The sequence below is a fragment of the Oryctolagus cuniculus genome, chromosome 18 (assembly GCF_051225735.1).
Source record: "Oryctolagus cuniculus isolate XC-2025 breed Fujian yellow rabbit chromosome 18, ASM5122573v1, whole genome shotgun sequence".
NCBI lineage: Eukaryota > Metazoa > Chordata > Mammalia > Lagomorpha > Leporidae > Oryctolagus > Oryctolagus cuniculus.
The window spans coordinates 40,816,561-41,104,918 of NC_142884.1; the positions used below are offsets into that span (position 1 = coordinate 40,816,561).

General features: G+C 44.9%; 6 protein-coding genes, 1 non-coding gene and 2 pseudogenes across 22 annotated transcripts in view; 3 read left to right on the top strand and 6 right to left on the bottom strand.

The window, feature by feature from the left end:
* Positions 1–1,295, bottom strand: part of SHCBP1 (SHC binding and spindle associated 1) — a 38,903-nt gene extending 37,608 nt beyond the window's left edge. Inside the window, exon 1 of the mRNA XM_002721561.6 lies at positions 1,105–1,295. Coding sequence (XP_002721607.1) covers positions 1,105–1,207 — 103 coding nt within the window. The 5' untranslated portion in view covers positions 1,208–1,295. The remainder of the gene's footprint in view (positions 1–1,104) is intronic.
* Positions 1,296–48,767: 47,472 nt separating this feature from the next.
* LOC100351451 (histamine H3 receptor) lies at positions 48,768–52,635 on the top strand. Its single transcript, XM_089319776.1, is given in 3 exon segments — positions 48,768–49,280; positions 49,283–49,575; positions 51,328–52,635. Coding segments are annotated over 3 exon segments (1,404 nt in total). The 5' UTR covers positions 48,768–49,024; the 3' UTR covers positions 52,183–52,635.
* Positions 52,636–58,607: 5,972 nt separating this feature from the next.
* Positions 58,608–99,175, bottom strand: VPS35 (VPS35 retromer complex component). Of its 4 annotated transcripts, none has more exons than XM_089318839.1 (18): positions 99,110–99,175; positions 91,233–91,331; positions 89,092–89,188; positions 87,666–87,789; positions 85,547–85,729; positions 79,881–80,094; positions 78,443–78,526; positions 77,907–78,016; positions 76,402–76,498; positions 76,158–76,306; positions 71,119–71,326; positions 70,084–70,239; positions 66,950–67,072; positions 62,699–62,878; positions 61,598–61,837; positions 60,147–60,290; positions 59,357–59,575; positions 58,608–59,256 (listed from the first exon to the last, which is right to left on the bottom strand). In XM_089318839.1, exons 1-17 carry the CDS (start codon positions 99,110–99,112, stop codon positions 59,396–59,398), a joined length of 2,391 nt encoding a protein of 796 aa, XP_089174965.1. In that variant the 5' UTR covers positions 99,113–99,175; the 3' UTR covers positions 58,608–59,256; positions 59,357–59,395. The 4 variants fall into 4 exon arrangements, with proteins under 4 accessions (XP_089174965.1, XP_089174967.1, XP_008246603.1 ...); XM_089318841.1 differs by having other exon boundaries at positions 85,547–86,647; XM_008248381.5 differs by having other exon boundaries at positions 58,608–59,575.
* A 70-nt stretch (positions 99,176–99,245) lies between these two features.
* Positions 99,246–109,290, top strand: ORC6 (origin recognition complex subunit 6). 2 transcript variants are annotated; one of them, XM_089318842.1, is made up of 8 exons: positions 99,634–99,755; positions 100,910–101,039; positions 101,739–101,811; positions 102,542–102,705; positions 102,921–103,010; positions 104,142–104,254; positions 105,314–105,382; positions 108,825–109,290. In XM_089318842.1, exons 4-8 carry the CDS (start codon positions 102,578–102,580, stop codon positions 108,950–108,952), a joined length of 528 nt encoding a protein of 175 aa, XP_089174968.1. In that variant the 5' UTR covers positions 99,634–99,755; positions 100,910–101,039; positions 101,739–101,811; positions 102,542–102,577; the 3' UTR covers positions 108,953–109,290. The 2 variants fall into 2 exon arrangements, with proteins under 2 accessions (XP_002721606.1, XP_089174968.1); XM_002721560.6 differs by lacking the exon at positions 101,739–101,811 and having other exon boundaries at positions 99,246–99,755.
* Positions 109,291–116,712: 7,422 nt separating this feature from the next.
* MYLK3 (myosin light chain kinase 3) lies at positions 116,713–185,860 on the bottom strand. Of its 9 annotated transcripts, none has more exons than XM_089318844.1 (14): positions 173,724–173,926; positions 172,341–172,404; positions 151,074–151,164; positions 149,405–149,840; positions 144,603–145,063; positions 143,692–143,797; positions 143,009–143,102; positions 142,412–142,521; positions 140,274–140,415; positions 126,122–126,192; positions 123,319–123,447; positions 121,507–121,659; positions 118,930–119,062; positions 116,713–118,019 (listed from the first exon to the last, which is right to left on the bottom strand). In XM_089318844.1, exons 4-14 carry the CDS (start codon positions 149,773–149,775, stop codon positions 117,960–117,962), a joined length of 1,830 nt encoding a protein of 609 aa, XP_089174970.1. In that variant the 5' UTR covers positions 149,776–149,840; positions 151,074–151,164; positions 172,341–172,404; positions 173,724–173,926; the 3' UTR covers positions 116,713–117,959. The 9 variants fall into 9 exon arrangements, with proteins under 9 accessions (XP_089174970.1, XP_089174969.1, XP_008246601.1 ...); XM_089318843.1 differs by having other exon boundaries at positions 173,720–173,870; XM_008248379.5 differs by lacking the exons at positions 172,341–172,404; positions 173,724–173,926 and adding an exon at positions 185,738–185,860.
* LOC127487653 (U6 spliceosomal RNA) lies at positions 142,067–142,173 on the bottom strand. The gene has a single exon (XR_007914702.1). It is a non-coding gene; the product is annotated as a U6 spliceosomal RNA (small nuclear RNA).
* A 3,224-nt stretch (positions 185,861–189,084) lies between the features above and the next one.
* LOC100350447 (zinc finger C2HC domain-containing protein 1A pseudogene) lies at positions 189,085–191,281 on the top strand (annotated as a pseudogene).
* Positions 191,282–199,863: 8,582 nt separating this feature from the next.
* HDIP1 (HDAC and MIER1 interacting protein 1) lies at positions 199,864–237,601 on the bottom strand. Of its 4 annotated transcripts, none has more exons than XM_002721569.6 (4): positions 237,176–237,601; positions 227,306–227,402; positions 209,215–209,397; positions 199,864–200,863 (listed from the first exon to the last, which is right to left on the bottom strand). In XM_002721569.6, exons 1-4 carry the CDS (start codon positions 237,239–237,241, stop codon positions 200,745–200,747), a joined length of 465 nt encoding a protein of 154 aa, XP_002721615.1. In that variant the 5' UTR covers positions 237,242–237,601; the 3' UTR covers positions 199,864–200,744. The 4 variants fall into 4 exon arrangements, with proteins under 4 accessions (XP_002721615.1, XP_051689864.1, XP_051689863.1 ...); XM_051833903.3 differs by having other exon boundaries at positions 200,759–202,136; positions 237,176–237,389; XM_089318845.1 differs by having other exon boundaries at positions 200,759–202,174; positions 237,176–237,389.
* A 38,814-nt stretch (positions 237,602–276,415) lies between these two features.
* LOC103345109 (PACRG-like protein pseudogene) lies at positions 276,416–276,916 on the bottom strand (annotated as a pseudogene).
* Positions 276,917–288,358: the final 11,442 nt, after the last annotated feature.

Below are 288,358 nucleotides of genomic sequence, written 5' to 3' on the forward strand. Positions count from 1 at the left end.
ATAAATCATTTAAAAAAAAAAGAAATTATACTTTATTTCGGCATTCTTTCCAGCTAATTTTTTGTTTTTCCAATTTATTGAGGTATAACTGACAAATAACTTACAATGAAGCTGTACGATGTGAATCTTTGAAACACATATACGTTAAGAAATGATTACCACAATAAAGCTAATCAACACTTCTGTGAGCTCACATAGTCATCGTGTGTGCATGCAGGGCATCAGGAACCACAGTCACTACACTGTAGGTCTCCAGATCCTATAGGTCCCCACTCCGTCTTCTTGGACCAATATCTCCCTTCCTCCAGCCCTTGGCAGCCACTGTTCTGTTCCTCTGAGCTTGGGTTTTCTGCACTCACAAATAAATGACATCATGCAGTATTTGTCTTTCCTTACAGCAGCTTCGAGAATGAGTCGTCACACGGCATTTCCTTCATCTTCACCTCCCAGTGAAGCCGCTGGCTCCGTTTTTCTAACAGGAAAACTAAAGCTGAGCAAGTCTGGCCAGTTCGCAAGGTGGGTTAGTAGTGGAATTAAGTCACACTCCACCAGGTCTCTATCCATACAAGACACATTGGAAACGTTCAAGGAAAAACTTGAACCAGCTTACAAATGTCAGAAAATGTATTCGTGGCATCTCCAAGAACGTAGAACGGAGACACAGGTCCCGTTTCTGGACTCTGTTAGCCCCCTAGCGTTGGGCAGGTCACCTGCCCTCAGAACTCAGGGGCGCTATCCCCAGCTTTCCTCTTTCCGAAAAGCAGTGGCTCCGACCCCCAAGATGCGAATGACCCAAACGTGCCCACTCTACCGACAAACGCGCGCGGAGCTCCCCGAAGCCCACCGCGGTAAGGAATTCCCGGCCCACTCCAGCTGCCTGCTGTCTCGGGGAAGCGGAGGCCAGAGAGGTCGGGCCGAGGGGAAGCTGTCCCCAGGAACCTCGAGTCCTTGACGCGCGGAGTGGGGGTCCCGCCCTGGCCGCCCGCGTCCGGAAGGCCTGAGACCCAGGCGCCCTCCCCGGTGTCCACTCGGAGGCCCCGGGCCGCCGCAGGAACTGCCCGCCACTAGGAGGCGGCTCCTCGAGCTAGGCCGGCGGATGCTCACCTTTCTCCATGGACGCCGGCTCCTCCTCGGCCACCCAGTCGGTGAACTCCTGCGCCATGGCCTCAGACCCCAGAAAGCCACCCGTCAGCAAACCCTCAGCCATTTCAAATTTCCGCGGGAGGCAGCCCCAGACCCGCGACGTGATGACGCAGGCGCTTCTGATTGGATAGCCGGCCGAGGTTCTTGGACCAATTAAAGAAAGGTTGCGCTCCCCGCCGCCCCACCTCCGTTCCTCCGGAGCCGGGTCTCCTCCGGCCTCCGCCCTCCCCGCCGGCAGCGCCTCAACGCCATCTAGTGGCGGATCGGGCGGCTGTTCCCAGCCGGGTTCTCGGTCTTGGGCTTACTGGACGAATCTGGATAGCGACAAAATTTGGGATGATTTCCGAAAAACTAATGAGCCATTCCTAGCTGGAAATGAGGTACAGAAAGAATCAAAAAGCATAATATTTAGACTCGTTTCTGCCATTATCAGTGGCATTACTTTGGACAAGCCACCTCTCGGAACTCACCACAAAGAATCATTCGGTCCCCACTCCCTCTGGCTCTCTCTCGCGCTCGCTCTCTCTCTCTCGCTTTCTCGCTCTGTCCCCCTCGCGCTCTTCCTCCATCGATACAGATACACAATAAGGTATTTTCAAAGGCCGTAAAGTTAGATATGTAAATCTATTTTTATTAATTAAACGCAACTGTACCTCCAGGAACAGCAACATTCAGTTAGTACCTGACTGTATGTTTTCCCTGTAAAGTCTTATTTAATCTTCAAAGACTTATTTAATCCTATGAGACAGGAAGTATTATACCCATTTTGCAGAAGGGGAAATGGAGTCACCGAGGTAAGTTGTCCTGTCCAGCCCAGTAGAGTCAGGATTTGAAGCCAGACTCCAGAAGCCACACTTGAATGCTTCTGCCAAGCTGAGTCAGCCCGAAGCAGCACAGGCTGCGGGGACACCTGTGTAGGCTATTTCAGGGACCCCGTTTCTACTGACTGCCTTGGGGGTAAACCCTGGCCTAATGTCTCTCAGATTCCTCGCTGCTGAAACCCAACACAGCCCAGAGAGGCGACGGTGGAAGATGGCACCTAATTCACCCAGCTTCCCTAGGAAACAAGATTTCTCTGGCTCCTGTGTGCAGAGTCTGACCTTACACTTGTTCATTCACTGAACAAATGTTTATTGAGCACCACAAGGTGGAAACACACACACACACACACAAAAAAAAAAACAATAAAGCCAAGGCTAACAACAGGTCTTGAGCACCGTTAGCTTTCTCTTAACCCTCGCCTTCAACTCTCCCACCCAAAATCTGTGTTTCTCCTCACCTGTTTTCCTCCCTACTGGGGACAGCTCCGCTGTCTGCTCATTCAACTATCAAATATTTTATCAGCCATCAAGATGATACCCAAAACAGTGCTTCTAGAAAAGTCCTGAAAAGGAACGGGAGGAAACCAGGTCAGAGACAAAATATGGGTGCAGTTGCAAACTCTAGGAAGGACAAATTATTTATTTAACTGGATACATTTGCTGGATCACTCCTCCAAATGGCTACAAAGGCTGGAGATGGGCAGATCTGAAGCCAGGAGCCAGGAGCTTCATCCGGGTCTCCCACATGGGTGCAGGCACCCAAGTACATGGGCCATCTTCTACTGCTTTCTCAGGCCATTAACAGAGAGCTGGATCAAAGAGAAGCAGCGGGGACATGAACCAGCGCCCATGTGAGATGCCAGTGCCACAGGCAGAGGCTTAGCCTCCTACACCACAGTGCCTGCCCCGCAGTCCTTCGCCTTTCCAAATTTATGTCAACATTAATTCATTACTTGCTCAGATTACAGATATGTGTCACTTAATGTCAGGAAACACCCTAAGAACTGCATTGCTAGCTGATTTCATCACTACACAAATATCAGTCAGTGTGCTTATATTGTGGGCAAGGAGCCTCCCACCACCACCCCCAAGCCCCATCACTCCCCTCCCTGCTGGGCTTATTCAAGACACGTCCCTCCAAGTGTGAAATATTCAAGGTGGGAGCATAAAGCTGTATGGGAAAGCAGAATTTGTCCAAAGACAAAAGGATAGTGCACAATCAAGAGGTAAGTGATGGTGAGCTCAAGAGAAAAAAGAGAATGGACAAAAAGCCAAAACACACACACACACACACACACACACCTCTCTGCAAGGTTTGGGTCATCTGTTTATACTACAGGGAAGCACAGGGGGTGGTGCTTGGAGTGAGGCTTAATTGAAGATTCAGGGTGAAGTTCAGGGCTGAGAACCGCCCGTTTCCATGACCATTTTTGGAAATACCGTGTCAGGGAGTCAAATGCATCTAGGATCAAGATTTTCCTAGGAAAGCTGACTGAGTGAAGTGCAGGTTTCCACTGTCACCTCCGGCATCAGGTGTCCCTCCCCTATGGTTATTTTATTGTAATTATGTTATAATGACTTCAGGTCATCCCAACCATCTATGGTATTTCCAGCTGCTGCTGTTTCTCCATTTGCACCACTGTGGAACCTGTGGTTTCTGCTATGGGACAAGGCAGGGAGCAGGGGCTTGGTGGTGCAGGTTTGGGTAGCACACTGGATGGTGCAGTCTGGGCTGTCACACAGGCCGGGCCAGGCTGTCAGGAGGATCTAACAGATAGGCTGTGGCTGCTCTCCTGCTGCAGACGGTGCTGCCCCAGGGGTGGGTGGGGTGGGATGGTCCAGCTGCAGGTCAGTTGGGCTGTCAGACCTCAGCTCCTCTTGCTAACACTTACCTACCTGCCCATATGACTTACACAAACTAAGATGGCTGTGAGGTTAGCAGGTGACATAATCTTATGGGGCCATCTTTGCATGTACAGTCCATCATTGACCAAAATGCTGTGCAGGGGCAGGCATTTAGGCTAGCAGTTAAGATAGTGCATCCAGTGTTGCAGTGTAGGGGTTAAGCCACTGCTTGCGACAACAGTAGCCCATGTGAGTATCGATTACAGTCCCTGTTGCTCGTCTTCTGACCTAGCTCCCTGCTAGGAAGGCAGTGGAAGATGACCCAAGGGCTTGGGCCCTGCCACCCACATCAGACACCTGGAAGAAGCTCCTGGCTTGGGCCCCTGCACCCATGTGGGAGACCTGAAGAATCTCCGGTTCCTGGCTTTGGCCTGGCCTAACCCTGGAGTTGCAGCCGTTTGGAGATTATTTTTATTTATTTATTTATTTATTTATTTTTGACAGGCAGAGTGGACAGTGAGAGAGAGAGACAGAGAGAAAGGTCTTCCTTTGCCGTTGGTTCACCCTCCAATGGCCGCCGCTGCAGCCGGCGCACCGCGCTGATCCGATGGCAGGAGCCAGGATCCAGGTGCTTTTCCTGGTCTCCCATGGGGTGCAGGGCCCAAGCACCTGGGCCATCCTCCACTGCACTCCCTGGCCATAGCAGAGAGCTGGCCTGGAAGAGGGGCAACCGGGACAGAATCCGGTGCCCCAACCGGGACTAGAACCCGGTGTGCCGGCGCCGCAAGGTGGAGGATTAGCCTATTGAGCCACGGCGCCGGCTCGTTTGGAGATTAAACCAGCAGATGGAAGATCAATCTCTCTCTCTCTCTCTCTCTCTCCTTCCCTCTATCTTTCTCTCTCTCTAATTTTGCCTTTCAACTAAATAGATAAATTTTAACTGAAAAAAAAAAAAAAAGACACTGCATCCTGCATTGGAGTGCCTGGATTTAATCCAAGCTCTGATTCCTGACTCCAGCTTTCTGCTAATGCAGACCCTGGGAGGCAGTGATGATGACTCAAGTAACTGGGTCCCTGCCACGCATGTGGGAGACCTGGATTGAGTTCCTGGTTCCCAGCTTTGATACCCTGCCATTGCAGACATTTGGGAAGTGAACCAGCTGTTGGTAGTGCGTGCTCTCTCTCTCTCCCTCTGCCTCTTTGCCTCTCAAACAAATAAATTTTTAAAATTTAATAAAAAGCAACTGACCAGGGCCGGTGCTGTGGTGTAGTAGGCTAAGCCCCCGCCTGCGGCCCCAACATCCCATATGGGTGCCAGTTCATGTCCTGGCTGCTCCTCTTCCAGTCCAGGTCTCTGTTATGGCCTGGGAAAGCAGCATAAGATGGCTCAAGTGCTAAGGCCCCTGCACTCACATAAGAGGCCCAGAAGAAGCTCCTGGCTCCTGGCTTTGGATCAACTCAGGTCCAGCCATTGTGGCCATTTGGGGAGTGAATCAGTGGATGGAAGACCTTCCTCTCTGTCTCTCCCTCCCTCTGTCGGTAACTCTACCTCTCAAATAAATAAATGAATAAATAAAATATTTAAAAAGAAAAAAAGTAACTGACCTTTCTCCTGAGGTTATTTCCATTTTCGTATTCTTTATGGAAAGTCTGACCTGGGGTTCTTGCCTGTGATTCACACTCACCATGCTGCAAAGCCAATCCTGAGGGCAGCCCATCTTCCAGCTCACATTCTGCCCACCGCTGGCCTAGCCAACCACCATCTCCCACCAGGGCGGCTGAGACCTCACTGGGTGTCCTCCTTCCAAGATGCCAGCACCACCCTGGCCCTGCTTCTGGAATTAGTCTCTCCCCTCGTGCTGCTCCTATACAGGGGTCTCACACTTCCCTGCCCAGGTGGGCCAGGCAGGACACATAGTGAGGAGAAGTGGGCACCAGGCCTGGTCCAGTGGAAAGTGGTGAGCATGGCCGCCCACTGAGAAATCTCCCTTATAAAATGTTGGCAACTAGTTTTTTGTTTTTTGGTTTTTTTTTTTTTTTTTTAAGATTAATTTATTTGAAACAGAGAACAGAGGCAGAGAGAGAGAGAGAGAGAGAGAGAGGGGTCTTTCATCTGCATGCTCACTCCCCAAATGACTGCAACGGCTGGAGCTGGGCCAGTCCAAAGCCAGGAGCCAGGAGCTTCTTCCAGGTCTCCCACGTGGGTGCAAGGGTCCAAGGACTCGGACCATCTTCCACTGCTTTCCCAGGCTTCCAGTCAAGCATCCAGGGGCCTGGGCTTTGCCAGCTGCTGCCACCCAGTGACTTCCCAGAGCCACTGGCTCATCGCTGGCATTGTCACCTGGGTCAAGGTCAGTGAAAGTTGTCTGCATTTGAGGTTTTCTGCCCCCACTTCAGAACACCAGCTTCCCCAAGTACAGGAACTCCCCCTAGGAGGGGCTCTGAGTTTCTGGGGGATGCGGACCCACTGTAAGTCATTCCTGAGAGCAGCTGTGAACCAAAACAGGTGTTCCACGTGCCGAGCAGCAGAGGGAGGCCCCCCAGCCTGAGGTGGGGTCCCTGCGGGCAGAGGCCTGTCTCTCCATCTGCAGTCACACGGCGCACCAGGTGACCCAGAGTGCACCTGAGCGTCTTCCGTGGGAAAGAAAGCTCAGCCACAGGGTCTGCGGCTGCAGGGGAGAAGACAGACAGGTCCCTGCCCTGGGACGTGAAGTCTGGGGCTCCGTTCACAAAAACAACAGAGCCAGGCCAGGCTCCGTGTTTGACTTGTGTTTGCCACTAGAGGGCAGCTCGCACTTCCCAGAGAAAACAAATCGACACTTGGCAAAAGACTGAGAGGCCCTCTGCAGATTAGAAAGGAACGCATTTAGCCCTGGCCTGCGGGGCGCACAGTCCTCAGGGAACACGTTACACAAGGGAACACCCTGTGGATGGACAATGAGAACCTGGCACGGTCGCTGCCCAGGGGCCTGCGAAAGACCTCAGCGGGCTAAAACCTTCAGGACAGAGACAGCCACTGGCAAGAACCACTGGAGATTCAGGAAGAAGCGGGGTTGGAATCCTGGCCAGAGGGTGGGAGTGTCCAGGAAGAGGGGAACCCCAGCTCCAGAGGCCCCAAGGCAGGAAGGGAGGGTGGTGTGTCCCTGAAACACGGACAAGTCCTTGAGACCTCAGCGTGGAGTACGAGGGGACAAGTGGCCCGAGATGAGGTTCTGAGGCCTCATAATCAGTTCAGGTTTTAATGTGCACACCATGGGAACCTTGATGGGCTTCGAGGAAGAAAAGAGGGGGCTGGGCTGATGCTCATGGAAGAGCACGCTCAGTGCTGCACGGAGAACCATTACAGAAGGGCTTTAGCACTTGGGCACCACGTAGAGTATGTAAAACTAACAGGAACACCCCGTGTTTTCTCAGTGCTCTCTGGTCTACAAAGGAAATTTCTTACGACGCCCTGCCCTCCCCCTGCCCCTTTCCCAACTTTACTATGATGTTTTCTCATTTTATCCAACTCACTGAGTCCTCACGAAGTGCCCGAAGTCAGAGGATCATCAGTCAGTAGCGGAGTCTGGATTCCAACTAACCTCAACCCGACTTCCAGTCCAGGGCATTTTAAATTTTACTGTGGCAATATGGTTAAGCCCACGTGTGTGTGTGTGTGTGTGCATGCACACACACACACACGAGTACTTCAAAAAGATCGTGTGAAAATGGAATGAAAAGATAAATTTATCTTGGTGCCAACAAATTTTGAAATCCACATGTAGTTTTTTTCTAATATGCATTTTCAAAAGAAAACTCCTATTTGTCAGCACACATCATGTAAATTGTCATGTAAAATTGTCCCCATATCCTAGTCTTTGAAATTCTTCAGAAGGAGACCAGGCATTTTTCTGGGGAATAAACCAGAGGATGGAAGACTTTTCTCTCTGTCTCTCCCTCTGTTTGTAACTCTACCTAAAAATTAAATAAATAAAATATTTTTTTAAAAAAGGAAAAATTCAAACCGTCAATTATCAAATGGACAAAATACATAAACACGCATCTCACAGGTGGCAAATAAACCCATGAAAAAATATTGATCATCATTAAGCACTGGAGAAAGAATGAGACACCACCACACACCCAACAGAATGGCTAAAATTTCTTAAAATGAGGGCCGGTGTTGTGGTGCAGAAGGTTAAGCCACCACCTATAATGCCAGCATCTTATATGACCACCAGTTTGAGTCCCAGGTGCTCCACTTCCAATTCACCTCTCTGCTAATCTGCCCACAAAGGCCATGGATGATGGCCCAAGTGCTGGGACTCCTGGCACTCTTGTGGGAAACCTGGACAGAGTTCCTGGCTCCTGATTTAGCCAGGCCCAGCCTCAGCTGTCACTGCCATTTGGGGAGTAAACCAGTGGATGGAACGTCAATCTTTCTCTCTCCCTGACTCTGTCTCTCTCTCTCTCTCTCCCTGACTCTCTCTCTCTCTCTCTCTCTGATTTTTCAAATAAATAAATCTTTTTAAAAAATATTTAAGTGAAAACACCAAAATGCCAGTGAGGATACAGAGGAATTCAGATCACTTAGACTTTTGGTGGGACTATAAAATGATATGGCTACTCTGGAAATCAGTTGGGCACTTTCTTGAAAAAAGTGAAACACACAGGGGCTGGCATTGTGGCATATCAGGTTAAGCCTCTTCCTGCAGCACCTGCAATTCTATATGGGCACCAGTTCTAGTCCCAGCTGCTCCTCTTCCAGTCCAGCTCTCTGCTTTGGCCTGGGAAAGCAGCAGAAGATGGCCTAAGTGCTTGGGCCCCTGCGCCTTCACGGGAGACCCAGAAGAAGCTCCTGGCTCCTAGCTCCTAGCTCCTGGCTCCTGGCTCATGGCTTTGGATCGGCCCAGCTCCAGCCATTGTGCCATCTGGGGAGTGAACCAGTAGATAAAAGACCTTTCTCTCCCTCTGTCTGTAACTCTACTTCTCAAATAAATAAAATAAAATCTTAAACACACACACACACACACACACACACAACTACCATATGACCTCCAGCCTCAGTCCTGGGCTTTTATCCCTGAGAGGTGAAAATTATGTCCATGTGATCACCATTCATAAATGTTTTTGGGCACTTTTTTCATAACAGCCCAAAGCTGGAAAGAATCCAGATGACCTTCAACAAGTGAATGGTTAAATTAGCTTTGAGGGGCTGGTGCTGTGGCACAGTGGGTTAAAGCCCTGGCCTGCAGCACCAGCATCCCATATGGGCACCAGTTCGAGTCCTGGCTGCTCCACTTCTGATCCAGCTCCATGCTAATGCTCCTGGGAAAGCAGTGGAAGATGACCAAGTGCTTGGGCCCTTGCACCAAGGCCCTTGGACCTAGAAGAAGCTCCTGGCTCCTGGCTTCAGATCGCCTCAGCTCCAGCCATTGCAACCATTTGGGAAATGAACCTGTGGATAGAAGACCTCTCTCTCTCTCTCTCTCTCTCCCCCCACCTCCCTCCCTCCCCCTCCCCCTCCCCCTCCCTCTCCTTCTCTCTGTAACTGTCTTTCAAATAAATAAAATAAATCTTAGAAAAAAAATCTGGATACCCCCATACTGTGGGACAGAGTTCTCCAGAGCAGTATCTTCCAACTCAAATCTACTCTGTGAAGATGTTAACCATAACTACAAAATACTGTGCTTTCACAGCAATACCTAGGTTAGTGTTTAATTGAATAACTGAGTACTAAAGCCTAACCATGTTGACACTTAACACTAACCATCCCACCTACCACACTCAGCAATTCAAAGGTGCAAAGAACTGATCTACTATGTGTAACATCTGGGGTGACTCTCCAGAGAATCTTGTTAGCTTGGAAAAAAGTGAATCCCAAAAGACCTTGGGCCCCTTCACCCATGTTGGAGACCTGGAGGAAGCTCCTGGCTTCAGATCAGCCCAGCTCCAGGCATTGCAGCCATTTGGGGAATGAACCAACAGAGAGAAGACCTCTCTCTCTCTCTTTCTCTCTCTCTCTCCTCTCTCTCTCTTTCTCTCTGCCTATGCCTCTCTATAACTCTTCCTTTCAAATAAATAAAAAAAAATCTTTAAAAAAATCTCAACAGGAGGGATCCTTGTGATATTGGAACTGACCAGTGTCTGAACAGTGGTGTTGGATATGAAAATGAAATTGTGGAGGACTTAATATACACATGAACAATGAGCACAAATGGGATTAGAGAAATCTAACTTGGGTAGTCAATATCACAGGATGACATATACCAAATTATACTATATATGAAATATATAGTAGTATATATTAGTGTATACTATACTATATATATACCATGTTATATATGGGTACTATATATAAAGTATAATATATATATACCTATCCAATCTCACAATTCCAAAAACATACAGACTGTTATTCTCAGTACTAGCCCAGCACCCAATTTCCTGCTATGTATTTCAAGATCAGTAGGTCTAAATCTGAGTTTGTCAATCTCCCAAACTTGACCTTCAACCAGGATTCTCCACTAGAATAACTAACATGACTATCTATCTGGTTTCTAAAGAAAGAAACAGAAATGTTACCTGTCTCCATCCAATCCATCAGCAAGTCATGTCAATCCATCCTCCAAAGCATACGCCAAATTCTTGACTCTCACTGCTTCTCCACAACCATCACCCTAATCCAAGCTACAAGCATCTTTTGAGTGGGCAATTGCAATCACTTCCTGACGGTCTCTCTCCTTTAACTCTCCCTTTGCCCACAATCCAATCTTCCTAAAGAATCACCTTCCATGAGTTGTACTGCGCTTAGGTTACAACCCTAGAACCCATCGTTTGGCCCAGTCTGAGTCCCACTGTCCCAGACCCCTGTGGACCTCTTGCTTACCAACCATGCTCTGTCCCTCCAATGTGCTAAGCTCCTGCTCCTTGGAATCCTCATCCACATGCTGTTCCATCTGCCTGCTATGCCCTTCCCACCAAATGTTTCTGAGAAGTCTTTCCTTGCTCACGGCAGAATAGGCATCTCTGCCTCCCCAGTCTAAAGCAAGGGTGTGCCGTTGTGCTGTCATAGCCCCTGCGTTTTTCCTAAGTAGCACATCTTAGAATTAGTGCTTCTCTCAGATATTCCTGCCTCCCTTTAAACTGTGAGTTCCATCATGTCTGCTTTCTTATTCTATGTCCCAGTGCCTCACACAGCATCTGACACACACTGAGTGCTCACAGAATGTTTGTAGAAGTCATCAGTAAAACGATCAGGATGCAGGTATTCATGCCACCAGCACCAGACCCTCAGCCACGCCTTCATAGCAATTTCCTGTCCCCCCTTGCACCTCTCGTGTTCTCTGATTTCCAAGGCTTTCAATGACCACTGCCTCATCAGTGCCTGGAACCTGGCTGGAATCTAATGCGTATTTACTGAGCGGATGAAAGATTGTGACAGTTATGACAGTTATGACATTGCCAGGGCAGGTAACAGCATCTTGGCCCTGCTGCCCAATGGCTCTGCCCTTGAGTTCCCATTTGTATTCCTGGGCACTCTGCTGAGAGCCTGGGGGCTGGAGGTTGGTGACAGGGGCAGGAACCATAGTCTCCTCCAAGCTGGAAGTAGGACAGGCACAGCTTCCTCTCAATCAGAGACTGAGTTCATGGGTACCATTAGTCCAGTCCACCTCCCTGTAATACGGTCTCTGTTCTTAGTCATTAGGTCATTACCTCCACCCTGACCCATTAATTCCAACAGGCCCGTTACCAGGGCATCCAGAATCTTCATGTCCAGGGAAGGGTTGGGGTGGAAGTGGGCCAGAGAAAGGGAGAGGGGTCCTGGATATTTCTCTGATTTTCCATAAGTTTTGTCTGATTGCAAGAAAATAACACTCACACCTCAGACAGGTCACTTTCACAAGGTCATGGGCCTCAGTTTCCAAGTGAAAAATGAAGAGTTTGAACTAAATGAGGGTCTCTCAAAATCAGCTCCAAACATCCCAACAAGAAATCCCAGGAGTAATTGAGGGCTATGGGGCGCTGTACCCCCATTCCTCCTTCACCCAGAGCAAATCTACTGTTATCTGCCTTTAATTTTGTCTTTAATTTCCTTAGAAACATAGACAGGCCTCTCTATTGTCAAGTACGCAGTCAATACCTCTCCTAATTTCAGTTTCCTTCCCCTACCGCCAGAGTAACCTCTTGGTTAGAAAGGGTTTTTTCCTTATGCACTATCAGTGCATATTCACATACACTATATATAGCATCGATGCCTGTGTGTAGGCTAGATCCTTGAAAGCAGACAGTACTCATGTGTGTGAGTTCTTTTAGCTTTTTAAGTAAGTACAGTTTTGACAACCTACTCATCAGCTCTCTATTTCAGCATATATCTTGGAGATTGCCCATCTTAGTGTCTACAATTCTAGCTCAGCCTTTTATATCTGTTAAAAATGTCTTTCTCAGGCTGGTACTGTAGCGTAGCAGGTAAAGCCACTGTCTGCAGTGCCGGCATCCTGTATGAGTGCCGGTTCAAGTCCTGGCTGCTCCATTTCCGATCCAGCTCTCTGCTGTAGAAGATGGCCCAAGTGCTTGGACCCTGCACCTGTGTGGAAGACCTGAAAGAAGCTCTGGGCTCCTGGTTTCCACCTGGCCCAGCTCCAGCCGTTGAGGCAATTTGGGGAGTGAACCGGCAGATAGAAATCCGTAAGTCTCTCTCTCCCTCTCTCTCTCTCTCTGTAACTCTGCCTTTCAAAGAAAAACATAAATCTTAAAAAAAAAAAGTCCTTCTCTATCTCTCTGTCTTGCTCTCTCTCCCCACCTCCACCATCCCTTTCAAAAAATAGATAACATCTTTAAAAATAGCAGAGAATAGGCATTTGCAGTGCAGCAGGTTAAACCACTGCTTGTGTGGAAGATGGCCTAAACACTTGGGCTCCTGCACTTGCGTGGGAGACCATGTGGAATCTCCTGGCTCCTAGCTTCAACCTGGCCCAGCTTCAGCCACTGTGGCCACTTGAGGAGTAAATCAGCAGTTGGAAGACCTTTCTGTCTCTCCCTCTCACTATCTGTAACTCTATCTCTCAAATAAATAAAATATTTTTAAAAGATTTATTTTATTTATTTGAAAGTCAGAGTTACAGAGAGAGGAGAGACAGAGAGAAAAGCCCACTGGTTTACTTCCCAGATGGCCACAATGGCTGGAGCTGCGCCGATCTGAAGCCAGAAGCCAGGAGCTTCTTCTGGGTCTCCCACATGGTGCAGGGGCCCAAGGACCTGGGCCACCTTCTACTGCTATCCCAGGCCATAGCAGAGAGCTGGATCAGAAGAGGAGCAGCTGGGACTAGAACTGGCGCCCATATGGGATACCACTGCTTCAGGCCGGGGTGTTAGCCTGCTGCGCCACAGCGCCCGCTCCTAAATAAAATATTTTTTAAAAAACACACACACACTGCTTGTAAGGCCTGAATCCCATAGTAGAAGGCCTGGTTTGAGTCCCAGCCATGCTGCTTCTAATCCAGATCTTTGCTAACATGCTTGGGAAGCAGCAAACAATGGTTCAAGTACCTGAGTCCATGTGTATGGAGTTCCTGGCTTCTGGCTTCTGGCTTCAGCCTGGCCCAGTCCAGCTATTGTGACCATTTGGGGAAGGAACCAGCAGACAGACCTCTTTTCTGATGTCTCTCCTCTCTGTGTCACTCTGCATTTCCAATAAATAAGTAAAATCCTTTTAAAAAGTGTCTTTATTGAGGTACAACACACCATAAAGTACACTAATCTTTCTTTTTTTGCTATTTGCCTTTCATTATTTTTAACGGTCACTTTTACAAGTGACTTTATTGCCAATGCTCTGAAATAAATCAATAAAACATTTCCCACTTCCCTGTAGTTGCTAGCTTTTCCTTCATGGGTTTCCAAACCAGAAAACCACAGCAATCACATGTGAAGATTTAATAGATAATAAAAGGAATCACTCATTCAAGGTGAATGTCATTGTTACATGCTGACTCAGACTCAGAATTTCATCTGACTTTTGAGTGTGTATCTCAAAAACACCAACAAAAAAAAGAAAAAGAAAAGAAAAGAAAAGAAAAGAAAAGAAATCCAAGCAGAGAGTGTTTCGGTCATCCTCAGAGGGTGAGGTGTCCCCCTCCGCAGTGCAGTGTCCATTTGCTTCCTGCCAGCGCTGCACAGTTCTTCCTGTGGAGACCTGAGCTCTCTGGCCTCGTATTTCCCCTCTGGATTGGCAGCTGTCTTGATGATTTGCCCCTTAATCTGGCCCCAGATCGAATTTCATGGATAAAAAGATAAGAGGAGGCATCAAAGAGAAAAATCATTCACTGATTGGACAAAGTGGTGGCCAAAATAGCAACATTTTCCTAAATCTGCAAACAAGATCCACAGTTCAAGGCTGCAGGATCCGGGACAGCCCAGTGAGAAGAGGATGAGAGAGACTTACGCTCTTTGTATATCTCACCCAGGTTGCTGAGATTCTGGAAACATCCACAGAGTCAACCTCTTTGCTATCGAGTGGTAAGCAACAAGAACAAAAAGCATCTTGGAGGTATGTGGTGGTACCTGCACAAGAAAACAACAGAACAGGGCTCTAGAGAGACAGGACCCAGGGAAGCTCTGGGTTTTAAGGGTGCAGTCTCTTTGATCATTCCTTCAGGGTGATATCATTCTCCATCCTTGGTTCACAAGATCAAGATTCAGACTCCTAGTGGATTTCAACCAGCCAAGGTCAGATGTCACACAGCTGGGAGCAAGCCAGCACTTTGATAGCCCCCCTGGCTCCCATGGATAGACAGAGTTTGCAAAACATTCCTTGTGACTAATAATTTAAATTCGTTCTTTCAGGAGCCTCCATTTGCATAGCTTCGAAGTTAGGCAGAGTTGTGTATTCACGGCAATACTAAAACAGTTACAGAAAAGAGAGAAATAAAGGCTGTGTTGTTATCATCAGTAGGGAAAATGTGTGCTGGAAAGCAAAAAAAAAAAAAAAAAAAAAAAAAAAAAAAAAAAAAGACAACCAGTGCTCATGCTCATTCTGTTAATCAACTGTTTGACAAATATTAACTGACATCAGTGCCCAGTAAGCATTGAGTAGAGGAAGAAAAAGGAGGTGTTGGGGAGAGAAAGGAGAAGGGGGTGGTGCTATGGCATAGTAGGTTAGGCCTCGGCTTGCAGTGCCTGCATCCCATATGGTTACCAGTTCGAGTCCCAGCTGCTCCACTTCCAATCCAGCTCCCTGCTGATGGCCTGGGAAGGCAGTGGAGGATGATCCAGGTGCTTGGGCCCCTGCATCCACCTGGGGGACCTGGAGAAGCTCCTGGCTCCTGGCTTTGTAACAGCCCAGCTCCAGACATTGCGGCATTTTGGGGAGTGAAGCAGCAAATGGAAGTCCTCTCTCCGTGTCTCCCTCTCTCTGTCTGTAACTCTGCCTCTCAAATAAATAAATAAATCTAAAGAAGAAGGAGGAGGAAGAGGAGAGGAAGAGGGAGAAGAAGGAAAAGGAGGAGGAGGGAGAGCCACGGAAGGCCTGGTGGACCGGGCGGGAGGGGCTGTGTGGGAGTGCAGGCTTCTCCATGCTGTCTTCTGCCTCAATGATCCTATGTCAGCTGGAAACAGTCCCAGTGGTGAGCCTGGCCTCTGCCCCAGCACGTGTGGAAGATCTCTCTGCTACTGGACATTCCCTTGGGTTTTCTCTGATCTTAAGAAAATAACATTGCCATAAAATAGTCTCATATTACCCATGCACACAACGTCAGACCTGTGATGTAGGACTGCCCTTTTTCCAGGTTCCACTTGTTTTGCTCCAAACATACAAACCTCTTCTTGTGTTTCCCCGTTCTTGTCCTGAAAGTTTCCCCATATCATACCCTAACAGTGGCTCTGATCATACTTCTTTAAGCCTCTGCTTTCTTAGGACATGGCGGAGCATGCACACAGGGAACCCACAGCAAAGAACTTCATGTTGTGCAAGCCAAGCATGTGGTAAGCAAGGGAGATCTAACTGGCAGGATCGAAGAAACCAGAGCAACACCAGAACTTGGGTTAATAAGAGCCCTTTTGGAAGCAAGAGGTCCCACAGACACTGAAATCTGGAATTAAAATTAAAATTAAAATCTGGCCTGATTTCAAGCCTCTCCAATCAAGATCTGCCTTGCCTCAGCAAGCATTTGGTGCGATGGTTAAGATGTCCAGTTGGGGCGCTCTCTTCTCATGTTCAAGTGTCTGGTTCCGGCCCTGCAGTGCTCCCAACTCCAGCTTGCTGTTAATGCACACCCTGGGATGCACAGCAGGTGATGGTTCAAGTACTTGGGTTCACACACATGAGAGATCCGGTACGGCACTTGGGGAGTGAACCAGTAGATCTAAAATTTCTCTCTCTACCTTTCAAATAAATAAACAAAACTGTGAATAAAGATTTGCTTTGCCTGGCATTTCTGCATACCAGCTTTTTCCTACTTAATCATAAGGTTTCCCCCCAGCCAGTCAAGGAGGCAGATTTAAGGCCCATTCCTCTGCCTTCTTATCCACAAGGAATAGTAACCAAGCCTCTGTCTCCCAGGGGCCTGGCCTCCCAGAGCATCTACATGCTGGGCAGACTCCCTAGGACATCTGCACAGAACAGACTTAAAACAAAAAACATGAAACTATAGAAAAGCAGAATGGAGAATACTTTAAAACTCAGAATATTCCTCCTGTCTTTCTTGTTTGAAATATATTTGAAAAACAACCTAAGGGGGCCGGCACTGTGGCTCACTTGGTTAATCCTCCGCTTACGGCGCCAGCATCCCATATGGGCACCAGTTCTAGTCCCAGTTGCTCCTCTTCCAGTCCAGCTTTCTGCTGTGGCCTGGGAGGGCAGTGGAGGATGGCCCAAGTGCTTGGGCGCCTGCACCCGCATGGGAAACCAGAAGGAGGTACCTGGTTCCTGGCTTCAAATCGACGTAGCTCCAGCCATAGCAGCCATTTGGGGGGTGAACCAACGGAAGGAAGACCTTTATCTCTGTCTCTCTCACTTTCTATCTGTAAAAAACAAAAAACAAACAAACAAACAAACAAAAAACCTAGGGACTGGTGCTGCGGGGTAGCAGGTTAAGCTGCCATCTTCAATGCCCACATCCCATATGAGCACTGATTCAAGTCCCAGGTTTCTCCACTTCTGATCCAGCTCCCTGATAATGCACCTGGGAAAGCAGCAGAGGATGGCCCCAGTGCTTGGGCCCCTGCACACACATAGGAAACCTAGAAGAAGCTCTGGGCTCTTGGTTTCGACCTTACTCAGCTCTAGCCATTGTGGCCATTTGAGAAGTGAACTGGTGGATGAAGATCTGTCTCCACTCTATAATTCTGCCTTTCAAATAAATAAATAAATCTTTTTAAAAAAAATTAACATAGCTTAAATTATGCAACATACAGGTTTTATGGCCTGTTTTTCTTACTTACAATAAACACTTTTCCTATGTCAAGAAAATTCTTCAAAAACATAATTTTGTACACTATTTCATCTTATAACCACATTAAAACTCATTAATGGTTAAGAGTTGGGGGTTGCCAAACTCAGAAGAATTTGGGTTCAACTCTTGGGTCAGCCAGTTAGCTATTGATTCTAGGCAAGTATCATCAATGGGTCTCGGATTCCCCAACCACATGGAGATAATATTGTCCCCACTCTCCTGGGCTGTAAGGAGGATTAAATGAGAAGATAACTTAAAGTGCTTGGCAGAGGGCATGCCCAAAATTAGCATCCCTAAATTTTCACTGGTGTTACCTAATTTTTTTTTCTTTCACATTTTTTCAAATGTAAATGGCAATCTGCTGCCTGCAAAGCCAGCTTTCCATATGGGCATTGGTTCAAGTCCTGGCTGTTCCACTTCCCATCCAGCTCCCTGCTGATGCACCTGGGAAAACCAGAGGAAGATGGCCTAAGTCCTTGAACTCCTGCACACACGTGGGAGACTTGGATGAAACTCCTGGCTTCATGCTGTCTCAGCCCCGGCCATTGCGGCCATCTGGGGAATGAACCAGTGGATGGAAGATCTCTCTATATTTCCCTCTCTCTCTCTCTCTGTAACTCTGTCTTGCAAATAAATAGAAATAAATCTGTAAAATAAAAGAAAATCCCCCCAAGATTTTCCTTTGATTAGAATTCCCAGGTATATAAAATGGATGCAACTGGAAATTATACTTAGTAAAATAAGCCAGTCCCAAAGAGACAGATACCATATGTTTTCCCTAATGTGGTAACTAACAGAATATCTAAAATGTACTATATAGGAGTGAAATTGACATTTTGAGTTCAATGATTGTTTATAGCCCTTGTCTCTACTGTCATATTTTTTGTTGAACTCTTTATTAGTGTAGGGTTAATCTTATCAGTGTAGGGGCCAGTGCTGTGGTGTAGTGGGTAAAGTTGCTGTCTGAAGTGCCGGCATCCCATATGGGCGCCGGTTCAAGTCCCGGCTGCTCCACTTCTCATCCAGCTCTGCTATGGCCTGGGAAAGCAGTGGAAGATGGCCCAAGGCCTTGGACCCCTGCACCTGTATGGGAGACCTGGAAGAAGCTCTTGGTTCCTGGCTTCAGGTTGGCACAGCTCCAGTCGTTGGGGCCAATTGAGGAGTGAACCAGCAAGTGGAAGACCTCTCTCTTTCTCTGCCTCTCCTGCTCTGTGTAACTCTGATTTTCAAGTAAATAAATAAATATTTAAAAAATATCTATGAGTGTAAACTGAAAATAGATCTTTGTAAAAATTAAGAGTGGGAATAGGAGAGTGAGGAGGAAGAAGGGTGGGAGCATGGTTGGGAGGGAGGGTAGGGTGGGAAGTATCACTATGTTCCTAAATCTGTATGTGAAATTTGTGTACCTTTAACAAAATCTAAAATAATTAATTAATTAAAATAAAAAACAAAGAATTCCCAGATATAAACTTTTTCAAGGTTCTCAGTAGACTCCTTTATCCAGAAGACTCAATTATTAGCAATAAGGTCTCTCCCCACCCCCCACCCGCCATCCTCTTACCATGGTATTTAAGATCTTTCATGGTGCCCTCTCCCCGGCCCCAAGATGGCCCACTCACCCACAATCCCAGAATCACAAAGCAAGAGCCCCAAAGGTACGGACACCCACCGTGTTTCTTCTGCATCTGGAGGCCTCTCAATCAGCCACATTAGATTCGTGCATTTTACCCTGTTATCTGCACGCCCTCATTTATTCGCCCACATAGAGCAATGTCAGGAACACGCATTGCCATTCTGGGCTATCATTTTAATTTCGTCTTAAAAAAAAAAGTGTGCCTGGCCCCATTAGTGTCTTTTTCAGAGAGGCCACTTTGTTTCTATGGCAACTAAGGGGTCTACTGTAATCAAATATTGAGCCCCATTAAACTGCAACCTTCACAGCCCGCCATGCCGTGTTTGCTCTGACTCCTGTTCTGTATTGTGCTGCTTTTCCTTTTATCCTGTCTCAGGCAGTCACCATTCATTTCCCCGTGAGGGGCAGAGGCTGCTCATAATGCCACTCTGGAGGGCTGAAGAATAACCGTTAAAAAAAATTATGTCCACCTCAAATGCCAAAATCAAAATGCAGGTGCCCAATTGCCCTTTTAAAAGAGCAAGCACCTCTGAGAATATTTCCCTCGATGACATTCTCATGTCATAATTGCCTCTGGTCTGACTCCAAGTTGGACTAGATCTTTCTAAGCCAATCATAACACTGTAATAACCAGCTACCGGGTAATACTATGTGCCAAGCACTGTGCTAAGTCGTTTTTGTTATTATCCATCGTCATTTAATTTTTTAATTAAATAATACACTACAAGGATCTAAGTATTTTTAAATTTTTATTTATTTATTTGAGAAGCAGAAAGACAGAAAAACAGAGACACAGAGAGCTCCCATCCCTGATTCACTCCCCCAAATCCCTAATAGCCAGGTCTGGGTCAAGCCAAAACTAGGAGCCAGGAACTCAATCCAGGTCTGCCACGTGGGTGTTAGGAACCCTACTACTTGGCCATCACTGTTATAGAACACTCCCAAAAATGGTGGGAGGAATTACTATGGAACCCTCATAACTGGGACCGGGGGCCGACGCTGTGGCATAGCAGGTAGAGCTGCCGCCTTCGGTGCTGGCATCCCATGTGGGCACCGGTTTGAGTCCCGGTTGCTCCGCTGCTGATCCAGCTCTCTGCTATGGCCTAGGAAAGGAGTAGAAGATGGCCCCTGCACCCACATGAGAGACCTGGCTCCTGGCTTCAGATTGGCACAGCTCTGGCCATTGCAGCCAGGGGAGTGAACCAGCGGATGGAAGACTCTCTCTCTCTCTCTCTCTTTCTCTCTCTCTCTCTTCCTCTCCTTCTCTCTGTGTGTAACTCTGACTTTGAAATAAATAAATAGGAGTTGGCTCCATGGCGCAGTAGGTTAATCCTCCACCTGCAGCGCCAGCATCCTATATGGCCACCAGTTCTAGACCCAGCTGCCCCTCTTCCAATCCAGCTCTCTACTATGGCCTGGGAAAGCAGTAGAAGATGGCCCACGTCCTTGGGCCTCTGCACCCGTGTGGGAGACCCAGAAGAAGCTCCTGGCTCCTGGCTCCTGGCTTCTGATCAGCACCGTTGCAGCCATTTGGGGAATGAACCAACGGAAGGAAGACCTCTCTTTCTGTCTCTCCCTCTCACTGTCTGTAACTCTACCTGTCAAATGAATAAATAAAATCTAAAAATAAATAAATAAATCTTTAAAGAAAAAAAAAGCTAGGCCCACCTGCCCAATCTGCAGCAAGCCTGTTAGTGACACCAGGGTAACTTGCAATGCACAGAGCGAAGAGTCAGGCAGCTATTGCACAATTCGCAGGCTCCCTGACAGGTCAGAGACCATGGATCTTGCAGTTTAAAGCAGGGGTTGAGTGGAACCTGACCAGCTCATGCATGGGCCTCTGATTGGTCCACAGCATGTGTGACCTTCCTTGGATTGGTTGGTGATGGGGGTCAACATGTTTCCATTGAAATGGCAAAGGTGGGCTCTGGTCTGTCTGGGCCTCTGGACATAGAGGGTATGACTCTGATCAGGGCCTCTGAGTCCCCAAAAAGTTCTCAAAGCAGAGGCTTCTCTGAGACTGCTGGCTCTGAGGGTATCTGGGTATTTGTTTTCAGGGTTTTGACTCTGGCCTTTCCTTTGTGTCACTCTGCATTTATTGAGTTATTCATTACTTATTCTTTATTTATTTGAAAGGTAAAGTTACAGAGAGGCAGAGAGAGAGAGGTGGCGGGGTGGGGGCCGGAAGAGAGGTCTTCCATCCACTGGTTCACTCCCCTAGATGGCTGCATGGCCAGAGCTGCACCAATCTGAAGCCAGGAGCCAGGAACTTCTTCCAGGTCTCCCATGACAATTTGGGCCATCTTCTACTGCCTTCCCAGGCCATAGCAGAGAGCTGGATAGGATCAGAAATGGAGCAGCCGAGACTCGAACCCATGCCCACCTGGGATGCTGGTACTGCAATTGGCAACTTTACCCACTATGCCACAGTGCCAGCTCCTTCATGTCATTTTATATTCTTCCACAGATAGCTTATGCATATACAAATACATGTGGGAATAGCCCAAATCTTGCTGCTTTCGTATCTCTTGGAAATCATTCTATCGTATTTCATTCTTTCTGGGTCAGATATTATTTCACTATCTTGAAGTGCCACAGTTTGTTTAAACATGTCTGTACTACTGAACGCTGTGGGTTGTTTTTAATCTTTGGAATGATCTTGTGCAATTTTCATTTCATACGTGTACACATATGAATGCAAGATAAGCCTTAGAAGTGAAATTGCTGGGCAAAGCGTAAGTTCATGTTAAATTTAAATAGCTATTGCAGAATTGTTCCCTGAGACGTCTTACCAATGCTCCTTCTCAGCAAAGACAAATGACAGTGCCCATCTGCTTATACCTTCATGTATGAGCATGAGAGAGGGGTTGCCTTGCTGAGATGAGGATTGTGCCATGGAGAGGGAGAGAAGCCCCCAGTGAGACCTGGGAAGACCCCTTGGGACCTGCAAACCTTCAGTAGACTCTTTTAAACTTATAAACTGCCTCATGGCAGTGGGTTTATCCTGAAAGTGGATGAGAAGCTTCCTCTTGTTTCTAGATGATGTTAGGTGAAGTAGGGGCAGATTGTGGGAAGGAAGCGTGGGTGTGGGAGCGGCAGTCAGACAGAAACGGGAGAGAGGCTTTGGGCTCTGAGGATGGCCATTTGTGGTTCTAGTCAACTTCAGCCGCTTTCCAGGGACCAGAGGGCTACTGAGGACACCATACAGGTACAGAGCTGATGCTCTCCGGAAGACGCCTTCAGGAGGGAACTGACAGAAGTCCTCCTCTCTCCTCTTCCTAGTGATAGTCTCTCTAAAAAGACAGCTCAGCCTTCTTCCTGTGCAAACAGTTGGTCACTGTCTTCGGAAAGTCTTTGTGCCAAACATGATATCACTTCTTTATTTTTTTAAAAAAAGATTTATTTAATTATTTGAAAGTCAGAGTTAGAAAGGGAGAGACAAGAGATCGTCCATCCACTGGTTCACTCCCCTGATGGCCACCAAAGGCCAGGAGCTGGCCAGGCCAGAGCCAGGAGCTTTATCTGAGTCTCCCACATGAGTGCAGGGGCCCAAACTCTAAAGCCATCTTCTGCTGCTTTTCCCAGGCCATTAGCAGAGAGCTGGATCAGAACTGGAACAGCCGGGACTTGAACTGGCGACCATATTGGATGCCAGCACTACAGGCAGCGGCTTTACCCTCTACTCCACAGAACATGCCCCATGATATCACCTCTTATTCCTAACAACTGCCCTTGCCTGAGCTCTCATGCCGTGCTACCTGCTTTGTTTTTCACTGTCACTAACATTTATTGAGTATTTATCATGGCCAGCACTACCTGGAGAGTTTCACACAGGTGATATCTTTATCACAAACCTGTTAAGTAGGCACTATTCTTCTCTCCATTTTACAGATGAAAAAACTGAGGCAGAGAACTTAAGTCATGTGCCACCATCTTCCTCACATACTGAATAAAGCAATAGTAAGGGTCAGTACTGTGGCATAGTCGGTAAAACTGCAACACCAGCATCCCATATGGACGTGGTTTCGAGTCCTGGCTGTTCCTGTTCCAATCCAGCTCTCTGCTAATGCACCTGGAAAAGCAGTTGTCGCTCCCCCTCTTCGTGGAGGAACGACACAGGACCCTGCGCTGTTCTTTCGTCTGCTCGGCCCTCCCCGGGTTTGCTGCTGGTTCTTCCCGGGTTGGCTGGTTCCCCCTAGCCACTTTCCCCACTTCCGCGGGGGAGCAGCACACCGCCGGCCGGCTCTCTCGGGGGCTGCACAGGTGTTCCTTCAGATAGATGTTCCTCTTAGATGTTCCTGGTGCATGTTGTCTCTCTCCTCCTTTATAGTCCTCTTCCACCAATCCCAACTCTGCTACCCACGCACCGAGTACGCTGCTCTCCTCCAATCAGGAGTAGGTCCTACAGTTTATTGGTTGAACTGGAGGCAGCTGTGTAGAAGCTGTTTCTCCCTTCTCAGCGCCATATTGTGGGAGAGCAGATGCATAGAATAAGTCTTAATTCCAGTAACTTAGTCTAGTCCGAGTTGCTCCCCACAGCAGTGGAGGATGGCCCAAGTTCTTGGGCCCCAGCACCCACTTGGGAGACCCTGAAGAAGCTCCTGGCTTCAGATTGTCCCAGCCCTGACTGTTGTGGCCATTTGGGGAGTAAACCAAAGAATGGAAGATCTCTCACTCGCTCATTCTTTCTGTAACTGTCTTTCAAATAAATCTTTTTTAATTTTTTAAAATATTAAATCTAGTGGCTGGCGCCATGGCTCACTAGGCTAATACTCTGCCTGCGGCGCCAGCACACTGGGTTCTAGTCCCGGTTGGGGCGCCGGATTCTGTCCCAGTTGCTCCTCTTCCAGTCCAGCTCTCTGCTGTGGCCTGGGAAGGCAGTGGAGGATGGCCCAAGTGCTTGGGCCCTGCACCCCATGGGAGACCAGGAGGAAGCACCTGGCTCCTGGCTTTGGATCAGCACAGCACACCGGCCACAGCAGCCATTTGGGGGGTGAACCAACAGAAGGAAGGCCTTTCTGTCTCGCTCTCTCACTGTCTAACTCTGCCTGTCAAAAAATATTAAATCTAGCACTTACAGTCTTTGAAAAGATCTCTAGAGTTACAGACAGTGAGAGGAAGAGACAGAAAGAAAGGTCTTCCTTCCATTGGTTCATTCCCCAGATGGCCACAATGGCTGGAGCTGCACCGATCCGAAGCCAGGAGCCAGGAGCTTCCTCCCAGTCTCCCATGCCGTGCAGGGGCCCAAGTACTTGGGCCATCTTCTACTGCTTCCCCAGGGCACAGCAGAGAGCTGGATTGGAAGAGAGGCAGCCAGGACTAGAACCGGCACTCCTATGGGATGCCGGTGCCATAGGTGGCTCCATGGCGCCAGCCCCAATAAATCTTTAAAAAAAAAAAACAAAACACAATAATAACTGAAATCTTAAAGTATTTTAGGATTTGTGAAAACTGATGGACAGGAAGGGCAGGAGTGGTAAGAGGGAAGGAGCTGATGATTTTTAAACACTTGCAACATGTCAAACTTTGCAATACACTCTGTACGGATCCTAGAACAAAAGATCAAACAAAATCTATTAAGTAAATGTGCAACAAAATGAGCATACTTAATACTAATGAACTATGCATTTTTAAATGGCTAGAATAGTCAATGTTGTGTTAAATTTATCTTACCACAAAAACCATCCCATCTGGTACTGTAATACTCTGCAAGCATTAGTTCATTTAAACCCTCTAGAGGTCTTATGAGGCAGACATCACTGATAACCCAGGTTAACAAATAAAGAAATTTAGAGTTAGGGCTGGTGTCTTGGCTGAGCTGGTAATGCCACTGCCTGAGACGCTGGCATCCCATATGGTGCCAGTTCGTGTCCCAGTACACCACCTGCTTTGCACAGGTTCTCACACTCCCAGCCAACCTCCAGTACAGTGGCTCCACTATCTTGCTACTGTTTAGAACCACCTCCGGTGACTTAAAAACTCCCATCGTCATTCTTCAAACCAGTTACCAGAGTGTCTGGAGAGGAGAGCCAGGAGTTGGTCTGTTTTTAATACTCAAAGTGACTCATTGTGCATCCATGTGACACGTCATCCTTCTTTACAGATGAAGAAACAAAAGTTCTGTATGACTAAGGGCCCACATTTAGAAGTTCCGGGGCTGACACACAACTCCCCTCCCTAAGGACTTCAAGACACACATGTTGGCCACCAAGTAGAATGGCCTCAAACCACGCAAAATCCTTGATTTGCATTTCAGAGACAAGACTGAGGCAAATGAGGAGTCTTGTTTTGGCCCCACAGCTGGACTGCAGCAAACCCAGCGGGTCACCTGTAGGTGAGGAGGCAGTCGCTTGGGCATTAGAGGAGCAAGGCCCCGGAGAGAATCCAAGCCAAACTAAACTTCTCTCACCTCTCCTCCTGCCTCTTCTTGCGACCTTGGTACCTGCCTCCTGTCCCACCTCTGTCCTCTCCGGTGGGACAAAATCAACATGAGGTGAGAAAGATGTTGTTGCAGGAGAAGCCCCTGGCTAGGCTTGGTCCAGGTTCTCACCTCCACATGAGACTGAATTCATGGAGAAGCAAGATTTCTTTAAAGACAAAGGGAAGTGTACCCGCAGAGGGAGTGTGGACAACCTGGAGAGAAAGTGGGTGAGAGAGTGTTGCTCTTAACAAAGTTTGGGATCGTCATTTTATTTATAGGATAGAGATGGTGTCTGGTGCAGGGCCTCATTAAATATTCAAAGGAGGCGGAGTTCGGGACAGAGCTCGAATATCACCCATTCCCTTGCCCCTTTTTGGGGAAATCTCAGAAGTGTCACAGCAGCAGGTGCAGGTCAGGAGAGGGGTTCAGGAGCACAATGGCAGTGTGTGTGCCAGTCACGGTCATTTCATTCTCATTGCGGGCACCCAGCCAGCACAACCCTGGCAAATGTGTCTGCATGGAAGGGAATGGGGTTCAGGACTGTGCCCACAGGTGCTGGCCGTCCTCCATTCCTCTTTGATCAGTACCCGCTCCCCTACATCAAAGTCATTTCACCAGAGTCAGTGTAGGCCAGAGAAGACGGATGAGACAGAAAAAGCCAGCAGCAGCCAGCGGGCCCTGGGAAGACTGTGCCTCTGCTCTAACCCCTCTTGTCCGCCAACTGCTTCTTCACCCAAGTCATGCCCCTGAAAGATCAGGACACAAAAGTATTCCTCTCGGCCGGCGCCGCGGCTTACTAGGCTAATCCTCCGCCTTGCGGTGCCGGCACACCGGGTTCTAGTCACGGTCAGGGTGCCAGATTCTGTCCCAGTTGCCCCTCTTCCAGGCCAGCTCTCTGCTGTGGCCAGGGAGTGCAGTGGAGGATGGCCCAAGTCCTTGGGCCCTGCACCCCATGGGAGACCAGGAAAAGCACCTGGCTCCTGCCTTCAGATCAGCGCGGTGCGCCGGCGGCAGCGCGCTGCCCACGGTGGCCATTGGAGGGTGAACCAACGGCAAAGGAAGACCTTTCTCTCTGTCTCTCTCTCTCTCACTGTCCACTCTGCCTGTCAAAACAAAACAAACAAAAAATTCCTCTCCACCTGTTTGCCTGCATCGCGCCAAGCAGCGCCTCTTTGTATCACTAAGCAGTTTCACCTGCAATTTCAAGTCCCTGCCTGGAAATAACTGACTCAGAGACACACACTAAAGAAAGGGAAACAGAAGCAGCTGCGTCTGTGCCTGGATCTGGGAGAACAGGTCAGCAGCTGCCCCATGACCAAAGGCGCAGGCACCTCCAGAGGACAAACTGTAGAATCCCAGGAGAACTCTGAGAGCATCTTGCCATTTTGTCTATGATGTTGTAGCAGTCATGGTTCTCCAGAGAAACAGCACCAAGAAGAGATTGAGGGAGGGAGTAGGGAGGAAGGAAAAGAGAGACTTAATACAAGAAATCGCTCACGTGAGTGCGGAGGCTAAGCAGTCCCCAGATCTGTGGTCAGCAAGCAGGGGCCCCCAAGAGAGCTAACGATGAAGTTCCAGCACGGGTCAGAAGGCCTGCGAAGCAGGAGAGCCAGTCTGAGTCCAAATGCAGGAGAAGGCCAATGCACCTGCCCAGAGGAAGCCAGATGCTGTGACTGTCCCCCCACCCAGCCTTGCTGTTAGCGTCAGATGGAGTGAGGCCCTTCCACACTGGGAGGCCAGTCAGAATTCTTACACAGCAACCCAGAAAAGCCCTCCCAGACACATCCAGAAATAGTGTTTAATTAACTATCTGGGCATCTCACGGCCTAGTCAAGTTCATACATAAAACAGGAAGACACATTCGTAACCTCACTGCAGTATTCCTGGCTTACAGCCATCCAGCCTCAGCGTGCTCCCAGGGAAACCCATCCCATCCCTGGAAATTGCTGCCTATCAGAATTTGCACCCTTACGATGAGTGGAAATTTTCTCTAATCTCTCCTCATTGGTCCTGTTCGTTCAGCTTTCTTCATAGTTAACACATACGTATTTTTCTCAGAATCTCCAGCACCACAGAAACTTGTTCTAGAGAATAGCGTCTCATCTTAATCACATAAATATTTTTAAAATAAATAAATAAAGGAGCTGGCACTGTGGCATAGCAGGTAAAGCTGACACCTGCAGTGCTGGCATCCTATATGGACACCAGCTGAGTCCCGGCTGTTCTATTTCCGATCCAGCTCTGCTCTGGCCTGGGAAAGCAGTAGAAGATGGTCCAAGTCCTTGGGCCCCTGCACCCATGTGGGAGACCTAGAAGAAGCTCCTGGCTCCTGGCTTTGGATCAGTGTAGCTCCTGCCGTTGCGGCCAACTGGGGAGTGAACCAGTGGATGGAAGACCTCTCTCTCTCTCCACCTCTCCTTTTCTCTCTGTGTAACTCTGACTTTCAAATAAATAAATAAATATTTTTTAAAAAACAGTTTCAATTAGCTCGCACACCTGAACCATTCAGGAGCACAGCTGCATCCAGGGCTCACGTGATGTCACCAGCACCTCATCTACCTCCTTCTCTCCTTTCTCTCAGCTCAGCTTTCTTCCCATGTCAGCTTTTGAATCCTCTTCATGGATGGTCCCAGAAAGCACTCCCAGTATAACAACAAAAGGAACAAGAATTGCTCTTTTCCAATAATTTCCACAATATTCCAGATTGACTCTTGTAGCATTAACAAATTACAAGGTTATTCTTGATTGATGCTATTACCATCCCAGAACACAGGCTCATCAGGAGTGGGAGAAAAGTGGTTTTCAAAGGATGCCTCTCAGGGGGCAGCATTTGCTGCACCAAGTCCTGGTTTGGGGCACTCACATCCCATATTGGAGAGTCTGGGTCAAGTTCTGGCCCCTCAGCTTCCTGCTAAAATGCATCCGGGGAGGCAGCAGATGATACCTCAAGTACTTGATGATGGCCGCCTGTGTGGAAAATTCGATGGAGTTCCAGTCCCGACTGGATGACCTGGCAAAACCCTAACTGTTGCTGGCACTCGGGAAGTAAAGCAGTAGATAGAAGACATTTCTCTCTCTCTCTCTCTCTCTCTCTCTCTCTCTCTCTCTCTCTCTCCCCCTCACTTTGCCTTTCAAATAAAACTTTTAAAAAGCTATGCAGGACATACAAAAATCAACAAACGACAAATGTGGCAAGGATGTGGGGAAAAGGTACCCTAATCCACTGCTGGTGGGAATGTAAATTGGTGCAGCCACTATGGAAGACAGGATGGAGATACCTCAGAAATCTCAGTATAGACCTACCATATGACCCAGCCATCCCATTCTTGGGCATTTACCCAAACATAAAGAAATCAGCATATGAGAGAGTGAGCTGTACCTTCGTGTTTATTGCAGATCAATTCACAAAAGCTAAGATATGGAATCAATCCAGATGTCCATCAACCAAAGACTGGATGAAAAAAAATATGGTGTATATACACAACGGAATACTACACAACAGTAAAAAAAAATGAAATTTTGTCATTTGCAACAAAATGGATGCAACTGGAAATCATTATACTTAGTAAAATAAGCCAGTCCCCAAAAGACAAATACCGTATGTTCTCTCTGATCTGTGGTCCCAATAGAGACTTAAAAGGTAATATAATAGGAGTGAAATTGACACTTTGAGATGCAAGGATTTTGAACAGCCTTTTTCTTGACTGTTGAGGAACAGTGTTTTTTTTCTTTATACTATTTGTTAAACTCTTTACTTAGTGTAGGATTAATCTTATGAGTGTAATATTAACTGATCTTTGTATAAATAAGAATAGGAATAGGATAGGGAGGAGGAAGGCAGGTGGAAGGGAGGGTGGAGTGGGGAGAATCACTATATTCCTAAAAAATATATGAAATGCATGCAGTTTGTATTCTTTAAAAAAAAAAAAAAAGGAGACACAGGGTCAGTTTTTAGGCACGGTACATTGGAACACAAAGGTGGCAGAGGCCATAAGATCTAGCAACAGTTAGGCAGGGAGAGCCTGTGCAGCAACCCAGAGAGCAAGCAAGCGGCTGCAAATCACCTTCCCAGGGAATAGGTCAGCCCAGCCCCCATGTATAGTCCCAAAATCAAGGAGAAGAGATGAAACACAATGTGGCTTTACTCATTGATAGCAATTCTTCCTCTTCCACTCATTTCACTAAAAGTCTCACCAAGATCCCCAGTGAGTTCATCTTGCTGAATCCACCAGCACTTGACCTCTTGGCCTTTCCCAGGTGCTTAAAGCCCTCCCTTGATGACTCCTGTTGCACCTTGAGCTCTGAATTTCTCTCCGCCAACCTGGACTTTTGTGCTCAGTCACCTGGAGGATCTCCTCTCCTCTACTGGACCATTAAATGATGGTGTTCCTCAAGGCTCAGCCCTAAAGCCTTTATAAAAAAAATCAGATTTATGAAGACATAATTCACATACCACAAAATTCACCTATTTAATGTGTACAATTCAAAGATCTTTTATATATTACATTAATCTTTAAAATTATGATAAAATACATATAGCAAAATTTTCCATTTGAATCATTTTAAGCATATGATTCAGTGGCATTCATTTTATTATACAACCATTACCACTATCTACTCATATTTATAAAACATTTTCATCACCCAAGTGGAAACTCTGTAGCCATTAAACAATAATTTCCAATTTTTCCACCCCAACCCCTAGTAAACTCCATTCTACTTTCTGTCTCTATGAAATTGCTATTCTTGATTTCTCATTTAACTGGCATTATACAATATTTGTCCTTTCATGCATGCATTATTTCACTTAGTTGAATGCTGCAAGGGTCATCCTGTTATAACATGTATCTGAACTTCATTGCTGTTTATGTCTGAATGATATCCCATTGTACATATATTCCACTTTTAATTCAATCCATCCATCTTTTGATGACCTTTTGACTATTGTAAATAATGCTATAATGGACATGGGTACACAGTTATTTTCTTGTATATTGGCATACAAGTCTTTACTTTATTTTTTTTTTTATCTTTTATTTAATGAATATAAATTTCCAAAGTACGACTCATGGGTTACAATGGCTTCCCCCCCCATACCGTCCCTCCCACCAACAACCCTCCCCTTTCCCACTCCCTCTCCCCTTCCATTCACATCAAGATTCATTTTCGATTATCTTAATATTCAGAAGATCAGCTTAGTATACCTTAAGTAAGTATTTCAACAGTTTGCTCCCACACAGAAACATAAAGTGAAAAATAATAGATGATTTTTTTAAAATGATGATGAAATCAGATCAGACCTATTGTCATGTTTAATCCCAGTGAGAGTCAAGTTGGGAATTGAAAATTTCTTTCTTTTTTTCTTTTTTTTTTTTTTTTTTTTTTTTACAGAAGATCAGTTTAGTGTACATTAAGTAAAGATTTCAGTCGTTTGCACCCCCATAGAAACACAAAGTGAAATATACTGTTTGAGTACTCGTTATAGCATTAAGCCTCAGTGTACAGCACGTTAAGGACCGAGATCCTACATGAGGAGTAAGTGCACAGTGACTCCTGTTGTTGACTTTACCAATTGACACTCCTGTTTATGGCATCAGTAATCTCCCTATGCACCAGTTATGAGTTTCCAAGGCTATGGAAGCCCCTTGAGTTCTCCGACTCTTATCTTGTTTAGACACGGTCATAGTCAAAGTGGAGGTTCTCTCCTCCCTTCAGAGAAAGGCACCTCCCTCTTTGAAGACCTGTTCTTTCCACTGGGATCTCACTCACAGAGATCTTTTTGCCAGAGTGTCTTGGCTTTCCATGCCTGAAATACTCTCATGGGCTTTTCAGCCAGATCCGAGTGCCTTTAGGGCTGATTCTGAGGCCAGAGTGCTATTTAGGACATCCGCCATTCTATGAGTCTGCTGAGTATCTCACTTCCCATGTTGGATCACTCTCCCCTTTATTTATTCTATCGGTTGGTGTTAGCAGATACTAGACTTGTTTATGTGCTCCCTTTGACTCTTAGTCCTTTCATTATGATCAATTGTGAACTGAAATTGATCACTTGGAGTAGTGAGATGGCATTGGCACATGCCACCTTGATGGGATTGAATTGGAATCCCCTGGTATGTTTCCAACTCTACCAATTGGGGCAAGTCAGCCCGAGCATGTCCCAAATTATACATCTCTTCCCTCTCTTATTCCCACTCTTATGTTTAACAGGGGTCACATTTCGGTTAATTTTCAACACTTAAGAATAACTGTGTGATAATTACAGAATTAAACCAGTCATATTAAGTAGAACAGACAAAAAAAATACTATGAGGGATAATGTATTAAGTTGTCCATTAGCAGTCAGAGCTATGCTTATCAAGTCACCATTTCTCATAGTGTCCATTTCACTTCAGGAGGTTTCCTTTTTGGTGTTGAGTCAGTTGTCACCGATCAGGGAGAACATATGGTATTTGTCCCTTTGGGACTGGCTTACTTCACTCAGCATGATGTGTTCCAGATTCCTCCATTTTGTTGCAAATGACTGGATTTCGTTGTTTCTTACTGCGGTATAGTACTCTGAAGAATACATATCCCATAATTTCTTTATCCAGTCTACCGTTGATGGGCATTTAGGTTGGTTCCAGGTCTTGGCTATTGTGAATTGTGCTGCAATAAACATTAGGGTGCAGACCGCTTTTTTGTTTATCAATTTAAACTCCTTTGGGTAAATTCCAAGGAGTGGGATGGCTGGGTCGAATGGTAGGGTTATATTCAGGTTTCTGAGGAATCTCCAGACTGATTTCCATAGTGGCTTGACCAGTTTGCATTCCCACCAACAGTGGGTTAGTGTCCCTTTTTCCCCACATCCTCGCCAGCATCTGTTGTTGGTAGATTTCTGTATGTGAGCCATTCTAACCGGGGTGAGGTGAAACCTCATTGTGCTTTTGATTTGCATTTCCCTGATTGCTAGTGACCTTGAACATTTTTTCATGTGCCTGTTGGCCACAAGTCTTTACTTTAAATTCATTTGAATGACTACCTAGGAGTAGAATTGCTGGACAATATGTTAATCCTATGTTTAGCTTTTGGAGGAACTGCTGAATCATTGTCCACCGTGGTTGCACCATTTTACATTTCCACCAGCAATTCACAAGAGTTCCAATTTCACATCCTTGCCAACAGTTATTTTCCGTGTTTTTATTATAGACATTCTAGTAACTCTGAGAAGGAATCATTGGGGTTTGACTTGCATCTCCCCAGTGACAAATGTTGAGCCTCTTTTCATGGGCTTATCAGCCATTTGTGTGTCTTCTTCGGAGAAGTCTATTCAAGTACTTTGTCCATTTTTAAATTAGATTGTCTGTGTTTCTGATTTTGAGTCCCAGGAGTTCTTTATAGATTCTGAATATTTAACTCTTGACAAATATATTATTTTCCAACAGTTTCCCCCATACCGTAGATTGTCTCTTCACTTTGTTGATAATGTCCTGTGATGCAAAAGGTTTTTATTTCGATGAAGTCTAATTTATATTTTTTTTCTTTTGTTGCTCATGTGTTTTATGTCCTATCTAAGAATCCATTGCCAAATTCAAGGTCATGTTGATACTAAAATGTCATTTCTTCTAATTTTTTCTCACTTTCCAATAAATCTCTTTAAAGCTCATGGATTAATAAATGACATTAAAATGTTTATCTCCACTCAAGACCTCCCTTCATTGTGGTTTCACAGAAGTAGGTCCAGTTACTCCCCTGTGTCTCCACTTGACAGTCTCAATGGCACCTCAAACTCAACATGTCCAAGGTCAGACTCCTGAGCTCCTAAAGCAAAATAAAACAAAACAAAACAAACAAAAACCCTATCTTCTAATAAAAGTGTCTCAATAAATGGCATCTATGTTCTTCCATGCAAGTATATAGTGTAGAGTCTAAGAGTTACTCTTTTCATTTCTTCCAGAAGCCAAATTTCCAGTACACCTTCAAGTGTTGCCAGTTCTCCTCTACTCATTGTCATTACCACCATCCTGGTCCAAGCTACTGTGTTCTCTCACCTGAACCATTGCAATGGTTTCCTAACTATTCTTCCTGTGTCAACTCCATAGCCACCCCAAATCCATTTGTCACAACACAAAGAGAATTAGCTTCTCAAGATGCAAGTGTCATATTATTACCTCTTCACTTAAAATTCTTCAAAGGCTTTCCCATGCTTCTTGGAGACAGGCTCCTCTGCCTGTATTTCTCTCCTTATGCCCTCTTTGCACTTCAGCTACAGTGACTGTTCTCAAGTTCCTCAAACACCACCAACTTTCACCCACATCAGGCCATTGAACACACTCTTCTCTGAGCCTGGAGTACCGTGTAAATCCGAGAAACAACTTCCAGAATGGTAGCTCAATGGAATGAAATGATGGGACTTGAAAAGTTGAAGACAGGGCCAAGGGAAACAGCACCTAGGAAGTAGCAATAAAGAGAATCACAGCTGAAAGGCAAGAGGCAGGAGCAGTTGCTGGAAACTGTGAGATAAACAGCGGCATAAAGGTCTCTCAACAAAAACAGGATCCCCAAGAAGCAGGTGCCAAGATAAGATTTAAAGTGTGAAGATCTGGGGCCGGTGCTGTGGTGTAGCGGGTAAAACCTCTGCCTGCAGTGCTGGCATCCCATATGGATGCCAGTTCGAGTCCCAGCTGCTCCTCTTCTGATCCAGCTCTCTGCTATGGCCTGGGAAAGCAGTAGAAGATGATCCCAGTCCTTGGGCCCTTTTGCACGCATGTGGGAGACCCTGAGGAAGCTCCTAGCTCCTGGCTTCAGATCAGCGCAGCTCCTGCTGTTGCAGCCAATTGGGGAGTGAACCAGCGAATGGAAGACCTCTCTCTCTTACTTTGCCTCTCCTTCTCTCTCTGTGTAACTCTGTGTAACCCTGACTTTCAAATACATAAATAAATCTTTAAAAAAAAAAAAAAACACTGTGATGACTTAATAGGGATAGAGCCATCAGCAAGCCACTATTTCCAAGTCCTGGCTTCTGTGGAACCAGGAACCCCTGTAACCAATCTTAGAGACAGTTTTCTTCCATGGTGACTTTGCAAGGGAAGGACCCAGTAGGGAGCTGTGAGGTGCAGAAATGCAATTACAGAGAGCTGCCTTCTGCTACCTGCCTTTCTCTTGTAAATCCTAACCTCCCGGCCGGCGCCACAGCTCACTAGGCTAATCCTCCACCTTGCGGCGCCGGCACACCGGGTTCTAGTCCTGGTTGGGGTGCCAGATTCTGTCCCAGTTGCCCCTCTTCCAGGCCAGCTCTCTGCTGTGGCCAGGGAAGTGCAGTGGAGGATGGCCCAAGTCCTTGGGCCCTGCACCCATGGGAGACCAGGATAAGTACCTGGCTCCTGCCATCGGATCAGCGTGGTGTGCCAGCCACAGTGCGCCGGCTGCGGCGGCCATTGGAGGGTGAACCAACGGCAAAGGAAGACCTTTCCCTCTGTCTCACTGTCCACTCTGCCTGTCAAAAAAAAATAATAATAATCCTAACCTCCCTTCCGAAGCACAGGCAAGCAAGGGGAAGGACCTCTGTTATCCGCTGGCCCCCAGCAGCCTGGAACCTGTCACCGGCCCTGCAGAGACTCTTCTGCAGCCTCCCTTACCTAGAAATGCTGACCTGTGCCTGGGGGAGGTCTGGAGGGCAACAGATGCACCCATCACAAACTTGGATGCCTTTGCCCAAGGAAATCTGTTTATTTTCAATGGGGAGGCCAGGTCCAGAGAACATGAGATTCAGCCTGCCCGTGTCCCGTGGGACAGTGAGGAGCCTGGAGCCGCATTCACTCTTCTCTTCTCCATAGTCTCAGGAGCATCCCCGCTGTTATTGCCACATACTCAAAGGTGCCCGAGCCCCAACACCTCTGGCTCTCTTCCCATCTACTCTCACAGCAGAGCCAAAACATGGCCTATCATGTCCCCTTGCGCTTAAAGCCTTTCCATGTGTTCTCATTTCTCTCAGAATCAGGTTCAGTAGCTGCTCCACGGTCAGCAAACCTTGCATGGCTGGGTTTGCCATTCACATAACCCCCTAACAGCACCCCCACTTAGATATCCCTAATGTACCTTGAGTTCTTTCTGTACAATTTGAACTTGAGCATCCCTGAAGACCTGTCCTCCTCCAGAGCGCCCCATCTTGTCAATGACACCATCTTCCACACAGCTGCAAAACCCAGAACCAAGGAGTCACTCTGATGCTTCCCCGTCTCACACTGTCTGTAACCAAGCTAGCACCAGACGCTGTGAGGCTTCCCCTCTGTATAGCTCTCTTTCTTTGAAGTTTCCTTATTTGTTCCTGGCTATCTGAAAGGCCGAGAGAGAGAAGCCTGGAAGTCCATCCAGGTTTCCCACGTGGGTGGCAGGAGCTCAAGCATTTGCGCCATCATCTGCTGCCTCCAGATGCATAAACAGGAAGCTGGGTTGCAAGCAGAGTAGCCAGGACTCAAATTCACACTCGGATATTGGATGTGGGCATCCCCTGTGCTACTTAACCCACTGCAGCACAATGCTCACCCCACTCCACGTATATTTCAAACCCACCCAATTTCCTCCATCTCTGCCCCCCAGCTAGGACAGAGATTGTGTGAACTTCCCGCCCAGAACCACATGTCCTGTCTGGCTCAGCTCCATACTTCCTCCCACTGCAGCCACATTCTGGGTGTGTCCCTCTCTGATGAAAACCTCCCACACTGGTCTCAGGTCCTGTGCAGGCTGGCTTTTGCCTCCTGCAGCCCATCACAATGGCTCTCTCACTCACACTTTCCAGGCACTCAAACATCACACTGTCTGCCTGCTGAAGACTGTATGAGTCCCCCCAAACCCCAAATTCATGTGTTGAAGCCTTAATCCCCAGTGTGGTGTCATTTAGTGGTGGGGGTCTTTGGAAGGTAATTAGAGTTGGTTGGAGAGTGGAACCTCGTGATGGGATTAGTGTCCTTGTAAGGAGATGAAGGGAACAGAGCCCTCTGCCCACCCCAATCCCACCCCCACCATGTAGGGAAACCAGGAAAGCTTTCACCAGAACCTTACCCTAATCTTGGGCTCCTCAGCCAAGAGAACAATGAGAAATAAGTGCTTGTTTTTAAGCCATACAGTTTGTGACATTCTTGTTATAACAGCTGGAGCTGACTAAGTCACCCCTATCTCGGGGACTGGGCTTGCAGTTCCCTTCCTCTACCCCCTCTCTCAGCCCCAGGTAAATGCCTACTTAGTCTGTAGGTCTCTGCTGAAGGAAACTTCGATGGGGTAGATCCCCAGGTGTCTGCATTCCAAGTACAGACTATGGCCTTGTTTTGATTTTGATGTAGAGGAGCAGCTCTCAAGTGTTTTCAGGCCTGCTGGCACCAGCCAACCTCCCCATTGCCAACGCCTACCTGCAGTAGGCTCCTGGCAGGCCCTGCTCTGCCCATTGGCCTTGCAGATAAGGGCAGGGCATATGGCTGTGAGTCAGCCAGGGGAGGAGACACAGGGACTGTGCTCCCTGCTGGCCCCCACACTGCAGAGCCAAGCTCTGGGGACAGGCACTTGGGATCTCAGCAAACATATTATGCAGATGCTCTTCAGAGATGACATTGTCCACCTACCTCATCATGGTCCAGATGGTAACTGGGCCCCAGAAAGGAGAAAGACCTCATCCAAGGGCATTTCATGATTAAGTGGCAGAGTCCAGATACAAAGCAGATCTCTTCACTCCTTCCTTCCTGCTCTTCCCACACCAACAGGAGAGGTGACAATGAGAAGTAGAACCCTAGCGTCAAAGGCTTCACAAGAGGCAAACACAACCAAGGAAGTGAAGCAGAAAAACATGACACTGGTTCTTGAGCCCAGCTGAGAGAGCCCTGAAGACTATCAGAAATAACCATGTGAGTCCATGTGGGGGATGTGACTATAGGAGGTCCTGCCTCATGCTGGTAGGAACCAGAACTGTTGAAGATTTAAGGTTATTACCATAAATAGGACCTCACCCTGTCCACAGTCAGGCAGGGTCTGGGAAAACCCAGTTTCCATTTGAATAACATAGCAAGCTGTAGATAGGACCCTCTGTGTCCAAATGGAAAATTTATTTTAGGATACATTTGACTATTTCAAGTTGGCAGAAATCACCCAACTAAGAAGTGACAGAAGACGTCCAGAGGAAGGCTCAGTAAAGTCACTGATGTCCAAGTGTCTGCATACTTTCCACCCTGCTGTCCTCAGCACAATGATGTTGCTCTCGTGACTGCGAGATGACCAAGGTAGCCTCCCCTCAAAAAAACCACATCATCACACAGCCTTGTTCACGAGCAGGAAGGGGGAAGAGAGCTTCCTCTCCCTCACATCATAATCTTAGATCAAATCTTTACCAGGAACTCCCATTCCCCACCCATGAGACTTTTGCTCAAGTGCCATGGCCTGTTCAGGTTATGTACCCATGTTCAAGACTCAAAACTATACTGCTTACCCAGAATGTAGTCTCTGGAAGTTTCCACCAGTGTAAGTAGAAATGAACTTGACTCATGAGAGCTCTTTGGGTGGTCAACTGATTCTGTACCACTGGGCTAAGACAAGAACAATCCTACCTCCACATCATGCCATAATACAGAAAATTGCTAGAAAGGACAAACACCTCCCCAAAGATCGATGGCTCTAAGACAGCTCGACCTTGTGGGTTGACTCACTCCATGAGCGAACGGAGATCTGTCCAAGATTTTTTTCCCTCTCTGGCCCTCCTGCTGACCTTAGGACTGTACAGGTCAAGTTCATTAAAGGCCCTTCTGTCACAGACTGCACAAAAAGATGATTAAGCAGCTTTATGAAAAGAATCAAGCCACCAGTCATCAATTTCTCCTTCTGGGGATGACAGGCCAAAGCACATTTTCCAAGACAGAAAAAGCAAATGGAAAAAATCTTCAGCTTAAAACACAGCATCCAGGAGGCAGAATGATGACAGTGACCTGGATGTTCCAGGCCCATATCCAGCAGCAATTGGCTTTGTAACCTTAAGCAGCAACTCTCATCTCTATGAGCCTCTGTTTCTTCATTTAGAAAGTGAATTTCATAATCTTTACTCTCATTTAACTGAGAGTAAAGCTCAGCTACATGGAAAAGTATTAGAAAGAAAAAGGCATTGATCAATATAGACCCATATTGAACACCTGTTATGTACTAGGTCTCATGGCCAGAAACAATACAGTGTGGATGTCCTTGTTCTCATGGGGTTTCCCTTGCAGCTGGAGGAGACCACAATTAAACAAATGAACCAGTAGGGACAATATATTCAGGTCCTTATAAAATGTGTCAGTCTGTTTGATCTGCTACAATAAAAGTACCATAAACTGGGTGGCTTATAAACAACAAAAACTTCTTTCTCTCACAGTTCTGGGGACTTGGAAGTCCCAGAACAAGGCACCAGCAGATTCTGTGTCTGTTCAGAGCTCAGTTCCTTGTTCAGATAGTCTTTCCACTGTAACCTCATGACAAGGTTACACAGCAGAGAAAGGCAAGCTCTAGTCTCTTCAGCTCCTTATAAAGCAAAAATCCCATTTGTGGGGACCCCATGACCTAAGTCCCACCTCCTGATACCATCACATTGAGGGTTAGGATTTCAACATATGAATTTTAAGGGGATACTGCATTCAGTTTATAGCATGAAGACTGTTAAGAAATAAACTCAATGGTATACTAGAAAATGGGTGGTGGGGAAAGTTAGACCTTTAGTGTTGGAGGTAACACTGGAAGGATTCAAAAGAAGATAGGGGGGCTGGCGCCGCGGCTCACTAGGCTAATCCTCTGCCTAGCGGCGCCGGCACACCGGGTTCTAGTCCCGGTTGGGGTGCCGGATTCTGTCCCGGTTGCCCCTCTTCCAGGCCAGCTCTCTGCTGTGGCCAGGGAGTGCAGTGGAGGATGGCCCAGGTGCTTGGGCCCTGCACTCCATGGGAGACCAGGAAAAGCACCTGGCTCCTGGCTCCTGCCATCGGATCAGCGCGGTGCGCCGGCCGCAGCACGCCGGCCGCGGCGGCCATTGGAGGGTGAACCAACGGCAAAAGGAAGACCTTTCTCTCTGTCTCTCTCTCTCGCTGTCCACTCTGCCTGTCAAAAAAAAAAAAAAAAAAAAAAAAAAGATAGGGGAAGAAGAACACAGGCTCCAGGCAGTAGGGCAACGATAGAGTATGTGCAAAAGCCCTGAGACAGGAAGTGGTGAGGAGCACCAAGATTGCTGTGATTGGAGCACTGGAGTAGAAAGAGGAGCAGTCCCAAGTGGCAGGTCCAGGCTCTCTAGGCTGTGTTACACACTTTTGGTGGCAACCAGTCAGTAGGATCAGGGAGTGTTTTTTAGTTTCTTTATATCTGTCACACTTTCTGTTATTTATAATGATCGTATGTCTCTTTTTTTATTTTTTTATTTTATTTTTTGACAGGCAGAGTGGACAGTGAGAGAGAGAGAGAAAGAGAGAAAGGTCATCCTTTGCCATTGGTTCACCCTCCAATGGCCGCCACGGCTGGCGTGCTGCGGTCGGCGCACCGCGCTGATCCGATGGCAGGAGCCAGGTACTTATCCTGGTCTCCCATGGGGTGCAGGGCCCAAGTACTTGGGCCATCCTTCACTGCACTCCCTGGCCACAGCAGAGAGCTGGCCTGGAAGAGGGGCAACCGGGACAGAATCCGGCACCCTGACCGGGACTAGAACCTGGGGTGCCGGCGCCGCAAGGTGGAGGATTAGCCTAGTGAGCCGTGGCGCCAGCCGATCGTATGTCTCTTATAGTCATAAAAGAAGTTTAAAATCTGAAACCAAATTTCCACAGAACCCTAGAGGAGCAGAGAAGCCATGCAGAGAGGGACTTGTTCGGGAAGAATCCTGCTGTTCCTCCAGCCCCAGCCCGACCTGGGACTCTCCAGGCACCTTCTTCCCGCTCTGAACTCCCCCTTCTGCCCTCTTTCCTGTCCTCTTCCCCTCCACATTTCCTTCTTTCCCTTCCTTCCCTTTATTTTTTCTTTGATTTCCTTCCTTCCTCCCTTCCTCCTTGGCGCTCTCTCTCCCTCTCTCTCTCTCTCCCCCCCCCTCTCCCTCTCTCTCTCTCTCTCTCCCTCCCTCTCTCTCTCTCTCCCTGCTTTTCTTCCTTCCTTCAACAGTAGGATTTCCCTTCCTACCAAATGGAAAGTCCAAAAGTTCTGTCTTTACAAATAAGTACTCACGAACACTGGCAATTTGAGCCAGTGGCTAGATGGGGTGCACCCAATTCAGTTCCACACATATTTACTAAGTACGTCTCCTACTCACCTCCTCAAATAAGAGGAGTGCTCAATGTTTTCATTTAGAAAGAAAGGGAATTGAAGAGAAAAGAGGTTGAAGAGAAAAGGAATTGGCTAAAATCACATGTGAGGAACAAGGTGAAGGTTAGACTGGCAGCTCTTTTCTTCCCAATTCTGGGTCTAAGTATGGGTCTCAAACTCCCACAGCCAAGGCCATGGCAAGTAACAAGAGTGAGTGAAATTCTAATGCAAGTCAGCAGTGAGTGGGTGGTGAAGTCTAAGAATCCTTCCCTCACTTTAGCTCAGTCATAGCCCATCTCCCAGGTAAGAGTCAGAACAGAAAATCAATGTGCAAGAATGGAGAGAAGCAGAACTCGGTGATTTTGCTGGAGCCCCTGGGTCCAGCACTGCCTGAATCTAGAATCTCCATGGATATTTATGGATTTTTTTTTTTTTTTTGGACAGGCAGAGTTAGACAGTGAGAGAGAGAGAGACAGAGAGAAAGGTCTTCCTTCCGTTGGTTCACCCTCCAAATGGCTGTTATGGTCGGCGCACTGCAGCAGGCACACTGCACTGATCCGGAGCCAGGAGCCGGGTGCTTCCTCCTGGTCTCCCATGCAGGTGCAGGGCCCAAGCACTTGGGCCATCCTCCACTGCCTTCCCAGGCCACAGCAGAGAGCTGGCCTGGAAGAGGAGCAACCGGGACAGAATCCAGTGCCCCAACCGGCACTAGAACCTGGGGTGCCGGCGCCGCAGGCGGAGGATTAGCCTAGTGAGCTGCGGTGCCGGCCTATGGATTTTCAATTATGCAAATGAGTAAATTCCTTTTTTGTTTTAGCTAAGACAGGTTAGGTATCTGCCACTTTGAATTAAAAAGGCCTTGGTTAATATCTACAGATAACAGGGGCTGGCGCTGTGGCGCAGCGGGTTAAAGCCCTGGCCTGAAGTGCCAGCATCCCATATGGGTGCTGGCTCTAGTCCTGGCTGCCCTTCTTCTGATCCAGCTCTCTGCTATGGCCTGGGAAAGCAGTAGAAGATGGCCCAAGTCCTTGGGCCCCTGCACCCATGTGGGAGACCCAGAAGAAGCTCCTGGCTCCTGACTTCGGATCAGCTCAGCTCCGGCCATTGTGGCCATCTGGGGAGTGAACCACCAGATGGAAGACCTCTCTCTCTGTCTCTACCTCTCTCTGTAACTCTGTCTTTCAAATAAATAAAATAAATCTTTTTTAAAAATCTACAGATAGGCATTTTTGTCATTTAGCCAACTTTCACCCTTACAAATTTATCTGGGTCCAGAATGTCCCTGTAATATGAATTCTATTATAACCCTGGTTTTATGGATAAACCAAACAAACTTGCGCCCCCCACAGGGTCGAACAGCTGGGTCTCCAAGGTCTGGATTGCAGACCAGGACTTCTACCTCCGACCTCAGGGCTTCCTCACGTTTCTTTGATGAGAGCTTCTATTCCAATACCTTCTAGCCACGCAGTGACTTGCTCCCCAAGTAAGATCTTCTAACAAAATCTTGTTAGGTAGTATGTGGGTCAATCCTATTTTCTGAAACATATCTCTTTTCCATGATATGTGGCACACTGGACAAAGACGCACCTACTTAAGAAGTAATATCAATGGGGAAGACTGGATGGATGTTTTTTTAAAGCAGAGACCATTTTCTATTTATTTTTACTGTAATGGGTTTCTGCCAACAAATGTGTAGAGAATGAGACAGTTGACATAGAACAGCACATAAACGAGAAAGCCTTCCAGCACAGTGGCAGAAAGAAATGGCAAAACCGTTGGAGCGACAATCATCTGTTATAAACACACATAGCATGGCCTTTCCCAAAGTGTGTGATATGACCCATTAATCTCTTGACACACGAGGGCATGATGGGAAGATGGTACTATTGTCAAATGACTATGGGGCAGCTGCACACACTACCTCTCCAGGGGGGTCTATTGACAAATCTTGCAATAAAGAAATCTGCTTACCTTGAGGCTGTCCACATTTATTTTACCAGGGACATCTATTATCTGGTTTCAAACAAAAAATAATCAACTCTGACTAACTCCAGAAAAAAAGAAATTTATTGGTAGACAATAGGATAATTTGTGGATTTATAAGGTTTTTGTTTTTATATGAATTCACCTTGGCAAGTTTTCCAAGTCAGTAGCATAACATGCATGTATTCACCTCATTCTCCCACATTGCTCCATGATGTTTCATTGTATGGATAAGTACCAGTTATCCACTCCTATGAAATAAACCATCCCAAAATTTAATGGCTTAAAAGGGGCACCTGCACAGTTTTTCTGGTCCAAGCCAGCTTGATCTGTGGTTGAGCTTTCTCACACATCTGTGGTCAGCTGGAAGGTCAGTTGGTGGCTCAGTGGTCTGAGATGGCCTCATCCATGTTCTGGAGGTTGGCAGGTGATCAGCCCACATCCCTCGGTTCATCACATGGCCTCTCATCCGCCAGAGGATGGTCTCAGATCCATGCGTACGGGACTACCAGAGTTCCAGGTACAGCAGGAAATTGGGCCCCACTATGCAAGGGCTTCTCAAGCCTCTGCTTGGATCATATATCATCTGTCCCAATAGCCAAAGGAATTGACATAGGCAAACCAGGTTGAAGGAGTGGAGAGACTCTCACTTTTGTGAGGATGATTGCAACGTCCTCTTGCAAGGGAAGATGCAGGCAGGAGCAGGGTAGGACTCAATTTGCAAATTTACAATCTACTGTGGGATGGATCACATTTTATTCACTCACTGACTCCTTGATAGAACTTAAAGTTGCTTCCAGCTCCTCATCATGATGAGAATTGTTGCAACAAACAATTATTCGTATACTTCTTTAGACATATATGTGATTACTTTTGATAGAGTCTAAAAAGTGAAATTCTTTGGTCAAGAAATATGAGCTTTCTTCATGTTCATAGATATTGGTTTATACTGGCACCCATAAGAGAGAGTTCATGTCTCATATCTTTGTCAATCATGGCTATTAACTATCATTTAAAATTGTTTCAATCATCATGAGATATACAACCTATCCTTTTGCTTTAGTTTCATTTACATTTCATTTGATGTCTAGTTACAGGGACATCTTTTGTATGTTTACAAGTCATATGTAGAGCTGTGAATAACTTGTTCATATTGTTTGACAATATCTGTTGGGTTGCTTGTCTCATTGATTTATGAAATGATCCACCTATTCTAGTTATTAATTCTTCATACATATCTTCTGACACATGTCATTTGTCTTTTAACTCTGTTGATAGCGTCTACAAGTTTGTAGAAATTTTTAGTTGCTATATAAGTCAGATTCATCAATTTCTTTCCTCTACAGTTTCTAAGTTAGGTAAGGTCTTCCCCACCTCATGATTTTTTTTCTTAAGATATTTTTACGGTTTTGTTTTCTTTGTACCTTGAAGTTTTTTTTTTTTTAATTCATTGGAAATATTTTTCTCCCTTGAATAAGATAGCAGTTAACATACTTTTTTCTAAATTTAAGTACTGGGGCCAGGTTGTTGAGCAGCAGGTTAAAGCCCCAGCCTTCAATGCTGGCTTCCCATATGGGTGCCGGTTCAAGTCTCGGCTGCTCCATTTCCAATCCAGCTCCCTGCTAATGCACCTAAGAAAGCAGTGGAGGATGGTCAAGTCCTTGGGCCCCTGCACACACGTGGGATACCCAGAAGAAGCCCCTGGTTCCTGGCTTCAGATTGGCTCAGCTCTGGCCATTGTGGCCATTAGGGAGTGAACCAGTGGATGGAAGACCTCTCTCTCTGTCTCTGCCTTTCTCTGTTTTGTAAATAAATAATAATAAATCTTTTTTTAAAAAAGGTGTTAAAATTTCAGCTGCCTCTGAAATTTCTTTTAAAGATAAATGCTCTTTGATCTAGAAAAGTCATCTGATAACTCGTTTGAACTAGGAACGTCAGCGGAAACCTGGCAAATAGAAAGAGATGCCAGACCGATAGTCACAAGGAAAGGGAAGACATCTTTCGCTCTGAGAGAAGGGAGCAGAGAGAAGAGAGCCAAGAAAATAGAGTGCGCCTGGGCACCATGCAGGATGAAGCACTCCACAGAAATGCCCCAGCGGAGGGTGACCGGAAGGCACTTTTAGCGCAGGAATGCCCAAGGTTCCATTCAGAGCAGCTAAGCTTCCACTTCTGAGATGTAAGTCCTTTCTGGGTCTTCTCCCCAGATCTTGTGGGCTGGGGTTTTGCAGGAATCAAGGAAGGAACTGGGTTTCCGCATGAGTTGCTGTGCCCCATAAGAGAAACAGGACACATGGAGTAGTGAGGCAACCCACAGGGGAAGCAGAGTTTCAAGCTGGAGATTGAGCCTTGGGAAAAGCCCTCCATGAATTTGCTGGAATCCTGAGGAGGTCTAAAGTGCACCACATTCAAGAAATGTTATCTCCAGCTCGAGGCCTGGAGACCCTGTTAACACACGGGCTCTGAGACCTATTGTTGAGTGTCTACTTCACCATGCTCTGTGCCACATGTACCCTCTGCCCAGTAAGCTTCACAAAAATGCTGCCAGCTCCTATTATCACCAGTTGACAGCTAATTGAATGAGACTCAGAGGTTCTGGAATTTGCTCAGGATCACCCAAGTGAGCGGTCTTACTCCTCTCTCAAGAAAGGACACAGAAGAGGGAGCTGGGCATGAACAGAGTTCTGTGGGAGCCTAGGAGAGAGGCAGAATGTCACTCCGCCCTGTTCTGATCCTGTATGCAAGAGCCCCCCACAGCCTGGCAAAGAAGTTATGTCAGCTCTTTTTGCATGGTAAAGCAAGAAGCCCAGACCCAAACACAACAATAGCAATAATAAAGACCATTTTACTTCCAATTATTTTTTTTCTTTTTCTTTTCTCTCTGTGTGTGTGTGTGTGTGGCAAATTTGGCTTCTTAGTTATGCCTCTCTTAGACAAATTTAAAGTATCTATGTTCCGGTAGGGGGAAGCTGCTCAGAGGTACTGAGCAGGAGGAGAGAATGTGGCAAGGATTTCAAGTGTCCTGATGAAGATCATCTTCCAAATGGGTAGCCACAATCACTACAGCTCCCATTCACAGAACACTTGACCACCTGCCATGCAATGTGCTAGACACCTTCTGCACAGGCATTGAATCCTTTCCACAACCACATGGCATAGGAACTACTATTAGTGTCCCCATTTACCTATGAGGAAAGAGGCCCAGAGAAGGGAAGTCTTAGCCAGGGTTCTGTCTCTCACCTGCTAAGGGATGGGAAAATGTACTAGTCTGTTCCAACTACTTACAGCAAAATACCACAGACTGGGTGGCTTCAACCACAGATGTTTATTTTCTCATAGTTCAAGAGGCTGCCAGTCCAAGATCAGGGCACCATCAGGCTTAGTTTCTGGTACGGTTTCTTCTTCCTGGTTTATAGGCAGCTGATTTAATCGCTGTGTTCACAAGGCCTTTTTCCTGTGTGCCTGTGGCAGATGGAGAGCTGGTCACTCTTATTAAATTAGGTCCACACTCTTTTTTTCTTTTTTGAGATTTATTTATTTAAGTGTTAATCTGAAACAGCTCTACCTTCCATCCACTGGTTCACTCCCCAAAGGGCCACAACAGCTGGGGCTGGGCCAGGCTGAAGCCAGGAAGCCAGGAGCTCCATCCAGGTGTCCCACAGCAGTGGCAGGAACGCAAGTACTTCAGGCATCATTCGCTGCTCCCAGGTACATCAGCAGGAAACTGGATTAGCAGGAAGCAAAATAGCTGGGACTTGAACCAGCACCTTGGTATGGGATGTGGGCAGCCAAAGCTGCAGTTTAACTCACTGCACCATTGCACACTTGCTCCTGGCTGCACTGTTTGACCTCACCTCACATTAACGGTCCTATCTCCAGATACAGTCATATTGGGGGTTAAGACTTTAACATATGATCTGAGGTGAGCACACCTGAGTTCGGGGAGAACAGGTTCCTCCATGGGGAGGGAGCTGTTGTGCCTGCAAGACTCTGTTCTTTCTTCCAACACAGACAACAGTCACAAAACACTCTGTGTCCCCCACCTGACCTGCCACCACCTTTTCTGGGAAGCACACCCCAGCCTGGTGGGTCAGCCCACGTGGGACCTTCAGCCCATCTCACTAAGGCCCAGTAGCTCCAGCAAGTGTCCTTCCACCAACTCCCAAGTAGGGGGTGTGGTGATTGCTTGCTAATTAGCAGCAATTAGCAGAGGCACCAAAGGAAAGGGGTCGGTGGAATGAAGAGGCAATTAGCGACAAGAAAGGAGATAAGTGATGGTTAATTCTTCCTTCTCAATCACCATAGTTGTTTCTAGCCCTGAAAGCATCATTGTCACCAGGAAAGGGACCATCAGCTCCCGACAGGCCGGGTCAGTCAGTGCGTTGGCAGCCGGAGAGGAGCTCTGATCTTGCAGCCAGAAGATCCCAGTTTGGGCTGTGTTCTGCCTGCACTTCCTGCCGGTCCCTGGGTGAGTCTCTTCCCCTTCTGGCCTGTCTCCCCACACATAAAATAGAGGTCCCATCTGGGGTATTGTTTCTCAAATGTAGGTTGAGAGCCAGCTGACGATCATGAAATAAATGCCGAGGGTCAAGACCAGCATTCAAAACTGATAGCAAGGCATAGAATAGAATCAACAGCATCAGAATGCCTGCGAAAGGCAACTTCTTTGTCTTTTCGTTATATTTTTTCTTCACTAAAATGGGTACATGCATTCCCACAGGGGTGAGTGTGTGTGTGTGTGTGTGTGTGTGTGTGTGTGTACTGGGTTACAAAGTATTTCCTGCTGTGAGTTGTTCAAAAGGATTGAAAGTCACTGCACTAAATAATCCTCAAGGACCTGTTCCTGCCCTGTGGTCCAAGAATTTGTCTCCATGACATCAGATCGCTGGAACAAAGTGGTCTACCAGAGCCAAATAATAGGGTAGACAAAGCAGCCTGGGTCATTTCCATACATGCCCCGCCCCCTCGCCCCTACCCCGCGCCCAGGGAGGACAAAACCGGCAGATTCTGCCCCAACACTGAAGGCAAGAACATTAAGGCACCGCCTTCCATCCTGGCTACCGCCTCCCACCAGGGACCCTTAGTCCCTCTGGGGGAAAGGGTACATTCCACCCCACCTCCCACGCGGGACACCTGCACTGGGAGCCAGTCCCCACAGAGAAGGGCTCTATGCTGCAGAAGCAAAGGGGCCAGGGTAGGAGGGAGGGATCAGCCCACACCCTCACTACCCACTGGGAATGCGTTTCAAGTGGTGCCGTTTTCTGGGAAGGCTAGCCGGCAGGCACCACGTTAGGAAATAGTAAACTATTCCCTTGGTCCCAGCAATTCTGCTTCCGTTAAGTTCTCCTGGGGGAAATCATGGGACAAATTTCTGGAGACACAGAAGCAAAACCAAACAAAACTTAGAGGCAAGCTGCCAGCAGAGAAGGGACAGAGTGCTCATCTTCCCGGTCCCCCAGAGGTGGGGGTGGGGTGGGGTGGGGGTGTCCCGATTTGTTATTTCTTGGGGGAAAAACAGGTTATACGTTAGTCCAACAGAACCCCATTTTTGTTTTTAAAAATCTATGCTTTTTTTTTTTTTTGGTCCGTCTAATTCTGCAGGGGAGAGGGGGGCATAGGGAGAAAAAGGCGGGGGTGGGGTGGAGAGGGGTAGGTGGGATGGGGGATGGTCAGCGGCTGGAAGGACTTACACCAAAATGTGTTCCAAGAAGGTATTTTTGGGAGGAACTTTTTTTTTTTTTTTTTTTTTTTTGACAGGCAGAGTGGACAGTGAGAGAGAGAGACAGAGAGAAAGGTCTTCCTTTTGCCGTTGGTTCACCCACCAATGGCCGCCGCGGCCGGCGCGCTGCGGCCGGCGCACCGCGCTGATCCGATGGCAGGAGCCAGGAGCCAGGTGCTTTTTCCTGGTCTCCCATGGGGTGCAGGGCCCAAGCACCTGGGCCATCCTCCACTGCACTGCACTCCCTGGCCACAGCAGAGGGCTGGCCTGGAAGAGGGGCAACCGGGACAGAATCCGGCTCCCCGACCGGGACTAGAACCCGGTGTGCCGGCGCCGCTAGGCGGAGGATTAGCCTAGTGAGCCGCGGCGCCGGCCGGGAGGAACTATTTTTAAGACATTTCACTGCTATTTTACGGCCTGCTGTATTGTTTGCTTCCTTTTTTACAAGTGCAGGTATTACATTTATGATCGAAGTAAAACTCCTTTCGGAAAATATCAACTTGCTCGCGAGCGTCCCGGACGGCTGTGGGTAGCTGCAGAGACCTCCCCCACCCCGCCTGGTCCCCGGGAGCGCGCAGGGGGTGGCCCGCGCCCCGGCCCCCACGCCCCACGCCCCACGCCCGCCGCCGCTCCGGCTCCCGCGCTGCCCGCCGCTCTCTCCCTGCGCATTGCCCTCGCGCCCCGCAGGTGCCGGCGCCCGCTCCCCTGCGCCCTTCCCTTCCCAGACGCGGCGTCCCCTCGCCAGCCCTGCCGCGTCCCGGGAGCCCTCGCTGCGGTATGGAGCCCAACGCGTCGGGCAACGCGTGCGCCCCGGGGCTGGTGCCGGAGCCCGGGCGGGCGCTGCACCCCGGGCCGCACGCCGCCCACTTCTCGGCGCCCGCTGCCGCGCTGCTGGCGGCGCTCATGGCTCTGCTGGCGCTGGCCACGGTGCTGGGCAACGCGCTAGTCGTGGTGGCCTTCGCCGTGGACCGCAGCCTGCGCTCCCGCGGCAACTTCTTCTTCCTCAACTTGGCGGTCGCCGACCTGCTGGTGGGTGCGTGCGGCCTGGGGCGGGGGGCGCCAGGGCAGCGCTGGGGCGGGGAGCCCAGCGCTCGCTCGGAGGCCTCGGTCGGGAGCTGGGGCGCGACGGGACGCGCGGCCACCGCCCCCTTCTGTCCACAGGCGGTTTCTGCATCCCACTATACATCCCCTACGTCCTGACCGGGACATGGAAGTTCGGGAAGGGGCTGTGTAAAGTGTGGCTGGTGACGGATTACCTGATGTGCACCGCCTCGGTCTTCAACATCGTCCTCATCAGCTACGACAGGTTCCTCTCCGTCACCAGGGCGGTAAGAAGGGCTGAGGCTCCACTCGGACCAGCGGGTGGTCGGGGTCGACGGAGCCAGCAGTGGTTTCAGGACCCTATGGGGAAGGAAAAAGGGAGAGGCCAACACTAGGTCACAAGCAAGATCTACGTCACAAATATTAAATACACGTGAAACACTGAAAAGTCACATTGTGCTTGTAATGTGCTTTTTTTCGGGAGATACGCATATGCGTGGTGGTACATGGGCCTTGTGGCCATGAACGTGTCCCCTGGTCTCCGCCAGTCCGTGTGCACCTGCTGACCATGGGCTCCGCGGTCAAGAATCCACGGCTGCCTCCCCCAGCACAGTTGCTCCTCTGGAGGGGCTGCCTCTGCGTCAGGGCAGACGGGGTGGGGGATGGGGTGGGGGAGGGCTGTGTGAGCAGTCACTCAGCTCTGACCTGGGTTCCACCTTGAGTGACCTTGGGCACATGCTGGCACCTCGAGTCAGTCCCCCCATGGGGAAAGTGAGAGGTTAAAAGCCCTTTTGAGTCCAGTCTCTCGTGATGGGAAATTCATTTGGTCTTTGCCTCCCTGTAAGATAAGTAGAAACTAAAGTTTCTTTATGCCCATGCTACAGATGGGGATGATAAGGCTCAAAGAAATTAATCTATAGACAGATGTGAGCCTTAAATAAAAGAGGAGAACAGAGACCTCTCCTCTGGGCTTAAAAAAAAAAAGCCTTCTATCTCTGTGTCAGTAATCCATGCTCACTCTAGAGAAAGCAGAAAGTAGCAACAAGCTTTGAATTTCTTAACAGCCACAAGACCTTGATAGCCCGAGAAACACCATTTGCAGAGCCACTGCCAAGTACATTCTGTGGCACCCACACATTTGCTTCATAGCTGCAGTTCTCAACTCATTTGGAATTTAATTGGCTTGAATTGTGACCGAGGTGTCGGCATTTCTAGAAGAATGCCTTTCAGGTGATTGTAAGGTGGAGCCGAGAACGAGAATCTCTGACTTTGATCATTGCTGAAGCGTGGCTCTTCCTTGTCTCCCTTCCTGTACTGCTTCTTACATTTCCACCGTGAGAAATCACCTCCTAAATGAATGTTGTGTAAGTGGCAGTTTCCAACTTTCCAGGAGCTCGGAGAACCCACTGCTTGGGTCCCCTCTCCTGAGACCCCAGTTTGGTGGATGGGTTTTCTTTGCTCTGAATTAGAGGCTTTGTGTGCACTGCAGTCATGGACAACAAAATCATCTAATGACCCTAAATGTTCTGCATTGAGCATGTGGAGGGCCAGAAGTTCTGCTTCAATGGAAAAAAAAATACACCCGTCCCCCCAGTGTTGCTCAAATTAATAAGTAGTATTCAGCCTCAAGCCGGCGCCGTGGCTCTCTAGGCTAATCCTCCGCCTGAGGCGCCAGCACCCCGGTTCTAGTCCCGGTTGGGGTACCGGATTCTGTCCCGGTTGCTCCTCTTTCAGTCCAGCTCTCTGCTGTGGCCTGGGAGTGCAGTGGAGGTGGGCCCTGCACCTGCATGGGAGACCAGGAGGAAGCACCTGGCTCCTGGCTTTGGATCAGCACAGCGTGCCAGCGTAACAACCATTTGGGGGGTGAACTAATGTAAGGAAGACCTTTCTGTCTGTCTGTCTCTCATTGTCTAACTCTGCCTGTCAAAAAATTAATAATCACAATATTGAGCCTCATTGTTGGCACCTTGCTGTACCAGCCTGGGCGGGGAAAGCTGCCTCAGCCTCCGTTTTTACTGGCCCCTGCTCTTTCCCTCTAGGTGACTTACAGGGCCCAGAAAGACATGACCAGGAGTGCCATCTCCAAGATGGCGCTGGTGTGGGTGGCAGCATTCCTCCTGTACGGGCCTGCCATCATCGGCTGGGAGTACATGGCCAAAAGCAGCATCCTGCCCCAGGGGGAGTGCTACGCTGAGTTCTTCTACAACTGGTACTTCCTCATGACGACTTCCGTCATTGAGTTCTTCACCCCCTTCATCAGCATCACTTACTTCAACTTGAGCATCTATACCAACATTCGGAAGCGCACTTCCCTGAGGAAGGCCAACACTGGCCCCAGCCATGACAGCTTGGAGATGGACTTCCAGAGGAGGCAAAACAAACACTTCATATTTTTCAAGTCAGCTGAGAGGACAAGCCAGAAGAGAAAAGACCAGGACATCCCCCTTACACACAAGGGGTCTTCCTTGGGTGTTTGCAGGACTCAAGATTTACCCCCTCTCCAGGTGGACCATGGAATGAGAGCAACCCAGTGGTGGCAGAACCACTACAGGGCAGACAAGGTCTGCAATGCCCCAGGGCAGCTGGACCTCCGCAGCACTAGGGCCAGCCGCCTGCAGCTCTCCCGGGACAAGCGAGTGGCTAAGTCGCTGGCCATCATCGTGTGTGTGTTCGGCCTGTGCTGGGCTCCCTACACTTTGCTGATGATCATCCGAGCTGCCTGCCATGGGACATGCATCCAGCACTCTCTCTATGAAACATCCTTCTGGCTCCTCTGGTTGAACTCAGCTATCAACCCTGTCCTGTATCCACTGTGCCATGTGAGTTTCAGAAAAGCATTCATCAAACTGCTGTGCCCTGGGAAGGCCAAGATCCACCCTCATATGTACGTGTGACAGATATGCTTCCTGGGCCAGATCATCTAAACTTCTTGTTCTCCGAAAGTCAGTAAAGGCTTCCCTAAATCACTCCCACTCACTTCATCTTGTCTTTGCCCCAAGGAGACATGGCGCCCATAGCAAAAGCAAGTGAAGGCATGGGCATCTGGCACTGTGGTTAGGAAAAACTTGGGACACCCACATCTTGTATTACAGTGCCTGGGACTGAGTCCTGCCTCTGCATCTGATCCAGCCTCCTGTTAGTGTGCATGCTAGGAGGCAGCAGATGATGGTTTAAGTACTTAAGTCCCTGTCCACCCATATGGGAGAGTTCGGTTGAGATCCAGGCTCCTGGCTTTGGCCTGGCCCAGCCCCAACTGTCGAGGGCATTTGCAGAATGAACCAGTGAATAGATCTCTGTTTGTCTGCCTTTCAAATAAATAAAAAGTATTTTTTAATAAAAAGAATAAATGAAACAAGTTCTTGGAAGTACTGCATGTTTAAAAAGTCTGGAATTGATGTGTAGGCTTAGTTATTCTAAGAATGGTGGCTGATAATGGCACAGCGCACAGTGAGTTAAAGACCTAGCCTGCAGTGCTGGCATCCGATATGGGCGCCCGTTAGAGTCCCTCCCAGCTGCTTCACTTCCTATCCAGCTCCCTGCTAATGTGCCTGGGAAAGCAGTGGAGGAAGGCCCAAGTGCAAGGCTCCTGCACCCACATGGGAGACTCAGAGGAAGCTCCTGCCTTCTGGGTTCGGTTGCGGCCATTTGGGGAGTGAACCAGCAGATGGGAAACCTCTCATGGCCAGCACCGCGGCTCAATAGGCTAATCCTCTGCCTGTGGCGCCGGCACACCAGGTTCTAGTCCCAGTCAGAGCGCTGGATTCTGTCCCGGTTGCCCCTCTTCCAGGCCAGCTCTCTGCTGTGGCCCGGGAAGGCAGTGGAGGATGGCCCAGGTGCTTGGGCCCTGCACCCCATGGGAGACCAGGAGAAGCACCTGGCTCCTGGCTTCGGATCAGTAGCGGTGCGCCGGCCGCAGCAGCCATTGGAGGGTGAACCAACGGCAAAAGGAAGACCTTTCTCTCTGTCTCTCTCTCTCACTGTCCACTCTGCCTGTCAAATAAATAAATAAAATAAAAAGAAAAAAGAAAACCTCTCTGTGTGTACCTCTCTGTAACTCCATCTTTCAAAATAAATAAATAAATAATTAAAAAAAAAAAATGGTGGCTGGAAGCACAGGGGTTATCTGGGCTTGTTTGAAATCTCGGGCCCAAGCAGGACCTGCTGAACATCAGCATCTGCACCTAACAAAGATCCCCAGGTGATCTGTATGTTTAATGAAGTTTGAGAAGCATGGATCCGGGAGATGTGTAGGAGATACAAATGGTTGAGAAAAACAGTTGTATAGTACTTCATCTCCTGTGCAGATACCTTATTTAAGGCTTAAAATCACTGCTACTCAGGTTTGTATTAAATTTGTGAAATCTGCACACACTACCCTATTTGTCAGTTTTGCTCCTTGATAAGGCTCACCAGTTGAAACTGACTGAACTCTTTTTTGGTAGTATGTGGTAGTACCCTAACACTTTTGTGGATATGAACATAATGAAGGACAGTAAGGCTTAAAAAAAGAAATGATACAATCTGGTTTTACAAAATATATCAGATTTTATGTTTACAAAAACATAGCAAATACACACCTTTTTTTTCTTTTAATTTGAAAGAGAGGAGAGGCAGAGAGAGAGAGAGCGAGCAAGAGAAAGAGAGGTCTTCCATCCGATGGTTCACTCTCCAATGGGTCGCAACAGCTGGAGCTGCGCGAATCCGAAGCCAGGAGCCAGGAGCTTCTTCCAGGTCTCCCATGCGGGTGCAGGAGCCTAAGGATTTGGGCCATCTTCTACTGCTTTCCCAGGCCATAGCAGAGAGCTGGATTGGAAATGGTGCAACCGGGTCTTGAACCAGCACCCATATGGGATGCTGGCACTTCAGGCCAGGGTGTTAACCCACTGCACCACAGTGCCGGCCCCATAGCAAATGTGCACCTTTTAAATGCAAGAAATTCTGCCTAATGGTCATGGAGACTCCAAAGGTGTCCTTGTATTTGCATTTAGCTCTCTCTGCTGAGTGCAAATAGACTTTATTAAGTCGCAGCCTAAAATTTTACTTAGCCGTAGGGATGTGGATAGGCAGGTCACCAGTAGATGAGAAGCCGAGGACTGCCAGCAGTACCTGCTGACGCGAGCACAAGCTCCATCCCCTGTTGTGTTCACCAGCTGGAAGTATCCAACCTGACTGGGTCTGGCACACCCGTTCCCCATCGTACACTTGAGCCTCAGTTCCCACCATGCAGGAGATGCCATGTCACTTTCTAGTGATAACCACGTGTATGCTTCAGCCCTGTGTGGAGATACCATGACATGTCAGAGATCCCAAAAAACACACACAAAAGCAGGCAGTACTCGAACCCCACCCAAACTCCTCCTTCTTTGAATATTCAAATTTTGGACCTGCCCTGGGCACCACCCCCAACCTTTGACAACTCCAACTTTGGTGGGGGCATCAGCCCTTCCTTCCTCATGAGGAGGTTGCCACACACTCACGTATGAGTGTGTAGTATTCCTTTCAACAAATTTTGCTTTCCTGTACACCTTGGGTTCTTCTCTTGCAGAGACAAGGACTTGGATCAAGCCCAGCCAGGACTGAGTACCCCTCAACAGCAGCGAGGATTTCTTACCAAAGCTAAACACTACCATGAGTGGTAAAATACGCAGTCCAGCTCCAGATTTTGGAAGCACAGCAGTTTTATTGATATACTGCGAGGTGACCAAGAGACAGGAACAGCAATACGAAATCTATCCTAGCCCACTGAATTAACACAAGGCAGGAAACTTTTGTCTTTCATCAAATCTACACTGTAGGTAACTCAAGTGTACAGCAAATGTGTAGGTCCTGGCAGCTGAATCGGCATCTGCTGTGCATCCTTAAGGCATCCCTACAGGACCAACTGTAGCAAACAGAAAGGCCTCCTTCCCCAGATTTTCCACCCAACACCTCTCATTTACATTCCGTTGTTTGGGCTCCCCGTCATCAGACAGTTCTATTCAGAAGTGCTTTCAACTCCATTCTACTTGAACTTTATTACTTTGGGTTCTCAGAATGAGAGTGAAAATGTAATGGAAGACCCCACTGCAATCTAAACTTTGTGTTTAAATCCCCTCTCAGTGCCTATGATGGTGTATTCATTCCTGCTGATCTGTCATATTTCTCAGTGGCTCTGAGTTGCTCATAAGTTTTACAATTGCTCATCATCCTCCTTGAAAGTACTCAGTGATTGAGGCCGGTGCTGTGGCGTAGCAGGTAAAGCTGCTGCCTGCAGTGCCAGCATCCCATATGTGTGCCAGTTCGAGTCTGGGCTGCTCCACTTCCAGTCCAGCTCTCTGCTATGGGCTGGGAAAGCAGTACAAGATGGCTCAAGTCCTTGGGACCCTGCACCGGCACGGGAGACCCAGAAGCTCCTGGCTCCTGGATTCGGATCAGCACAGCTCCTGCTGTTGTGGCCATCTGGGGAGTGAACCATCAGATGGAAGACCTCTCTCTCCCTGCCTCTCTCTGTTAACTCTTGCCTTTCAAATAAATAATCTTTTTTAAAAAAAGTACTCAGTGATGCTAATCAAGTCAAAACACACACACACACACTTTCAGCTGCATGCTATCAGCTTCCTACCTGGCCAGGGCCCTTAATGGTCAGGGCAATGCTGTAGTTCATTAACCTGACCACTGCCAATCTCAGGTCAGGAGCATGAATTTCTAGATGAACAATCAACGATTCTGGTTCCTGAGTTGGAGACAGGGAGGGCAGCAAAGTCCTAACACAGGAGGTATTTCTTGCAACTCATAACACCTTCCCAGATGTGTCCCCTGGTGACTATGCCCAAGTCTTGGGAATTCAGTGCCACTCAGCACCACCAAGTCTGCTCTGCTTCAGTGCTGCTATCCATCTGTGGAAGGATTTTTCCCTCCAGCTTTTAAGTACAGATAGTTTTTTATAATATAAAATAAAAAGTACTAAAACAAAACAAAACAAAAAAACTGGGGTAGCAGATATACAAAATACACAACAGAAATCACCAAATTGTTACAAAAGCTTTCACGTGTTTGGTCAGTTACTATTTACCTCATTCCAGGGATAGGTGTTACAGTGCAATGCCTTAAGCCCTCACAACACTGGCTGTCAGGGTGCCTGTTTGAGTCCTGGCTTCTCTGGTTCTGATCCAGCTTCCTGCTAATGCGCCTGGAAAAGCAGCACAAGATGGCCCAGGTACCTGTCTCCTGCCACCCATGAAGGAGATCTGGATGGAGTTCCTGGCTCCTGGCTTTACCTCAGCCCAGACCTGGCTGTTGTGGCCATTTAGGGAATCGACCAGACAGTGGAAGATCTCTGTCTATCCCTGTTACTCTTTCAAAGAAATAAATCTGCACATGATATTTTTAAAAAATATTCACCTCATTCCAGACAATTAAAGAGTTTAACTTATTGGGTTGTTGGTTCCTGGCTCACTGAGTAGCCTGACTGGCTGGAAGAATGGGACTGCAGGTTAAGTGGAAGCTCAGCTCAGTGTCATTAGGTATGAGGAGGAGGCAAGGAAGCTACCATACCCAAGAAACAAACTGCCAAAACAGGTGTAACTGACAATGGAAGTAGAGGCCAAGGCCAGGTTGAGTCCTGGGGACCTGCCAGTTCCCAGCCTGTCGGTTATTTGTTCTGAGTACAGGAATTCACAGAATCCTAAGACTCCACGATGCCCCAGGCCCCCCGTCATTCTTCAGTGCTCTCCTGGGTATGCCCTTATCCCCGTTTGTAACCCCAGATGCCTTCCCGCCAAACTAAAATTCTTTTTTTTTTTTTTTTTTTGACAGGCAGAGTGGACAGTGAGAGAGAGAGACAGAGAGAGAAAGGTCTTCCTTTGCCGTTGGTTCACCCTCCAATGGCCGCCGCTGCAGCCGGCGCACCGCGCTGATCCTGGCAGGAGCCAGGAGCCAGGTGCTTTTCCTGGTCTCCCATGGGGTGCAGGGCCCAAGCACCTGGGCCATCCTCCACTGCACTCCCTGGCCATAGCAGAGAGCTGGCCTGGAAGAGGGGCAACCGGGACAGAATCCGGCGCCCCAACCGGGACTAGAACCCGGTGTGCCGGCGCCGCAAGGTGGAGGATTAGCCTATTGAGCCACGGCGCCGGCCCAAATTACAAACCAGACTAAAATTCTTAAAGCTAAGGACCATTATCTTGCTTACCTGCATATGCTTAATTATATTTGACATATAGGAGGCACTCAGTTTGTTGTTCAATTTAAAAAAAATCCTAAGCAGTAGCTCTAAAAAATATTAATCTGATCTCTACTTCAATCCCAAAAATGAGCTACTTTACATCCTACACAGAAATATTTTAGCCCTGACTGGCCCTCTCCTACTGAGCTCAGACTCAAGTATTTTCAAATCATGTCTATTATTTTTCCAGCTAAACTTCACAGAACATGGAAATAAAATGGCATGTGAACCTCTTAATTTATAATCTTATTTATGCAGGGTAAATTACTGCCTGCCAAGGACAGGAAACATTTGCAGGACTAGGAAGTTAACACAGACTTAGTATATGTGCCAGATTTTGATGGCAGTCATTTTGGAAACATGTTCTTTTTAACCTAGCAGTGCTAAAACAACGTGAGACAGATGGTGAGGGGTTAAGTAATGTGGTCATTTGAAAATCTCTGTAAATTCTTTGCTACTTCTCCCCTCAAATTCCCCTTACCTTTGAGTATGGGACAAACTTAAGTGGCTCCATTCTAATAAAAAAGAATTAAGGCAAAAATGACAGGGTGTAACTTTCAAGGTTATGTAAAAAAAAAGGCACTATGGTTTCCTCCTTGCCATCCATCTCCTCTGACCCTCACTCTGAGGAAGCCACTGCCAAGCTGTGCCCTATGGATGGGATCACAGGAAGAACTGAGGCCTCTGGCTGTCAGCCAAGTTAGCAAGAGCTTGGAAGTCAATCAACCCTTCAGGTGACAACAGCCCTGGCCAAAACTGTGATTGCTACCTTATGAGTCATCTTGACCCATAACTACCATCTATGCTATTTCCAAATTTCTGATCTACAGAACTGTGAGATAAACATTTGTTGTTTTAAGATACTAAGTTTGGAGGTAATTTTTTGCATAGTGGGTAATTCAGTCAGTGAGCCTTTCAGAGTGGATGAGATTCATCAGGGCTTAGGAACAGCAGGGAACAAATGACTTAATAAGGCAGATGGTGCCTTATTTAATAAATGATTAAAACCAGAGTTGAATAAGCAAGCTTTGTGAACATATAAGGAAGTCTATGAAACTTCCTAGGATTTCTACTAGCTTCTTTATAAAGCAAGGTGGTATGAAAAAGAAAAGTCCAGAATTGTTAATAGCAACTTTTATTGTTCACTGGTGCAAAAAAAAAAAACAAACAAACATGATAACCGTGATGCATTTCCCATCAAATTTACAATGAAGGTTAAACATAAATCATATAGATCACAAATTTTCTATTTTGTACTACTTAGAATCAAATTATTTTGATAAATATGTCCAGAGGACAACATAGGTTCTGAATGAATGACTGAGTCCATTAAAATACGCAAAATATAGCTTCTGATTTTGACCATGGTGCTTTAAAATTTTCAAACATGCATTAATATATTCTAATTTTAGGGAAAATAGTTCACATGGCCTTATCTTGCAAGTAGGGAAAAGCCGAAGCTGAATTTCACATACAATTTTCCTTTCCTCTAAATTAATCTCAGATTGGACTACAGAACAAAGAGACAGACACCTCTGGGTTAGTACTCCCCAGCAATGAAGAAAATATACACAGTCAGCAATGAAACAGAACAAAACGCAAGGAAAGGGAGCTTCATCAGGAGCTGCGCTATGTGTTGTTGCTGTTTAATGGGTCACACAGATTTTAAATAGCAGATCAGTCATGCTATGTGGGGCGGTCAGACAAACCTGAACACTTACAAAGCCAGTCACTTTATTAAGGTCCTGAAGGTGAGTGTCCGGAGGTGCTGGGTAAAACACATCACAGGTTAGAAACGGGAGACCTACCTCAGCATTTCTGGAAGGCACAATCTATGGAAGGGAAACCTAGTATAATCAGATCCTTACTGGATGTACATGGGAAGGAGTATGATGAACTGTTTCGTTTTAAAGGATGAGCCCTTCATAAATTGGCCCCTCAGATTCTGGTGATTCCCGCCTCAAGCGCAAATGCTCCAGTGTGTTATGAAAATGTTTGTTAATCTGCTCTGTTTCTTCACTGGACTCAAGATTTGGGAGGTCTTCTCGAATCTTTTGGATAAGCTGGTTCAAAACCTGAATTGTTACCTAGAAAAGAATACATATAACTATGATCAAGCATGTACAAACAAAAAGGATGATTTAATACAACTGTTTTGAGAAGGTATATTACTCTCATCAATTACCTTAGTAATTATGAAAACATGACCCTCGTCTGAACACAACTATTGGCTATTCCTCAATCAATAAATATCTTAACATACAGAGTAACAAGATCCAGCAAAAGAATAAAAGCAAAATTTCACTTAATCAACAAATTTTGACAATACATACTGCTAAAAGAATAATGCATTTAGGAAGTATCTGAAACCAGTACAAGATGACAGATCAGCCTATTTGGCATTTGTAAATTTTTCTGCATTTTTTCAAAATGGACAAGGATTATTTCTATAATTGGAAACAAAAGAGATGAGAATTTTCTTCACATATTAGTTCTTCCACTAGAGTGATGTAGAAGAAAAGGATGAAAGAAACCAGTAGGTGGACTCTGCCACCTCTGGCCCTCATAACCGAACAGAATACACTTTTGTATGTGTCAAGTCTCCTAAGAGCAGCAAGGGGAAACTTTAGTCCTAACAACACTTAAAAGTTCACTTACCGCATCATTTTCTTTTTCATAAAAATAGATATATCTGTTTAGAATTTCTATAAAAAGCTGCACTTGAAGAGAGGGGTCCATGCACTGATTCGCTATTTTTAGAGCTTTTTTTAGGCACTCCATTACCCTCTTGCCTCCATGAAGCTAAAAATGAAAGGGCAGGAAGTTATCAAAAACATTAATGAAACAAACGTCCTATTTTCACAACACTACAGTGCTCTTTCTTGTTTTAACCAAATTTAAATCCTCTTCATTATTCAAGTATACTGCTTTATTTTAAAATTAAAAACAGGGGCCAGAGTTGTGGTACAGCAAGTTAAGCTGCCACCTGTTACTCTGTCTTCCCATATGAGCGCCAGTTCAAATTCCAGGGCTACATTTCCAATCCAGCTCCCTGCTAATGCGCCTCAGAGAGCAACAGCAGATGACCCAAGTGCTTGGGCCCCTGCTACCCACTTGGGAGACCCACATGGAATTCCACACTCCTGGTTTCAGCCTAGCCCACCCCAGCTGTAGAAGCCATCTGGGGAGTAAACCAGCAGATGGAAGATCAAACTCTCTCTAACTCTGCCTTTCAAATAAATAAAAATCTTTAGAAATATTAATGAATTAAAACAGGTTGTGATATAAAATATATGCTCAATATCCTCAAAACAGAAGCTTTACCACAGGATGAGATTGTCTATATGTTACTGTCGACTTCCTTCCTTTTTTCTTTTCTTAAAGTATTTATTATTTATTTGACAGGTAGAGTGGACAGTGAGAGAGAGAGACAGAGAGAAAGGTCTTCCTTTTTGCCATTGGTTCACCCTCTAGTGGCCGCCGCGGCTGGCGCACCGATCCAAAGGCAGGAGCCAGGTGCTTCTCCTGGTCTCCCATGGGGTGCAGGGCCCAAGCACTTGGGCCATCCTCCACTGCACTCCCGGGCCACAGCAGAGAGCTGGCCTGGAAGAGGGGCAACTGGGACAGAATCTGGAGCCCCGACCAGGACTAGAACCTGGTGTGCCGGCGCCGCTAGGCGGAGGATTAGCCTATTGAGCCGCGGTGCCGTATTATTTATTTTATTTGAAAAGCAAAATTACAGAGAGAGAGAGACAGAGAGTGAGCTTACATCCACTGGTTCACTCCCCAGATGGCTATAACAACCAGGGCTGGACTAGCCCAAAGCCAAGAATTAGTAGCTTCATCCAGGTCTCTCATGTGGGTGGTGTGAGCCCAAGCACTCAGGCCTTCTGCTGCTGCTTTCCCAGGTGTGTTAGCAGGGACTCAAGCCAGCATCTGTATGGGATGTCAATGGTACAGGCAGTGGCTTAATCTGCTATGCCACAACGCTGGCTCCTCTACTTCCTTTCACAAAACAATGTCGTTTTCTTTATGAAATTTCCAAGTACTCCAGAGCACAAGCCCACAGCAACAATCCTACCTCCCAAAACATGGTCAGGGTGACCTACCTCCTCCCCATTTTTGTCTGTGTTTCTACCAGACCAGAAGAGATGTGCACAGGTGCTCACAGCTCGGCCTTGATCAGGTTTCTTGAGAAGTTTGGATGCAGAAAGTGCACACTGAGTCCTCAAGGGCTCATGATTCTCTTCACTGAAGCACTTCATCCTCTCAAAAGTACCAATGATCAAGGTGATGGCAGCCAGCTGAGCTTTGGAATCACTGATTTCATCTTCATACAGAGAAAATGCCTGGTGGACACAAAACAGCAAGAACTTTTAGGGACCAATCATCCACTCCAGCATTTTCCTAAGTTCTTCCCACGAAAACCCCATCCAATGGCACTTTAAAAAAAAAAAAAAAAAAAGATTTATTTATTTATTTGAAAGGCAGAGTTACAGATATAGAGAAGGAGAGACGGAGAGATCTTCGATCCACTGGTTCACTTCCCAAATGGTTGCAACAGCCAGGATTGAACCAGGCTGAAGCCAGGAGCCAGGAGCTTCCTCTGGGTCTCCCAGGTGGACGCAGGGGCCCAAGCACTTGGATCATTCTCCACTGCCCTCCCAGGCACACTAGGAGGAAACTGGATCAGAAGTAGAGCAGCCAGGATGGGAACCAGCACCTATATGGGATGCCAGCACTGCAGGCTGGGGCTTTTAACTTGCTGAGCCACAGCGCCAGCCCCATGCAGGCATGTTCTAAAGGCTCCTTCATATCAGAACATATCCTTCATATCGTCTCCTGGAGACGACAGGACACAGCTCTGATGGGAAAGAGGTTGACAAATTACAATAAAGAACACTGCTCCACCTTTGTTTAACAAAGAGTTTCCAAAATGAATTGAGATAAAGGAACTTTCTCTCCATGAAGCAATTTTACTATGACTCCCATGGAAATCTTAGATCTCATCATACCCAGGAACTGATCAATTTTGCTGCTCCGTACTAATCAATATGAATATATTAGGAGGTTCCAAGATAGTGGGAAAGCAGAAAGTAGTTAATTCAGTGAAGAGTAATTCCATGTGCATTACCGCCATAACTACAAACAAGTGACTGAAGTCAGCAAAACTGATTACTAGACAACCAGAAAGGAGAACAGGTCATCACCTGGGACATAAATTCATATGCTACTGTCTCATGATTTTCAAAACCAATTTCTCCAGCAGCAAGTGCTCCTTGAAGAAAAAGTCTCAAGGGTAATTCTGCCAGCTCTGCTTTTATCAAAGCACTGATAGTCTGGTGAGCAAATGAAAAAATCTTCTGGCATTTCTTTTCCCATTTGTCATCCTGAAATGAGAAAATATTTTAGATTACCTTAAGTTCACAATATCCATTTCATTTAAAGTTTTCATAGAAAAAACAGTAAAAGTAGTAAATCCAGCCCACAGTCCTGTCATTTTCCTTCCTTCTCACCTACAAATCACACAAATCAAGCAGGACATCTTCTCAAAACATCCATTTGAGGTTATCACCTTTGTAATGTTTATATATATTTGTTTTTTCTTATTAAGAAAAGCAATGCATTCCCAAATTGGAGAAAGCAGGCAAATACACAACAGAACTTTCAAAGTTAAAATCATCTCTAATCTACTACCTAGTGGTAATCACTATTAACATTCTAATGGTGGGGCTAGTGCCAGTTATAAATTCTTAAAAGTTGATTATTAGATCTTAAAAAGATCTTTAAGGGGGCAGTGCTGTGGTGTAGCAGGTTAAGCTGCCACTTGCAGTGCTGGCATACCATACGGGCACCAGTTTGAGTCCTAGCTGCTCCAATTCCAATCCAGCTCCCTGCTTATGTGCCTGGGAAAGCAGTGGAAGATGACCCATGTGCTTGGGTCTCTGCCACCCATGTGGAACACCCAGAAAAAGCTCCTGGCTCTTGGCTTTGGCCTGGCCCAGTCTCAGCTGTTGCGGCCCTCTGGGGAGTGAACCAGTGGATGGACGATTTCTCTCTCCCTCTCTCTCTTGCTCTAACTTTGCTTTCAAATAAATAAAATCTTCAAAAAACAAAAACAAAACAAAAAAGATCTTTAATTACATATTGCCATTTTTTAGAAAACTAGTAATCCACATTCTACCACTGTTGAATGAGGGTGAATTCTCATTATACCATTTCCATTGTTTCCATATTGTGGTCATTGTGAATAATGCTGCAGATACAGAATATAGATAACTCTTTGAGCTCTAATTTCATTTAAATCCAGAAGGAGGATTGCTGGAACATATGGTGATACTATTTTTGATTTTTTGAGGAATCCTCATGCTCTTTTCCACATAGGTTACTTCAATTTACAATCTCAACAACAGTGTTCACAGGGTTTTTCCACATCCTTGTCATTTCTTATGTTTTTCACAGTAGTCATCCTAACACGTATGAGGTGATTTTTCCCTGTAGTTTTTTTTTTTTAATATTTTATTTATTTGACAAGTAGAGTTACAGACAGTGAGAGGGACAGACAGAAAAAGATCTTCTGGTTCACCCCCAAAATGGCTGCAACAGCTGAAGCTGAGCTGATCTGAAGCCACGAGCCAAGAGTTTCCACCAGATCTCCCATGTGGGTGCTTTCCCAGGCCATAGCAGAGAGCTGGATAGGAAGAGGAGCAGCCGAGACCAGAACTGGTGCCCATATGGGATGCCAGCACCACAGGTGGAGGATTAACTACTGTGCCACGACGCTAGCCCCTCTCCTTGTAGTTTTGATCTGCATCTCTCTGATGATTAGTGAAGTTGGACACCTATTCATACATCTGTTGGCCCTTTCTATGTCTTCTTTTGAAAAATGTCTACTTAGATCCTTTGCCCACTTTTCAGTCAGGTTATTTGTTTTCTTATTATTCGAGTCCCTCAGATATTTTGGATATCAACCCCTTTTCGGATATATAGTTTGGGAATATTTTCTCCCATTCTGTGGTTGTTTCTTTAGTCTGTTGATTCCTCTGCTGTGCAGAGGATTTTTTTTTAAAATCATTTATTTTTGAAAGTCAGAGTTAAAGAGAAAGAGGGAAAGACAAAGACAGAGATCTTTATTTATTTTTTGACAGGCAGAGTTAGACAGTGAGAGAGAGAGACAGAGAGAAAGGTCTTCCTTCCATTGGTTCACCCCCAAAATGGCTGCTACAGCTGGCGTGCTGCGCCGATCCGAAGCCAGGAGCCAGGTGCTTCCTCCTGGTCTCCCATGCGGGTGCATGGCCCAAGAAGCTGGGCCATCCTCCACTGCCTTCCCGGGCCACAGCAGAGAGCTGAACTGGAAGAGGAGCAACTGAAACAGAATCCAGTGCCCCGACCAGGACTAGAACCCGGGGTGCCAGCGCTGCAGGCGGAGGATTAGCCTATTGAGCCGCGGCTCCAGTCCAAGACAGAGATCTTCAATCTGCTAGTTGATGCCCCAGATAGCTGCAAAGGCTAGGACTGGGCCAGTCAGAAGCCAGGGGCCACAAACTTCATTTGGGTCTCCTATATTCATCTGCTTCTTTTCCCAAGCCATAAGCAGGGAGCTGGATCAAAAGTGGAGCAGCTGGGACACGAATCTGAGCCCATCCGCATGGGATGGTGGTCTCACAGGTGGTGGCTTTACCAGCTATGCTACAATGCCAGCCCCTATGCTTTTTAATTTAATGTGGTTCCACTTACTTATTTTTTATTTTATTGCCTGTGCTTTTAGTATCACATCCAAAAAAATCATGGCCAAGACCAGTGTCAGAGTTTTCCCCTCTGTCTTCTTCTAAGAGTTTTATGGCTTCAAGTCTTACATTTAAGTCTTTGATTCATTTCAAGTTAATTTTTACCTAATGTAAGAAGAGTCCAACTCTAGATTCCTCTGCATGTGGATATCTGGTGAGGACTACCCTTTCCCTATTGTGTATTCTTATTGTGCTTATCAAAGATAAGTGGTCTAGTGTTATATGATTTTCTTTCTATTTTTTAAGATTTATTTGTTTATTTGAAAGGCAGACTCACAGAGAGAGAGGCAGAGGCAGAGAGAGATCTCCCATTCCCATTTACCCGTTCACTCCCCCAATAGGTTGCAATGGCCAGGACATAGCCAGGCCAAAGCCAGAAGCCAGGAACTCCATCTGGGTCTCCCATGTGGGTGCAGGGGCCCAAATACTTGGGCCATCTTCTGCTGGTTTCCCAGGTGTATTAGCAGGGAGCTGGATAGGAAGTGAAGCAGCCAAGATTCCAACTGGTATCAATATGGGATACCAGTACTGCAGGCGGTAGCTTTACCTGCTACACCACAATACCAGCCCCAGGATTTTATTTCTAAACTTAGTACTGTTCCATTGGTCTATGTGTCTGTTTTTATGCCAGTACTATATTGTTTAATTATTATACTTTGTAACATAAACTAATTGCTATTTTTTAAAAAATATTTTTGTGTGTATTGTTTTTAATGTTTATTTTGTATGTGGATATCCTGAAAAGCAGAAAGGGAGAGAGACAGAGAGAGATCTTCCATTCACTGGTTCACTTCTCAAATGGCTGCAATAGCCAGGGCTGGGCCAGGCTGAAGTCTGGAGCCTGAAACTCCACCCAGGTCTCCCATGTGGGTGGCAGGAGTTCAAGTTCACTGTCTCCCAAGATGCATTAGCATAAACTAGATTGGAAGCAGAGTAGCTGCGACTTGAACTGTCAATCCAATGTGGCATATCAGCATCCCAAGAGGCAGCCTAACCTGCTGTGCCACCATGCCCATCCCTAGTTGCTATTTTCAACTGTTAGATCCACAAATACCTATTCATAAAATGACGCTGGCCTAATAAAAATTGGCCCAAAGTTTTTATAACATGCTGGTAGATCTACTGAATAGTTACTCCTCCCCTTCCTATTAAGTTTACTGGGGCTTATTCCTTAACATAAACTTGTCTGTCCTAACTCCAGGTAAGAGATTAAGGTTATTTTCTTCAAAACTACACTACTGAAGACTTAAGCCATGATTCTGTTTGAGGAAGAAATAAATCCACAGAGCCTATGACATCATTCAATTAAATGTTTTAGAAAAAAGTGATCATGCAATGTTGAGCCCTTCCGTTAAGCAAATGCTAATTTCATTTAGCATAAATTTAAATGGGATGCCGGGGCCGCAGGCGAAGGATTAACCAAGTGAGCCATGGCGCCGGCCCCTTAATCTTTTATTTCTAAGTGTGATCCCTCAAATGGTATCTATAAGCATCAGGAAGACTTAACATCGGGTAAGTAAGAAATGAAGGGTTAACTGAAGAGTTAACTGAAAATGGAATTTTATTACATTGTTTTCTATTTTTATATGTTTGAATGCAAAACTAATACACACACACACACACGCAGTGAGGAACGAGGGAAAAAAGCAGTGACATACTGAAAAGTAAACTCACCACTTTAGAATTCTCTTTGTATCGAAAAGCCAGCTGGTAAGCTGCAAACACCAAAGGTGGCAGTGTGAAGCGAATCCGCTGATTTCCGCCAGCTCCAAAATGTTTTCGTGCTGTGTTTAAAATCTGACAAAAACAAATAAGTAAATACATCTTTTATTATACATGATTGATCATTAATTAAAAGGGGCTCTAATCATCATCATTGCCACCACTGTATAAATAAAAACATAGACTAACCCAGGCTTACCACTAGACATTTAGATATTTCCTGTCTTCCGAGTTACCAAAATCACCCTATCAATAGATACTAAACCCATTTCACAAATGAGAAGACCGAGGTTCAGAGGCTGTGTAAACCGTTCAAGGTAGCTAGTCAAGAGCAGAGATCTACTTAAACAGATTTTCATATACCAATGTACAAAGTATAGTAAGAGGACTACATTTAAAAGTAGATTCTAATATTTATTACCTGTGGTACTCTGGGCAAATGATCTCTTGGCTACAAGTTCCATTAGAGAAATAAGGTGGGATGCTTTTCCTCGGGGTTGTTGGGAAATCAAATGACATTAAGTGTTACTAATACCTAGCACAAGGCACATACTCAGGAAACATTGGCTACTATTATATTATTATGATATAAAAATAACTACTTGGGGGCCAGCATTGTGGTATAGCAGGTTAAGCCTCTGCCTGCAAAGCCAGCATCCCAAGTGGGCACCAGTTTGAGACCTGGCTGCTCCACTTCTGATCAGGCTCCCTGCTAATGCACCTGAGAAAGCAGTGGAAGACTGCCCAAGTGCTTGGGGCCCCTGCACCCATGTGGGAGACCTGGAAGAAGACATCCTAGTTTTGACCTGGCCCAGCCTCAGCTGTTGCAGCCATCTGGGGAATGTACCAGCGGATGGAAAATCTCTTTGTGCAACTCTACCTTTCAAAGAATTGAAAATTAATACTAAAAAAAAAAAAGTGGAGCCAGGACTAGAACACAGGCACTCTGAGATATAGGTGTTCCATCTTAAAAAAAAAGCTATATACGGCCAGTGCCGCAGCTCACTAGGCTAATCCTCCACCTGCGGCGCCAGCACCCCAGGTTTTAGTCCCGGTTGGGGGGCTGGATTCTGTCCTGGTTGCTCCTCTTCCAGTCCAGTTCTCTGCTGTGGCCCAGGAAGGCCCTGGAGGATGGCCCAAGTGCTTGGGCCCTGCACCCGCATGGGAGTCCAGGAGGAGGCACCTGGCTCCTGGCTTCGGATCAGCGCAGCACGCCGGCCACAGCGCACCGGCCGTAGCGGCCACTTGGGGGGTGAACCAATGGAAGGAAGACCTTTCTCTCTCTCTCTCTCTCTCTCTCACTGTCTAACTCTGCCTGTCAAGAAAAAATAAATTCAGAAAAATATTAGGACTACTTAAATCAACAGAAATGTCAATCCACTTTAAAAGAGCCACTGTGAAATAAATATTCAATTGTTTCAGAAAAAAACTGTAAGAAAACCAAAGAATTCAAGAAATACTATCTGGAGCCGGCGCCGTGGCTCAATAGGCTAATCCTCCACCTTGCGGCGCCGGCACACCGGGTTCTAGTCCCGGTCGGGGCGCCGGATTCTGTCCCGGTTGCCCCTCTTCCAGGCCAGCTCTCTGCTATGGCCAGGGAGTGCAGTGGAGGATGGCCCAGGTGCTTGGGCCCTGCACCCCATGGGAGACCAGGAAAAAGCACCTGGCTCCTGGCTCCTGCCATCGGATCAGCGCGCTGCGCCGGCTGCAGCGGCGGCCATTGGAGGGTGAACCAACGGCAAGGGAAGACCTGTCTCTCTCTCTCACTGTCCACTCTGCCTATCAAAAAATAAAAAAAAAAAAAAAGAAATACTATCTGGTAAGCTACATGTGGTTGCAAAGCAAATGAACATACACATACACACACACACAATCTCACAGAATGGGGAATCAAAATACTGGAACAGTCATTGTGAGGACACAATACTGACATACAACGTTTGTCACTAGGCCAAGTCAAAGACTACTATCTCACTACCAGCCGAAATCAGCCTCTTACTTCAGACTGATCCTGAAGGAATACAAAAGTGTCAACTATCACAAAGATTGTCAACACATGGCAACATTCAGGACTCATCCTCAAAATGATTTCCATTACATTAGCCAACAGCTTATGTAACCAACAAATGAACTACTTTGTCCAAACAATAATTAAGGAATCAACTGTGCTTTCCCATAATTAAAACTATCTAGTATCAGTTGCAATATATTCCATTCATTTCACAAAGATATACTGAGGACCAACTTTGAAGACAGACTTCATCTGATTGTTCTTAACCAGGAAAAAAGGGTTAAAAGGGAAATTGAATCTTAGTCTTTTACACATTTTCAATGTAACAAGCAAATATAATTTATATTTGCAAACCATAAAAAATAAATAAAACTGAAAATAAAGATGTTTCTTATACTTTAAAGTTTATTTTGATAAGCAACTGAACACTTCTAAAGTAAATACACAGTTGAAAAAGCAAATGAACACAGCATAGTTATGGGACACCCAAGTAAAGGAAGACAGGTTTTGCTGCAGTTCTCAAGAAGTTTTCAAAAGAACCTAGAAACTTGTACCCCAGAGGCTCTAGTGTTTATATGCAAATTAAAAGCCCATGGATGCTATATATCTTCCATTCGGTTGCAGTTCTTTCAAAACCTTCTGGGGCCGGCGCCATGCTGCAGTAGGTTAATCCTCCGCCTGCGGCGCCAGTATCCCATATGGGTGCCAGTTCTAGTCCCAGCTGTTCCTCTTCCAATCCAGCTCTCTGCTATGACCTGGGAAAGCAGTAGAAGATGGCCCAGGTCCTTGGGCCCCTGTACCTGAATGGGAACCAGGAAGAAGCACCTGGTTCCTGGCTTCAGATCGGCACAGCTCCAGGCGTTGAGGCCATTTGGGGAGTGAACCAATGGAAGGTAGACATTTCTCTCTGTCTCTCCCTTCACTGTCTGTAACTCTACCTCTCAAATAAATAAATAAAAAATTTTAAAGAAAAAACCTTCTAAGACCATAAGCTTCATTAAACCATTTTAAGCCTTCTAAACTATGTGACTTCAGAAGGAGGTTATAAAGGGTTATACTAGGTATTAAGTCATACCAAGTACTGCTGATCAGGGTCCTCGGATCGCAGTAAATGAATGAATCGGCCCACAAGGCTCTGCTCATCAGCAAAGTCTTCTGGATCAGGGTCTTCTACAGGTTGATCTGGCTGATCTTGAATCAACGTGGATACTAAATTCATTATGGAATCCACCTATAACACGAGAGGCATAAGAACCCTCCTGAGGTCACACTGTCAACATATGAAGCCACCATCAAAAATATTTCCAAACTAATAATAAAGCAATTCCTTCTTTTGTAAAAAAGTTGATATATGCATGTCAATACACACATATGAGTACTTCAAAAGTCTGTGGGAAAACAGTTAAAAGTTGATTTTTAAATAAATAAACAAAAGTAAAATCTTTTTTTAAAAGTTTATTTTGATGCAAAAAATTTTTGAAAACCATGCACTGTGGCATAGTAGGTTAAGTATCCACCTACAGCACTGGCATTCCATATGGGCGCCAGTTGGAGTCCGGCTACTCTACCTCCGATCAAGCTCCCTGCTGATGGCCTGGGAAAGCAGTAGAAGATGGCCCAAGTGCTTGGGCCCCTGCACCCACGTGGGAGACCCAGAAGAAGCTTCTGGCTCTCAGCTCCCGGCTCCTGGTTCCTGGCTTCAGATCAGCCCAGCTCCAGCCATTGTGGCCATTTGGGGAATGAACCAGCAGATGGAAGACACCTCTCTCTGTCTCTCTGTCTGTAACTCTGCCTCTCAAGTAAATAAATAAATAAATCTTATAAAAAAAAGAAATACATGCACATTTTTTTCAAAATACAAATTTCCACAAAATTCTGAAGAATCATCATATATGGACAAAAAGTCTGTACACAGATGCACCCAATGTTAATTATCAGTGATTATTCCCATTCCCTAATTTTCTAATTCATATAATGAATAAACCACTTGGAATTTTTCTTTAATATTAAGTTATCCTCCCCTCCCATTTCATGTGTCTATGTCTCAAGGTTTCTAAAATGATAACTACATTATCTGTTTCCCTAAAATAGCGTGTTATTATTCACTTACCTGGTCTTGAGATACAATTTCTGTATTATAATCCAGAACATTACTAAGCACATAACAACTCATGCTCTTTCTGGATTCATAGTCAAAGTACTCAAAAAGTGGGTGAAAATGTTTCAATTTCAATACAGTTAAAATATTATTATAAGTATCAACAGGTATCTTCAGAAGTCTGGTGAGCTCCTTTGAAACTGCACTACTGGTAGCAATACTACAAAAAGAAAAACAGAAGCACTTTAGTGAAAAAAAATGGACTTTCTATATATACAAATATATACAAATAGCACTTGTTTTATAAAAATTGAAAAAATTTCATCTATACCTTAAAGGTATAGATGTTTTATAAAAATTGAAAATTTTCATCTATACATTAAAGGTGAGTCAAGTAAATCACACTACCCCAAAATACTCCAATGATCTCTTTCTAAAAGGATAAAAATGTCTATCTAAGCACAAATATTTACTCATCTATTACTGTTCTGTTGATACAAAATAAGATACAATAGTCTCCAACTCAAGAACAAATTGTACTGGAGTTAAGATGACTGTCTAATGGGGGTTGGAAATATCTGACACTCCCAAGGCAACTGCAGGCAGCCCTTGAAATTCAATAAATCTACAGCAGGCTAATTTTTAAGCTGATAATTTTGTATGGCCCATGAATTATGTTATAAATATCTAAATGCCCCTTGGCAGAACAAAGATTCTCCAGCCCTGGTTTAGAATTTTATATATTTTTAAAAATTATTTATTTGAAAGGCAGGTAACAGGGAGAGAAGACAGGGTAAACAGAGAGGGATCTTCCACCCACTGGTTCATTCTCTCAAATGCCTGCAGTAGCCAGGGCTAGGCCAGGCCAAAGCCAGAAGCCTGGAACTCCATCCAGGTCTCCCAAATGGGGGTCAGGGACCCAAATACTGAGGCTTTTACTGCTGCCGCCCAGGATGCATATCGGCATGGTGGGAACTCTATCAGAAGCAGAGCCAGGACTCAAACCCAGGCATTCCGATATAGAATGCAAGCATCCCAAGCACCATTTTAACCACTGCACTAAATGCTGACCTCAATTTTACATCTCTAAGGAAAATATCTTAAGGAGTAGCTTGGTTTCTAGGACAGTCAACAAGTATTATATATTCACAATAAAAAATAGGTAGGAAAAAGAGCCATACAAAACCAGTAATTCAATAGAATAAATATATAAACTATCTCTTCTGCATCAAATGTTGATGACTGGGGCTGCAGCATAGTAGGTTAAGTCTCCGCCTGCAGCACCGGAATCCTACGTGCGCAACAGTTTGAGTCCTGGCTGCTCCAGTTCTGATCCAACTCCCTGCTAATGCACCTGGGAAAGCAGAAGGTGGCTCAAAGTGCTTGGCCCCTGTGCCCATGTGGGAGACCCAGAAGAAGCTCCTGGCTCCTCACTTCAGACTGGCCCCACTCCAGCCATTGTGGCCATTTGGAGAGTGAACCAGTAGATGGAAGACTCTCTCTCTCTGTCTCTGTCTCTCTCTCTCTTTCCTCTCCCTCTCTATAACTCTACCTCTCAAATAAATAAATTAAATCTTCAAAAAAAAAAAAAAGGGGCCGGCGCCGCGGCTCACTAGGCTAATCCTCCGCCTAGCGGCGCCGGCACCCCGGGTTCTAGTCCCGGTCAGGGCGCCGGATTCTGTCCCGGTTGCCCCTCTTCCAGGCCAGCCCTCTGCTGTGGCCAGGGAGTGCAGTGGAGGATGGCCCAGGTGCTTGGGCCCTGCACCCCATGGGAGACCAGGAAAAGCACCTGGCTCCTGGCTCCTGCCATTGGATCAGCGTGGTGCGCCGGCCGCGGCGGCCATTGGAGGGTGAACCAACGGCAAAGGAAGACCTTTCTCTCTCTGTCTCTCTCTCTCACTGTCCACTCTGCCTGTCAAAAAAAAAAAAAAAAAAAACAAAAAAACAACACATACCAAAAATGGATATATTTAAAAAATGTTGATGATTAAGGAAAAGCAGGTTGAATTTAAGAGATTAGCTTATGTAGGAACACTCTATGGAGACAAGCATATCTGGACTTTTACAAGACTTTTAGAGGTTGGGATTGATTTCTAACTATTTCATCTACTTTTACTTTAAAACTCACTTGGGGGAAGTTAAAAAGACACAATTTAATTCCCTCTCAGATTTATTATTCAAGATTTGGACTGTTTCTCCGTTCACAAAAATATGAGAAAGAGCAAAAGAAAAGAGGGTAATAAAAATAAGTAAAAGTAGTTTTCAGAGCAGGTGTTGTTTTACAGCAGCTGCAGCCCTCACTTGGGATGCTCACATCCATATCAGCATGCTGCCTGGAGTCCTTGCTGCTCTGCTTCTTTTCTTTTTTTTTAAAAGATTTTATTTATTTATTTGAAAGGTAGAGTTACAGACAGTGAGGGGGAGAGACAGAGAGAAAGGTCTTCCTTCCGTTGGTTCACTCCCCAGATGGCTGCAACAGCCGGAGCTGTGCCAATCCAAAGCCAGGAGCCCGGAGCTTCTTCTCGATCTCCCATGCCGGTGCAGGGGCCCCAAGCACTGGGGCATCTTCTACTGCTTTCCCAGGCGCATTAGCAGAGAGCTGGATTGGAAGAGAGGCAGCCGGCACTAGAACCAGCACCCATATGAGAGCCAGCACTGCAGGTGAAGGATTAACCTACTGTACCACAGTGCCAGCCCCTGCTCTGCTTTTTTTTTTTTTTTTTTTTTTTTTGACAGGCAGAGTGGACAGTGAGAGAGAGAAAAGTCTTCCTTTGCCGTTGGTTCACCCTCCAATGGCCGCCGCGGCCAGCGCACCACGCTGATCCGAAGGCAGGAGCCAGGTGCTTCTCCTGGTCTCCCATGGGGTGCAGGGCCCAAGCACTTGGGCCATCCTCCACTGCACTCCCAGGCCATAGCAGAGAGCTGGCCTGGAAGAGGGGCAACTGGGACAGAATCCAGCGCCCGGACCGGGACTAGAACCTGGTGTGCCGGCACCGCTAGGCAGAGGATTAGCCTGTTGAGCCGCAGCACCGGCCTTTGCTCTGCTTCTAATCCAGCTTCCTGCTATACCTGGGAAGGTAGTAGATGAAGGCTCAAGAACTTAGGCCCGAGCCACCAATATAGAAGACCCAGATGGAATTCTGTACTCCGGGCTTCAGTATGGCCTAGCCTTGGCTACTGTATCCACTGGTAGGTAAACCAGCAGATAGAAGATATTTCTCTTTCTCTCTCTCCGCCCCCTCTCTCACTGTCACTCTGCTTTTAAAATAAATACATCATTTTTTAAAAAGGAAAGAAATGAGGGGCTGGGGCTGTGGTGCAGAGGGTTAACGCCCTGGCCTGAAGCGCCGGCATCCCATATGGGCGCTGGTTCGAGACCTGGCTGCTCCACTTCCAATCCAGCTCTCTGCTATGGCATGGGAAAGCAGTGGAAGATGGCCCAGGACCTTGGGCCCCTGCACCCACGTGGGAGACCCGGAGGAAGCTCCTGGCTTCGGATCGGCACAGCTCTGGCCGTTGCAGTCATCTGGGGAGTGAAGCATCGGATGGAAGACCTCTCTCTCTCCACCTCTCTCTATCTCTCCTCTCTCTGTGTTAACTCTGACTTGCAAATAAATAAATAAATCTTTAAAAGAAGGAAAAATAGGGGTCGGCGCCGCAGCTCACTAGGCTAATCCTCCGCCTGCGGCACTGGCACCCCAGTTTCTAGTCCTGGTTGGGGCGCCGGATTCTGTCCCAGTTGTTCCTCTTCCAGTCCAGTTCTCTGCTGTGGCCTGGGAAGGCAGTGGAGGATGGCCCAAGTGCTTGGGCCCTGCACCTGCATGGGAGACCAGGAGGAAGCACCTGGCTCCTGGCTTTGGATCGGCGCAGTGCACCGGCCGTGGAGGCTATTTGGGGGGTGAACCAACGGGAAAAAAAGGAAGACCTTTCTCTCTGTCTCTCTCTGTCTAACTCTGCCTGTCAAAAAAATAAAAAAAAAGGAAATAAATGAAAGATTTCCTGATATAGCTGAACTACTGGAAGGTATATGGAAAGGAGAAATATTTTACATTAGGTGAAATTTTGAATAACAGAGAGAAAACAGGAGTGCCTGGCTTGACCCAAGATCAGAAGCAGCAGATTAGGACAGCAAGGGAATTGCTAGGAAGAATGTCCACAGTGACCACTAGAGGATGCCAGAGGTTTACTAAGACAGGATGGTTGAAAAAGATTTAAATAGCGAACAGAATATAGTAATTATTATACTTTCTTTGATGGCATCAAGATCCAAGCTCAAAACAGAAAACTATCTTTAAACTAATTTAATTTCAACACCTTACATATGCATATGCCACTGATTTTTCACAATTTACTCATCTTTAGAAAATCACTTTTTAAAAATATTATTTATCTATCTATTTATTTATTTATTTATGAGAGTTACAGAGAGAAGGAGACACAGAGACAGAGGAGAGAGAGATCTTTCACCCATTGATTCTCTTCCCCAGATATCTCCCAGTAGCCAAGGCTGGACTAGGCTGGAGCTGGGATCTTTTATCTGGGTCTCTCACAGGGGTGGCAGGGATCAAGCACTTGGCCATCATTTGCTGCTGTTCCGAGGTCATTAGTAGGGAGCTAGATCAGAAGTGGAGCAACCAGGACACCAAATGGCACTCATATGGGATGCCAGGGTTGCAGGCAGAGGCTTTACCTAATATGCCACAAGGCTGGCCCCCAGGAAACCAGTTCTTATGGAATTATGACTTGACATAGTTTACTTATCAGTTTAAAAATGAGATCATTCATATATAGAACAGGCTCTAGGAGACACTGGTCCCTAAAGGCTATCTCTGGTCCATGAGTGCCAGTATTTCATTACTGTACACAATCACATAATTGGTTGCTACCTGCCCTGATTAGCATCACGCACGAAAATCTTAACAAATGCTTAAAACAAGACAAATACTAACATTTTAAAAAGCAGTTGAGGAAAAAAAAAGTAATTGAGAAGGAAATTTGGGACCAAAAAAAGTGCTTTATGATGGTTTTTACAAAATGAGACTTTGACTTACTGTTCAAGGTTCAGCTTATTGAATATTTCCACTGTTGTCTCTAAAACTTTATCAACATAGTCCACACGATCAGGGTAACATTTCATGGCAAGATTAATGAGAGAGACTTGTAAAGATACAACATCCTCTGATGGCATGTCTTGTCTAGACTGGAATATTTAGAAAACCATATAATTTATTTCAAAACTATCTACAGCAGAGTTGTTTCAAAGTTTTGAGAACTCAGAAGAAAAGCTAAACAAACCTGTATCACTGTAGCCACCTGCTGTGAAAATATGTCAAAAAGTTTAATATCTGCTGGGATTCCAGGTCCATCTTCACGGTGGGCAAATAAAGCTAATCTAAAAAAGAAAATTTTTATTTTTAAAATAATACAGGGATTTGGGTAGTGGGATCACGAATGACATTTTCTTCTTTATTACTTTTCTGAATTTTCCAAATGTACTTCTCCTAGAACATTAACAAAGGTTGTTAAAAGAGGATACTAAATGTAGCTGATTATTCCCTCAACTTATTTTTATAACAACAGCTTTGCCAATGATATCTTATTTCACTGGCTTTCTTACTTTATACCATACTAAACAGATATCAACAGGCTGATTTCCTCAAACTCTTTGAAGCCTCATTAAGAGATATAGATAGAAATACACTAAAGTGACATATTCAATGGCCTTGATTTAAATGAATAATCTATAAAAGATAAAAAGTACACAGACTATTTAAAAATACTATAGTTTTACTACTATAAAATTTGAAACACAACTAACTCCAAAAGTAATAATGCTTAATTACCACTATTCTAGTGTTAATAAACTATTTTTAAGTAGTATCTTAAGCTATTCAAAATAATGTCTACTCCATTGTTTTTATCTATCACAGTCAACTACATACACATTTTGTTACACACAGAAGACTCACAACTGTCAGAGATAGCTAAGCAACATCACATTCAACACAGGAAAATCCACTTACAAGTACTAACTTCCTTTAAGATTGGGCCACTAAGCCTGCAATTCTGGCTCCCTAAAATTAAATTCATATTTTGGAAAATTCAGTCTCTAAACTAATAACTTAATATACTAGTTTAAAAACATAAACTAAAGGTATTTTCGGAAATAAATCTTTGCTTGGGTTTCTGGCTTCATGCTGACAATGATACATATGCTCTTTAGTAGGACACACATTACATACAACCATGCAGCATGGTTGCCAGGCACTTATTACAGCTATTATCAAAGGCCAAGTTTTATAATTTTAACTAATCAAGACCAGTGGCTTAAAAAAAATAAAAACTTAAATGTGATACACTAAACTCATTAGAAAATTTAAAGTTCTATAAGAAAATGTGGTAACAGTGATTAATTTTAGTTAACCTTAATTCTTAAACTATATGTTATGTCTACCTAGTAAAGATCCAAAATGAGTCTTCATCCCCACTGAAAGATAATTTGCATCATGGTACAAAAACAAAGTTTATTCTTCAGTGATCTTTGGATTTGTAAGACTAAATGATGGGTATATACAATGTCTGCACATGTCAATGAATTAAAATAGATTAAAAAGTGCTCATTATCTCTACATTTCCTGCACAATTAAATACTCTTACTCACATAGCTGAATTATTTATAGTATAATTACATTAAAATCACTGATATAATAAAGATGTAACAGCAACAAATAATTCACAAAATGTGTTAAATTCATTACTTCTAAGACAGAACATTTGTCTCCAGAGTAGAAAGGTCTTACCTGTCAATTAAAGCAATGATTATGTTTTTCACATTTACATTTTGGTGTAACTCAGCACAGGCCCGGAGAAAAGGATTCAAAGTCTGGAGGTGGAATTCATCAGGAAAAACCTGAAAATCAAAAACACATGACTAACACAAGTAAAAATTAAAAATACTTCACAAAACAGTCTGAACTCACATATGACATTTAAAATTTTATCTGTGGAAAACTTCATTTAAATTTTATTCAATTAAACTCAAGTATGTTATTTTTGAACCTCTCTAAACAGTTGCCCAGATAGAAATATTCCACTAGTTAAACTAAAGTACTCCTACAATTAAGCTAAATCTACTGAGACCTAGAAAACTTGGCGATTACTCTTCCTTACATTTTGGGGAAAAACCACATTAATACAAAAAGAAAAAAAGTTATTTGTTGGAGTAAGGAGAATTCTTTAATCAGAAAAGTTTATTTATTTTCTTTTTTGTCAGGACTTTTTTAAAAATAATGACAGCTATCATGCGCCACACTAAAAAATAAATGTTCCCACCTACCTGAATAATACATTCCATGAGATATTCTTGAGCCAGAGCATCCCTACAATTTACAACTTGTTCCAATATGCCAGTCAAAACAATCTAAAAAAGCAGAGAGAGGGAGGTTAACAAAAAACAATAGAATTTCAAAATCCTAAACTGCTCCTCTAACAATACATTTGAACTACTAACTCAAAAATCATATTTTAGATTTTTCTCACCCATAATTTATTTCTAAATTTTACAATTTTACAAATATTTTAAATACAAAATCCTAGCTTCCTATTTAGTAAAAGTCATATAGAAAAAAGCCCATTTTATCAACTTTTTTTCTTTATGGTTTGTGCTTTTTTGTCTGTACTAAGAAATTTTAATCTAATTCAAGATCATAAAGATTTCTCTATTTTCTCCCAATAGTTTTAGGTTTTAGATTTTAAAATGGATCTCTGATCCATTTTTAAGAGATTTTTTTTACATAGCATAAAGAATGGGTCAAGGTTGAGCTTTTATATTTTTATTCCAAAGCCATGTTTAAAGGTCCCCTTTGGGGTGCTGTGTTGTGGCACAGTGGGTTAAGCTGCTGCCTGTGAAGCCAGCATCCTATATGAGCACCAGTTTGAGTCCTAGCTGCTCTGCTTCTGATCAAGCTCCTTGCTAATGCACCTGGAAAAGAAGTGGAAGGTGGCCCAAGTGCTTGGGCCCCTGCACCATGCAGAAGACCCAGACGGAATTCATGGCTCCTAGCTTCAGTCTGGCCCAGGTCCAGCCATTACAACCATTTGGGGAATGAACCAGCAGATGGAAGATTTCTCAGTCTCTCCCTCACCCTCTAGAACTCTGCCTTTCAAATAAATAAACCTTACAAAAAAAAAAAGTTGCCTTTGCATCTTTATCAAAAATAACTGGTCATATATATGTGGGTCTACTATGGATTATCTAACCTAACAATCAGCAGATCTAGCTCTCTGGCTGTTTTTGCAAATCAAGTTTTAATGGAACACAGCCATGCCTATCCATTTCCATATTATCTATGGCTGCTTTTGTACTGTATCTACCAAGTTTATCAGTTGTAAACAATATGGCTTGCAAAGCCAAAAATATTTACTATAAAGTTCTTCAGTTGAGTCCCACTTTGTCCTTCTTTTGCAAAACTGCTGAGGCTAGTTAGGTTCTTTGTTTCTTCATATACAATTTAAAAAATCAGCCTGTTGATTTCTACCCAAAAAAATGCGGCTGGAAATTTGAATGAGATGATACTAAATCCATAGATAAGTTTAAGGAATACTGTTATCTAGGCAATACTGAGTCTTCTGATACACAAACATGGTATACCTTTTAGTTAATTTAGCCATTTCAAAATGTTTTTCAACGTAAGTTTACTTAGCAAAAGTATTCTTATTTTAAAAATCAGACTTCTTAAAACACAAAAAAAGATGACAAATAAAAAAATATACACCTGTTTATAACGTTCCACATTTACACCTTCCAACTGACTGAGGCGCACCAAATTTGTTCCCACTAAAATTCTCAGTTCTTGTCTTTCTCGTTCTCTTTTTTCTCTATCTCGGCTATGACCCTGATGTTGCATTCGCACCCAGAGCTTGTTCATTTCTGCAAAGTTGAGTAGTACAAAGTCCATAGAATCACCGATATCTCCGGTTGTTTCCTCACTGCAAAGAAATAGTTGAAAAAATCTTTATATGGTATTTAAATTACAGAAACAACTTACTACTATCTCTTCTCCTTTTTTCTATTTCCTTCTTATCTCTTATACACCAACAGTTTATAAAAACCACAAGTTGCTTGGCTTTTTGTTAAATTTCAGGGGAAACAGACCCTTTGCGGGGAAAGTACCAGGAAAAGGACACAGGTCAAGTTTTAAGGGACAAAATTATCTTCCCCAACTCCCCATCCTAGGCCAGGTGGACTTGCTCTTATGGCAATTTCTTTTTAAAAGGAACTGATACACTGACATCAAAACCAGGCAAGGAGGCACGCATTTACACTCACTTCTTATATCAGAGAGTCTAAGGTCAAGTCCTGGCTCTGCTTCCAATTCCAGCTTCCTGCTAATGTATACCCTGGGAGGTGGCAGGCGATGGTTCAAATAGCTGTGTCTGTGTCACCCATATGAGAAACCTGAACTGTTCCGAGCTCCAGGCTTCTGATTGCCCTATCCCAGGCTGTTGCAGGCATTTGGGGAGTGAACCAGCAGATGGGGGCTCTGTCTCTCAAACAAAAAAAAAAAAAAAAAAGACAACAAGAAAAGCTAAAGGCCAATATCCTTGATGAACACAGATCTGCAAAATTCTCAAAATTCGCAAACCAAATCCAACAGCACATTAAAAAGATTATTCAGGGCTGACGTTGTGGTATAGCACATAAAGCCACCACCTGCAGTGCTGACATATGAGTGCCAGTTCAAGTCCTGGCTGCTCCACTTCCGCTCCAGCTCTCTGCTGTGGCCTGGGAAGCAGTAGAAGACGGCCCAAGTCATAGACCCCTGCACCCACGTGGGAGACCTGGAAGAAGCTCCTGGCTTCGGATTGGCTCAGCTCCGGCCGTTGAGGCCATTTGGGGAGTGAACCAGCAAATGGAAGACCTTTCCCTTTCTCCCTCTCTCCCTCCCTCCCTCCCTTTCTCTCTCTCTCTCCCTTTCCATTTCTCCCTCTCTCTCTTTCCCTCTCTCTCTCTGCCTCTGCCTCTCTGTAACTCTGACTTTATTTATTTATTTATTTATTTATCTATTTTTTGAAAGGCAGAGTGGACAGTGAGAGAGAGAGACAGAGAAAAACGTCTTCCTTTTTGCCGTTGGTTCACCCTCCAATGGCCGCCATGGCCGGCGCGCTGCACTGATCTGATGGCAGGAGCCAGGTGCTTATCCTGGTCTCCCATGGGGTGCAGGGCCCAAGGACTTGGGCCATCCTCCACTGCACTCCCAGGCCATAGCAGAGAGCTGACCTGGAAGAGGGGCAACCGGGACAGAATCCGGCGCCCCAACCGGGACTAGAACCCGGTGTGCCAGCACCACTAGGTGGAAGATTAGCCTGTTGAGCCACGGCGCCAGCCATGTAACTCTTTCAAGTAAATAAATAAATCTTAAAAAAAAAAAAAAAAAAAAAAAAAAAAAAAACCTCTTAAAAAGCAGACAGTATCAATCTTTAAAAAAATAAATAAAAATAAAAAGATTATTCACCATGGATCAAGTAGGATGCCAGGAATTCAAGGATGGTGGTTCAACATACACAAATCAATAAACCTAATATACCACATTAACTGGAGAAAACTATGTGATCATTTCAACAGATGCAAAAATAGCATTTGATAAAATTCAACATTCTTCATGATAAAAGTTTTGAACAAATTAGATATAGAAGGAATACACCTCAGCATAATAAAGGCTATAAACATACATAACAAGCCAACAGTTAACATCATATTGAATGGGCAAAGTCAAAGTCTTTCTAAGATCTGGAACAAGACAAAAACACCGAATTTTATTCACCATAGAACTGGAAGTCTTAGCCAGAGTGATTTCTGGCAAGGAAAAGAAACAAAAGACAATCACATTGGAAAGGAGGAAGTCAAACTGTCACCATTTGCATGATATGTTCTTACATAAACCTCAAAGACTCCACCAAAAAACGACTAGAAAAACTAAGTTCAGCAAAGCGAGAGGATACAAAGTCAACATATAAAAATCATTAGCATTGTAATACACCAATAACAAATTATCAGAAAAAGAAATCAAGAAAGCAATCCTGTTTCCAATAGGTACAGATAAAGTAAAATATCTAGGGATAAATTTAATCAAAGAGGTAAAGTCTATAATGAAAACTCTAAACCACTAATGAAAGAAATAGAAAAGAGGTCAGTATGTTGCCAAGCAGGTCAAGCAACATCAGCATCCCCTTTCAGAGTGCCAGTTGTGATTCCAGCTACCCTACTTCCAGTACAGTTCACTGGTAAAGTGGAAGGGCAACTGATGATGGCTCAAGTACTTGGGTTCCTTTCACCTACTTGGGAGCCCCAAATGAAGTGATTGGCCCCTGGCTTCCGCCTGGCCCGACCCTAGCTGTTGTAGCCTTTTGGGGAGTGAATCAGCAGATAGAAGAACTCTATCTCTCCCTCTCTTTGTTGCTCTGCCTTTTAAATAAATTAATCAATATTTTAAAAAAGAAAAAAGCTGAAGAAGATATAAATAAATGGAAAAACACTCATTGTGGAAAACAGTATGGTGATTACTCAAAAAATTACCATATGATCCAGCAAGCCCACTATTGGATATATACCCAAAGGAAATTAAATCACCCTGCCAAGGAGACATCTACACTCTCACATTTACTGTTTGTTTATTTACAACAGCCAAGAAATGGAAGCCTAACTGTCTATCAACTGGTGAATGAAAAAAGAAAATGTGGTACATATACATGATGAAATACTATTCAAACATTAAAAAGGAAAAAATCCTGTTATTTGTAGTATAGAACTGGAGATCATTATGTTAAGGGAAATAAGGTAGAGAAAGACAAGTACCACATGATCTCACTCCTGTGTGGAATTTTAAAAAGATCAATCCCATCAAAGTTGAGTAGTATTCTGGTAATCAGAGGCTTGGGAGAGAAAGGGAGAGGATGGGGTGAGGAAAGGTTGACTAATGGGTACTAAATTATAGAGAAAGAAGTTCTAGTGTTATATGGCACAGTAGGGTAACTATATATAATTTAAGTTAAATTCTTCAATCCAGGGACCTGTCACAATTTCACTAAGTTGTATGAAGACCACTGACAGCTAAGCAACTGCCACTGCTAGGGATAAAAAGTATGGTGGGGGCTGGTGCTGAGGTGTAGGTTAAACTTCTACCTATGATGCTGGCATCTTATATGGGCACTGCTTTGAGTCCCAGCTACTCCATTTCCAATCCACTCCCTGCTAATGGCCTGGGAAAGCAGTAGAAGATGGCCCAAGTGCTTGAGCCCCTGCACCCTCATGGGAGACCTGGAAGAAGCTCCTGGCTCCTGGCTTCAGACTGGCCCAGCTCCAGCCATTGTAGCCATTTGGGGAGTGAAACAGCAAATGGAAGACCTCTCTGTCTCTCCCCCTCTCTTTATGTAACTTTGCCTCTCAAATAAATAAATCTTTAAAAAATAAATAAATAAAAGTATGGTGACTTGGATGCTAGAATATTGCTTAAACAAAAGATAGGGGACTCTTGGAACGGCTATTTTTTTTTTTTTTTAGTCAATATCTAACTTGTGTACACATAATTAAAACCACATATTCGGGGCTGGCGCCATGGTATAGCAGGTAAAGCTGTCACCTGCAGTGCCAGCACCCTATATGGGTGCCAGTTCAAATCCCAGATGCTCCTCTTCAAATCCAGCTCTCTGCTATGGCCTGGAAAAGCAGTAGAAGATGGCCCAAGTCCTTGGGCCCCTGTACCCGCTTGGGAGACCCAGAGGAAGCTCTTGGCTTCAGATTGGCACAGTTCCAGCCATTGTGGCCAAATGGGGAGTGAACCAGCTGATGGGAGACCTCTCTCTCTTTCTCTCTATACCTCTGCCTCTCTGTAACTCTGCCTTTCAAAGAAATAAATAAATCTTAAAAAAAAAAAACCTGCACATTCTAGACTGACCAGCAGCCCATAAACTACAAAAACCAGCTGGTTCATGGAAAATGTTAAACATTACTTATACTATATTATTTGATCCTAAGTATAATTTTTAAATTTAACCAATTTTAAAAGCCATACTTTGGGCCCGGCACTGTGACGCAGCAGGTTAACGTCCTGGCCTGAAGCGCCAACATCCCATACAAGCGCCAGTTCTAGTCCCGGCTGCTCCTCTTCCAATCTAGCTCTCTGCTATGGCCTGGGATAACAGTAGAAGATGGCCCAAGTCATGGGCCCCTGCACCCACGTGGGAGACCTGGAAGAAGCTCCTGGTTCCTGGTTTCGGATCGGCACAGCTCCGGCCATTGCGACCATCTGGGGAGTAAACCAGCGGATGAAGACCTCTCTCTCTCTGTGTCTACCTCTTTCTGTAATTCTTTCAAATAAATTTTAAAAAAAATCTTAAAAAAGCCATACTTTAAAAGACTATTTAACATATTGGGAAAACACTTTCATTATATTAAGTGAAAAAAGTAGGTTCATGGGGCTAGCGCTGTGGCATAGTGGGTAAAGCTGCCGCCTGCAGTGCCAGTATCCCATATGGGAACTGGTTTGAGTCCCAGCTGCTCCACTTCCGATCCAGCTCTCTGCTATGGGCTGGGAAAGCAGTACAAGATGGCCCAAGTTCTTGGGTCCCTGCACCCACATGGGAAACCCAAAAGAAGTTCCTAGCTCCTGGCTTCAGATCAGCCCAGCTCTGGCCATTGAGACCATTTGGGGAATGAACAAGAGGATGGGAAGATCTCTCTCTGCCTCTGCCCCTCTCTCTAACTTTGCCTTCAAATAAATATATAAATCTTAAAAAAAAAAAAAAAAAGGAAAAGAAAAAAGTAGGTTCTAATAATCCAAAGACATAATTTGCTTTGAATCATACCATATATACTGATGAGTTCTTTATCACAAAGGAAATCTAAATACAAATGCCACCAACAGTTAACTGACAGTGGAGAAATTATTGATATTAGGCTGGTGCCACGGCTCATTAGGCTAATCCTCCGCCTGCGTCACCGGCACCCCAGGTTCTAGTCCCAGTCGGGGCGCTGGATTCTGTCCCGGTTGCTCCTCTTCCAGTCCAGTTCTCTGCTGTGGCCTGGGAAGGCAGTGGAGGATGGCCCAAGTGCTTGGGCCCTGCACTCGCATGGGAGACCAGGAGGAAGTACCTGGCTCCTGGCTTCAGATCAGCGCAGCGCACCAGCCGTAGCAGCCATTTGAGGGGTGAACCAAAGGAAGGAAGACCTTTCTCTCTGTCCCTCTCTCTCACTGTCTAACTCTGCCTCACTGTCTATAACTCTCTCTCTGTCTCTCTCTCTCACTGTCTAACTCTGCCTGGCAAAAAAATAAAAAATAAAAAAATAAATTATTGATATTTATTTTCTTATTTCTGTACTCTAATGTATTTTTTATATATTCTATAACAAAAAACACCACTAAATTAGGAAAAAGATACTTACTCTGTTGGCTCTCCTTCGTCAGGTAAGATGTTTCTAGTACATTGAAGAAGATAATTTCGAAGAAATAAACCCCTTAAGGGATGTTGCACACCACGGCACATTTCTACCAAATCTTTTAAAATGTCTTTCCTGGATTGAGGAAATGACTTGACATATACAACTCCAACTGTGATCAACAGATAACTGGAAGAATTATGAAAAAAATATTTGATTAGAAACAAAACATTCATGGGCTGAAATTGTAGTGTCATCGGTTAAACTACTCTCTGGCTGCTCCACCTCCAATCCAGCTCCCTGCTAATGTACCTGGAAGGCAGCGGAGGATGGTCCAAGGGCTTGGGCCCCTGATACCCACATGGGAGACCAGGAAGAAGCTCCTGGCTTGGCCTACCGCAGCCCTACCCCTTGTAGCCATCTAGGGAATGAACCAGTGGATGGAGGATCTCTATCTCTACCTCTCTAACTCCACCTTTCAAATAAATAAAATACACCTTTGAAAAAAAAGAAATAAAGTGTTCAAATCAAGAATTTGATTAGGTTAAAACACATGAATATAAAATAAACAAGACAGGAACTGTGTTGTTTTATTCTGCATGATTAAACATTTTATTTAAAATACAACCACTGACTCCTAAAAATAAATATACAGTAGTCTCCTCTTACTCCTGGGGAGATGCATTCCAAGATTCCCACTGGTTGCCTGATACCATGGATAGTATTTATTTCCCATACATACATAACCATAATAAAGTATAAAGTTTAATTTAAAAATTATGAATGGAAGCCAGAGCCACGACTCAATAGGCTAATCCTCTGCCTGCGGAGCCAGCACAGCGGGTTCTAGTCCTGGTTGCGGCGCCGGATTCTGTCCCGCTTGCCCCTCTTCCAGGCCAGCTCTCTACTATGGCCCAGGAGTGCAGTGGAGGATGGCCCAAGTCCTTGGACCCTGCACCCCATGGGAGACCAGGAGAAGCACCTGGCTCCTGGTTTCAGATCAGCGCGATGCGCCAGCCACAGCATGCCAGATGCAGCGGCCATTGGAGGGTGAACCAACAGCAAAAGGAAGACCTTTCTCTCTCTCTCTCTCACTGTCCACTCTGCCTGTCAAAAAAATAAAAAAATAAAAAATAAAAATAAATAAATAAAAATTATGAATGGTAAGAATTTAGCAACTAATAAGACAATTATAACATACTATCATAATTGTGATGATATGAAATGCACAATGCCTACAAGATGAGATGAAATTAGGTAAACAACATAGGCATTATGAGGTAGTGTTATAGTACGTAAGGGTTACTTGAATACAAGCATTGCAATGATATAACAGTTGACCTGATAACCAAGACACTACTAAAGACTAATTGGCAGGCAGGTAGCATATATAGCATGGATCACTGGACAAAGGCATGATTCATGTCCTAAACGAAATTTCATCATGCTACTCAGGATAGCACACAATTGAAAACCTATGAATTATTCCTAGAATTTTCCATTTAATATTATCAGACTGCAGATGACTACCAGTAACTGAAACCACAGAAAGAGAAAAACTGGAAGGAAGAGAAGGAGAATGACTACCATATGGATCATCTTTAAGCATATTAGAAACAGAATAGTAGTCAAGATGTTAAAATAGCATGTTCTTTTTTTTTATTTCCAAAATTTCTCAAACATCTATAAAAGTAAATTTGGGGGCTGGGTTGGTTCCCATCTATAACAATGGCATCCCATATCAGAGTGCTGGTTCAAGTCCTTGATACACTTCAGATCCAGCTTCCTGTTAATGTGCCTGGGAAGGCAGAAAAGGATGGCTGCCATACATGTAGAAGATGTAGTTTGAGTTCCTGGCTCTTGGCCCTGGCCTGGCCCAGCTTCAGCAGCATTTAAGGGCAGAACTAGAAGATGGAGGATCTCTCTCTCTGATTCTCTGTCTTTCAAATAAATAAATCTTTTTTAAAAAGTAAAAAATAAATTTACTCTAAAATCTTAAATAGCAGAATATCTACCAAAATGTAAGAAATTAAATAACACTGGCTTTAAAAAATGTTGCTAATTATATAAAGACAAACAGGAAATAAAAAAAAAAAAAAAAGTCCTCGGATTCTTCATTACTTACAGCCTTGGGATAATGTTTCCAGCATACTGTACAAGTTCATAGAGATCTGCCACTTTTCTTCCTTTGGCAAACTCATCTGTAAGGTAGACCTCTAAGTAGTGCAGTTCATCAGAAATAGCCATATCTTTCAATTACGATTAAGGACAAAAACAAAAAAAAAGCCAATCTAAGTACAATTAATTTGTTGGAGTCACTAAACCTAACAGGTATCTATCGTAAATTTTTGTCTTTAAGACAGAGGGCAGACAGAATTTCAGTTGGGCTTTCTCTACTTTAAAAACATACTGTGGTACAGCAGGTTAAGCCACCAACTAGGACACTTTGGATCCAGCTTCCTGCTAATGTGTCTAGGGAAGGCAATGGATGACGGTCCAAGTACTTGGGCTCCTGCCACCAACATAAGAGACCCAGATGGAATTCCTGGCTCATGGCTTCAGCCTGGCCCACATATGGCTGCTGTGGGCACTGAAGAGTGAATTAGTAGATGGAAAAATCCCTCTTTTTGTCACTCTGCCTTTTTTTTTTTTTTTTAAAGATTTATTTATTTATTTGAAGGCAGAGTTACAGAGAGGCAGAGGCAGAAAGAAAGAGAGGTCTTCCTTCTGCTGATCCACTTCCCAATTGGCTGCACCCACCTGAGCTTCAACAATCTGAAGCCGGGAGCTAGGAGCTTCTTCCGGTTCTTCCATGCGGGTGCAGAGGCCCAAGGACTTGGACCATCTCCCACTGCTTCCTGCCATACTATGCTAATGGGTTTTAGAATGGCAAATGATTTAATTCCTTTCCATTTCAAAGTCCCACATGGTAAAATCAAAGCATTAAAAAAACAACCGCCAAACAGCCTCATATCCTTCATGAAGAATTTGAAAACAGATATGACAACTGCCCACTTAAAGAAGTTTAAGCACAGAAAAAGGGAATCCTTAAAGTTTTTCTTTTTCTCATTTAGCACATTTGCATGGAGTACCATTTAATTAAGACAATGAATAATGGAACTCCAGAAAAATATAATAAAAAACAAAAATAGCCTTATCAAGAAATGAGTATAAACTAGGGTAAACATTTGGTGCAGCAGTTAAGACGCCACTTGGGATGTTCACACTCTATGTCAGAGTGCCTGGTCTGAGCCCTGGCTCTTCTGCTTCCTATGCAGCTTCCTGCTAACGTGCACCTTGGAAGACAGCAGATAACGGCTCTAGTACTTGGGTCACTGCCACCACTGTGGGAGACCTGGACTGAGTTCCAGGATCCTGGTTTCAGCCTGGCCCAACCTCAGCTGTTGGAAGCATCTGGGGAATGAACCAGCACACGGAAGATCTCTCTTTGTGTCCATATCTCTGACCTTCAAATAAAATGAAAATAAGTAAAAAATTAAAAGAAAAAGAAGTATAATCCAAATGTTTATTCTTCAACATTCAAAAGATACAAAGTTCATAGTAGCTCTTTGGTGATAACATAGAAGTCCGCAGTTCACCGAGCATATTAGAAGCATGTTTCAGAGCATCCATGAGCTTGTTTTTATCCTGTAAAAATACCAAGAGAATTGATGAGAATGCGTACTTCAAATAAACATTTATCTTGGCTACATAAACCATTTACATCAAAGATTACTTACATAGTTTTCAAAGTACACAGCATTTAAATTGCTTTAATCACATAAAAATCAACCTTAAATAATTTCACCTTCTCTCTACCAAATGAAAAAGATGCACAATTTCTCACCAGGCCTGCAAAGCTTGGTAGGACCTTCATATCCAGAGCTGCAAATTGCCTGGTTAATTCTCATCTTTTCAATATCTAGAGATTAGAAAACTCTATCTGTTAATTCACATTCTACCTGCAATCAAGAGGGCTGGCACACTCATTCTTCCAAAACAGCTACTATCGTAACAAAGGCTCTGTCACAGGTTAAAGACTCTTTGGCACTATCAGGAGTGACTACCCACATAAGCTGGCTTTCCTTCAGTATCCTTCAAATCTTCACAAAACCCAGTATGTCCCACTCTACTCATAAATGAAGACAATTACTTGAGATACAGAAAACTCTACCCATACATAGAAAAAGAAACAAGCAAAAGCATACCCATTTTCTCCATTCCAAGATTATTTTTCTTTCCAAATTTATTTGCAAGGAAACCAATACAGTAAAATACAAACTAAACTCTAGAAATACAATACTAAACTCTAGAAACTAAAGTACTTTACAAAGGTAAAATATCATCATCATTGTGGCCAGCGTAATGGCACAGCAGGTTAAGCTGCCATTTGTGATGCCAGAATCCCATATGCGCACCAGTTCAACTCCCGGATGCTCTACTTTCAAACCAGTTCCCTGCTATGCACCTGGGAAAACAGCAGAAGATAACCTGAGTTATCTTGGGTCCCTGCCACCCATGTGGGAGACCGGATGAAGCACTAGGCTCCTAGCTTCAACCTGGCTCAGCCCTGGTAATTGCAGCCATTTGGGGAGCAAACCAGCGATGACCAATCTTTCTCTCAGTCTCTCCCACTAACTGTATCTTTCAAATTTTTAAATTTTTTTTTTAAATTTTTTGACAGGCAGAGTGGACAGTGAGAGAGAGAGAGACAGAGAGAAAGGTCTTCCTTTTGCTGTTGGTTCACCCTCCAATGGCCGCCATGGCCGGCGCGCTGCAGCCAGCGCACCGCGCTGATCCCATGGCAGGAGCCAGGTACTTATCCTGGTCTCCCATGGGGTGCAGGGCCCAAGCACTTGGGCCATCCTCCACTGCACTCCCTGGCCACAGCAGAGAGCTGGCCTGGAAGAGGGGCAAGCAGGACAGAATCCGGCGCCCTGACAGGGACTAAAACCTGGTGTGCCGGCACTGCAAAGCGGAGGATTAGCCTAGTGAGCCACGGCGCCGACCTAACTCTAACTTTCAAATGAATAATAAAAATAAACAAATTTTTAAAAAATCATCATCATAGCAATTTATTGATTATGGTACCAACCTATTGGGTTCAATTCCTTAAATTTTAATCCAGAGGATCTAAGTATAGTATAGCATCCACACAGATTCTCTTCTACCCTCTCTTGTAAAATACAAAAATACACAAAAGTTTAATTTTTCAATTGGCTTCTTGAATAAATATTATCTATTCAGGATGGAAATGACAGTTTTCAAAATTTTCAGGAAAAAAGTTGAATAGTTCAAAATGAATGAAAACACCTAAATTCATTCATTCAACAAATGATTATTGAGTACCTATGTCAAACACTCCACAGATTTGAGGTATGGAACCAAAGAGACTAGTAACTCAAGCCAACAGTGTTGTTATTTTTTAAAAGGCAGGGTCTCTTGTTCTCATGAGCTTACTTCCAAGTAGGGGCCAATCGTAAAACTTAAGTGTATATGTGAGTAAACATGCTCTCTGTTGAAATTACTTGACACAGTACATCAGAGAACTGGAACAGAAGACAGGTGCTGATGGACACTGAAGATTAGATTTACCAGAAGCAGGAATGCCCATAACTTTAGAAAACACTGCAGATAAGCTTCTTTAGGAACCTGAAGACTTCGACCGTGCCTCCCACATTTTCATTCTTACCAGGCATCTCTTCATTTGGAATGACTGGACTTTCACAGCCTGTATGGCTTCATCCAAGAGCTTTTCCTGCTCATCCTGAGGTGACTGCTGTGTTGTAGGCTGAAAAAAAAATTACTCCCATTAATGTTTCAGAAGCACATTCTTTTAGCAAATCAGTTATTTCTATAGTTCCAACCATACTCCCTCTCCAAGACGTTCCACAAAGGCTCATTCCAGCTCCACATTTGTCAGTTTGTGACAGCTACTAAAGTTAACAGCATAAGACTGTTGAAGCAGAACAGTAATGTAGTCGAAGAGCTGCTTCTTTCTCAAAAACTGATTCAACATTCCTATAGTAGTTTGGACTTTTGAGGTGCTAGCAATTTGTTAATTCTTAGTTTAAGGAAGAGTTTACGAGAACACTGACCCCACCCCGAGACAATATACAACAAGGAACTAAACAGCTTGGAAATAAAATACAATGGGTCGTCAAAGAGTCCACAGAAAATGTATATTACTAGGGGTGCCATTGTTGCAGAGGGGGTTAAGCTGCTACTTGCAATACCAGCATTCCATACCAGAGTGAGCAAGTTACAGCTGCCCTGCTTCCAGTCCAGCTCCCTGCAAAAGTACCTAGGAAAGTGGTGGAGGATGGCCCAAGTGCTTGAGTCCCTGACACCCACATTGAAGACCTCATGAAGTTCTGGGCTCCTGGCTTTGGCATGCCCTGGTCCTGCCCTTGCAGCCATCTGGAGAGTGAACCAGCAGTTGAAAAACCAATCTCTCTCTCTCTCTCTTTCTCCCTCCCTCCCCCCAACCCCACCACTCAGCATCTCAAAATAAACTTTTTGAATTATGCAGAATTCAAAATTTTTCTGCACCAAAATTAACTCATATTAACCTGTCATGTCTCAACAATTTGAGGCCCTAAGAATAATATATCAGTTTGAAATAAGACATCAGAGAAACATGAGAGAGGGAGAAACAGAAAGAGATTTTCTACTCAGTGGTTCACTCCTCAAATGGTTGCTCCATCTAGGACCGAGCCAGGCTGATGCCAGGAGCCTGAACTCCACCCAGGTCTCCCATGTAGGTGGCAGGGGTCCAAGTATGTGGGCCACCTTCCACTGCTTTCCCAGGTACATTAGCAGGGAGCAGGACTGCAAGTGGAGCAACTGAGACGCAAAGTGGTATTCATATGTAATGCTGGTGTCACAGGTGGCAGTTTAACCTGCTATGCCACAATGTCAGCCCCGATTTTTATCTTTTAATTTCATTTTTCTGCAAACCTTTTGAAGCCCTTTATGGCTGAAATTATTATTAATGACTAGTAGAAAATGATAAGGAGTACTCACATCACACAGCTCATTTCAAATACACAAATCTATTCTCTTTATCATCAGCAAAAATCCATTTGCAAAAGGAATTAGACCTCCCTGTCAGAAGTTAACCACTCCTTTATGCTGCATAAACAGTATCTAAGCCTCTACCATAGACTACATCATACTATAATTATAAATTTTGGTCATTTTTTATATCCTTGACCTGAAACATAATGGATACTCCATGAATGTTCAATACACAAATGAATAAATTTATTTTGCAATGTTTTTACATTATATGTTTAATTTCAATTTAGCCAAAGAATCAACAGAAAAATATATAAACAAACTGTGATATATATATATATATATAACAGAGTATTATTTAGCCATGAAATACTGACATGATATACAAATGAACCTAGATAACATTTTATATAAAAGAAGTCACACATAAAAAGGTCTCAAATTGTATGATAACACTTAAATGAAACATCTCTAATGAATAAATCATTCATAGAAACAGAGTAGACTGGTGGTTACCAGCAGCATGAGTGAGGGAGTAACTTGATGGGTATAGGCTTCCTTTTGAGGTGATGAAAATATTTTGGAACTAAACAGAAGAGGTGGTAATTGTACAATACTGCAAACATACTAAATGTTACTGATTGTTCACTTTCAAATAGATAACTTACGTAATACCTGTTTCACCTTTAAAAAAAAAAATTCCTAAAGATAGAATGTGTCCTATACAATGAGTTCCAAAGGCAGAGAGCAAAGGCTTACACAAACATGAAGGTAAAATTCAATCTGTTCCATTATCCAAGACAATCAAAACAAAAAAACTTCATTTTTGAGATTAACAATGAAACATAAGCTTCACAAAACATACTTCTAAACTAGAATAGTTTATTAAAACTGAAAACTCTCTTGACTTAATTTGGGGAAAAAATGAATTCAATAATAAGCAATGATGCCACACATCTCCGTTTATTTTTTTTCCTATGACAAACTGAGTTCCCATGCAACCACTGTTCCTCAGAAGTAAAAATAAATCTTAGAAAAAGATGCCTTTTAAACTTCACTTAAAGGAAACAATTTCTACAGAAACTCTACTAGCATAAAAAGCTGGTTTCATGGGTAAGGAAGCATTTAAGAATATTAACTTAATGAAATTTACAACTCTTCATGGTCTAGTCCCTTTAACTATAGTGAAACCAAGCTATCATTTGGATTTTAGTTTGGCTTCTAACCTCTTGATGTAATAGAGTTAACAGTAATTATAATCTGTGGATTTCACTAAGTTTAAAAGTTCAACTTAGCAATAAGTAATGATACATCAAAATATTTTTATATTTTTCTTACTGTAGTAAAAGTCATGAAATCTACATTTTAACCATCTTCAAGTGTACAGTTCAGTAGCAGTAAGTGCATTCACATTGTTGGACAGTTATCACCACCATCCACAAGCTCCTGGTGCCAGATCAGCCCAGCTCTGGCCTTTGTCGCCATTTGGGGAGTGAACCAGCAGATGGAAGACTTTTCTCACTGACTCTCCCTCTCTTTAACTCTGCCTCTCAAATAATTAACTCTATAAAACAAAAACAGAAACAAAAAAGACTAACTGCCACCTAGGCCAATCTACTTTCTTTCTCTGCTTTTGACTCTTCTAGTTACCTGATACAAATCAAATCACACAATATTTTTTCTTTTGTCTGGTTATTTCATTTAGCATACTGTCTTAAACACAGGCTATAAATGAAATAAAGCTATCATAAGGAAATGTACTTTTACATATTACTTAGACATATAGTTATACTACAAATGGCTATTTGTGTTTGTTTATTTGAGAGAGAGAGAGAGTATGCTCCCATCTGCCAATTTACTCCCCTAAATGGCCACAATAGCCCCTGACTGGGTGAGGCCAAAGCCAGGAGCTAGGAATACAATCCAGGTCTCCCACGCAGGTGGCAAGGACCCAATTATTTGAGCCATTACAGCTGCCTCCCTGGATCTGCAGGGAGCTAGAATCAAGAGCCAGAGGGGCTGGTGCTGTGGCACAGGTTAATCCTCCACCTGCGTGCCAGCATCCCATATGAACACTGGTTCTGGTACCAGCTGCTGCACTTCCAATCCAGCTCTCTGCTACAGCCTGGGAAAGCAGTGGAAGATGGCCCAGGCACTCGGGCCCCTGCACCCACATGGGAGACCTGGAAGAAGCTCCTTGCTCCTGGCTTCGGATAGGCTTAGCTCTGGCCATTGTGACCATTTCGGGAGTGAACCAGCAGAAGAAAGATCTTTCTCTCTCTCTCTCTGCCTCTGCCTCCCTGTAACTCTGCCTTTCAAATAAATAAATAAATCTTTAAAAAAAAAAAAGAGCCAGAGGACAGTATCAAATCCAGGCACTCAGATATGGGATGTGAGCATGTCCTAACTACTAGGCCAAATGCCCATCTCCAAATGTCTCTTCTAAGGGCTACTCTTGAGCCCCTTGCTGAGAAGTCTTGCATGTAGTAAGATCAACTATAGCATAATTTTCCATCACTAAATATAAGCCAGATAACCAACGTCTTCACACATGTGACACAGGTCTTCAATCTGCAAATGACTCTTTATCAGGTAAGAGAAAAATGTAAATATTAGAGAATCAAGATCAAAATAACATTTGAGCCGGCGCCGCGGCTCACTAGGCTAATCCTCCACCTAGCGGCGCCGGCACGCCGGGTTCTAGTCCCGGTCGGGGCGCCGGATTCTATCCCGGTTGCCCCTCTTCCAGGCCAGCTCTCTGCTGTGGCCAGGGAGTGCAGAGGAGGATGGCCCAAGTGCTTGGGCCCTGCACCCCATGGGAGACCAGGAAAAGCACCTGGCTCCTGGCTCCTGCCATCGGATCAGCGCGGTGCGCCGGCCGCAGCGCGCCAGCTGTGGCGGCCATTGGAGGGTGAACCAACGGCAAAGGAAGACCTTTCTCTCTGTCTCTCTCTCTCACTGTCCACTCTGCCTGTCAAAAAAAAAAAAAAAAAAAAAAAATTTAAAAAAAAAAAAAACCATTTGTAATTTGCCCATTTTAGCTTGAGACCAGAAACAGCTCTTTTAAGTCTACACAGATACAAGGTACAGAGAAAAACAAAGACCATCATGAACTGATCACTGATAAAACCATTCTCCATTCAAACCACATGCTTTCTCCTCACCTTTTATAAAATAGGTATAATAAGAGTACTTGCATCAGGGCCGGTGCCGTGGCTCACTAGGCTAATCCTCTGCCTGCGGCACCAGCACCCCGGTTCTAGTCCCGGTTGGGGCACTGGATTCTGTCCTGGTTGCTCCTCTTCCAGTCCAGCTCTCAGCTGTGGCCTGGGAAGGCAGTGGAGGATGGCCCAAGTGCTTGGGCCCTGCACCCGCATAGGAGACCAGGAGGAAGCACCTGGCTCCTGGCTTAGGGGGTGAACCAATGGAAGGAAGACCTTTCTCTCTGTCTCTCTCTGTCTAACTCTGCCTGTCAAAAAAAAAAAAAAAAAAAAAGTACTTGCATCACTGCTATGATAAATGAAATGACACAGGTAAGTAGTAATCAAAAAGTGTTTGAATTGTTACTATAACCCTTTTTAGATACAAGCAATTGTCTACAGCCTTTTTTTTTTTTTTTTTTAAGATTTATTATTTGAAAGGCAGAGTTACAGAGAGGGAGAGACAGAGGCATCTGCTGGTTCACTCTTCAAACAGCCGCAATGCCCAGAGCATTGCCAATCTGAAGCCAGGAGCTTCTTCCAGGTCTCCCAGGCCAGTGCAGGGCCGAAGGATTTGGGCCATCTTCCACTGCTTTCCCAGGCCATAGGAGAGAGCTGGATCAGAAGTGGAGCAGCCGGGACATGACCTGGCACCCATATGGGATGCCAACACCACAGGTGACAGCTTTACCTGCTACACCACAGCACTGGCCCCTGTCTACAGCCATCTTAGCAGCCTATTTCTTGGTCAATTTCCCTGCTCATATGCTATAGATGTAATCTGACAATACAACACAAATCAATCATACAGGGGCTGGCACTGTGGTGCAGTAGGTTAATCCTCCGCCTGCGGTGCCGGCATCCTATATGGGTGCCGGTTCTAGTCCCAGCTGCCCCTCTTCCAATCCAGCTCTCTGCTGTGGCCTGGGAAAGCAGTAGAGGATGGCTCAAGTGCTTGAGCCCCTGCACCCATGTGGGAGACTGGGAGGAAGCACCTGGCTCCTGGCTTCAGATTGGCACAGTTGCAGCCATCTGGGGAGTGAACCAAGGGAAGGAAGACCTTTCTCTGTGTCTCTCACTCACTGTCTGTAACTCCACCTCTCAAATAAATAAATAAAATCTTAAAAAGAAAAAAAGTTGTTATTCTTAATACCTCTACACAAAGGCATATAAAAATCAATCATATAATGTAAACTAATCTCACAAAGACAATTATTATGTTAAGGAAACGATGATTTGGCACAAATTAACAACCGAAACAGGGGGAATTAAAGAGATGCAGTGGGAACTTCAATACCAGACTGGAACTAATTTACCAATACTTCTCCCGAGGAGTCCTGTGGTAGGGCACACCATGCACATTCACTCCTATGGCTTCATTAATGGAAATACTCTTTCTTCTCCACGGGAGCCTCAGTTCCCAAATTACTTCCTATGGTCTTTACCAAGCTCCCTAAGCAAAACTCTTTCTCTCTCCCTCCAAGACCCCAAAGCACCAAGTTGACAGTGCAAGTAAAGCAATCTTCACATCATGTGACCGTAAGTTCCACAGGCATGTCTTCCCAAGTGAACTGTGAAGTTTGACCACATTTGCAATCAGTGCCTAGCACAATCTATAACACACGGATATTTGATGGACTGAACTGGATCCTAGAATTTTAGGAATGGAAAGGGCCAAAGAGGCCAACACTTGTTTTCAGACGTAAAAATGAGATTCAAACAAGACTGAGTGACTGCCGTTTGTGACAGGTCTGATACCCAGTTTACCTTTCCCAATAAAATTTATGAGGACAATACTGTGTCTGGCTTACTGCTCCAAACTGGTTTACCTATTTCAGAACTGGGGTGTGTAACAGAATTTCAATTAAGTGCTTTTCATTACAAAACCCTATAAAAGCAGAGAAACATACAAATCCTAAAGTTAAGTTTTTTAGTTAACTTATTTGAAAGGTAGAGATACAAAGAGACAGAGAGGTCTTCATCTGCTGGTTCACTCCCCAAATGGCCACAACAGCCAGAGGTGGACCAATCCGAAGCCATGAGACTGGAGCTTCTTCTGGGTTTCCTACACAGGTGTAGAGGCCCAAGGACTTGAGCCATCTTCTCCTGCTTTCCCAGGCCATAGCAAAGAGCTGGATCAGAAGTAGAACAGCCAGGACTTGAACTGGTGCCCATACGGGATGCCACACTACAGATGGCAGCCTTACTCACTACACCACAGAACTGGCACTAAAGTTAAATTTTTATACTAGTCTTATATCAATTCCCAATTGTAAAAATTCTTGAGAAATAAGTAAAATCACTTTGTATGGCAACCTAAAGAACTATACATCAAACATTTAGTTGCTTTCTGGAATTAACAACCTGTTTCCAGGCTTACGGAAGCCTGTCTGCAAAGTGAATAATGAGATAATTAAAACTGACATACAGTACACCATCATCCAAAACCATTATTTACCCAGTGCAGATTATGTCAAATGCTCATAAAAAGCAAGTGACAACTTGCCTTTGTGGCGACTAGACACAAGCATTCACATTTTTAGGAAGTTCAAGTTTATTGGCCAACAGCCACACCACGATGTGCTGCCATTAAGAAGAGGTTTTCAAGTGACTATTCCAGCAAGTGAAATTCTTGGATTCCATCAATGGGGAAAACAAGAGCGCCAGGATGCCCAATGAACAAACGCTAAAGGAAACAAGCATTCTCCTTTCCGACTGTCAGGATTAGTGGAAGACTGCATGAATCCTTCCCGGAAAATCACGAAAGCAGGTCCCTGGAATCCGCGGACAAACTCGGCAGCCTACGGGGTCTAAGCGCCCAAGAAAGGCCGGCACACTGCGGCCCCTCCGGGACGAATTTCTTGCACAGGAAAAGGCGAGTGGCCAATGGAGCACAACTAACTGAGCACAAAGGTGGAAACGCAACATCTGGGCGGGTCCCGGCGCCACCCCCAAGCCTCAGGCCCTCCGCATGCCCCCGACCCGGCCGGACGCTCGGACCTGGGACTCTGGCTTCCCTCCTGACAGGGAGGTGGCCGGTTCCACTGAGAGGCGGCCTCAGGCCTTTTAAGGACCCTCCAAAGCCTACGGGTCGATACAGCCTCTCGGTTCTCTCTCTGTCTCAGATAAACGGCCGCAGCCAGGAGCCGCCGCCCACCCCTGCCCGGATCCGCCTGCTCGCGGCCTTCCGCGGCCTGTCCCCTATCCCGCAGGCCAAGTCGAGCTGGTCTTAGCCCCGATCCGGCCGCAGGGACTCCCCTCCCCACCCTCGGGGCTCCAGGGTAACGAGAGCCAACAAGGGCTGCAAGAGAAGGCTAGGCCGGGGATCTGCCAACCCTTCAGCACTCACCATGGCGACTCCCCCGAGCCTGCTGCAAGCAGCACCTACCCCGCGCGGAACCTCCCGCGGTCAGGTGACGCTGCGGCCCCTTGAAGCCCCGCCCTCTCTAGCCCCGCCTTCCAGCCGGGGAGACAGCTCCTCCATTGGACCGCTTCTAGGAACCCAAGTCTCGCGTGTTTATTGTCCCATGCCACTTAACGCTGGACTGACAGGCTTGGGCTCCAGCCGGTCTGTTCACACGATGTGACAATAGGCCGTGTGTTTCAAGGCAGGGGCGATCTCTCCAGGGCACATACGAGACAGAAGGAGGGAAAGGCACTGTTAAACGAGTTTCTCAAGAAGGAAGGAATTTAAGGAGGGGGAGCCGCCCTCCGCGTTGGCTACATCCGCCTTTTCGAGAGCACTTGTGGTGCGCAAGCGCAGGATAAAGAACAGGATTGGGTTCTCAGCCGGAGGCAACCTCTCATTCCAACCAATCAGAGTGCGCAAGGGGCTGGGCCTGGTTGCCACTGGCCGACGCCACGTCTGCGCGCGGGTTTCGTCGTGCGGCTGGCGTTCGCGCGAGTGCTTCGTCTTTTAGAGTCAGTGCCATGGGATCCGGGCTCCTCGAACGCCTAGCCCCGCGGCTGGGCCTCTCCGATCCCGACCTGCTGAGGTGAGTCTGGCTGCGCACACCCGGGCGGGGCCCCAGCCTCGCGGCCCTGGGCTCTCAGGCGAGGCGCGCCCCCTCCTGCCTGACAGGCAGTGCGGGAGAGACGGGGTGCGCCGGGGCTCGGCGGGATTTAGGCTCAGCTTCAGGGAAAACTTCCTAGCCGTAGGTTTCTGTAAGCTGACAAGAAAGGGCGTGTGAAGACGAGGTCTGGGGGATGCTCGGCAGTAGGAAAAGGAGCGAGTCGGGGAACGTCCATCGGTCCGCAGCCCCCTGTTGAGGGCGCGTTGACAGCGATGAACCAGGCGGACCCTGTGGGAGTCCCCGCCTGCAGTGGCAGAAACTGCGGAGGGCACTCATTAAACCAGAGGTGGGCAGCAGTGCGGCCTGGCGGCTGCCTTCAACAAGATTTCAAAACGGCCTCGAAGGTGGAGCCGGCAGCTATGGGAAGACGTGGCCGGACCGGCCCGGAGAGAGACGGCGGTCTGCGAAAGCCTTGTTACGGGAAAGATCTCTGCGGGATCCAGGGTTCGAAATGAAGCCCTTGTAGCTAAAGCGTGGGTGCCTCAGCAGGCAGCCAGGTCTGGGGAGGGAAGGAAAAGACCACCTCTTAAAAAAATGCGAAGCCAGACCTGCCCTCGGTCGGCGCGTGGAACAGCCATTCCCAGCGGTTCCTAGACCACCACCACTGGCAGCGTCTTGGCACTTGTTAGAAATACGAGTTCTTGGGCCCCACCCCAGGCCTGCTGATCAGAAACGGGATGGGAGCCGGCCGGCCACTTTCACACGCCCCCGAGGTGTTTGCTGGATGCCTAAAGTTTGAGAACCGCTGATTTGAAGGAAGGGGAAAAGCAAGAGCCCTGGTCTAACCTGCCTGCCTCTGTGATTGTTCATGCTCGTCCTAGCAGTGCAAGGACAGAAGGGTTGCTTTATGGGGGACTTGATCGCACTTTTGCCAGAAACCTCTTGAGCTCAGTGATGCCTGGGATCTGGGTGCTGGTTCTGTGTCCGAGAGCTTCCTCTCCCGAGAGATGTCTCTTCATTCCCATCCCTGGATAAACGTGCACGGTAGTTGGGCTCAGGATGAAGTCCAGCAGGCTGTAGTTACTGGGCAAACTTCGGGAAAAGAGTGTTGGTGAACACATCGCCTTTGTAACTAGGAAAGCAGAGGAGTACTTACGACTGTCCCAGTTGAAGTGTGTTGGCCTCTCTGCCCATACCACCGAAACCAGCAATGCCGTCATGTGCCTGGACCTCGCAGCTTCCTGTATGAAGTACCCCTTGGACAGGGTAAGCAGATCCTTTGGAATATCTTGTACTCCAGTGCAACACTGAACTTGAACATTTTACATTTTGATTATTAGTTGGACTAGACCCTGGTCAAAACTTTCATGCTTTGTTGTTGTTTGGGTTTTGTTTTGATTTTTTGGTGGGGAAGGAGGACAGGGAGAGATCGTCCATCTGTTCATTTACTCACCCTGGCTATTATTAGAATCATTTTGTTGAGTTGGAAAAATTTTTGTTTTTGGCATTATTCTCTTTATAATCTCTCTCTCTTTATAATCTAACCACCTCTTTCTTTTTACTAGAGGTCATCTTTCACACTTCTCTAGCTCATTCTCCTTAAGCGCGCATTTTATAACCCATGTATGTTTCCTTCCCTGTCACAGAGAACAGGCTTAGTCAGGAAGAATTGTATGTTGGGACCAAATGTCAAGCTGTTTCCTCACCATTTAATTGAGGATAAAAATATCCATTTCACAGGATTATTATGAGGATTAAGCAATATGCTGTATATAACATACCTAATAGTACCTGTGTCACAGTGGATACACTTACCTAAAAACCAAGCTTTATTGGCCTCCCATTCCCTTACCATCAGATTCTGCAGCCTCTCTTGAACCCAGACCTAAAGCTACAGTATTTACTAACAGACCACGTACTCCAGTGACTCATGGCTTTGTAAATACAACACCTTTCTTATCATAGAATGCTCTTCCAGCAAGTGCCTGTGTGTCTTATGTGACCCTACCTTGCAGTGACATCCTCTGTGAAGCTGTCCGTAAGTCACTGGTTTCCCATGGGTGTTGATCTGTTTCTTGGTTCCTTGCTCTCTCCCTTTCCCCTTCTATACACGGCCCTCCTCACTCTCACTGCTTGCCTCCTTCCTTTTCCAAATAAATTGCACTTTGGCACCTTTGTTGAAAACATAATTAACCATCTATGAGTCTCCCATGTTTTTTTTTAATTCACAACTTGACTAAGTTAATACTAGGTGATAATTTAAATTTGTCTCCTCAAAAGCAATACTTAATTCTACTTGACGTGTTTGTGATTCTGACTAAATGAAGCTAAATGAAGTCATTTAAGGTAAAGGGACTTGCCATAGAATTAATTTTGAAGAGGTTTTTTTTTTTTTTAGGATTTATTTTTTATTTATCCGAAAGGCAGAGTTACAGAGAGTAGAGGAGAGAGAGATCAGCCATCCACTGGTTTACTCCCAAAATGGCCAGGCCTAAGCCAGGAGCCTAGAGCTTCTTCAGGTTCTATAGTGGGTGTGGGAGCCCAAGGACTTAGGCCACCTTCTGCTGCCTTCCCAGGCACATTAGCAGGGAGCTGGATTAGAAGTGGAGCAGCCAGGTCTTGAACTAGAGCCCATATGGGATACCAGCGTCACACTCAGAGGCTTAACACCAGCCCCAATTTTGAAGAGTTGATACCACTTATTAAATAAGTATTTAAGGATACTAATATATGAAAGCTATGATTTATGTGTATGTTTCTTTTCAAAGGCTTATCTAATTAAACTTTCTGGTTTGAACAAGAAGATGTATCAGAGCTGTCTTAAATCTTTTGAGTGTTTACTGGGCTTGAATTCAAATATTGGAATCAGAGACCTAGCAGTACAGTTTAGCTGTACAGAAGCAGTGAACATGGCTTCAAAGATACTGCAAAGGTATGAAAAATAAAGAGCCTTAATTGAAAATTTATACTGATAAAGCAAAATTGTCTACTGTTCTATTCTGGTTAATTTTCTGTCTTAAATAATAAGCTAGAATGACAGCACATATCTCATGTGTTGTAAAAGTTTGTAAGTTTTGATTTGCATTTTCAGTTCTTTCTGTGGTTATATTTTCTGACAAATAATTCTGTAAAACGCCTGTCACTTAGGTATGAATCCAGTCTTCCTCAGACACAGCAAGTAGATCTTGATTTGTCCAGGCCGCTTTTCACCACTGCTGCAGTACTCTCAGCGTGCAAGTAAGTGTTCCTTTAACATTCAGGAAAGTGGGTTTTTTTAATTCTCAAAGAATACTTTAATTTAATTGATTTTCAACTCAGAGCACGTTTTCCCCTATAAATAACATTAAGAATAGTGGCCAAGTGACCACATTCTCAGTTTATCCCGTAATGTAGCTGACAACTTGGAAATAGTATTGCCACAGATCACTTTGCCAACTGCTAGCTATATACATAAACTGAGTATTCAGAGTCTTTTATAAGTGTTGAAGTCTGTCATTAAAACAGTGGTAATATGTGATTTTTTGCAAATACTACAGATGTTCTGACAAGTAATTTATAAAACATTGCAATATTCTTTACCTAAATCTTAAGGTTGTATGTTATCTATATGGAAACTGATATCTGAAGTTGTCTTTTTTATCTTCCCAGAAAACATAGAAACCAAAATTCAGTTGGCCTTTAAAGAATGGGTTTCTCACTACCCAGCCATTAATTTTGGTATGCTTAGCTCTGTTACCTACATACTTAAGAGTGATTCATTAATATTTGTAGAAAATGTCCCTTTAATTCAACAAAGGTATGTGTACATAGGGAGAGAAGAAGGCTATTTTAGAAACCAGTGAGAACGGTCAAGTAACCCCTTTTGAAATCATTACACTGAACATAAAAGGTCTACACAGATCTGTTATCCTGAATAAGAAGTTTGCTTTGTGTTTTTTATTAGTGCTTCCTGGGAAGCATTATTAGGAGGGTTTGGGAGGTGGTCCCTCCCACTCCCAGGCTGAAAGTATTTCGGCACCATGGATTAAGATGCTGTGATTGTTGTTCAGCAAATTAGAAACATCTGAGATTTATTAAAAAGCATTCAAAAAGGCATGAAGGACTACAACAAATGTTTTTTCTGTGCTCCGTTATAAAACAGATCCCACATGCATTTTAACTCTCTTGATCCAATAAGTGATGAAATAAAGAGCTTACAAAAGCATATTTGTATGCTATACCTGATGACATGCTTGGAATAAAGGAAGCACTAGATAGTTGGGAGCCCTTAACAAAGTGTGGATAAGAAAGGAAATAGGTTGATCATCTGTTTGACCAGACAGGAAAACTATTTTGGTCTTGAGAAAACCAATTTATAATCTTTTGTAGGATTCTAAAACTGAAAGTGGATAAAAACAAAATGGTAGCTGCATCTGGTGTAAAAAAAGCCATATTTGACCGACTGTGTAAACAATTAGAGAAGATTGGACAACAGATTGACAGTGAGTATTATATAATTTAAAAATGTGTCATTTGAGAATGTAAACGCCAGGGCCAGCGTTGTGACATAGTAGGTTAAGCTTCTGCCTGCCATGCCAGCATCCACAATGGGCACTGGTTTCCCAGCTGCTCCTCTTCTGATCCAGCTCTCTGCTATGGCCTGGGAAAGCAGTGGAAGATGGCCCAAGTGCTTAGGTCCCTGTATCCATGTGAGAGACCCGGAAGAAACTCCTAGCTCCTGGTTTCAGATTGGCCAATCTCCAGCTGTTGTAGCCATTTGGCAAGTGAACCAGTGGATAGAAGAACTCTCTCTCTCTCTCTCTCTCTGTAACTCTGCCTCTCAAATAAATAAATAGATCTTTTAAATACAAAGAAAATGTAAAAGCCAAGTTGTTTGTTTTAAGATTTATTTATTTATTTGAAAGGCAGAATTAGAGACAGGCAGAGAGAGAAATTTTATGGGGCTGGGCCAGGCCGAAGCCAGGAGCATCATCTGGGTGTCTCATGGTGGGTGCAGGGTCCCAACTTGGGCCATCTTCTGCTGCTGCTTTCTCAGGCACATTAGCAAGGAACTAGATTGGAAGTGGAGCATCAGGATTTGAACCAGCACCCATATGGGATTCCAGTGCCACAGGTGGCAGCTGTACCTGCTATACCACAGTATCAGTCCCAGTGTGCATACATGCATTAGTTGCTTTCTGAATTCTGTATAAATTTAATGGAAGCCAGTTTTTTAGTAAGAAAATTTACTTTTCTTTTTTTTCAAATAAAGTAACCTGGTAATTTTTTTTAACTTATGAATCCATTCCTGGAAAATAGATTCTGTTTTTAACATACTGTAATGTAGCTGCCGGCCTCCATATACAGAGGCCAGAATAGTGGTGATTCTCAAGTCTGGCAAGAGAAGCCCAAGTAAAGAAGAGGACAAGATATTTGCCTTCTCTTTATCCTAGCTATTGGTCAGTCAAGGTTTCTAATTTTTATGTGTGATCTAAAATATGCCCAATTATTAAAATTGAGAATAGGAGACAAATTAACCTTGATAACACCTTTTCTTGTAGGAGAACCTGGAGATTTAGCTGCTCCACCACAGAAAAAACAGAAAGCAGTGGATGAATTGCCAGCAAAGAGTAAGTCTTAGTAACGCTACTGATAGCTGAAATTAGTGCGGTGGGATTAGTGCCGTGAACACCTCTGTACCACTTGAGCAGCTTGCCTGACAAGAATCGTTTTTTTGCTGCTGTTGTTTTTTTAATTTGAGAGGCAGAGACAGACAGATGGAGAGAGGGAGCTCCCAAATGCCTGCAATGACCAGGCTAGGCAGAGGCTTCATGGCTGAAGTCAGAACCAGGGACTCAGCCTAGTCTCCCATGCGGGTAGCAGGAATCCAGCCATTTGAACCATCTCTGCTGCCTCCCTGAGTCTGCGTTAGCAAAAAAGCTGGAATTGGGAGCCAGAACCATGAATCAAACCCAGATATTCAGTATGAAAAGTAAGTGTCTTAACTTGCATCTTAATCATTAGGCTAAACACCAGTCCTGAGAGTCAAGTTTTAAATAAATCATGATTATTGATCATTTGATAAGACCATTTTTCTAAGTAGTTCTGAGTGGTCATGACAGAAGTATTATGTTATTAAGAATATGTCTGAAGACAAACTACTTGGGTTCAAATCTTTAACACTGTGAAAAGAACTTCAAACACATTTGATACTTTAGTTTATAAGAGCGATGAATGATTTGTGGATTAGGTAGCACTTAGACCTGAAAGAGGATCAGAGAGCTCCCTCCATCCAGCAACATGAGCAGCTATCTCTTACAGACCAAACTTGAGCTTTTGTAGACTAAATAGGAAGCAGGACAGAAATCACCTGATTAACTATGGCGAGGCATATGCTTTATTTGGGCATGGTCTGATGGGAGGTCCTTAGTTACAGGGTTTTGGCTGTTTATGATTTGCAGAGGTGCATTTTTTTGTTGTTTTTATTTTCCATCATAGCTACTGTTAGGAAAAGAGTTGCAGATTGGTGCCTCCTCACATGGGGCACCATAAATGTTAGGAAAAGAGGCTCAGAATAGAGAGGAGGCAGTGTACGAATTTACAGCCAGACTGAATTATTCAGAGAAAATAAATTTGTAGAGGTGGGTGACTAACTGCCCGCTTACACATGATGGAACACATGGACCCCCAGGGGCCCAGCCTTTTTATATTTTAGGAGGGCTAGGGATGGGGGTGGGGTAGGGAGCAGCAGGCAGAGGGGAATTCCTGGAACTGGTCTTTCAAGTGTTGGAGCAACTGGTTTTTCAGGTGGCCCCTGGGGGTGGGGTATGAAGGCAATAGGGTATGAGACCCAATTGAGATTCAAGGGCAAGGAATACATTCCAATGTTTATCTCTTTTGGGCAATGAGGGAGAATGGCTGAGGCTTATGTCTTTGTTCCATCAGCGACAAATAATGTTTCCTTGTTAGTTCCAGTTTGCTCATGTGAAGAGCTGCAGCTACAGAGACCCTCAGATTAATGGTCTCCTATTTATCACTACCTGTTAGCTTGTGATTTTTTTAAAAAGCTAGCCTCATTTTCCTAATCTATAAAATATGATTTTTTAAAAAGATTTATTTATTTATTTACTTGAAAGTCAGAGTTACACAGAGCAAGAAGGAGAGGCAGAGGCAGATCTTCCATCTGCTGGTTCACTTCCTGGTTATCCAATCCAAAGCCAGGAGCCAGGAGCTTCTTCCAGGTCTCCCACACAGATGCAGGGGCCCAAGGGCTTGAGCCATCTTCTACTGCTTTCCCAGGCCATAGCAGAGAGCTGATTGTAAGTGGAGCAGCCAGGACTCGAACCAGCGCCCATATGGGAGGCCAGCACTGCAGGTGGCAGCTTTCACCGCTAAGCCACAGCACCAGCCCCAAAATAAGATTAGTGTTAGCACCCACCTCATAGTATTGTAGTGATGGTTAAAGTGCTTAGTTCTGTGCCTATCAAGATCAAAATAAGTGCTTGATAAATGTTAACTAGTATTAGATGTCTTAGAATTCTTAGTCCCTATTATATTAATTAGTTAAATACTTCAGGCAAGTTTACTTTTTTATTTCATTTGTAAACATAAAAATTTTAAGATTACTTTTTTTTAGAAAACTTATTTAATAAATATAGATTTCAAAAGTACAAATTTTGGGTTATAGCGGCTTTTCCCCCCATAACCACCCTCCCACCCGCAACTATTCCATCTCCTACTCCCTCTCCCATCCCATTCCTCATTAAAATTCATTTTTAATTAGCTTTATATACAGAAGATCAACTTAGTATATACCAAGTAAAGATTTCAACAGATTGCACCCACCCAGACACACAAAGGATAAAGTACTGTTTGAATACTACTAGTTTTACTGTTAATTCAGATAGTACAACACATTAAGGACAGAGATCCTACATGGGGAGTTAAGTGCACAGTGACTCCCGTTGTTGATTTAACAATTGACATTCTTATTTATGACGTCAGTAATCACCCAAGGCTCTTGTCATTAGCTGCCAAGGCTATGGCTCTTGAGTTCACAAACTCTTATTTAGACAAGGCCATAATCAAAGTAGAAGTTCTCTCCTCCCTTCACAGAAAGATACATCCTTCTTTGATGGCCCTTTATTTCCACTGGGATCTCACAGAGATCTTTCATTTAGTTATTGTTTTTTGTTTGTTTGTTTGTTTGTTTGTTTTGCCACAGTGTCTTGGCTTTCCATGCCTGAGAAACTCTCATGGGCTTTTTAGCCAGATCCAAATGCCTTAAGGGCTAATTCTGAGGCCAGAGTGCTGTTTAGGGTATTTGCCATTCTATGAGTCTGCTGTGTATCCTGCTTCCCATGTTGGGTCATTCTCTCCTTTTTAATTCTGTCGGTTATTATTGGCAGACACTGTTCTTATTTATGAGATCCCTTTGACACTTAATCCTGTCTTTATGATCAATTATGAACTTACACTGATCACTTTAGTAAGATGGCATTGGTACATGCCAACTTAATGGGATTTGGAGTCCCATGGCACATTTTTAGCTCTACCATTAGGGGTAAGTGAGCATGTGCCAAATTGTACATCTCCCTTTCTTATTCCTACTCTTATTTTTAACAGGGATCAATTTTCAGTTAACTTTAAGCACCTAAGAATAATTGTGTTTTAATTAAATGATATTTAATTAAAATGGTATTAAGTAGAAAAAGAAAATACTAAAAAGAATAAAATAGTAAACTGTTCCTTGACCGTCAGGACAAGGGCTGATCAAGTCATTGTTCCTCAAAGTGTCAATTTCACTTCTACAAGTTTCCTTTTAGGTGCTCAGTTAGTTGTCACAGATCAGGGAGAACATAGGATATCTGTCCCTTTGGGACTGGCTTATTTCACTCAGCATGATGTTTTCCAGATTCCTCCATTTTGTTGCAAATGACCGGATTTCATTTTTTTTACCACTGTGTAGTATTCTATAGAGTACATATTGCCATAATTTCTTTATCCAGTCTTCTGTTGCTGGGCATTTAGGTTGATTCCATGTTAAGATTACTTTTGATAATTTTCTTTCAGAAACAGAGAAGATAGTAGAGACCTCACACAAACCACAGAAAGATGAAGACTTGACACAGGATTATGAAGAATGGAAAAGGAAGATTTTGGAAAATGCTGCCATTGCTCAAAAGGCTATAGCAGAGTGATTCAGTTTCCAAAGACTATTGCCTTAAAAGCAAAGAAGCTAACACAAGGGCTGATGTGTGGGCAGTATGTTGACCCTTAACATCGTAATGGGTCAACCACAGTGCCTCACTTGACCTGGGCTTCCCACAGGTCTGTGCCCTACTACAAAATTAGATTGGAGCCACTTTGCTTTTTTGTTTTGTTTTAAGCAAAAGGCAGTGTCCTTCCCTATCTGCAGTGTGAAATATGTGCTGAATGGAATCTTACAGATTTAAGTCTTTATGTAGGCTTTTTGGTTTGACTAAATCGATGTGTTGTTGTACAGACTAAGTTAATAAATGTCATTTTTTATATGCAAGTTGCACTTGTCAGTTTGGAGGAATCTTTGATGGGCTGAAGTCTGTCCACTCTAGTAGGGAAAAACCCACATTCATGTACACTAAGCTCATTACTCACCAGAGCACAAATTTGTGTCAGACTCTGGGCTTAAAACTGTGGTCACCCACTTACCACCTGTGAAACTTTGAGCAAATTAGTCACCTTCTTTATGCCTCTTCTGTAAAATAAATAGGAACAAAAATTATACTACCTTAGATAATTTGGAGAAGTATCTGAAGTAATACATGCAAAGCATTCAGCATAGTACTGCTGTAAGTATTCTATAAATATTAGAATACAGAGTTACACATGGAGGTCTTGCATAAAGAATTACCCATTAGCACCATATTATGAGTCCAGCAATAAACCAGTTTTTCTTTTGATAGCCTCATACTGAAAAATGTAATCTTAGTAAATAGTACTTACTTTAAAACTGGAAGACAGCAATAAGTTGTTAGGGGCATCGTGCCAGACATGATTTTTAACTAAAATTAAGATCATGGCAATCTGTTCTGTGGCATAGTAGGTTAAGCATCCACCTGCAGCACTGGCATCCCGTATGAGTGCCAATTTCAGTCCTGGCTGCTCTACTTCCTATTCAACTCCCTGCTGATGGCCTGGGAAAGCAGCAGAAGATGGCCCAAGTGCTTGGGCCCCTGCACCCACATGGGAGACCCAGAAGTGATTGCATCCAGATTTTTTCATCTGTTCAAAATGGCATCAGCAATAACAGTGGTTACTTTGAATCTTCTGCAAGTAAGGCATAATTCTATACCTACTGCTTAGTCCTGGAGTGACTGAAAGTGATTCTTTCGGCCCTTCTAGAAATCTAGAAGACCATGCTAAGGAAATAGGATCCCAACATATGCAATACCTGGCAAGTCCTGTGGTATTGAAAAACAAACATGAGCTTTGGAACCATACACACTTGGTTTGAAATTCAGGCTGACATTTCTCCTCAGACAATCTCAGAACTTCCTTTAGCCTCAGTTTACTCATTTATATCTGACTTGTGGGGATTAAAGGTTATATTTGAAGTGCATGACAAGACATTCACTAAATAGCAGTTTTGGCTACCACTTTGATCTAGAATGGGTAAATGACTCATTTATTTTAAGAAGTAGGTCAGGGCCGGTACTGTGGTGTAATAGGTAAAGCCACCACCTGTGATAGTGGCATCCCAAATGGGCTCTGGTTCAAGTTCCAGCTGCTCCACTTGCCATCCAGCTCTCTGCTATAGCCTGGGAAAGCAGTAGAAGATGGCCCAAGTGCTTGGGCCCCTGCTTCTGGCTCCTGACTTCAGATTGGCCCAGCTCTGGCCATTGTGGCCAACTGGGGAGTGAACCAGTAGATGGAAGACCTCTCTCTCTGCCTCTCCTCCTCTTTCTGTGTAACTCTGACTTTCAAATAAATAAATTTTTTTTTAAAAAAAAAGGTCATTTGTTTATATTTGGTGCCAAGATTTTGATTAGTTTTGAGTCAGATCAATATACTCTTCACAATGTAAAATTAAGCACGCTCACTGTCTTAAAGTATTTTTATTTATTATGTATTTGAAAGGCAGAGAGTGAGTGAGAAACAGGTCTTCCATTTGCTGATTCACTCCCTAAATTCTCGCAAGCGCTGGAGCTGGGCTCAGCTAAAAACAGAACTAAGAAATTAACATAGGTCTCTCACATAGGAAGCAGGGACCCAACTACTTGAGCCATGACCTGCTGCCTCCCAGAGTGCTCATTAGCAGAAAGCTGGACTCAGAACCGGGAGCAGAGCCAGGACTTAAACCCAGGTACTATTATGGGATGTGGGTGTCCCAAGTGGCATCTTAACCACTTGGGCCAAATATCTGTCTCTCCACTTTTTCTGATTTAATAAAATACATACAAGACTTACCACCTTAATTTTTTTCACTTTCCTTTTTATTTGTTTTAATTTTTTTAAAGGAAGACAGACTTTCCATCTTCTGGTTTACTCCCCAAACGCCTGTAACAGCAGGGGCTGAGATCAGTTGAAGCCAGGAGCTCCTCAATCGATCTTTTCCACATAGGTGGCAGAGACCCAAGCACCTAAACCATCAACCTGCTGGTGCACATTAACTGAAAGCTAAGTAGTAAATTGAACCCAGGCACTCTGACACAGACCACTGTGCCAAACACCACCCACTTAAAATTTCTTGTGTGTGCTGTAGCAAATAATGACATTGTGTTGCAGCCAACCTCCAGAATATTACCCATTGAACAATTCCCCATTCCTCTCTTTTCCTAAACACTGGCAACTACCATTCTTTCTGTCTCTGACTTTGGCTAGATATTCCATATAATGGAATCATACAGTATTTCTTTGAGACTGGCTTACTTAATGTCTTTAAAAGTTCATCCATGTTGGGGCTAGCACTGGGGCTTAAAAGGGTTAAGCCGCTGCCTGTGATGCTGGCATCCTATATGGATGCTGTTTCAAGTCCTGGCTATTCCACTTCCAATCCAGCTTCCAGCTAGTGGGCCTGGGAAAGCAGTGGAAGATGGCCCAAGTTCTTGGGCCCCTGCACCTTTGTGGGAGACCCAGATGAAGCTCCCAGCTCCTGGCTAGCAGCCATTTGGGGAGTTAGTGAATGGAAGATCTCCTCTTTTCATGACTGAATAATATTGTTTTATATATATAGTCCCACATTTTGTTTATCCATCCATCCATCCATCCATCCATCAATTGCACACATGGATTGATTACTCCTTTTAGTTGTTTTGAGTACTGTTGCTATGAACTTGGATATACAATATCTGAGACACTGCTTTCAATTTAGGAGTAGGGGGAAAACCCAGAATTGAAATGATGGATCATACAATAATTCTGTTTTTAAACAGATGCCATACCAGCCATAGTGGCTGTACTATGTTACATTCCCAGCAACAGATTATAAGTGTTCCAATTTCTCCACATGCTTGCCAACATTTATTTTCTGGGTTTTTATTTTTTTAACAGCCATATTAATTGGATATGAGGTGGTGGTGTGGTTAGGACATTTCTCTAATTTTTAGTTATGTTGACCATCTTTTCAGGTATTTGCATATTTACTTTGGGAAATATCAATTCAGCCCATTTTTTAATTGGGTTGTTTGGGTTTTGTTGTCAAGTTGTAGTTTTCTATATATTCTAGAGATTAATCCTTATCAGATCTGTGATTAGCAAATTTTTCTGCCTTAAGTTGTTTTTTCCCTCTTGATATGTCCTTTGATGCACAGGAGTTTTTAATTTTGATGTCCAGTTCATCTGTTTTTACTGTTATTGTCTGCTTTTGCTATAATATTCACTAAATCATCACCAAACCAAAGTCATGAAGCTTTCCCCCTACATTTTCTAGGAATTTTATATTTTTAACTCTTACAATTAGTTCTTTGTTTCATTTTTAGTTTATTAAGCATATCCATTTTTATACTATTTTGATGGAATTCCAAGAAATCTGAAGTTTCTGAGTCTTCTATATGGACTGAGAAAAACACAAATATTGTTTGTGACTTTTTCCTTATGACTTTAAAACAACTAATGGTAATTATGTTAATTATTTGAAATGTAGTAGATCTATGCTTATTTCTTAAATTTGTGGAGGAATTGCCTGCCTTAAAGTGGTATTGTCCAAATGCCTTCCTAGGACACGAATTCTTTCTACAACTTTAGCACATTCACACTGCCAGTGATGGAAACTTAGTACTTCGTGAGTCTGTCTCTGTAAAAACACTTTGGAAATAGTTTTTAACAGCTCCTCATGGATTATTCAACTGATTTTAAAAATTGTTTTATGAAAGTTTTCAAATATAGTTTTCCAAGGAAAACTTGGGAAAGCTATGGGGAAATGGAATGAAAAGTTTATTTTTGGTGCAAAAAATTTTTGAACTACATGCATAATTTTTTCTTAATATGCATTTCCCTGAGCTTTTTGAAAACTTCAAACTGTATTGCACTAAAAAAAAATCCTGTATTTATTTAATTTTTTTTTGACAGGCAGAGTGGACAGTAAGAGAGAGAGCCAGAGAGAAAGGTCCTCCTTTTGCCGTTGGTTCACCCTCCAATGGCCGCCGCAGCCAGCGTGCTGCGGCTGGTGCACTGCACTGATCCAAAGGCAGGAGCCAGGTGCTTCTCCTGGTCTCCCATGGGGTACAGGGCCCAAGCACTTGGGCCATCCTCCTCTGCACTCCTAGGCCACAGCAGAGAGCTGGCCTGGAAGAGGGGCAACCGGGACAGAATCCGGCGCCCCAACCGGGACTAGAACCCAGGGTGCCCATGCCGCAGGCAGAGGGTTAGCCTAGTGAGCCGCGGCGCCGGCCACCTGTATTTATTTTCAATAAAGAAGGTCTTCCAAAAGGAAAGAAAGTGTATTACAACAAAATAAACTCACATTTAAATCCCATTTTCTATGAACTTTTCCAAGTACCCTCATATTTGAAGCCATACCAATCAAACAGACCCTACAATTAGTAAGATTTTTCCTCACATGCTTAACTAACTATACCTCCCATTTTCCCTGAAATCATTTAACCAAATTACCATATCACACCTCATAAAATTAATAATAATTCATTCTATCATCAGATGTGAAATTGATAATTAAAATATCCATATGTCTCCAGAATGGAGAATTTATATCACTTATCCCCTTCTAAACATGTTGGACTTTAATTGCCATTGTTATTAAGTGAATGAAGCACTCATTTCACTTCTCTATGTTGGAAGCTGGTTTTTCAGGGTCTGTCTGGGCTAGTTCATTCTTTTCAAACTATCTTGGATAACTTGAGTTCAGACACCTTTCCCTGAGATCCAGACACCTAAGAGCTATAACCAGTATGTTATGGACCTGCCACAAAAGTTTTACCACAACCTTGACATCATGGTCTTTTTGGATGTCCACTGAAGGAAATTCTCAGGATTCAGCAGCCTCTCATTCCCTCTACCCAGAACTGTTAACAAAAGGCCGTAAGACTTATGGCCGGCGCCGCGGCTCACTAGGCTAATCCTCCGCCTAGCTGCGCCGGCACACCGGGTTCTAGTCCCGGTTGGGGTGCCGGATTCTGTCCCGGTTGCCCCTCTTCCAGGCCAGCCCTCTGCTGTGGCCCAGGAGTGCAGTGGAGGATGGCCCAGGTGCTTGGGCCCTGCACCCCATGGGAGACCAGGAAAAGCACCTGGCTCCTGGCTCCTGCCATCGGATCAGCGCGGTGCGCCGGCCACATCGCGCTGGCCGCGGCGGCCATTGGAGGGTGAACCAACGGCAAAGGAAGACCTTTCTCTCTGTCTCTCTCTCTCACTGTCCACTCTGCCTGTCAAAAATAAAAATAAAAAAATAAAAATAAAAAAATAAAATAAAAAAAAAAAAAGACTTAACTCAGCCCTACTACCAAAATCCCTTCCCCAGTACCAGAAGATTCATGTCAACAGCCTGACAGACACAAATCCAGATGCCAGGAGGAGGAAGAAAGGAGTAAGGACATTGAAAGATGGGGTGGTGCTGTGGCATACTGGGTAAAATAGCACCGGCATCCCACATAGGTGCCAGTTTCAGTCCCAGGTGTTCTGCTTCCAATCCAGCTCCCTGCTAATGCACCTGGGAAAGTAGTGGAAAATTACCCAAGTTCTTGGGCCCCTGAACCCATGTGAGAGACCCAGAAGCTCCTAGTTCCTGGCTCCTGGCTTCAGCCTGGCCCAGCCCTATCTGTTGCTGCCATTTGGGGAGTGAACCAGGGGATGGAAGCACACTTTCTCCCTTTCTGTAACTCTTTCAAATAAATAAACAAACCTAAAAAAAAAAAAAAAAAAAAAAAAAAAAACACACACACAGACACCTCTTAATGAACAGTATTCTCAAGAAAGAATGAAAAAGACATTGGTCGTTGAGATCAGAGTGAATCAAGAAATTTCTATTCTTGCTGGTAATTTTATATATTAGAGAAAGCTACTCTATGCTTAGATAGACCTGGTATTTGATAACCTATGATATGAGTTCTGTGAAACCTTTCTCTTCCTGACTTGATACCAATAATTTATATGGAATCTATATATAATGTTTGAATGTATTTGAATGACTTCCAGTATACTTCAGTTCTTTTCGATTTGACCCAGTGAAGAAGCACCAAGAAATTTCAAGTATTCCCATGTGTTTTAGAAGCCTGAAGTCAATGAGATGAAACCTTGCACCAAGAACTGAGCTGCGGCCAGTGCCGTGGCTCACTAGGCTAATCCTCTGCCTGCGGCATGGGCACCCTGGGTTCTAGTCCCGGTCAGGGCGCCGGATTCTGTCCCGGTCGCTCCTCTTCCAGTCCAGCTCTCTGCTGTGGCCCGGGAAGGCAGTGGAGGATGGCCCAAGTGATTGGGCCCTGCACCTGCATGGGAGACCAGGAGGAAGCACCTGGCTCCCGGCTTTGGATCAGCGCAGCATGCCAGCCGTAGCAGCCATTTTGGCGGGTGAACCAACAGAAGGAAGACCTTTCTCTCTCTCTCTCTCTCTCTCTCTCTCTCTCACTGTCTAACTCTGCCTGTCAACAAACAAACAAAGCTGAGCTGCAAAGCAACTGTAGGAAAGGAATGTAAAGAAAGCAGGCTATTTGACTAAAGCATACTAACTAGGGCAGATGATTAGATTTTTCCGGCTTTCAAATGTTTGAATTGCAAAAAAGGGAACTGTGGTGTGATGTTTCAACTTTCAGTAGCAAATAAATGTGTATATAGAAGAACTTATTAAAACTGACCTATCTGAGTTGGTTTTTTAAAAGAGAATGGAGGGACTGGCATTGTGGCACAGTAGGTTAGGCTGCCGCCTGAGACACTGGCATCCCATACAAACACAGGTTAGAGTCCCGGCTGCTCCACTCTCCATCCAGCTCTCTGCTAATGCACCTGTGAAGCAGCAGCAGATGGCCCAAGTGCTTGGGCCCCTGCACCCACATGGGAGACCCAGATGGAATTTCTGGCTCCTGGCTTCAACCTGTCCCAGCCCTGGCTATTGCGGCCATTTGGGGAGTGAACTAGCAGATACAAGATTCTCTCTCTCTCTGTCTCTCTCTCTCTCTTTCTCTCTCTCTCTCCGCCTTTCAAAAAATAAACTTAAAAAACAGAGCAAATGGAAACCTAACTCGGGTTTAGAGGTGTGGCCTGTGGGAGGGATGAGGATTAGACAAGGTCCTCAAGGTACAGCACCATGATTGACACTGCTAGCTTTGTAGGAAGACACCAGGGGGTCTCACATGACACCCGCTGTCTCTTGCCACTGCCCCTTGCCCCTTGCCTTTGTGCTGCTTGGGACTCTGCTGATGAGATAGCCATCACCAGGTGCAGCCCCTCAATCCTGGACTAGGACCAGGAGCCAAAATGGACTTCTTTATAATTTACCCAGTCTGTATATCCTGTTATTAACAACAGAAAACTGTTTCTAAAATATCTTTTTATTGTTTGCTCAAATCAGGGTCAAAACAAAGTCCACACTTGACACTGAGTTGCTAATTTTTAATTATAAAAGCAGTACATGCTCATTTAAAAAAGAAACAAAATATTCAAATGGTTCAGAAAGTTATGAAGTGAAAAGTGGTTTTCTTTCTCTCCCAGTCACCCACTTTTTATACCCCACTGTTCTTCTGCATATCCTAGAATTTTTAATGTACATGGAAGCATATGTTTCTGCACAGATGGGATGATACCACATATATGTTCTATCATTTTGATAATGAAAAAATGCCCTTCAAAATCTGGATCTATCTTTAACCACTGCAAGGTATTCTACTACATGGATGTAACAAAATTAATTTAACTAAGCCCAAGCTGACAGGCACATGTTGATTATTTCTGCTGGGCCATTAGCAATAGTGCTATAGGAAACATCATTTTGCATAAATCTCTATATTTGTCCAAGTACTGAGGGGTACATTTCCAGAAATGGAATTGCTGGATAAAAGTGTGGACATGACTTTTATTTGGGCCCACACCCAACAACATGCAAGACCGGAAGCTCGTGACCAAGAAGGCGGGGTGGGAGGGGGCAGTCATCATGGTGAAGAATTGGTTGGAGGCAGCAGGTGCACATAGAGTTTAAAATTTTCCTTTAATTCTAATTGCTCACATTTAAAGTGGATATATTTTGAAATGTGAAACAATATTAAAGGATGCACATTGATGCTGATTCTCAAAAGGGAGCCTAAGTTAAACAAGTTCAAGGATCACTGTCCTAAATCCACAATGGTTGACACTAGGGCAGGGTAATACAAGCAAATGTCAGTTCACACCTAAGCAAATCGAAATTCTAGGACTTCCTTGTGCTGGAAGAGATAATACTGAATAGCGTGCCCCTGCAGAAAAGCCTGCTAAGTTCTTTAATCACAGTAAGTTTATAATTTAAACTCCACTTTCCTACCTATCTAAAGCATGCCTACTTATCACCAAAAATAGGTGTACTTGGAAAGTAAACACAGCATTTCAAACTTAGGGCTCTTACAAGGGAGAACCAAAGCCCTCAGCGTGCATTCCTTACAGCCACTTTCTATCTGCAACGAAGGCCACAGTCATAATCTGTTTTACAAAATAAGTGGAATCAATATTTAAGCCCGATTATGTAAAGTCATCTCTTCACTTCACCACTGCCCTCGATAATTTCTAGGCCTGTTGGAGCATCTGAGTTGAAGATTAGGGACACGTTGGAAATTTCCTTAGCCTGTTGGCAGCAGTCACCACGTAGAAATGTTTCTTGAGATAAAAGAGAAAAAAATAAAGAAAAAGTGTACTGTTAGACCAGTTGCTTTAGGAAGAAACAATGAAAGGTTTTAAGCAAGTCTGCCACTTGATTTCATTTAAAACGAATCACCCAAAGGGGCAAACAAATTTCCAGACCAATTACAGTACAACAGTAGCATTTCTGGGGCAGTGGGAGGTAAACAGGAAGTGAGAAGATGCTATCACGCCCCTTTTATGTGAAAAACACAGCATCCTACAACAGTGTTTCTCAGACTGTGATTCATAGCCACCAGTTGGTCATGAAATGAAATTTGTGGGTTGTGAACAGGACTTTACTTAGTAAGACTAAATGTCATAAAATGGAAAATACCAGAGTGTGTCACAGACTGTTGGAGGAAATGTGTATACAGAGCTATTGTGAACATGTATGTGGATCCTGTGTACTGCCTCCCTAGGTAAACAATTTCATTTTAGTTTTCAGCGAGAGTCTGAGCACCACGAAAATGCTTCTAAGATAGGCTTTATGTCCAAGGTACCAAAGAGTTCTGTTGTAAACAAAATCGTGAACTTGGAGACCTTAGCAAGGCTTTCCAGCCCCCATTTCTGAAATGTGGGGTGATCCAGCCCCAGGCGACAACAGGAACTTGAACAGCACTGCCATGGAGAACATATGCTCAACTCCACTCCACCACTTCAAGTGACAAATACAAGAGACTACAAACCAAACATCACTCTAAGCCAGTGATTTTTGGTCTGTGGCATTTTTAAATCGAGCTAAACGGTTTTTGGCAAGAGAGAGATTTTTCCCGCTAAATAATCTTCCTATTGAGAACCAAAATGTAAGTAAAAACTTAGCTACAGTTCTTTCTTTCAAAGGCATATTAAGACAAGCATTGCCTGTACAAAAAGAAAAGCAAAATACCTTCCATTTTCTCTGGGCCGTGTACTTCTGCAGCAGTAGTTGGGATTTGAGACGAACTTTGAATTTGGAAGCTTTGGCAGGCAAATGATTGAGCCACTCATGTTTCAGGCACTGTGTGGCACTCATTCTGCAGCTGTGAAATCAAACAGTAGTTGAGGCTTTTAGTGGGGTTTGCCCTTTTCCAGTTGTCCAAAAATCTGTTCAATTGGGTAGGGAGCCTGAGTCTATGGAGATTAATGACTTAGGCAGATTCGTGCTGTGCACCAGAAAGGAAACTCCTTGTATCAAAAGTTCCCCTTCCTTAAAAGTGCCAGAAAGTTGTCAGTGAAGTGTTCCCTGATGTCTAGAGAAGGAATGTCTCCCACTTCCCAGACAGGGCTGGGAGAGGGAGGCAGGCCATAGGACGGCCAGCCTGAATCTGCTCTTAAGAACAGAAGACTTGGGGCCTGCGCTGTGGCATAGAAGGTTAAGCCTCCACCTGCAGTGCCGGCATCCCATATGGATGTTCCAGTCCCAGCTGCTTCACTTCCAAGCCAGCTCCCTGATAATGTGCCTGGGAAAGCAGTAGAAGATGGCCCAAGCCACAGGGCCCCTGCCACCCATGTGGGAGACCCAGAAGAAGCTCCTGGCTCCTGGCTTCAGCCTGGCCCACTCCCAGCTGTTGAGGCCATTTTGAGAGTGAATTAGAGACATTGGTGATGGCTCAGTACTTGGGTCCCTGCCACCTACATGGAAAACTGAGTTCTGGGCTCCTGGCTTCAGCTTGGCCCTGCCCTGGCTGTTGTAGACATCTGGGGAAGTGACCTAGTGAATGGAAGCTCTCTCTGTCTCTGTCTCTCTGCCTTTCAAATAATTAAAAATAAATAAGTAAGGCCAGCGCTGCGGCTCACTAGGCTAATCCTCTGCCTGCGGCATGGGCACCCTGGGTTCTAGTCCTGGTCAGGGCGCCGGATTCTGTCCCGGTCGCTCCTCTTCCAGTCCAGCTCTCTGCTGTGGCCCAGGAAGGCAGTGGAGGATGGCCCAAGTGCTTGGGCCCTGCACACGCATGGGAGACCAGGAGGAAGCACCTGGCTCCCAGCTTTGGATCAGCGCAGCATGCTGGCCATAGCGGCCATTTGGGGGGGGGGGGGGAGAACCAACAGAAGGAAGACCTTTCTCTCTGTCTTCTCACTGTCTAACTCTGCCTGTCAAAAAATAAATAAATAAATAAGTAAAAATACTTAAGTGTTAAGCCACTTCCTGTGTTGTCATGATCCCATACGAGCACTAGTTGAAATTTCAGCTGCTCCCTTCTAATCCAGCTCCCTGCTGATGTACCTGGGAAAGCAATGGATGATGGCCCAAGTGTTTGGGCTCCTGTCACCCATGTGGGAGACCCAGAGAGAATTCCAGGCTCCTGGCTTTGGCTTAGCCTAGCTCTGGCCTTGCAGCCATTTGTGGACTGAACCAGCGGATGAAAGACCTTTCTCTCTCTCTGTCTCTCTCCCACCCCTGCCCTGTCACTCTGCCTTTCAAATAAATAAAATAAATCTTTAACAAAAAAAAAAATTTAAAAAGAAGATGAGACTTGAAAGAAGCTCATTTCTCCTTCTAGACCACGATGTCAAATGATTCACCCAGATTAGAAACGTGTTTCCTCTCACACAACCTTTCACAAATCAGAAACAAAACTGTGAATGTCAGGGACCTATGATCGGTGTTAGAGCCCGGATTCTTCCACCTTACTCCTGGGTTAGTAATGCCTTCGGTTATTTTCCATCTACTCTAGTGTCTGAAATACGCAGCCTTCATCACCAAGAGATGAGATAGTCAGACTTTCACTGTAGAGATGCTGTATAAGTGCTTTTCAGGAGGGCACACACCCTGAAATTAGAGGTATGGCCGCAGTTTCTGCTCAGGCAGAAAACAGGCTGAGGATGGCACCTCCCTGCACACACAAAGGAATGTGGCAGTGGGAGCAGCAGGGGCTAATGGACATGAATTGGTACCAGGGGTATTTTCAGGAATTTGTAAATTTGCAGGAGCATCTAAATGGGCCTGTCTCTGAAGATTTACCACACAGCTCTAATCCCTATGTTAGACCACCAGACCGAATTCCCTTTCCCAAATCCTGAAGTTGTTGTATATAACCTTGCCTATGTGCCTGCTGGTTTGTAGACTTGCTGGTACCCTCTAAATAAAAGTGGGAGCGCATAGCTATCCAGTGGTGCGCTCTTAGAATGGACGCTCCCGTGTCCTGTCTCCCCATTTGAAAAATCCCTTTATTTCACTATAGAGAATGACAGCACCTCATCTAAATTTTTCTTCAACATGAGCCTCTTATAAGTGATAACTTGGAAATAGGAATCATTCGTAAATACACTCCTTTAGAAGTTCTACCTACATTTTACAATCCTAGCAATTTATCTGGAAATTAATTTCCTTTGTCCCTTTGTCTACTCCCTTTAGTGTTCCAAAGAAGTAGCACACTACTTCCCTTCATAGGAACAAAGGACTGTTGGCCTCAGCAGTCCTGCCCAGCACCCAGCCCAGGGGTCGCCATCAGAATGGAGCATGAGTGACAAGTTGTAAAGAGACCTCTTCTCTTTGACCAGCAGCCGGGAAACAAAGTCCTTGGCCTCCTCCGACAGCCCTTCAAAGGTCTCAGCGTCGAAATCCCAGCTGCAGTTCACAATGAAATTCATGGTCTCTGCATCTGTTTCCCCTAGAAACGGGGACAAGCCACTGAGTCTACAGGAGAGAGAAAAGACTGTCAGTATTTTGGAGCTACGTTTGCCAACAGGCATCAAGACAAAGAAGAAAAAACTTACAAGGTCCAAGCAGGCCTAACCAGAACCAAGAGAGTTCGGAAGAAAAGCAACCCCCTCACTTCTGCACAGAGTATAGAACAATGTGTTTGGGCTTGCACCGCGGCTCACTTGGCTAATCCTCCGCCTGTGGCGCCGGCACACGGGGTTCTAGCCCCGGTCGGGGCGCCGGATTCTGTCCCGGTTGCTCCTCTTCCAGTCCAGCTCTCTGCTGTGGCCCGGGAAGGCAGTGGAGGATGGCCCAAGTGCTTGGGCCCTGCACCCTCATGGGAGACCAGGAGGAAGCACCTGGCTCCTGGCTTCAGATCTCAGATCAGTGCAGCACGCTGGCCGTAGCAGCCATTTGCGGGGTGAACCAACAGAAGGAAGACCTTTCTCTCTGTCTCTCTTTCTCACTGTCTAACTCTGCCTGTCCAAAAAAAAAAAAAAAAAAGCAATGTGTTCATTAAGGGGAGGCAGTGGAAGGATTAAAAAATTGAAGGCAGGAAGGGTATTCAGAATAAGCCTCCATTCGAACTCACAATTGAGATGAGGGCCCAACTGAATACCCAGCTATCAAGTACATCTTGATTTAATTTAAAAATAGTTTTCCATGTGTCGGAGACAGCCAGGCTCATTTAGATAATACCCAGGCCTCTGGCCAAAGGAAAATTGGCTTGATTTGCCTCCTACTACAGTGAGGGCAGAGAGGCAGGACAACCTCCGCGGCTGTCCCCCGGGGCCCTAAACCTCCCCAGCTGGTGCAGCACACATACACAGTGTGAGGACAGGGAGCAGCAGTTACACAAGAATAAGAAGACCAGAGGCAAAACCTGACTTTGCCGGGCCTCTGAGCAAACAGCCGAGGAGCCTGCCACACTTGGGGAGAGAAGGAAACAGGACGCGCAGGCTGAGAAGTGGCAAGGTGAGAGGACCCAGCAAGCCCCATCCTGCCCCCCCCCGCCCCGCCCCTCTCTAAACCCCTTCAGGGCACTCCAGCCCCACCCACCCCCACCCTGTGCCAAAGGCCTTTAACCTCAGTTGTTTGCCAACCCAGAAATAACAGGAAATTAATTCCATTCCCTCCACACCCCCAGGGTCAGCCTACAAGCAATAACTAACAGGAACTGATCATCAATACCCGAATTCCCTCCTCCACAGCTGGAATAACTCGGAGGGGCTGACGGATTCCGGAGTCCTCCAGCAGAAATAAAGCAGGTTGCCCACCGTTGGGTCTGATTCCTGGGTCAGTAACACCTTTGGCTATTTTCAGTTATTACTTTATATCCGAGGATCAAACAACTCAGAGGCCCAGCCGATGACTTGACAGAGCTGCTGATCTCCAAGAAATGAGGCATCGAGGCCTTCTGTTCTGAGGACTAACACCTCCATATCTAAACATGTTTTCTACATTGACTTATCACTGATGACTTGGAATTAGGATCAACTTGTAAATATGGCCCCTGGCTTAATAACACACCCCTAACTGGCTGCCTTTCTTTCCCCATCTCACCACCCTACACGCCTATTGGTGTTTCCTGGGAAGGAAGTAAAACAGCTGGCTGCCCTGATTCACTCTGAAGCCAGAACCCTACACACTCACAGCATGTAGGTGATGACGCCCACGCTCCACATGTCCGTGGGGAAGGAGACAAACTCGTAGTTGACAACTTCCGGGGCCAGGAATTCCGGAGTACCGAAGTTCACCTTCAGCTTTTCCCGAGGCTTGTACCTGGGGGAGCGGGGAGAGAGGACCATGGGAGTGAGGCTGGACAAGTTCCCGGTGGGAGGAGACATTCTCCGGGCTCTTCCAGTCACTTATGTTGCCTGGACCTCACCCTGGGGAATGGTCACACCCCAGGCCCCAAATGCTCTAAGTCATGGGTAGAATCAGAAAAAAGTCCTCATTCTCCAGCCCTTTCCAATCTGAAGAGATGTGAAGATATCTCGCTCAGCATGCAGCTACACGCGCACCCAACTGGAGTGAGTGCACCCAATTGGTTGGAGCAGTGATGGTAAGAATGAGAAAAAAGAGTTAAAGATGTCCATCACCACTAATCATTAGGGAAACACAGACAAAAACCACAGCATAAGATCACTTCACACCCCAAGGATGGCTACTGTATTTTAAAAGAAATAAACAAAAAAATGAAAATATTAAGTATAGACTGGTTGTGGAAAAATCAGCACCTTATGCACTACTGGTGGGAAAGTAAAATAGGGCAGCCACTGTGGTTAATCACTGTAAATAGTATGGTGGTTCCACAAAAAAATCAGAAATAGAATTATCATAGGGTCCATTAATTCTAAGTCTGGGTATATACTCAAGAGAATTGAAAGCAGAATCACCAAAAGATATTTGCACATCCACGTTCATAGCATTATCCACAATAGCTAAAAGGAGGAAGTTACTCAAGTGCTCACTGACAGGTGAATGAATAAGCAAAATATGGCATATACATGGAATGGAATATCACTTAGCCCAAAAAGGAATGAAATTCTGACACATGCCACACATGAGTGAACCTCAAGGATGTTATGCTAAGTGAATTAAGTCAGGCACAAGAAATGCTGCATATTTCTGCTGATCCGGGGTACTTGGAGAACCCACTTTTACAGAAACAGAAAGAGGAAAGGTGCTTGCCAGGAACTGGGAGCAGAAGGAAAATGAGAAGTTATTATTTAATTGCTATCAAAGCTCGGTTTTACAGATGAAAAAGTTCTGGAGATGGATTGCACAACAATGCAAATAGCCTTAACACTACTGAATTGTACAGTTAAAAATTAAGATGGTAATTTTTTTCTTCTTCAACTAATCAATTCATTTATTTATTTTAATTAAAAAACATAATTATGGCATACAACATGTTGTTCCGATATATGTGTGTCATCATATACTTATTATTTTGTGGTGAGAACACTTAAAAATTTATCCTCTTACCAACTTTCAAGTATACGACATTGTTGTTAATCTTGTTGTTACCTCACTGTACAATGGATCTCTTGAACTTATTCTTCTTGTCTAACTGAAATTGTTTTATCCTTTGGCCAACAACTCCCCAGGGCCACAGTGGTCGGGCCCACACTCCACATGTCCTTGAGGAAGGAAACAAACTCGTAGTTGACAATCTGCTAACCACCATGAACTCTCTATCTCTGTGTGTTCATCTCTCTTAGATTCCACTTATAAGTGCAATCATGCAACATTTGTTTTTCTCTGCCTGACTCATTAGAAAAGCTCTGCTCATGAAGCTTAACAAGAGACCGCCACTGGTTTCAGATGCAGGCTGCGAGGCAGGTGCGAGGAGCCAGCAGAGGCCGAGCTCAGGAAAGCAGCCCTGCCTCCACAGGACTGAGGCTCTGCCTTCTGCTGCTTGCAGGTGGAGCAAAACTTACTTGAGAAAAACAGTCATGGAGTACACACACACACACACACACACACACACCCCTAAAACCTTCGGGAAGAGTTGAAAATTCAGCCATGATGTGAAGGACCTACCCAGAACATAATGTGATCCCCAGAGAACTGTCATTCTCGGAGGAAACAGAATTGTAGAGGAAGCCTGGAGGCTGGGCGTACGCACACTGCCACATGTGTGAACTGAAGGCCTGGAGGTTGGGCAGCAGCCCTCCCAATGCCAAGGACTGTGATTAGCCGCTGCTAAGAGCCCACATCACCAGCTGTGAGCCCTGCAGAGGTGACTCTGATGGGGCAGCACCATACGGTGAAACCATACAGTCCCAGGATTCTAGCACTTTGATGGACTTGAAGATATCTTTTAAATTATATACATCTTAGGAACTGAATGTTGAGAACCTAACCACCCTCATAGGATGGTTTCACACTACCCATGTATTAACCCATTCAACTCATTACTGCCTCTGTGTCAATAGGTAATGTCACTATGTCCTCGTTTTACCCCGATCTAACCCAGTCCTGAGTGACTCCAGAACCACTCACCCATGGAACCACCTGATACTGTTACAAAGGTGCTTTCATATTTGACCCAGTCATTTCCTGGAGGGCAGGGCTGGGAATGGAGGGAGGCACTGCACAGCCCAGCACAGCCTGGTGCCAGGCAGCCTGGGGAATCAACAGAATTGCAGCATCGCATCCAGCAGCCCCTTTAAACCACCACTCCCCTCTCCGCTCAGATAGGTGGTCTGGAGCACAGCTAATCCCACAGCATGGCAGGGAGAAGCAGAGCCCCCAGCACAAAGCCACCCCCAGCAACGGTAACAGCAAGGCTCATCTGCAAGTTCAAGGCCACCAGCCTCTACCTGCAAGAGCTTCCCTGCATGCTCTCAAAACTCAAGCATTGCTTGGGCAGGGATAACCACAGCCAACGCAGCCACAAAGAGTCCCCAGAGAATTTTGTCCAAGCATCAAAATAAAACTCCCTTACCTTCTGGCCAGGCCAAAGTCAATGATCTTAATTTGATGTCCTGTCTGATTGACACACAGTATGTTCTCTGGCTGGGAAAGAAAGAGAATTCTGCTCAGTGCAAGTAACATCTACTTAGGTCTGCAGGTCCCACACTTACTCGACTTACAATCCTCAGTTTCCCAGCCTCCGAAGCAGATCAATGGCTCACATAAGCCCTACAGGATCCAGAGAAAAATGACGTGGGCTGGTGAGACATTAAGGATCAGTGTGGACTGTGGGGAACTAGATGACTCCTGGCCTGTGTCAAAGGGCAGCCCCCACTCAGCTCCAGCTACCAGCACCTTGCAGGAGTGCAGGCACAACTGCCAGCTTCTTAGGCCTCACAAGAAGCCAGAGACCCAGGTTTTTATGTGGAAACCCCGTGCTTTTAAGCGTTGACAGCTACATAAAATTCAAACACGCATTCATCATGTGTGGGACCCAAGCAGAACACCACGGCGATGCTGATCAGTCCCACAACTATTGGCTGGGGTTGGCGTTCCCAGCCCTGGCTGCACACTGGAATCACTGGTGCCCAGGCCACGACCCTGACCAGTGACATCAGAATCCCAGGCATCACTGTGCCGGTCAAGGGCAGCAGAGCTGCTAAACGCCCACCTGCCTTCTTGTGGTGACAGCTGGGAGCCGTGGGAGGGGATGGTGGCCTTGACACACTTTCTTGAGTGTGTCAAGTTTGGATCAGTTCTGAAGCCCCTGAGACTGCTTAGTGTGATGTTTGCTGCTTGTGTATGACAAATCTGGGAGAAGGGATGCATTGTGGTGCTGAATGAAGGTGGAGGCCTTTGTCCAAAGTAGCTGGAGACCTAGAACTCAGTGCCCAAGGCCAGGGGTCCATACCTGGTTCTTTAGCCCTGGATGAATCCCATCCCATTCCTGAAACCTCAGTGTCTCTATCTGTAAAATGGGACTAATAACCTCTTCCTGCCTGCCTCCCTAGAAGGCTGTGAGGATCAAGCGACCTAACACACATGAAACACTCTCCAGGGTCCCCAGCAAGTGCCAGGTACTGTTCCCACCAGGTTTTATTGTTACTTATGTTCCAGTGGGGTTGCACAGTCCCTCAGGTAGGAGGTGGTGTTCAAAGTCTCTGTGGCAGGGTGGCTGTTCGGTGCAGTGAATAATACACTGTTTGGGATGCCCACATCCCATATTGGCGTTTCTGGGCTAGAGCCCTGGCTCTGCTTCCAATTCCAGCTTTCCGCTGATGCAGACCCTGGGAGGCAGCAGGTGATAGCTCAAGTAGTTAGGTCCCTGCCACCCATAAGGGAAACCAGGACTGAGTTCCTTGCAGCCAAGCACTTGTGGAGTGAACCAGCACGTGGAAGCCCTCTCTGTCTCTGCCTCTCTCAAATTAAAAAAAAAAAAAAATCTCTGTGCTTCTAGAATAATCTCGTCCAATAGAAATATTTGAGCCATATATATAATTTAAAATTTCCTAGTAGCCACATTTTTAAAAAGTAAAAACAAACAAGTGAACTTAATTTCTGTAACATTATTTAAGTATAAATAATGATTATACCATAAAAGTCATCATCTTAAGGTATTCAGTTCAGTGATTTTTAGTCAATATCTGGATTTGGTCATTGTTCACCACCATCATTTAAGAAGATTTTCATTCCCTCACAAAAAGAACACAGCCACACCCATCATTAGTCATTCCTCCCTCACCCCTGAGCCCTGACAATTGTTAATGCATTTTCCTATTCTGGGCATTTCATATGAGTGTAACCACACGAGATGTGGTCTTTTGTGACTGGTTTCTTTAATTTAGCATAATTTTCTCAAGGTTCATCCATATTGTAATATGTACAACACTTCATTCCTTTTCACACCTAAATAATATTCCATGCCATGTTTTCTTATCTATTCTCCAGTCAATGAACGCCCAGGTTGTCTCCACTTTTTGCTATTATGAATAAAGCTGCTAAGAGCCTCTGTGTATGAGTTTTTGTGTCCACTTCTGTTTCGATTCTTTTAAGTGTATACCTAAAAGAGAAATTGCTGGGTCATATGATAATTCTATATTTAGAATTGTAGGAACTACCAAACTGTTTTGTTTGTTTTTTTTATAAATACTTCCCTTTTTTTTTTCTTAACTGATTGATTTGAAAGGCAGTGCAACAGAGAGAGAGAAATCTTCCATCTGAGGTTCAATCTCTAAATGGCTGCAACAGTCAGGTCTGGGCCAGGCCAAAGCCAGGTTCCATTCTCTTCTCCCACATGGGTGGCAGAGGCTCAAGTACATGGGCATCTTCCATGGCCTTCCCAGACACATTAGCAGGGAGCTGGATCTACTCTGACATGGTATACCAGCATCTCAAGCAGTGGCTTAACCCACTGGGTGACAACACCAGTCCCCTAACTATTGTGGTTTTTTTTTGTTTTTTTGTTTTTAGATATTTATTTACTTGAAAGTCAGAGTTATACAGAGAGAGAAGGAGAGGCAGAGAGAGAGAGAGGTCCTTCATCTGCTGGTTCTCTCCCCAGTTGGCCGAAACAGCTGGAGCTGCGCCAATCCAGGAGCCAGGAGCTTCCTCCAGGTCTCCCATGTGGGTGCAGGGGCCCAAGGACTTGGGCCATCTTCTACTGCCATCCCAGGCCATAGCACAGAGCTGGATCTGAAGTGGAGCAGCCGGGACTCAAACTGGCGCCCATGTGGGACGCCGGCACTGAAGGCACCGGTTGTACTCATCACGCCACAGTGCCAGCCCCTTAACTAGATCACTAGTAATGGCCTTATCTTCCACCCTCTTCTCCCGGTGGCACTGCCCCCTCCTCAGCAGCCTCCTGCCTGCCATCACCACTAGCCCAAACACCATGCCTATGCCTACAATCAAGTTGCAAAGTTTTTTTTTTTTTTTGTTTTTTTGTTTTTTTTTTTTTTTAACAGGCAGAGTTAGACAGTGAGAGAGAGAGACAGAGAGAAAGGTCTTCCTTTTTCCGTTGATTCACTCCCTGAGTGGCCGCTACAGCCGATGTGTTGCGGCTGTCGCGCTGCACGGATCGGAGCCAGGAGCCAGGTGCTTCCTCCTGGTCTCCCATGCAGGTGCAGGGCCCAAGCACTTGGGCCATCCTCCACTGCCTTCCTGGGCCACAGCAGAGAGCTGGACTAGAAGAGGAGCAACCAGGACAGAATCCGGTGCCCCTACCAGCACTAGAATCCGGGGTGCCGGTGCCGCAGGCGGAGGATTAGCCTAGTGAGCCGCCGCACCAGCCAGTTGCAGAGTTCTGATGGAGAGGTATTTGAAGTTGAAGTGGAAATTGCCAATCTGTGACTATCAAGACCATGCTGGAAGATTTGGAACAGATGATGAAGGAGATGATGACCCAGTTTTTGTACTAAATGTTCCTGCAGGAATATTAAAAAAAAGGGAGGGGGGTTCATCCCAGGATGTACCGACCACAAGGGTGGCCCTCCTCCTCCTCCTGAACATGATGAGAGCAAAGGAAAGCGAACAGATGCTCCCCCTGCTTGCCACCGAGCATTCCTGAAATTGACCCAGGAACGCTTCTTGACTTTTTCTGGCTGCAAACTACTTAGACAGCAAAGCTCTGCTTGAGCATTGCCAGGATGACTCCTGGGGAGAGTCGCAGGAGCTTCAATATAAAAATGGCTTTACTGAAAAAGAGGAAGCCCAGGCGCCGCGGCTCACTAGGCTAATCCTCCGCCTTGCAGCACCGGCACACCAGGTTCTAGTCCCGGTTGGGGCGCCGGATTCTGTCCCGGTTGCCCCTCTTCCAGGCCAGCTCTCTGCTGTGGCCAGGGAGTGCAGTGGAGGATGGCCCAAGTGCTTGGGCCCTGCACCCCATGGGAGACCAGGAGAAGTACCTGGCTCCTGCCATCGGATCAGCGCGGTGCGCCGGCCGTGGCGGCCATTGGAGGGTGAACCAACGGCAAAGGAAGACCTTTCTCTCTGTCTCTCTCTCTGTCACTGTCCACTTTGCCTGTAAAAAAAAAAAAAAAAAAAAAAAAAAAAAAAAAAAAAAAAGAGGAAGCCCAGGTAGGAAGAGAGCACCAGTGGTGTGAAGAGAGAAATGTCGTGCCTGACGCTGTAACACCGTAAGGATTGTTCCGCAATGCTGGTTGCACTGCTCTGTTTATAATTGTTAACGTTAAGCAAACAGTGGACAGACGCAGCAGCAAATCAATTGCTTAGTGAGTTATTGTCCTCGCTGCACGTGTAGCTTGAGTACAGATTCCAGACTTATGGCTGAGTTTCTTCTACTGTGATCGAAAGTTCCTGTTTTCTTTGCGCTGAATAAAACTGAACTGTGGGTTCTCAATAGAAAATGGCATTTCGGGCTTTCCCTCTTTTGTAAAGCAATTTCTGTTTGGCTTATTGTCTGGTTTACTTGAGTGGTCTTTTAAAAGTTCATATTTTTGTAAATAAAACAGCTTTCAAAAAGTTTTCTTAAGTAGAATTAAGAAAATATTCTTTATTCACAAGTTGGAAACTGGAAAGAGGCCACTGAGTGGGGTATAGAGCTGTCTTCCAGTGCTTGCTCAGCCACTACCACTGGTATTGCTTAGACTGTACCTAGCGGCGCTCCCTTAATTAAACCTCAGGACTTGCCTTATTTTCAATCCTCTTAGCTCTGCTTAGAAGACTCAGTTACTACCTGGTTTGTGTGTTTTTTTTTTTTTTTTTTTTTTTTTTTTTTTGTCCCCAGGGGGAGTAATATAACTAGACAGTTGTTAGCTTTTCCATTAAAAAAGATACCTAAAAGAAAGTTAAAGTGGTAGGGGGCTGGCATTGTGTAATGGGTTAAGCCGCCATCTGCAGTGCTGGCATCCCATATGGGTGCTGGTTTGAATTCCAGCTGCTACACTTCCAATCCAGCTCCCTACTAAAGCACCTATGAAAGCAGTGGAAGATGACCCAAGTTCTTGGGTCCTTGTACCCAACTTTGGAAGCCTGGATAAAGCTCTTGGCTCCTGGCTTTGGTCTGGCCCAGCCCCAGCCATTGTGGCCATTTGGGGAGTGAACCAGTGGATGGAAGATCTCTCTTTGTAAGTAAGTAAATCTATCTTTGAAAATAAATAAATAAATAGGGCCGGCGCCGCGGCTCAATAGGCTAATTCTCCACCTAGCGGTGCTGGCACACCAGGTTCTAGTCCCAGTCCGGGCGCCAGATTCTGTCCCAGTTGCCCCTCTTCCAGTCCAGCTCTCTGCTGTGGCCCGGGAAGGCAGTGGAGGATGGCCCAAGTACTTGGGCCCTGCACCCCATGGGAGACCAGAAGAAGCACCTGGCTCCTGGCTCCTGCCTTCAGATCAGCGCAGTGCGCCGGCCGCAGCGCACCAGCCGTGGCGGCCATTGGAGGGTGAACCAACGGCAAAGGAAGACCTTTCTCTCTGTCTCTCTCTCTCACTATCCACTCTGCCTGTCAAAAAATAAATAAAAATAAAAAAAAAGAAAGAAAGAAAATAAATAAATAAAATGGATAGCCAACAATTCTTTTCTATATATCTTTATTTCTCATTTAGACAGTCTAGTGAATTTGAAATGGTATCTTATTGTCTTGGTTTACATCTTCCTAATGATGTTGAGAATCTTTACATGTGCTTACTGGCCATTATACAACCTCATTGATTACATGTGTATACAATCCTTTGATGGTTTTTTAATTATCTGTCTTTCTATTGCTGAGTTATAAGGGTTCTCTATATATCCTAGAAACAAATCTCTTATCAGATGTATGATTTGGAAATCTTTTCTCCCAGTCTGTGAGCTGCCATTGCACTTTCTTGGTGGTATTCTCTGAAGCACAATGGTTTTTAATTTTGATAAGGTATAATTTATCTAATTTTCTTTTCATGGTTATGCTTTTGGTGTCATATCTAAGTAACTATTGCCTAATACAATGTCACAAAGGTTAATTTCTATGTGTTCTAAGAAGTTGATAGTTTTAGTTTTTATGTTTAGGTCTGCAATCCATTTTGAATTAATTATTGTATGTAATGTGAAGTAAGGGTCCAACTTCATCCTCTGGATATCTAGCAATGTCCCAGCAGCATTTTTTTAAAAACTATTTTTCCCATTGACTTGTCATTGAACAATCAATCATAAATGTAAGGGTTTATTTCAGGACTCTCAATTGTATTCCAGTGGATTATATGTCTGTCCTTGCACCAATGACTCTGTTTTGATTTTGGTAGCTTTGCAGAAAGCTCTGAAATCAGGAAATATGAGTCCACCAACGGTTTTCTTAAGACTGTTTTTGTGACTCTGGGTTCTTCAATTCCCATCCGAATTTTTTATAAAGATTTATTTATTTTATTTGAAAAGCAGAGTTACAGAGAAGGAGAGATCTATCTGCTGGTTCACTCCCTAAATGACCACAACGGCCAGAGCTGGGCCAGGCTGAAGCCAGGAACCAGGAGCTTCTTACAGGTCTCCCACGTGGGTTTTCCCTACTTGCCCAGGAACATTAGCAGGAACCTGGATGGGAAGTGGAACAGCCAGGACTCGAACCAGTGCCAGCACTGCAGACAGCAGCTTAACCCACAGTGCTGGCCCCCCAATCTGAATTTTAAGATCAACTCATTAATATCTGAAAACAAGCCAACTGTGATTTTGACGAAAACGATGTTGAATTTTTAGACCAATAGTGGAAATACTGTCACCCTAATAATATTAACTCTTCTAATCCATGACTATGGAGTCCCTTTGCACTATTTAGGTCTTTTTAATTTTTCTTCAAAATTGAGATGTAGTTGTCAGAGTATAATTCTTGCACTTAGTTTGTTAAACTTATTCCTAAATATTTTATCTTTTTGATACTTTTGCAAGTGAAAATTGTTTTCTTCATTTGATTTATGGATTGTTTACTGCTAGTGTATAAAAACACAGTTGATTTGTGTATATCTGTCCTTCAACCTTGCTGAATTTATTAATTCTGATAGTTTCCGCTTCTGAGCTTTTCTATGCACAAGATCCTGTCATCTGTGGCTGGAGATATTTTACTTCTTCCTTCCATTTATGAATGCCTTTTATCTCTTTTCCTGCCTAATTGTTTTGGTCAGAACTGCCAGTAAAATGTTTAATAGAAATGACAACAGCAGACTTCATTGTCTTTTTGCTGATCTTATAAGGGAAAGCATTCAGTCTTCTACCATTAGGTATAGCATCAGCAGGATTGGTGCTGTGGCGCAGCGGGTTAACGCCCCCGCCTGCAGCACTGGCATTCCATTCATGTCCCTGCTACTCCTCTTCCCATTCAGCTCTCTGCTATGGCCTGGGAAAGTGCTTGGGCTCCTGCACTGGCATGGGAGACCCAGAAGAAGCTCCTGGCTCCTGGCCTCAGATAAGCCCAGCTCCAGCTATTGTGGCCATTTGGGGAGTGAACCAGCAGATGGAAGACCTCTCTCTCTCTGTCTCTACCTCTCTCTGTGACTCTTTCAAATAAATAAATAAATAAATCTTGGGGTCAGCACTGTGGTGCAGCTGGTTAACGTCCTGGCCTGAAGCGCCAGCGTCCCATATGGGCACCAGTTCTAGTCCTGCCTGCTCCACTTCAATCCAGCTCTCTGTTATGGCCTGGGAAAACAGTAGAAGATGGCCCAAGTCCTTGGGCCCCTGCACCAGTGTGGGAGATCCAGAAGAAGCTCCTGGCTCCTGGCTTAGGATAGGCGCAGCTCCGGCCATTGTGGCCATCTGGGGAGTAAACCATCGGACAGAAGACCTCTCTTTCTCTCTCTGCCTCTCCTCTCTCTAACTCTGACTTTCAAATAAATAAATAAATCTTAAAAAATAGATAACTAAAAAATAAATCTTTAAAAAAAAAGTATAGCATTAGCAGGGCCAGCTTGTGGCACAGTGGAATAAGCCACTGCCTACAACTCTGGCACCCCATAGAGCACTGGTTAGAGCCCTGTCTGTTCTACTTCCAACCCAGATCTCTGCTAATGCACCAGACAAAGCAGTAGATGACGGCCAAAGAACTTGGACCCTGCCACCCATGTGGGAGACCCAATGGAGTTCCAGGCTCCTCATTTCTGCTTGGCTCAGCCCCAGTGGGGAGTGAGCCAGTGGATGAAAGATTTCTCTCTCCAGAGTCTCTGTAATTCTACCTTTCAAATAACTAAATAAATACTTTTAAAAGTATAATGTTAGCTGTGGATTTTCCCTGGATAACCTTTATGAAGTAAAGAAAGTTCTCTTTTATTCCCAAATAATGTATTGTTTTCATCATGGAAAATTGTTGGAACCAGGCAAACATTTTTTCTGAATTTACTGAAATTATCATATGATTTTGTCCTTTACTCTATTAAGAGGGCATTATTACAGTGATTGATTTTCATAAGTTAAGCCAACCTTGCATTATTGGGATAAATCCCACTTTTCCATGAGTATAATCATTTTTATATGTTATTATATATTCTGGTTGCTAGCATCTTAGTGAGCATTTTTACATTTATATTTATAAAGGATATTGGTCTATCAGGCCTGTAATTTTCTTTCCTTGTGATATTTTTATAAATGTAAAATTGATATCAGGGATCTGGTGTTGTAGCACAGCAGGTTAAGCCACCTGAGACCCCAGCATCTCATACGTACCCTGGATCAAGTACCAGCCGCTCCACTTTGAATCTAGCTTCCTGCTAATGTGCCTGGAAAAGCAACAGAAGATGGTGCAAGTGGTTGGGCCCCTGAAGCCAGGTGGGAGTCCCGGATGAAGTTCCTGGCTGCTGGCTTCAGCCTGGCCTCCTTTCTCCAGCTGTTGTAATACAGCCATTTGGGGAAGTGAACCAGCAGACAGAAGAGATGCCCTGTCTCCCTCTCTCATTCTTTACCTCTTTCAAATCAAATAAATAAATCTTTAAAAAAAAAAAAAAGGTATCAGGATAAAACTGGCCTCATAAAATGAGTAAGGAAGTGTTCCCTCATCTTGAGTTTTTTGGAAGAGTTTGTGAAAGACTGGTATTAATTCTTCAAACATTTGGCAGAATTCACTGTTGTAGTCATATGGCCTTTGGCTTTTTTTTTTTTTTTTGTGGTTCATTTTATTTATTTATTTATTTTTAAGATTTATTTATTTTATTTGAAAGGCAGAGTTACAGAGATCTTCCATCCATGTTTCACTCACCAAAGGTCCAGCTGGGGCTGGTCCAGACTAAAGCCAGGAACCTAAAACTCCAGAATATCTCTCACCTGGGTGGCAGGGTCCAAGCACCTGGGCCATCTTCCACTGTTTTCCCAGGTACGTTAGCAGGGAGCTGAATTGGAAGTGTGTGGTGGAATGAGAAGGCCATGTCAAGGTGGCCACTGGCAAGTGAGCGTCAGTTACTCAGGAATGGCTTTGAAACCCACCTGGCAACAGAGCCTGCCTGGTAACAGGCTGTGATTGGATGGCTTTGGAAACTGCCTGGCAACAGGCTGTGATTGGATGGATTTGAAACTGCCTGGTAACAGGCTGTGATTGGATGACTTTGGAAACTGCCTGGCAACAGGCTGGGATTGGTTGGGGCATAGACGGCCCCTTGACCAGATTGGCTGGTCTTGGCTATATAAGATGTGGTACCAACTGAAATAAACGAGTCTGCGGGCTGCTCGCCTCAGGCCCGCTTTCACCTGACTCCCGGAGTCTGTGTGGTGACTCCACGCCTCTTGCCCCCACCACGGTCCTCCTCTCAGAAACAAATCCACTGCAACATTGTTGAGAAATCAAATGCAACAGAAGTGGAGCAGCTGGGACTCAAACCAGAGCTCATATGGAATGATGGCATTACAGGCAACAGCTTAACCTGGTGCACCACAATGCCACCATTTTGGGTAGTTTTTGATGAATTTAGTCTTTTGGAGCTGGCGCTGTGGCATAATAAACTAAACGTCTGCCTGTGGGGCCAGCATCCCATATGGTTTGTGTCCTGGCTGCTCCTCTTCCAATTCAGCTCTCTGCTTATTGCCTGGGAAAGCAGAAGATGGCCCAAACTCTTGGGCTCCTGCACCCACTTGGGAGACATGGAATAAGCTGCAGGCTCCTGGCTTTGGATTGGCGCAGCTCGTGCTGTTGCAGCCATTTGGAGAATGAACCAGCAGATGGAAGATGTCTCTCTCTGTCTCTTTCTCTCTCTGTAACTCTTTCTTTCAAATAAATAAATAAATCTTAAAAAAAAAAAAAAGGTTTCTTGGGGCTGGCAATGTGGTACAGTAGGTTAATCCTCCACCTGTGATGCCAGCATCCCATATGGGTGTGAGTTCTAGTCCCGGCTGCTCCTCTTCCAATCCAGCTCTCTGCTATGGCCTGGGAAAGAGTAGATGGCCTAAGTCCTTGGGCCCCTGACCCCACGTGGGAGACCTGGAAGAAGTTCCTGGCTCTTGGCTTCAGATAGCCATTTGGGGAGTGAACCAGAGGAAGACCTTTCTCTCTGTCTTTCCCTTTCATTGTCTGTAACTCTAACTCTCAAATAATTTTTTTTAAGTTTTTTTTTTTTTTTTTTTTTTTTTTACAGGCAGAGTGGACAGTGAGAGAGAGAGACAGAGAGAGAAAGGTCTTCCTTTGCCGCTGGTTCACCCTCCAATGGCCGCCGCTGCAACCGGCGCACCGCGCTGATCCTGGCAGGAGCCAGGAGCCAGGTGCTTTTCCTGGTCTCCCATGGGGTGCAGGGCCCAAGCACCTGGGCCATCCTCCACTGCACTCCCTGGCCATAGCAGAGAGCTGGACTGGAAGAGGGGCAACCGGGACAGAATCCGGCGCCCCAACCGGGACTAGAACCCGGTGTGCCGGCGCCGCAAGGTGGAGGATTAGCCTATTGAGCCACGGCGCCGGCTTTTTTTAAGTTTTAAAAAATAATTTAATCTCTTTACTTGTTGTAAGTCTATTCAGATTTTCTATTTCTTCTTGAGTCAATTTCAATAGTTTGTGCCTTCCTAAGAATTTGTCCATTTTATCGAGGTTATCAGCATACAATTTTTCATAGTATACTTTTTAATTTTATTTTAAGATTTATTTATTTATTTGAAAATCAGAGTTACAGACAGAAAGAGTGAGACAGACACAGAAAAAGAGAAAGATCTTCCATCTGCTGGATCGCTCCCCAGATGGCTGCAACAGCCAAGGCTGTGCCGAGCCAAAGCCACGAGCTTCATCTGGTCTCCCAGTGGCTGACAGGGTCCCAAACACTTGGGCCATCTTCACTGCCTTTCCTCAGGCCATTAGTAGTGAGCTGGATCAGAAGTGGAGCAGCTGGGACATGGACTAGAGCCCATACGGGATGCTGGCATTGCAGGCAGTAGCTTTACCTATGACACAATGCTGGTCCCACAATGCTTTTTTATTTCTGTATTCCTGATCATAGTCACTTAAGTCTTCTCTCTTTCTTTCACAGACCTAAATATTTCAAAATTTATTGATTTTTTTTCAAATAATCAACTTTCAGTTTCATTATTTTTTCCCTTTTTTAATGTTATTTTGTTTTTTAATTTTTTGTTAATTTTTAAAATTTATTTATTTGACAGATAGAGCTAGACAGTGAGAGAGAGACAGAGAGAAAGGTCTTCCTTCCGTTGGTTCACCCCTCAAATGGTCGCTATGGCTGGAGCCACGCTGATCCAAAGCCAGGTGCCAGGTGCTTCTGGTCTCCCATGCGGGTGCAGGGGCCCAAGCACTTGGGCCTTCCTCCACTGCCTTCCTGGGCCACAGCAGAGAACTGGACTGGAAGAGGAGCAACTAGGACTAGAACCTCGTGCCTATATGGGATGCCAGCGCCGCAGGTGGAGGATTAATCAAGTGAGCCACAGCGCCGGCCCCAATGTTATTTTGTTATGCTCTAGTTTTCTTATTTCCTTCATTTTTACTTGCTTTGAATGGAAGATTAGATTATTGATTTTAGGGGCTGGTGGTGTAGCATAGCAAGTGCTGGTTGGTGTCGCTCCCCCTCTTCGTGGAGGAACGACACAGGACCCTGCGCTGTTCTTTCTGTCTGCTCGGCCCTCCCCGGGTTTGCTGCTGGTTCTTCCCGGGTTGGCTACTATCCCTTCCACCTCCGTGGAAGGGCAGTTCCCCCTGGCCACATTCCCCACTTCCGCAGGGGAGCGGCACACCACCGGCCGGCTTTCTTGGGGGCTGCACAGGTGTTCCTTCAGATAGATGTTCCCCATAGATGTTCCCCATAGATGTTCCTGGTGCATGCCGTCTCTCTCCTCCTTTATAGTCCTCCTCCGCCAATCCCAACTCGGCTGCCCACACGCCGAGTACGCTGCTCTCCAATCTGGAGCAAGTCCTACAATTTATTGGTTGAACTGGAGGCAGCTGTGCGGAAGCTGTTTACTTCTCTCCCAGCGCCATATTGTGGGAGAGCAGATGCATAGAATAAGTCTTAATTCCAGTAACTTAGTCCAGTCCGGATTGCTCCCCACAGTTGGTGTCCCAGTATGCCACTTCTGACACAGCTCCCTGCTAAAGGCTTGGGAAAAGCAGTGGAAGATGGCCCGGGTGCTTAGGCCCCTGCCACCCATTTGAGAGACCTGGATGAAGCTCATGGCGTCTGGCTTCAGCCTGGCCCGGCACTGGCCCTTGTGGACATTTCAGGGAGTGACCAGCAGATCACTAAATCAGTGTCAATTTTAAATTAATTAAAATTAATGAGGTATCCCAAGTGGCAATGTACCCACTGTGCTACAACACCCACCCCTCTTTATATGTATTTTAATCCACACAACTTCCTTAGAAGATAGGGATTGTGATTTCCCACTTGCAATTGCTAAGTTCAAGGAACTCACCCAGGGCTCACAACCAGGGCTGAATCAACACGAGGCCTGCTGGGAAATGGGCCTCAGCAATGAGAGCCGCTCTGCTGTGGAGTCACAGGAATTTTCTCAAAGGTTGGTCCTTGACCCAGAATCACAGAGTGGGTTCCTGAGCTTTCCCTAATTCCCCACCTCAGAGAAAACTGGTCTGGAATTAGCTGCAGTGAGTGGGGGGAACCCGAAGCTCACCCCCACCATGTTTCTGAGCATCCCAGTCGTACAGTCTGATGTGAATCAGGGAAGGTCAGAAGGAGCGATGTGCACCCCATGGATGCAGCCACTGAAATTCATCCCCTTCCTCAAATGAGTGGTAGAGAAGCACCTGTTGGCTCGATGGGATGGAAAACCACAGAAGTAGCCACTAGATATCACGTGCTTACTACCAGCCAGGAACTGTCCCAGACTCCACAGCCGTGACCCTGCTAGGACATTCCTAGGAGTCAAAAGAAGATGTAAAATTGGATAATCGAGGGATTATCGCACAGCCCTTAGAGAGAATGAGGAAAGACTCCACAGTATGTTGTTAACCAGAAAAGGCAAGCTTTGAAACCAGATGCATCTCATGACCCCTTTGGGTGTTTGTGTGCCATGCTCATTGCTCGTAGAAAAACACTTCTCAGAGGGCCAGCGCTTTGTCATAACAGGTAAAGCCACCACCTGCACTGCTGGCATCCCATATGGGCACCAGTTCAAATTCTGGCTACTCCACTTCCGATCCGGCTCTCTGCTATGGCCTGGGATAGCAGCAGAAGATGGCCCAAGTCCTTGGGCCCCTGCACCCATGAGGGACACCCAGAGGATGCTCCTTGCTCCTGGCTGCGGATGGGTGCAGCTCCAGCCGTTGTAGCCAACTGGGGAGTGAACCAGGGGATGGAAGACCTCTCTCTCTGTCTCCCTCTGCCTTTCCTTCTCTTTCTGTGTAACTCTGACTTTCAAATAAATAAATCTTAAAAAAAAAAAAAAAAGAAAAAACACTTCTCAGCATGGAGACTTCACAGGGAAGAACCCTGTGTATTTTTACACTACTATATGGTCTCTACATATTTGTTGCCACTAACTTATGTTTCTTCTTCAACTTTTAAAAAAGTATTCTTAAGAATATTTTTAAAGAAAAAACGGTCATTGTAACATTTAATGTCCAAATCACACTTAAAGAGGTACAATTATCCCCAAGTCACAGGTGGGAAAACTGAGGCTCCGAGGAGCAGCACCACTGGACTGCCCTAGATTCCAGAACTAGGAAATGGCAGAGAGCCAAGAATGGATGCCAGGATTGCCTGCTCACAGCTCTGGCTGACAAGCACACAGCAGACTCAGGGGCTGGGAGGCCCAGCTGCCACGAGCCCAGGGCGGAGCCTACCTTGAGGTCCAGGTGCAGGATGTAGTGCTGGTGGAGGTAATGCACCCCCTCACAGATCTGCTTGGTGAATAAGACCACGTCCAGCTCCGTCAGGTGGTACTTCTCATCCGTGATCCGGTCGAAGAGTTCACCTCCGTCCACACTGTCAGGACAGAAGGAGAGGCAGGCTCTCAGTACTTCTCCACGATTATTGCCCAGGGTCCAACAACCTAGCCCAGCTAAGCACTAGGTTATACCCTGTGCGGGACAGGGCCACTGCCACTGCCACATGCGGTTGTACAAGACCTTCGCTCTGGCCCGTTCCCAGCAAAATCCCAGGGTATGGGTTGTAAGAAGAAAATAATGGGACTGGCGTTGTGGTACAACAGGCATAGTGCTGACTGCTACGCCAGCATCCCATTTCTGAGTGCTCCTCTGCTTCCCATCCAGCTCCCTGTTAATGCACCTGGGAAAGCAGTGGAAGATGGCCCAAGTGTGTGGGCCCTGCCACACACAAGGGAGACCCAGAGTTCCTACCTCCTGGCTTCAGGCCTGGTCCAGTGCCAGTCGTTATGGCCATTTGGAGAGTAAACCAATGGATGGAAGATTCTCTCTCTCTCTCCCTGTGTGTGTGTGGGGGGGGGGGGTGAATAAATAAATCAAAAAAGGGAAGTAATGGCCAAAGGGAAGAAAGGATGATCTTGCATATTGATAACCAAGGTTCACTCTGAGTAATCTAGAATCATCTGCCTGCAGGGACCAGCTAGTACCCACGTGGCAATGAACCCAAGTAAGCAAATCAGACTATATATGAGAAAAATGGCTCCTGAAAACACATAGTTCTTGGCCTGTCTTCTGTTTTCCCACTTTCCTCCATCCCAGCAGAAGAAAACCAGCAACACAAACACAGAAATAAGTCAGCCCTTGGCCTCAGTGCAAGGAGTAGCTGGGAGGGGTGGGGCGCATGGCAGATGGGAGACCCGCATCCCCGTCTAGCAGGGCCGCCACTGTGAGCTCCAGAGTTTCCAGCTGCTTGCAGCTCCAGCACTACTAGATCTTCTGCATCTTCCACATAATCTGATTATAGGTTTTTGTTTGTTTGTTTGTTTGTTTGACAGGCAGAGTGGACAGTGAGAGAGACAGAGAGAAAGGTCTTCCTTTGCCGTTGGTTCACCCTCCAATGTCCACCGCGGCCGGCGCACCGCGCTGATCCGATGGCAGAAGCCAGGTACTTATCCTGGTCTCCCATGGGGTGCAGGGCCCAAGCACCTGGGCCATCCTCCACTGCACTCCCGGGCCACAGCAGAGAGCTGGACTGGAAGAGGAGCAACCAGGACAGAATCCAGCGCCCCGACCGGGACTAGAACCCGGTGTGCCGGCACCACAGGAGGAGGATTAGCCCAGTGAGGCGCGGCGCCAGCTGATTATAGATTTTAAAATGAAATTTTCTCCTTTCCAATTTTGTTTAAAGATTTATTTATGCATTTGAAAGAGTTACACAGAGACAGAAGGAGAGGCAGAGAGAGACAGAGGTCTTCCATCCAATGGTTCACTCCCCAATTGGCCACAATGGCCAGAGCTGCTCTGATCTGAAGCCAGGAGCCAGGAGCTTCCTCTGGGTCTCCCACAAGGGTGCAGGGGCCCAAGGACTTGGGCCACCTTCCACTTCTTTTCTGAGGCCATTACCAGGGAGCAGGATCAGAAGTGGGGCACCTGGGACACGAACAGCCACCTATATGGGATGCTGGCATTTCAGGCATCAGCTTTACCCACTATGCCACAATACCAAACCCCCATTGATTTTTTTTTTTTTCAAAAATATGGAATGCTTCACAAATTTGCCTGTCATCTTTGTGCAGGGGTCATTCTGATCTTCTCTGTATTGTTCCAGTTTGAATACATGTGTATGGGAAGCAAGCACTCCAATTGTTAACAACTAACTCAAAATTACCAAAAATTGTGTAGGCCAAGCCAATAAATACCATGCATATCAAGTCATGTTCACTGGCCACTGACTTGTGCCAAAATGACTTTGTCCCGTGTTCCATAGGCAAGCCAGAGAAGAGGGGATGACAAGGCGCTGGATGTCCCAGCGGAGGCAATGGAATGGGGAGCTGTGCTGCAGCCTTGCACCCAGGCCCGACCTCCAAGACACTCACTACTCCATGACCAGTGTGCAGCTGTGCTTGCTCTCGAAGGCATCGTAGAGCTGGATCAGGTTCACGTGGCTGAGCTGGTTCATGATGTTAACCTCATTCTTCACATCCTCCTGGTAGAACCAAAGACAGGGGTAGCCAAGCAAATGGGCCAGCTGTGCCTCCCAAGACAGACAGACAGACAGACACAGACACACACACACACATACACACGCACACTTCCATCATCCTTCAATTTCCTGCCCTCGCACCAAGCCTCTGTGACTCACCACCCAAACCAGGCTCTTACAACATAACAGACTTTTGTCCAACCCACCAATTTCACAGATAGGAACCCTGAGGCCCAAGAAGGAGGGGGCCTTGTTGGTCAGGATCCCGCAGGCATCTCGGCAGAGCCATGCCTGAACACCCGCACTTGGACTAAGGAGTGTAAGGTGACTTGCTGACAGGAGCATGAGAGTCACAGGAAAGAGGCAGGAGAGGCAGTGGCCCTGCTCCTGGTGGAGGGGCCTGGGGCTCGGAGGTGGGTGAAGGTGAAGGCCCTGGAGGAGTCCTGACCCTGGCCAGAGGCACCTGGTTGGCCCCCAGCAAATGTCTCACCCGGTCCTTGGCACTCTTCACTTTGATGATCTTGGCTGCCAGTGAAAGACCCGTGGACTTCTCTGTGCACCTGTGGACCTGGCCAAATCGGCCCCTGTGGAGACACAGAGGTGACACGGGGTGACAAGAGGCTTACCCCAGACACAGTGAGCCATGGGTCACCCTGGGCTTCCTGCTCCTACTCTGTCCTCCACACACACCCTGTGAACCATCCTACACCCCAAGAATATACAAGTTGTCACCCCACACCAAGGGCTCTCCTGATACCCAGAAGATCTCTCTTCACCCATTTCATGGGTCTCTGTTATACTCTAAGGGAAAACCTCCTCACCCCAAACCACATATGTTATCCTGCACCCGATGTGGGCTATCCCTTGCCCCTATATCACATGGGTTATCCTGCACCCAGGGGATATCCCCTGCTCACATCATCCCATACAAGCTGTCTTGCACCCTAGAGAATGTCAGCTCTCCTGTCTCCACACCCTGCGCCTCCCCTCACCCAGGACACAGGGGTTCTCCTGTCCTTTGGGGCTATGCCTTTCCCCCTCATGCTGTGCAGGACCTCCCTCTCCTACTCCTAGCTCAATCAGCCAGTTCCTAGAGCTGCCCAGCAGTGTGCCAGCTCAGTTCTACCCCCACTGCACCTGTTCCCACTCTTAACAAAGCAGAGGGCCACCTACCCGCCCAACACTTCATGCTGGCGCACTGTGTAACCCGCTGAGATCGACGTCTCCTTGACGCTCACCACCCGGTGTTCAAAAGGGGCAGGCGGGGCTGGACTGTCATCTGTTTGGGAGACAACACAGAACCTGTGAGCCAGGAGTCCCACTTGGTCCACCGATTGACAAGCCCTCAGCCCTTTGTACAGCCCTGGTATTTGAAAGCCCATTCTCAAGAATAGTCTCACTGAGGGCAGGTGCTATACATAGCACAGCATGTCAGGCCCCTGCTTGGAACACCTGCATCCCACATGGGAACGTTGGGGATGGAGTCCTGCCTCCACCTCGGGTCCAACTTCCTGCTGAGGCACACGCTTAGAGGCCAGTCCAAATACCAGCAGCCAGAGCTGGAACAGGTCAGAGCCAAGAGCCCAGAGCTCAATCTGGGTCTCCCACGTGGGTAGCAGGAAGCAGGTGCTTGAGCCATCACCTCTGCCTCCCAGGGTGCACACTGGTAGGAAGGTGGAACAGAAGCGGAGCCAGGACTTGACCCAGGCCCTAGATAGGGCCTTTTCAAGCCCTGTCTTAACTATAGCATCTTAACTGCTGTGCCAAACGCCCACCCCACATCTTCCTGGCCTCCGTCTAAAGCAATGCCAATGATGAAACTACAAGGCAAGCGGGTGGCATGGGCAACTCTAGCCACATAGGTCCCCACCTCCCCTCCCACCACAGCCACTGCAAGTTCTATGTTTCTGCACCTGGGTCTCCTGGACCTGGAGGCTGTTTGCAAGCCGTGGACTCCTCCAGATCCATGTTCTCCGCCAGATCCAAATTATTTGCCCCTAGAAGCTGAGAAAGGCCCCCCAGGAGCAGGGCCTCCAAACTCTGACCTCAGAGCCCACACGAAACCAGACAACAGCGTCACTTACCCAGAATCACGCCGCCAGCCTCAGCACCGGGGGGCGTCCTCCCTTCTGCTTCGCCTTTCCCAGAGGCCCCGGCTGTGCAGTCCATCCTGGGGTCAGGGTGTCCTGCTCCTGGGCCTTTGTCCTGCAGCAGGCCCGGGTCCCCAGCAGCGTTGTCTCCTGTGTCCCTGCTGGCTGAGTGTGGCGCCATGGCCGCCTCGGCCCCAGGCCCTTGCTCCTCCTCTGCTTTTGCAGCCTCGTTGCTGCTCCTCTCCTGCAGTGAGGGAAGCTCTCTGGCTCCTCTGAGGGTCTGTTCTCCTGACTGAGTCCCAGGGTCTTGGGGGCAGCACCTGGGCCCGAGTGGGTCCTGCTCACCTGCAGGGGCAGCCGCTGCAGCCTCTGCAGGGGGTGTGGATCTGGGGCTGCCCCCTCGGGTCACAAGCAGTTCCCCAGGAGTATCCATCTCTTGCACGTGGATGGAGATCCTGGGGCAGACAGAAATATGGCCCTGAGGTTAAAGACAACCACCCTGGAGTCAGATCAAATAACTACTGCTGTCGCTTACTGACAGTGGCCTCTTGGCTTCAGTTTTCTCATCTGTAAAATGGGGGCCTTAGGGCTGTTATAACAGTAGTTTCAACTTGTGGTTGAAACCAGTAAACTCCAATCCCCTGCCTCTGGCATTCCTGAGCACTTCTGCCCAGACAGGACCCGGAGGCACAAGACTGGTTTCCATGATAGATGGTGTCCCTGGGCTTGAGACAACCAAGGGAAGACAAGGGTGATGGCTTGATGTCTCCTGAGGCCCTTGAAAACCTGCTTCTGTCCCAGGAGGATTGTGGCCTGCAGGTGGGAGAACTGGGTTCTTCTCACCCTGCTCTGGGCCTCAGTTTCCCTTCCAGCTAAATGAAGATGAGAAATTATGCCAAACATCGCGCTGGAAGCCCCAGTCAGATGTAGCTGATTAGAATCAGGCAATTAGTGTCAGCACTGTGATGTAGGCGCTTAAGCTGCCCCTTGCAAGGCCTGCATCCTGTTTAAGAGTGGAGGTACAAGTCCCAGCTCCTCTGCTTCAGATCCAGCTCCCTGCTAAAGCATCTAGAAAGACAGCAGATGATGGCCCAAGTACTGGGAGACCCAGATGGGGTTCCTGACTCCCGGCTGTTGCAGCCATCTGGGGAGTGAACCATTAGACGGAATCTCTGTCAAATAAATAAACAAATCTTTAAAAACAAATCAGGCAATAGCTCCTAAAAGATTGGACTCTGTTTCCCTCGAGGACAACAGAGCTGCAGCCCCAGTGGCTGCAGAGCAGCCCCCCGCTCCCCTCAGCCCCAACCCACCCTGGCAAAGCCCAAACCCACTTCATTCATTTTCACTACACAAACACTGCAGCACTGGGTTTGTGACCCTAGCTGGGGGCCAGGAAAGGCCCTCTGAGCCCTGATGCTCCAAAGGAGGGAGCCTGATCGGACAGCCACCTCCCGCCCGGGCTCAGATCCCCGCTCAGAGTCACCCCTGACTCTGACTGCCCCTCAGTGGGATTTCTTTTTGCAGAATCACAGTCCCCCTGCCATGGGCTCTAGGTGGGTTGGCGGGTGGGGAGGGACAGTGTCTGGCATGGCCCAGTCTTGAGCAGGAAGCCAGGTGGCCTCAATGTAGGTCTTAGCTCTGCCTGTGGAGTGTTGGATACTTCGGACAAGCCCAGCCTCCATTTCCTCCTCTTCAACAGGAATGGTTACCCTTTACAGGTGCGCTCAGAGGGTCAAATGAGAGGGGAAAGCACAAATGCAGGGTTCAGAAAGTGGGGCCTTGGAGCAGGCGTGTGGCACAGCAGGTTAATCTGCTGTCTGCATCCCATGTGTGCATCGGCTCAGGTCCCAGCTGCTCCACTTCCAATCCAGAAAGCAGAGGAAAATGGCCCAGGTACTTGGGCCCCTGCCACCCATGTGGGAGACCCAGTTGAAGCTCTTGGTTCCTGGCTTTGGCCTGGCCCAGCTCTGGCTATTGGCAGCCATTTGGGGAGTGAACCAGCAGATGGAAGATTCCCTCTCTCTCTTTTGCTCTCTCTCTCTTTTTCTCTCCCTCCCTCCTTCCCTCTCTCTCTCTATATAAAACTTTGATTTTGAAATAAATAAGTTAATCTTTTTATTAAAAATGTAGAGCCTAAAATAGTGCAGTCACCATGGGAAACCACAGAGAGCCTTCAAAAGTTCACAGTAGAAAAGAGAACTGGAAGTAGAGCTACCGTATGTCCCGGCAATTCCACTTCTTGGCGTACATCCAAAAGAATCAAAAGCAGGAGCTCCAGAGATATTCGTACACCCGTATTGGTAGTGGCCTTATTCACAGTAGCCAAATGTAGAAGCTACTCAAATGCCCACTGATGGACAAGTAGATAAACAAAATGTAGCAATACGCACAATGGATTATTATTCAGCCTTACAAGGGGAATCCTGACACTGGCTACAGCACAGCTGGACCCTGTGAACATCATATTAAGCGAAGCATAAAAGGACAAATTCTGTATGACCCCATTTCTTTTTTTTTTTTTTTTTTTTTTTTTTTTTTTTGACAGGCAGAGTTAGATAGTGAAAGAGAGAGAAACAGAGAGAAAGGTCTTCCTTTTTCCATTGGTTCATCCCCCAAGCAGCTGCTACGGCCGGTGTGATCCGAAGCTTCCTCCTGGTCTCCCATGCAGGTGCAGGGCCCAAGGACCTGGGCCATCCTCCACTTCCCTCCTGGGCCACAGCAGAGAGCTGGACTGGAAGAGGAGCAACCGGGACAGAATCCGGCGCCCCAACTGGGACTAGAACCCGGGGTGCTGGCGCTGCAGGCAGAGGATTAGCCTAGTTAGCCGTGGCGCCGGCCTGTATGACCCCATTTCTTTGCACTACCTGCAGTAGAAGGGTGAGTACCTCTGGGGAGAGTAGGAAGCTGTTTAATGCGTACAGAGTCTCAGTCTGCAAGATGGGCAAGTCCGAGAGCTCTCGAGCTTGCAACACTGCGAACACACTTGCTACTGAACCTCACACTGGCTAAGGTGGCGACCGTATGTTATGTCCTTTTTGTCACAATACAAAGAAGAGAAATAGAGGGCTTTCTCCAGCAGTTGAATCATCAGTGCCTGCCCTGATGCATCTGAAAGACTTGGCAGCCTGTCCACAGCCACACATGGGGTGTGCGGCACTGGGCAGGAGGCAGAGTCCTTTCAACACTCTGCCCCTTCAGACCAAGTATGGGTCAGGGATGACAGTGTAGGATGGGAAGTGTTGCATTCAACCCAAGCCAAGCCAGACCTAGCTCGGGCCTCATCCCCGAACCAGGAACACAGGGGACTGTGGCAAGCAAGTCACTGGAGGAGTAGCCAGGGGGTCAGCAGAGGCCAGTGGTCACTGCTCATTTTCAGGTGGGCACAGGAGGACCCCCCATGCCGATGCCATGCAGTTCCACGCCACTCTAAGCTTTTGTACACACTACACAGCATGCCCACAGCAGGCATTGCTAATCAATTACTGCATTCTGTGCCACTAAGTCCAGAGAATGGTCTCAGGATCCTCCACACTGTCAATCAGAGCAGTGTAGGAGACAGTGGACTTCAAACATCCATTCACGAGGTGAAGAAGAGCAGGTGGTGATGTCTCCATTTCCTCAGCCCCACTGCAGGCCCCATGTGCCCAAAAGTCAGCTCCAGGCTGAAGCTGAGACGGAGATCCTATCTTCCCACTCAGGATCTTCCTGGGACCCCTAACAAGTTCATGGAGAGTTCACCCCCAGCTCCAGATTCCACATTTAGAGCCTTGGCCCCACTCCAGGGGCGCCTGCCAGGAATTCCTCTCTCCAGCCTGTCAGGGCTCCAGGGAGGCTCTCATTTCCTTCCAGAACAAAGGCAGACAAAAGATCTAGGCTTCTCTGCCAATCACCACAGCAAACACAGACATCAGATCCCCTCCCAGAGCCAGGCCACAGGGTCTTGGTTATAGGTCAGGGCAGCCCAGGGCAGACACAGGCCCCTCAAGAGAAACACAGTGCCCTTCAGCAGGCCACTGGGTAATCTGCACCGTCCCCAGGGATGTGCTGCCCACAGGCCTCAGGGGACAGCGGCTCTTCATTCTCCTACCCAGCGTCTGCTGAGCACAGCTCTGAGGCTGCACCCGCTGGGCCAGGGTAGCTCACACAGTTCCACCTCCAGATCCTCCAGCATCACCCTCCCCAGAGGCTCTGGGTTGACTCAGCTGGCACCTATCTCCCACCTCTGAGGGTCCCATCTTTCCCTACCACATTATTGAAGGTTTCATCAAATTCCAGCCTAAGGGGCAGGGTGGTACAGCGGTTAAGGGCACAGAGTCTGGATCCAGGAACCTGGATTCGGATCCCAGTTCTGAATCCCCAGCTGTGTGGTGGCCCCAGGCACTTTGAGCCTGAGCTTCCTCGTCAATAGGATGAGGATGACAATCGCGCTCACGTGAAATGAGACGAGGCCTGTGAAATGCTCGGCTAATGCTGGGCCATCGGGAAGCGCTCTGAGCTCCATCTTTTAGCCATTGTTACTGAGCTAAGAGCTGGTGACACTCAGCGCTGCTCCCCACTGTAGTCACACACTCTGGACCCACGGACTCAGAATCTCTGGGCATTGGGTTTTATAATCCCTCAAGTAGTTCTGTCGGACAGCAGACAGTCAGTGCTCTTTGCTCCCACATGCAGAGTCTAAGCCTTCTCTCTTCCCCTCTGGCTAGCCTAGCACAGTACACTCAACCCCAACAGCTGGCCCATTAGTCATGCTCCAGCAGAGGGGCTGCACTGGACTCCTTCCATCGCCCCCTTACCTTGGAGATGTTTCTCCACCACTGGGAGCTGTCCTGACCACAGCTGGGAGCCCTGGGAGCCCTGAGGGCTGGGGCCTGGACCCTGAAGTCAGCTTCATGGGCTCCTCTGAGGGCTGTGGCCCAGGTTTGCTGGGCGATGTTCCTCGCCCAGCACTTGGAGCAGCCTCCTGGCTGGCAGGAACTTCACTGATCCTGTCGGGTGCCACAGCCAGTTCCGGGTCAGTCCTGGGGTTCTCGCTGGATGTCGTGGGAGCTTTGGCTTCTGTGTCTGTGGGCAGCTGCAGGTGATCAGGGGGCACCTGGCCTGAGCCAGGAACTCCATCTCCCTGCCCTGGTGAGGCCCCCGCCTGTGTGAGGAAGCCAGCTCCCATCCCTGAGGCGCTGACGGGGTGCAATCTCTCCACTGTCCCCTCTGGCAGCTCAGCCTTCTGGCTCTCTACAGGAAAATAAGCAGGATAAAAAGGCACTCCTATTTGCAGGAGTTTATCACAAAGACCCTGCAAAGCATAGGCACAAGGTCACTCAGTGTACCATGGTTATAATCGCGGAAGACTGGAAAAAACCCACAGGACCACCAGGAGAGAGTGTGTTGATCCACTGCGTAGATGCGTTGCACAGCCATAGCGAATGGTAAAATGGAGAAGTGAGTATCTCCACACGCAGCTGTGGAGTGACATCAAGGGGAGCCGTGCATGTTACTGCTATGGTTTGGATGTGGTTTGTCTCTCCGGGATCCATGTGCTGGGAGCTTGGTCCCAGGCTGGTAGCACTGGGAGACGGTGTGAACCTTGAAGATGAGGGGCTTAGTGGGAGGTCCTTAGGTCTGCTGGGGGGATGCCCTTGAAGGGTTTCAGTTCTTTCTTTGTAACCCCTTGGTAATTCTCAGGAGGGGGTTGTTACAAAAGCCTGAGCCTGGCCCCACCCAGTCTCTCCCTTGCTTCCTGTCTGGCAGTGTGATCACTTAATCCCCACCCACCATGCAATACAGCCAAGAGGGCCCCACCAGAGCTGCTCCATGCAGACCCTGGAATCTCCAAAACTGTGAGCTAAGTAAACCTCTTTTCTGCATAAGGTTAGGCTATTTCAGGTAGCTCATTATGGTAATGCAGAACAGACTAGTACAGTATCCTGCTTATCTAAGAAGGGAGAAATTGTGGGAATCTAGACTTACAAACACTTATCATGTAGTCTTGATATAGTAGACCTCAAAGGAAAAATAAGACAGAATGTTTTAAATGGTTACATATGGGTGGAGGAAACAGGGTACTAGGAACAAGTACAGAAGTTAGACTTCTCTTAATATATACATTATTTTAAAACTTGACTTTGGATCCATGTAAATATTATGTAAAAGTATAAAAGAAAACTAAACTTTAAGAGAGCAATCCATAAACATTTAAAGGAAAATGAAATAAATCAGCCTAGGAATCAAGTTGGTGGCATAGCCCACACAGAAAGGAGCTATTCCAAGTGATTCAAAACACAGCATCTGACTACATGTCTCTTGCAGGATATACATAAAAGGCAAAAAGAAGTGCAAAGAAAAATACCCAGCAGCAGTGGCTTCTGCAGTTTTTCAGGGATTATATTGTGAGTGGCATGGCTGGTGTGTTTGCTGTGAAACACTTGTGTTGGCAAAATCAGAGATGGCAAATGGGGCCTCACTCACCTTCCCAGGGGCCCCTGATGTCGGCTTGTACACCTCTGGTGCTTAACGCATGCTTGGGTTTTGCTCCCTTCTCTTCAACTCGCTCTTTGCTCTAAAATAACAACCATAAAAACTGTTGTCATTATCACCAATTTCATCCTCAGGCCGCAGACTTTGTTGAGCTCCTGTGCTCTGGTGATTTTGCTCAGTCTCATGGTGATATCAGAAGGCGGATATTGCCATTGTCATATTAGAGATAAGGACATGGAAGCCTTCCAAAGGTCATAAAACTTATTTTTTTAATGATTTATTTATGTATGTATTTGAAAGGAAGAGTGACAGAGAGAGAGAGAGAGAGAGAGAGAGAGATTTTCCAACCACTGGCTTACTCCCCAAGTGGCCATGGTTTTGGGCCAAACCAAAAAGCCACTAACCAGGAACTCCATCCTGGTCTCCCAAATGGGTGGCAGGGACCCAAACATTTGCACCATCTTCTGCCGCTTTCCCAGGTGCATTAGCAGGGAGCTAGATTGGAAGCAGAGCAGCCGGGATGCTGGGGTGTTGAGAGCAGCAGCTTAACTGGCTGAACCGCAATGATGGCCAAGGTGATAAAACTTAACAGAGGAAGAGACTAGTTTAAAACCCAGAACGCTATCCTTTCTAATGCTTTACTATTTTGCTGATGATGAACAGACCCAGCCCCTGACAGGGGACTCTAAACAAACTGGACCCCAAAGGCTTAGACCAAGGACAGAAACCAAACTTACTCTTAAAATGTCAACTCAGGTCAGTTGTTCATGGCTACCAGAGTGTTGGTTCAGGTTGGATTCCAAAGTCAAATAAATCCATACTTTGGGGAAAGTGCCACAGCCAGTTAGTAATGTCTGCCCAGGGCTGCGTGCGTGGGTCTCACGGTAGCCAGAAGTGTGGGATCTTGAGCCAGCCTTGCTGAGTTTGAGTCTCACCTTCACCCCTTGGCACCAATCTTTTTTTATTTCATTTTATTGTTTTTTAAAAATTTTTTAAGGAATACAAATTTCATAAGTACAACTTTAAGAATGTAGTTATCTTCTGGCCCTCCCACCCCTCTTCCTCCTCCCTCTCCCCTTGCCAGTCCTATTCTCCATTAAGATTCATTTTCAATTAACTTTGTACACAGAAAACCAACACTATACTAAGTAAAGATTTCAACAATTTACACACACAAACTCTCATAATTCAACTCATTGAGGACAGAAGTCCTGCATGGGGAGTTAGTGCACAGTGACTCCTGTTGTTAATTTAACAATTAACACTCTTACGTATGACGTCAGTGACAACCAGAGGCTCTTGACATGAGCTGCCTAAGCTACAGAAGCCTTTTGAGTCCACAAACTCAAAATCCTTAAAAATCTCTGCATCTCACTTGCCTCACCTGTAAAATAGGGATAATAATATTGTATGCCTTGCAGAGTTAGTGGGAGGATTGGGAGAGTTAATTTGTGGGATGTTCTGAGAAGTGTGCACAGTACATAGCACGTGCTCAATAGTTCTGGTGATTTTTGTCTCGCCTAAGATGGCATCAAATAAGCCCAGTGTGTAGGGATGCTTGGGGCCTGACCCAGAGCAGCTTCTCCTTAACCCTGAATGGGTCTGCTGCTGCTGGGTGGCAGCCCGCACACTTCCACTCCTGAAACAGCCAGCAGCAGATGGCTGGCATGCCCGGATCCATCCAGCAGCGAGCTCCCACACAGCTATTCTACAGGGCCTGACCTCCTGCTGGATCCCCTGGATGCTTCTGGGGGTTCTGAACCCAAGACAACTCCTGGCCAAGTCACAACGGCAGCTCAGGTCACAGCCCAGCGCCTGGGCTGACCCCCAGGCACACCCACTCATCCACTAAAGGCCTCTCTTCTGCCTGGGCCACAGCAGCCCTTAGCTGGGAGCCAAGAGGCCAAAAACAGTTCAGGATACATTTTGTTTGGTTTGTACAGCATTTTTAAATGTTTAATTTGTTTCAACATGTGAAATGTAGGGGACTTTTACATCAAAATTCTAGGATGCCTTTGGGGGTGACAGAAAGGTTCTCTTTTTATTGTTGAACTGTACATTTAAAATGTGCATTGATTGTGTGCAGTATATTGTATATAAATACCACAATAATCACAATTATACTTTAGAAAAATTGACTAGAAAAAAAATTATAGGTTTCCAGATTCTCTTGAAAAAAACAATCTGAAGATCTAGCAATTCTAGGTCCAAATGGCAAAAAATTGGCTGGGGCAGTCCCCTCCAGCTGGAGCCTCGCCTCTCCAGAACATTCCCTGACCCCACAGCGGAGGGTTGATGCCACCGTTTCTCCTCCTCTGCGCCCACTTCTCTCAGTCCCACTACCTGCTCACCCCTCTGGGATTCCAGGGCATCAAATTTCGCCCTCTTAATGGTAAGGACACAGCAGAGGGAGAACACACAGCCCAGCGCCTGGCTGCGGCGGGCACTTAATTAAAAAATGCCAACTGCTCTTACGAGTGCACCCGCGTCATCAATGTGGCTCACACCCCTGCTCTGCAGATAGCTCTCCCTTATCCTCCCTGCGGCTCCGTCCTGCCACCTCCAGAGCTGGGGGAACTGGAGGCATTATCGCAGCCCTCCTCCTGTTTCACCCCACCGGTAGGAAGGGACTTGGACAGGCTGTCCTTTGGCAGACCTTGAGGAGCGCAAGCTGTTCTCTCTTCTCCCTCTGTTTTTTGTATAGGCAGGCACGCAGCCACACACACGCACACACATGCATCCCACACGCAGAGGGGTTCTGTCTTCAGGGCTCGACCTTCTAGCCTCTGCCTTGCCAAAGCATCCAGAAAAGTAATGGAGACCCCAAGACCCATTCCAGAAGCCTGACGCAACCTAACAGCTTGACCGTGATTCACCCCGGGCTAAGCCTAAATGTGTCTTACGTGGCAGAGCACCTGGCTCCTCATAGTAATCCAGTTCACACTCACCAGCAGATGACCTACCACTGAGCACCTGAGAAGACCCAAGGGGGACCCTCAGGACATTGTGACAGAGTCTGGAGATAGAGCGGCCAGTGTTGGGATTTCACTCAGTCCCACAGACGATTACTATGCTTCTACCCTCTCCGGGAACACCAGAAAGGGCTCCAGAAAATCTGCTTAACTTGCAATTCGGCACTGATAGTGTGTTAAAGAGCCGTGGCTGTGCCTCAGCTCGTGGTCCACTCTCTGAGCACCTCTTGCGCGACCAGCCCTGGCCTTGTACCCCGGCAGGAAGCAGGGGCTTTGTGTCATGGCCTACAGGCAGCTGACAGGCTGATCCGGAGACTGGGGCCGTGCCTGTAGATGACTACTGATACGTGTGTTACCACAAGGGCCAGACAGAGATGGATCAAGTGCCCGTGGCACAGTTCCAACAAGAAATAGCACGAGAACTCAGAGGAGATAAAGTTCATGACTTTCCCCACCCCATCCAGAAATGCCTTAAATACACATTTGAAACACGTGTGACAGCCACTTTCATTAATATATGAAGAGTCCTCACAAACCAACATAAAAAAAGGCAAAAATAAACATAAAAGGAGAAACAGGACACGAGCAGGCAGGTCATACAAATACGTTAACCCTTTGAACAATACTCAATCTTCTAGTAAAATGAAATGGAAATTAAAACCACAAGATCCATCATTCTATCTACTTTTGGTTGTGTTTAAAATTTTCATGGTAAAGTTTTAAAACGTTTTATAAATTTAAAAGAAAGCTTAGCTTTATGAGATATAACCCATTGCCTCATTTGGTTCTGACTCAAATAAACAAACAGTAAACATCTGAAAAAGTTTAACATAATCCAGGAAATCTCAACACTGACCTTGGTAATATGAAGACTTTATTGTTCCTTTTTTAGATACAATGGTTTGGGGATTATATTTTTAAAACAAGTCCTTATGCTTTAGATATACATGCTGAACACTTATGGAAGAAAGGAGCCAGTGTCTTATATTTGTGAGTTGGGGGGTGGATGGGATGATTTTGGCCTTCTGTTGATGAGTGAAGATGGGAAGTAGGCTCACGGGGTTCATTACACAGTGGACCATTCAGAACCAGGGGTTCTGCACCCAAGGATTCAACCAACCTCACATGGAAAATGTTCAGAAGAAAAGTGCATCTGTTCTAACATGCACAGACTTTTTTTCCCAGGTAATAGTATAACAACTATTTACACAGCATTTGCCCTGAACTAGCTATTGTAAACAAACTAGGGATGACTTAAAGTATACGGGAGGATGAGCAGATATGTAAGGGACTTGAGTGTGGATTTTGGTATCTGCAGGGATTCTGGAACCAATCCCCCGTGGATACCAAGGGACACCTGCATTCATCTCTGGTTTTATAAATGTTCAAGATTTTTCATTCCAAAAGGTTGAAAAAAAAAACTTGCACAATAAGATTTCATTTTTTATTCAGCAAACAGAAGAAGAATCAAAGCACTGGAAAACATGCTTTGTTCATGAAAGCATCAAGCATCCCCATTCTCTACTGGCAGGACACTGGTCAAAATAACTTCACTAAAAGCTGATGTGGCTTTATCTACACAAACCTATCCTCTGATTTAGCATTTCCACTGCTAGAAGTATGTCATACAGATAAACTCACGCAGGGCCAATGTGGCCCAGCAGTTTAAGCCGCCGCCTGCAACACTGGCATCCCATATGAGCACCGGTTTGAGTCCTGGCTGCTTTATTTTCTGACCCAGCTCCCTGCTAACGCACCTGGGAAAGCAGCAGAAATGGACCAGTGTTGTAGCATAGATGGTAAAGCCACCACCTGCAATGCCAGCCATCTGATCCAGAAAGATCCCTGTTAATGGCCTGGGAAAACAGCGGAAGGGTCCCTGCACCCACGTGGGAGACCCAGAAGTTCCTGGCTCTGGCTTCGGGCTGGCCCAGACTTGGCCATTGTGGCTATCTGGGGAGTGAACCGAATGGAAGATCTCTCTGTCTCTCCCTCTCTATCTGTAACTCTGACTTTCAAAACAATGAATAACTCTTTAAAAAGAAAAACCTCACTCATGCTCAGACATATGAGTGGCCTTTACAAAATTTATGGAAAATATGTATTTTGAAAAAACTATACATGGAATTTTAAAAAAATTGTTTGCACCAAAATAAACATCTTTTAGTTCTATTTTTCCATGAAGTTTTTGAAGTTCCTTTGGGTATCTGTGGATATTCAGTACATCACTGTTTATAACAGATAAACAATTAGAAATGATGTAAACAGGGATGCAGGACTTGTTAACAAACACATCCCCTGCCCCTAAAATGGAGTACTCTGCAACTTTAAGAAATAAGAACAAGGAGGAGCTGTTCCTGTGGCATAGCGGGTAAAGCCACCGCCTGCAGTGCCGGCATCCCGTATGGGAGCCAGTTCGAGTCCTGGCTGCTCCACTTCCGATCCAGCTCTCTGCTATGGCTTGGGAAAGCAGAAGACAGCCCAAGCCCCTGGGCCCCTGCACCCCCATGGAAGGCCCAGAAGATGCTCCTGGCTCCTGGCTTCGGATCGGCCCCGCTCCGGCCATTGTGGCCATTTGGGGAGGGAACCAGCGGATGGAAGATCCTTCTATTTCTCTGTCTCTGCCTTTCTGTAACTCTTTCTTTCAAGTAAATAACTAAATCTTAAAAAAAAAAAAAAAGCAAGGACGCATTCTAGGTACAAGAAAGAAATGCTCCAAATCCATTGTTAAAAAAAAATCAAGGCAAGAGCAATGTGAAGAATAGATGAGCAGAAACAGAACAGAAGCAAGAGAGCGGTGTGCAGCCCCATGTGCTCACCGAAGGCTTCCGAGGAAACAGTGCCTCTGAGTGCTTGGGCTGGAACAGAGGAGCTGTTCTGGGGACTGGGGTGGAACAGGAGGGGGCTGCCTGCCCTTTATACGATGTGAATGCTTTTTATCATGTGCATATTCAAGTTTCCCCTTGATGCTGTTGATTAGATTGATGTGATTAGAATGATGGGGCTGATCACCTTGATCTCCTTTTTAAAAACTGAGATTGGTTTTCAGGGACAAGAGCAAAGGGGTCACCTCTCAGCTTGCAGGCCAGACTCAGGGAAGGTGCAGAGCAGACAGCAGGGATCTGGGATGGAGGCACAGGGCTGAGAGGGGGAAGGAGGGGGAGATGTGGCCTGGCTGAGGGGGAAGGAAGGAGCGCTACCAGCCACTGAGGCTGACAGAGTGAAGCCCAGACCCCTTCACACCCCAAGTCATCTCCTGCCAGAAGCAGGCACATAACCGCAGGGGTCTGAAACAGCAGTTCCAGGCCGTCTGAGTGTTGCTAAGTGGCTGATCCTTGGCTGTTCCCAAACAGGGTGTTCTTTCTACACACTTCACCCCGCCCCCCACCCCAGTCCTCCCCGGGAAGCCAAGCTTCCATTAGCCAGCAGATTTGATTATGCAACTTTGGGGAACAGCCGCTCCCAGAAATGCCACCCTCCACCCCCAGGCTCCGGCTCCTGCCTGTTGTCCCCTGTGTCTCACTGTCAACACATCTCCCCAGGGGCAGCTGCACACACCACCCACTCCAGGACAAAGCACAAAGCTGGGGACAGGAAGGGGGCTGGGTTTCTGAGCAGTGGCTCTGCCAGGCACACCGACCACTCCCCAGCTTCCAACCCCAGGCGGTGTAAAGGAGCCAACAGGAGCCCGGAGGGGAAGAGAAGTCCCAGAATGGCAAAGAAGCCCAAGACCCCTCCCCTAACTGCCAGTCTGTCCCCTACCTCTAAGATGCCCGGGGCTGCCATGGCCCCACAGTCCTGGCCAGGGCACTGCGTCTTCCTTTCCCTGGGGAGAGTGACAGTCAGCGGCCCGTTTGGAAACCCCTGTAAGTCCCATCTCTCCTTTTCCCCAAAGATGGGTCACACAGGAGACACAGGAGGGAAATACACCCCTGCTGCTCTAAGACCCCTGTCTGGCAGTCTCCCTACCGGGCCCTTGGCCCCCCTTCCAGCCAGGGTGGGGAAGCAGGAACCAACCTCCTCGGAGTCAGCCAAGCCACCGTTCCTCCAAGGCACGCTCCCTTGCATGATGAAATCCACCACTTTCGAGTTCTGGAACGTGGCCCCCACCAAAGCGATGGCCCTGTCCACAGCCACCACCATCCTGAAGAGGGCTTCAAGCCTGGCGCCGTGCTGGGTGGCCTCCTGCTGCACGGCCCTCACCACCTCCAGGACCTCAGGCCACCCAGCCTGAGTGTCAGCCGGAAGGGCACTGTCGGCCCCCACTGGGCCCAGCAGCCGGGAGGCCTCCAGCCTGTGCAGCCCTTGCTCCAGGTGGCCCATGCCTTGGCATACGCACTGCAGTTTCTCTGTGACGTCTTCTTGGAAATGCAAGAGTTTGTCCACCTTCTCATTCAACATGTTAAGCTTTCTGTCCATGGTGGTTAAGCAGGCCTTGCCCAACACCGGCAGTTCCCGGGGCCCCAGACTCTCCTGGGAGGCCCCTGACATCCTAATGCAGGCTTGACCAGGGCAAGGGCAAGGAAATGGAGGAGCCCCGGGCTTCTGGTTTTCACACAGGCCGTAGTGTCTGGAAGCTCATTGTCCTAGGTAGCTCGCGGCCTGGCCCCACAGCACCAACGCACACGGACCTCTGGGCTTGTGTGGGGAGCCCAGGAGACCGGGTTCTCCCTGTGTCTTTGCTGTGCTTATCTCCCACTCTGCCACAGCCATGAGTGACAGCCGAGTTTGGCCCAGGCCCTTCTCCCTAGGGCCCCTCTGACATCATGGCAGCATTTGACATTCCTCCCTGAGAGGCTGCTGATGGGCAAATATTTTAAGAATCTGCTCAGGGAGGGCAGGGGCTCATGGAGCTAGAACAAGGGTCACTTAGGTAACAAATGTGTCAGCTGAACATCACCAGGGGCCTTAGGGACCCCAGGGCAGAGTAAGACCTTTGAAGACCCAAAGCACTGAGCAGATGGGGTCTCACCTGCCCCAGACATCTCAGATCGCCAGTAAAAAGCAAGACCAAAATAGAAAGAAAGGTGACACCATTCGACCAAGTTCTGACTTGAGCCATAATGAAAATGCTGATGTTTCTGCGAATTACAAATTTCAGGGCCCCTGCTTTGCTGATGCCCAACACACACATTTTTTTTTTTAAGATTTATTTTATTTATTTGAAAGACAAAGTTACAGGGGTGGGGGGTAGTCAGAGAGAGACAGAGAAAGAGAGGGAGAAGTCTTCCATCCGTAGGTTCACTCCCCAAATGGCCACAATGGACAGGGCTAGGCCAGGCAAAAGCCAGGAGCCAGGAGCTTCTTCCAGGTCTCCCATGTGGGTCAGGGACCCAAGCACTTGGACCATCTTCTACTGCTTTCCCAGGTATATTAGCAAGGAGCTGGATCAGAAGTAGAGCAGCCAGGACTCGAACCGGTACCCATATGGGATGCCAGCATCGCAGGCGGCAGCTTTACCCACTACCCAACAAAGTCGGCCCCCAAAACACACACTTGTATAGTGAATTTTCAGGTCCCCTCACCACCTGGACCCTTAGTCAGTAGTCGTTTTCACCCAAAAACAGAACTGAGGGATGCTGGCCCAGGTACTGGCTGAGCTCATCTGAGGGCTACGTTCCTTGCAGGGCCCTCTGGGGGATGTTTCCCTGAGACTCCCAGCCACCCTGATAATGACTACTTAGGCACCCAGCACCCAGTTTGTAAACTGAAAGACTTGGTAGGGCCCTAAAGAGTCACAGGGCCTGTGTTTGGCATGGTTTCCAAATACTCCCCAATAGCCAGGGCTGGGCCCGGACAAAGCCAGGAGCCAGTCTCCCACATAGGTGGTAGAGGCCCCAGAATCTGATTTATCATCTGCCTCTTCCCAGGTGCATTAGTAGGGACCTGGATTGGAAGCAGAGCCGCCAAGACTGAACCAGCACTCCAGTAAGGGATATGGATGTCCCAAGCAGCAGCTCAACTCACTGTGCCAGAAAGTGTGCTTAATAATTAGTGTTTTTTTTTTTTAAGATTTGTTTATGTATTTGAAAGTCAGTTTTTACAGGGAGAAAAGGAGATACACACACACACACACACACAAAGAGAGAGAAAAAGAGAGATCTTCCGTTTGCTGGTTCATCCCCCAGATGCCACAATGGCCGGGGCTTGGCCTGGCCAAAGCCAGGAGCCAAGAACCTCATCCAGGTCTCCCATGTAGGTGGCAGAGGCCCAAACACTTGGGCCATCTTCCACTGCTTTTCCCAGGCCATTAGCAGGAAGCTGGATCTGAAGTGGAGCAGCTGAGAAACAAACCAGCACCCACATGGGATGATGGTATCCCAGGCGACAGCTCAACCTGCTGCATCACAACATCGGCTCCAATAATTAGCTTTTGAGTGGCAGGAAGATCACCTTTGAATCGTTTTTTGTTTCCCAGGCTCCAAGACCACTGAGTTTGTGAGCACATGAGTTCCCCGAGGGCTGACCCGTGGCTTCTCACCAACACTGCCTGATGCACAGGGCACAGCATGGGACACTCTTTGGGGAGACGGTGCCTTCCCAGAGCATAGGGGAGGCATTCCACGCCCTAAACCAAGAGGAGGAAGGCCAGAGAAGAGCGGTTGCTTGCCTCAGTGGAACAGCAAACCCAGTAAATAACACTGCATGGTTTCTGGGTAAGGACAAAGCAGCTGATCCCTCCCAGAAAAGCACAGGCTGACCTGTTCGCATTGAGTCCCCAGGCTCTTCCCTGCTCTTCCGCTGACCACAGGGTCCTGGGTCTCATGCAGTGAGAGAGAGAGAGCACCAGCCACATTTACAAATGGTATTACGACTGACTCCAGTTGAAAGGTTGACCTCCCATATTTATCTCCTTCCCCCTTAGAGATTTTATCAAAGTGAAAGGGAATGAAGAAAATAAACACAAGCCCTTGACAACCAAGCGTGGGAGAGGAGCCGCTGGAGAGTGAGAGTTAGCAGTGGGTTCTGGAAGATGGGAAGCTGTGGAGGGAGTTGGAGAAGCACGTAGGAGAAAACCCCAGCCTAACCGTGCACAAAGGCAAATATGCAAATAAGAGGAAAGCTAGCTGCTGCCCTGCGAGACCCCAGGCAGAATAAACAGTGGCAGAAACGCAAGACCAGGGAGTCTGTTCCCTAACAGTGGCTCTCCTCCTTCTCCACACCCCCACACAGAAGGGTACGGCCAGGAGAGCCCCACCGCCAGAGGTCAGAGGCTGTTTCTGGGGAAACTCAGGGGTCCACATGTCCTGGCTTTAGGGGTCTCGTGGGGGCTCTCCACGTGATCCACCTCAACAAAGCCAAGCAATTAACAAGCCTCATGCAGCCACCATTTGTCGTACCTTGTTCTGAAATACGCACAGGTGAGAAACAGGATCACCAGGTATTCAAAGAAAGTCCTCAAGATGAAAACAAGTAAACATAAACATAACCATAGAGGAGACAGGAAAATGGAACAGAAGAAAGTTCCATTTGTAGCCACGGAAAAGTATGAAAGGCTATTCTGTTCATTAAAAAAGAGGGGCCAGGGTGTAGCCTAGTGGTTAACATGCCACTTGGGACGCCCACATCCCATATCGGAGGGCCTGGGTTGAACCCCAGCTCCATTTCTGTCCCAATTCCAGCTACCTGTTGATTCACATACTGGGAGGCAGCAGGTGATGGCTTAAGTACTTGGGTCCTTGCCACCCATGTGGAAGACCAGGATTAACTTCCCAGTTCCCAGCTTCAGCCTGGCCCAGCCACAGCTGTTGCAGTCATCTGAGGAGTGGATCAGCAGATGGGAGATCTCTCTCTCTCTCTCTCTCTCTCTCTCTCTCTCTCTGCCTTTCAAATACATAAAAATACATTGACTTTTCATTTTTTTTTAAAAAGAGGATGTTGTTGAAAAAAGAACCTCTGTTGAGTAAAACACAGGTCCTGGAAATTAAAACTTTTAAAACCCAATACATGCTAAAGTTAAGATAGTATCCCAGAGAACAGAAGCAAAAGATGAAGGGGTGGACACTGTAGCACAGAAGATTAAGCTGCCACTTGGGAAACCTGTATTCTCTATGAGAGTGCTTGGTTCAAGTCCCAGCTACTCCACACTTCCAATCCAGCTTCCTTCTGATGCCCACCTGGGAGGCAACAGGTAGGTGATGCCCCAAATATCTGGGTCCCTGCCACTATGTGGGAGACCCAGGTGGAGTTCCTGACTCCTGCCTTTGGCCTGGCCCAGCCACAGCTGTTAAGTGATTGGGAGAGTGAATCAGTGAATGGAAGCTCCATCTCTCTGGTCTCCCTCTCTCCCTCTCTCTCTGTCACTCTCTTAAATAAATTAATTAATTTTTTTTTTTTTAAATTTAACATGAAGAGATAGAGATAAGGAGAGAAGATGTTAGGGGTCGGCGCTGTGGTGTAGTGGGTTAAGCCACTGCTTGCAGTGCTGACATCCATGTGGGTGCCAGTTTAAGTCCTGGCTGCTCCACTTCTGACCCAGCTCCCTGCCAATGCACCTGGAAAAGCAGCAAAGGTGGCCCAAGGGCTTGGGACACTGCACCCACATGGGAGATCCAGAAGAAGCTCCTGGCTCTTGGCTTCAGCCTAGCCCAGCCCTGGCCATTGTAGACATTTGAGGAGTGAACTAGCGGATGGAAGACCTCTCTCTAACTCTGCCTTTCAAATGAATAAATAAAATAAAATAAAAAAAACCCTGTTAGACAATGAATCTAGCTGATCTCTTATCTAACTGGGAGAGAAATGAGAGAAAGAATGAAGGAATTTATCAAAGAAACACTATAGTAATTATGCAAATTTAGATTGACATAAAAAGATTACAAAAGTTCCCCAAATTAAAAAAAAAAAAAAGATTGGGTCCATTGCTGTGGTTCAGTGGGTTAACACCCTGGCCTGAAGCACTGGCATCGCATATGGTCACTGGTTCCAGACCCAGCTGTTCCACTTCCTTTTTTTTTAATTTTAATTTTAATTTTAATTTTATTTTTTGGACAGGCAGAGTGGACAGTGAGAGACAGAAAGAAAGGTCTTCCTTTTCCGTTGGTTCACCCCCCAGTGGCCGCTGTGGCCGGCGCGCTGCAGCTGGCACACCACGCTGATCCGAAGCCAGGAGCCAGGTACTTATCCTGGTCTCCCATGGGGTGCAGGGCCCAAGCACTTGGGCCATCCTCCACTGTACTCCCGGGCCACAGCAGAGAGGTGGACTGGAAGAGGAGCAACCGGGACAGAATCTGGCACCCCGACCGGAACTAGAACCCTGGATGCCGGCGTCGTGGGTGGAGGATTAGCTTATTGAGCCGTGGTGCCGGCACTTTAAAAAGTTTTTTATAAATTTATTTTTAGCCGGCGCCACGGCTCAATAGGTTAATCATCCGCCTGCGGCGCCGGCACACGGGGTTCTAGTCCTGATCGGGTCGCCGGATTCTGTCCCGGTTGCCCCTCTTCCAGGCCAGCTCTCTGCTGTGGCCCGGGAGTGCAGTGGAGGATGGCCCAAGTGCTTGGGCCCTGCACCCCATGGGAGACCGGGAGAAGCACCTGGCTCCTGCCTTTGGATCAGCACAGTGCACTGGCCACAGCGTGCCGGCTGCGGTGGCCATTGGAGGGTGAACCAGCGGCAAAGGAAGACCTTTCTCTCTGTCTCTCTCACTGTCCACTCTGCCTGTCAAAAAATAAAAAAATTTAAAAAAAAAGAAAAAAAATGTATTTTATTTACTTGACAGGCAAACTGACAAAGAGAGAGGGAGAGACAGAGAGAGGTCTTCCATCTGCTAGTTCACTCCCCACATGGCCACAACAGCCAGATCTGTGCCAAGTTGAAGCCAGAAGCCTAGAACTCCAGCCAGGTCTCCCATGTGGGTAGCAGGGGCCTAAGGTGACTTGGGTCACCTTCTACTACCTTCCCAGGTGCGTTAGCAGTCAGTTGGATGGGAAGCAGAGGTGATGGGGTGCAAACTAGCACTCTGATATGCAATGTCACAAGCAGCGGCTTAATCTTCTGCACCACATTATGCATCCCTGAGCACTGTTTCTAAGGAAGCTTCATTGAGGGTATATTCCAGCAAAAATGAAGGAATAAACAAATCAAACAACACAAAGAGTTCCAAGAGGCAAAAGCTTCAACCTAGGCCCCAACTTGAAGCAGGAGAATGGAGAGTCCACAGCAGGATGGACTCCAAGGGGAGAGAATGAGTATGCAAAATAATGTAAGTTCATGAAGACGTGTAGTAAATGAGAGCATGAAGCCTGGAGCCAGGCTGTCTGGATTAACCCCTTCCTCCAACAGGTTTCAGCCAGAATGGTGGCCCAGTGTTACGTAACCTCCACGAGTCTGCCCTTGCTGATCTGAAACATGAGAATAACACAACATACATTTCATGGAACTGTCTGGAGTTCGCGGGAATGCTTGTCAGGCACCTAGAACTGCACTTGACACACGGGTGTGCTCCAATGTTGGTTTAGCATGATGATGGCAGAGAGGGTGCAAGGAGAACAAAAGGAATTAAGAGACCCCCTAGGAAATCTGAGTTCTAAGCAAGGTTACTGAAAGCACCCGTGGTTTCTGCAAACCTTCCTAGCTCAGGGAACGTGGTCTTCAAAATGTGACATGCACAGACCCTGTTCGAAAACGGCAAGACTGAGGCCCTTGTTCTTGTTCTTTTCTTCTTCTTCTTCTTCTTTTTTTTTTTTAAAGACTTATCTATTTATTTGAAAGGCAGAGTTAGAGAGGCAGAGAAGTCTTCCATCTGTGCCAATCTGAAGCCAGGGGCCAGGAGCTTCCTCCGGGTCTCCCACATGAGTGCAGGGGCCCAAGGACCTGGGCCATCTTCCACCACCCCCACAAGCCACAGCAGAGAGCTAGATAGGAAATGGAGCATCCAGGACTCGAACCAGCGCCCACACGGGATACCAGCACCACAGGCAGCAGCTCTACCTGCTGCGCCACAGTGCCAGCCCCAAGGCCCTTTTTCTAAAACTTATAAATCCTGCAGAAGAAAAGGGTTGGGACGATAACACTGGTTTTAGAATCTGGAAAATGCTTTAAGTCCCAGCCAGTGGTGACAAGTTATTGGAATGACCTCTGAACATAGAAACACTAGCATTGAGCAGGCGTAGGCAGTACACTTAGGAGATGTGGCTGCGGCCTGGAGAATGCACCTGCCCAGTTCCTGTGAACCACACTGAACCACACCAAGCTATCACTGGAGATGGGGACGAGCGAATTTGTTACTGTGGTTCCTCTTCACACCTTATTTTAAAGAAAAATAATTGAAACATTTTTCTGGCTGCCTTTTTTTTTTAAAGAAAACTTTTATTTAATAAATATAAATTTTGAAAGTATAAATTTTGGATTATAGGGGCTTTTCCCCCCATAACCACCCTCCCACCTGCAAACCATCCCATCTCCTACTCCCTCTCCCATCCCATTCTTCCTTAAGATTCATTTTTAATTATCTTTATATACATAAGATCAACTTAGTATATACCAAGTAGATTTCAACAGATTGCACCCACACAGACACACAAAGGATAAAGTACTGTTTGAATACTAGTTTCACCATTAATTCGCATAGTATAACACATTAAGGACAGAGGCCCTACATGGGGAGTAAGAGCACAGTGACTCCTGTTGTTGATTTAACAACTGACACTCTTATTTATGATGGCAGTAATCACCCGAGGCTCTTGTCATGAGCTGCCAAGGCTATGGAAGCCTCTTGAGTTCACAAACTCCACTCTTATTTAGACAAGGCCATAATCAAAGTGAAAGTTCTCTCCTCCCTTCAGAGAAAGGTACCTCCTTTTTTGATGGTCCCTTCTTTCCACTGGGATCTCACTCACAGAGATCTTTCATTTAGGTCATTTTTTTTTTGTCTGGCTGCCTTTTTTAAAAAAAAACTGTATTTACTTGGGCTGGCACTGTGACATAGCAAGTAAAGTCACTGCCTGTAGTGCCAGCATCCCATATGGGCTCTGGTTTGAGTCCTGGTTGCTCCACTTCTGATCCAGCTCTCTGCTATGGCCTGGGAAAGCAGTGGAAGATGGCCTAAGTGCTTGGGTCCCTGCACCCATGTGGAAGATCTGGGAGAAGCTTCTAGCTGCTGGCTTTGGCCATTGTGGCCATCTGGGGAGTGAACCAGTGGATGGAAGACCCTCTCTCTCTGCCTCTGCCTCTCTGTAACTCTGCCTTTCAAATAAATAAATATTTTTAAAAATTGCATTTACTTATTTGAGAAGCAGAGAAACAGAGAATACTCCCACCTGCTGGTTCACTCCCCAAATGCCTACAGTAGCCAACACCACACTAAGCTGAAACCAGGAGCTAGGAATTCAACCCAGTTCTCTCACATGGGTTGCAGGAACTCAAGTACTTGAGACTTTACCACTGCCCCCTAGGGTGTACAATAGCAGGAAGACAGAATCAGGAGCAGAGCTGGGACTCAAACCAGGCATTCCATATGGGATGCAGGCATCCTAGGTGGTGTCTTAGCTGCTGTGCCAATACCTGTCCCTAAAACGACTTCATTTCAACAATCAGTGATGTAGATTCATAATGTAAGTTCAGATTTTTTAAGTGGTGCATGTAATACTTTTGCCAGTATTGGGAGTTCAGTATGTTTTAAACAGAGTAATTTAGCCTTTGGGTGCCAATAAAATGGATTTTCTCAAAGTCCATTGCAGACAATGGGCAGGTCTGGTAACACTGACACAGAGAATTAACCATATTATTAGGAGTGAGGAGACTAATGTTGAAATTAAGTTTCAAATAAATATTTTTTATAGAAGAAAACTTGGGTTTTTATAAGAAAAAATGAGGGGCAGGCATCATGGCACTGCTGGCTAAGCTGCCAGCTGGGTCGCCCACATCTCATCCTGGAGTGCCGATTTGAATCCTGGCTGCCCCACTTCCAATTCAGCTTCCTGCTAATGCGCCTGGAACAGCAGTGGAGGATGGCTCAAGTGCTTGGGTCCCTGCCACCTACATGGAAACCAGGGTGCATTTCCTGGTCCAGTCTTGGCTGTTGCAGGCATCTGGGGAGTGAACAAGCAGATAGAAGATCCCTATCTGTCTCTCCCTCTGTCTCGGTCACCATGTCTTTTAAATAAATACATAAAATTCTAAAACAATGAATGAGACTAAAATATAATCGTCGATTTTGCAAAGAATAATATTTACAGTCACAATAATATAAGTACTTTATCAAGTAAAACCAGTAGTATACCTATCGTGGAGACATGAAGGGGAAGTCAGGAGTAGGAGAGCTCAGCCTTCCTGAGAGGTCACGTGCAAAACTGACAATGCAGAAACACCGAGGCAAGGATCAGAAGAAACAGCTAAGAGACCTCAGTGTGTTCTGCTCTGGGGCCCAGGACGGGCAGCCAGTTATGCAGAAGTCAAGGGGACACACGGTCCCCTTTGTTGATGGTGTATTTATAACAACAGCGCATGTGGCTGGGAAGGGTCACTAACAAAATCAAAGAGCAGGAGAACTTTCCGCAGGAAGGGAGCCAGGTGTTGAAAGGAGAAGCGCCCCTTTCTCCTTGATGCAAGGCACTCCCCCGACAGCTGTGTACCTGGAACGCCTGTCTCCTCTCGGGGCTCAGCTTTAGTGGCCTGCACAGGAAGCTCTTCTAAAGCCACAGGTCTGAGCATTCGCCCCAGAAAAACCCTCACTCAGCACAGCACCCGCAGGCCACCCCACCTTGCTCCTGCTGTCCACGTGGTCCGCCCAGGGAGAGGGCGGTGTGCTCACTCACCAGCTAGCTGTGCACTGGGGGAGGAGCCAGCAGCGGGGACAACCCTGGAACCCTCCATCAGCACCCCCCACCCCATCCCAGGCACCTGGTCCCAGCCAGGCCTCCCTGCACACACCGGTCGCTGGTGTGAGCCCAGACCGCACAAACACGTGCTCCCTCAAGAAAGGAAGACGGAGAGGAAAAGGAACCTCAGAGAAAAGAGCGGATGGCTTCGGGTGTCGGCTGCCCCTGCACCACTGCCCCCCAGGCCGCCGTCCCCACAGTGCGCCCATCAGCCAGCACTTTCTGCCCGCGGAGATTCTTGGTCCAAGAGGCCCCGGGTCTGGGGAACAGTTGTCACCGGGCTCGCTCAGTCCCACGGCCCTCCCAAGTGTTCCTCAGGCTCCCACGGCAAAGCCTTCAGCCTCTGAGCTGCCCTTACCGCGAGTATCTGCAGGTAACCCGATGCCCGCTGCTGGCCTCTGGCGCTGGGACTGCGCAGTGCGGGAGCGGGGCACAGAGTCCCCATCCTGCGGCCGCCGGGCTGTGCCAACTCCGGGTTTGTCCGGGCAGATGGATGCCGCCCAGCCGCCTGGAGCCCTGGGAGTGAGGTGCACCGCGGCCGGCAGGCAGGGATGGCTTCTCTGGGAGACGCGGGCTGGAGCGGGAGCGATAAGCCTGGCATTTCCGCTTATCTCTGACCCTGCCCCAGGCCCCACAGGCGTCCAGAGGCTCCCTCGGTTATCTGCTCGCTGCACTCTATCTGCCTCCCCGGGGCCTACTTCCTGCATCACTTAGCAGAGTGTCCACTTGTGAAGGGAGCACCCGGCGGTCCAAAAAGGGAGGAAGGCGGCCGGGAGTCTCAGCGTGGAGTGGAGTGGACGGGATTTTAAACCCAGAAGCCTGCTGCAGGGGCCCAGGGGTGCAGACGGGACTCCGGCAGCAGCTGACTGGGCGGGCGGCCCCGCTCCCCCTCAATGGCTACTCACCTCCAGGCTGGCAGGGTCTGTCCAAATGAAACTACTTGAGAAGTAACTGAGGCACAGGGTTCCCCAAGACCGGGGCCCACTGCAGGGAGGGAGGCAGCCATGACTCACGGCTTCGCGACGTGAGGTGCCAGGGAGGGTGCCGAGGTGAAATCTTCCAGAGTGGCCACTGACGTCATACGTAAGAGTGTTAATTGTTAAATTAACAACAGGAGTCACTGTGCACTAACTCCCCATGCAGGACCTCTGCCCTCAGTTGAGTTGTGTTATGAGAGTTAACTGTAAAATTTATTCCCAGTTTGTGTGTGTGTGTGTGCAAATTGTTGACATCTTTACTTAGCACAGAGTGGGTCTTCTGTGTGTAAAGTTAACTGAAAATGAAAATGGAGAATGGGACTGGGAATGGGAATGGGAGAGGGAGGACGGGTGGGAGTGTGGGTGGGAGGGCGGGTATGGTGGGAAGAATCACAGTATATTCCTAAAGTTCTACTTAGGAAATTTGCATTCTTTAAATAAAAGGTTTCTTGGGGGAAAAAAACAACCTTCCCAGAGTGCCGGGGAGGCCACACACACACATACACACACACACTGCCACAGACAGAGGATTACCTAGCCTAGCTCACAGGAATCAGCGAAGGGGCTGCTGGCTTTTGGTATTAGCTCCCGTTTCTGGGCCTGACCATGGGCAGACCGTATGCTGAGCACTTCAGCTTCTGTCCCTGTGTTTAAACCCCCCGCAGCCTATGAGGTAGACATCTGCTGATCGTCCCCACTTTACAGAGGGAAACCATCTACCGAACGTCATGGTTGCACGCAGTCAGAAAGCAATGGAGGCAGAGTTCCAACCTCATGCACATTCACTGCTCTGCTACCTTCAGAGACTGAAGGGCTCATTCCCTGATTCTATAGATGGAGGCCCAGAGAGGGCAAGACATTTTCCAAGGGTCACACAGCAAGTCAATGGCTAAGACAGAAGAACGAGATGGTAAAACCGATGCCCTGAGAGATCATGAACTCCTGACCTGCTCCGTGGGTTGGGAGGTGTGTGTGTGTGTGTGTGTGTGTGTGTGTTGAGGGGGGTGAGACTGGCCTGCGTGAGGAGACAAGGAGAAAGCCAAGAGGCAGGGACTCCCAGATACCACTGTTGGCTGCTTGTGCGTTCATAGTAAACTGTCTACAACCTGTCTCATCCTGGCCCCAGAAAGGCAATACAACAGCCACAGTCCTGCCAGGGTGAATCCAGGAACCGTGCTTGGGAATAAAACCAGGATCCAGTTGGCTTCTCTGGGGCAGCACAGCGGGGCATGACGCTGTATGGAAACCTCGCCTAGAGCCGGGGTGGGGGAGGGATCCCCAGGGGGTGCCCTGCCAGCTCCCGGGATCTACAACTTCCGTATTCAGCACTCCTGCCCCTAGCTGAAATCTGGTTCATCTCTGCCTTCCCCATGTGCCTGGTCAAATCGTTCCCTGTGGTAGCCAGCCTGGAACGACTCAGCCCGAAAATACTGGAGAACAGAAATGCACCCTCAAGGGCCAAATCCAGACCAGCAGCCAATCATTCACTCATTTACTGAGCATCAACTAAAGCTCGATTAGGGAATAAAGGCACTGATATTTAGTAAACACTTTTCTGTGCCAGATACTGTACAACATCTTCCCCAAAATTAACCTTATTTGCCTCTCACAGCAATTTGAGGAGGAAGGGACTGTTATCCCCCATTTTACAGCCAAGTAAACTGAGGCTTAGAGTGATGAAGGCACTTTCCAAAGTCAGCATGAAAACCTAGACTTAAACAGCCAGCCAGACTCCAGAGTGTGCTTACCATGGTGAGCTGTCTAACAAAAACTGCTTTCTGTCCGGAATCTGAATTTCTCTGGGTGGCCTGCACTTGCCACGTGCCAGTCCAGAAAACCCAATTACATTTGTAAGTCACAACCAGGCCAACCAGGTTCACGCCCACCCACGGCCTCTCGCCTGCCCTCTCTGGGAAGATGTTTCCGTCACAAGGCACTTTGGCCGGTGCCCATCCAAGGAGGATCCAGTAGCATCCCCGTGCGGCTCCTGGAAACAGGCTCACTGTGAGTTCTCTGTGGATCTGGGCCTACAGCCCCAGGCTACAGCCTGTGCTTACTATAGACCAGAGGGTTTCTGGAAGTCGTCCCTCCACCAGCACACACGGCTTCCAGCCCTGGCCCCACTTGCCCTGCCGATGGGAATTAGAGAAGGGACTGCAGGCTTTGAGGTTAGCTCGCTTTTCTCAATCAGACCACGGACAGACCCTGCGCTGAGCACTCCAGCTGTCACATCTTGTTTACTCTCCTGGGCTAGGGAGCTCAGAGCTCTGCCTTGGGAACTCCCGAAAGTCTGGATGGGAGTGAGGGTCACACCCAGGAACAGAGACAGTGGGAGAGTCACTGAAGCTGGGGACAAAGGACATGGGTGGGATGGGGCAGAATCCCCACGTCTGAAGGAAAGGATTTTATCTTTATCTGCTCAAACCCTCCCCCCTGCCTACCACCACCCTAAGGAAAGCCGGTGCCAGGACTGTTGGGTAGCCGGGGAGGAACTTGAAGGTCTCCAGGAGACGACTTGGCTGCTCTGGGTAGCAAAGGCCCAAGAGCAGGGAAGGAGAAAGGGAAGCAACAGACACTGAGGAGGGTCTGGGGTTTGTGAAGTGACAGACCCTCAGGTAGGCCCCTGATGTGAGAGAGGGGTGAAGACAGAAGGAGGTTTGGGCAATGTCTGTGATTACTGGGGACAAGCAGGAGTGGCGTAGTGGCTTGGCTGGGCTTCTGTGGCTCCAAGTCTCTGCTGAAACTCAGCCATATGGTCCCCCTAAGTCTGGACACAAGAGGGAGGGAAAGAAATTGGGGGGGGGGCTTGAGCTGAGATTTGGAGGATAAGTGAGACTTAGGGAGGCCAAGGAAGGGCAGCCTTGGTGAGGACCCAGAGTGGACAAAACCCCAGGAGAGTCTGAGTGGGCCAAGTGTCTCAGGTCAGGGGGTGTCGAAACCCAGCTGACCCAGTAGTGGGGACCGGGAAAACAGGGCAGAGATATTTAAGACCTGAAGGAGCCAGACAGGATAAGAATCCTATGAAATGCTTTGAGGTGGGGAGTCAGATGACAAAGTCAGGGTTTAGGAATAAGTGGAAGGTGTGAGGACTTAGAAGGGCTCCTACGGGAATAAGGAGCCAAGTGTTGCTTATTGATGGTGCGCCCTGCCACCCACTGATTAGACAAAAGACATTGCGCTAAGAAGGCTGATAGGGAACACAGCGGATCTGAGAAACCAGGCTCTGGCATCACACCAGCCCACACCACAAAGAGGCGTGTCCCCAGCTGCCACATTTCTCAAGTGATCCACGAAGTAACATTTGTTAACTGATCAGGAACCCTACCAGAGACACAGAAAAACCAAACCACAGCCCTGATGTATCGAAAACTATGCAGAAGAATTGATCAACTGCTATGTACTCCCTGTATAAGCTCCCTGGAGCTGATACAACACCCAGACCCCGAGGGACCCCTCCCGGTAAGCAGGAGTTTCTGTTTCTCAATAAAACCTACTTTCAATCCCCTTTGTTGTCCACCTTGTAATTATCATCACGAGGGCAGAGCCGACTCTGAATTCCTGTAACAGAGGGACATAAAGCCACTGCTGGGACCCAGATGTTCTAGACCTTGGGTGGTCGTCACAAGGCGTACACATTAAAACTCCACAGCATGTACTCTGTGTGTGCTGCCCTGCCTGGGCAAGCTCTGTGAGCATGGAACAAAAGGGAAAGGAGTTGCGAAGACTCAAATCACCAAGTGTTGACCACTACGTGCTGTTGCCAAGAGCCAGGAGCGCTACGGAGTGGAGCAGCACCCAAGACAGCAAGTCTTTGAAATGCTTCTGTAGGCGCTGCCTCAGCTCCAAAGCTCTCACTCCACCACCCTACATGCAGGCTGGCAGCAGGAGCAGGACCCCCTCTGCACTGTGGACAATGACCCTGAGGATCTCACGAGTTTCCCAGATCCAGTAATCAGACTTCTCCCCCAAAGCAGACCACAAACCAGCAAGGACAAACATTAGAACTGCACTTTTGCTTCCAAAAGCTCATGGAAAATAGGATTAAAAGATCAGTTTGTGTTGGGTTTTTGTCATAGTGCACATTTCCCACAAACTTTTAGAAGACCCTGCATTCACATTTGGCAGGATTGTTAATTCTGCGTGAGAGAACTGAATATCATCTTTATTATCTCTGTATCTCTTTTCTAATTTTTAAAATATGAAGTGCATAATCTGCGTTATTCAACAAAAGTGTTTTTCTAGAGTGGTCAACATTCACCTAGATCACGGGAATTATTCCAGACAATGTGCACTAGAGAGGTTTCATTAACCGAGAACTCAAAGCCTTAGTCTCTCTTAGGACTCCAGTTGACAGAAAACATTTAATAACCTTGCAAGGAGGTCTGAGGTCAACACTGTGCCTTAAATGAACAGAAAACACTGCACAGGTTCTGGAGGATTCCTCAGAACAGGCAATCGACAGAGAAGGAACAACTGCTTTGTACTTTTTTTTTTTTTTTCAATAAATTCCTGGTCCAACTTGGGAAGAAATGTTCTAGACTCTTTGCACAACTCATAAACCACACTGTAGAATTAATTTGGGTTTTTTTAAAGCAACGTTGGCAAATATGTGTGAACCATCAGCAACTACAGCATTCTCAAATGACTGAAGCACCGGTGTGACTAATTACCGCAGCAGGTTTGGGGAAACAGTTGCGAAGTCTACGTTACACATGCAATTTTCTGACCATCTCCAAATCCAAAGCCAAACGCATGCACTTAAAACCAAGAGCTGTTAGTTTTTGTGTTGTTTGGTTTCCAACACCCTGTGAGCTGGAGGGTCTGCACGGCTGAGCGCACACGCACACACGGTCGGTTTGTCACCTGCACTTACATACCACCTTCCATCCATGGGTCCCAGGTGTACTGTCAGGAAGATTATTTTCATAAGTCTCCAGTGAGATGCGTAAATATTGTTACCTCCATCTTACACGCAGACAAACCTAAACCTGTGGCCTGCTAAGTGGCTTGTCAACAGTTGTAACGCAAGACAAGATCCGTACAAGCTGCCCTCTGGTCTCCGTTCCTCTGCTGACTGCCCTTTGAGCTTTCTCGTTGGCCCCAGTATAAATCATGCACGCAGGCCATTGTCTCCCTGGTGATGGAGTTGGCATTCTATTTCCTGCCCTGAGTCTGGCCCAGGGCCCTGACTGCACCGCATTTAGCCACAAGCCCATCAGCTGTGCGTGAGTGGGGACAGCTTGGCTCCTTGGAAACCTAAGTGGCGTGTGTCAGCTGGCCCAGGCCCGCCAGAGCCTCTCCAGGCCAACTCACAATGAAGGCCATGACGTCTGCTGGAGCTGGGTGCACAAATGGGAACACCGCAAAGGCAAAGCCACTGGCCCCGCTCCAGATCCAGGCCCCCCACCCCTGCTCATCTCTGTGCACAAGAAAGCAAAGTGGATCACTCATTGAGTGCATGACTGATAGGCCACTCGACTTCCACCTACCACTCCCAGTTGCAGTGTTTACTTTCATGTTTATTAACGTGTCCTGGAGTAACCTCTCAGAATCAGATTCAGAAAAATAAGAAAGCTCCCGGGGCATCCACGTTGTCACAGGAGTTACTACCGGAAAAGGGTTTCCCTGATGGCTGCCGTCACTATGAGAAACAAGGTGGAGATTTTTTCATCAGTTCTCTGCCATTTGGTCAATTAATGCCATAAATTGTCATTTGTATATTAATTTTCATTTCTTTGCCTCGAAAATGTCCTGTTGATTTTCCTGGCTGGTCATGTGCATCATGGGCCTTGGGCCTTCCCATGTACTCCTCCTACACACCCCGTCCATGTCCACATGTCAGAGCCCATGAGTAACACAGTACCTCCTCTCCGTTGAACATTTACCTCATGCCAGCATTTAGAATTCATTAAACAATGCCAGGTACGTGCCATTAAAAACCGATGCTCTCAGAGGTCCCAAAGCCACTGCACTAGTTTCCTGTAGCTGCTGTAACCATGACCACAAATTTTTGCGGTCATAAAATAACATTTATTCTCTCACAGTGTTTCTCAAGCAAATCAAGGTGTTAGCCCCTTACGGGGAATCTGTTCTTTGATTTTCTGGCCCCTGGTAGCTCCTGGCATTTCTAGGTGTGTGGTCACATCTCTCAGTCTGTGTCCCCACTGCCGTACCCTCCTCCCGCCATCCCCCTCTGCATAATCGCCTTTGTTTGCTTCTCCTCAGGGTACATGTGACTGCACTGAACCCACCTGGATTATCCAAGATCCTCCCCCTCACCTCAATATCCTTAACTTAATCACATCAGCAAAATCCTTTTTGTAAACAGGAAGTGACACAGGTTCCAGGGGTTAGGAAGTGAGTGTTCTTGAGGCCATAATCACGCCTACCACAGTTGCCCACGAGTAGGCGGCGCCTGCCGGTTTCTCTTCTCCTGCTCATGAGGGTTCACTGGTCAATGTGTAACACACAGGTTAAAAGCCCAGGTTTTGACAAGTGGCAAACCTGCGTCTGAAGCCTTGCTCTGCCGCGTACTGTGTGACTTGAGCAAGTAACTTAACCTCTCGCAGCCTCGGTTTCCCCAGCGGGGCCTACTGCATGGGACTGTTTTGAGGATTACGTAAGATAATGCGTGTGGAACTCAGGCCACAGTGCCTGCACATCATTAAGTGAATGTTAAAAACAGGGAGGAAGCCGGAGTGCTGACCCGGCCTTGCAGAGGGAGCCCAGTGGTTTCCTCAGATGAAGGTACAGGCAGAGTGAGGTCACTCTGCCTCATGACCAGGAAGTGCAGAGCTAACATAAGCATAGTAGAACGCTCAGAGGCTTCTGGTGTGGCACAACTTAAAAGACCTGCCTGAAGTGGCCACGGAGAGCCTCTCCACTCTCCCCAGGAACAGACGGCTACCTTTCTGCAGGCAGGTGTGGATCTGGTTCCCCCACATGGGTTTTTGTTGGCAGCTGTTTGAGATCAAACTGACTCCAGCGTCAAGACCCACAGCAGAAACTGATGCAGCAAGCGCCTGTAGGGGTGGGGAGCCATTTTCCTGCCAGGGAACACTTGGATATTTATAACATCGTTCACGGGCCATACAAAATTATCAACTTTAAAATTAGCCCGCTATAGATTTATTGAATTTCGAGTCCACCTGTGGTTGCCTTGGCAGGACCAGACCAAATATTTCACAGGCCTTATGCTGCCCAGGCTTCGGACATTCCCCACCCCTGTAAAACATGGAGAATAAACTAAGAAAAACAGGCAGGGAATCATAAGAAAAGAACAGGAGGGAGAACGAGGACATTTTAAACTCGGGTATTTGTCATGAATATGAATTGCAAGCTGGCTTGTCTTAACTCTGGGCAAAAGAAATGTGATTTGATTCTGCTCCATGCCTGAACTGGGATAGGATGACATGAATTTTAATAAAGAAGTTTTAGTACATCATTTGGTTTGTATTTGAACTGCGCTTTGAAGTAGTATCATATATGATATATCATCTGTTCAACTTGCTGTATTTCATCCAATTAGGTTGTTCCATGTAACCCACCAGGATTCTGCACAGATAGGACAAGGATTTAACAGTTTGAGTGGGAAGCAAGCTAAGAGTCACTGTAACAAATTTTTCCTTTTTAGAAAGACTACAAACTAAATAAATGTCATCCGTAGGAGAAAGAATGACAGCTCTGTCAACACGGAAGCTATCCAAGCACACGGCCAAGTTAAAAAAAATTCTTAAAACAACATATAAAGTTTGATCCCAGTGCAATTTAAAAGATAGACTGATAATCAGATAGGTGGACACAGTTATGTAAACCCATTAGAAACAGCTGGAAAGGACATACACTAGATTATTAACAGCACCTAATTCCTGGGAAAATAACAGAATTGGAGTGGGAGAAACAAAAGAAAGGAAAAGCCAATTCCCCTTCATAATACAGACGTTTTTGTCTTTGCTTTTTTACAGGGAGGGTGCTGTAAGCAAGAAAAACATTGTAGTGGAAATAATCCATTCATTTACAGTAACAGGTGTGATAGGAAACACCACATGTGTGTGGTTTTTATAATTTTTATTAATGAACCAGACATGTTCTCTCTGCCTTGACCCTTTGTTTAAAGGAACAGAAGTAGAAAAAGGAATAAACCCATACCTTGAGGACAAGGCAAAGCACAAGGGTGCCACACAGGGATGACAGAGCGCACATGTGCAAGCGGCCAGCTGATGGGAGAGGGTTAACAGATGGACAGCAGGCTGCAGAGGACTGCCAGCCGGCCGAGGGAGACCAGGCATGCTGGGTGGGTGGATCAACTGTACCCACCCCTCCTTCCCCCCACCCGCAGTCCCTCTTACACCGCTTCAGCAAGTATCGGCAGCTGGCATTTACCCTCAGGCAAAAGTAAACAAGCCCCTGACTGCCCTTCTCAAAAAAATAAAAAATAAAACAATCCCATATTGGAGAACCTAAGACTTTTAGCCATTATTTTGATAATCAGGAGGCTTCAGCCCCAAAATGAGTTCCAACCTTTTTCCCTACGCCATGCCTTGGACACACAGTCAGGATTCTCACTGGGGAGAAGCCTCCAAGTTATAGAAACCTCCTTTCTGAAATATGACCACACAAGGATGGACGAGCTGTCAGTAGGACCAGAGGCCTGAAAGAGGAAGGCCCATATAGACCAAGGTGAACAACAAATGCTGGCGGAAACAAACAGCATCAGAGAATAGAAGAAAATCTGACTCACAGATTTAAGGAAGATTTTTACAAAGCCAGAGCAGGTCAGTCTGAAAAAATAATCAGAGGACAAGAGGAAACAATTAGAGATTAAAGGTAGCTGAAATAAAATTTTTTAAAAATCATAAAAGAAATCTCCCAGAACACAGGGTGAAAAGACAGAGAAAATGTGAAAGAGCAGACAATACGCGGGGCCAGATGTGGCACAGTAGGCTAAGCATCCCGTATGGGCACGGGTTTGAGTCTCGGCAGCTCCACTTCCGATCCAGCTCTCTGCCATGGCCTGGGAAAGCAGTAGAAGATGGCCCAGGTCCTTGGGCCCCTGCACCCGCTTGGGAGACCGGGAAGAAGCTCCTGGCTCCTGGCTTTGGATTGCCCCAGCTGTGGCTGTTGTGGCCATTTGAAGAGTGAACCAGCAAATGGAAGATCACTCTCTCTGCCTCTCAAGTAAATAAAGAAATCTTTAAGAAAGGGCAGACAAGATTCAACGGACAAATCCAAAAGACCAGTGCACACTACATGGGGTCCCCCGACAAGGAGAGGCAGGAATTTCCTGCAGCCAGTTCCAGAGCTCACTGCCGCTCCTGATGTCCCATCCCACCAAGACGGGGCCACGTATTTTCAGGGAAGGGAATTGAAGGAGGGTGGCCAAACACTAACCAATGGCCAAATAGCACCAGCAAAGCCAGAACCACAGCCTATGTGTGCTCTAGGGATGGAAAATTTGTGAGTCAGTGACAGAAGTGTTAAAATCAGGGGGTGGGGTGCAGCTGAACCCTTGGGCTCCTCCCCTTGCCGGTGAGTTGCCTGCAGGCTAGCAGATTGTTTCTCCACCATGTTTAGAATATCATGCCTTTTTCCAATGCCCAGGTCTACAGAGAGTAGCGAGCATCTCTTGGGTGAGTGCCTGGTGAAGCAAACATTGTGCCTTTTCCAAGAATGTCCCTAACACAGTCTGCATTGATCCACTCCCAGCATTCATGTTCCACTACAACCTCTGGCTCCCACTCACTGACCCAAGGGGAGATCTCCAATATTTGAGCAACTGGATTCTCCTTCCTAGGAAGCTGAAAATTAATCTGGTGAGACAGAGGCTCTAGAGAGTTTTCAGGTTTAGCCTAGAGGGAGGGGCTGTGAACTCCCATAAACCGAAAAGGACAGCATGGGACACCACCACTCCCCCCGCCAACCACCACCAACACACAATAAGGACATACAAGAAAAAAGGCTCCAAAGTATGTTTGTGGAGAAACAGGCATGGGAATATGATACAGACAGAAGTAGATCAGCTATAGACTCTCAAACTTCAAACAAAGCAGCATGAATCCTCTAAAGTACAAGCTCAGAGAGGCTGTCAAGGCTTTCAGGCAGAACTCTCAGTAAAGGAGATCTTTGGAATATTTTGTACAGAAAGAGGTGGTGAGGCCAATGAAAACACAGTAATCAAGATAAAAGCTGGGAGCCGGCACTGTGGCAATGCAGGTAAAGCCACCGCCGGCATCCCATAGAGGCACCGGTTCAAGTCCCAGCTGCTCTACTTCTGATCCAGCTCTCTGCTATGATCTGGGAAAGCAGTAGAAGATGGCCCAAGTCCTTGGGCCCCTGCACCCACGTGGGAGGGCCAGAAGCTCCTGGCTCCTGGCTTTGGATCAGCGCAGCTCTGGCCATTGTGGCCTTTTGGGGAGTGAACCAGCAGATGGAAGACCTCTCTCTCTCTGCCTTTGTAACGCTGCCTTGCAAATAAATAAATAATTTTTTTCAAAAAAAAAAAAAAAAGATAAAAGCTTTCAAGATACAAAATGCTCAAATACAAAATTAGAATCTGAAAAGAAATTCTGCAGCACACATGGACAGGACACCTGTATCAATCAAGAAAATAAATGTGAGCACTTTGAGTGGGAAGTTTGGCACAGTGATTAAGCTGCTGCTTGGGACACCTACATTCCATACTGGAGTGTTTGGGTTCGAGTCTTGGCTCCACATCCAATTCTAGCTCCTTATGATTTAATGTGTACACTGGGAAGCAGTGGTTATAGACTTGAGTCTCTGCCACCACTTTTAAGACCTGAATGAAGTTCCAGGCTCCTGGCTTTGGCTGTTGCAGGTATTTGGGGGAGTGAACCAGCAGATGGAAGCTCTCTCTCTGCCTTTCAAATAAAAATAAATGAGAGGCCAGCACTTTGGCATGGAAGGCTAAGCCTCTGCCATCAAGTCCCAGCTGCTTCACTTCCCATCTAGTTCCCTATTATTGTGCCTGGGAAAGCAGTGGAAGATGGTCCAAGTACTTGGGCCCTTGCATCCACGTGGGAGACCCAGAAGAAGCTTCTGCCTTCAGCCTGGTGCAGCCCCAGCTGTTGCAGCCATTTGGGGAGTGAACTAGCAGATGGAAGATCTCTCTCTCTCTCTCTCTCTCTCTCTCCCTCCTTCCCTGCCTTTCAAATAAATAAATAAATATTCAAATAGAAATAAATGAAGTTAAATAAGAACGTGGCTTCCGGACATTTAGATAACATTCCCAACATTTTTAAGATTTATTTTTATTGGCCGGCGCTGCGGCTCACTAGGCTAATCCTCTGCCTTGCGGCGCCGGCACACCGGGTTCTAGTCCCGGTCGGGGCGCTGGATTCTGCCCAGTTGCCCCTCTTCCAGGCCAGCTCTCTGCTGTGGCCCAGGAGTGCAGTGGAGGATGGCCCAAGTGCTTGGGCCCTGCACCCCATGGGAGACCAGGAGAAGCACCTGGCTCCTGCCATCGGATCAGCGTGGTGCGCTGGCCGCAGTGCTCGGGCCGTGGCGGCCATTGGAGGGTGAACCAACGGCAAAAAGGAAGACCATTCTCTCTCTCTCACTGTCCACTCTGCCTGTCTAAATAAATAAATAAATAAATATTAAAAAAAGATTTATTTTTATTTACTTGAAATAAACAGAGACAGAAAGATCTTCCATTCATTGGTTCATTCCCCACATGGCTGCAATAGCCAGGGCTGGGCCAGGCTGAAGCCAGGAGCCTGTAACTCCATCCAGTCTCCCAAGGGAGTGGCAGGGGTCCAAGCACTTTCCCAGGTGCATTAGCACAGAGCTGAATCTGAAGTGGAGCAGCTAGGCCTCATCTAGTGCTATATGGGATGCTGCTTTCACAGGTGGTAGTTTAACCCACTGTGCCACAATGCTGGCACACCTCCCTGTACCCCGCTCCCATTTTTTTCTTAGATCTTTCTATATATGGAATCTTCTATTTTTTTAACTAACATCTATATAGCTTTCCTAATCAGCCACAATAATATCACACTATTTGAAATGTATTTGTCTTCTTCCCTAATTTTTGTTTCAAAATTGGTGTCATATTGGCCTAGGTTTGTATCCAGACTCTACCACTTACTAAGTATGTGGCCCTGAGTAACATTTTTTTTTTTAGGATTTATTTATTTGAAAGACAGAATGAGATTGAGCTCCTCCATTTGCTGGTTCACTCCCCAAATGGCCACAACAGTCAGAGCTGGGCCGATTGGAAGCCAGAAGTTTCTTCTGAGTCTCTCACACGGATGCAGGGGCCCAAGCACTTGGGTCATCTTCTGCTGCTTCCCCAGGTGCATTAACAGGGAGCTAGATCACAAGTGGAGCAGCCAGTGCCCATATGGGATGCTTGGCACCACAGGGGCAGCTTTACCTGCTCTGCCAGAGCACCAGCCCCTGTCCTTCCTTTTAATCACAATGAAATGTTGGCACTACCATAAAAGAAACAAACACCTGAACTCAGATGTGTTTAATTGATTCACTTCTAACCCTGAGCCTCCTGATGAAGGGCAGAAGTTGCAGTTATGAGGTACTCCAGAAAGTTCATGGAAGGGGCCAATATTATGGCACAGTGGGTTAAGTTGCCACATGTGACTCAGGCATCCCATATGGGCATCAGCTACTCCACTGCTGATCCAGCTTTGTGCTAATGCACCTAGGAAAGTAGTGAAGACGGCCCAAGTGTTTGAGTCCTTGCCACCCAGGTGGGAGACCCAAATGAAGCTTCTAGCTTTGGCCTGGCCCAGCCCTGGTCACTGTGGCCATTTGAGGAGTAAACCAGCAAATGGAAGATATTTCCCTCTCTTTCTAACTCTTTCAAATAAATCTTTTTTTTTTTCAAGTTCATAAAAATGGAATTACAAGATATTTAAGCAAAAAAGTTTTAAAGTTTTATTTATTTATTTGAAAGGCAGCGTGACAGGGCTGGCATTGTAGTGTAGCAGGTAAACTCGCTGAGTGATGTTGGCATCCCATATAGGTGCCAGTTCATGTCTCAGCTGCTCCACTTCTGATCAGCTCCCTACTAATGGCCTGTGAAAAGCAGCAGAAGATGGCCCAAGGACTTGGGCCCCTGCCACCCACGTGGGAGACTGATGAAGCTCCTGGCTCCAGCCTAGCCCAGTCCCGAGTGTTGCGGCCATCTGGGAAACAAATCAGCAGGTGGTAGATCTCTCTGCCTCTCTCTCTCTCTGTAATTCTTTCAAATAAATAAAATATTAAGGAAGAAAAGAAAGTAGGGGGAGGAAGGGAAAGAGAGAGAAGGAGGAAGGAAGAAAAGAAAAAAAAAAAAGGAGTATCTAGAGGGAGGGAGGAAGGAAGAGAAGGACAGACATACAGAGAGAGAGAGATCTTCTATCCACTGGTTCACTCCCTAAATGCCAGGCTGGACCAGACTGAGGACAGAAGCTCAGAACTCAATTTGGGTTTCTCATGTGGGTGGTGGGGTTCAAATACTTGAGCCACCACCTGGTATCTCCCAGGGTGCACATTAGCAGGAAGCTGGATCAGAAGTGGAGCCAGGACTCTAACTAGGCACTCCAATATGGAATATAGGTGCTTCAAGAGGTAACTTAACCACTGTACAATGCCCACCCTGAATGCAAAAAGATTTTGAATCCATGCACAGCTTTTGCATAATATGCACATTTTCCATTAATGTTTTAAAGAACCCTAGAATCTCTATCTACAGCACCAAATACATGTGGCTCCAACCCAAAATTGATAGACGGCAAACTTGCATCCAAACTTCCTGCTGGAGGTAGATGTTCTTAATGATGATACATCAGATTTAAATGATTTTTTAAAAAAAGAAAGAAAAAAGTAAATTCTAATTTGCAGGTATAATTAACAATCAGATGTCAAGGGGTGAGGATATTGTTTGTGTTCTGTGTTTGACTAGAAACATAAAACTTTCCAGGTTAAAAAAAAAATTGAAGCTTAACAGGTCTATCACTGGAGCCTTGGGGAGCCTCACCACCAAATAATATCCCAAGAGTCTAGGCAGCCATTTTTTTTCCTGAAAGTTTGCCATAATGGAAATAGAAGGAGCACTCTCTGGAAACAGCCCAGACAATGGAAAGCAACTCAGAATCACCATCTGCTTCCTCTGTAACAAAGAAAGATCTGTCACATTTAGCCAATTATCATGAAAACACAAAGCAATTTTCTGTGGAGCATTTTCTAGATATGTTTCATATAAAATATTAAAATAATGGGCTAGTGCCATGGCACAGTAGGTTAATCCTCTGCAGTGCTGGCATCCCATATGGGCACTGGTTCTAGTTCCGGCTGCTCCTCTTCTGATAGAGCTCTCAGCTATGGCCTGGGGAGGCAGTGGAAATGACCCAAGCGCTTGGGCCCCTGCACCTGCATGGGAGACCTGGAAGAAGCTCCTGGCTCCTGGCTTCAGATGGGCCCAACTCTGTCTGTTGCAGCCATTTGCGGGGAGAACCAGCGGACGAAAGACCTTTCTCTCTGTCTCTTCCTATCACTGTCTATAACTCTACCTCTCAAATAAATAAAAACCTTAAAAAATATTAAAATGAGTATCTAAAATCCTAAATCTTTGGAAGAGTAAATATATTTGACAATTAAAAATATAAAGTTCCAAAATGATCCAAAAAAACAACTTATTCAAAAAGGGGCAAAGGTCTTGAATAGACATTTTCTCCAAGAAACATAAACTAGTCTTTATCGCATGAAAACAGGTTCAGTATATGACTAGTATTTAGGGAAATGCAAATCAAAACCATAATGAGATATCACTTTATATGCATTTGGGTGGCTATTATTTAAACAAACAAAAACCAGAAAATAACAAATGGTGAGAATGTGCAAAAAATCAGAACCCTTGTGTATTGTTGGTGAGAATGCAGAATGAAGTGGCCACTACGTAAAATAGTTTGGTTGTTTTTCAAAGTTACACACAGAATTATGCTAAAATCCTGCAGTTCCTAGGAACATACCCCAGAGAACTGAGAACAGGGACTCAAACAGATACTTGTACCCTGTGTCCACAGCAGCATTATTCACAGTTGTGCAAAGATGGAAACAAACCAACTGTTCAGCAACAGACGAATGGATAAACAGAATGTAGTGAACGCATAGATATTCAGTCTGAAAAAGGAGGGAAATTCTGATATATGCTAGAACACTGATGAACCCTGAAAACATGCTAAGTAAAATACTTATAAAAAGCAGACACTAAGGGACAAACACTAAGGGACATAACCAGAATAGGCACATTCAGAAATCAGTAGTAAAATAGATGTGACCAGGGACTTGGGGGGGGGGGGGAATGGAGAGTTATTGATTAATGGATATAGAATTTTAGTAGGGAATGATGAAAAGATTCTGAAAATCGGTATTGGAGATCATTACACAACACTGTGAATGTACACAGTGTCATTGAATTTTACACTTAAAATGATTAAAATGGTAAATCTTATGTTTTGCAGATTTACAATTAAAAAAAAAAAACCTGTAACTACCTTAACCCACATTCTCAAGTTCAATGAATTGTATGCCAACAATTAATTAATCACATGAAAACAAATTCCTAGAAACACACAAATTACCTGGACTCAAGAATACAAAATCCCAGCAGACCTGTATCAGGAGATTGAATCAACAATCAAAAACCTCCCAACAAGAAAAAGCCTGGGGTGCCAGTGCTCTGGCACAGTGGGTAAAGCTACTGCCTGCAGTGCCAGCATCCCACATGGGCAACGGTTTGAGTCCCGGCTGCTGCATTTCCAATCCAGTTCCCTGCTAATGGGCCTGGGAAAGCAGCAGAAGACAGCCCAAGTGCTTGGGCCCCTGCACCCATGTGGGAGACCTGGATGAAGCCCCTGGCTTTGGCCTGGCCCAGCCCTGACTGTTGCAGCCATCTGGGGAGTTAACCAGTGGATGGAAGCATGCATGTGTGCTCTAACTCAATAAATAATAAAATCTTAAAAAAAAAAAAAAAAAAAAAAAAAAAACCAGAAAGAAAAAGCAAAAGCCCAGAACCAAATGGCTTGACTGATGAATTCCACCAAGCATTTAAAGAATTAACACCAATCCTTCTCAAGCTCAAGCTCTTCCCCCACTCCACCCCCCCCCCAAAAAAAAAGAACTGGAGGAGGGGAACATGCCATAACTCATCCTGAGTCCAGCATTACTCTGATAAAGACAACACAAGAAAACTCAACAAACATCAGCAAGAGGGCAGAACAGGAAGCTCTGCCTACAACAGCCAGGGCTGGCTGGGCTACCGCTGAAACTGGGGGCCAGAACTCAGTCTGGCCCCACACACGGGTTGCAGGAAGCCAACCAGCATCCTGGCTCTCAGGGTTTACAAGAGCAGAAAGTTAGAGTCAGGAGTCGGAGTCAGGAATTAAACCAAGGCACTCTGATATGGAATGTAAGCATCTCAAACCCCCCCCCCTCCCAAAAAAAGGTGATTTAAGGTCTCATTTCCAGTAGCTAGTCTTTAAAGCCCATAGTGTGCAAGCTGACCTAGTGTGCAAGAATTTGGCAGAGCAAACAGCAGAAAAACTCCAGCTCTCATCTTCTCCCCGAGGACAGAACACCCATCTAGCACTCTCACTTTCCAGCTGCATCTCAAGTAACGGGCTTTTATCTTGCCTGTCTTAGGACATTAACAGGATTTGCTACACCCTCAATATCTGTGCCATACCACAAAGATTTGAGAGGCCCCTAGCATGAGAATCTCTGACACAACTGATTATCTTATTTAAATGCACAGAAACAATCACAAAATCAAGGAAACAGGGAAATACATTACAAATCAAAGACCAAACAAAGCTCCAAAAACAGACAAGGCCATTGCTAACCATAACTAGCGGTGGAAAACTGAAAGCATTACCTCTGAGACTTGTGTAAGTTTATGATGCCCACTCTCACCATGTCCAATCAGTACGTTACTGAAAGTACTAGAAAGAACAATCGGAGAAAAAAAATAAATTAAATGCATTCAGGTTAGAAAGAAAGTAAAGTTATTCCCATTTGCAGAAGTCATAACTCTACCAAAAAGCACTGTAAATAGAATTCATTAAAGTGTCAGGATATAAAAATCATCTGCATTTCTTTATATCAGTAACAAACTTTCTGAAAAATTAAGAAAAAAATCATTTACAACAGTATCAAAAGAATAAGATTCTTAGGAATAAGCTTAACCAAGAGAGAAGCTCTGAACCCTGAAAAATATAAAACATTAATTGAAGAAACTGAAGTCACAAATAAATAGAAAATACTCCACAACTATGTATTTGAGGAATAATAGATTTGAGAATATTGTTAAAATATCCATACTGGGGCCGGCGCTGTGGTGTAGCAGGTAAAGCCACCGCCCACAGTGCTGGCATCCCATATGGTGCTGGTTTGAGTCCCAGTGGCTCCACTTCTGGTCCAGCTCTCTGCTGGGAAAGCAGAAGAAGATGGCTGAAGTCCTTGGGCCACTGCACCCATGTGGGAGACCAGGAGGAGGCTCCAGGCTCCTGGCTTCGGAATGGTGCAGCCCTGAGCAAAGCAGCAGCCATCTGGGGAGTGAACCAGCAGATGGAAGACCTGTCAAATATATATATCTTCATACTACACAAAGTGACATACAGGTTTAATACAGTCACTATTAAAATTCCAATAGCAGGGCTGGCACTGTGGTGTAGCCAGTAAAGCCGCTGCCTGCAGTGCCGGCATCACACGTGGATGTCAGTTCGAGACCCAGCTGCTCCACTTCCAATCTAGCTCTCTGCTATGGCCTGGGAAAGCGGAAGAAGATGGCCAAGTCCTTGGGCCCCTGCACCCATGTGGGACACCCAGAAGAAGCTCCTGGCTCCTGGCTTTGGATCGGTGCAGCCCTAGCAGTTGCGGCCAAAAGTCAGTATTTCTAGCAACACACTTCAAAGTAACTCCAAAGCACAGTCAAGGCAGAGAACCACTGGTTTAGATGATTTATACTTAATCTTCAGGTGCAACTGTCTTCTACCTAAATACTCTGCACCAATAAAAAAGACAGCCCATGTCCTTGAACGCTGTTAGCAGTTTAATATTCTGTATAGATACTATTAATCTCTAGGAACGTATTTATTTATCTGGCTATAAACGAAGTCTCTGCACTGTCCTGATGCTCTTGCTGACTAGGAACCTCCATTCTATCAAAGGTGTAAGTGAGACATTGGGCATTTCAATCTTTGATGTAAGAATGGCTTGTTGTAACAGCAGTCACTGTGCACTTACTCCCCATGTAGGACCTCTGTCCTTAATGAGTTGTATTATGAGAATTAACTGTAAAACTGTTTTCAAACAGTACTTTATACTTTCTGTGTCTGTGTGGGTGCAAACTGTGGAAATATTTACTTAGTATAGAGTTGGCCTTCTGCACATAAAGTTAATTAAAAATTAATCTTAATGAAGAATGTGATAAGAAAGGGAGTAGGAGGTGGGACAGGAGTGGGAGTGGGAGGGCAGGTATGGGGGGAAGAACTACTATATTCCTAAAGCTGTACCTATGAAATTTGTGTGCATTAAATAAAAGCTTTCTTTTAAAAATGGCTTGTTAGGATAATGCACCTGGGAAAGCAGCAGAAGATGGCCCAAGTACTTGAACCCATGCCACCCACATGAGACAGGATTAAGCTCCTGGCTCCTGGCTTCAGCCTGGCTGAGCCCTGGCCATTGCAGTCTTTTAGAGTAAGCCAGCAGATGGAAGATCTCTGTCTCTCCTCCTCTCTAACTTTGCCTTTCAAATAAAATTTTTAAATCTTTAAAAATAAAATAAAATGTTCATGGAAAATGAAATTTTTTTTAAAAAATGGCTTGTTAAATATTTAGATAATTATTTGATTCTAGGTTTAATGTGCAATAACCACATATTTCTGTTTTCCAATCTGCACCTTCAAAACTTTGTTGCAAATGAATGTTTACTAATAAAGCAAAAGTCATAAACAACATTCTCAGCAAAAGCTCCTGGAATTGGCCATATCACAACCTGAAAAAGAAACAAGTACTTACAGAACATTATCACTTTCTAACTAGCCAGTCTTCATCCTGAAACTAATTCTAAATTCTAAAACTTCTAAGTTCTAAACTTTGCCAAATTGAGTTGTTCTACACCAAGAAAAATCAATTTATCAGCCACATCCTCTAATACATTTAACATTATTGTTCTACACAAGAATTCTTCTTGACACAGATATCAAAAAGTCTTTGGCCAGCGCTGCAGCTCACTAGGTTAATCCTCCGCCTGTGGCACCAACACCTCAGGTTCTAGTCCCGGTCAGGGCACCGGATTCCGTCCCGGTTGCCCCTCTTCCAGGCCAGCTCTCTGCTGTGGCCCGGGAAGGCAGTGGAGGATGGCTCAAGTGCTTGGGCCCTGCACCCCATGGGAGACCAGGAGGAGGCACCTGGCTCTTGGCTTCGGATCGGCATGGCGCGCCAGCCGCAGCACACCAGCCGTAGCGGCCATTTAGGGGTGAACCAATGGAAGGAAGACCTTTCTCTCTGTCTCTCTCAACTAAAAAAAAAAAAAAAAAAAAAATTTAAAGTCTTTAATAAATTTCACCATTCCAAGTGATACATTAAATACATAATAAATACTTGTAAACCTTTCAGGTGGCAAAAGCAACCTTTGTTCTATGGCTGAAATCCATTGTTACATAGGAGCAGTGATAAAGCAACCCAAGATCCCCCAGCAAGCTGTTTGCAGTCAGAAATCAGGGAGGCAAAAAAAGTAACTGCCACGGAGCGGTGCTGTGGCACAGCAGGTAAAGCGACCAACTGCAGTGCCGGCATCTCGTATGAGGACTGCTTAGAGTCTCAGCTGCTCCACTTCCAATCCAGCTCCTTGCTAAAGTGCCTGGGAAAGCAGCAGAAGGTGGCCCAAGTACTTGAGCCCCCGCACCCATGTGGGAGACCCAGAAGCAGCTCCTAACTCCTGGCTTCAGATCAGCTCAGCTCCAGCTGTTGCAGCCACTGGAGAGTGAACCAGCAGATGGAAGTTCTCATTCTCTCATTCTCTCTCTCTCTCACTCCCTCTCTCTAACTCTGTCAAATAAATAAATCTTAAAAAATTAGAAGAATTAGACCACTAAGAAAACTTCCAGATAGAAAGCACATGATACCAAAATCAAGTATCAAGTAATAGAAACAGAAATGATAAATATATGGGTATTTTTTTTAAATCTAATATTAATAAGCAAAAATTACAAGTGTCTGATGAGTTTTCTAACTTATAACCATAACATAAAGGGAGAAGGTAAAGGAATGTAAATGATGGTAAGACCTCTACACCTCAATTGAATTGGTATATTAATTTTATTTTTTAAAGATTTATTTATTTGAAAGTCAAAGTTAGACAAAGAGTGTAGGAGAGGCAGAGAGAGAGAGAGAGAGGTCTTCCATCCACTGGTTCACTCCATAGTTGGCCGCAATGGCAAGAGCTGTGTTGATCCGAAGCCAGGAGCCAGGAGCCTCCTCCGGGCCTCCCATGCAGGTACAGGGACTCAAGCACTTGGGCCATCTTCTGCTGCTTTCCCAGGCCATAGCAGAGAGCTGGATTGGAAGTGGAGCAGCCGGGACTAGAACCGGTGCCCATATGGGATGCCAGCACTGCAGGCGGCGGCTTTACCCGCTACGCTACCGTGCCGGCCCCTAGATATTACTTTTAAATGAACTGTAAAAGTTATGCATTAGTTATGACAATCCTTAAAGCAAACACTAAAAAACTATACAAAAAGATGCAGTCAAAAACTGCAATAGATAAACTATAATACTGACAAGTGTTCAAAAAATCCAAGGTTAAAAAAAAAAAACCTGAGAGGTAGACCATAAAAGAGAGGAGTCATATTGCTGTACCTGAGCAAGTGCAAACAGAGGAGCACCACACATTGATAAAATCTGATGGTCCTTTGTTGCTGGTGGTGTAGAGTGGGCTCATGCCCTAAAGAACGCTCGACCTCAAAGCCCAAAGCAACAGGGTTTATAAAGGCAAAAACCACAAGAATGGGAGGGGGAATACGTGGTTACTGGGGTCAAGCTAACCTAAAGCCTATGCGAAGCTAGTATCAGTTACAATCTTCACAATACCAGTTACAGCCTTAACAATTTTAATTATAATCTTGACATAAATCCAGGTATTGGCCTAAATCATAGGTAGGACATAGACAAATTACAATCTTATCATTAACCAGGTGCAGCCTGTTTTTAAGCTTGAGCAATCATGCTAGGGGGTTTCTATGCTTTGCCAAGTATGATGTAGTGGACTGCTATTGTCTGAGTGTTTTCGATCGTAGTTTTCAGAACAGAGTCTCATGGTGAGGGAGTGCTTTCTCAAGACAGGGCCTCATGTGCTCTAAAATGGAGTCCCTACAGTCAAGGTGTTACTTCAATATAGAAAACATACAGGGGTGGTGGCAGGTGCAGCAGGAGGAGTCAATCTGATTCCGAAGCGGTGGCACAATAGAGGAACTGGAAGAGAATGGAAGTGTTGTCCAAGTTGGAGACCTGTTACCTTGCAAGATTTGTGGAAGAACAATCTTCCAGTAGCATTAAAAAAGACATGGACCTATTTGCCAGAAAACTGCCACCAAAAAAACTAAGACTTTTGATTCAAACAGACAAAGAGCTAATGGAACGGATATTCCAAGTTAAACCTCTGAAACCTAGGCCAGAACCACCAAAGAAACCATCTGATTGGAGAAGAAAACATGAAGAATTCATCACCACCATACAAGAAGTTAAAGGCCTTGATCAGGCACTGAAAAAGGGTGGAAAACTTCCTCCTCCACCTTCCTATGATCCCGATTATATATAATGCCCATAGAGCCATAGGAGATTCAATGAAAATGCAGCTGATAGACATAGAAATTTCTGTAAAGAACAAGCAGTACGTATTAGTAACAAAGGGAAATTTTCTACAGATACCAAAGGAAAACCAGCTTCTCGGACACAGTATAAGCCACCTGCAGTTAAAAAGTCAAATTCCCCTGGAACCACATCATCAGGATCTTCAAGATCACCGCAACCAAGTGGCACTAGCAAAGCTGTTGTAGGTATGCCTTCAGGTAAAGTGTCCTCAGTTAACAGTTCTTTGGGAAACAAACTTCAGACCCTATCTCCCTCTCATAAAGGGACAGCAGCCCCTCATGCAGGTAACATGGTCATGTTAGGCCCTCCACTTCGAACTGGAAGAAATGTACAAAGGCAGTATGACTGTGATACAAAATCAAACAGTGCCATCAAAAGACATGAGTTGTTACCCATTTACAAAACTAACATCAAACCTCGAAATTCCACACCACCTAGTCTGGCAAGAAACCCTGCCTCCGGTGTGCTTACAAGCAAAAGAAAAACATACGCTGACAGTTACATTGCAAGGCCAGATGGAGACTATACATCATACATCTTCACTTAATGGTGGAAATATTTTTTGGGTGTTGTTGTTGTTGTTGTTTTTGACAGGCAGAGTAGACAGTGAGAGAGAGAGAGAGAGAAAGGTCTTCCTTTTTGCTGTTGGTTCGCCCTCCAATGGCCGCCGCGTTGCAGCCGTTGCACCACGCCAATCCAAAGCCAGGAGCCAGGTGCTTCTCCTGGTCTCCCATGTGGGTTCAGGGCCCAAGCACTTGGGCCATCCTCCACTGCCTTCCCGGGCCACAGCAGAGAACTGGACTGGAAGAGGGGCAACCGGGACAGAATCCGGCGCCCCGACCGGGACTAGAACCCGGGGTGCCGGCGCCAAAGGCAGAGGATTAGCCTAGTGAGCCGCAGCGCCGGCTCTAATGGTGGAAATATTAAAGGCCTTGAAGGAAATTCATCTGGACACTTACCAAAATTCTGCCATGAATGCGGGACTAAATACCCTGTAGAAAGGGCAAAGTTCTGTTGTGAATGTGGCATTCAGAGAATGAGTCTGTGAACAGCATCCCAAAAGAAAAAGAACCAGGTTCAGAATTCTCTGATTATTGCACCTTGGACAGCTAGAACACTTCCTCTAGTTATTTTGTGCTAAAATTTTTTAAAATACATTTTAAGTAATTTTTAGCACATAATCTTAAGGCTGTATAATCTGTATATATGTGTACATATACTATATATAATAAATACCTGATACCCTAAACTGTGCCATTCAAGGAAATGTTCACTTATCTGTCAGAAAATCATTTCAAATGGAATCATTAACTATGGTATTACATTTCTCTTGTTGTTAAAGCACGTTAAGTACATATGTACACAAATTCTCAGACTGTATGCTTAGCTCTTCAAACTTAAGGTAACCGTAACTTTGAACAAAAAATCAGAATGAACATTTTTAACAATTGGTACCTATCTTCTGATGGTGTTGTAGTAGGATGGGAAACTTGGTATTTTGTAATTGAGGATAGTGGTCTTAGTTAACTGTATAGGTTTGTGAGGTCATTTTCCTATTGAGATCTTCAACAACTAATTTTACAAATCTTAAAAAAATACAGAAAAAAACCCATGTTTGTGTTGCTCTTGGTATATTATAAATTATATAAAGATCTTTACACTCATTCTGTGGAAATGTAATTATGCATTTCCTTTCCAGAAACACAAATTTAAAAATACAGATGTCTTTTAACTGAGCTTTTTTAACTTCAGTGTGGATTATTTGAACATATATATAGTCTTCTTACATTCTGATTATGTTCCCAAATTTTACTTTCTTGTTATATCCTACATGTTTAAAAAGATTTTGTTTCTGTGTAACTGAATTTAGATGAAGTTATTTTTAATGCTTTTTTTTTTTTTTTTTTTTTGACAGATAGTGAGAGAGAGAAAGGTCTTCCTTCCGTTGGTTCACCCCCCAAGATGGCTGCCACGGCCAGTGCTGCGCCAATCCAAAGCCAGGAGCCAGGAGCCTCCTGCTGGTCTCCCATGCAGGTGCAGGGCCCAAGCACTTGGGCCATCCTCCACTGCCTTCCTGGGCCACAGCAGAGAGCTGGACTGGAAGAGGAGCAACCAGGACTAGAACCTGGCACCCATATGGGATGCCAGCACCGGAGGATTAGCTAAGTGAGCCACAGCGCAGGCCTTTTTGAACACATTTTTTAAAAAACTGCCTCATGGAGGATGGCCCAAGTGCTTGGGCCCTGCACCCGCATGGGAGACCAGGAGGAAGCACCTGGCTCCTGGCTTCATATTGGCTCAGGGTGCCGGCTGTGGTGGCCATTTTGGGGGTGAACCAATGGAAGGAAGACCTTTCTCTCTGTCTCTCACACTAACTCTGCCTGTCAAAAAAAAAAAAAAAAAAAAAAAAAAAAAAAACCAAACTGCCTCACCTAATAAGTAATAACCATAGTATTAATCATTAGTGCTTGGCCGTCACCGCAGCTCAATAGGCTAATCCTCTGCCTGCGGCGCCAGCACACCGGGTTCTAGTCCCGGTCGGGGCGCCGGATTCTGTCCCAGTTGCCCCTCTTCCAGGCCAGCTCTCTACTGTGGCCAGGGAGTACAGTGGAGGATGGCCCAAGTGCTTGGGCCCTGCACCCGCATGGGAGACCAGGAGAAGCACCTGGCTCCTGGCTTGGATCAGCGCGGTGCGCCAGCCGCAGCGGCCATTGGGAGGTAAACCAACGGCAAAGGAAGACCTTTCACTCTCTCTTTCTCTCACTGTCCACTCTGCCTGTCCAAAAAACAAACAACAACAACAAAAAAAAAAAAAAACAAAAAAAAACAAACATTAGTGCTGAGCATGCAGGTCAAAAGTATTTGAATAGTAGTTCCTTGATGTATACTTAAATGTAGTTATGAGTAGGATAAAAGAATAATTTTTCCTACTCATTTTCTTTAGTGTTGAATCATTATTCACATCTCAATGAAGTCACAGAAAAATGTCTAATGCATAACTGACCTGTTATGTAACTTAACTAAAAGAGAACTTTCAATCATTGTTACTTTCAGTGTAACATAATACTTAGAAGGGATTCAGTAATTTAGTAGTAATTTCAATTCAGTTAAATATAAGTGAGCTTTGCCTTTTTTTTTTTTTTTTTTAATTTGACAGGTAGAGTTACCGACAGAGAGACAGAGAAAGGTCTTCCTTCCGTTGGTTCACACCCAAAATGGCCACTACGGCCAGCGCTGCGCCTATCCGAAGCCAGGAGCCAGGAGCTTCTTCCTGGTCTCCCATGCGGGTGCAGGGCCCAAGCACTTGGGCCATCCTTCACTGCCCTCCCGGGCCACAGCAGAGAGCTGGACTGGAAGGGGAGCAACCGGAACTATAACCCAGTGCCCACATGGGATGCGGGCACCACAGGCGGAGGATTAACCAAGTGAGCCATGGCGCCGCCCCAGCTTTGCTCTTATAAAGGCACAAGCACATCTATATTCATGTAATTTCTAGATCATTTATGGTTCTGGTCAATTTTAAGGTTCAACATAGAAAATTGTAGTGCATAATTGTTCTGAAATGTACTTTTTTTAGTTTTGGTTAGTTGCTTTTTTATTGTTTAATTTTGGGCAGGAGTTTAAACTTAGTGATATAGGAGTTGTTATTTTATGTACATTATGCTTTCTTCCTGATTTTGAAAAATATCTTCCTGGCTATCATATTCAATCATATGGATAAAAGAAAAAAAAAAGAAGATATCCATCAGCTAGAATAAACAGTAATCTGTTTAAAAGACTAGTGTACATGTTAGATTTCCGTTTCAGTCACTTTTATTTTGTCCTAATTGTTAAAAATCACATGAAGAACACTGAACACTTGTTCTATCTTAGGAATGAACACTATTTTCTTTCAAGTATTTTTTTAAGACAAATTTTTTGTGTGCTTAAGGCAGGGGTAGATAAAGGAATTTATTTTATAAATTGGCATGTGTTTGATTTTTACACTGAATTTTACAGTAGAAAGTAAATGTGGTAGTGTACTACATGGAAATGAATTGGTAAGAAATCATCCAATTCAGACCTCAGAGATTGTTGTAAGTAGATGAAATATATTTATGACTTATGAAACATGTTGTGACAATTTAAATGCATTTTATATTACTTGCATATTTTATACTCACATCGGTTTGTTGTGCAATGGTTGTAGAAAAATCTTTCTATACACCATTTTATTTATTTTCACCAGTATTTTACTGTGTAGAATAAAAAATGAATATAAGCTTAAATTAAAAATGTAAAAATTGCTTATCTGTTATTCAAATGTCATTAGCTTGAAAAAGTAAGATAATTGTGGTTACTGTTGTCTCTTATTTATTTTTATTATAAATAATGCCTTCATTTTTGAGTCACTTCAATAGACATGAAGCTTAAAAAAAAAAAGAAAACATATGGGGACTGGAGCTGTGGTGTAGCAGGTAAAGTTGCTGTCTGCAGTGCCAGCTTTCCAAATGGGCACCAGTTCAAGTCCCGGCTGCTCCACTTCCAATCCAGCTCTCTGCTATGGCCTGGGAAAGCAGTGGAAGGTGGCCCAAGTCCGTGGGCCCCTGCACCTGCGTCCAGATCAGCTCAGTTCCAGCCATTATGGCCAATGAGAGGAAGACCTCTCTCTCTCTCTCTCTGCCTCTCCTTCTCTCTCTGTGTAACTCTTTCAAATAAATAAATAAATATTTTTTTAAATACTTATTTATTTGAAAGTCAGTGTTACACAGAGAGAGGAGAGGCCGGGGGGGGGGGTGTCTTCAATCCACTGGTTCACTCCCCAGATGGCCGCAATGGCTGTGCTGGAGCTGTGCTAATCCGAAGCCAGGAGCTTCTTCTGTGTCTCCCACGTGGGTGCAGGGCCCAAGGACTTGGGCCATCTTCTACTGCTTTCCCAGGCCATAGCAGAGAACAGGATTGGAAGTGGAGCAGCCGGGACTAGAACTGGTGCCCACATGGGACGTCGGCACTTCAGGCCAGGGTATTAACCCGCTGCGCCACAGCGCCGGCCCCAATAAATAAATCTTAAAAAAAAAGGTCATTTATATTTATTTATATATTATGTATGAAAGTTACTTTGCTGATCTCTTTGAGAAATAGATGAGTATCTTATAAAAGTGTGTTCTTAACTCCAGTGCAACATTTTTTGCATAAATACCTCACCGGGCAGCTTTCTAAGCATTTTCCTGAGTCCCCCAAGGCACCTTTGTGGGATGTGCTTGGAAGAAGTGTTGGGGAAACTTTAGTGAGGGTATTTTTTCTATTTTTCTCGTGTTTTTGGAGGAATACACATTATGCATAACCAAAACAATGGCTTAATTGTACTGAACTTTGTGTTTTGATTGTTGAGAAGAAACAAGCAGTATCAATGGGTAAAAAAAATTGCTATTTTTAAAAAACCTAACCAATGGCATAAAAGTGTTCTCAAACATTTTGCAATACTATGGAGTTGGGGGTGCTGAGGGTAAACAGATAAATGTGTATAGTTTAGCCTAACAATTCCCAAATTCTCCCAAATCACTTTATTTAAGCTTGGTTACATTTAAGAATACCTCAATATCTTCAGGAGATCAAATTTAAGCATTAACTATTTCAGAAAATTTTGCATGATCACATCACCCTGGATATCAGAACAAATTTTGGATTAAGTTATTAAATAACTAAAATTATACTCTTAGGACATCTGCTGACAAGGGAGGTTTCTTCAACACCAGTGACAGAGCATTATTATATGGATCCATTACAACAAGTCTAGACAAATTAAATTTTTTAGCTATTTTTTTTTTTAAGATTTATTTATTTGAAAGAGAGAGGCAGAGCCAGAGAGAGAGGTCCTCCATCCACTGGTTCACTTCCCAAATGACCACAAAAGTCAGAGCTGTGCCAATCCAAAGCCAGGAGCTTCTTAGGTTTCCCACACAGGTGCAGGGACCCGAAGACTTGAGCCATCCTCCACTGCTTTTCCAGGCCACAGCAGAGAGCTAGATCAGGAGTGGAGCAGCCGGGCTCAAACCAGTGCCCATAAGGGATGCTGGCGCCGCAGGCTGGGGCTTTCACCGACTGTACCACAGTGCCAGCCTTAAATTTTTTAGCTTTATAACAAGATATAATATATATCTCAGAGAATACAACATTGAGAGCAAATGTTTAGATGGGTTCTCTTACAAACAGGGGAAACCTAATTTGCCCCTCTGCCAAAGAAATTTTTAAATAAGCCAACTTAACATCATGAGTATCTCAAGTAAAACAATTACTTTTCTACATGAGAAGTGTCAGCCCAGTCATGAGTACTCCCTTTTTCTGTAGCCAATGAATATTTTAACATAACTCTAATGGTCTTCAGCTTTAAATTGATACACTCTTACATTAATTTTTCATAGAGAAGTCTACTTCACAGGCTGTTCTTGCCTTTCTGAGAGCATATGGATGTTCATAAGCATTTTTTAGATATTAAACAATTTTAAGGTTTCTGCTTCAAAATCAAAATTTTCTTTAAAAGATAAAACCATTATTACATTCTTGGCAAAACTTTATACTAGGACTTTAAAATGTACACAAGATAATTGCAGTAATACCTGCAGGTAGATATGAAGAATAAGGGAAAAGGCATTCTTGGGGAAACTCTATGTCCTTTCTGGAGTATCTCTTAAGCTCCCTCTGCTGGCTGCCATATGTATTAATAATTTATTTATTAAATATTATTTATATATTTTTTAAAAATTATTTTATTTATTTGAAAGGCAGAGTTACAGTGAGGCAGAGTCAGAGAGGCCTTCCAACCAATGGTTCACTCCCCAAATGGCCACAATGGCCACAGCTGAGCCAATCTGAAGCCAAGAGCCTGGAGCTTCTTCCGGGTCTCCCATGCAAGTGCAGGGGCCCAAGCACTTGTGCCATCATCTACTACTTTCCCATGATAGCAGAGAGCTGGATCAGAAGAGGAGCAGCCAGGACTCCAAGTGGTGCCCATATGGGATGCTGGCACTGCAGGAGGTGGCTTTTACCTGCTACACCACAGCACTGGCTCTGTTGCCATATTTAAATAAAAGAAAAAATGCAGACCTTTTTTCTTCGGGGAAGTGATAGGCAATGTAGGATGAAACTGACAATGTTAAAGTTGAGAACAATACGTTGAGTATCTCAAAATTAGTAGATGAGGCTGGCGCTGCGGCTCACTAGGCTAATCCTCCGCCTTGTGGCGCCGGCACACCGGGTTCTAATCCCGGTCAGGGCACCGGATTCTGTCCCGGTTGCCCCTCTTCCAGGCCAGTTCTCTGCTGTGGCCAGGGAGTGCAGTGGAGGATGGCCCAAGTGCTTGGGCCCTGCACCCCATGGGAGACCAGGAGAAGTACTTGGCTCCTGCCATCGGATCAGCGCGGTGCGCCGGCCGCAGCACGCCAGCCGTGGCGGCCATTAGAGGGTGAACCAACGGCAAAAAGGAAGACCTTTCTCTCTGTCTCTCTCTCTCACTGTCCACTCTGCCTGTCAAAAAAAAAAAAAAATTAGTAGATGAGTTTTCAAATGTTTCCAACACAAACAAATGATGATTAGGGTGGTGGATATGTTGATTACCCTGATTGGATCATTACACATTACATATATGTACTGAACTATTACACTGGGGCCAGCACTGTGGTACAGTGGGTTAAAGCCCCAGCCTGCAGCTCCAGAATCCCAAATGGGCACCAGTTTAAGTCCTGGCTGCTCCACTTCTGATTCAGCTCTCTGCTAAGGCCTGGGAAAGCAGCAGCAGATGGCCCAAATCCTTGGGCCTCTGCACCCATGTGGGAGACGCAGAAAAATCTCCTGGCTTTGGATCAGCTCACCTCTGGCCATTGTGGTCATCTGGGGAGTGAACCAGTGAATGGAAGACCTCTTTCTCTCTCTCTTTGGCTCTACCTCTCTCTGTAATTCTTTCAAATAGATAAAATAAATCTTATAAAAAGACTACCTTTAAAAATTAGATGATTTGGCCAGCGCCGCGGCTCAATAGGCTAATCTTCCACCTAGCGGCGCCGGCACACCGGGTTCTAGTCCCAGTCGGGGCGCCGGATTCTTTCCCGGTTGCCCCTCTTCCAGGCCAGCTCTCTGCTGTGGCCCAGGAAGGCAGTGGAGGATGGCCCAAGTGCTTGGGCCCTGCACCCCATGAGAGACCAGGAGAAGCACCTGGCTCCTGCCTTCAGATCAGCGCAGTGCGCCGGCTGCAGCGCGCCAGCCTTGGCGGCCATTGGAGGGTGAACCAATGGCAAAAGGAAGACCTTTCTCTCTGTCTCTCTCTCTCTCACTATCCACTCTGCCTGTCAAAAAAAAAAATTAAGTGATTTACAACTTCATAAAAAAATATTACACTGTGTCCCACAAATGTGATGGTCTTCAAAAAAGTTTATAAGAAATGCATATAAAACATTACACATGAGTTTCAAAAGTTTTTGTACCAAAGTAAACTTACCTTTTAACTCCACTTTTCCACAAGTTTTTAAAATGTCCTCATATTACAATTATATATCAATTAAAAATATTTATAAAAGGAGGTTCTCATATATAGGAGATAAGCCTATTTGATGACTATCTTCCCTAATTTAAGGTTTTAGGACTACTAAACAGATTGGGGGTGGGGAGGAGGCATCGTGTACCACTTGGGATTCCCTCATCCCATACAAGAGTGCCAGTTCAAGTCACAGCCATTTCTTATCTAGGTCCCTGTTACTGCACAGGGAAAGCAGCAGATGATGGCTCAAGTACTTGAGTCCCTGCCACCCATGCAGGAAACGTAGGTGGAATTCCTGGCTCCTGGGGGGAGTGAAACAACAAATGGAAGACCTCTCTCCCTCTGCCTTTCAAATAAATAAACCTTTTTTTTTTTTTAAGAAAAGAAAAAAGAAAAAGAAAGTAAAGTAAAATAAAGTAAAAGAGAAAGATTGGGGGAACTGAGATTGAAGATAAAGGAAGTGATTGCCAAATTTGAATGTTAATCATTAAACTGGTATGCCAAAGTGCATAAGCATTAGTATAAATCAACTATAAACAGTTATGATTTAACACAAAAAATTAAATATATTTCACAAACTTCATTAGAACAAAAAGGTTACACCATACTACTTAATCTACTTAGTTTCAATATTAAGGTTTATTTTTTTCTTTCAGAGTGAGGTTAAGTAACAATTTAAATAATTATCAGGATGTATAAATGAACATCCATTCAGATAAAACATTACTGCTTAAAAGTGGCTATCTAAGAAATATTTCACATGTAATAAATATATTTTATGTTTAGGTTAACAGGCACCATCTTGAGAGCAGAAAAGTTGTTTTTTTAACCAATAAATAAATTACATTCAAGAAAACAGGTGTTTATATCTGAAGTATGATATATTCCTAAATGTTTTTCTTCATATAGCACCCAAACTTCCAAACTGTCCAGAAAGTACATCCTAAAATATAACTCATACCATAAGTCATAAAAATAAAGGCCAAGAAAAAATCAATTTAAGACAAAATTTACAGTTTATATTCTTAATTTCCCATTCAATAAAATATCAGTTGCCAATGTAGTAAATGAACTGTATATATGGCATCTGTTAGTGCTGAAAATCTGAAATATATATTCTTAAAGTCACTCTTTCTGACAGTATTTAAAATATTGCATCTCTGGTGGCAAACCTGAAAACAAACATTTTCTTCCCTAGTTCTCATACTTGTATACCCACCCCACCCTTCTTTATCCAGCTTTTTTTTAATATATATATAACTACACGTACTCATATTCCAAACACGAAACACTGACAATACTCCTTGGTAAACAAGGAAATCCCAGAACAGTCCAAGCCTACACTTTGTTCCCAAAGTGTGGCACAGGCTAAATGATGGGGGAAAAAAAACAATCAATGGCCCTTATAGATGCAGTCAGAATGCTCCTGAGGGTCCTTAACTGTTTGAGAATTTGCTGATGTAATCCTGAAGAAAATGTCAACAGATTTTGCAGACAAGTATCAGAGAATAAGTCTTTGATTGATAATTTTTCTATTTATTTCTGCCAAGGCGACTGAAAACACGAAAGCCTTCTCATCAGAGAGGTTAGCATAGATGTCAATTTCTTTTTCCTGTTTCTCTGTTAAAAGAAAAAGGGAAAGTTTAACACAAAGGCACTAGATGCAATCATTTTTTAAAAATTGAGCTGTCAAGTATTTCTTTAAATGACAATAAATATACATAAAATGTACATTTATTATACAGTACTATACTATTAAACTTAAAATATTTTAAAAATTATATAAATGAAGTATTGAAATGAAAATTAAGTAGAGATTATATACGTTCTTACAAATACAGTCTAATAGCTACATCATTTCTGAAAGAATCTCAAGTATTTCTCCTCACTAGTATCAGGCTCCCAGGTCTCAAATAAAATGAATTTTCTCACCCTAGAACATGGTCCCTTCAGTGGTGTCTTTAACAGCCTTACCTGAACTTTGCTACAGGAAACAAATAAAACCAACATTTATTTCTATTTTTTCCCCTCCTTATTACAAATACAACCCAAATTCAGGGTAAAAAATTTGAAAAATAAGGAAAAAAAATATACCTCTTGAGCCAACTAAAATCACAATTAACACTGTAGTATGTATTCTTCCAAATTCTTTTTTCAAGCTCATTATGATTCTATTTTTATTTATTTTGTTTTGACATTTTAATCAAGGCTATACATGTATGTAATTTACAGTCAAATTATTTTTACTAGGTTACAAAAAACAGAAGTTCTCCCTCTACTTTCCACTCTCCAAATACAACCACTTTTTTTTAGTTTTCCTTTTTGCTTTTTACAAGAACAAATCTATCTCTAAGTAATATTTTTATAAAATGCCACTGCTTAATCTTAGGCATGACTCACTCACTTCCCATTATGGAAAATTAGGATTTTATTGTTTAGCATCTCTTGCTCCCAAAACACTCTGCTCATTCTCTCATCTTGTCATTACAAATTACAATTTCAGTAACATCAATTTTCAGTGTTTACATTATGATGACTATGTAAGTGACCTCATTTTTCCTGCACACAGTTTTTTCCTGGAAGTGATTTTCTTTTCCATTTGCTTGGTTTTCATTTCTAGTTCAAACTCTGTCCCCACTGTATAAGTCTTCTTTCAGGCTGTTTACACATATTAGGTATTCTATAAATTTCATCTTGTTGAAGAAATTCCTCTAAGCCTTCTGACCTGCTCCAATCTGTAATGGTTGTTTGCTAGGCTTACTGCACAATTATCTTGCATGCCTTCTTCAATATCACTGGAAATCCTCATCTCTCTCTCTCAAGTTGGATCCTCTTTGTACTGGAGCCCAGGATCACTTCTTCATTTTGGTAGCATGTAACTTGCAATAGCTTCCTGAGAAAGGGAGTGTGAGTAGCAAATTTTCCAAGACCCTGAATATCACAAAATATGTTTATTCTATCACTCATTCATAGTTTGTCTAAGCAAAGACATGTAGGTTTCCTCTTAGAATTATGAAGGCATTAAACTGCCTTCTGACTACTGGTGCCAATGTTGAGAAAAACTAATACCTTTTTAATAGTTATTTTCAAAATTATTGCTAAACTTAGATACAGTGAAATACATAGGTCCTTGAAGCAAACAACTGGATGAGTTTTGACTAATATATATAGCCATGTAATCCACACAACCAAGATAATTTTCTTCACTCCAGAAAGTTCCTCATTCTTTTCCTGTTAATCCCTCCCTACCCTCACCAGCAACTAACTGTTCTGATCTCTATTACCACAGCTTCATTTTCTCTGCTATTAAACTTCATCTAAATGATATAATATATACTATTCTGTGTCTAGCTTGTTCCTTCTGATGTTTTTGAAATTCACTGATGCTGTTTCTCAGTATTCTGTTCCTTGCTAGGTAGCATTCCAGTTAGTTTCAGTATCCGTTTGATTCATTTCTCTGCTTTTTCTGAAAATCTAATGACTTTCTCCTTAACCAAAGAGATATAAAATATGATGATATGCTTTGATATAATTTTTATTTTTAATCATGTATAGGGCTAGGAATTTTGTGGGGACTTTTACTATGGAAACTATGTTCTTCAGGTTTGGGAAACTTTATTAGATTATTCCATTGATGACTTCTTTCTCCTTCTATGTTCTTTTCCTGACACTTCAAATATTTACAGATGTTAGACCTCAGACTGGTCCTCTAAATTTCTGATCTTTTCATCTCTTTACCTTCCTTCAATTTTACCTTTAATCTTTCCATTAAAGTTCTTCATTTATGTGAATCATATTTTGGGACTTTTTAATATTTTGAAGTTCATCTTTTCCTTTGAGAGGAAGAGAGACAGAGACAGACAGGCAGAGCTCCCATCTGCTGATTCACTCCCCAGATATCTACAATGGCCAGGGCTGAAGCCAGGAGCAGGTAACACAATCTGGGTTTACCACATGAGTGGCAAGAACCCAACTACTTCAGCCATCACTGTTGCCTCTCAGAGTCTGCATTAGCAGGAAGCTGGAGTCAGGGGACAGAGCCCAGAATCGAACCCAGGTACTCAGATATGGGACACAGGCATCTCAACCACTAGGCTAACTGCCTGCTCACATTAAAGTTCATTTTCCAGGTGTGTTTCTGACTTCTGCAAATTCCTTTTAAATATAATTTTGTTTCTGTTTCATGATTACAATGTATTTTTTTGCTAAGGATATTGATACTTTTCATACTTTTCTCCTCCCAAACACCAGCAAAAACTTGATTTCCTAAGTTATTTTTTTCTCTCCTGTTGAGTTAGACTCAGCAGTTCACACTGTTTTCTTCCAGATATCTTGGTAATTCTTGGCAATATTCATATTTAGGAATATGTCCAAAAAAGCTGATTAGAAGCAGGTACACATATGTGGAGCTTGACCAGTCATCAGATCAGAACTATCTCACTAAGCCATTTCTCTTAAATCACTAATGAAAGTATTATTATTTTAGTGCTTTTCTCCTGGGCTCTTCAGATTACCCAGAGAAGATATGTCCAAACTCTTTTTATGTGGAAGATATAAAGTCTAACTGAAGAACTCAACATTTATCATGTTCAATTTTTACCCATCATCCTGAACCTAATAAGTTTCCCTGCCAAAGCCTGGTGTTCCTTGGATCAGAGACTTTTTCTTTTTTAAAGATTTATTTGAAAGGCAGAGTTACAGGGAGGCAGAGGCAAACAGAGAGAGAGGTCTTCCAACACTGGTTCACTCCCCAGATGGTCACAATAGCTGGAGTTGCGCTGATCCAAAGCCAGGAGCCAGGAGCTTCCTTCAGGTCTCCCATGCTAGTGCAGGGGCCCAAAGACTTGGACCATCTTCAACTGCTTTCCTAGGCCACAGCAAAAAGCTGTATCAGAAGTGGAGCAGCCAGGACTCAAATTGGTACCCATATGGGATGCCAGCACTGCAGGTGGTGGCTCCACCATCTATGCCAGAGCACCAGCCCCAAGGATCAGAGACTTTTTTCTCATCTTTTTCAAAAGATAAATTTGGGGGAAAGGGAGATTTCCTTTTCCATTCTTCCTAATCTTTTCCAAAATAGAAAATAATAAAGTCAATTATTAAGTTTTGTTTTTTACAGATATTGACAGGTTTTCCTTAATCCCTATGTTCAAATGAAGCTAAAGCTTGCTTCTGGTTTTCCAAGTGTCCTAAGAGCAGAGAATTAATAAAATTAATTAAGCGGAGCTGGCACTGTGGCGCAGTGGGTTAATGCCCTGGCCTGAAGTGCCAGCAAACCATATGGGCACCGGTTAGAGAACCAGCTGCTCTACTTCCAATCCAGATCTCTGCTATGGCCTGGGAAAGCAGTGGGAAGAAGGTCTTTTGGACCTTGTACCCACGTGGAAGACCCAGAAGAAGCTCCTGGCTCCTGGCTTCAGATTGGCGCAGCTCCAGCCATGTGGCCAATTGGGGAGTAAACCAGCGGATGGAAGACCTCCCCTCCCGTCTCTGCTCTCTCTGTGTAACTCTGACTTTTAAATAAATAAATGAATCTTAAAAAAATTAATTAAGCAAGTAAGCTACTTAAGACTAAGAAGTATATCAAAGAAATCTATTCTAAAAAAAGAATTTTATTTAAACATTTCAAAAGTTTATAGTTGCTATCTATATTATATTTAAAGACCAATGGCCTACATTAAGGATTAACAAATAGCAGCCCTGGTGTCACATCTGGTCCATCACCAGGTTTTTTTAATGTTTAACTAGATTACAACCATGCCCTTTTGATTACATATTGCTTATGGCTACTTTCCAGCTACCATGACAGAGCTGAGTAGTTGTGACAGAAATCTCGTGACCCACAAAGCTAAAATAGCAAATATATGGCTCTATACAGAAAAAATTTGCTGATACCCTGGCCTATATTAAAAAATGCCTGTTAATACTACAAAATTTGCGTTAAGCAACTTCCTATCATAGCTATAAAAAGCAAATAAATCAAAAGCATATCTTTCTCGAAAAACAAACTTCTTAAAATTCTCCAATAGTAAACTAAAAACACCTGAAAAATATTTAGAGCCAAATAAATGCATCTTTTTTCAAGTTATAAAGTGAAAGTTCAAGACTACATGTAAGTCCCAGCACAACTATACAAACTTCCTTTCTCTAACTAAAAGACTGTCATTATCTGTTTTCTCATCTCTTACCACTAGAAGCATTCCTTCTCTGTTCTTTCAGTTATATTCCCTTAACTCCAACTGCAAGGAAATGTTCTGATTTCGGGGACAAGCAGTATTTCTCTTTTTCTCTCTGTCAATTTTTTTTAAATCAGTTTCCCTTCTAAAACAGTCTTTAATATTGATTTTCTGATTAATCCATTACTAAAGCAGCATATTCAGGGCCCGTGTTGTGGGACAGTGGGTTAAGGCTCTGCCTGCAGCGCCAGCCACCCACATGGGCGCCAGTTCATGTCCTGGTGGCTCCTCTTCTGATCCAGCTCATCCAGCTCTCTGCTTATGGCCTGGGATAGCAGTAGAAGCTGGCTCAAGTCCTTGGGCCCCTGCACCCACATGGGAGGCCCAGAAGAACCTCCTGGCTCCTGGCTTCAGATCAGCTCTGCTCTGGCTGTTGTGGCCAGTTAGGGAGAGATAGAAGGATAGAAGACCTTTCTCTCTGTTTCTCTCTCTACTTCTCAAATTAAAATAAACAAATAAATAAATCAAAAATAAAGCAGCATATTCAAACTGAGCAAAGAATTCAAAATTTCTAGAAGAGGAAAAAAAAAAAGTAAAATCACCCATGGATTTAAACAGTACTTAAATACAGCCTTCATGGAAATATAGTCAAATATGATATAAGCCTTATTCCTTTACTTACAAAATATTAAGACATTTTTAAGTTTGACAAAAGCTAAGTACAGGCAAACCAATGTTATTTTACCTAATGGTTGTTAACATTATTCAATTAAAAGCACACAAATATAAAGAAAGGGCAAATAGGTAAAAATCCTCAATGTCTAAAATAGCAGAAATTTACATTTATGCAGAAAGCACTTGGGTTCCTAAAAATAAATACCTCAAGAAGCAAAGCACAACTTATAACAAAATATAAAGGAATTTCACTGAAGATAAAATAATTTTGACAGAGTTTTTTAAAGAATTATAAAGAGCAACTGTGGCCGGCGCCGCAGCTTAATAGGCTAATCCTCCACCTGTGGCGCCAGCACACTGGGTTCTAGTCCCGGTCGGGGCGCCGGATTCTGTCCCAGTTGCCCCTCTTCCAGGCCAGCTCTCTGCTGTGGCCCAGGAATGCAGTGAAGGATGGCCCAAGTGCTTGGGCCCTGCACCCACATGGGAGACTGAGAGAAGCACCTGGCTCTTGCCTTCAGATCAGTGCGGTGCGCCAGCTGCAGTGCACCGGCCATGGCAGCCATTGGAGGGTGAACCAACAGTAAAGGAAGACCTTTCTCTGTCTCTCTCTCTCACTGTCCACTCTGCCTGTCCAAAAAAAAAAAAAAAAAAAAAGGAGCAACTATTCCTCTTTTTAGTTAGTTACAGGCTTGAAAGTTAAAACATATAGAAGGCATTTAATGGGCATATAGGGATTAAGTTAAAATGTTTTTTTGTTGTTGTTTTTTTTTTTTTTTGACAGGCAGAGTGGACAGTGAGAGAGAGAGAGAGAGAGAGAGAGAAAGGTCTTCCTTTTTGCCGTTGGTTCACCCTCCAATGGCTGCTGCGGCCGGCGCACTGCGGCCGGCGCACCGTGCTGATCCGATGGCAGGAGCCAGGTACCTATCCTGGTCTCCCATGGGGTGCAGGGCCCAAGCACTTGGGCCATCCTCCACTGCACTCCCGGGCCACAGCAGAGAGCTGGCCTGGAAGAGGGGCGACCGGGACAGAATCCGGCGCCCCGACCGGGACTAGAACCCGGTGTGCCGGCGCCGCAAGGCGGAGGATTAGCCTAGTGAGCCACGGCGCCGGCCAAGTTAAAATGTTAAAAAGACATTCATGGGGCTGGCACTGTGGCACAGCTGGTAAAGCCGCCACCTGTAGTGCTGGCGTCCCGTATGGGCACCAGTTCAAGTCCCAGCTGCTCCACTTCTAATCCAGTTCTCTGCTATGGCCTGGGAAAGCAATAGAAGATGACCCAAGTCCTTAGGCCCCTGCACCCCTGTGGGAAACCGGGAGGAGGCTCCTGGCTCCTGGCTCCAGATTGGTGCAGTTCCGACCATTGCGGCCAATTGGGGAGTGAACCAGAGGATGGAAGACCTCTCTCCCTCTCTGCCTCTCCTTCTCTCTCTCTGTGACTCTGACTTTCAAATAAATAAATAAATCTTTTTAAAAAGATGTGTAAATTGGCCAGCGCTGCGGCTCACTAGGCTAATCTTCCGCCTGCGGCGCTAGCACCCCAGGTTCTAGTCCCTGTTGGGGCGCCAGATTCTGTCCTGGTTGCTCCTCTTCTAGTCCAGCTCTCTGCTGTGGCCCAGGAAGGCAGTGGAGGATGGCCCAGGTCCTTGGGCCCTGCACCCATATGGGAGACCAGGAGGAGGCACCTGGCTCCTGGCTTCAGATCGGCGCAGTGCGCCGGCCACAGCAGCACACTGGCCGTAGTGGCTACTTTGGGGATGAACCAACAGAAAAAGGAAGACCTTTCTCTCTCTCTCTCTCTCACTAACTCTGCCTGTTAAAAAAAAAGAAAGAAAAAAAAAGATGTAAATCAAAAAGAGAAGGTTAAGTTTTAGTTAATGGCTAAAAGCAAGTTATTGGTAGATACATTACCTATTAGAAGACAGGACTTTTAAGGAAAAATAGAAATGTAATTTGGATCAAGAAGAATTCATCTAACTATGCAAAATCTGTCTCAAAGTAGGGAGCATATAAATCTCCCAATGAGCAATTTAAAAATTCATACTGGGGCAAGCATTTGGCCTAGCAGCTAGGATACCACATGGAATGTGCACATCCATTATCAGAGTGCCTGGGTTTGTGATCCCAGCTCCTCTCCCAATTTGTTTCCTGCTAATGTGCACCTTGGAACAATGGTGGTGATAGCTCAAGTACTTGGGTCCCTGCCACAGATGTGAAAGACCTGGACTCAGTTCCTGGCTCTCCCCTCTCCCCCATGGGCTACTGTATTCATCTGGGGAGTGAACCAGTTAATGGAAAGTCTCTTTCAGTCTGTGTCCCTCAAATTAAAAAGCAAAACAAAACAAAATTAAAATCCATAACAAAAACATTTTTATTTTATTTTTTTTTATTTTTATTTTTTGACAGTCAGAGTGGACAGTGAGAGGGAGAGACAGAGAGAAAGGTCTTCCTTTGCCGTTGGTTCACCCTCCAATGGTCGCCGCGGCCGGCGTGCTGCAGCCGGCGCACCGCGCTGATCCGATGGCAGGAGCCAGGAGCCAGGTGCTTTTCCTGGTCTCCTATGGGGTGCAGGGCCCAAGCACCTGGGCCATCCTCCACTGCACTCCCTGGCCACAGCAGAGGGCTGGCCTGGAAGAGGGGCGACCGGGACAGAATCCGGCGCCCCGACCGGGACTAGAACCCGGTGTGCCGGCGCCGCAAGGCGGAGGATTAGCCTAGTGAGCCACGGCGCCGGCCCAACAAAAACATTTTAAATAGTGAATTTCTAAAACTCATTGTATATACAGTTTAAAATAAGTCATAACAAGATTCAGACTTAATCCTTTGTAAAAAGTTCAATCATTTTAACAGGCTTCTCAATTGAGGATTTCACACACAAATTATCTCTAAACTCTACTAATGGTAGTTTATTTACCAAGGTGGATTTTACCTAATTTAAGCTGTTAGTTTTTTCCAATTAGAGTTAAAGTACTGTGATTTTTTTTTAATTAAGCATCTACCAGAGGGCATGCTTTCAAACTAAAATATGAGTTGTGTGGAGCACAATGCCTCCCTACTATCTAATTAAAATTTCAGATCAATTTAATTATCAAAAAAAAAAAAACTGCTTCGATTTAGTCATACCTCTTTCTTCCTCATGTTTTTTGGCAGATGCACTTTTTGGTCTTCCTCTTCCTCGTCTGATATGATCTGAATGGCTGTTACTTCGAGACCTCTTTCTGTTTTCTAAATCTTTATTTACTGTAGAATTTATCTTCTCTCTCCTAACTCTCTCTGTTCGCCTCCTCTTGGCCTCATGCTTGTTTTCTGTATGGATGAATAAAAGTGATATATTTTAGGGCTTAGCAAGAACTGTTTGCCCAAGTTCTCATTGTCTTCTTTTTACTCTCTAAACATCACTGTAGTTCCTGACATCGTTTACAAAACTACAACCACAACACAAATGCTCCCACACCCATATTGAAAAAAAAAAATTCAACAGAATTCATATCCACATAACAAATGAGATAAGAGGAATGTCAGACGAGAAAATAAGTTTCTTTATGTGGGAGCTTTAAATTTAGCTCCTGTAAGTTCAAACTCACAGCCTCCTTTCTGCCTTTTTCCTCCTTTCTGTTTCCAAACTAAAAATGGTGAAGAATTAGGAAACGAAAAAATATTTTATTCTTTTTTGTCTCTTATCTGTGTTACAAATTGAAATATTACAAATACATAGAAGCAAAATGAGCTTAGCTATATATATTAAGGTTACAATAATATCAAACAGCATCCACAGAAAACATTAGAGAAGTGTTTTCATTTCAGCCACAGATGAGCTAATTTCTGACGTAAGAGCATTGTGTTTTATAAATGGAATAGTAATAGGAGACCTTAACTAATACTGTGATTTAATTCATTTGTAGTCTTTGGTAAGGAATTTTGACTCAATCCTGGTCTCCCATGTGGGTGGACAGGGACTTTAGCTATCAACTGCTGCCTCCTAGGATATGATTAGCAGGAAGCTGGATTGAGTTTCTAGTTCCTGGCTTTGGCCTGGTCCAGCCCTGGCTATTAGGGAAATTTGGGAAATGAACCAGTAGACAGAAGATCGCTCTCAATCTTTCTCTGCCTTTCAAATAAATAAATATTTTAAAATACATAGTAAATTGTATAGCTTCCCTTCATAAGGACTTTCATTTGCTTTTTTCATTAGTTTTTTTTTTTTTTAAGATTTATTTATTTGAAATGCAGAGCTACAGAGAGGAAGAAACAGAGATCTTCCATTTGCTGGTTCACTCCCCAAATGGCCTCAATGGTCAGAGCTGAACCAGGCTGAAGACAGGAGCCAGGAATTTCTTCCAGGTTTCCCATGGGGGTGCAGGGGACCAAGCACTTGGGCCATCGTCCACTGCTTTCCCAGGCACATTAGCAGGGAGTTGGATTGGAAGTGAAGCAGCTGGACTTTGAACTAGCACCTACATAAGATACTGGTGCTCCAGGAGGTAGCCCTACCCACTGCAATTTTAAACAATTTTCTTAAGATTTGGGCAGTGATAGAGAGAAAGGGAGACAGAGATCGATCTTCCATTTGCTAATTCACTCCCCAAATAGCTGCAAACAGGCAAAGTTGAGCTAAGTCAAAGCCAAGGACTCCATCATCTCCCACATGGGTGGCAGGGGCCCAACTACCTGGGCCTTCATCTGCTACCTACTAAGCACATTAGCAAGTAACTGGATTAGAAGTGAAGCAGTCAGAGCTCAGACCAGTACTTCAATATAAGATGCTGGCATCCTAGCAGTTTAACCCACAACAACAGCCCCAGCTTTTCACTATATTTAAAGTCAAAATCCCTTACCAAAGACTACAAATCCCCAATAGGATCTGACACTTGCCTCTTACTGAAACTTTTTTTTTATAACACTCTGCATTGTTCTCTCTACCCAGACATGATGCTCTTTAGTAAAATAAGTTCCTCCCGCTGCTTGAATCTATGTATTTGCTAATCCTTCTGCCTAGAGCTCTTCTCCTAAGATTCTTCCTTTGGCAGGCTTTTTTCCCTTCAGATATTAAGTTTATAGGTCATTTCTAATTGAAATTACTTCCTATATTCTACTACAACTACAATCTGTTATTCATTTACTTATATGCTCAGTCTCCAGCATTGAATTAATTATAAACTTTTGAAAGTTAGAACTCTATCTTATTTCAGAATCTAGAACAGACTATGTATATTAAGTACAGAGCTGAATAATAAAATCAGACTAAGCACATGTATTATTTTACCATTTGCTCAAAATCCACAAATGAGAAGAAATATGGCAAAGGGGAGAAGGGAAAAACAAAAAAAACCTAGTGTTGGAACAAGGGAAAGGTACTATTAATGATCCAAAATTATTAATTTCAGCAATTGCCAAGCTAATGGTTCTGATTAAGAAATTAGAATAGAAGGAACTACGAGTAGGGTGAGCATGTGGCACAGCAGTGAAGTCCCCACTTTAGACATCCAAATTCCACATCAGAGTGCCTGGTTCAAGTCTAGGCTCTTCCACTTTCAATTCAGCTTCCTGCCAATGCACACCCTGGGAGGCAACAGGTGATGACTCAAGTACGTGGGTCCCAATCACCCGTGTGGGAGAATGAGTCCTCACCCACCTGAGTGAGTCCTGAGCTCCTGGCTGTGGCCGGCGCTTAGGGAGTGAACTAGCAATCTGGAAGAGATCTTCCATCCCACCCTTCCCTTTTCCATCTCCCTCTTTGCCTTACAAATAGAACAAAAAATAAAATGTCTTTAAAAACTATGAGCAGGCCAGTGCTGAAGCTCACTAGGCTAATCTTCTGCCTACGATCCTGGCACCCCGGGTTCTAGTTCCAGTTGGGGCACCGGATTCTGTCCCAGTTGCTCCTCTTCCAGTCCAGCTCTCTGCTGTGGCCCGGGAGTACAGTGGAGGATGGCCCAGGTCCTTGGGCCCTGCACCCGCATGGGAGACCAGGAGAAGCACCTGGCTCCCGGCTTCAGATCGGCACAGCGCACAGGCTGCAGCAGCACACTGGCCGTAGCGGCCACTTGGGGGGTGAACCAACGGAAAAAGGAAGACCTTTCTGTCTCTCTCTCTCTCACTGTCTAACTCTGCCTATCAAAAATAAAATAAAATAAAATAAAATAAAAAACTATGAGCATATAATCCAAAATATGAGTAAGTGATGGCTCCTATTGAAAGGGAAGCTGTCCTTCCCAAAGGAGTCACAAAGATATTCCCAGTATTAGACGAAAAGCATAGTGAAGGTGCTCAACTTAACAGCTATGAGTATTGCAAAACAGCTGAGTCTGTGTAAACACAGCAACTGACAGAAGTAAAGCTCTCAGAGACAGCACCATAGCACACCAATGTTAAGTTGCTGCTTGCAATGCCGCATCCCAGGCATCCCAGACTGCTCTGCTTCTGAACCAGCTTCTTGCTAACGTCTGGAAAGGCTGAGGAAGATGGCCCAAGTATCTGGGCCACTGCCAGCCATGTGGGATACCAGAATGGAGTTTCTGGCATCAGCAGGGTCCAGACCTGGCTGCTGTGGCCATCTGGAGAGTAAACCAGTGGATATAAACACACCTTTGCTCACTTGCTCTCTATCACTCTGCCTTTCAAATAAACAAATCTTTAAAAATAAAAACAAACAAAAAAGAATTTCTTAGGGAATACAGCAATGTACAAGGGAACTTCCAATCTCCAAAATACTGGAAAAAGCTTCTCCAAGGAGTGAAGTACTACAACAGACTATATATTCTGCCTCAGAATGAAGTCCACCTATTCCTTGAATAAGGGAATTATTCTGCCTGCTCACCTAATATAGTTTACATCTAAACACCTGCCACTAAACTCTTCCCAATTATACACTAAAGAGAACTGTTACCAAAAGAGACATTTAAAACAGCGTGGGATACTGATGCAAGTTATCTATACTAATAAACCAAGTCCTTATTTATAAATAACATAAACAGGCAATTAAGGATTAACAGCTATTTGAGGAAAACAAAAAAGCACAAAAGACAAGGACCAGGCTAAAACAAGAACAAAAGCTGTTCAGGAAACAAACAAACAAAAAAAACCTTAACACTCAAACGTACACCTTCAAAGAGATCTGAAAGACTCTATCATTAAGAAGATTCGCTGGGGTCAGCACTGTAGCACAGTGAGTTAAGCTGCCACCTGGGATAACTACATCCCATACTGAAGTACCTGTTCAAGTCCCAGTTACTCCACTTCCAATCCAGTGTGCCTTCTCTCTCTTTCAAATTAAATAAAAATGTTAAGAAACAAAGGTTAAAAAAAGGGGGGAGGAGGGTTAAAGGCTTAACTAAACATGACAGCTAAAATTATAAAGACTCTTAAAAAGGAACAAAGGAGAGTTCATGACATTGGATTCTGGCAATAATTTCTTGGGTAGAACACCAAAAATCAAGCAACAAAACTAAAAAAAAAAAAAAAAAAAAAACTGAACTTGATCAAAATTAAAAGCTTCTGTGCATCAGGGTACACCACAAATAGAGTGGGAAGGCAACTCAGAGAAGAGGATAAAATACGTGCAAATTATTATCAAATAAGGGACTAATATCCAGAATATATAAAAAACTACAACTTGACAACAACAACAACAAAAAAACAAGAGCAGGCATTTCGTGCAGCAGTGAAGACACTACTTGGGATGCCCACACCCCATACTGAAGTGCCTGGCATTGAGTCTCCACTCTGTTCTATATTCAAAGCCTCCTGGAAAGCAGGGGTACTTGGGTACCAGCCACCCACAGGAGAAATTCAAATTCAAATTGGGTTCCTGGCTTTAGCCTGGCTGATCTTGGTAATGGGAGCTCTGTACTTATCTCTCTCCCTCTCTTCCTTTCAAAAAAAAAAAAAAAAAAAGTTTAAAAAAAGAACATACTAATAGTAAATGAATGAGAAAATATTTTTTAAAAACTAAAAAATAGGAAATATTTTAAAAAGTAAATAAGCAAAAAAATCAACCAAGAACATGATTAAAGAATAAGCAAAAGATTTGAACAGACATTTCTCTAAAGATACACAAATAGCCAACAAGCACAGGAAAAGATATTCAACATCACTAATCAACAGAAAAATACCAATCAAAAACCACAAATGCTACTTCATATTCATTTGTATACTACTTAAAAAAAAAAAACAGAAAATAACAAATGCTGATGAAGAGAAATTGGAACCTTTGTGCACTGCGGGTAGAAATGTAAAATAGTACAGCTGCTGTGGCAAATAGCATGGTGATTCCTCAAAATATTAACAGCTTTACCATATGATTCAGCAATTCCACTTCTGGGTATATACTCAAAAGAAATGAAAGCAAGAACTAGAAAAGATACTCATACATCATGTTCACTGTAGCACTATTCACAATAACCAAAACATGAAAGCAACCCAAGTGTCCACTGTTGGATAAATAGAAAAACAAAATGCAGAATACATATGCAATGGAATAGTATTCAAACTGAAAAAGGAAATTCTAGAGAACCTTGAAGACATTATGCCAAGTGAAATAAAGCAGACCCCAAAGGATGACTACTGTATGATTCCATTACTTGAGGCACTAAGAGTAGTCAATTCACAGACACAGCAAACAGAACCATAGTAGCAGTAGAGGGAATGGGGAGTTACTGTTTAATAAGTACAGAGCTTTAGTTTAAGAAAAAAGTTCTGGAGGAGGATGGTGGTGACAAGTATACAATATGAGTGATTAATGCTATGAATTCATGCTTAAAAACTGTTAAAGTATGGGGCTTAACCCGCTATGCCCTACTATGACCTGGGAAAGCAGTGGAAGATGGCCCAAGTCCCTGGGACCCCTACAACCATATGGTAGACCTAGAAGAAGTTCCTGGCTCCTGGCTTTGGACTGGCCCACCTCCAGCCATCATGTCTATTTGGGGAGTGTATCAGTGAATGGAAGATCTCTCTTTCTCTCTGTCTTTGCCTCTCTCTAACTCTGCTTTTCAAATAAATAAATAAATAAATCTTTTTCAAAAATTGTTAAAGTAGAAAATTTTATGTTTTGCATATTTTACAATTAAAAACATGAAAAAAGAATATTTTATGAAAAAGAAATTAGATTTAACAAAAAACTGCTTATATCTTGGGAAAAAAACTTTTTGCTTAAAAAAATAAACAAGTGGGGGGCCAGTGCTGTAGCGTAGCTCCACTTCTGATCCAGCTCTCTGTTATGGCCTGGGAAAGCAGAAGATGGTCCCTTGGGCCCCTGCACCCACGTGGGAGACCCAGAAGAAGCTCCTGGCTTCGGATTGGGGCAGCTCTGGCCATTGTGGCCAATTGGGGAGTGAACTAGTTGATAGAAGACCTCTCTCTCTCTCTCTGTCTCTCCGTCTCTGTGTAACTCTTTCAAATAAATAAATCTTTAAACAAATAAGTAAATGCTGGAAATTAGTCTCTTAATGTTCTTAATAAAGCATTCTTGGAAGGGGCCGGCGCTGTGGCTCACTTGGTTAATCCTCCATTTGTGGCGCCAGCATCCCATATTGGCGCCAGGTTCTAGTCCCAGTTGCTCCTCTTCCAGTCCAGGTCTCTGCTGTGGCCCAGGAGGGCAGTAAAGGACGGCCCAAGTGCTTGGGCCCTGCACCTGCATGGGAGACCAGGAAGAAGCACCTGGCTCCTGGCTTCGGATCAGCGAAGCTCCAGCCCTATCGGCCATTTGGGGGGGTGAACCAACGGAAGGAAGACCTGTCTGTCTCTCATTGTCTATAACTCTGTCAAAATAAATAAATAAATAAAGTGTTCTTGGAATTTTACCTAATAGCAGATGGCTTTCTTTAGCTTAGCCCAGTTTCCAGGGAAGCACTGTTTTTTTGTAGGCTGTAAAATGTCAGAATCTCCTGGATTTATAATTTAATCCATTGGGGGTGGGGGGAAGCATGCAGATTCTATGACCTATTTGCAGAAGTTTTTGTAAACGTTGATTTTGTTGTATTAGGTCACTCTGAGAACAATATTAAGAAAAGGGACCTCCAGGCAATCTGGTGGAGTGAACACTACAATAAATTGTAGAAAGACAAAGGGAGAAAGAGAGAAAGAAAGAGAGAAAGAAAGAGAGAAAGAAAGAGAGAAAGAAAGAGAGAAAGAAAGAGAGAAAGAAAGAGAGGAAGGAAGGAAGGAAGGAAGGAAGGAAGGAAGGAAGGAAGGAAGGAAGGAAGGAAGGAAGGAAGGAGAGAGAGAGAAAACAAAACTGAACAATGGTTTGGATGTTTAATATTCTCTAAAGGCCCATGGTTAAAAGGCTCGGTCCCTATATGGCACTGTAGGGAGATTATGAGGAGGTGGGGGCCTAGTGGGAGGTCTTTAGGTTGCTGGGCCTAGATCTCAGAAGAGGTTTATTATAAAAACCCGAGTTTGGGCCCAACCTCTCAGACTGCTTCCTGGCTCACCATGTGATCCTCTACGTTGCTCCACCACTGCCATCTGCCATGAGGCTTCTTTCTGCCAAAGCCTATATTATGTCACTTGAACTTTCAGCAATAAAAACTGTGAGCTAAATAATCCTCTCTTCTCCTTCATAGGTAGTTTATCTCATGTATTTGTTTAATAACAAAAAGTAATACAGAGTGATAAAATGCTAAAAATAAGCTAAATAATGGATATGTCAGATGACAGAAATACAAATCTGGAAATGGAATTTAATAAAATTTCCTTCAACAAAGAAAAAAAGAATGTGACAGAGAGTGAAATGAAAGAAAAATCAAAAACAACCTAATATGGGGCTGATGTTGTTGTGCAAGTTAAGCTGTAGCTTTCAATTCCGGCACCCCATATGAGCACTGGTTCAAGTTCCATCTCCTCCACTTCTGATTTAGCTCCCTGCTAATGCACCTGGGAAAGCAGTAGAAGATGGCTCAAGTGCTTGGGCCCCTCTCACCAATGTGAGAGACATAGATGGAGTTCCAGCCTCCTGGCTTCTGCCTGACCCAGTCTTGTCCATCCTGGCCATTTGGGGAGACAGATGATCTCTTTCTTTCTGTAACCCTTTCAAAATAAATAAATAAATCTTAAAAAAAAAAAAAACTAATATATAATCTATGACAGATTGCTAATTAACTACCCAATATTCTTCCTCCCCTTCCTCATCAAGAACAGAATCCTGTTTTTTAAAGAGAGCAATGTATACAAATAAAACATATATCTTCTCAAGATTCATCTACAGATGACCATGAAATCTCACTCTGGCCAATGACATATAAAATGGAACAAGGTAACATTTTCAGAAAGGTTTTCTCCCCCCCTCTTTTTGAGATAAACATGGCTAACACTGCCCCTTTGTTCCTCTGCTCTTCTCTTTTCTTCCTGCTTAGAATGCTTATGACAGTCCAGGAGGTGCAACAGTTACCTTGTGACAAGGAGGATGACAGACACATCTCTGCATGGAAAGAAAGAATGCTCAGGTCTTCAATGACATCATAGATCCACTACTCCTGCCTGCCTATCTTTATCCTTTTTCACTAAACAGGAAAAGTAAACATTTGTCCAATACAAAGTCAGTTTCTGTGAGCTTTAATCTTCGTATTTCACCTTGTAAATATGCCAGGAGGAGGAAATGGAATGTGAAAAAGAATAATGGATAAAAACTGCCTTGAGTTGAAGACTTGAGTCTTCACACAGAAAGGACCCAAGAAAGAATAAGAACATTACAGAATAAATGCAAAATAAATTTTCCACAATGAAAGACAGGAAATGGTACCATTACGTGTCTTTTCTGAAGACATTTTCCAGGTTTGAGATAATTTCTATGGAATTTGTTACAGAAATAAAAACACATAGGCTAAAAAATAAATAAATGGAGGTAAGCATTTGGCTTAGTGGCTAAGCTACCACTTGGGACACTTGCAGCCCATATCAGATACCTGAGTTCAAGTCCTGGTTCCACTCCTGATTCCAGCTTCTTGCTAATTTGCACCCTGGGAGAAAACAAGTGATGGCTCAGGTAACTGAGTTCCTGCCAAACCATTAGACACAGACTGAGTTCCTGGATCCTGGCTTTAGCATGACCACGTGGCCCTGGCCATTGAGGGCATTTGGGGAGCAAACCAAAGAATGGGCACAATCTCTAATAAAATAAAATTGATCTAATATTTGGTATATGAGAGTGGAATTATCTTGGAAATAAAATGGAAAGAAATCCTAGAGCAAGAGCTAGGCAGCAAACCTAAAAGCAATGTCTTACCCAGAAATCAGAGAAATCTAAGGAAAACATCTTAAATTTGAATATAGACATCAATACATTATCATATGATTAAGAACTTAAACATATAGATCCAGAGGTAAGAGTACATTTTTTTGGCAAAAGAAAAATTATGTGACAACCATGTTCCATATATGAATATATAGCATTTTTAAGCGATCAGTATTAAGAACAAAGCTTTCTGAAAAAACAGCAAACATCCATTTTCAAGTAATTCAGAACACAAGGTACAAGTGATAATTATAATTTTTCTATTTTTTTAAATTACAGTGAATTTGTCATTTTTAGATGTCACTGTTTATCAGTCTTTGCCTGTTAACTTCCCTTAGAAAATAAATGAAAAGTTTAGGTTTAATGTTTTACCCTTTTTCTCTCCTATTAAAAAAATAGGAAGGCTGAGGCAGGCATTGTGGTATAGTGGGATAAGCCACCACTTGGGACATCCACATTCTATATGATAGTCAATTTGGTCCCTGCTACTCTGCTTCCAGCTTCCTGCTAACTGAGGTAGCAAACAATGGCTCAAGTGCTTGAGCCCCAGCCATCCAAGTGGGAAACCCGGATGGAGTTCTGGGCTCCTGGCCCAGCCCTGGCTGTTGCAGGCATTTGTGGAATGAATCAGCAGATGGAAGATCAATCAAGCTGTCACTCTGTCTTTCAAGTAGATGAAAATAAATATTTCCAAGAAAATGAGAAGGCTATTTGTTTACTTGGCTAATGCTGATATCCATTGTTTGTCTCTCTACCATTCTGATAAATAAAAAATAAAAACTCAAAAACAAACTGGTTCATACTACAAGTATTGTTATACACTTCTCTCAAATTAACAGTGTTTCAGAGATCTTTCTATGTTAGTACATAAAAATCTACATCACTCTTAATTAACACATACTGTTCTCTAAAGGATGTACCCTACTTTATTTAACTATCCCCCTCCTAATGGCATCTGGCTTATTAACAGCTTTTTGACATTATGATGTATTGCCTCAAAAAATCCTAGTGAACATTTCTTTGTGTGTATATACAATCAGGCTTTCTATATTACATAGCTAATGACAAAGAACTCCAGATTCAAAGTACTTAAAACTGTTAACACCTAATTTAAGATTGTTCTTTAAAAAGGCTGTGCCAGAAGAGTCATTGAGGTGAAGCGGGTTAAGTCACCACTAGAAATGCTGGTATACCATATCAGAGTGTTGGTTCAAGTCCTAGCTACTCTGCTTACGATCCAGCTTCTGCTAATGTGCTTGGGAAGGCAGTGGAAGATGGCCCAAGTACTTGGGACCCTATCACCCCCATGGGATACCAGGATAGAGTTCCTGTCTCCTGGTTTCAGCCTGACCCAGACCTGGCTCAGATATGGATGTTGCAGCAGAAAAAAGATCTCTCTCTCTTTCTCTGTATCTCTTCCTCTTCTTTCTGTGTCACCCTGACTTTCCAAAAATAAATGTAAATAATAAATAAAGCTGTGCCAACTTATGCTCCCACTACTACTGTAAGACTATCCAATTTGCCATACTCATAAAAGCGCTTAAGAAATTCTGAACATTTTTGTCATATTTGGACAAAAAGAATGGTATTTCTTTTGTTCTTTTTTAATTTTTTTTTTTTTTTAGATTTTTATTTATTTGAAAGGCAAAGCAGCAGAGAGAGGGAGAGATAGAGATCTTCCATCCACTTGTTCACTCCCCAAATGGCTGCAATGGCCAGGGCTTAGTCAGGCCAAAGCCAGAAGCCAGGAGTTTCATCTGAGTCTCCCACATGAGCGCAGGGGCCAAGGACTTGGGCCATCTTCTGCTGCTTTCCCAGATGCATTAACAGAGAGCTGGATCAGAAGTGGAGAATTGCAGGCAGCAGCTTAACCCATTACACCACAACACTAGCCCCCAAGAATGATATTTCTTTTTTAAAGATTTTATTTATTTATTTATTTATTTATTTATTATTTATTTATTTATTTGAAAGGCAAAGATACAGAGAGGCAGAGGCAGAGAGAGGTCTTCCATCCACTGGTCCATTCCCCAAAAGGCTGCAATAGCTGGAGCTGGGCCAATCTGAAGCCAGGAACCTGGAGTCTCTTCCTGGTCTCCCACTTGGAAGCAGGGGAACAAGCACTTGGGCCACTTTCCACTACTTTCCTAAGCCATAGCAGAGAGCTAGATTGAAAGAGGAGCAGCCCATAGGGGATGCCAGGACTGCAGGTGATAGCTTTACCCTCTACACCACAGCACCGGCCCCAACTGCACTTCCCTCCTTGAATTATAGTAATCCTTCTCTTTTTTTTTTTTTTGGACAGGCAGAGTTAGACAGTGAGAGAGAGACAGACAGAGAGAAAGGTCTTCCTTTTCCGTTGGTTCACCCCAGAATGGCTGCTGCGGCCGGCACATTGCGCTGATCTGAAGCCAGGAGCCAGGAGCTTCCTCCTGGTCTCCCATGCAGGTGCAGGGCCCAAGTACTTGGGCCATCCTCCACTGCACTCCCAGGCCACAACAGAGAGCTGGACTGAAAGAGGAGCAACCGGGACAGAATCCAGTGCCCCAACCGGGACTAGAACCCGGGGTGCCGGCACCGCAGGTGGAGGATTAGCCTATTGAGCCACGGTGCCTGCTGAATTATAGTAATCTTGAAATTGTACTCTTTTTGATATCCTAATACTATACATATTACAGAAGACAAATCTTACTTTTTAAATTATTATTTGTTTTTAAACAACAGATTTATTTATTTATTTGAAATGGCACAAAGGGAGAGACAGAGATCTTCCATCCACTGGTTCACTCACCAAACCCAACATTTCTGAGCCAGGCTGAAGCCAGGAGCCAGAAGCTGCATAAGGGTTGGGTTGCAGGGACTCAAGTACTTGAGTCATCATCTTCTACTTCCCAGAAGCATTAAAAGAAAGCAGGATCAGAGGCAAAGCAGCCCAAAGACTTGAACCAGCTCATTGATAGGATGCAGGCCTCCCAAGTGGTGGCTTAACCTGCTTTGCCACATGCCCCTCCAAATCACCACCATCAATCTTCTTAAAAATTTTAATTATAAATTAAGTCCAGGGACAGTTTCTTCTTACATTTTACAAACAAAATCCAAACTTCTTACAATAATTTACAAAACCCCATATAACCCGAGCCCTACCTATTACTTTGAATTCATCTCACATTCTCTCTCTTACTATCTATACCACAACCACACTGGTCACTTTGTTTCTAAAATATACAAAGCTTTGTCCGGCCTCAGAACTTCTCTATTTGCTATTTCCATCTGTCAAGAACATTCTTCTCCATGATCTTATCATGGCTAGTTCCTTATTCTGATTCAGACTCAGCTTACATGTCATCTGCCCAAAGAAGCCATCTTTAGTAAATCCAAAGTAGCCTTCCAGTAATAGTCTAAGACAGCTTTATTTTAATTTCCTACAAAGCATCTATCATAAGGCCATATTTTATGTTCATTTGTTTACTCTTTATCTCTCATTCACAAGAATTTAAGTACCATGTCTTCATGTGAATTCAATGTTAGGCTTAGAATAGTGCCTAGCATATACAGCAGGTGCTCAATATAAATATCTGTAACAATCTACTCCTATTTTGAGATTACCACTGCATGAAGTTTTGATTTCATCAAAGAAATAGTAATAAAATTTTCTTTTTTTAAGATATATTTATTTGAAAAGCAAAGTTAAAGAGAGAGGGAGAGAAGAGGGAGGGAGGGAGGGAGGGAGGAAGGAAGGAAGGAAGGAGTTGGAGAGGGGAGGAGAGAAACAGAGGTTGGTTGATGGATCTATCTCCCATCCACTGGTTCACTTCCCAAATGGCAGCAACAATGTCCAGAGCTGGGCCAGGTAGAATCCAGAAGCCAGGAACTCGAGACTGGAACTCCATCCAGGTCTCCCACATGGGCTGTGTTCCACTGTTTTCCCAGGTACATTAGCAGGGAGCTGGATCAGAAGTAGAGCAGCCACAACTCAAACCAGCACCCATGTGGTATGATGGCATTGCAGGTGGCAACTTAAACCACTGTACCACAAGTCCAGCCCCCAAAATTTTCCTTTAATAAATATATCTATTGAATAAATCCAATCTGTCTATATTAATGAGAAAGCCACAATTTCAAATAAAATTATTTTTAAAAATTCTCAATTAATTGCTGATAGTGGAATAGGCAGGGAGCTTGCTGCTCTAGTCAAGGGGAAGAGAGTTAAAAAAAAAAAAGTGGAGCGAGTTAGAAAACAGCAGAGGAAACTCCATGCAAATTAGATGGACACTGTGTACCTATGTGGAGAGTGTAGACATGCACAACTCAGGACCCCAGCAGCCAAGAGCCTCAGCATCAGCTTTGGAGTGAGGTGAGATCAGACTGCAGGAACCAAGCCACTGGCAATAAAGCTGCAGGAAGAGCCTGGCGTTAAGTCGGGGTTGGAATGCTCGGGGGGACAGTGTACCTGCCAACTTAGAGGAGAAAAAAGGGGGCATGTTTTGCTCTTCCGGACCACCCAGTATGGGTATCCTGTAACTAGCTGAGATAGGGTGGGCACCATTTTGGACATACATAACAGCTGCGCCAGCTCATGCCCTTGTGCCCGCAACCAGCCAAGAGGAGATGCCTGAGTCTGGCTGGGAGAATTGACAGGGGGCTGGGAGCTGGTGACTGTGGGAGCCTTGTGTGCCTGGACTGTGAAAACACTGTGGCAGCATGCGAGGGTGCAGGGTGTGCCTGGGACTTTGGGCAGTCACTGGGCGACACCACATGCTCGGTGCTCCCCGATTCCCTGGTGAGGGTCACTGCTGTGGGATTCGTGTTCACACCAAGGACTGCAGGGATCCTTTGTGTGGTTCTTGTGGCAGTAGGGATGAAAACTATACCTACTGGGGCTAAGGCCCAAGCATTGGTCTCCTCTGAGGAGGGGAGGGGAGTGTGAGCACAGCAGAACAAACTTCCCTTCTGATTAAAGAAAAAGAAAAAATAAGAGGAGATTTACCACCCCCAATTTGGGTGTCACCTTGGATACTCCCCTTACCCTGGAGCACTGAACAGAGCTCCCTGACCACACCCAGCACACGCCTCTGGATACTCACTGAAAGAGTGGACACTCCACTAAGCCACAGAGGCATAGTTAAAAGATAAAAGCCATCACGGGGCAGGGGGGGGTAGGGGATTAACACTATCACCACAAATGCCTAATAATAAACACAGCAATTCAAGAAACAAGAATAAGGAAGACAACATGATGCCCCCAAAAGAACACTCCAATACTAGAATGTAAAGATGAAAAGATTGAAGAAATGCCAGAAACAGAATTCAAAAAGTTGATTGTAGGATTCCTCAGAAGTAATCAGAAGCAAATTCATGAACTAAAAATCCATACATGACATGAATAAAATTTTTCCCATGAAATTAAGATTTTAAAGGGAAATCAAAATGAAATATTGGAAATGAAGAATTCAATAGAACAAATAAAAAACACAACAGAAAGCCCTAAGACAGACTCGGTGAGGCAAAAGAAAGAATATCCGAGTTAGAAGACAAATCACTGGAAATTTTACAGTCAGATCAAAGAAAAAGAAGAAATTAGAAAACTAAAAAACAGTGTTAGAGATTTATGTGATACTATCAAACAATAGAACTTTTCCTCCTACAGATGCAGGATATACATTCTTCTCAGCAGTGCATGGAACTTTCTCTAGGACAGACCACAGACTAGGCCATAAAGCAAGTCTCAGCAAATTCAAAAAAATCGAAATAATACCATGCATCGTCTCGGACCACAATGGAATGAAGCTGGAAAGTAACAACTCAAGAGTTTCTAAACATATTTATACACGTGGACACTGAACAATGTGCTCCTGAATGAACAGTGGCTCATTGAAGAAATCAAAAGAAAAATCAAAAATTTCTGGAAATGAATGAAGACAATACAACATATCAAAACTTATTGGAGGGGCCAGCGCGACAGTGTAGCAAGTAAAGCCAGCATCCCATATGGGTGCTGGTTCGAGTCCTGGCTGTTCCACTTCCGATCCAGCTCTCTGCTATGGCCTGGGAAAAAGCAGTGGAAGTACAAGTACAAGTTCTTGAGTCCTTGTACCCGAGTGGGAGACCCAGAAGAAGCTCCAAGCCCCTCTCTTTGGATCAGCCAAGTTCTGGTGGTTGCGGCCATTTGGGGAGTAAAACAGTGGATAGAAGACTTTTCTCTCTTTCTCTCTCCCTCTTTGCCTCTGCCTCTCTGTAATCCTCTACCTTTCAAATAAATAAATAAATCTTAAAAAAAATATGAATACAGCAAAAGCTGTGTTAAGAGGAAAGTTTATAGCAATTGGTGACTACATCAAGAAACTGGAAAGGCACCAAATAAACGAGCTATCAGTGTATCTCAAGGACCTAGAAAAACAATAGCAAACCAAACCCAGAAGTAGTAGGAGAAAAGAAATAATTAAAATTAGTGAAGACATAAACAAAATTGACACACCATTGGCTCAACTAACAAAAAAAAAAGAGGGGGAAAACCCAAATAAATAAAAGTAGAATGAAGAAGGAAACATAACAAAACAGCAAAGAAATAAAAAGAATCATCAGAAATTACTACAAAGAGCTCTAGGCCAACAAATTGTGAAACCTATAAGAAATATATAGATTCATGGACACATACAACCTAACTAAATTGAGCCATGAAGACACAGAAAACCTGAACAGACCAATAACCACAAATTGAATCAGTAATAAAGACCCTCTCAGCAAAGAAAAGCCCAGGACTGGATGGCTTCACTGCTGAATTCTACCAGACATTTAAAGAAGAACTAACTCCAATTATTCCCAAGCTATTCAAAACAATTGAAAGGGAGGGAATCCTCCCAACTCCTTCTATGAAGCCAGCATCACCTTAATTCCTAAACCTGAAAAAGATATAATAGAGAAAGAGAACTACAGACCAATTTCCCTGATGAACACAGATGCAAAAATCCTCAACAAAATACTAACCAATTGAATCCAACAACACATCATTCACCCAGACCAAGTATCCAGGGATGGTTCAACATTCACAAATCAATCAATGTGATATATCACACTAACAAACAAAAAACATACGATCAGCTCAATAGAGAAATTGAGTTAGTATACAGTTACTTAATATACAGTTTACTTAGTATACCATTAATCATATGTTTATAAAGTTAAAAAAATCTCACTCTAGGAATTAGAAAAAATAACCAATGTCTAAAAATTATATTCAAACCAAATCAAGTAATGTTTTCCCCATAGGTACTAGTTTACACACACACACCAATAAAAAAGACCAAAAAAAGAAAAAAAACTACCAAAACTTGCAAATTTTAACCAGCAGTGTAAAAGAAGAAACCCAAATGTTCATCAACAAGGCTGGCATTGCCTCCTGTAACACCGGAGTCCCATAAGAACACCAGTTCATGTTCCAGCTGTTCAACCTCAGATCTATTTCCAGCAGAAGAGGGCCTAAGTGTCTGGGCCTCTGACACCTACATGGGAGCTCCTGGCTCCTGTCTTCCAACCCGCCCGTTGCAGTCATTTGGGGAGTGATCGAGTGAATGGACACTTCAGCTCTCTCTCTCTCTCCCTCTCTCAAACTCTACTTTCAAAATAAACAAAAAGATCTTTTAACAAAAAAAAAAGTCTATCAACAGATAAATGGATAACCAAGCTGTGGCATACACATTCGAAACTATTACCAAGCAATAAAAAGGACTGGGCTCAATGATTCACACAACATGGTTGAATCTTAAATAACTATTCCCAGTGAAAAAGCAAAAAAAGAGCACTGTATATACTATATGGTCCTATCTATATGAAGAGTGACAAAAAACAGATCAGTGGCTCACTAGGATAGGGGTAGCAAGAAGGGAACACAAAGTGGAACCAGAAAACTTTTGGGAATGATAAATGTTCATAAAATTGATAGTGGTGATAGGTGTATAAAATATCAAAACTCTTATTGAATTATATACTTTAAATGTCTTACAAAATGTTAATTTCTTAAAAGATTTATTTATTTATCTGAAGGCAGAGTTACAGAGAGGCAGAGGCAGAGAGAGAGAGAGAAAAAGTCTTCCATCCAATGGCTCACTCTCCAGATGGCCACAATGGCCAGAGCTGTGCCGATCCGAAGCCAGGAGCCAGGAGCTTCTGGGTCTCCGACATGGGTACAGGAGGGGCCATCCTCTACTGCTATCCCAGGCCATAGCAGAGAGCTGGATGGGAAGTGGAGCAGCCAGAACTCGAACCATATGGAATGCTGGCACTACAGGAGGCAGCTTTACCCACTAAATGCCAGTGCCGCCCCACAGAATGTTAATTATTACTTAAGCTATTGTTAAAAAGTGTTTCGGGCCGGCTCTGTGGTGCAGCGAGTTAACGCCCTGGCCTGAAGCACCAGCATCCCATATGGGCACTGATTCGAGACCCAGCTGCTCCACTTCCAATCCAGCTCTCTGCTATGGCCTGGAAAAGCAGTAGAAGATGACCCAAGTCCTTGGGCCCTTGCACCCACATGGGAGACCCAGAAGAAGCTCCTGGCTCCTGGCTTCGGATTAGCACAGCTCCAGCCATTGCAGCCAACTGGGGAGTGAACCCTCAGATGGAAGACCTCTCTCTCTCTCTCTGCCTCTCTTCTCTCTGTGTAACTCTTTCAAATAAATAAATAAACCTTAAAAAAAAAAAGTTTGGAAATCACATCAAGTCACTCCTTTGTATAAAGCCTTCAATGATTTTCCATTCTCCAAAAAAAAAGTGCTAGAAACTTAACCAGCATTCTGAAATAGTTAACATTTAAATGGAATAAATACAAAACCAATGTTGTAAGCTGATTTCCAATGGTTAATAGAAGCCAAAGACATACTTCAATACATTTTAACATCAACAAAAAATATAAATAGTAAATTCACAAAAAGTACCTTTGAATTTCTACATCAAAAAGCTAAAAATATGTTAAACTCTGACCATTACCTGTAGAAGGTGGTGATTTCTCTGAGTGTTTTGCATTTAAGAGTTTTCTGCTAATAAATATGTAACCACAGGGACATGATTTACACGCAACAGGAACCTGTAGAAAAAAGAAAAATCATATTATTAATATCTTTCTACCATTAAACTTCTTTTTATGGAGCATCCTCAAATGAATCATAAATTACTTGAAGAAGGAATCATAGATTTTAAATAACATCACTTTCTAGAGGCTGGTATTGTGACACAGTTAAGCCACCACTCACCTACTGCGCTTCCCACCTACTGTTCTTCTAATCTACCTTCCTGCTAATGTGCCTGTGAAGGCAACAGAGAATGGCCCTAATATGTGGGGCCATGCCACCTACATGGGAGTCTCTCTGACTCGACTCTTTTTTCAAATAAATAAATATTTATTTAAAAAATTCCTTACTTCAAATTATTTGAGATGGGTATCATTTAATATACATATTTATGGCTTAATAATGCTATGAATACCACACTATACCAATAATGTAACAGGAAATGCTTGATAAATACATGCAAATGTGCTGATGTCACAGGAAGCCACAGACTACAGACAATGTCACAGGTGAAGGAATTCACCAGCAGAACAGAGAGGAGTGAGCACTTAAGATTTATTAAAATACACTTCAAGGGAACAGTGGGAGAGCAAGACAGAAAGAAAACAGACTTCTGCTGCAACATGGATTATAAACTAGGAGATGCATATCTGAGATACTGCCACTGACTAGGGGCTTTTACATTACTAGTGACTTCCTTATTGCTGGGAATTTTTACTAGGGGCTTGCTTATTGCCAGGTGTCCAGGTGACTTCCACAGTAGAAAACCATAGCGTGATCAGGGTCAGGCAGGAGTGTTAAAGGGTTAAAGGTAGCATTTCCTAAAATGTTATTTTCATTTCAGTTCATAACAAAATGGAATTGGGAGACTGGCTAATAGGAAGTCAGGAAAGCAATCCCAACATAAGATTATGAGTCCAACTGGAATAGTGAGAATGGAAATGAAAAAAAGGTAGAGCAGCCAGATCCTTCAAACTAGGAAAAACAAGGCTCAGACCCAGATTAATTTCTGGTGATAAAGTGGAAAGATTAAAAATAACTTAAGGTTCTTAGATGAGAGGGGAAAAATGCCAATGACTACCAATGAAAAAGAATAGTTTATAGCAACTACTTTGAGAGGCCAAAGTATAAAAAAATAGAATATAGGGATTGAGATCTAGGGCCTTAAAGTCTCAACTCCAAGAAGTGGACTGTGGATAAAAACACTTAAATTCGTTTTTTTTTTTTTCCATTTTCTTTTTTCCCAGAAAATACTTAAATTTCTCAGGCTTCTGTTTCTAAATCTACTAAATATTTATGGCTCCCTTCTCTATTTCAAGCCTATAAATATTTCCTTAAGCCAAATGTTATTGAAAAATCACTGGAAAAAACTTTCTATATTCTCTTTCAATTGTTTCACTAATATTAAGGTTAATGATCCTTGGAATCAAGACTTGTTCACCAAAACTCAGAAATTAGTCTCAACAAAAACGCATTCTCAGAATTGTAACAGTCAGAAAATTATAATTCCCTTTGTAAGATAAATTCCATTTGCTAGATGCCCTACTTAGGTGTTACACATTTTGTTATAAAGCTTTTTATCCATGTATGTACAGAATGCTTCATATTCTAAAATATAAATACTTCATTTAACTAAACTAAACTGAAATTTTAGCAGAGTTCTTTTTCCTTGCCTAAAATACTAAACAAAGGAACTCTAATTTACATTTAAGAAACCTAACAATGAATCCCATAAAAATAATCAAACTTCAGGCCTAACAACTTCCTTATTAAGAATGTGATGAATGAAATCCTTTTAACCATGATGGAAAATGCAATGTTACATTTTTTAAATAGTGGAAAAATCTGCTGAAAATAGATGTCTGTCATTTTTTTAAATTTCACATCTTGATAGAAAAGCTCAAAGCTACTGACTCATTTCCTTTACACGTATCATTAAGAACATCCACAGTAATGTAAGTTGTTTTAAATTAATGCTACCCAAAAAAGACAGAAGCATGATGTTCTCATTGAACAGCTCCTTTGCTAATTAGCAGGCATTTTCTTCTAGCTACCAGACCTCAATAAAATTGAATTCAGATCTCTTTTAGATGAGAAAATCCTTTCAAATACATATCCAGAATCACCACAGAGTGAGGCAGTTATGTGAGAAATGTACATTTGGCTTTGGAATTCACAATGTACAAACACCGACTAATTCATAGGTTGATTTTCATCCCTTAATGGAAGTGTTTCATGACCAAGAATCTCCCACGTGCCTGAGATAATTCATTCTAAGGTTGTGTTTAAAGTGGAAAGTCCCTTCCCCCACCATCCATACTTTCCACCCCCAAAACAAAAAGCCAACCACTACAACCCAGATGCCATGAAAATGATTAGAAAAAAGGTTAGCTACTTAGTTATTAGTATTGCTAATTAGCATTGATAATACTAATCTCATGTTTATAGTATCTTTTAAATGATAAATTTGGATTATAAACACCCTAAACTTCCTTTAAATTTCAATTGATAATACAAAAGATAACAGTAATGAAAGTTCTAATGCTACATTTTAAGGATTTTAAAATGGAAAAAATATTTAGAGCATGTTTACTGATGGTTTATTCTGTATCAATTCATTCCTTAAAAAGTATAGCTGGGGGGCCAGTGTCCCAGCATAGCAGGTAAAGTTGCCACCTGCGATGCCAGCATCCCATGTGGCTTGAGTTCCGGCTGTTCCACTTCTGATCCAGCTCCCTGCTAATGGCCTGGGAAAAGTAGTGGAAGATGGCCAAAGTGGTTGGCCCCCACAACCCAGATGAAGTTCCTTGTTCCTGGCTTTGGCCTGACACAGCCCTGTTCATTGCAACCATCTGGGGAGCGAAGCAGATGGGAGATCTCTCTGTCCCTCTTTCTCTGTAACTCTGCCTTTCAAATAAATAAATCTTTTGTTCAAAAAAAAAAAAAAAAAGCATAGTTGGGTTGTATGTTTTACAAGTAAAACAGGGAAAAAGAAAAAAGTTGTGGGCCGGTGCCGCAGCTCACTTGGCTAATCCTATGCCTGCGGAGCCAGGACTCCGGGTTCTAGTCCTGGTTAGGGTGTCAGATTCTGTCCCAGTTGCTCCTCTTCCAGTCCAGCTCTCTGCTGTGGCCCGGGAAGGCAGTAGAGGATGGCGCAAGTGCTTGGGCCCTGCACCTGCATGGGAGACCAGGAGGAAGCTCTTGGCTCCTGGCTTCAGATTGGCGCAGCGTGCCAGCCACAGCGTGCCAGCCATGGCCACCATTTGGGGAGTGAACCAACGGAAAAAGGACCTTTCTGTTTCTCTCTCTCTCTCTCTCACTGTCTAACTCTGCCTGTTAAAAAAAAAAAAAAAAAAAAGGTTGCAGAAAAAGTAAAAAAAACCACCACCACTATTTCAAATCCTGGTCATATGTGGTCCTATGTTGTTTCACTGATTTTTATTTGTTTGTGGTTTGTTTTTTGTTTGTTTGTTTGTTTGTTTGTTTTTTGACAGGCAGAGTGGACAGTGAAAGAGAGAGCCAGAGAGAAAGGTCTTCCTTTGCCGTTGGTTCACCCTCCAATGGCCACCGCGGCCAGCGCGCTGCAGCCGGCGCACCGCGCTGATCCTATGGCAGGAGCCAGGAGCCAGGTGCTTTTCCTGGTCTCCCATGGGGTGCAGGGCCCAAGCACCTGGGCCATCCTCCACTGCACTCCCGGGCCACAGCAGAGCTGGCCTGGAAGAGGGGCAACCGAGACAGAATCCAGCGCCCCAACCGGGACTAGAACCCAGTGTGCCAGCACCGCTAGGCGGAGGATTAGCCTAGTGAGCCGCGGTGCCGGCCTTTTTTTTTTTTTTTTTTTTTTTTTTGACAGGCAGAGTGGAGAGAGAGACAGAGAGAAAGGTCTTCCTTTTGCCATCGGTTCACCCTCCAATGGCTGCCGTGGCCGGCGTGCTGTGCTGATCCGAAGGCAGGAGCCAGGTGCTTCTCCTGGTCTCCCATGGGGTGCAGGGCCCAAGCACCTGGGCCATCCTCCACTGCACTCCCGGGCCACAGCAGAGAGCTGGTCTGGAAGAGGGGCAACCGGGACAGAATCCGGCGCCCCGACCCGGGACTAGAACCCGGTGTGCCAGCGCCGCAGGTGGAGGATTAGCCTAGTGAGCCACAGCGCCGGCCAATTTGTATCTTTTCTTAAAATATTTATTTTATGTATTTGAAAGGCAGAGTTACAGAGAGAGAGAAACAGACAGAGAGAGATCTTTCATCCGCTGGTTCACTCTCCAAATGGCCACAATAGCTGGAGCTGGGTCAGGCCAAAGCCAGGAGCCAGGCGCTTCATACGGGCCTCCCACATGGGGGCAACAGGCCCAAGATCTTGGGCCATTTTCTGCTGATTTCCCAGGTGCATTAGCAGGAGCTGGATCAGAAGTGGAGCAGCCAGGACTCAAATCGAGGCCCATATTATATGCCAGTGTCACAGGTGGTAGCTTTACCACAATGCTGGCCCTTACTTATATCTTTACAAATAAATAAATAGGGAGAGAGACTAAGAGAGCAAGAGACAGAGAAAGCTCCTATCCACTGATTCACTTCTCAGATGCCTGCAATGGGGGCAGGGACTGAAAACAGAAACCAAGGACTCAACCCCAGTCTCCTGCACCACCACCTTCCAGGATGTGCATAAGCAAGAAGCTGGATTCAGGAACCTGAACCAGGGACTATAATGTTGGACAAGGACATCTTAACTACCAAGTTGAAAGCTCACCCCATGATTTTTAAAAACTCCAAAATAATCATATTACAGAGAACTCATTTACACCAGTTTCCCCTTATCTATGGTTTCACTTTCTAAGGTTTAAATTTACCCACAGTCAAAAAGGCTAAGTATAATTTTTTTTTTTTTTAGATTTGAAAAGCAGAGTTACAGAGAGGTGGGGGGAAGAAGGAGGGAGAGAGGGAGAGAGGGAGAGGAGGAGAGGGGGAGAGGAGGAGAGGGGGAGAGGGAGAGGGAGAGGGGGCAAGGGAGAGGGAGAGGGAAAGGTAGGTGTTCCATCCACTGGTTCACTCCCCAGATGCCACAATGGCTGGAGCTGAGCCAATCTGAAGCTGGGAGCCAGGAACTTCTTCTGGGTCTCCCACATAAGTGCAGGGGCCCAATGACTTGGGCCATTTTCCACTTCCTTCCTAGGCCATCACAGGGAGTTGGATTAGAATTGGCACCACCGGGACTTGAACAGGCACCCATATGAGATGCCAGCACTGCAGGCGGCAGCTTTACCAGCTACGCCACAGCGCTGGCCCCATGTACAATATTTTGAGAGAAACAATATTCACAAAACTTTTTTATAGTATATTGTCCTAATTGTTTCATTACTGTTAATCTCTCACTAAACCTAATTTAAAAATTAAACTTTATTAGCAGTATGTGTATAAGAAAAAACACAGTAGAGGAGTAGATACTTGGTGGATGCCATGATTAAGACACCTATTGGGATGCCTGCCTTCTATGTCAATGCCAGGGTTTGAGTTCCAGATCTGTTGCTGGATTCCAGTTTCCTACTAATACATATTCTAGGAGGCAGTAGTAATGGCTCAGCCCCAGCTCTTGTCGGTATTTGGGGAGTGAACCTGTAAATGGGAGATCCCTTTTTATCTCTTTTCAAAAAATTAAACAAAACAAAACAAAAAAATAACGGGGCGGGCAGGCATTGTAGCACAGTGATTAAGTCACCCCTTGGAATGAATGCATCCTACAGTATCCCATATCTGGAGTGCCTGGTTGGAGTCCTGGCTACTCCACTTCCAATCCAGCTTCCTGCTAATCTGCACCCTGGGAGACAGCAGGTGATGGCTCAAGTACTTGGGTCTCAGGCACCCACACTGGGGACCCAGATTGAGTTTTGGGCTCCTGGGTTCAGCCTGGCCCAGCCCTGGCTGTTGCAGTGATCCAACAGATGGAAGGTCTTTCTCTCTCTCTCTTTCTCAATCACTTGTTCTGCCTTTCAAAACAACAACAACAACAAAAAGACACAAAAATAATGTATCAGTACTATCCAAGATAGGCAAAGTGATAGTCTTGGAATGTTTTTCCCACAGATAAGGCAGAGGAGAGGGTGACTACTATGTATTCTTTACTGCTAAGAGAATCAGGTACCAAGAGCAGACATGTTTGCTATGTGACATAAAAATTCCTATAAATGAAAAAATCTGCTCTATTTTTACAAAAGACAAACAGAAACATATACTACAGACACCCAAAAAACTGGCCACTATTACACACAAAAAAGCTCAGTAATTTTGAGAGATTAATGGATGTGAAATCCCTTTAAAATGAAAAGTACTATGCTTTAGATCTAATTTTTTTTTCTTTTAAGATTTATTTTACTTGAAAGGCAGATGCAGCGCCGGCATCCCATATGGGTACCAGTTCGCATCCTGGTTGCTTCTCTTCCAATTCATCTCTCAGCTTATGGTCTGAGAAAACAGTGGAAGATGGCCCAAGTCTTTGGGCCCCTGCACCTGAGTGGGAGACCCAGAAGCAGCTCCTGGCTCCTGGTTTCAGATCAGCCCAACTCTGGCTATTGCAGCCATTTTGGGGAATGAACCAATGGATAGAAGATCTTTCGGTCTCTCCCTCTCTCTGTAATTCTACCTCCCAAATAAATAAATAAAATTATTTTTTAAAAAAAAAAAGGGCAGGTAGAGAGAGAGACAGAGATAGTTTCCATCTGCTTGTTCACCCCTAAACACAACACTGGTCCCAAGAACCAATTTTCAAGAGAGACTTGCAAAGGAGATATTATAAATCAGTCAATTATCTTCTCATTGTCCTTACGTAGCTTTTACTTGTTTAAATTTACACACACATAAACACACTCATGACATGTAAATACAGTTTGCTATAAAAATTTCAAAATTTATATTTTACATTTATAAACTATGCCTAAATTCTAATTTAGTATTTGGTAGGAAATTTAGAATCACAGCCATATTCTAATATGATGTTTAGAAAATGGCTTTCTAGATTATAATTTTTTCTGGTATATAATTAAAAGAAGCTCGTACCTTTAAATAATCAGAAAGCTAAAATTAAAAATTAACCTATTACTTTCTTCAAGTTACTTTTTTTTTTTTTTTTTTTTTTTGACAGGCAGAGTGGACAGTGAGAAAGAGAGACAGAGAGAAAGGTCTTCCTTTGCCGTTGGTTCACTCTCCAATGGCCGCTGCCGCCGGCGCACCACGCTGATCCAAAGCCGGGAGCCAGGTTCTTATCCTGGTCTCCCATGGGGTGCAGGGCCCAAGGACTTGGGCCATCCGGGAGCCAGGTGCTTCTCCTGGTCTCCCATGGGGTGCAGGGCCCAAGCACTTGGACCATCCTCCACTGCACTCCCGGGCCACAGCAGAGAGCTGGCCTGGAAGAGGGGCAACCAGGACAGAATCCGGTGCCCGGATCGGGACTAGAACCTGGTGTACCAGCGCCGCAAAGGCGGAGGATTAGCCTATTGAGCTGTGGCTCTGGCCTCAACAGTTACTTTTACTAAAGAAAATTCCTTTTAAGAATAACAATTTTAATTGCCTTCATGTATGTTATATTAAGAGAATATAATATAATATAAGGGACAAGTTATGTACTAACTTGCTATGGGCTAGACTGTGTTCTCCAAAATTCATAGACCAAAGCCCAATGTGACCTTAATTGGAGATGGAGCCTTTAGAAGATAATTAGGTTTAGATAAGGTTGTGAGGGTGGGGACTTCACGACAGGATTGATGACATTAATAGGAGTCTGAATGCTCTGTTCACCATGTGAAAACAAGAAGACAGTCATCTGCAAGTCAAAAAGAGAGCACAACCATGCTGGCACCCTGATCTTAGAATTCTAGCCTCCAAAAAGGGAGAAAAATTGTAAGCCAGTCTACGGTATTTTGTTTTGGCTGCCAGACCACACCAAGATATGGCTGATTTTACACAAAAGAATCTAAGAACATTTGTGGATGTCTCTGTGTAAAACAAAATTAATGTGATCTTTCCAAATAACTGATCATGTTTTGTTGAACAGTTTTACGGACTCCTAAAGTTTATTATCCTTTACTCTTTCTTCAACCAGGATATTAAAAACAGGTTATTTCCCCCTAAAGGTTATTTTAAGCCAACTAAAACAAGGACAGGATTTGCAATGACTTGTGCTCTACCGAAACTGGAATGCATAATGCATACCACGTAAACCTTATACTTTTATACAATTTAACTACAGAATAAGTGGAAATGTTTAAACACTGAAATAACCTATAACCTTTACCTGCAAAGAAACTAAGTAGGGTGTTTCAAAAAGTTGATGGAAAAATGCAATTGAAATATGTGTTTATTTTGGTGCAAAAAAGGCCAATAGTCAGAATTTAACAAATTTGGTTTAATGTAAGAATGAAAGTAATTATTCTGGAAAACATGATTAAATTGTTTTTATACTGAATACTAGTACAGTTCAATAAACTATTCTAACACAATCTTTCTCTGAACATCATTTTTACCACTGCCCATAAAAGATACTGAATCAAACATGTTAACATGCTGTCAGAAGATCTGATCAACCTACAAGACTGCTCCTTAAGGAGTGCATTAAAATCAGTTTATAAAAAAAAAGTCTCCAGTCATTTCAAATTACTCTGGACTTAAAAAAAAAAGAAAGAAAGAAAAAGGGGAGGACAGAGAGGTAGTCACTTTGAAAAAATTCACTCAGTGGAAAAGGAAAAACACTCCCAGATCTGCATGTTGGCATGAAATGAGGGCCTTACAAATGGTTTTAATTGAGAGACTTTTAACTCATCAGACCGTAAAGCTTAGAAGAATGTCTATTATTCCAGTAAAGAATGAGGCAGGCTTACACGTAGGAAATACCAAAATTAGATTTTTCAAATCTTAACTATACCATGAATTCAGGGCAAAAGAAATCACTCAAAAATCACAAGACTATGTGTGTGTGTATATATACACATATATGTGTGTGTATGTATTTTAAAGATCTGAAAGCAGACTTGCCAAATTTTGTAACAGTGGATACCACAAGAGGTGGGGTAGTAAGGAGCGCCCAGAAAGGAAAAGATTCAATGGGGATGTTATTCAATAATGTTCCACTAAAAACAATGTAAGAAAAGCCTGCACGGTTATACAACACCAAAAATATAATTCATCAGGGGGAGAAATCTCACAATTTGCCTAATCTTAAAATCATTCCACTGGGGTCCCTTTTGTCATGTTAGGTCGCGGTGGGGAGTTTTGGGGAGCCGCAGTGCACAGCTGAAATGGGAACAAAGCAACCCTGGGTGGCTGGAAGGGGCTGCGGAGCCAGGGGCCTGGACTCGGAGCCGGGCACACTGGGCATTCTCGCCGGGCCGAGGGGGCTAACCAGGGGCCGCGCTCGTGCTCGTGGGCCGCGGCTCCCCGGCTCCCACCGCTGTCACTCGCAGTCTGCGAGGCGACTCCCAGAGGGTCCCGACAGGCACCCACCCCGTCAGATCACCATAAACCCACGCCCCCTCCCGCGGCCCCAGCCGTGCAACCCAGGGACTCGCCCGTCAGACCGCCGCCGCTGGGTACGGGCCAGGCTGCGGCCCGGGGGCTTCCCCCACACCCCTTGGCTCACCCCGGAGGGTCCCGGGCGCCCGCCGCCGCCACCCACCCAAGGGCCTGCCCACCCGCTCGGCCGCCGGGACCCCAGCGAGGCCGCTTCTCCTCAGCCAACGGCCGCCAAGCAACGGCCGCCCGCCCGCGCGCACTCGGACCGCCAGCTCGCGCGCCCGGCCTCGGCGCCCACCTGTTGGTCGCACTCCGGGCATGATTTGGTGGCCATCTTCACTTTCTTGGCTCGAGTTGCAGACATGCTCCTCTCCCTCGACGGCAGCAGAGGTGGCAGTGGCGGTGGCGGCGGCAGCGGCGGCGGCTCGGGCTCCTCCCCTCGTACCTCAGCAGCCCAGCCTCTGCCCGCCCCGTCCCTGTCCCCGTCACCGCTGGCCGGACTCAGGCTCTGGCGGATTCGCGCACGCGTGCGCGTGCTCGCGCGGGGCCTGCGTGCCGAGGGGGCGGGGCACGGCGTTGGCCGGCGGCGGGCCGCTGGCCTGTGTCGCCAACTCCTCGCGGCAGCGACACGCGCTGTCACGACAGCTGGTTCCCCACTCCCTTCCCACACTAGATCTCCTCGGATCCTCTGCTGAGGAGACCGCCCGGACCGCCCGGCGTGGCAGTGACCACGCCTACTCCCTGTCTGGCGGGCTGCGTGGGGGCGTGGCTTGGGCGGGACTCAGCAATAACGAGCGTCGAGCTTAACTAGTGAACGCCTGGTGGGATGGGCCGTACTGCTGGGCACGCCCCTTCCCCCGGCCGACGGCGCGAGAGTGAAAGAGGAGGGGGTGGATAAAGGAGTTGGACGTAGGTCCTTGCCTTTAATAAATTTCAACAAGTGTTACCAAGGCTAGTCGCTGGAAATTACAATAGACATTTGATGAGTCTACTATATGCCTAACCATGGACTCTTCGCTGTGGGATATAAATTTGTTGACTCAAAAGTACTTAGCCAATTCTGCTAGAAATCTGTAGCTTTGCAGACATTCAAATATGCAGATTGGGGCTGTTGATGATAAGGGTAAAATGATTGGCTTTTAAAACCAAGCTAGTGGGGCCAGCTCTGTGGCATAGCGGGTAAAGCCACTGCCTGCAGTGCTGGCATCCCATGTGGATGCCGGTTCGAGCCCCCCCCCCACACACACACACCGCTGCTCCACTTCCGATCCAACTCTGCTATGGCCTGGGAAAGCAGTAGAATATGGCCCGAGTGCTTGGGCCCCAGCACCGGCCATCGCGGCCATTTGGGGAGTGAACCAGCGGATGGAAGACATCTCTCTTTCTCTGCCTCTCCTTCTCTCTATGTGTAACTCTTTTAAATAAATAAAGTAAATCTTAAAAAAAATCAGCTTAGAGGTGAGTGTTGGGGCACGGCAGCTTCAGCTGCTGCAAGGGACAACCGCATCCCGTTTATAAGAGTGCCTGGGGTCAAATCCTGCCTCTGCTTCTGATCCAGCTTCCTGCTAATGTGTACCCTGAGGGGAAGCCGATGATGCCTCAAATGCTTGGGTTTCTGCCACCCATGTGGCATGGAGTCTTGAAATCTCATTTCAGCCTGGCCCAGCCCTGTTTTGGTTTTGACGGGAGTAAACCAGTGGATGGAAGTTTTCTGTCTTTCCCTCTCTGTGTGTCTCTCTGCTTATCAAATAGATAAAGCTTTTTAAAAATTGTTTAAACTCCCCCTAGACTATGACCTCATTACCCACCTCCAGGATTAGAAGAAATTATATTCTCCACCATGAATCATCAAATCATTTGTGCAACGATGTTGCACTTCAAAACACTGCTTGATAGAGCAAAATTTCAGAAAAATCCTAGGTGCTCATCAACAAATTGTGTGAGCAAAGGTACACGTTCAGAGTATTGCTGCTCTTCCAAAAAAAAAAAATGAGATGGATGTATATGGAATAGGATGATCTCCAAAATAGTGTTGAAAAATCAAATGTTGCTCAAAATGTAACTACTTCTACAAAAAAATGACTGTATTTATGCTTACAGATGCATACAGAAAAGGAACTGGAGTTAAAGAAGTGGTCTTTAACTCTGTGGGGTTTGTACAATGGTTAATATGGCAAACATTGCCATTTCTCTGTAGCCACCTTCCAACAAGTAGTAGTCATATGGCATTACCTCTGGCCAATAAGATAAAACCTAAACCTGCTGGGTGAGATTGATGGCAAGGCTTTTGATTTCCTGATAAAAATGGACAGATTCATCTCTTCAAAATGCCTTTCACAGTTCTGTCTGGACAAGAATATGAAGCCCTTAAGGTACAAGTAGCCATCTTGACAATGAGACAAAGAGGGTGTTATATTGGTATCAATTGTTATATACTACCCAAAAATGTAATGGCTTAAAACTACAAACATTTAGTATCTTACAATTTCTGAGGGCCAAGAATCCAGAAATGGCTTTTTGGTCTCACCTTGAAGGCCCAACTAGGAGGAAATCCACTCCAAAGCTCACTCCTGATTGTTGATCTGAGATACATGACAGATGTGAGGAAGCATCCCACCCAGCAGCGAGTCTTTTGTGACCTAATCTCAGAAGCAGCATCCCATCACTTCTGCTGTATTCCATTAGAAACAAGTTACTAAATCCAGGCCATCCAGGAAGGAAAGAGATTACACCAGAGCAAGAATACCAAGAGGCAGGGGTCATGGCAGCCATTTTAGAGGCTGCCTATCCACAGGTCTCATGCATGGGATTATGGGCAATTCACTAGGGATGAAAAAAAGCTAAAAATGTTTGAGTCTCTGGCAGCTTCATTGAGTAGATGCCTCAATCCCATCCCACCTCCTACAGATTCCTTATTGTGTATTGGTAGGGGTTGGGGTGAAGAGGTGGGATATAGAATAATTAAAAATTAAAAATAAAGTTCCATGTACACCAAAATAGATAAAATTAAAAAGATTAATGACATCAAAGTTGGTGAGAATGTAAAGCAACCAGAGCTCTCACATATTTTTGGGGGTGGGGAGGTAAACTGGTACAATTTGGAAGGTCTAGAAAATCTAAATATATATCTAAATATGACCCAGTATATCCACCCCTAAGTATTTATCCGAGAGAAATGAAACATGTCCACAAAAGGCTTGTACAAGAATATTCCTGAAGCCAGCGTTGTGGTATAGATATGAGCACCAATTCGAGTCCTGGCTGCTCCACACCCGATCTAGCTCCCTGATAATGTGCTAATACACCTAGGAAAGTGCTTGGGCCCCTGCACCTGCGTGGGAGATCCAGAGGAAGCTCCTGGCTGCTGGCTGCAGCCTGGCCTAGCCCCGCCATTGCAGTCATTTGGGAAGTAAACCAGAGGATGGAAGATCTCTCTCTCTCCTCCCCTTTCTCTCTCTAACTCTACCTTTCAAATAAATAAAAAATAAATCTTAAAAAAAATTCCTAACAGCTTTATGCATAATAGGAAAAAGGAAAAAAAAGTCGATAAAACAGATAAAAAAACAACTTTTGATAATTACTAACCAACTTTAAAAAGGAATGAATTATTTATACAACATAATGGATTACTCTCAAAAGCATGCCTTAGTAAAAAAGTCTTACACAAAAGATTATGATTTCATTTAAATGCAGTTATTAAATAAGAAAAACTATTCTATGATTAAAAGAAAGAAAAAAGATCAGCATGGTATTTACTTTGGGCAGGTAAGGATAGAAATAAAGAGGTAGGACAGAGGCCAGTGTTGTAACATAGCAGGTTAAGCCGCCACTCCCAACACTGGCACTCCAATCCAGCTTCCTGCTAATGTGCCTGAAAAGGCAGTAGATAAAGGCTCATGTACTTGGGCCCCTGCCACCCATGTGGGAGACCCAGATAGAGCTCTTGGCTCCTGGCTCCAGTCCGGCTCTAGGTGTTGGGGCCATTTGGGGAACAGTAGATGCAAGATCTCTCTCTCTCTCTCTCTCTCTGGCACTCTGCTTCCAAATAAATTATATAAAGAGGTAGAAGGGAATCTTGTGGGCTAATAGTAATTTAGTAATTGAATCATAATAGAGGTTTTTGTTACACAAGTGTCTGCATTTGTCAAAACTTATTGAACAGTACATTTAAGACCTAAGCATTTTATTGAATTAAATTTTACCTCAAACAAGAAATTTTTTTTTAAATATTGTTTCAAAATTGATTGATTTGAAAGGCAGAATGAGAGACAGAGAAAGCAATCTTCCATACACTGATTCACCCCCCAAAAATGACCCCAACAAGCCAGGAGCCAGGAACTCCATCTGGGTCTCCTACGTGGGTGGCAGAAGCCCAAGTACTTCAGCCATCATGTGCTGCTTTTTCAGGTGTATTAGCAGAGAGCTGGATCAGAAGCGGAGCAGCCAAGATGCAAACCATGCTCCAATACAGACTGCAGGTTGTCACAAACAGCAGCTTAACCTGCTGGACCACAACAGCAGTCTCAAACAAGAACCTCAAGCACATACTGAACCCTACATAATGTGTGTGCTGACATGTCTAGGATGAAAGCTGCTCAAGCACAATTCCCACTGAAATGCATCTGGTGTGGGCTGTTTGCATGGAGTTTAAGATGCTGCCTGGGATGTACTGGAGTGCCTGGGTTAAAGTCCTGGCTCAGCTGAGATTGCAACTTCCTGCTAATGCACACCCTGGGATGCAACAGGTGGTGTCTCAAGGACTTGGGTCACTTTGGGTAACTCACATAGGAGACCTGGAGTTCCTAACACGGCTTCAGTCTAGCCGAGCCCCAGCTTTCTGGAAAATGAACCAGTGGATTGGAGTTATCCCTCTTACTCTCTGCCTTTCAGGTAAAATAAAAGAATCAAAAAATATGAATGGGGGATGACTAAGTGGATACATGGTAAGGCAATAAGGCAAAACTATATAATAAGTTGTCAATGGTACAATCAGTATATAGGTATTCACCATAAATTTCAAGTGTTTTTATGTTTGAAATTTTTCATAAAATTTTCTATAGGAAACTATATCAAATTACCATAATTATAGTAATATTCTTACTGTAGGAAACAAATCCAAATTATTTAAGCCAGTGTTCATTAGGTTTTGTTATTTGCTCACAAACATATTCCTTACTTATACTGATACTGAAACAAGTTTTCTACAAAGTGAATGAAATTTATTTAATATCCATTAGGTACATACTGTGCACAGGAACTTGTGTTCTTTTGATGGGATTATGACCTTGTGGGTAAAACAAAGTCCCAGCTGTTGTAAATCTTATATTTACTGGAGAAAATAGACATATAAACACTATCAGACAAATATGTAATTACTATGAAATTATGAAGGAACCAGTGTTACAGCCAATAGTAGAGGGGAGAATTCCTGGCCAATGCACCAAGATGTCACAGCTGATTTGAACCCTGGGAGCTTGTTCTATCTGTGATGAAGTATGAAACTGATGAACAAACTGAGAAGGCAACTTTCAGCAAAAGAGTTTTATTGAAAAGAGCAGAGAGAGATTTAAAGAGCACAGGGAAATCCTGGCAAAGCAGCTGGGAGGGGCTTCTGCAGAGGGAAGAAGTCACTGGAGGAAGGGATCTGAGGGTTTTGTGCCCCTTGGGAAGCTTGTACAAGGGCCTTTAAAAAAAGCATTTCTTGGCCGGCGCCGCGGCTCAATAGGCTAATCCTCCACCTAGCGGCGCCGGCACACCGGGTTCTAGTCCCGGTCGGGGTGCCGGGTTTTGTCCTGGTTGCCCTTCTTCCAGTCCAGCTCTCTACTATGGCCCGGGAAGTGGAGGATCAGTGTGCTGCACCGGCCGCAGCGCACCAGCCGCGGCGGCCATTGGAGGGTGAACCAACGGCAAAAGGAAGACCTTTCTCTCTGTCTCTCTCTCTCTCTCTCTCACTGTCCACTCTGCCGGGGGTGGGGAGTGTTTCCTTGTGTGGTGAGCTCGTTCTGCCTGCCTATTTCCTGCAATTAGGTTGTGACTTTTACAGGACAGAAAACAAGTTCTATCCTGGGGTCTGCTGGGGTGAGGGAGCAGTGGGGAGCTGTCTGACTCCATTGTACTTTCAAGACTGGTAACAGGAACCTTCAGCCACCGGTCTTCTGGGAGACCTGTTTTCATAGCAGGGCCTGTTTTTCTCTGACTAATCAATGAAATTGTTTCTGTCTCTTTTGTATCACACTTGCTTTCTAGCTCAGGCTGCTCTCCCAGCTAGGCTAAGAAAATGTTCAACACTGCAGGAGGGGCCTCTATGTTCTCTCTATACCATTCCAACTCAAACTCCTTTCACTGGGGCTCTAGGCAGGGGAGACCTGGCCTTTCTGGGGTGTGGGAATCAGAGAGGAGTTCCCTGAGGAAATCTGCATGACAGCAGACTTAATGAGGTGAAGAAGGGAAGCAAATATTCAAACAGCATGGGCAAATTACCCAGGGTGAAAGGAAGTGAAAGAGGTTCTAGTGTAGCTGCAGCACCAAGAGAAAGAGGAAGAGAGAATTCAACATACCGAGGACAGGTGCTGAAGAATCATGCGGCTTCTCGCTGGGTTTTGATGCTATTACTAACTTTGCTCAAGAGCTTTCATAGGTGGTGCTAGCGTGGCTGCAGGCATTCTCATCTCACAATGTGCAATTTTAGATCAGGTAGGAGCTTTTTTTTTTTTTTTTCTAAAGATTCATGTATTTGAAAGACTAATAGAGAGAGAGAGGAAGAGACAGATCTCTTTCATCTGCTGGTTCATTACTCAAATGCCCAGGAACCAGGAACTCCATCCAGGTCTCCCACATGGGTGGCAGGGACCCAAGGACTTGGGCCATCTCCACTGCTTTCCCAGGAGCATTAGCAGGAAACTGGATTGGAAGCAGAGCAGCCAAGACTTTATCTGGGACTCCAATAGGAATCACAGACAATGACTTAATCTGCTGTGTCACAGCACTGGCGCCCGCAGGGCCCATTTCTGTGTCTCAGGTCTGTACCCCTTGCTGGAGATGGTAGGGAAGATCACTAGGATAATGCAGTGTCTTATATCTGTTCCCTTTCCTATCTCATCATGTTTCACTGCTTCTGTTTGGGTTTCCTACCACCTCTGAGCCACTCTAGATATCCACTGGTTGTTTTAAACCAAAGTCTAGCATCTTCCTGTAAGTCTTCATGAGGTATCTGAGAGGGACAGAGCCGATAGCCACAAAACAACTATCATCTATGCCAGAGACTAAGAGTCTGTTCACTCAAAACTGAGTAAATTCTTCAACAAACTAAATGACAGAGCAGTAACTGAGCAGACCCCAAACCAGGGCATTCAGGCAAGAGGGTAAACTAGGGCTTAAAACAACCTACACTCCACTCACCAAATCTTATGTCAGTGTAGGACTACTTCCACCCAAAAGAATGGACGCTTTTTAAGTTTGTGCTAGTGTCCCATGAGCTGATCCTGGGCTCACACTCAGTTCAGCTTTGGTGATTTTCATATTCTCTCTCTTCTCCCCTCCAACTACAACTCATTCCAGAATGTCCTTTCCTCATTTTTTTTATGTTTCTTTAACTCTTCTCTCCCTCATGGAAGAGACGTAGCAGAAGTCATCAGGGAGAGGCAGAATGAGGACTTTCTGTTTCTTTATCCCAGCTCAAACCCTAAAAGCCACAAAGAGTAACAGCAATCCAGCTATAAATCACACAGGTCACTAATTAGTACCCGTAATGTGCCACCTATATTGTTACAAAATCGAGAATTAGAATGAGAAGCACATAAAAAAAGAAACTGACTCTGTTTGACATAATAAATATTATCCAAAAGCGTTCACTCAGCCAGGTCTACTGTGTCTAAGGGTTTTGGTGTTAGAAACATGCTTTCGGGGCCGGCACTGTGGCATAGAGGGTAAAGCTTTCACCTGCAGTGCCGGCACCCCATGTGGACACCGGTTCAAGTTCCGGCTCCTCCACTTCCAATCCAGCTCTCTACTATGGCCTGGGAAAGCAGTGGAAGATGACCCAAGTCCTTGGGCCCCTGCACCCACGTGGGAGACCTGGAGGAAGCTCTTGGCTCCTGGCTCCTGGCCATTGCCGCCAATTGGGGAGTGAACCAACGGATGGAAGACCTCTCTCTCTCTCTCTCTCTCTCTCTCTGCCTCTGCCTCTCTGTAACTCTGCCTTTCAAATAAATAAATAGATCTTTTAAAAAATAAACATGCTTTCATTTTCTTAAAAGGATTTATTTGTTTGAGAGGCAAAGTTCAGACAAAGAGGGGGAAAGACAGGGAGAAAGGTCTTCCATCCGCTGGTCCACTCCCCAAATGGCTACAATGGCTGTGGCTGTGCTGAACCAAAGCCAGGAGCCAGGAGCTTCTTCCAGTCTCCCATGCGGGTGCAGTGGCCCAAGCACTTATGCTATTTTCCACTGCTTTCCCAGGCTATAGTAGAGAGCTGGATTGGAAGAGGAACAGTGGGGACATGAACGGGTGCCCATATGGGAGGTTGGCGCTGCAGTCGGAGGCTTAGCTTACTAGGTCACAGCTCCGGCAGTTTTATTTTCTGAGAGACTGAGGGCCTTTGCATAGCCTTCTCCATCTCCCTAGAACTCTCTTTCTGCGTATCTTTGCATGATGTCTGACTCTTAAGCATCTTTTTTACACATAAACACTCAGGGTTACTCCACATTCTTGAAGAAAGAAGACCAAAAACTCAGTAGTAACTTATAATTTTCCAGCACTTTGGGTATCTTTCAGTCTTCATGTTATGCCAAAAGCTGAGAAGGTGTCAGATTGAATTATATGATATTATCTTTTTGTAGGTTAACATGAAAATATTCTATTTTTGAGAAAAATGCTTTATCTGGGCCAGTGCTGTGGCACAGCAGGTTAAAGCCCTGGCCTGAAGCACCAGCATCCCATATGGGTGCCGGTTCTAGTCCTGGCTGCTCCTCTTCCAATCCAGCTCTCTGCCATGGCCTGGGAAAGCAGTGGAAGATGGCCCAGGTCCCTGGGCCCCTGCACCCATGTGGGAGACCCAGAAGAAGCTCCTGGCTCCTGGCTTTGGATCGGTGCAGCTCCAGCCGTTGTGGCCAATTGGGGAGTGAATCAGCATATGGAAGACCTCTCTCCCTCTCTCTCTGCCTCTCTCTCTGTGTAACTCTGTTTTCAAATAAATAAATACATCTTTATTTTTTTATTTGAAAGACAGAGTTACAGAGAGAGGTCAAGAGCATCCATATGGGATGCTGGCGCATCAGGCCAGGGCTTTAACCTAGTGCACTACAGCGTCAGCCCAATAAATAAATCTTTTTTAAAAAAAGAAAGAAAGAAAAATGCTTTATTCAATGAAAATTGCACTGTTATCACTAACATCTTTCTTCAAATAATAAATTTCTCCAAATATTAAATGATTATACCATGGTTATAAAATTAAAACATTATTAAAATTTATTCACATCCTCCAAGCACTGCTTGTTTCTTAAAATTCCAAATAAAAAAAGGCGGTTATTTGGTTAAAAAAAATAAAGGTCCAAGGAATATGATAAATGTGGCAGAATTTCTTGGTCCAAATCCTTTAATTATATTTTGGTGGTTTATGATGTCTGTGGTTGAAAGTCATCACGTATAAGTTCAGGTCCATTTCTGCTAACCAGTGCAGAGGGCTTTTAGATCAACATCTGATGCACAATTTCAACTTTCTGACAAAATACTAGTTTTACCTGGGTAAAAAGGCAGCAGTAAGGGGCTGGTGCTGTGGCATAGTGGGTAAAGCCACTGCCTGCAGTGCCAGCATCCCATATGGCTGCCAGTTCAAGTCCTGGTTGTTCCATTTCCAATCCAGCTCTCTGCTATGATCTGGGAAAGCAGTAGAAGATGGCCCAAGTCCTTGGGCCCCTGTATCCGCATGAGAGACCCAGAGGAAGATCCTGGCTCCTGACTTCAGATCAGTGCAGCTCTGGCCATTGTGGTCATTTGGGGAATGTACCATTGGATGGAAGACCTCTCTCTTTCTGCCTCCCCTCTCTCTGTGTAACTCTGGCTTTCAAATAAATAAGTAAATCTTCAAAAAGAAAAGCAGCAATAAAATATCCTTACACAGACCACCATCCAGTTACCAGAACTCTTTGCTTGTAATGATGGTTTTAGGGGAATTTCACGAGCATTCAACCATGGAACACTTCCCTCTCAATAGATATCCATGCATCAGACATGAGTCTCTGCTCTTCCCAATGTAACCATCTCTGTTTATGACCATCCATCAGCTGGCGTGGTACCTACCCACTAGTCCAACTCTGTGATCTTCGTTATCTATTGCAGCAAAGAGTCAAGAAATTGTTGTGGCAGAAACTCCTAAGTTTTCTGCAAGACCTCGAATTGCTGTTTCGGGATAAATGACTCTCAGATGACCTTTATTTAAAACAGATTTTGGTCTCCCTCAAGGCTCATTTCTCAGACTCAGATCCCCCAAATGAATTTTTTCAAACCAGCACCGGATAGTCCTTTCACTAACAAAGCCTTCTCCAAAGACAGAATTGATGTTTCTGCTTGCCTTAGCTGCACTATGTCCTACTTTAAATTTATAGATACATAAATTTCATAAAGCATCCGTGAAGGTCAGCGCCATGGCTCACTTGGTTAATCCTCCGCCTGCAGTGCCAGCATCCCATATGAGCACGGGGTTCTAGTCCCAGTTGCTCCTTTTCCAGTCCAGCTCTCTGCTGTGGCCTGAGAGGGCAATGGAGGATGGCCCAGGTGCTTGGGCCCCTGCACCCACATGGGATACCAGGAAGAGGCACCTGGCTCCTAGCTTTGGATCGGCACAGCGCCGGCCGTGGCGGCCATTGAGGGAGTGAACCAAGGGAGGGAAGACCTTTCTCTCTGTCTCTCTCTCTCACTGTCTATAACTCTGCCTGTCAAATAAATAAAAATAAAAAAAGTATCTGTAACTCTCTCAAAGATATGGTACTGGCCAGCGCTGCGGCTCACTTGGCTAATCCTCCGCTTGCGGCACCGGCACCCCAAGTTCTAGTCCTGGTTGGGGTGCCAGGTACTAGTCCCGGTTGCTCCTCTTCCAGTTCAGCTCTCTGCTGTGGCCCAGGAAGGCAGTGGAGGATGGCCCAAGTGCTTGGGCCCCGGCACCCACATGGGAGACCAGGAGGAAGCACCTGGCTCTTGGCTTCAGATTGGCGCAGCACGGACCTTGGCGGCCATTGGGGGAGTGAACCAACGGAAGGAAGACCTTTCTCTCTGTCTCTCTCTCACTGTCTAACTCTGCCTGTCAAAAAAAAATTTTTTTTTAAAAAAAGATATGGTACTGCTCACTTCTGTGGAGAAAAGAAACATTGAACAATAAAAACTCAATCATCAAAGAAAAATGAAGAGCGTATTACTGTTACAAATACTTAACAGCATGACTGAAAACAGACCTGATATCGATTTTGCCAATCATGATCACATTTCAACTGGTCAGATATCACCAATTTTATTTGGACAACACATATTTTTGTCATTGTACTCTGGCTGCTATCATTTCATATCAGGTGAATGCTACTCTTAAGCTTTTTGTCTTCCAACAGGAATACAATTTCCAGTAATTTCATAATCACCTACCATGGAAAAGAAAATGCATTCAATTAAAATAGGAGTCACAGGTGGCCAGCATTGTGGCATAGAAGATAAAGCTGCTACCTGTGATGCCAGCATCCCATATGGGAAATCATTCCAACCCCAGCTACTCCACTTCCAATCCAATTCCATGTTAATGTGGCTGGGAAAGCAGCAGAAGACAGTCCAAGTGCTTGGACCCTGCACCCACATGGGAGACCCTGATGAAGTTCCTGGCTCCTGGCTTCAGACCCACCCAGCTCTGGCCATTGTGGCTATTTGGGGAGTGAACCAGAGAACAGAAGATCTGACTCTCCCCTTCTCTGTAACTCTGCCTTTCAAATAAATAAATAAATCTTTAAAAAAAAATAAGAGCTGTTTAGCCCAGTGGTTATGGCTCCACCTCCTGAGTTCAGCTTCCCCTAATGCAGACACCGGAAGGCAGCAGTAACAGCTCAAGTTACCACCAGTGTGGAAGACCTGGATTGAGCTCCTGGCTCCAGGTTTCAGTTCCTGCCCAGATCAGGGCTACGTGGACATATGAGGAGGGAACTGAGGCCAGAGACAGTTGAGGGCTAACTTGGGAAGATGAGAACAGCAAATTCAAAAACTCTTTCACAGTTTGTCATTTTGTCTCTGTATCCTTGAGGAAGGAGACAAAAGGGGGAGGATGGCGCTAATTGGGAACCTGAAAAAAAAAAAAAAACTGTTAAGCTAAAAAGCCTTCACTTAGAAGCAGTATATAGATATGATAATGGAGAACCTATACACCAGGTATCTTCAAAACCACACTAAGGGCCTCTCACCCATATAAAAATACATTTTTCACATTCAGGGCCTCAAGTTTCAGTCTCAATCTGAGCTTTGTGTCTTGACCTGCTTCTACTTTCTTAAGTGTACTTTCTTTTCCTATAACACACTTTTGTTATTACACTAATTGTCTGTGTAAGCATCATTCAAGTCATTGTCTGCAGCTCAAAAGAACTTTTATCTGTCCTTGCCTTTCCACCCTCCACTGCTACAACAGAAGCAGAGCGTGGAAGCTCTGTCTCTCTCTGCCTCTCAAGTAAACAAAAATTTTAAATAATGAAATAAGAGCTGAACTTTTGAATTCAGAACTTAATGTCTATCAAACAATTTCTTCAGTATTATCAAGATCTCAAGTCAATTTACTGCTTAGGAAAGAATTCTCCCCTAATAGATTGACAACTACTTGTTTCTTACTTTTTTTGACAGAAGTATTTTTAGATCTTTCTCTTCCCCATTTCATATGATCTGAATGACTGCTACTTCCTGGCGTCTTTATATTTTCTGAATCTTCTTTACTGCAGAAATTCCTTCCTTTGCCTAAGCTCTCTGACTCCTCTGGGCTTAATTTTAGTATATGGAATAAAAATATATTTATCAAGGTGAGCATGTGGCATGGCAAGTTAAACTACCGTTTGGCTCATCCCATATGGAAGCTCTAGGGTTAAGTACCACCTTCACTTCTGTTCCAGCTTTCTGGGAGCCAGCAGGTAATGGCTCAAGTGATTGATTTGGTTCCTGTCACCTATATGAGAGACCTGGATGGAGTTCAACTGTTACAGTGCTGCAGACCTGTGGAAGTGAACCAGTGGATGGAAGATTGATCTCTCTCTCTCTTTCTCACTCTCTCTCTCCCTTCCTGCTGTTCCACCTTCCAAATAAATAAGTAAGCAAGTAATGAATAAAAGGAGTCAGGCATGTAATAAAATTTGTATAATTTTTGTTTTTTTTTGTGTGTGTGTAAAAAGTTTATTACAGCTGTGAAATTACAATTTTATGTTTGTAGGAATCCAGGAACACTTTGTAGTTCAAACAGCTCTGTTAGTTTCCACATCTGTTGCTAATGAAACGAAATGAGTAAATCTTGCCAAATTTTTTTTTTTTTACAGGCAGAGTTAGACAGTGAGAGAGAGAGAGAGACAGAGAGAAAGGTCTTCCTTTGCCATTGGTTCACTCTCCGCGGCCAGCGTGCTGTGCCGATCTGAAACCAGGAGCCAGGTGCTTCCTCCTGGTCTCCCATGCGGGTGCAGGGCCCAAGCACTTGGGCCATCCTCCACTGCACTCCCAGGCCACAGCAGAGAGCTAGACTGGAAGAGGAGCAACCGAGACACAACCAGCACCCCAACTGGGACTAGAACCCAGAGTGCCGGCGCCACAGGCGGAGGATTAGCCTAGTGAGCCACAGCACCGGCCAATTTGGTTTATTAGTTTTTAAAGGAGAGTGATTCAGTAGAATTCAAACTCGGATCAATGAATGAGTTGACAGTAATCTTGGGGTAGGTTAAAGTAAGGTTTAATTCTAGTCATACACTTGATCTTAGCCAAAAGGCCAAGAAGTGATGGTTTAATTCTAGTCCTATAAAATACGTGTTGTTCTACAACTTATCTGCCTCTAGGGTCATGGAATGGAAAGACAACAGATTTCTTTTTCTCTTCACTTGAACTATTTCAAATATATTGATAATTAATGTACTGTTAGTAAAATGGGGGGAGGGTGTCTTGAGTTCTATTATGTTATATTGTTACCAAAAAGAAAACAAAAAATATACATTGTAATTATAAGTAGGGAAGTAAATAGTTTAATTTTAGTCCCCGAGAATACTGCTGAAAGTAATATAAATGAGAGAAAGAGGTTTCCTATTAGTATAGTAGATTTAATTGAGGCAAGAAGCCACCTCTTCCATTCCAAATAAATATAATAGCTAAGACATAACCAAGATCTGAAGAGAGGAGAGATTAAGATGGCAGAGTAGGGAAGGAGCTTGCTGCTGTGGTCTAGGAGAAGATAGTTTTAAAAAGTGGAGAGAGTGCAGACTCAGGGAAGAGTTAGGGAGAAAATGGCAGAGGAAACTCTATGCTCATTAGAGGGACACAGTGGACCTACGTGCAGGGCGAGGATGCGCACAACTTAGGACTCCAGCAGCCAAGAGCCTCCAAGTGAGGTGAGACTAGACTGCAGCAGCCCAAGCCACTGGCAATGGAATCTGGCTTGGAGCCCTATGCGGCGTAGCATACCTTCCAAGCTGGAGGAGAAAAGGCAAGGGGAGAGGCTCCTTTTCTCTCTCCCCAACCACCTGCAACAACAGCGTCCTATAACAAGATGATAGAGAGCAGGGGCCATTTTGGACATACATGATGGTTGTACCAGCTCATGTCCACACTCAGCAACCAGCCAAGCGGAGACTCCTGAATCTGATGGGGGCAATGGACAAGGGGCTGGGTGCTTGTGACTGTGGGAGGCTTGTGCGCAGGGACTGTGGAAACATTGAGGCTGCGTGGGAGAACTCGGGGTGTGGCGGGGAATTTGGAAAGTCACTGTGGGATGCTCCCATGCTCAGGGCTCCCTGGTTACCTGGGGAGGGACATTGCTGGGGAATCTGAGCTTACCCTGAGGACTGCACAGATCCTTTGTGTGGTCCTTGTGGCAGAGCAGACAAATAATATACCCACTGTGGCCAGCCCAGGCACTGGTCTCCTTTGAGGAGAGGAGCTCAGCTCAGCTGCGTCTACACCAACAAACAAGAACAAACCTCCCCTCTGATAAGAAAAAAAAAAAAGGAAATTTACCATGCCAAACCTGAGTGTGTCACCTCAGACACGCACTCACCCTGGAGCTCCTTGAACAGAGCTCCTTGGCCACACCTACCACACACCTCCAGGAATTCCCTGAAAGCAGACATAATTCAAAGACAAAAGTTGCCACAGCTAAATGAGTATCCCCACAAATGCTGAATAACAAACACACCAATTCAAGAAACAAGAATAAGGAAAACAACATGACGTCCCCAAAAGAACACAACTATTTAGTGAAATAGTTACAGAAAACTTCCCTAATTTGGAGAAAAAAAGGGACATCCAAGTACAAGATGCACATAGAGGGGCATGGAGATTGAACATGCTCCTGAATGAACAATGGGTCATAAGAGAAATCAAAAACTTTCTGGAAGTAAATAAGGATAACAGCACAACATACCAAAACTTATGAGATACAGCAAAAGCAATGTTAAGAGGAAAGTTTATAACAATAGGTGCCTACATCAAGAAATTGGAAAGGCACCAAATACATGAGCTTTCAATGCATCTCAAGGATCTAGAAAATCTGCAGCAAACCAGACCCAAATCTAGTAGGAGAAGAGAAATTATTAAAATCAGAGAAGAAATCAAAAGGACTGAATCCAAAAAAAAAAATTACAAAAAATCAGCCAAACGAGGAGCTGGTTTTTTGAAAAAATAAACAAAATTGACACCCCATTGGCCCAACTAACTAAAAAAAGAAAAGAAAAGACCCAAATCAATAAAATCAGAGATGAAAAAGGAAACGTAACAACAGACACCACAGAAATAAAAAGAATCATCAGAAATTACTACAAGGACTTGTATGCCAGCAAACAGGGAAATCTATCAGAAATGGATAGATTCCTGGACACATGCAACCTACCTAAATTGAACCAGGAAGACATAGAAAACCTAAACAGACCCATAACTGAGACAGAAATTGAAACAGTAATAAAGGCCCTCCCTGTTTTGTTTTTTATAAAGCAAGTTTTGTATGGGATTACAAAAGCCCAGGAGCGGTGGAGGGACACTGATTATCTTCTAGAGCTGCTTCCTACTGACATGGGGTGATGAGTTACTCTCTGATGGCATGGGGCGATGTCTCAAGTCGTGATCTCCTGGGTGGGGAGCTGAGTATATCCCTGTAGCAGTTTAATGCCTGATTGGCAAAGGCTTTGTTTCGTTCCATTATCATCTCCTGTAAACACTCAGGGTTTGGAGGGCTGGTGTGTGGACAGGAATCACAGAGTGTTCAGTGGCAAAGAAGGAGGTCCAGGGGTGAGCTTTGTAGTTGGCAGAAGTCCAGGATCCTGAAGCAGCTCAAATCCCCGAGAGGAGAGCCAGGTTGACGGGAGAGGCTGGACCTGGATTTCAGCACCAGTGAAAGGCCACCACAAAACACACCAAACACCAGAGTGCTGGGGGGGGGGGGGGCAGACTGCCTCCCCATGAATGAGAGAACAGCAAAAACTAATTTTTAAAAAATAAAATGGCCGGCACCATGTCTCACTAGGCTAATCCTCCACCTGTGGCACCAGCACCCCATGGTTCTAATTCCAGTTGGGGCGCTGGATTCTGTCCCAGTTGCTCCTCTTCTAGCCCAGCTCTCTGCTGTGGCCCGGGAAGACAGTGGAGGATGGCCCAAGTCCTTGGGCCCTGCACCTGCATGTGGGACCAGGAGGAAGCACCTGGCTCCTGGCTTCGGATCGGCGCAGCGCGCCACACGTAGAAGCCTTTTGTGGGCGTGAACCAACAGAAGGAAGACCTTTCTCTCTGTCTCTCTCTCTCTCTCACTGTCTAACTCTGCCTGTTGAAAGAAAGAAAGAAAGAAAGAAAGAAAGAAAGAAAGAAAGAAAGAAAGAAAGAGAAAAGAAAAGAAAGGAAGAAAGAAAAGAAGAAAAGAAAGAAGAAAAGAAAAAAGAAAAGGAAAAAGAAAAGGAAAGAAAAAAGGAAAGGAAAGGAAAGGGAAGGGAAGGGAAGGGAAGGGAAGGGAAGGGAAGGGAAGGGAAGGGAAGGGAAGGGAAGGGAAGGGAAGGGAAGGGAAGGGAAGGGAAGGGAAGGGAAGGGAAGGGAAGGGAAGGGTACAGGGTCAGTGCTGTGGCACAGGGGATAAAGCCTGAAACGCCAGAATCCCATATGGGTGCCGGTTCTAGTCCCAGCTGCTCCTCTTCCAATCCAGCTCTCTGCTGTGGCCTGGGATAGCAGTAGAAGGTGGCCCAAGTCCTTGGGCCCCTGCACCTACGTAAGAGACCTGGAAGAAGTTCCTGGCTCCTGGCTTCAGATCGGCGCAGCTCCGGCCATTGCAGCCATCTAGGGAGTGAACCAATGGAAGGAAGACCTTTCTCTCTGTCTCTACCTCTCTCTGTAACTCTGTCTTTCAAATAAGTAAAAATAAATCTTTAAAAAAATAAATAAATGAAATGTGAGGCCAGCATTGTGGCACAGCAGGTTAAGCTGCCACTTGTAATGCCAATGTTCCATATCAGAGTATTGATTCAAGTCCCAGCTGCTCCACTTTTGATCCAGTTCCCTTCTAATGCACCTAGGAAAGCAGCAGAAAATGGCCCAAGTATTTGGGTCCTGCCACCCACACAGGAGATCTAGATGGAATCTCTGGATCTTGGCTTCAGCCTGGCCCTGTGCCAACTGTTGCAGTCATTTGAGGAGTAAATCAGCATAAGTTCTCTTTTTTTTCCTGTCTCTCCTTTGCTCTCACTCTGCCTTTGAAATAAATAAATCTTAAAAGACACAATAAATAAATGAGTAAATAAATAAAGTAAACAAGTAGTATATCCACACAATGGATTTGGCCATAAAAAGGAATGAAATTTTGATTATATATTACACATAGATGAATCTGGAAACATCATGGATAGTGAAATAAGCCAGACACAAAAGGACAAGTATTATATAATTCTATTTACCTGAGCAACGCAGGCAAATTCACAAAGACAGGGGTGAATAGCAGCTATCAGGGGATAGAGGAGCAAGAAAGAAGGGTACACTTTCTGGTTACAGAGTTTTTTATTGCAAGTGATGAAAAAGTTTTAGGTATAGAAAGTGGTGATGGGTACACAACATTAAACATGTATTTAATGGCATTGAACTACATGGTTACAAATGGCTAGAATGATAAATATGAAAAAAAAAAAAAAAAGGAAGGGCCAGTGCTATGGCATAGTAGGTTAAGCCTCTGCCTGTGGCACTGGCATCCCATATGGGTGCCAGTTTGTGTCCTAGCTGCTCTTCTGCCCACCCAACTCTCTGTTTATGGCCTAGGAAAGCAGTGGAGGATAGCCCAGGTGCTTAGGGCCCTGCACCTAAGTGGGAGACTGGAAGAAACTCCTGGCTCCTGGTCTCAGATCAGTGCAGCTCTGGCCATTGCGGCCATTTGGGGAGTGAACCGGCAGATGGAAGACTTTTCTCTCTGTCTCTCCCTCTCTCTGTCTGTAACTCTACCTTTTCAAATAAATACATAAAATATTTTAAAAAGAAAAAGAAAAGGAAGGAAGGAAGAAGGGAGGGAGGAAGGAAGGAAGGAAGGAAGGAAGGAAGGAAGGAAGGAAGGAAGGAAGGAAGAGAAAGAAAAAGGGAAGTTCATCTTTACCCTATTGATTTGAAATGCCACTTCTCTCATATGAATTTGGGTCTAGTTCTCCATGTTATATTCTTTTCCACTGGTGTATTTATCTACTTATATGTCTATGTCACAATTTTCATTATAGAGGTTTTGATATACTTAATGACTGGTAGGGCAGGCAACCCTCATAGTTTTTCTTCTTAAGTGTTTTGGTGGCCATTTTTTTTTTTTACTGAAATATCATTCATATGTCACACAATTCACCCATTTAAAGTATACAATTCAGTAATTTTTATATGTTCACAAGAGTGTGAGTCTAATTTTAGAACAGTTTCATCCTCCCCAACAAAGAACCTCTGTACTCATTAACATTCACTCCCTATTCATCCCCTGCCCTTCTCCCATTCCTAAATCGCTGGCACATTTTCTATCTCTATAAATAAACTGGTCTGTGTGTAATATAATTGAAATCATACAATGTGTGGCATTTGTGACTGGCTTCTTTCACACAGAATGCTTTCAATGGTAACATATATCAGTGCTTCCTTTCTTTTTATTGTCATATTACATTCAGAGGCTAGCGTAGTGGCTTAATGGGCTAAGCGTATCTCTGCGATGCCAGCATGCCATATGGGCACCAGTTCATGTCCTGGCTGCCCCTCTTCCGATTCAGCTCTCTGTTAATGGCCTGGAAAAGCAGTGGAAGATGGCCCAAGTGCATGGGTCCCTGCAACTGCATGGGAGACCAGAAGAAGCTCCTGGCTCCCGGCCGTTGCTGCCATTTAGGGAATGAGCCAGTGGATAGAAGACCTTTCTCTCTGTCTATCCATCTCTCTATCTGTACCTCTACCTCTCAAATAAATAAATAAAATATTTTTAAAAGGTTATTTATTTATTTGAAAGTCAGAGTTACACAGAGAGAGGAGAGGCAGAGAGAGAGAGTCTTCCATTCTATGGTTCACTCCCCAATTGGCCGCAACGGCCGGAATTAAGCCGATCCAAAGTCAGGAGCCAGGAGCTTCTTCCAGGTCTCCCACATGGGTGCAGGGGCCCAAGGACTTGAGCCATCTTCTACTGCCTTCTCAGGCCATAGCAGAGAGCTGGATTGGAAGTGGAGCAGCTGGGTCTCGAACCGGCGCCTATATGGGATGCCAGTGCTTCAGGCCAGGGCATTAACCCACTGTGCCACAGTGCCGGCCCTATAAAATATTTTTTAAAATAACATTCAATTATTAAGATATATATTTTACTTATCATCAGTTGATGAACATCTGGGCTGTTCCTACTTTTGGTCTTTGAATAAAGAAAAAAGCTGCTAAGAACATGGATGTACAAGCATGTGTTCTGAGTCCCTTCCTATGTCTAACTTTTTGAAAAAGATACGAAGAAACAGAGAGGCCTTCCACCCATTGGTTCACCCTCCCCCCCTCAAAATGGCTGCAAAGGCTGGAGCTGGGTTGATCCAAAGCCAGGAGCCAGGAGCTTCTCCCAGGTCTCCCACAAATGTGTATTTTGGGGGCAGGCATTGTGGCATATCAGGTAAAGCCACCACCTGCGATGCCAGCATCCCATATGGGTAATGGTTCCAGTCCTAGCTGCTCTACTTCCAGCTCCATGCTAATGTGCCTGAAGCAACAACGTGCCTGGCCCCTGCATCCACAAGGGAGACTATGACGAAGCTCCTGGTTCCTAGCTTCAGACCTGCCCAGCTCTGATCATTATGGCTATTTGGGAAGTTAATCAGCAGATGGAAGATCTCTCTGTCTCTCCCCCTCTCTGAAACTCTACCTTTCTTTCTTTTTTTTTTTTTTTCTTTTTGACAGGCAGAGTTAGACAGTGAGAGAGAGACAGAGAGAAAGGTCTTCCTTTTTCCATTGGTTCACCCCCCAAGTGGCCACTACGGCTGATGTGTTGCAGCCGGCGCGCTGCGCCGATCCAAAGCCAAGAGCCAAGTGCTTCCTCCTGGTCTCCCATGGGGTGCAGGGCCCAAGCACCTGGGCCATCCTCCACTGCACTCCCGGGCCACAGCAGAGAGCTGGACTAGAAGAGGAGCAACCGGGACAGAATCCGGCGCCCCAACCAGGACTAGAACCCAGAGTACCTGCGCCGCAGGCAGAGGATTAGCCTATTGAGCTGTGGCGCCGGCCGAAACCCTACCTTTCAAATAATAAATAAACCTTAAAAAAAAAAGAACCCAAATTTGATGTCAGCATCATAAGCAGCAGTTTAACCTGCTGTACCACAACTTTGACCCCCTAAATCCTCTGCTCATTTTTTTATTGAGTCCTTTTATTTTATTTTAATTTTTTGAGATTTATTTGAAAGGCAGAGATACAGAGAGAAGGAGAGACAGAAAAAGAGATCTTCCATCTGCCTGTTCTTTCCTCAAATGGCTGCAATGGCCAGAGTTGGGCCAGTCCAAAGCCAGGAGCCAGGAGCTTCTTCTGGATCTCCCACATGGGTGGCAGGAGCCCAAGGACTTGGGCCATCTTCAGCCACTTTCCCAGCATATTAGCACGGAGCTAGTTAGGAAGCGGAGCAGCCAGGATCCCATATGAGATGCTGGCACTGCAGGCAGATGCTTTACTTGCTACACCACAATGCCGGACCCCAAAACACACACTTGTAGGGTGAGCTGGCAGGTTTCCTCACCCTGGGCCCTTGGTCACTAGTCGTTTGTGCCCCAAATTAGAACTGGCCTAGGTACTGGCAGAGCACCACTGGCAGGCTATGTTTCTTGCAGAGCCCTCTGGGGGATGTTTCCCCTAACCCCCCTGCCAAACCAGTGCCCACATCACAGACAGAGGCACCTGCTACACCACAAAGCTGGACCTCTTTTTATTATTGAGATATGAGTTATTTATATACTCTAGATACAAACACTTTCACATATATGTGATTTGTGAATTTTTTTCACATTCCACAGGTTATGTTTTCCCTTGATGGTATTATTTCCAATATAAATGCTTTACATTTTGAGGCAGTCCAATTTTTTTTTCTTTGATTCCTTTTGCTGATGTTAACCATATTCAAGAAATCACTGCCTAATCCAAGGTCACAAAGACTTACTGCTAGGTTTTCTCCTCAGAGTGTTATAGCTCATATATTTAGCTCTGTGATCTATTTTGAGTTAATTTGTGTGTATGGTATGAGATAGAGTCCCAATTTCATTTTTTCTCCTCTGAATGGATATCCAACATGTTATCTCAATGCCATCCGTGGTAAAGACTATTCTTTACCATTTAACTTCCTTGCACCATCCTAGTTACTTTTTTTTTTTTTTTTTTTGACAGGCAGAGTGGACAGTGAGAGAGAGAGACAGAGAGAAAGGTCTTCCTTTTGCTGTTGGTTCACCCTCCAATGGCTGCGGCCAGCACACCGCGCTGATCTGATGGCAGGAGCCAGGTGCTTCTCCTGGTCTCCCATGGGGTGCAGGGCCCAAGCACTTGGGCCATCCTCCACTGCACTCCCTGGCCACAGCAGAGAGCTGGCCTGGAAGAGGGGCAACTGGGACAGAATCCGGCGCCCCGACCGGGACTAGAACCCAGGGTGCCGGCGCCGCAAGGCAGAGGATTAGCCTAGTGAGCCGCAGCGCCAGCCATCCTAGTTACTTTTGTATGTTTGTTTTTCCACATTGACATTAAAATCAGTCTAATCTCATTAAATAACTTATTGATATTTAGGATTCTATTGATTATATAAATTAATTTAAGGAGTAGAGACATCTTTATGATGTTAAGTCATTCTCTTCAAAAAAAACAAGAGATTTGGGGCCAGCGCTGTGGTGTAGCAGGTGAAACCAATACCTGGAGTGCCAGCATCCCATATGGGCACCAACTGAGTCCCAGTTGCTCCATTTCTGATCCAGCTCTCTGCTATGGCCTGGGAAAGCAGTGGAAGATGGCCCAAGTCCTGGGGCCCCTGCACCTGCATGGGAGACCCGGAAGGAGCTTGTGGCTCCTCGCTTCAGATCTGCCCAGCCGTTGCAGCTATCTGGGGGGTGAACCAGCAGATAGACGGTCTTTCCCCTTCTCTCCCTGCTTCTGCCTCTCTGTAACTCTGCCTTTCAAATATAAATAAATCTTTACCAGAAAAAAATGAAAAAAAACACAGAAGACTTTTTCCATTTGATTACATTTACTTTAACATCTTTCAGGAATGTTTTAAATTTTCCTTGTAGAGGTTTTGTATATTAGTATATTTATTCCTATGTATTTAATCTTTCATATTGCTGCTATAAATGGAGTTTAACATTATGTTCTCTGTTTATGGTTTGAATATATGAAAGCCTATTTGTTTTTGTTATTTTAAATCCTGCCACTTCACTGAATTCTTTGGCTGTTTGAGTTAGTTTTATTACTGATTATGATTCTCTATTATTGATTCTGATTCTATGGTCTGCAAATAGATACAGCATTACCTCTTCATTATCCATTCTTATAACTCCTAATTGACTTTTCTTCTTTAAATGCATTAGCTGATTGACCTCTAATACAACACTGAACAGCAGTGGGGATGGTGAAGATGCCTGCCTTGTTTCTGATCTTAATGGAAATTCCTGCAGTGTTTCCTCATTTAAATAAGATACTAACCTTAACACTAAGATATACACTTTATATCTTACTAAGATATATATAATTTGTAAAGGAATTTATTAATGCATTAGATTCACAGAGTCACACCAAATGCATGATAATTACTATAATCCAATTTTCCTCAATTCTCATGTTAATGTGAAATTAATACAAAAAGAACAGATTCCATGTAGTCCATAGATACAATTCTAACAATATAATGATACTTTCCTTCAACTCTCCCTCTATCATGTTTTAAAATTATTCTTCAATTCCCACTTTCTTATCTATAATAAATGAGTACTAAATTTTGTCAAAGGTATCTATGGAGATAATCCTATGATTTTTTTCCCCTTAGATACGTTTCTATGATATAACTAGGTTTCTAATGTTATACCAACTTGGCATTCCTGGCATAAATCCAGTTTCATAATGTCAAACTTTGATTTTTCCTCTACGTAGAATCTGCTTTCTGCAGTTTTTACGACTAGCCCCTTCACTATATCCAGATCTTAGCTAAAATGTCACCTCAAGCAAAAGTAGGTTTCCAATTAACCTCTAGAAAAATATTCTTATGAAACATCTTTAAATTAGTTGGAGGAACTGCTGTAAAATCCCCAAATCTGATAGCTCCGGCCTGATACACAGCAAACCAATTACTGACACTGAGGTGGTAGAAGGAACTAGGAGGTTTTTTTGGTTGTTTCTTTTTTAAAGATTTATTTATTTTGTTTGAAAGGCAGAATTACAGAGAGAGGGGGAGAGATATCTTCCGTCTGCTGGTTCACTCTCCAAATAGCCACAACTGCCAGGGCTGGGCAAGTTGAAGCCGGAATCCAGGAGCTTCATCTAGGGCTCCCATCTAGGTCCTACCTAGGTCTCTCCATCTAGGTGTGGGGGCACACAGGTGTGGAGGCCTAGGGACTTGGGCCATATTCCACTGCTTTCCTAGGTGCACTAACAGGGAGCTGAATCAAAAGCAGAGCAAACAGTACTCAAACCTGCACCCATATGGGAAGCCAGGAAGTGGCCACAATGCTGGCCCCCTGAGTCCTTGTTTAACAAGTCATGTATTTAAGTTTAAGTGAAGTCAACAAAAAAGGAAATAGATACAGGGATCTGGGGTTTGGAAATTAGTCTTTGAATGTAAATAAAATGTAGACCATGTCCTGAGGAGGGGGCTATTTCAAGCTTATTGTGAAGTTGTGAAGGAGTAAACTCTTAAACTGGATAAACAAAATAGTCATAAACTAAATTATTGTATATAATAAAAATGAACACTATGTCATTTGATTTTAATGTTTTAATCTTTTCCACAAGAAAAAAATTTAACTCACAAAAATTTTATATTTATATAATAGAAACAAAACAAGGTGGAAAAGTGGTAAACTCTAACAATTACCTGTAAAAGGTGATGATTTCTCTGGATGTTTTACTTTTAGATGTTTCCTATTAATAAATATGTAACCACAAGGACAAGATTTATATGCAACCTGGAGATGAAAATAAGAAAACAATATATTATTATTTTACTATCAAATTTCTCAAGTGTTTATGTAGTCTCTCCAACTTACAATAAGTTGCTTAAAGGAAGAAATCACTTATATTTAAACTCTCTCTGCCTTTCAAATGAGTAAAAATAAATTAACAAACTTGAAAATTGTTACAGGTAAATTTAAAACTATATACATACTTACATATAAACACAAACACACACACAAGATCTCTTAAAACTCAACAATAAGAAAACAATCTGATATGTACTTGCACCAAAGCCCTTAACAGACATCTCACAAAAGATATACAGATGAAAAACAAGCATTTTCAGAAATGCTCTACACCATGCCATCAGGGAAATACAAAGTAATACAACAGGATACCACCTATTAGGACGGCAAAAATACAGAACACAACATCAACAAATTCTGACAAGAATGTGGAACAACAGGCAGTTTCATTCCTTGCTGGTAAAAATGAAAAATAGTTTGGTGACTTCTTTAAAAACAAAAACATAATCTTATCACATAACCCAGCAATTGTGCTTCTTGGTATTTACCCAAATGACTTAAAAGCAATGGGGCTGGTGCTGTGGTGTAGTGGGCTAAGCCTCTACCTACAGTGCCAGCATCCCACATGGGCATCAATTCTAGTACTGGTTGCTCCTCTTCCAATCCAGCTCCCTGCTAATGTGCCTGGGAAAGTAGCAGAAGATGGCCCAAGCCTGCACCCGCCAGGCTCCTGGCTTTGGACGGGCCATTAAAGCCATTTGGGGAGTGAATCAATGGATGGAAGACTTTTCTCTCTGTCTCTCCCTCTCTCTATCTGTAACTCTACCTTGCAAATAAATAAAATATTTTTTAAAAAAAGCAACCAAGATGTCCTTTTTTTTTACCCCCAGTAGTTCCAGTATCATTCATTGAAGAAAATATATATATAATATATATATATATTTTTCCCCTCTCTCTATGTAGTCCTTCCTCTTCTGTTGTGGACACACTACAGAAACAGATGTATCCCTCATCCAAAATTCAGTTCCAATGTTAACACAGATGACTCCACCCATCCACACACTAAGAGGGCATGAAAAATTTGTCACAATGAGATTTTCTGGGGAGAGCAGAGAAGACATCAAGCAGATCCAAAAATGGCATGATAGAACAGGAAAGGGAGAGTAGATCAATTTTTGTTGTGGTTAGGGAATGAAGCTGGAAGGAAAGCTCAAATTTCTTTTTTTTTTTTTTTTAAGAGTTATTTGAAAGGCAGAGTAACAGAGACAGAGAGATGTTTCATCTGCTGGTTAATCCCCAAATGCCTACAACAACCAGAGTTAGGCGATGTTAAAGGCAGGAACCAGGAACTCCATCCAGGTCTCCCACATAGATGACAGGGGCCCAAGTATACGGGCTACCATCCACTGTTTTCCCAGGCACATTATCAGGCAGCTGGATCGGAAGCAGAGCAACTGGGACTCAGCTGGGACTCTTATATGGGATATTGGCACCATAATACCAGCCCCTGAAGGTCACAGGGGCTTGTGTGTTTTGAACTTCATGCCAAATACTAAAGGAACACTTGGGCTTGACCAGATGAGAGACAGTGGTGAGGCTTCAAAGCTGTCAGCAGGGCCAGGTGTTTGGCATAGCAGTTGATCTGCCCACACCCATATGGGAGTACCTGGGTTCAAGTTCAGGCTCCCCTCTGATTTCAACTTCCTCCTAACACACTTAGAGACAGCAGGTTATGGCCCAAAGTAGTTGAGACCCTGCCACTTATTGGAAATCTGGATTGAATTCTAGGCTCCTGGTTTCAGCCTAGCCCAGCCCTGACTTCTGTGGGAAATTGGGAGTGAATCAGTGAACGTGAGTTTCTTCTGTCTCGGTTTCTCTCCTTCCTTCTCTGTTTCTGTTTTATTATTATTATTATTATTGATTTATTCAAAAGGCAGAGTTACAGACAGAGAGAGAGGGTGAGAGAAATAATGAGAGAGATCTTCCATCTGCTGGTTTACTCACCAGATGGTCACAACAGCCAGCGCTTAGGCAGGAGCCAGGAGCTTCACCCGGGTATCAGGGACCCAAGCACTCGGGCCATCTTCTGCTGACTTCACAGGCACATTAGCAGGGAGCTGGATTGGAAGACTTTCAATGGAACTTTCACAGATTTCCTTACCGGTTTCAGGCTACAGGCCTCATAGTATCAAATGACTTGCTTTAACAGGTTTTCATCCAGTTAAATCAAAAACAGCACAATTCAGTCATCACATAAACACCGGGAAGTAAATTGTAATAAAGTATTGATGATTTTTGATGTTTGATTGATGACAATTTTTTTTTAATTTTATTTGAAATAAGCCGGCGCCGTGGCTCAATAGGCTAATCCTCCACCTTGCGGCGCCGGCACACCGGGTTCTAGTCCCGGTTGGGGCGCCGGATTCTGTCCCGGTTGCCCCTCTTCCAGGCCAGCTCTCTGCTATGGCCAGGGAGTGCAGTGGAGGATGGCCCAGGTGCTTGGGCCCTGCACCCCATGGGAGACCAGGAAAAGCACCTGGATCCTGGCTCCTGCCATCGGATCAGCGCGGTGCGCCGGCTGCAGCGGCGGCCATTGGAGGGTGAACCAACGGCAAAGGAAGACCTTTCTCTCTCTGTCTCTCTCTCTCACTGTCCACTCTGCCTGTCAAAAATAAAAAAAAATAATAAAAAAAAAAGAAATAGACAGAAGGGGGCCAGTGTTGTGGTATAACGGGTAAAGCTGCTTCCTGCGATGCCAGCATCCTGTAGGGGCACCAATCCATGTCCTGGCTGACCCATTTCTGATCCAGCTCCCTGCTAATGACCTGGGAAAAGAAGCAGAAGATGGCCCAAGTGCTTGGGTCCCTGTCACCCACATGAGAGACCCGGAAGAAGCTCCTGGCTCCTTGCTTCAGCCTGGCTCAGCCCTAGCTGTTGCAACCATTTAGGGAGTGAATCAGTGGATGGAAGGTCTCTCTGTTTCTCTCCCTCCCTCCCTCCCTCTTTCTCTCTCTACTTTGACTTTCAAATAAAATAAATCTTTTTTAAAAATGTTCCTCATCAAGATCAAATTGGACAGACTTCAGTCATTTTATTTTTTTTTAAGATTTGTTTATTTGAAAGGCAGAGTGACAGACAGAGATGGAGAGACAGAGAGAGAGACATCTTCCATCCACTGGTTCACTCCCCAAATGGCTACAAAAGCAGGGTCTGGGCCAAGCCAAAGCCAGGAGCTAAGAACTTCATCCTGGTCTGCAGGGGCCCAAGTATTTGGGCCATCCTCCAATGCTTTCCCTGGCACATTAGCAGGGAGCTGGATTGGAAGTGGAGCAGCCGGGACTTGAACCGGCACCCATGCTGGCACTGCAGGTGGAGGTTTAACCTTCTATGCCACAGGGCCAGCCCATGAGGAACATCTTAAGAAACAGTCAGCCACAGCTTTCCAGGGGCCCCATCATCTGTGATGCCATCCACAACTGTGCAAACTCCTTTTCTTATTCACTCAGTAGATCCTAAGAGGCTTGCTTAGTATCTAAAGGGTCCAGTAAAGTTGTGACATCCTCTAGCACTTGGGCATCTAGCAAAGTACTGAGACCAGAGGAGGTAACCCCTCCTATAGGTAGGATATGCCAGAGGGCTCAAGTTTAGCTATCCTATGGGTACTACTTCCATTTTAGCAAGGAAGCCTTGATAGGTGCTGCCTCCATGAGCAAAGGCATAGTGGATAGCCAAGGAGAGAGGATTAATGTGCTAAAGGCCTCCAGGCACCTCCATGTCCATGAAATCCCGGTATGCTTGTCAATAATTGCCACAATGTATAGGATGGGGCTGAGGAGGGCAGATTATTACATCAGAATTTTGCAGACCTCTTATGCCTATAATAGGTGGTCTACAGACTCCAGGAGGCCTAAAGAAGTTGCTAAAGTTGGGCCGGCACCGTGGCTCAATAGGTTAAACCTCTGCCTTGCGGCGCCAGCACACTGGGTTCTAGTCCTGGTTGGGGCTCTGGATTCTGTCCCGGTTGCCCCTCTTCCAGGCCAGCTCTCTGCTGTGGCCCGGGAAGGCAGTGGAGGATGGCCCAAGTCCTTGGGCTCTGTACCCCATGGGAGACCAGGAGAAGCACCTGGCTCCTGCCATCGGATCAGCGCGGTGTGCCGGCTGCAGCGCGCCGGCTGTGGTGGCCATTGGAGGGTGAACCAACGGTAAAGGAAGACCTTTCTCTCTGCCTCTCTCTCTCACTGTCCACTCTGCCTGTCAAAAAAAAAAAAAAAAAGTTGCTAAAGCATTTATAATGAAGAGCACTCTGGAGTAGTAATGACACTGACTGCTATATTCCAATTTGGACAGATTCTGCATAATTTTGTTGCCAGGAGTCCAAGAGTTGAGTAACAACATCTATTAATAGACTTAAATATAATTTGTATATGTGGTCTTCAAGACTCAAAAAAACAATAACTGCTCCTAAAATGTTTGGTTTGTTTAAAAATCACTAAGAGTGTCAATACCTATTTCTTTATAATACCAGACATAGAGCTGCCAGCACCCCAGCTAGTTCAAGTCTCAGCTCCTCAGCTTCCATCCATCTCCCTGCTAATATGCCTGGGAAAGCAGAGGAAGATGGTGGAAGTGCTTGGGTTCCTGCCACATACCTGGATGGAGTTCCTGGCTTTGGCCCTGGCCCAGACCTGACTGTTACAGCCACCCAGAGAGCAAACCAGCAGATGGAAGAGTTCTGTCTCATCTTCTATCAATCTATCTTTCAAATAAATAAATAAATCGTCAAGAAAAAATAAAAAGCACAGTACACACTTGATAGGGAAAATTAAGATTTTACATTTTATGTACTAAACACATAATATATTTTAAAGTTTTATTTTTGAAAGTGAGAGTTAGAGAGAGAGAGAGGCAGAGACAGAGAGAGATCTTCCATCCACTGGTTTACTCCCCAAATGACCACAATGGCCAGCGCTGGACCAGGCCAAAGTCAGGAGCTTCATCCAAGTCTCCCACATGGGTGGCAGGGGCTCAAACACTTGGGCTATCTGCTGCTGCTTTCCCCATTAGCAGGGAGCTGGATTGAAAGTGGAGTAGCTGAGACATGAATCAGCACCCATATGGAAAGCCAGCACCACAGGCAGCACCTTTACCTGCTAAGCCACAACACCCACCCTACATATAACATTTTAATATATCACACCTCATGTACTATAGTGCCATTAGTATTCTAACATGCTACACAGTCAAAAACCAAGAATAAAAATTTTTTGGTTTATCACTTCAATAATTTATATGTTAGAGAAGTTTTTAAACTACCTTTGAGGGAAAAAAGAACCAAAAACCTGAGCTTAAAAATTTAAAGACACAACTGTAACAAAATTACTTTCTTCGGTTATTTTTACTAAAATGATTATGTTCCCTTAAGTATTTAAAGAATAAAACATGTTTTAATTTGTGTATATACATATATATGTGCTTACTTTTATATATACATAATTATGTAACTATATAACATTCAATAGAAATATACAAAACATAGTTAAAATGGTAACTTTAGCCATTTTCTTTCCTTTTCTTCTTTTTGGAAGTCAGAGTTACAGAGAGAGAAAGAGGAGAGACAGAGAGAGAGATTTCCGATCTGCTGGTCCACCCCCAAATGGCCACAATGACCAGGGCTGGGTCAGGCCAAAGCCAGGAGCCACAAGCTTCACCTGGGTACCCCATGTGTGTACAGAGGCCCAAGGACTTGGGTCATCTTCCACTGATTTCCTAGGAACCTTAGGAGGGAGCTGGATCAGAAGCAGAGCAGCTGAGACTCAAACCAATGCCCATATGGGATGTCAGCACTACAGACAGCAGTTTTAACCCACTGTGCCACAGTGCCAATTGCCATTGCAGCCATTTGGGGAATAAACCAGCAGATGGAAGATTCATTCTCTCTCTCTCTCTCTCTCTCTCTCTCTCTCTCTCATTCTGCCTTCCAACTGAATAAAATAAATCTTAAGAAGGCTGTTGCTGTGGCGCAGTAGGTTAATCCTCCACCTATGGCATCCATTATGGGCGCTGGTTCTAGTCCCGCTGCTCTTCTTCCAATCTAGCTCTCTGCTATGGCCTGGGAAAGCAGTAGAAGATGGACCAGGTTCTTGGGCCCCTGTACTCACATGGGAGACCAGGAAGAAGAACCTGGCTCCTGGCTTCAGATCGGTGCAGCCCCAGCCATTGCGGCCATTTGGGGAGTGAACCATAGGATGGAAGATCTTTCTCTCTCTCTCACTGTCTGTACCTCTACCTATCAAATAAATAAATAAAATCTTAAATAAATAAATAAATCTTAAGCAAATAAAAAGACAGGCAGAGTAACAGTAAAAGGAGAGAGAGATCCTCCATCCATTGGTTCACTCCTCCAAATAGCAGCAACAGCCAGGTCCAGGCACATCAGCAGGAAGCTGGATTTGAAGCTGCATAGCTGGGACTTGAACTAGTGCCCAAATGGGGATGTTAGCATTGCAGGCAGCATCTTAACCCCCACAGCCACAATGACAGACCAAAATTGGGCTCTTAATAAAAGAAACATTTCTGATTGCTCTTGGATTTTTTTAACCATCTTTCTTTAAGCCAATATACTAAAAACAGATTTGGGGTAGTAGGCTTTAAGCTTAGTGTTTAGAGTGCCTGCATGCCACATCCCATATCAGAGTACCTAGGTCCCATTCCTGGCTCCAGCTCCTAAATACAGCTTCCTGCTAATGTTAATTAGGGAAATGCTTGCACTGTTTCTACCCCTACCCTGGCATTATTTCTCCTTAAGAACAGGATGCCTTGCAGACAAAAGTTCCTTCTCAGGATAGCCAGTCAGAACCTGTAAGACTCAATATGGCTGCCTGAGTGACCTCAAAAATTCATTATAATTTAACCTGCATGCTAAATGATATACCCTTAAAGGCTATGACAGTTGATAAATACCCTAATACCCTAAGGTGTGTGTGTGGGGGGGGGAGTAATAGTAATGAAGACCTTGGGAGACTGCAGTGATGGCTCAAGGAACTGGCCCCTGCTACCTACAGAGGAGACTTGGACTACTTCCTGGTTCCTTGTTCCCACCACAGTTTAGCCCTGGCCACTGAACTCTCCCTGTATTTTTGTTTCGTGTGTGTGTGTGTGTGTGTGTGTGTGTGTGTTTCTCAAATAGAAATTTAGGCTGGCGCTGCAGCTCACTAGGCTAATCCTCCACCTTGCGGCGCTGGCACCCCGGGTTCTAGTCCCAGTCGGGGCGCTGGATTCTGTCCCGGTTGCTCCTCTTCCAGTCCAGCTCTCTGCTGTGGCCTGGGAGTGCAGTGGAGGATGGCCCAGGTCCTTGGGCCCTGCACTCACATGGGAGACCAGGAGGAGGCACCTGGCTCCTGGCTTCAGATCGGTGTAGCTCTGGCCATAGCGGCCATTTTGGGGGTGAACCAATGAAAAAAGGAAGACCTTTCTCTCTGTCTCTCTCTCTCTCTCACTGTCTAACTCTGCCTGTCAAAAACAAATAAATAAAAATGAAAATTTATAAAACAGAAAAACATGGCCAGCGCCATGGCTCACTTGGCTAATCCTCCACCTGTGGCACCGGCACCCTGGGTTCTAGTCCCAGTTGCTCCTCTTCCAGTCCAGCTCTCTGGTGTGGCACCGGAGAACAGTGGAGGATAGCCCAAGTGCTTGGGTCCCTGCACCCGCATGGGAAACCGGGAAGAAGCACCCAGCTCCTGGCTTCAGATCAGTGTAGCTCTGGCCATAGCGGCCATTAGGGGAATGAACCAACGGAAGGAAGACCTTTCTCTCTGTCTCTCTCTCACTGTCTAACTGTGCCTGGCAAAAAATAAAAAATTTTTTTAAATTTTAAAAAATAAAAAAAAAACAGAAAAACAGGCTTCTGCACAAAGTCACAGCCAAAAAGGAGGAATAAGTTCCGGCATTCTATTACACAGAGGGTAAGAATAGTTAACGATATTATAGCACAGAATTTAAAACAGATACAAGACAGGATTTTGAATGTTCTCATGATTAAAAATTGATAAATATGATAAATATTTGAAATGATAACCTAAGTATTCTTAAGTTGGTTAATGTGGAAATGGACAAAAAAAATCACACTATACCTCATAAAGATTACAATTATTGATCAAAAATTAAAATAAAAACAGCAACTTTCTTCTCCCAAATAATTATTTTATGCCAAGTAAAACAGTTTGAGGTCTGCAATGGTTTGTGACAGAAAGAAAATGGAAGCTTTTACTCAATTAACCAGGACAAATGAAAATGTTTTAGAAATTAAAACTATTTTTTTTTGACAGGCAGAGTGGACAGTGAGAGAGACAGAGAGAAAGGTCTTCCTTTTGCTGTTGGTTCACCCTCCAATGGCCGCTGCAGCCAGTGCACTGCGGCCAGCACACAGCACTGATCCGAAGGCAGGAGCCAGGTGCTTCTCCTGGTCTCCCATGGGGTACAGAGCCCAAGGACTTGGGCCATCCTCCACTGCACTCCCTGGCCACAGCAGAGAGGTGGACTGGAAGAGGGGCAACCGGGACAGAATCCGGCGCCCCGACCGGGACTAGAACCCGGTGTGCCGGCACCCCAGGCGGAGGATTAGCCTATTGAGCTGCGGCGCCGGCCAGAAATTAAAACTATTTCTTACAAAGAGTTTTTAAATACTCATCAAGTCAAATCATATCAGAATATAATAAATCTAATTTTAAAGTAATAATAGAAATACTTTGCTTTGGTAAACCTCACTAAATTATTTTTATATAACACAGTTAATGCTTGGTGGCACTGAAACTATACAAACCATCTCTCTTTGATTACATTTCTACCACCACCTATAAATATATTTGGATTTTTTTAAAAGATTTATTTATTTTTGGTCCGGTGCTATGGCGCAGTGGGTTAACACCCTGGCCTGAATCACCGGTGTCCCATATGAGTGCTGGTTCTAGTCCCTGCTGCTCATCTTCCAATCCAGCTCTCTGCTATGGTCTGGGATAGCAGTAGAAGATGGCCCAAGTCCTTGAGCCCCTGCATCCATGTGGGAGACCCGGAGGAAGCTCCTGGCTCCTGGCTTCGAATTGGCGTAGAAGCCATCTGGGGAGTGAATCAGCGGATGGAAGACCTCTCTCTCTGTCTCTACCTCTCTCTATAACTCTGTCTTTCAAACAAAAGATTTATTTATTTAAAACTCAGAGTTACAGAGAGGCAGAGGCAGGGGGAGAGAGAGAGAGAAAGAGAGAGAGAGAGAGAGGTGTCTTCCATCCCCAGATGGCTGCAACGGCCGGAGCGCAGGGGCCCAAGCATTTGGACCATCTTCTACTGCTTTCCCAGGCCATAGCAGAGAGCTGGATCAGAAGTGGAACAGCTGGGACTCCAACCGGCCCAAATGGGATGCCAACACTGCAGGCAGCAGCTTAACCTGCTACGCCACAGTGCCAGCCCCTATAAATATATTTGTGTAAAATATAATACAGATTTGAAAGCCTATAAGCCTGTTCCTCAAACACTATACTAAAACTAGTTTTTTTTAAAGATTTATTTATTTGAAAGGCAGAGCAACAGAGAGGGAAAGACAGAGATCTGCTGGCTCACTCCCACAAATGGCCACAACAGCAAGGTCCCAGGAGCTCCACCCTGGTCTCCCACAGGAGTGGCAGGTTCCCAAGCACCTAGACCACCTTCAACTGCACTCCCAGGGACCCAAACCAGCTGCTCCAAAATGAGAAGCCAGTATAGAAAGCAGTGGCTTAACCCCAATGCTGACTCCTAAATCAAGCTTTTAAAAAAAAATCTCTCCAGTCATGGCAAATGACCCAAATTTAAAATGGCAAATACATGCAGATTCTGCAAAAAGGTCATGGGAAAAGCATATTTTCTTTTAACTTCATTTCTCCACAAACTTTCTTAAATGCTTTTATATGTGTAAATATGAATACATACAGAGGGTTTCAGAAAGTTGTGGAGGGGCCGGCATTGTGGCATAGCAGGGAAAGTCGCCCCCTGCAATGCTCACATCCACAACCCATTTGGACAACAGTTCATCCCAATCCAGCTCCAGTTCCAATCCAGCTCCCTGCTAATGGCCTGGGAAAAGCAACACAAGATGGCCCAAGTGTTTGGGCCCCTGCCACCCACATGGGAGACTCAGATGAAACTCCTGGCTCCTGGCTTCTGCTGGGTCCTGCACTGGCCATTGTGGCCATCTGGGAAGTAAACCAGCAGATGGAAGATTGGTCTCTCCCTCTCTCTCTGTAACCCTGACTTTCTATTTTTTTTAAGATTTATTTATTTATTTGAAAGCTGGAGTTGCACACAGAGAGAAGGAGAGGCAGAGAGAGAAAGAGAGGTCTTCCATCCGCTGGTTCACTCCCCAGCTGGTTACAATGGCCGGAGCTGTGCCAATCCGAAGCCAGGAGCCAGGAGCTTCTTCTGGGTCTCCCATGTTGGTGCAGGGCCCCAAGGACTTGAGCCATCTTCTACTGCTTTCCCAGGCCATAGTAGAGAGACAGATGGGAAGTAGAGCAGCCAGGACTTGAACCGATGCCCATATGGGATGCTGGTACTGCAGGCGGCAGCCTTACCCACTATGCCACAGCGCCAGCCCCCCTGACTTTCAAAATAAATAAATTTTTAAAAATTTTGTGGAAAATGTGCATTTATTTATGTATTTGAAAGCGCTTTGGAGACAGAGGAGAGACAGAGAGAGAAATCTTCCATTCAATGGTTCACTCCCCAGATGAATGCAATGGCCAAGGCTGGGCCCAGGTCAAGGCCAAGAGCCAAGAGTTCTGTCTCCCACGTGAGTGCAGGGGTTCAAATACTTGGGCCATCTTCTGATGCTTTTCCCAGGTCCTTAGAAGGGATCTGGATCAGAAGTGGAGCAGCTGGGACTCCAATCAGCACCCACATGGGAAGCCAGCGGCTTTACCTGCGAGGCTACAATGCCAGCCCCTGTGCATTATCTTTTAATTCCACTTTCCCACAAGCTCTTCAAAGCCTCCTCATACAAATTCATGGAAAGTACAAACTATGAAAAAGAATGCAGGGATTCCAAAAAAAAATTTTTTACAACAAAATAAACATCTTTTAATTCCATTTTCAATGATTTTTTTAAAATTATTTTTTAATCTCATTAGAAAGGAAGAGACAAAGAAACAGAGACAGAGACAGAACTTGAGATACTGGTTCACTGCCCCCCAACTCCAGCAATTGCCAGGTGTGAGCCAGGCCAAAGTGGGGAACCAGAACCTCAATCCTAATCTCCCAAGTGGCCTCAGGTACTCAACGCGCTGGGCATCACCTGCTGCCTCCTAGGGTGTACATTGACAAGAAGCTGGAATAGGAAGTATCTCTGCTGCTCCACTTCTGATCCAGCTCTCTGCTATGACCTGGGAAAGCAGTAGAAGATGGCCCAAGTGCTTGGGCCCTGTGCGAAAGAAGCTCCTGGCTCCTGGCTTCAGATCGTCTCAGCTCCAGCCACAGCAGCCATTTGGAGAGTGAACCAGCAGATGGAAGACTTCTTTCTCTCTGCCTCTGCCTCTGTAACTCTGCCTTTCAAATAAATAAATCTTAAAAACAAAAAAAAAGACTGTGTAGTTGACATTAGCTGAGAGATAGCAAACTGGACTTTGACTGAAGATGTATACAGAAAATAATAAAGGATGAAAGAGACAGCTTCTCTGCCACACAATTTAGGAAAGGAAAGAAAGAAAGAGAAGTGTGAATATTTGCTAGCAATGGAGTTTGGAGGATGTAACAGTGGATGGAAATATGCAAAGATGAATCCAAGGATCCATGGCTAATAGGAGGCATCAGTGACACAGCAGGCTAAGCTGCTGCTTGAGGTGTCAGCATCCCATAATGGAGTGCTGGTTGTAATCCTGGATACTCTGCTTCCAATCCAGCTCCCTGCTAACATGCCTGGGAAGGCAGCAGAGATGGCCCAATTGTGTGGGCCCCTACCACTCAGGCGGGAGATCGGGATGGAGTTCCTGAATCCCAGCTTTGGCCTGGCCCAGACCTGGCTGTTGCAGCCATTTGGGGGGTGAACCAGCGGACGGAAGACCTCTCTCTCTCTGTCTCTCCCTCTCTGTATAACCCTGCCTCTCACATAAATAAAATAAATCTTATTGGCCGGCGCCATGGCTCACTAGGCTAATCCTCTGCCTTGCGGCGCCGGCACACCGGGTTCTAGTCCTGGTCGGGGTGCCGGATTCTGTCCCGGTTGCCCCTCTTCCAGTCCAGCTCTCTGCTGTGGCCAGGGAGTGCAGTGGAGGATGGCCCAAGTGCTTGGGCCCTGCACCCACATGGGAGACCAGGAGAAGCACCTGGCTCCTGCCTTCGGATCAGTGTGGTGTGCCGGCCGCGGCGGCCATTGGAGCATTGGAGGGTGAACCAACAGCAAAAGGAAGACCTTTCTCTCTGTCTCTCTCTCTCACTGTCCACTCTGCCTGTAAAAAACAAAACAAAACAAAACAAAACAAAACTTTAAAAAAAATAAATCTTATAAAAACAGCTACCTAAACTTTAGGCTTTGATACTATTTCAGTAAATGTTATTTTTGCATTTCATAGCCTGAAAAAAACTGATGTGCACATTAAGATATTCAGAAATTGCAATGTTAAAAACTGTTTAAAAAACAAGCAAAAAAAAACATGAGATTTTCTTAATTTCATTTTCATATTGTTGACTTCAAGCGTAGAGACATAAATTTGATTTTTGTACATATTTTTAATGTTTTTAAAAATGTATTTGAAAGGCAGAATGACAGAGAGAGAGGGAGACACAAACATACAGAGAGAGACAGAGAGAGAAAATCTTCCATTCACTGGTTTACCCCCTAAATTTCCACAACAGCCAGGGCTAGGCAAGGCTGAAGTGAGGGGCCGGGAACTCCATTTGGGTCTTCCATGTGGGTAGCAAGAGCCCAAGTTCTTGGCACATCTTCTGCTGCTTTCCCAGATTCATTAGCAGGGAGCTGGATTGAAAGTGGAGTGGCTGGGACTCAAGTCATTGTTCTGATATGGGATGCCAGTGTTGCAGGCTGCAGCTTAACCATTGCACCACACCACCAGCCCCTGTATGTCCTAGAACATAGTTGAGCTCAAGCACTAGTTCAAATAGTTGTTGGGTAGATTTCTTAGAATTTTTTTATATACAAATCATATCATGTGCACATAGAAATAATCTTACTTCTTTTTCAACTTACTTTTTGTATGTATATATACATGTATATATATTTATTCATGTATACACTTGTGTTTTGGGTAATTATGAAATTATTTGTATAGATATAATTTATTTCTTAGAAATATCATTCTGTATTTGTGTCGGCATACATTTATATAAAAATGAATGACTTTTTTTCTAATTTTCAAAAAAATTGTTATTCATTTGAAAGGCAGAGACAGAGAACAGAGAGAGAGGGTCTTTGGACCCCTGCACGCGTGTGGGAAACCTGGAAGAGGTTCCTGGCTCTTGGCTCCTGGCTTCTGTTGCAGTCATCTGGGGAGTGAACCAGCAGATGGAAGATCTCTCTCTCTCTCTCTGCCTCTGCCTCTGCCTCTCTGCCTTTCAAATAAGTAAGTATATTTTTTAAAAATTCCAAGCATTCTATATTATAAAATACATATTTGCAGGCCAGCACCGCAGCTCAATAGGCTAATCCTCCACCTAGCGGCGCCGGCACACCAGGTTCTAGTCCCAGTCAGGGCGCCGGATTCTGTCCCGGTTGCCCCTCTTCCAGGCCAGCTCTCTGCTGTGGCCGGGAAGGCAGTGGAGGATGGCCCAAGTCCTTGGGCCCTGCACCCACATGGGAGACCAGGAGAAGCACCTGGCTCCTGCCTTCGGATCAGTGTGGTGCACCAGCCACAGCAGGCTGGCCGCGGCAGCCATTGGAGGGTGAACCAACGGCAAAGGAAGACCTTTCTCTCTGTCTCTCTCTCTCACTGTCCACACTCTGCCTGTCAAAAAAAAATACATATTTGATATTTGCAAATAATTGTGAATTCAGATGTTTTTCCCTGTTTTTAATTTCTATAGCCTTGGTAAAGATAAAATACCAGAAATGTAAACTATATATAAAAATAAATACCAAGGGCCAGTATTTTGGCATAGTAGGGTAAGCCTCCCCTTGCAGTGCCGGCATCCCATATGAGCACCAGTTCGACTCCTGGCTGCTCCACTTCCAATCCAGCTCTCTTCTGTGGCCTGGGAAAGCAGTGGAGGATGGTCTAAGTCCTTGGGCCCCTGCACCCGCATGGGAGACCCGCAGGAGGCTCCTGGCTCCTGGCTTCAGATGGGTGCAGCTCCGGCTGTTTTGGCCAACTGGAGAGTGACCCAGCGGATAGAAGACCTCTCTCTCTCTCTCTCTGCCTCTCCTTCTCTCTGTGTAACTCTGACTTTCAAATAAATAAATAAACCTTTTAAAAAATACACAGCTACAAACTGATTGCAAAAGGGGTATTATAAATTAAAAGGCACTAGAAAATAAATATGTACCAATCCATCTGATCACATAAACAGTTTCTCATACAAATGATAAAAATATTAAAGTTAGAAATTTTAGTAGTTTTCCATTATTAACTTTTTGTTAATGAGTAACTTTTACTATGGAATTGCATATGTTTACAGTGGGATTGCAGATTCCCATATTAACCTAGTAAATGATGAATGGTAGCTGTGGTTTTCAGAAGCACAGGAATCAGTCTTAGCAAAGGCAGGGCTTTTTCAGGAGCACCTTTGACCAAAAAGTAATTCCCTAAAACACTCCTTGGATGCAAAGGTATATGAATGTTTAGTCTCTCAGACCCTCAGCTGAAGTAATAAAAAGATCAAATGAGAGACTTTCAGGACATTCCCAGTGTAATCTGTGCTTTACTGAACCATGCACTAACCTGCAAGGATTACCTTATTTAGAGTAAATAACTGCAAGTGTAGAAGGGGCTTGTGACTGTCCACTAAAAGGGTTCATTGCTTTAGGGTTAAATTTATCACTTGGTCAAGGATGAATCTTTCTGGCAGTCTCTGGAGAACTGGTTGATGATGAGAATTTGCTTGGCTGGACTGTGCACTTGATGATGACCCGTGATCAGTTAGTTACCTGTTACTCTGTTTCTCAGCTATACACCTCCAGGTCACTCTGATTTCTGCATTGCTGCCCTTTTACTCCACGCCTCTCTCCTGTGGAGATCTGCACCCCAGTACGGCTCTTGCTCTTCACTCAGTCTGGCTAACAGCCAACGCTCCAACCACCAGCCACCTGGGCTCCTGGGAATTCAAGAAAATCTCAATTAAAATATCATCAAAAAGAGTGAGGTACTTGAGAATAAATTTAGTAAAAGAAGTACAAAATGGGCCGGCGCCACGGTTCACTAGGCTAATCCTCTGCCTAGCGGCGCCGGCACACCGGGTTCTAGTCCCGGTCGGGGCGCCGGATTCTGTCCCGGTTGCCCCTCTTCCAGGCCAGCTCTCTGCTGTGGCCAGGGAGTGCAGTGGAGGATGGCCCAAGTGCTTAGGCCCTGCACCCGCATGGGAGACCAGGAAAAGCACCTGGCTCCTGCCATCGGATCAGCGTGGTGCACTGGCCGCAGCGCGCCGGTGGCGGCGGCCATTGGAGGGTGAACCAACGGCAAAGGAAGACCTTTCTCTCTGTCTCTCTCTCTCACTGTCCACTCTGCCTGTCAAAAAAAAAAAAAAAAAAAAAAAAAAAAAAAAAAAAAGAAGTACAAAATGGCCTCAAAAACTATAAGAAACTATTGAAATTAAAGATGGACATAACTGGACATGTATTCCATGTTCATGGACTGGAGGGCTTAATTTTGTTAAGATAACAATAATCTCCAATTTATCTGCAGATTCAACACAATCTCTATCCAGATGTCTTGGGGCAGGTTTTGGGTGCAGTGGTGAAGTTGTCACTTGGGATGCCCAAATTCCATTAGAATGATTGGTTCAAGAGCCTTTTTACTCTGCTTCTAATTCAACTTTCTGCTAACACACACTCCAGGAGGAAGCAGGTGATGGCTCAAATAGTTGGCTCCCTGACACCCACTTGGGAGGCCCAGATTGAGTTCTGGGCTCCTGGCTTTGGTCTGGTCCATTCCTGGCTATTACAGCTATTTGAGGAGTGAACCAGCAGATGAAAGATTTCTTAATATCTCTCTCTCTCAAATGAAAAGAAGAAAAAGATATCCAATTGACCTTTTTCAAAAACTTTGACAAACTTATCCTATAATTCACATATAAATTCCAGGGACTCAAAATTTTATACCTGAATTATTTTGAAAAAAGAAGAAAATAATCTTCAAAAAGAACAAAATTGGAGGGCTTATAGTTCCAGATTTAAAATTTATGGAAAATTGAGGCTGGCAATGTGGCATAGCAGGTAAAGCTCCCACCTGCAGTGCCAGCATCCCATATGGGCCCTGGCTCGAGTCCCGGCTGCTCCACTTCCAATCCAGCTCTCTGCTATGGCATGGGAAAGTGGTAGAAGATGGCCCAAGTCCTTGGGTCCCTGCACCCCTGTGGGAGGCCCACAAGTGAAGAAGCTTTGGATCGGCCCAGCTCCAGCCATTGCGGCCATTTGGTGAATGAACCAGCAGATGGTTCTTTTTCTCTTTCTGACTGTCCTTCTCTTTGGTTCTGCCTTTTAAATAAATAGATAAATCTTTTTAAAAAATTTACTGCAAACCTATGTTAATGAGTTGAGCCAATGTTGTACTAACACAAGATCAACCAACATATAGACCAATGGAATGAAATTGAGTGTCTAGAAGCAAACCCTCACACTTACAGTTGATTGATTTCCACAAGTGTGCCAAAACCATTCAATAGGGAGGGAAGAGACTCTTTAACAAATGATGCTGAGACAAGTGTATATTCTATATCAAATGTAAAAGAATGACGTTTGACGCCATATACAAAAATTAACACAAAATGGATCACAGACATACGTGTAAAACCTAACAACTTTCACAAAAAATATACATAAATCTTCATGAATCTGGATTAGGCAATGATTCTTAGGTATGATTCTCAATTCCTATGAGTATGAGCTAGGTGGGGGAAGGGAGCTGCTCAACTCAACCAGATTCATTGAACAGGAATTTAGTCACTTCATCTGGGAAATGGAGAGCATGAGACATATTGGAGGCCTGGCCCTTTTGGTGAGATTCCATTTCCCTTGATCGGAAGCTAAGAGGAAAGGGAACCCTGTCTTCCCATAACCACTTGGAGTACTGCCTCTGCCAAGTCATGACTCCACTGCCATGCATTCTTGTTACTCTTACCAAGTTTTAATAGATTTTCTTGAGCATTTCTTCATTTGCTGCCTGCCCTTAGGACTGTTTCCAGAGATTTCCAATGTCTGTTTTTAGGTTTTCACCAGTCATGCTTGCTTCTCCGAGGAGAATGTCCATGGAGCTCCTCATGCCACCATCTCAGAAATGGAATTCACTAAACTCATTGTTTTATCTTGCAGAAAAACTAGAAGTTTGTTCCAAAACTTAGATATTTCGGGGCCGGCGCTGTGGCACAGTGGGTTAATGCCCTGGCCTGAAGCTTCGGCATCACATATGGGCGCTGATTCTAGTCCCAGCTGCTCCACTTCCGACCCAGCTCTCTGCTATGGCCTGGGAAAGCAGTAGAAGATGGCTCAAGTCCTTGGGCCCCTGCACCCGCATGGGAGACCTGGAAGAAGCTCCTGGCTCCTGGCTCCTGGCTGTTGCGGCCATCTGGGGAGTGAACCATCAGATGGAAGACCTCTCCCTCTCTGCCTCTCCTCTTCCCTCTGTGTAACTCTGACTTTCAAATAAATAAATAAATCTTAAAAAAAAAAAAAAAAACTTAGACATTTCTACAGAACATTTTCCCCTGCAGCCATCATTTTTTTTTTTTTTTTTTTTTTGACAAGCAGAGTTAGACAGTGAGAAAGAGAGAGACAGAGAGAAAGGTCTTCCTTTTCCATTGGTTCACCCCCACAAACGGCCGCTATGGCTGGCGCTGTGCCGAACGGAAGCCAGGAGCCAGGTGCTTCCTCCTGGTCTCCCATGCGAGTGCAGGGCCCAAGCACTTGGCCCATCCTCCACTGCCTTCCCAGGCCACAGCAGAGATCTGGACTGGAAGAGGAGCAACCAGGACAGAATCCGGCGCCCCAACTGGGACTAGAACCGGGGTGCCGGCACCGCAGGCGGAGTATTAGCCTAGTGAGCCGTGGCACCGGCCTGGCCTGCAGCCATCATATTTCAACATGCTTCTATTGCTCACTGCAAACAAGGCTTAGTGGTTGAAAACAACTGTTGTGCTCTATCTCACGGTTTTGTGAGTCACCTAGTGGTGCTCATCTGGAAGCCGGGCAGGAGTGGAAGGTCCAAGGTGACTTCACTCACAATTCCAGCACCTTGGCAGGGATGGCTAGAAGGCTGGAATCAACTGGACTTCTCTCCCTCTCCACTTAGACCTAGTACCTCTCTATGTGCTCACTCCAAGAGGATAGTGACATCTCTTTTATGAGGGTAGGCATTTGGTACTGTGGTTAAGACATGCCTGAGTTCATGTTAATGTGCACCCTGGAAGGCAACATATGATGGTCAAGTAGTTGGGTCCCTGCCACCCATGTGGGAAACCCAGATTGATTGAGTGCCTGGCTGCTGGTTTTGGCCTGGCCCAGCGCTGATCTTTGTAGCTACTTGGGGAGTGAACATATGGACAAAAGACTCTCTCTCTCTTTTTCTTCCTTTTTGTAAAAGATTTAGTTGTTTATTTGAAAGTCAGTAGGTGTGGTACAGTGGATTGTGCCATCACCTATGACCCTGGCACCCAATATGAGTTCTAGTTCGAGTCTCAGCTGCTCCACTTCCAATCCAGAGAAGGCAGCAGAGGATGGCCCATGTGCTTGGGCCCCTCCCACCCATGTAGGAGATCTGGATAGAGTTCTAGGCTCTTGGCTTTGGTCTGACCCAGGCCTAGCTATTGCTACCATTTGTAATGTGATCCAGTGGATCAAATGCAATAACAACAAATGAATAAAAATAAATAAATCAGTGTCTTTAAAGTAAAAAAGCAAAACCAAAAAGCCTCTTAAGTAGTGGCTCAGGACTCCAAGGGTGAGAGTTTTTCTGGAGACCAAAATGGAAGCTTCCAGGTTTATATGAGTTCAGAAGTCATTTAGAATCCCTTCTATGGTTCTCTATTGGTGACATGAGGCTAGGCCATACTCACTGGCCCAGTGAAAGGGAACTACTCAAGGACATACAGTTGACGCTCATTATTTGCAATAGTCAGATTCTATAAAGCCACCATGAGCACCAAATTAGCAAATCATGAACCATAGTTCCTAGGGGAAATGCAGAGTTAGTTTCCTACAGGCATCTGGTCACAATTTTCTCAACTCATTAATCCATAGCCTTGGTTTATGTGGGTTTCTGTTTAAAGACACCTCATTTCATGTATATTGTTATATACATATTGTTGGTGATTTGACATTGAGCTCATGGCCAGAAGCTCCACAGCTCATGCCTGAAGTTTGTCTAACACCCATAGTTTCTCTGTAGGGCACATTACAGGTTTCTAGACGGCACTTCAGCACTGTGCTTCAAAGCCATTTTAAAAAGTGAAATCACCAACAAAAAAAACACTAAAATGTCACTAAAGAGACCACAAAAAATTTTGTTTACAATATGAGAACTGAAATGAGACTGCACATTTCATCTTGCTCAACCTCAATTAGAAATGTGTGTCAGTCAACTCCATTTTTTTTTTTTGTCTCATTGAGCATGTTCATAAATGACCATAAAAACACATCAACTATATGGGGCTGGTGCTGTGGTGTCCTAGGTTAATCCTCCATCTGTGGCGCCAGTGTCCCCTATGGGCACCAGTTCTAGTCCCCACTGCTCCTTTTCTGATCTAGCTCTCTGCTATGGCCTGGGAAAGCAATAGAAGATGGCCTAAGTCCTTGGGCCTCTGCACCCACATGGGAGACCCAGAGGAAGCTCCTGGCTCCTGGCTTCAGATCAGCACAGTTGTGGCCATTGCGGCCATTTGGGGAGTGAACTAGCAGATAGAAGACCCCTCTCTCTCTCTCTCTCAGTAACTCTACCTCTCAAATAAATAACTTTTTTTTAATGATATCTTTTTAAAAAAAAAAAAAAAGCCCATCAACTATTGACGTTGGTGTTACAAATACAATTTGGTGAGTAGTTAAATTTCTAATACAGAATCTCTAATTATTGAAGATTGATTATAAATGCCAGAAGGCCTCATTCACTGGGGGAGGGGTTTGGTCTCCTTGGAGGCATACCACAAGCTACAATGGCTTACGATAGCAATTGTTTATGCTCAGCTTCCATATTATCACCTAATGAAAGAATAACCTTAAATAATTGCATCCATTTTTGTATAATTGATGATTTTACTACATCCCCATGGGCAGAGTTTGCTGTGGGTGACTTTTTTATATACCATGACTTCATTAATGAAGGAATCTGTGCTGTGATTCATATTCTGATCCTTGTTCCTTAAACATATTTCAAAATATTACCTTGTTGTACCTGTGCCATCCAAATACATGTTTCCACAATTCCTTTTTTTTTTAAAGATTTTTATTTATTTGACAGGTAGAGTTATAGACAGTGAGAGAAAGAGAGAGACAGAGACAGAGACAGAAAGGTCTTCCTTCCATTGGTTCACTCCCCAAACGGCCGAAACGGCCAGAACTGCGCTGACCTGAAGCCAGGAGCTGGGAGCCTACTCCTGGTCTCCCATGCAGGTGCAGGGGCCCAAGCACCTGGGTCATCTTCTACTGTTCTCCCAGGCCACAGCAGAGAGCTGGACTGAAAGAGGAGCAACCGGGACTAGAACCAGCATCCATATGGGATACCGGCACTCCAGGCAGAGGATTAACCCAGTGCGCCATGGCGCCGGCCCCTCCACAATTCTTGAACTCTAATCCATACTTGTTGACAATATGATCAATATGGTTGCATCTACTTCAGAGACAATTGTACCTGTGAACAGAGGAATGAAAGAAAATACTTCTTTATCTCACCATCATATTTAATTTGCATATCTTAGCAACATCTCTGCATTTATCATGTTGCAACAGGGCATACTTTGTTGTTTTATTATTGTTTGCCACAGAGTCACACAATATTCACAATCAAATAATTTTAAAACAGTCTTTCACACCAGCATGGCAATCAAGTCATTGTTTTTGTTCCAGTGTTATCTTAGAAAAACCTAAAAAGCAGGAGCCAGCATTGTGGCATGAGGTGAGTTAAGTCAGGGTCTGCAATGCCGACATCCCATATGTGTGCCAGTTCAAGTCCCAGCTGTTTTGTTTCTGATCCAGCTGCCTGCTAATGCCCCTGGGAAAGCAGCAGAAGATGGCCCAAGTAACTGGGCCCCTGCCATCCACATGGGAGACCTGGAAGAAGCTCCTGATTTTAGCCTGGCCACACCCCAGATGTTGCAGCCATATAGGCAGTGAACCAGTGGATGGAAGACCTTATTGTCTCTCTCTCTACCTCTGTCTCTCCCTCTATGTAACTCTGACTTTCAAATAAATAAATTATATTTTTTAAAAAACTAAAAGGAGGGGCCAACACTGGCTTAGTAGGCTAAGCCTCTCCTGTGGTGCTGGCATTACAGGTGGATGCCCATTTGTGTCCCTGCTGCTCCTCTTCCCATCCAGCTCTCTGCTTATGGCCAGGGAAAGTAGCAGAAGATGGCCCAAGTCCTTGGGCCCCTGCACCCACAGGGGAGACCCAGAAGAAGTTCCTGGCTCCTGGTTTCAAATCGGCTCAGCTCCAGCAGCTGCAGCCACTGGGGAGTGAACCAGCAGATGGAAGACCTTTCTCTCTGTCTTTCCCTATCTCTGTCTGTATCTCTAACTCTCAAATAAATAAATAAAATCTTTTTAAAAAAAAAAAGCTAAAAGAAAAAAAAACAGTAATGTTTATGTGGGAAATATAGAATGTCTGCTCCTCTTGGCTTACTTTTTATTTTTTAAGATTTTATTTATTCATTTAGGAGGTAGAGTTACAGACAGTGAGAGGGAGAGATAGAGAAAGGTCTTCCTTCCATCAGTTCACTTCCCAAATGACTGCAACGGCCAGAGCTGCGCTGATCCGAATCCAGGATCCAGGTGCTTATTCCTGGTCTCCCATGTGGGTGCAGGGGCCCAAGCACTTGGGCCATCTTCTACTGCTTTCCCAGGCCACAGCAGAGAGCTGGATGGAAAGAAGAGCAGCTGGGACTAGAACCGGTACCCATATGGGATACTGTGCCACGGCGACGGCTCCGTTAGCTTACTTTGAATAATTTTGTTGAGATATAAGTTCTATACCATGCAAAGTGCACAATTCAATGGTTTTTATATACTCACCAATATCACTATTGAATTCCAGGATATTTTCATCACCCCAAAACGAAACCACGTGCATGTTGGTGGCCATTCTCTGTTCTCTTTTCTCAACACCTAGAAACCAGTGAGCTACTATCCCTCTCTACAGATCTACCTGCTCTATTCATTTCATATAGATGGAAATCCACAGTATGTTGCCTTTTGTGTCCATTTCTTTCACTTAGCATAATGTTTTCAAGGATGATTTATGTTGTAGCATCTACCAATCTTTTATTCCTTTTATAGTTAAATAATATTCCATTGTATGGAAATACCACATTTTGCTTACCCATTCATTAGTTGATGTACATTTGGATTGTTTTATAAAACTGCTGCTATAAACATTCACATACAAGTTTTTGTATGGATATATGTTTACTTTTCTCTGGGCTAATGCTTAGGATTGGAACTGTGAGATTATTTGTAACTCTGTTTGTTCTTTCTTTCTTTCTTTCTTTTTTTTTTTTTTTTTTTTGAGAGGCAGAGACAGAGAGAGAAAAATAGACAGAGAAAGGATTTCCATTCATAAATTCACTCCCCAAAATCCCTACAAGAGCTAGGACTAAGCCCAGCCACAGCCCGGAGCAAAGAACTCAATCTAAGCCTCTCATATGGGTGGCAAGGACCCAGTTACTTGAGCCATCATCACAGGGTCTGCATTAGCAGGAAGCTAGAAGCAGGAGCCAGAATAGCAATCAGACCCAGGTACTCCAGTGTGGGATATGGATGTCTTAACTGCTAGGCTAAACGAAACTTTTTTTTTTTTTTTTTTTTTTTAGTTTTTGGAAAAGCAAAGAGACAGAAGCAGACAGGGACAGGAAGACAGAAAGAAATCTTCTATCCACTGGTTTCATCCCCAAATACCCTCAGCAGCCAGGTTAAAGCCAGGAGCCTGGAATTCCTACATGGGAGGCAGAGACCATACTTGAGCAGAGTATGCATCAGCAGAGAGCTGGAACGTAGAACAGTGCCCAGACTCAAATCCAGGCATTCTGCTATGGGAAGCAGGTGTCTCAAGTACAATGTTAACTGCTACCTCAAAGGCCTGCCCCCATATTTACCCTTTTCCCCTTTCCTTTTTAAAAGATTTATTTATTTATTTATTTATTTATTTGAAAGGCAGAGGGAAGGAGAGACAACAGAGATTGATCTTCCATCTGCTGCTTCACTCCCCGAAATGTCCACAACATCCAGGGCTAGGCAGGCCAGAGCCAGGAACGAGGAACTCCATCTGGATCTCTCCGTGGTTGCAGGAACTCAAGTACTTCAGCCGTGACCTGTTGCTTCCCAGTCGCATTACCAGGGAGCCAGATTAATTTTTAGATTTATTTGAAAGGCAGAGTGACAGAGAGAAAGCTGGTTCACTCCCAAAAAGTCCACAATGGCCAGCGCTGGGCCAGCCAAAACCATGAACCAGGAACTCCGTCTGGGTCTCCCATATGGGTAGTAGGGCCCAAGTATTTGGGTCATATTCCTCTGCTTTCCCAGGCATGTTAGCATGAGTTTTATCATAAGTGGAGCAGCTGAGACTCAAAACTGCTGTAATATGGAATGCCATTGTCATAGGTGGCAGCTTTATGCCCTGCTCCATATCGGCAACCCCAAACACTCAACCCCTATTTTTTTTTTTTTACTTGAAAATCAGAGTTACACAGAGAGAGAAGGAGAGGCAGATAGAGAGAGGTCTTCCATCTGCTGGTTCACTCCCCAATTGGCCACAGTGGCCGGAGTTGCGCCGATCCAAAGCCAGGAGCATGGAGCTTCCTCCAGGTCTCCCACATGGATGCAGGGGCAGGGCTTGAGCCATATTCTACTGCTTTCCCAGGCCATAGCAGAGAGCTGGACAAGAAGTGGAGCAGCCAGGACTAGAACCAGCGCCCATGTGGGTGGCTGGCACTGTAGATGGTGGCTTTACCTGCTACACCACAGCGCAGGCCCCTCAACCCCTCTTATTTCTGTGTTTTGTGTGTAAATGTCATTTAAGTTTGGATGGTTTCATTGTTTCGCTAGTCAGTATAATCTCCATAAATAACACATTAGAGTCTCAGCTCTTGACCATACATTTTGTTTTTTTTTTTAAAGAAAAAGCAAAAACAATAAAGTGTGTTTTATCATATTAGGATGAAAATAAATTTACTTCCCTAATGTAGCTAATAATGTTGAACCATATCAGCCTAAATAACAATGTAAATTATTGTAAGTTGGGGAGCAGTTTAACAGTAGCTTTGGCTCAAGGGCTGTCATGAGGGGGTTGCTGTCAAGCTGCAGCCTGGGCTGCCACCGTCTGAAGCCTTGTCCAGAGCTGGAGATGCTTTGAGACAGCTCACTCACATGGCTATCACAGGAGGTCTTAGTTCCTCATCACATGGACCTACCCCTAGGGATGCTTTGCGTCCTCATGTGGCTTCCCTGTAAGTGGTGTGATTGAAGACAGCCCAAGGGTGAAGCTGCCATAACGGTCTTTTTTTTTTTTTTAAGATTTATTTATTTATTTATTTATTTGAAAAGCAGAATTACAGAAAGAGAGAGAGAGAGAGAGATCGTCCATCCACTGGTTCACTTCCCAAATAGCCGCAATAGCTGGAGCTGGGCTGATTCTGAGCCAGGAGCCAGGAGCTTCTTCCAGGTCTCCCATGCGGGTGCAGGGGCCCACGGACTTGGGCCACCTTCCACTGCTTTCCCAGGCCATAGCAGAGAGCTGGGTCAGAAGTGGAGCAGCTGGGAATAGAGCTGGTGCCCATATGGGATGCCAGCACTACAGGCAGTGGTATTACCCACTATGCCACAGCACTGGCTCTGCTGTAACTTTCATGATCAAATCTCAGAAGACTGAAACCAGCTGGTGCTGTGGCTCACTAGGCTAATCCTCCGCCTGTGGCGCTGGCACTCCAGGTTCTAGTCCCGGTTGGGGCACCGGTTCTGTCCCTATTGCTCTTCTTCCAGTCCAGCTCCCTGCTGTGGCCCAGGAGTGCAGTGGAGGATGGCCCAGGTCCTTGGGCCCTGCACCCACATGGGAGACCAGGATAAGCACCTGGCTCCTGGCTTCGGATTGGCGCAGCGCACCAGCCGTAGCAGCCATTTGGGGGAGTGAACCAACAGAAGGAAGACCTTTCTCTCTCTCTCTCTCTCTTTCTCTCTCTCTCTCTTTCTCTCTTTCTCTCTCACTGTCTAACTCTGCCTGTCCAAAAAAAAAAAAAAAAAAAAAAAAAGACAGAAACCATCATATCTCCTACATTCTATTTAATGGAAGTGAGTCACCAAGTTCAGCCCACATTTAAGGAGAGGGGATTTAAACTCTTTTTTTTTTTTTTAAAGATTTATTTACTGGGGTCAGCTCCCTATTAATGTGCCTGGGAAAGCAGTGGAGGATGACCTCTGGAAGAAGCTCCTGGCTCCTGGCTTTGGATCAGCTCAGCTCCAGCCATTGTGACCATTTGGGGAATGAATCAATGGATGGTTCTCTCTCTCTCTCTCTCTCTCTCTCTCTCTCCTTCTCCCTCTACCTCTATCTCTCTCTCTGTAACTCTCTTTCAAATAAATAAATGTTTATTTATTTACTTTTAATAAAATATTTTAAAAATATTTGTTTACTTGAAAGGCAGTTACAGAGAGAGAGAGAGAGAGAGGGAGAGAGAGAGATGCTGATTCACTCCTTAAATGGCCACAATGGCCAGGGCTGGGCCAGGCTGAAGCCAGGAATCTGGAACTGCAACCAGGTCTCTCGTGTGGGTGCAGGGGCCCAAGCCCTTGGGCCATCTTCTGATGTTTTTCCAGGCACATTAGCAGGGAGCTGGATCAGAAGCAGAGAACCCGGGACCCGAACCAATGCTCATATGGGACACTGGTATCACAGAGTTTAACCTTTTGTGTCACTGTGCCACCACCTAGACTCCACTTTTTGAAGGAAGATGGATCAAAGAATTTGCGGACAATTTTAAAACCAGCTCAGTGGCTGATGTCCGGAGGTCTTATTGCTCAGCACGTGGGCCTCTCTACAGGACTGCTGAACTGTCCTCATGACACGGTAGCTGGATTTCCAACAGAGCATGGATCTAAGCGAGAACGAGAAGCCTACAACACCTTCCATGACCTAATGTCACAAGTTATGCTCCGTCCTTTCTGCACTATCCTCGTAGTTCCACAGGTCAGCCCCATGCAGTGTGGGACAGGACTAAGGAAGAGCACATGTCCA

Bases quoted from the DNA above. Each gene is read 5' to 3' on its own strand.
- MYLK3 (XM_002721559.6), bottom strand. From the start codon at position 158,545: ATGTCAGGGGCCTCCCAGGAGAGTCTGGGGCCCCGGGAACTGCCGGTG. The intron at 151,165-158,071 runs GTTGGTTCCTGC...TTGTTATTTTAG, and splicing joins GCTTGGCTGACTCCGAGGAG to AGCAAAGAGCGAGTTGAAGA. The intron at 145,064-149,404 runs GTAAGGGGGCGA...TGTCTGCCCCAG, and splicing joins GGTGGAGAAACATCTCCAAG to GATCTCCATCCACGTGCAAG.
- ORC6 (XM_002721560.6), top strand. From the start codon at position 99,691: ATGGGATCCGGGCTCCTCGAACGCCTAGCCCCGCGGCTGGGCCTCTCC. The intron at 102,706-102,920 runs GTATGAAAAATA...CCTGTCACTTAG, and splicing joins GCTTCAAAGATACTGCAAAG to GTATGAATCCAGTCTTCCTC. The intron at 104,255-105,313 runs GTGAGTATTATA...CTTTTCTTGTAG, and splicing joins GATTGGACAACAGATTGACA to GAGAACCTGGAGATTTAGCT.
- VPS35 (XM_089318839.1), bottom strand. The intron at 85,730-87,665 runs GTAAGTAATGAA...TAATTCTTCCAG, and splicing joins GGAAACATTATCCCAAGGCT to TTATCTGTTGATCACAGTTG. The intron at 62,879-66,949 runs GTGAGTTTACTT...TTCTCATTTCAG, and splicing joins ACAAAGAGAATTCTAAAGTG to GATGACAAATGGGAAAAGAA.
- HDIP1 (XM_002721569.6), bottom strand. From the start codon at position 237,241: ATGTCTGCAACTCGAGCCAAGAAAGTGAAGATGGCCACCAAATCATGC. The intron at 209,398-227,305 runs GTAATGGTCAGA...TCATCCATACAG, and splicing joins GAAATCACCACCTTCTACAG to AAAACAAGCATGAGGCCAAG. The intron at 200,864-209,214 runs GTATGACTAAAT...TTCTTTTAACAG, and splicing joins AAAACATGAGGAAGAAAGAG to AGAAACAGGAAAAAGAAATT.